Source organism: Pinus tabuliformis, chromosome 3_2, assembly GCF_031772625.1.
Source record: "Pinus tabuliformis cultivar Carrire ecotype Pingquan chromosome 3_2, CPIR1, whole genome shotgun sequence".
NCBI classification, from domain to species: domain Eukaryota; kingdom Viridiplantae; phylum Streptophyta; class Pinopsida; order Pinales; family Pinaceae; genus Pinus; species Pinus tabuliformis.
Window position 1 is genome coordinate 1,255,685,352 of NC_142302.1, and position 288,358 is coordinate 1,255,973,709.

The 288,358-nt window shown below is 39.3% G+C and overlaps 1 protein-coding gene and 2 pseudogenes across 1 annotated transcript; 1 reads left to right on the forward strand and 2 right to left on the reverse strand.

Moving 5' to 3' along the window:
- Positions 1-5,462: 5,462 nt before the first annotated feature.
- Positions 5,463-234,925, forward strand: EMB2754 (Vacuolar sorting protein 39). Its single transcript, XM_089417889.1, has 12 exons — positions 5,463-6,273; positions 6,358-6,569; positions 69,383-69,514; positions 69,655-69,798; positions 70,460-70,572; positions 160,926-161,382; positions 232,365-232,688; positions 232,869-233,096; positions 233,270-233,512; positions 233,670-234,167; positions 234,250-234,348; positions 234,435-234,925. The coding sequence occupies exons 1-12, from the start codon at positions 5,838-5,840 to the stop codon at positions 234,633-234,635; spliced, it is 3,087 nt and encodes a 1,028-aa protein (XP_089274015.1). The 5' UTR covers positions 5,463-5,837; the 3' UTR covers positions 234,636-234,925.
- On the reverse strand, positions 48,670-50,048 carry LOC149185294 (MLO-like protein 1 pseudogene; annotated as a pseudogene).
- Positions 203,584-205,199, reverse strand: LOC149185295 (ubiquitin-activating enzyme E1 2 pseudogene; annotated as a pseudogene).
- Positions 234,926-288,358: the final 53,433 nt, after the last annotated feature.

Sequence of the window (288,358 nt, forward strand, 5' to 3'; positions counted from 1 at the left end):
CCGTAAGGGGCCAAACTTTCACCCTAGCAAAACGCTTAGGGTGTTAACCTGTTTCTTTACGTTCAAGGAAGACAAACTCTTAACCAAGCATAAACAATTTTAAGACATTCTTTGAATCCTAATTTTTTTAATTACTTCTTATTATTATAAATGATAATAACTTAATATTTAAAAATAGAAAAAGAAAAAGAAAAACTTATTTTATTTTTAATTAGAATTTAAAAAACTACACCCTTTATGAAATGAAATGATATTTTAAGGTCCACGAGACTAAAAATAGTCTATGAGACCATTAGTTCCTTGTTTTTCGCTCTTTGCAATTAAGTCCTTTTCCGATTCAAATTGATGATGAGCTGACCCAACCTTCTAACAATCTCCTCGCTAAAAAGACAATGCCAAGAAACTGATGCTAACATGTTGTCATAACTTTCTCTGATGTCTTTGAATGCATCACATTCCAAAATGTAATGTTTTTCCGATTCCATGACCCCAGACGTGCAAAATGTACACACCCTTTTTTCCCAAGCTTCTTTAGGCCTTTTCCAATTTATGGTAATGTGGAGGAAGTTTTGATTGGAGATCAGCTTTGGGACTAAAAATCAAATCACAAGTCAATTTATTTAAGTTTCTCTTAGACTCGAAAGAAACAATTAGAGTCGAAAAATCAGTGTGTTCAACAAAATCCCTCAAAGGGTAGAATTCTTTTGACTCCAGAAAATTATAATACCTTCAAAATGACGCTAGAGATGCTCTTCGAGAAGGGGAAAATCCCAATTCATGACCTTCATAGTCATGAATTAACACATTTAATTCAATGCGCACTTGCAAAGTGAAAAAGAGCAAAAATTAAGAAGTTTGAAACTAATTGCTTTCCGGTTAATGCTTGGTTTGACAAGGAATGAAAAAAGGCAAGGAGAACATGGAAATAGTCAAACAAGGATAACATAAAGTTCAAAACTTACAAGCAAATATTAAGAAAGAAAAAGGAAGAGTTCATGGCTTCAAGGAGGGAAGAACTAATCTTCCTTGGGAAAAATAAACCGAAATTATTTTGGAAGGAGATCCAACTGAGAAAAATGCAAAATGAAAATAGTATTACAACTTCTAAATGGTTTGACTATGCAAGACAACTCTATGAGTAGGATCCCAAGGTTGACCCTCCCCCCTGGGTCAACATTGATACTGAACTCTTCACGGTGCAAGAGGTAGAGATGGGGATTAAGAAGTTGGGTGCTGGAAAAGAAAAAGACTTAGCTAAACTCCAACCAGAGTATCTAAACCGAGGCTTAAAGATTTTTGCACCTCATATTACAAAAAAATTCAACAACATCATACAACAGGGGTTCCCCAGATATTGAACAACTAATATGGCGATACCTCTTTTCAAGAGTGGAGACATCAATAATCCCTCCAATTATAGGTCCATAATGATAAACCCCTTGTTTGCAAAGTTATTTGGAAGCATGCTAGAAAATAAAATTAGCAAGTGGGTAGAATAAAGAGATAAGTGTGCTAAAGGGCAAGCATGTTTTAGACCTAAACGTTCCATAGTTGATCATTGCATAACTTTAAGGCACATCATTGAACAAGTTTGGGAGAAAAAGGAAGAAGCCTTTTGTTGCTTTGTTGATTTGAAAAACGCTTGACACGGTTCCTAGGGATAAGCTGTGGCATAGAATGGAGGAACTTGGGCTTCCTAAACATTTGAGAGCAACTGTGCATAGGTTGTATGAAGAGGTGAAAGTGAAAATTAGAACTCCAGTAGACATTTTTGAAAGTTTAAGAAGCAGTATCGTGGTCAAGCAGGGTTGCCCATTGTCTCCTACCTTTTTTGGTTTATATATCGACAAGCTTGAGGAGTGGTTAAATTTGCAAGGGGGTGATGGTATCCATTTGGGCAAGTTTGTTATAAGGCTTCTTTTGTATGCATATGACCATATTCTGATTGCTAAATTTGCTTTTGGTTTGCAAGAGCACTTACTATCCCTTGAGCATTTTTGTAGAAGGGTGGGTATGCAAGTCAATATTAGCAAAACAAAAGTAGTGGTTTTCTTTAGAAAAAGAAAACATAACCAGCATAAGTTCTAGTTTGAAGGTAACATTCTGGAAGAAGTTGCAGATTACAAATGCCTCGGAATGGACTTTAACAAAAATCTAAGTTGGGATGGCTGTAGAAAGAAAAGAACTTTGGGGGGTTGGAAAGCATTTTATGCTCTTCAAAATAGGTGTAGAGAGGCAGAGTTTTGGGACTGGAAAACCACTCAAACTCTTTTTGGGCTTCTAGTGATTCTGAAGATTCTCTATGGTTGGTGAATTGTGGGCCAACGATACTTATGACATGCAGTGGAAACAAATTGAGAAAATTCAGAAGCGTTTGATTACAAAAAATTCAAAATTAAAATTGTAGCTCCTTATGCTATCTTGTTAAGTGAGCTGGGAGCTGCTCCTATTGAAGCAATTGCTATGATGCGAGTCATAAGGTATTTTAAAAAATTGAGCAAATGGAAGATGACAAATGACCTAAGGTTGTCTTTAATGACATATTGTGCAAAAGAAAGAGGACTTGGATGCAACAAAATAAGAAATGGTTTAGTAAATGGGTAGTTGCTTGAACACATGTCCCATAAACATAGATAATTTTTTTTGTTATGGATATGTTCCACAAGCATATTTGGGATAAGAAGCTAGGGAGAAAGGAAAAATACTATATTGAAGTGTTTAATCCCACTCATAATCATCAACAAAAATCTACGCTGGGATGACTGTAGAAAGAAAAGAACTTTGGGGGCTTGGAAAGCATTTTATGCTTTTCAAAATAGGTGTAGAGAGGCAAAGTTATGGGACTGGAAAACCACTCAAACTCTTTTCGGGTTTCTAGTGATTCCAATGATTATCTATGGTTGTGAACTGTGGACCAATAGTACATCTGACAAGCAATGGAAACAAATTGAGAAAATTCAGAAGCGTTTGATTACAAACAAATTCAAAATTAAAAGTGCAGTTCCTTATGCTATCTTGTTAAGTGAAACGGGGGCTGCTCCTATTGAAGCAATTGCTATGGTGTGAGTCATAAGGTATTTAAAAAAAATTGAGCAAATGTAAGAGGGCAAATGGCTTAAGGTTGTCTTTAATGACGTATTGTGCAAAAGAAAGAAGACTTGGATGCAACAAAATAACAAATGGTTTAGTAAATGGGGTATTTGCTTGAACATGTGTCCCATAAACAGTAAAGAGATAAAAGCTTTTGTTATGGATAAGTTCCACAAGCGTATTTGGGATAAGGAGTTAGGGAGAAAGAAAAAATACTATATCAATGTTACTTGGGAGCGGGAGCGGAAGCGGGGAGCGGGAGCGGAAGCGGGAGCGGGAGCGACCATTTTCAGAAGCTCCCGGTTTGGGAGCGAATCCCGGAGCGATTTTTTAAAAATATATATATATTTTATATTTTTTAATTTTTTATACATATATGTCAACAAAAACATGTAGAATGATGAATTAGATATAAAAAACATAAAAAAGCATAGATTGAACCATATAACAACAATCATCTAGAAGTTATAATCTTCATCAACCACGTCCGCAAGTTAGTAACATAGTAACATACAACATATTGAGTCTCATGATTCATCAATCTTAAAGTTTCAAGCTTTCAAAATTCAATATATAACATTTATCATCATTGATCACCAAAGTTGTACTTGTAAGCTAAGTGTAACCATTACAACAAATAATATCTAACATGAAATGAAATGTTATAAAATGAAATGAAATGAAACAACTTTCAACTTTCATGAAGCATCATATTCATAATTCATTACTAATGAGTTATAATTGCCAACTTCAAACTTAAATTGTCATATATTGTTTAAAAAAATATCATAATAAATATGAAAGAGTCAATAGTTATAAAAGCTACTAGAAACTAGAGAAGAGAAGTAAATCTATTATCTATTTCTTATGCTTGGGCCTCTTGCCACCACGAGAAATGTCTAATTTTTTAGTCTTGTTGCAAAATCAGGATCTTTGTCATTAATATCACCCTCCAAGCATTAATATCCAGAGGTATCTTTGTCATTACCTTTGTATCTGTATAGGGATCTTTGTCATTAATATCACCCTCTAAGCATTAACATAAGATAGAAAAAGCATAGCATGTCAAGTCAAGATTTTGTTTGAGTGATGCGTACATTTTTAGAAGGGTCATGATAGAGGAGTTCGACAACCAATGTCACTAACATCAAGGTACATAGAGGGATTGGTACTCTTGATTAAATATGAGTTCCATACCCTAATACATGACAAAATTCAATGGAAACATTGCAATCCCCCAATCCTGAAATCCTGAAAAACTGATAAGTCTGCTGGATTTTGAATGAAATCTAAAATTCTACTTTCTCCATATGAAATCCAATGAGGACGAAACCACTCTCAAACATCCTGAGTCATTTCATGGTAATGTTAAAAATTTAAGTAAAAGGATGAAAATGAAAATTAAAGAAAATGTCACTTTTACTTTAAGAATTTAACATTACCATGAATAGCATATCAATACTAGGGCCTAGACTTGATCATTAAGTTGCCCCATTCAAAAACTATTTGTTTCTTTAAAAAAAAATTGCATTTCGAACATTACTACAAAAAAAAAATGCAAAAAAGGCAAAACGCTCCCGAAAACGCTCCCGAAAAGGCAGGGAGCGAAATTTTTTTTAGGGAGCGCGCTCCCGAAATCGGGAGCGATTTCGGGAGCGCGCTCCCGACCCGCTCCCGCCCGGAGCGCGGATCGGGAGCGGGAGCGAGGGGGGGGGGGCGCTCCCCCGCAACACTGTACTATATTGAAGTGTTTAATCCCACTCATAATCATCAACAAGAAGCATACATAGAGACCAATATTTCTTGGAGAGCCAAAATTCTTATTGCTTAGTTAAGGACTAATCTCATTAACTCTGTTGTGGAATAAGGTGTTGAAAAAGGCCAAAAGAAGTGTGGGAGGAAAGAGTATGTATTTTTTGTTTTTTCGGAAAAGTGGAAATTGAAATGCATTTCATTTTAGAATGTGAGGCTTTCAAAGACAACAGGGAAAGTTATGCAGATATTCTAACAACTAGCTTTTGGGATAATCTATTTAGCGAGGGGTTTGTCGAGAAACTGAGAGCGTTTATTGTGAAGCTTCACAAAAAAAGACTAAATACATCAACTAAATGTAGAAGCAATGTCTCCCATAAACTATCTTTAACCCAATAAAAATTAAAATATTTTTTTTTCCCTTCTTATCCATATATTATACCAAACTAATCGTATCATATATCGAACCAAACCAATGTCATTGATGACATTGATTCAAATATATATCAATGGTAGATTTTGTGGTAAACAATCCAACTAATTTAATTTAATTGTATCATGTATCTAACCAATGTCCTTGATTCACATATATATCAATGGTAGATTTTGTGGTAAACAAGCCAAAGAGAAACAAACCTCGAAGTCACAACAAAGATTGCAAAGGTGAGCCTCGAGCCTCGAGCCTCTAACCCAAAAGTAGCGTTCCCTCTGTGCTCAATAACAAAAGCAAAGCTCTCCCAGCTTTAACATATGAAGGGGTTGCTCTGGCAGTAATGAAGGGGTTGCTCTGGCAGTAAGAACGATGCCGTGAATATTTGTCACAAGCTATTTTCCGCATTTCTATTATCGATGCTCCTGTACTCTTCAATCCCTTGCCGCAGATGTATCTTTGTTCGTCACAATTCGCCTGATTTCGTGAGTCGAGGAAGGGATCAGCAGATCGAAGACTGTTCAAAGAAATTTAAGAACGGAAAAGTACTTAGAATTCAACGAAAATGGTGCACAATGCTTACGATTTAAATCAACTAGTGAAGGTTTGCCCTGCCAAGATTGAAAGCGTGGGTTCATGGGGATGCCGACTCCTGTTTGGATGCATCGACGGTTCTCTCAGAATCTACGTGCCAGAATCCATGTCCAGACAGAACATACCATCGGATGACAGCGATGGAAGTGGCATTATAACTGAGGCACACGTCTTGGAGAGAACCGTGGTTGGATTTGCGAAGAAGGCGGTGATGAGCATGGATGTGCTACATTCGCGAAGACTGCTACTTTCGCTGTCGGATGCGATAACTCTTCACAGGCTGCCGGAGTTTGAGGTAGTTGCCTACATCGGAAAGACCAAGGGCGCCTCCCTTTATGCTTGGGATGACAAACGCGGTTTTCTGTGTGTAAACAAGCAAAAAAAGTTATTCATCTATCGGTATGATGGTATGTATGTATTAGTTTCCTCTCTCAGCATTCCTAGGCATCTGGGTGATGGATGATCCATGGAAATTTGAATTGATTGATCAGGAAGCCGGGAGTTTGTGGAAGTGAAGGAATTCTCTGTACCCGACGTGGTCAAGTCAATGGCATGGTGCGGGGACAACCTTTGCCTGGGAATTAGGCGCGAATACGTTATTATGAATACTTTAACTGGAGCCTTCTTCGAGGTCTTCCCTTGCGGCAGAAGTGCCCCTCCTCTTGTTGTGTCTCTTCCCTCCGGAGAGCTTCTCCTGGGCAAGGTACTCCCCTTTCAAATTCACTTTTCTTCTGCTCTCTAAAAGTTTTTCCATTTTATAATATCAACATGGATTCTCAACCTGATTGGATGTAGATTATTGCCTAATAAATGAGGCCTACATATTCATCATAACTGCAAATTCCATAGCCACTGCCATGGCCCTGTACCCACACCGCAAATTCATTGCCTCATGCATGTAGGCGTTTAGTATGAAAAGGAACTTCTCTACTCATGTCCAGAGCTCCCACCACTACCTTACACACTAGGACTTTTACTACTGTAGCTTCTTCGATAGAGGAAAACAATGGCTTTAGACAACTTATTTGCAGAGTTGTACATAATGATTTCCTTCCATAATCAGGGTTAATGGCTCTATCTACTAACCTAATACCAGTTACGACTTTTAAGTTTTGAGCCTTGGAACACCACTGTATACTAGTGCTTGTATTTAGTTGAATATAGAATGGGAGAACATATAAGGCGCCCTGGCATGTACACTGCAGAAAATCAAGCCATCTTATATCGTACATTTGCCAAAAGATCCTTTTTATTCACACTATGTTCCTAAGATGGTGTTGCAATGATCATTGGCCTATTAAATTCATTCAATGTTAGTCTGTTGTTGTTATGACCAAAGGGTGGAAGGAGACTATCCCGTAAACAACATGGCTCAACATTATAGACAAGTCTTTGTTGGCAAGTACTGTCACAAAAAAGAAACACAAAAACACATTGTACTCCCTTTTTTTCTCTCAGGAAATGGCCTTTGGTTCTATGCAGCATTTGGCACAAGAATTTTCAATTTTTTGTTTTGATTCATCCTAAAACTGTGAATGGACTGGGAACAAGTACCGAGTGGTCATTTCCAATCTAGAACACATGTTTTCAAGGCTTTATATATATTGTTAATTCAATATTGAGCAAGTGGTTCTATGATTCTGGCTTGAAGGACTGTTTTTATGTTAATCCTCTATATTTATGCTTGGTATTTGGCAGAGACATCAAGATTTCTGATGTCCCTTTTACTATGAGGTTAGAGGTAGGTTCGTCTGCCTTTATTGGGAATTGAGGGGTTCCCTAACCTCTTAATTCATCCATCTAGACTAAAGATGCCTAGCTCTTGGAGGTGTTAGGGCATGGACTTAAGATCTTATGAGGACTTCCTCTAACAAATTCCATAATATACTTCCTTATTTCCTTCTGTCCCTTCCGCTGGTGGCGGCAGGTGACAGGCAGAGACCTGGAATACTTCTGGCATTAGATCTGTGAAACCATGGACCTCCTCTCCCTCTTCAGCTAGCAGACCGACCCCCTTGACTCTTGAGGAATTTGAGTTCTTGATCTCAATAGTGAGCACAGGATAGTTGCTCTTGCCCCCCACCCCCTAGGGCATCGGTCTGTCGTCACTAGGTTCTATTTGGTGGCCTAGATTGTTAGGAGATTATCGATAGATCATTCTAGATTTCCTTGCAGGGTTTTATTGTTTGACCCTCTCAGACCTCGACTCCTTCTTGGGGGCATTCTCAGATAGTGTATTGGCTCATTTTCGACTATCAGTGATCCTACAGGGACATTTCCATTCTCTTCCTCCTTGATGTCCGCCTCTATCTCTGTTATGGGTGGAGGGTTTCCCCCTCTCATTCTTCTCCTGCTTTTGGTGATGTGTAGCATTTTATCTTGTTATTTTTAGGGCCATGTGCAGTAGTTTAGTTTATGTTATTTTTGTTGAAAAGTGTAACTAGGTTCGGTTTTCATAATGACATGTGTAATTGTGATTGTATGTAATTGATGTAAAGAAGAAAATAAAATTGTTTTTGAAATGCTTGAATCATGGGTTTCATGATCAAGGAATTTTATTTTTAGTTAAGGTTCCCATTGTGAGCTCTTAGGATTGGTCATAAGTCATGTATGAAGGACTCTTCTTGGGCATGTTACATATGTATGTGAGTCATTGAAAAGAGTAAAAAAATCCTCCAAGAGCAAGCTCAAGATCCTCCAGCAAGTCGGCCTCAAGATGAAGTGATGAACCTACACCAAAGGACATGTTGGCCTAGATCTCAGTTAAGTCAGCTTATGTACCTGGGCAAACCACTATAAATAGGCAGCTTGGCCTTCATTTGAGAACAAGAAATTTGGTCAAGGTCTGAAGCAAGAAGAAGTGCGAAAAACACACAAGAAGAGCCTCCATCCAAGCGAAGAAGAAGAGACTAAAAGTTGGGCTATTTTGGATTTGTTTTAGGGCTATTTTTTGTCACACGTGCAAAGGGATCTAGGGTTTCGATCTACTGCAGATAGGACGAATTGCAGTGACACCAAAGTATTTAAGATTGGTATCAACAAGGTCTACTTGGAGGGCTGAGTTCACTAAGAAGGCAAGGAGGGCCGAGTTCACAAATCTCTCCATGATCTCCTCCCTCATGTAACCTAGGGTTTTTGAAGGGAAGGCCAAAAAGTTGTAGAAAGTGCAGGTGAGCCAAATTGCAGTAAAGAAGGATGAGGTTGCAGTAAGAGTGTTGCTAGGATCGAGGTTGAAGTCTAGAAACAAGCTCAAGTATAAAGGTGACTTGGTCTTGGAGGAATTTTGGTTAAGGGTCTAGGTCACGGTCTGTTGAATTTTGTAGCTTGGGAGGTACTCCAAGCCCCAGGGTCTCAGGGGTTGGAGGACAGAGCGCCACAAGGGCAGCTTGTGGGTTTGGAACCCAAGAAAGGGGTTTTGGCACCAATCGTGTTTTTGGGGCAGAACCATGATGGATTCACGGCATGTGATGGATGAGGATGATAATGCTCGGAAAGACGATTCCAACACATTGAAAATCTTCCGAATCCGAGTTGTCGTTAGAGAGATATGAATTTTTGAAGTTGACATAATTAATTAATTGTCAAGTAGGCCGACTTGATAAGTGTCACTTCAAATGTGATGTTGAGCCTTCTTACGTGTATAAATATGAAGCGTATTGAAGTCGTTTAGGCATCCATTTGTGAGCAATACATCTCCATGTGAGTTCTGAAATTTCGATGGAGAAAAGAAGCCTAAAGAATAGCGTGGAGAAGCCCTAGGAAAAACGTGAGGATCTTAGGATCGCTGTAGGTGACAATGTGTGAATCTAGGGTTACTTGGGTTGCTGTTTGGGTGTTGTTCTTGGGCTAGGTTTATAGGACAAAAGTGGAGCTAAACCGCAGTGAGGAGACCTAAAGACAGCATGAAAGAGGCTTGAAAGAGCAACATGGATTCTCTGTTTGTTGCAGGTGACATCATGGAGGAGAAGGGATGTTTTAAAGTGTGAATAGGGTTGTCTTAAGTCAGGATTAGGGCCAGCGTGAAGGGTTGTCTAGGCCGAGCAGAATAGAAGGATAACGTTGCTATTTGAGGGCGCTGTTTGGGCCTGTTGAGAAGATCGAAGTTACACCAAGTTGTTGAGCTAGGTCGAAGACCATAGCCAAGAACTTGAAGCTATTCCAAGGCAACCTTGACGTGGACAAGGCAGAGAAGTGACAACGTGGTAGAGTCTTTTCTAGGTGGACCGATGTCCTAGAAGGGTGTAGGTTGCTGATAGCGTGGAGGTTGAGGGCTGCATATTGTGCCCTAACCAGTATTGCAGGAGCAACAACTAACAAGTCAAGGACAACGGTGTTTTGGAGGGTTGTATTGGGTCAAGGCTTGACCGTGTTTGGATCAGATTGCCTTGCAGCCTGTTGGAGCCAATTGGAAGACATTCCGGGGAGGGAAGGTGTCCGCCTAGGAGAAAATTCAGCAGTGAAATCTTGGGTGTCATAGAGTTGGTTGGAGGGCAGCGAGTTGACCACCCAAAGTAGCCCTTGACAAGCTATCTTGAAGGACAAAGAGCAGCTGAAGGTTGGGTGAAGGATGGTGCCAAAGTGCAACACTTTGATGGACGAAAGTTGCTGCTAGCCTGGCAGATTGGAGCTCGGGTATTGGCTAGCCCAGAGGAGCAGATTGGATCAGCCCAAGTACACCGTGCAGAAGGATGTGCAACAGTGTTAGAGGGCAGCCCTCCTGAAGTCTCGATGTGTAGTGGCCTTGATGGACTAAGGCACTACTAGTGAGCAGAATGGGTGCGACGGACCGACAAGACAAGATACGACAAGAAGTGCTGCAGCCAAGTTTTTCATTGTATCTTGTAACCATAGACTGTTGTATTTATCAGTTTGGATTAATATAACGAAGATTGGTGATTGTACATCATTGTACAATTTTGTTTAAAACTGTGTTCATTGTGCATTGTATGATTTACTGCTTTAGATTTTTCGCTGTGCAAAGTAGTTTATGGTTGAGACTCTTGGTTTGGTAGCGTCAGTGATTTAAGACTCTAACCTAGATCCAAGGTCACAGAATTTCAACATGGTCTTGGTATTCGTCAATTGAAGTCTCTATAAGAAGAAGAATTTGTTTGGGTTTTTGTCTCAACTGGGAGAGGTTTTGGCCTTGGCTGATCGCCTACATACTATGTCTCTTGTCTCTTTATTGTTTATGCTTTGGTAGCTGTTTCATGAAGAAGAACACTATAATAATCTAACTAAAGAGAAGATTCTAATATAGGAAGTAAAAAGCATTCATAAGCAGTTATCATTAATAGAGAAATCATCTAATCTCGATGCCCTAGATTTCTCAACATGGTATTAGAGCTAAGGTGACAAAGTCAAGGAAGGGCATCTTATCAAGGGACCCTCAAGGATCAAATCTCGAAGGATATCAAAACAAAAGTCAAGATCTACAAAGAAGTGTCAGAACCCTAGATCGAAGAAGAAGTCTACACTAGAAGAAGTCTTGGGATCCTCAAAAGGCCACAAAGACCCTACTCAAGTTGAAGGAACTTACAAATCAAAGTTTCTTGAAGACTATTCATCCTAGAGAAGCAAGATTGAGGACATTGTCATCATCTTCAAAAGTTTTAAGGCAACCTCCCTTTCGAAGCAACCTCCTTACCATTGAAGAAAATCATCCAAGAAGCATGAAGACATCATCAAGAACTCATCATTGATCATCATCATCAAAGGATCTAAAGTGACCTCCTTCTTTTTGGAGTCAAGGATCACTCTTTAAGAGATCTATCTTCATCAAGGAGAAGTTCTCTATCATCTTTATTATCATCAAATTCAAGGAGGTAGCGAGTGGAAGAAGCATCTTCACAAGTAAGCATACTTATGTCTAAATCTGTCAAAATGTCCTTTTGCAAGGAAAGCAACAAATTGGTTGGGGCTTCAAACTATCTTGCATGGAAGAAGAGGACAAACCTGAATCTCATTGAAAATGAGGTTATGGATCATGTCAAAGGATCTATCACCAAACCAACGAAAGAAGATGCTCAAGCAATTGCAAAGTTTATGAAAGGGGAAGTGAGGGCTCAAAGGATTCTCATAGAATCCATCAAGGATCCCCTCATTCCATATGTATCTAAACTCGACACAAAATAAATATATGACAAATTGGTAGAGTTGTTTTTTGTAAGCACTGTAGGAGAAGTTATCTGAGATCTCTCCAAGGCAAGAACTCTACAAGCTAAGGATATCAAAAGAAGAAGGGATAGCCTCATACTTTATGAGGATATCTGAAATAAGGGATCAACTTCAAGATTTGGGAGAAATAATGCCTAACAAGGAGATGACCACTGCAGTACTAAATGCATTGCTAGAGGAATGGGGTAACTTTACTTCAAGCATTTATGGGAAGAAAGAAGCTACTCCATTCCAGGATCTATGGTCTCTATGCAAAATCGAAGAAACCAGGTTGAAGGCTAAAACATATGTGGGATCAAGTGAGCAAAACAAGCATATGCCACTATGACAAAGAGAAGAGGAAATACTAGAAAATTTTGGTCCTCAGAAAAAGAAGAACCTGGCTCTAAGGTTCAGTGCTATGGATGTCAAGAATATGGGCATTACAAAATAGATTGTCCTAAGCTAAAGAAGAATAATAACAAAAGAGGTAGAGAAGATGCCCATATCACCGAAGAAGTGGAGGTAACTGAAAAAAAGAAGTCCAAGAAAGAGGAAGTAAGAAATCTCTACTATGATTGAGATAGTCTTCCTCACCTGGTTCATTTCAAGTTCCTGTTTTCAATTTTTTTGTTTTTTTGTTTTTGGTTTTGTTGTCGTTGTTGTTCTTTAGATATGACTATGACGATTCACTAAGGAAAATGATAGAATGGATCATGGCATCATAGAATCATTACAAGCAAGAGCTTGTAGCATCATCATAGAGAAGCATGAAAGATGGTTGAAATAGAAGTCTATGGAAAGATATAGCTCTCGGTAACCTCATTAGAAGCATAAGTGGCATTTATGGGAAAAGGAAGAAAAAGTCATCTAGCACAAAACTCATCATACATCAGTCAAAAGGAAACATCTGTTGGATGAGGATACTCAAGATCCTCTATTGGAATCTTCATCGGAAGGTTCACCAATCAAAAGGAAGCAAGTGTTTCATCAAGAATTTCAACTTGTGGGAATTCATGGGATGATGGTATGATGACAAAATAGGTAAAGCAGATCAAGGAATTGAAGTTCTTTCAATCAAGGAAGCTGTTGAAGGAAGTCTAGATGACCTGAAGGAAAATGAGGCATGTATGCTTGTGTTCGATATTGTAGAGTCATGTCATATGGTTGCAGGTAACATGGATAAATGCTCTATCTCAAGAGCATGATCAAAAGAAAGGATCTCCTCCTTTGAAAGATGTAGGAAGGCATAGGTCACACATTGTCTAGATGAAATCAACATAATATGTCCTCATATGAAATATGAGGTGGTTGACAAAATTGGAGGAACTATGACTAGAAGTTCCTGGAAGGAAATGTGTGAAGAAAGAAAGGAAGAGATCATGAAATATGCAACTATGGAAAAAGGCAATCAACATCTGAGGACTGAGAGATTTGACTAGGATATCTCCATGAAAGATATGAAGACTTTGATGAAGTCTAAAAAAGAAAGAGACCCTTGACAATATATATCTTTTGGAGATGTGTCAATGTGTATGCAGGATGCTGATGCGAACTAGAAGATGTCATGATAAAAGACCATACAAAGGTAATTTTATGTTCTTTTCTTATTTTTGAATGATATCTGGATAGGCTTATGCAAGACTGCCAAGGGAAGAGCTATGGATATCTTCCACCACTGATGTCCATGTAGTAGGATGAAAGATCCTTAAGGAAACATGGCATGAAGAAGGCAGCATGGCATGAAGGAAGGCCAGATAGGAACTGATGGATCACTTTCCAATGAAAGGAATAATGACATGACTGACTCATGGATGAAAGTGATGGATGGTTTGTGCCCTACGAAGAAGTCCCAAAACATGAAGACTCCTGAATAAAGAAAATAAGTTCATGAAATCATGAGGAGGAGTTCTTCAAGCAGCTGGTTGTCCCATCATCTCCACCTAAAGAGCTGCTGTAGGTCCCTAATTAAGAGGGAGCCTGGAAATAAGTTTCTAACTTGGTAGAAACTTGGAAGCAAATTCCTAAGCCAAGAGGGAGCTTTGGTACATTCCTTTTGTAGGAATGAGTCCATTCCTTCATTGGACTAGGTATGTCCTCCCTAAGTTGAGAAGGGAGAGATAGACACATCATTCTTGTCTTCACTTGGGAAGATACAATGGAGGATTGGGTAAGCATATGACATCCGATACTCTTTGAGAATGAGTTAGGACATCCAAGATAAGACTCTAAGGGTAGTCGTAGAGGACCGATATTCTTTAAGGACTAGAAATCCAAGATAAGAATAGTCTTGGTGGAACACACTCTGAGAAACCGGGTAGGGTATGTTCCGAGAGAGACAATGATGGGGTTGTCTTTACATCATTTGTCTCGCCATCATTGTGCTCTGATCTTGTGGAGAGATAGAGCTTTTAGTCAAGGCCTTGCTATATGACAATGCTGGTTGATATGATGCTATACAGTTGGGTTACCAATCCGACTTTTCTTATGAGAATTCCTCAGATTGAGAATGACCAAGTACCATTATGGATACCTCCCTGGTTAAGAGGGAGTGTTGAAAAGTGTAACTAGGTTCGGTCTTCATAATGACATGTGTAATTGTGATTTTATGTAATTGATGTAAAGAAGAAAATAAAATTATTTTTGTAATGCTTGAATCATGGGTTTCATGATCAAGGAATTTTACTTTTAGTTAAGTCCCCCATTGTGAGCACTTAGGATTGGCCATAAGTCAAATTGAGTCAATGTCATGTATGAAGGACCCTTCTTGGGCATGTGAGTCATTGAAAAGAGTAAAAAGATGCTCCAGGACCAAGCTCAAGAACCTCCAGCAAGTCAGCCTCAAGATGAAGTGATGAACCTACACCAAATGACATGTTGGCCTATATCTCAGTCAAGTCGTCTTATGTACACGGGCAAACCACTATAAATAGGCAGCTCAACCTTCATTTGAGAACAAGAAATTCGGTCAAGGTTTGAAGTAAGAAGTGCGAAAAGCACACAAGAAGAGCCTCCATCCAAGTGAAGAAGAAGAGAGTAAAAGTCGAGCTATTTTGGATTTGTTTTAGGGCTATTTTCTGTCACACGTGTGAAGGGATCTAGGGTTTCAATTTGCTGTAGATAGGATGAATTGCAGTCACATCAAAGTATTTAAGATTGGTATCAACAAGGTCTACTTGGAGGGTCGAGTTCACTAAGAAGGCAAGGAAGGCATAACGAAGGCATAGAAGGGCAACTCTCTACATGATCTCCTCCCTCATGTAACCTAGGGTTTCTGAAGGGAAGGCCAAAAGTTGCAGAAAGTGCAGGTGAGCTGAATTATAGTAAAGAAGGACGAGGTTGCAGTAAGAACAACATTGCAGGAAGCCCCCCCCGGATCCTAGGCCGTAATCGCGCTCCGTACGGAAGCGTTCCGGAAGCGCACCAGGAAGCGCGATTCCAAAAATTCCGAAGCGCGGATCCGTTTTTTTAAAACGCTTCCTGGTTTTTAAGAAGCGTGGGCCCCGAAGCGCGCTTCGGAAGGCGCTTCGGGCCTCCGAAGCGCCACGCTTCGGGCCCGGAAGCGTGCGCTTCACGCAGCGCTTCGGGCCTCCGAAGCGCCACGCTTCGGGCCCGGAAGCGTGCGCTTCACGCAGCGCTTCGGGCGCTTTCGAAAAAACCGCGCGGGCAAGGGAAAATACCTCAATTTTTTTTTAAAGTTAACTTAACTTAGCAATGAGGGGGTGGGTGAGTTTAGGGTGAGGAATGAATAGAATAAAGCCCCCATTCATTCCTCATTTTCTCACTTTGAGTTTATGAGAGTTGGAGAAGAGAAGAGAGAGAGGAGAAGAGAAGAGAGGAAAGGAGAGGAGAAGAGAGGAGAGCTTGGAGGAGTGAAGAAGGAGGAGCTAGGAGAAGGAGGAGGAGCTTGGAGCAAGAGCTTGGAGGACTTCATCTACAAGAGCTAAAGAGGTAAGTTCAAACCCCAAACTCCCTTGTTTTTTTGAAAAAAAATTTGTATTTTTCTCCTCCCTCTCCTACTCTTTCCCATTGTTTCTACTTGCTCCTTTATTTACAGGTTGTCCACCACCTATATCCATATTCCAAGATGGTGTTCTTTTGGCTTCTATGTATCATTCCACTCTTGGTTTTAATGATGGCAAGGGTGAAGAATAGAAGGGAAGAAACAGAAGAGGACATTGGTGATGGTCCTAATAGTAGTGACCCAATGTATGATGAGGAGGAAGGGTTTGAAGAGGAAGGGGATGAACTTGAAGGGGACACTGAAGCACAAGATGGGAAAGGTACATCAACACCCTTGTGGAACTATGTGACCAAACTTGATGGGGGAAAGGGTGGTGGATCTTACAAATTTGTGTGCCCTCATGGTTGTCATGGAGGAAAACCATATTGTGGTTCATATACCCGTCTGAGGAGGCATCTTTGTGGGGTGCTGGACAGTGATGAAAAAAAGGGTTCTGTGGGGGTACAAATTTGCCCAAACATTTCAACTGAAGAAAGAAGAAAATACATCCAAATAGAGATGGCTGCACAACAAAAAAACAAGAAACCAAAAGCTCATTCTGAATCAAGTGCAACCTCTAAATTTGGTAGTTGCTCATCTCCTCATGGTACTTCTGCAACCTCTGTAGGTAGAAGAACAATAGGGGATTTCCTTAATGTTGCTGGGAGGGATGATGTGGATGGAAAGATAGTCCGTTTTCTTTGTGCTTGCGGTGTACCATTCAATGTGCTTCGCTCTCCCTATTGGCATGACATGGTAAAGGGCATCAATGAAGCCCCAAAAGGATACAAGGCCCCCAACTATGAGAAAGCTAGAACAGTGTTATTAGAAAGAGAAAAAGCTAAGGTTCAAAGAGCTTTGACACGTTTTACAAATGAGTGGGTGGATTCTGGGGTATCCATTGTATCAGATGGGTGGACAAATATTAGAAACCAACATTTGATAAATGTTCTTGGTGTTTCTTCTAGTGGTGCAGTATTTATTGCATGTCATGACTCCTCCTCCATCAGTGCAACTGCACAAAACATTGCAGATCTCCTATTGAAATCAATCAAAGATGTTGGTCCGAATAATGTGGTTCAAGTGATCACAGATAATGCAGCAAATTGTAAGGCAGCAGGAAAAATTATTGAGCGTACTCATCCAAACATCTTTTGGTCTGGGTGCCTGGTTCACACATTGAACCTTTTGATGCATGATATTGTGAAACACAAAGATTGTGGGTGGATTGCTGAGGTTTACAGGAAAGTGAAGCAGCTCATTAAATTCATCACAGGGCATACAAGGGTAAACTACTTCTATGGCACTTACTCCAAGTTGCAATTGCTTAAAATTGCAAAGACAAGATTTGCTAGTTATTACCTCACCTTTAGGCGGCTAGTGAAGGTGAGACAAGCTTTAACTAATCTGGTGTGTGCTGAAACATGGGATGAAATTAACACTGACACAGATGGTGCTAATGCAGTCAAGGACACTGTTCTTGACAGTTACTTTTGGTCACAGGTTAAATATATTTTGCAATTCACCAAACCAATTTATTACATGATCAAGTTTGCAGATTCAGATCGACCAATAATTGGGGAGGTGTATGAGCAAATGGATAGCATGTTGGGGCAGATTAAAGACATTGTTGAGCCTAGAGATACCACCTTGTACAATTATATTCGTGTAGAGGTGCAAACCGATGGGAAATGCTAAATATTCCATTGCATGCATTAGCATATGTTTTGACACCTAAATACTATCATCCATCATGGCTTTCCACACCAGCACCTGGGGGGGGAAGCAGGAGAAAACCACACCAAGATCAAGAGGTTCACCAAAAATATATGGCTGCATTGAGTAAATTAATCCCTGATGAGGAGGAGGCTGCATTGGTACGGAGACAGGTGAGCAACTATACGCTCAACACTGGTCCATTTGGGAGCATGCATGCAATTAGAGATCGAGAGACTTTTTCTGCTCTTGAGTGGTGGAACATGCATGGGGGGGGTACTCCACTTCTACAGAGTTTGGCATTGCGGGTGCTATCATAGGTGGTAAACACTTCTTCTGCAGAGAGGTGTTGGAGCTCTTATTCTTTCATCCACAGTGTTAAAAGGAACAGGTTGAGTTTAGACCGGGTAGAGAGCTTGGTTTATGTTCATTACAACTTGCGATTGTTGTCCCATTACTGTGAAGATGCAAAGTCTAATAAAGACTTGTTGATTTGGGACAAGAATCCAGAGGAGCCCAATTTGGAGGATGGAGTGTTGCGACTAGAGCAATTAGAGGATTCTCTTTTCCAGGTATGTCCATTGTGGTATGAATTTTCCAATTTTCCCTTATAAAGCATTTCTCTAATTCATGTTTTTAATTTTTTTGTTAACTAGTGCTTTTTTTTTGCATGAATTTTTTGAGCGATTCTAGGATGATGATGACCGTGTTGATATGCCACCACCCCCACCCCCATCTGGTCCCTTGGTTCCTAGGTTCCATGGTTCAACACCAACAGCAGGGGGTTCTTCTTCATCAGTTTCAGTGCCACGACTTCCACAGGCACCATCTTCTTCATTGCCACCACGTGGAGGCCCGCCACCACGTTCTATTCGTGGTGGAAGGAGGAGAGATTAGTAGATATATTCACAATCTACTACTTTTTGTCATAGATTACTCATTAGACTTGTAGACTTGTGAATTTGAATTTTGAACCTTTTTGGCTTGGCGGTGACCAAGTGACATATTTTGTAAACATTATTATTTGAATTTTGGACATGACAAATGTTGACAGTTGCTCACTTGCTAGATAAATCATAATATGCTCTATGTTTTATGTTTTATAATATGCTTAAATGTTTTATGTTTTATAATATGCTTAAAAATTTGATGTATGTTTGTAATAGCTAGAATATAGATGATTGTTGTACATACTAGTAACTACAATAGAATCATGGATGCCATATCTATCTTGATTTATGCAAAAATATGCATGTTTTCATGTCTTCTACAATTAATTTGGTATTTGGGATGTTTGTTTTGAGTATAAATGCAAAAAAAAAATATAAAAAAAATATATATATATAGCAGACGCTTCCGCGGACGCTTCGCTTCCTAGATTTTTGGAAAATGACGCTTCCGCGCTCCCGCTTCCGCTTCCGCGCTTCCGCTTCGCTTCGCAACATTGAGTAAGAATGTTGCTAAGATCAAAGTTGAAGTCTAGAAACAAGCTCAAGTATAAAGGTGACTTGGTCTTGAAGGAATCTTGGTTAAGGGTCTAGGTCATGGTCTTGGTATTCATCATATGAAGTCTCTATAAGAAGAAAAATTCGTTTGGGTTTTCCTCTCAACTGGGAGAGGTTTTGGCCCTGGCTGATCGCCTACATACTGTGTCTCTTGTCTCTTTATTGTTTATGCTTTGGTAGTTGTTTGATGAAGAAGACACTATAATAATCTAACTAAAGAGAAGATCCTAATTTAATGAAGTAAAAAGCATTCACAAGTAGTTATCATTAATAGAGAAATCATCTAATCTCGATGCCCTAGATCTCTCAACAATTTTATGTTTGACCTCTTATAGATTAGCTTATAGGAGTTGCTCTGGCACTCCTATAGTCTGTCACCACTGATTGTACCTTTGCATCCCATTGACCTACCCTTTTGGTCATTCATGGACATTAATAAAATTATGATATTACCTTATATCATCTTTAATGCCAGTAAATGATTTTTTGTGTCTATATTCCAATATTCATACGATTCAAAATTCCAAAAGGAGAGCCACCTCTTACAAATGGCATAAAGAGTGCATGTAGAGCAATAATCTCTGCCATATCCATGAAATAGTAATGAGTGTTGATTTTTGTGTAGCATAGGGAGGTATTCTTGCATGCCAAAATGCCTCCCAACTTCCAAGTTGGCCAAGGAAAATTATGAAAATGAAAATGAAAATGATTATTTTTGGGCTTCATGTAGGCCCCAAGTGTCAAGTCGGCCCCACAAATGAATGGGTGTGACCCTTGGTCAAAGTCCACCCCATTTGATTAATATAAATACACGAGACTCCTCCACTTTGACCAATTCAGACATCACATTCTCTCTTCTGATCTGATCCACATGTGTGAGAAAAAGACAAGGAAATCTGAAGTTTGACCAAGTATAGAACCTGCCATTTGACCAAGGTTGACCTTCTTCATTTGACCAAGTCTGATCTGCTTCGTTTGACCGAGAATCTTGCTGTGTTTGACCAATAATCTGACCAAGTTTGGCCAAAGAGAAGAGGCTGTTTGACCACATAATTGACTGCAGGAAGTCAACCACAGGTCCGAGTTGGCTGCAGGGGTCAACCACAGGACTGAATTTAACCGCAGGGGACAGGTTGACCAGGATGAAGAGTTGACCATAATTGACTATTTTGAAGACTTGACCAGCATTGACTAAGCTGGAATTTGACCAGGTTTGACTGGTGATTGACCTGGATTTTGGTTCAAATTTCTTGACAATTTTGAATTGTAAATGTTGCTGATGAACAATTTCTCCTTAGAAGAAAAGTTGCTGGGTTTTTCCCAAGGTTGGGTTTTCCCAAAGGTAAATTTTCTGTCTCTATTGTGCTTGGCTGTCTGTTTTCACTGCATTACTGTTGAGATTTTATGCGTGTATTTGCTTAATGATATATGTGACATAAGATAACTTGATTGGAAATCATCGGAAAGTAATTATAAGATCAAAAGATCAATTTCTACTGTGCATTATTGTAGAAAAATCAATGATATATTCTCTAAATGTATTCCTTCACTGGGAAATGAAAAGAAAATGGCAAACGATCTTAATGCTATGCATGTTGATAAAGAACATTTGTCTATCTTCATTATGACCATGGCTAGGACTACCTGACTGGTTTGGCATGTGAAAACCCATCTTCAGAAGAATCGTATCATACTTTGTGAGCAGAGAAATAATCTTCATTATTTCCTGGATAGGAAGATATACATATCTTTGTTATCCTTAAAATGTTTGCAGGTAGTCACTGTTTTGCATATTTTACGAGGTTTTAAAATTGTTCTGAGCATCATTTTATTGTCTAATCTGTATTTGTATGCTTTGGAATGGATGGTATTGTTATTTATCCCCATGCAGAAAGTTGGAAATAGTATCTAAGAGTGTAGGTTTTCACAGTTAGTCATGATTACGCTTGAATTTTCTGGAGACAAACTCTGTGCAAGATTTTGAAACGTCCAACGTTTCAAGTGGACCCTCTACCCATCATCAGGGACAAATAAGGCTGAAAAATATGTTAAAGACAAAAAATTATGGTCCTTGTGGCTTTGACCATTGAGTCTACACGGAACCTCTCCTCACTGGAATGACCCTTTTTCTTCTTTTGCTTGGAACCGAGAGATTTTTTTATATTACTACAACCCTTTATGGGGTTTTGAAAATGCATAAAATACAAACTGGGCGAGTCTGGTCTGAGAAACCAGCTCAATCCATTGTCTAGATTGTTTACAAAGAGTCCTGTACCCTAAGCAATAACATATTTTTCTCATTTCCTGTTGATTTTAACAGTCGATTAAACAAAACAGAAGGGGACTAAACAGATATGGATCTCAATGTTGATTTGGGGTAGCATCAGATGTTGTGCTCTAGCCTCAAAAATTGGTGGAGAGGCTAAGGCACATGGGATCTCCAATACCCAGAAATGGTTTGGACAGATTCTAAATAGTTTGAGAGATATTAAAATAATTAATATTTTTAATGGAGAATAAAATATTAATGTAAATTAATATAAAACTGTGTTAGAAGGGTCCAAAAGTCATGGATCAAGCCAGATCTAATCTTAGCCATTGATTAGGGACTTAATCTCGACCGTTGAATTGTCAACGAGAAAAGTATAAGAGGAGGCTTGAGGGTCACTTGGAGAACACACCGAGTTGATCAAGATTTCGATTTTCTGGGGCAGGGTTTGCTGAGGAAGTCGAAAGAGTGATCAGAGATTGCAGCTGAGGGGTAGTGAATACAAAAGTACAGGTAGAGATAGTACTAGGAGGATCAGCGCAGAATTCGGGAGAGAGGGATGCAAAGTCAGCGAAAGGTTCATGCAGAGGCAGCCAGGAGCTGCGCAGTGCCTCAGAGAGCCAACGTGGGTGACGCAGAGGCTTTAAGGGCTGACGCAGGGCAAGCCAGGGTGACACTGGGCAGACGCTGGGCTAGAAAGCGTTGATGCAGTCCCTAGCGGTTGACGTTGGGGTTTTCGTGGGGCAGATTGGAGCTGGGAGTTGTTGGAGTGTTTATCCGGGGTTTCAGCTGGAATATTTGCTTCCAAGTAGAGAGGTACTATTACCGAGATTATTCTCTGTTGGGTGAGCCAATTTTGGCACCCAAATTGTATTCAGAAACTGCATAATAATAAAACCCTCAGATAGTTGCACCTTTTTTTCCCGCATTGGGTTTTTCCGGGGACATTGGTCCAAAAACAATGGTGGCACTTGTGTGCTTGTTTTTGTTTCCTTCAGTTGATGATCTGTAATGTGTTGAGCATGTACTTATATTTATTTTCAGTATTTACATGGTAAATAACTTGTTAATTAATCAAAACACGTAGTCAGAAATAAATCAGAAAAGTACATGAAGGGTTTCTAACAGTTAGACTTAGAAATTCCTAACACTCAACTTTTCTTTCCATTTTGGTCAACTTCATTTGGCTGTATGGGCTCCTTCTCAATCAGCGATCTTGTCTTCTAACAGGTTTTCATATCTCTTCTACTTTTGATCCAGGAGAGAGATGGTTACTTGTTTGCTGACCACTGCTTCTCTCATGTAGAAGAGATTGGTCTCCATTCTGATTGGCTTTGTATTCAACACCTTATTCTGATTCAAGACATTCTCCATATTCAGTTCAGTTTGAGGCAGACATTCCCTTAAATGTTTGAGGGCCTGACAAATTTCTTGCATGCAACTAAAACAAAAATATTTATTCTTGTCCTTGAATAATTGAGTTGTTGAGACCTGAACCAATTGCCTTCCCTGTGCCCATCCTTCTAATAGCCTATGATAACAGGTTTCTCCATGGGTTGGAGCTGTATCATGGCCTTAGAGATTCCTTGCTCTGAATTTCCTCTAATGTGGTTGGTCTGGTGGCTCTTTGTGTTGACACTGCTCTCCTAGGCTCCTACACCTTTGTGGCCTTAGCTCGCTTCTTGCTGGAGTACTTCCTTGGCCTCCTTTTTCTGGTAGTCTTTGTTTGGGCCTCTTTTGTTGCTTTCTCACGTTTGGTTTTGTGGCTTCAATCCTTTTCAGACTGCTTGAGAGCGCTGCAACTCTGCTTGTAGACTTAATTTGAACTCTAAGTCTGCTTCTAGATTATTTGGAACTGAAGCAAACTTGATTTTGATTTCCATGTCCATCTGTTTTCAGAGGAAATGTTGCCATAAATGCTGATGGTATATTTGTCACTCTTGAGAAGTAAACGAGCCATTATTTGGAGAGGGGTGGTGGCATCAATTTTGCCCCTAACAAATATTCTTTTAATTTCTAATGTTCCAATGGAAGCCATAATCAAATTTGAAAGAAAAATGTATTTAAACAAAATGAGAAAACTATACAATGGACAGAGATCTCTTGATTTATCTTGCCAGTTTTCTTTCTCTTTAATGTCAGTTGGAAACCGTGTCTTTTGCAGATTTAAGTCACACTGCATGGACAAGTTTACAAGGTAGTCAGTTATCTTGTTAGTTGTTTGCATTACATGTTCACAGGCTACCTAAAAAAGTGTACTGCCTCTCTTATCTAATTCAGTTGACTGATGAGTTCCCATGAGGGATTGCCTTTGTCGTTTCTTAAGAGGTCAATGTTTTTGAGTCCCCTACAAAGATGTCTTTACTGTAACCCCTTATTAAGTTATTAGACATTCCTTTATCCCTCTTATTAACACTTTTAGCTCTGCCTGGTTACTTATTCATGTTCCTATACTCTGCACACAGTTCTAAAATATTTCCCTGGCTATCTTTAGCCACTCCTTTTCTCCTACCTTCCTCAGATTGCCTTTGGATGCCCCAGCAAAGTTTATTTTTACCTGTGGAAAGGAGATTAAAAAGGAATATGAGAAAATGAGAAGAAAGTTTATTATATTGCCTAATAACTTAGTTGAACCTGTGTATTATAGAAGTCAAAGGTAATGATGCTATCTACATGAATTGAAGTTGACACAGATGTGATTATATATGGGGTTGGGATCAAAGCTACTGTATGGGACTTAGAATAATTAGTTCACTTGTTGTGAGGCATGAAGTATAGAACCATACATGATAAGATGTAGAATAGTTCATAGAACGCAAATGTTCTGTAGAGTTAAGTTGGAAAAAACAACTAAGCGTTAGGTTATTTTTTACATACATTTTCCTTTATGAGCTATACCAATAGATTAGACTTTGACATCATGGGGATCTTGATTTATGGTGTTTGGGATAAAAAAGCAACGAAGGTCCATTTTATACTTGGATCTATCAAGCATTGAGAGGGGTCAAATTTCTTAAGGTGTAATCTTTTTTATCATTTAATTCCATGTCATGCATTAATTCCTTCATATTAAATGATAAAAAAGTTACACCTTAAAACATTTTATCCCTCTTGGTGCTTGATAGATCTGCATTTGAGATGGATCTATGCCGGTCTATTTTTTTTATATGTTGTCATGTACATATGTAGTTATTTATTTTTTCCTGTCATGTACATATGTACGTATGTAGTTATTTATTTTTTCCTGTCATGTACATTTGTACATACATAGTTTTTTTTGTCATGCATGCATTTACATACGTAGTTATTTATTTTTTGTTTATTTAATATTTTGTTGTCATGTAATGTTATCTGACAACATCTTCCCCATATTGAGCTAATATGTAATGCCCTTTTTCGAGTAATGACTACAAGGGTTGACTTAGTAGCTTATTTGATTCCCATAGGCTATAGTTTTTTTTGTAAGTAAAAGAGCTTTGTATTATAGATGAGTTACAAAAATTATGAACTTCTGAGCTTTAGAGCTCAGTAAAAACTAGCCATAGGCATGGGCTTGAAACTGAGAGAGAAGATGGTGTAGACAAGCATGAGGAGGCTTCTACTTATAGAGGAGAAACCAGAGAGCCTCCTGACAGTTACGTAGCAACAAAATAAGCATAATCATAATGAGAGACGAGAACATAGAAACATTAAATCCGCAGATAAGGCTACCTTGATGAATGCGTAATGCCCAAATAGCACCTTGGAGGGTCCTCCTAGACCATGGGGCATGGCTTGTAATACTCTGGGTCATTTGGCAGAGGGAGACCTGTGGACGCTGGATGGCTAGAAACACAAGTTGCCTCTAGAGAGGAGTGCCACCTTGACCATTGACTTTGCCACCTTTGCTGTTGGAGGGGTTCGAGCTGGTTGAGGCAGGTTTTGACTTGCTGCGAGACTGATGTCACCTAGGAAAAGGGTTGCGAGGTCTGTCATGGTGAGTTTCAGTGTGCAGTGGGAGAGCGAGGGGGAGTCATCCACGTTTCAGTAGAGGGAGACATAGAGCCCTGGAGTTGCATGCCCAGGAGGTTGGTAATGCAATGATAGGCTAAATTTGCATGATGTAGGTAAAATTCCATATCGAGAACATTGCCTTCTAGCAGAACATTGATATCTTCCTGATCCTTGTAATGGCAGCCAAGGAGGTTACGTAGAGCCCAAAGGTGGTCGCCCGTGACCTTGAGCTCCTTAGCTTCTGCGTTGGCCACCGTGTGGCAATAGTGATGTGGGATGCTGCAATCAAAGTGCTTGTCCCCTTGCCCATGACAGGGAGGGGAGGTCCGCCTCTTCCTCGACCACCTCTGCTAGATTGCTCATGTTCCCACACCATGATTGTTGTGAAATCAAATGCAGTTACTTGGATATGAACACAGTCTCCACCTTTGAGCAACTGACGAAAATGGTGGTCATTGCCGTGAACTCCAAGCCTTTTAACAAAGTTATCATCTCGCCAGATGGCAGAGTGATTGAACCTACGTTTAATGTGCTTTAAATGTAGGAGGAGGGTAGACTTGACACCATCTCCTTGCTCCAGACCCATGACACAGTGGAAGGTGTGCCAGTGGCGCCGCCGAAATTCCACTCTAGTTGTTCTATGCATTGGCTCCATGGAGGTAGTTAATGCCTTAAGCTTGCTATCTGACACCCAGATTTGAGGGGATTCCCATAGGCTATAGTTGAAAGAAGGGGATCAATTAATTTATAAATTTAGTGCCATTTCTAAGGTGATGTTGAGTAATTAAATTAAAAGGGATGTTATTTTATGACCCTTGGTATTCTAATGGGTGAAAAGTTATAAAAAGAAAATTGGAGTTCACTCAAGGTATGATTTCATTATTTGTGAATTTGATTTGGAGAGCTCTTGAGGTTTGATGTGCAGGGGTGAAACCCATCATGAGAATAAGTTTCAATGGTGAGACTAATCCACCCTAGTTGGTTAAGATTGGTTTCGGTGGTGAGACATATCCACCCTAGCCGATCTAAAGGAACAATTACTCAGATTCTTCATAGGGATTTAACGAGAAGAAGAAGATTGATTTTGCCAGAGATCGTGGAGCTTGGAGATAGAGGCAATTTATCCATTGCAGTGGTTTTGAGGTATTTTTTGGGAAGGTCTAATTCATCTTGAGGCCGAATTAATTGTGCAACTGAATATTTTGTGAGCCCAAAAATTATATTGAGAAGCCGAGTTCATCTTGGACGTTGAGTTTCATTGTGGAGGCCGAGATAAATAAGGAGGCTAAGATCTTCATTGTGGAAGGCTGTGGGGGTCAAATTAAATTGTTGGAGGGCTGAATTAATTCTGGGGTGGCCGAGTTACTTTTTGGGTTGGATTCTAGAGGCAATTGAGTTGATCATTACGACGACTGAATTGAACTAGAGGAAGCCAAATTCCCTTATGGGGTCGAATTCCCAGAGGAAGCTGAATTAGTCTCCTAGGGTCAAATTCTCTCTTGGAGGATCAAATTGATTGAGGAGATCACAACTATATTTTTCGGAGGCCATACTTTTCATCTCAGCCAAATCGTGCCAGTTGCTGAAGTAGATTCTAGGTTCCAAAAATTAATAATTTTGCATGTAAACTCTTGATTTGGTTTAATAAAAATTGGCTGAAGCATTTGGTGTCTATTTGGTGGATTTACTGCATAAAATTGATTAGCAATGGTTTCTTAATTTTATTGTGTAATGCCTCTCATTATTCGCATGCAATTTTTTTGAATAAATAACTCCCTGCAAAGTGTTTGTTTGAACAACTGAAAGAAAATTTGAAATTCGTGCAAGTTAAACCAATATTTTTAGTAGGGGATGTTAAAGTGGTATCAATGTTGGTTTTCTTGCTAGCTTGTGAGTATATGCTACTTTGATGATCATGAAACCAAAAGTTAGGTCATACGTCACCTATAGGAGATAGAAGAAAGGAAGGGACGTCCCTCATTCAAACTTGGAGGGAGAAGAAGAAATGGGTATTCTCCTAGCTTGTGCATATCTCTTTGACTATTAGTGGGTGTGAGAGTTGCCTGCCATGTGTAGTTTAAGTGGAGTGGTAGGGGAGCGAACTCCCTTGAAATCTTGAACGACCAATAAGTGGGAAAGCACCTTGACAAACCAGCTCAAGGAAAAGGAAAAGTCAAATAAGTGGAATAAGCAGGATAAAGAACTTGGCAAGCAAATCACCACCTTGAAGAGGGAACTTGAAGAATCCATAAGGACTGAGGAAGTCTTAAGAAGTCAAATGAAGCAGAAGGAAGATGATTGCGTAAAGCATGAACAGGAAATTGTCACCTTGAAAGCAAAAGTGGACAAGGTGAATAAAAAACTGGGAGTTCATAGGTCTTGGATGACATTATCAATTTCCAAAGATCACCACTTATCAAGACAAGTCTTGGATATGCTAGTGATTCCTCATGTTACAAGGGTGAAGATGTCAAAGAGGAAGAAATGTCACATGACAAAAACGATAAGAAGCCTCATGAAGAGAAGACTCACTCCCAAGATGAAGAGAACCACATATTGAAGAAGAAAAGAAGCCTCATGAAAGGAAGTCTCATGCCAATGATGAAGAGAAGCCCAAAGTCAAGGTCTTGCACAAGTCAACCAACGACGGAAGCTGGAAGGCCAATGCCTCAAGAAGACAAGATGATGCATTCAAGATGCCAAATCATAGAAGAGCATTTAGAAGTGGAGAACATCAAAGCCTTGGATATTCTCAAGGGCGAGACACCTTTAGGAGATCATCACCCTGTACATCAAGGTATGCAAGCACATTTTATGGTTATTGCTATGCATGTTCTAACTTTGGACATAAAGTTGGAGATTGCAGAGAATATAGCAGGAGTATTGACAAAGGGTTTTATCAAAGCCCTAGAAGTAGAATTTCTAAAAGACAAGACATAATCCCATATTCTTATGACAATAGAAGTTACAACACCTTTGCTCCATTATTCAGACTAGATGTAGAGTGCTACCTATATCATAACTTTTGCCATTTTGCACGACATTGACGTGGACCTCGCAGAACTAGGAAGGAAAACCATTCACCAGGCAAGAAGACAAGACCACCAGGGTCTGGCAAAGAAAACATATTTCACAATGAATTCTCACACACATTTGGAAGACATGATGCAACAGGAGAGCGTAGTGTCGGGGAGATTATGTAATGGAAGAGATGATGCAGCAGGAAAGCACATTGTCAAGCATGTAGAGATATGGGCTATTGTACTTTTATGTAGATGATGCAACAGAGAAATGGGCTATTGTACTTTTATGTAATGTAGAGATGATGCAACAGGTAAAGCATATTGTCAGGGGGAGCATGTAGAGATGATGCAACATGTAAAGCATATTGTTAGGGGGAGCCACATCAACTAAAGCTATTGTCATTGAAAAGGATGCATCAGTCACCCTTTACCATTGATGTCAAAGGGGGAGAGAATCTTGGAAAGAAGCAAAAAAAAGAAGCATGAAGTCAATGGGAGCTTATGCAGCACGCCAGGAAATGATTGGTGTGTTGACATCAATGACAAAGGGGGAGATTGTTGAGTATGTTGTCATTGATGTCAAAGCAAGTGCAGGCCGTCAAAGTGGGTGCAGGTTATCAAAGCAGATGCAGGATATCATCATTGATGTCCTTGGTATGAAGGTATGCACAAATGAGATGACGCGTTGATAAAACCCTAGCTCTAGGGTTTGGTTTCCTTGGATGATGATCATACCCCGCACTTGTTGGAGATTTTGATAATGTAGATCATTGAATTTGATTTGGAGATGATCATCATTGAATTCTATTTGTCATGTCGATTCCAATGGTATGTGGATTGTCATGAGAGGCCTCACAGTTTGAGAGATATGCTTAGTTAAAGATGATGCACCCTCAGTATGGCCAAAGAGCCCAAAGGGTTGCTGATGTGGCAACGTTCAATTGACTTAGGAAAATGAAGCAAAATGACGTGGCAACCATTAAGGAAGATTAAAAATTATGGAAACCCTAATTCAACTAGCATTTTGGGCTAAAGGGATCAATATTTATTAAAGGAATTTTATTTCAAATTACGTCAAAGGTGTAAGTTGAAGGAGGGATTATTTTGGCTCTAAAAATATTTGAAATTTAAATTCCCTCCAAATTCATACATGTTGTTCCTTTCATTTGGCATCCTCATAAACTATTTAAACACACTCGTTTTTCTCTCTAAGGTGCATCAAAGGAATTCACTCACTCTTGCTTGTGGCCTTGAGGAGTTGACGAGGAGACTTTTTGCATAGGTTGTGGTTGTGACTTATGTGGTATGGTTGAGATTCACTAGGTTACCTTGCTACATTTCGCTGGTGAATGAACACATCCCTGAAGCATCGCTTTCATTGAACCTTGATTCCATGAATGCAATTTCTGAAGCGGTTTATCCCTGTGGTCATCTTCAACAAATTCGAAGTTTCTGAGGACATTTTTGAGAATAATATTATTGTGACTATTAACCTTGATCTGTAGCAATTCATAATCCTTCATGATATCTTGTAGGAGGTTGAAGGAATGTAGAAAGTTTTGTTTGTTTGAACAAGGGTTTTGTTTTGTCTTCATTTTATTTTTGCAGGTGCATTCTCATCCTTGTGGCCTTGTCCTCTGAGCATCTATCTCGAAGGACTTGTTGTCTGGGCAATAAACTAATCAACCGAACCATAACTATTTCACATCTAGGTAGTGTGGATTTTGAAGCAGACTTTCCTTGCAAGCGAACTGTAGTTTACTGCCTTTGCTACTTATCTAACACAACTTCTGTGTTGATTTGAAAACAATCACTGTTTTGAAAAGAACATACAATAGCCCATTTCTCTGTTGTAACACCTTAGAAATTTGAATCTGAAGTAGTAAGCTTTATACTTTGCAATCTTACAAAGCAGCGAAGGAATCTGTGAAGCCTTGGAAATGATTTGTCAAACAAACTCTATGCATATATGTGCAGCCTCCTTTCTGACGCGCATCTCTGAATCTTAATTGGGTCTGCAGATCGAAGGGAAAGTTATGGTCTATTGGGATGTCATGGTTCTTGATGGATGACAATATTTGTTTTATGAAAAATCTGGCAATTGAAAAGTCTGTCACTACAGGAAGGATTTCACATTTTTTTAACGAGGGGACTCATCATCTCATATCATTTTTGCAGCAGTTTTCATCATTGTAGAAAGTCTAGTTGTAAAGGTTATTGTAAACAGTTGGAGGACGAGTTTCATGATTGTAATACAATAAGGTTTTCTCAGTGTATCCTTGTTGTAGTGCGGTTGTATTGGCAAATTCTTTTCTATGGAGATTTGTATTTGCTTGGCAGTCACATCATTGTCTTTCGTAGAGTTTTATCATGACATATGCTGTTGTAGTTGATGTGTGTGTGTCTTGTCATTCATACCTGAGAGAGCAGAACTGTACCATTGTTTTATTGAATGTGGTCACTGACTATTGTTGTTGCAGAAGTGTTGAGCAAAAGCTAGGGCTTGCTAGGGTTTGTATTCTAGTCATTCATAATTGACAAGTGTTTACTTGCCGCTTGTCACACACACCTAACAATTAGTGAGAAAAGGATTTAACCCCACAAGATGTGGTTGGTTGCAAAACTAAGAGATGGCACTGTCACCTATTCCCAATTCTCTCCATTTAAGCTCTCTCTTAGGTCAGCTAAGGGGGGTGGTCCCTAAATGGAAAACTAAGTTAGAAGGTTTCTAGGAGATGTTAAATTATGATTATTTTTAAGACTATGATCAAATATAATGTGAGCAATATGAAATAAAATGAACTTCAATAACCATCAACACATGAGATAATGATAAGCATATGTAAAATCAATGCCTTCAAATATTACTTTAAGAATAACTAATACTTGCTCAAAATAAAATGAAGTGTTTCAAATTTGAAACACAAGCAATCCTGCTAATCAAGCAAAAGATGTTAGCAAGATATGATATCAACGCAAGATATAAATATGCTTTCAAGAAATGATTTTAAAATATATGATCATTTAGAAATTCAAAGCATGCAAGGAAGCAAATATGGAAATGTCTTGCAAAAGGAAACAAGTTAGAACTTTACTTGCAAAAATAAATGAGATGATATTTGCCCAAATAAAGTATTTAATTCAAAACATATTCATCAATAAAAAGTACATGTATAATTTGCAAGTAAAATGTGTTGGTATGAAATGCACCTAAACTAAAGTTTGATGCAATTATCTTGGTTTATTTTAATCTAAATGCCTAGTCTAGGTGTGACTTTTCTTTCAACCATTTTGAAACAAGTCTCTTATGTAAGTTGTGGAAGGAGATCCAAGGAAAGACAACCAAGGCTATATTAATGATACCTCCCTTGGAATATCCAACACACTCGATGCCTCCGGCGCTGCAAAGACTATGGCTTTGACGACTGCAAGGTCACTGTGTTAACCACAGAAGATGGTCTGTCCCTCAAGTTGATAAAAGAAAGGGGTCCCTAAGAGATGTCTTTCAACCAAGCTTATGCTTGGAGGTAAATTTTTATTAGAGATGCAAGCTATGCTAATATGCCTAAATGAAATGCAAGTAAGTTTATTAGTGTTTGTAAAAGGAAATGCCTCAAGTAAATAGAAATATGCTCAATGAGATAACTTAGATAATTGCTCAAAATTGTACAAGATACAAGAACATAAGTTTCATAAGCACATAAGATTGTAAGTTGCTCAAAGTAAGTGCTTTAACAAATGATATATCAATGATCAACCAACTAAAACAATGAAATGAGATGAAGCTTCAAAGTATGATATGCTTGCAAAGTGAGCAAATAACTTTAAAATAAATGAGCAAGTAACCAATGAGCCTATAGTGAAGCAAGCATAAAACAAATTGTTAAATTAACTAAATCAAACTTTGTCACATGAATTGAGATGCTTGCATATAATCAAATAAGTTGTTCCAAAGTGAATTCCCAAATTGTACTTAAAAGCAAAACTTCAAATGCAAGACATAAAATGGAAATTAGTAGCAAAATCTAAAATGGAAACTAGTAGCAAAATCAAATTTAGAAAGTTAGATTGTAATGGTGAGATTGTGTTAATTCTTAAGACATGCAAAATGAAAACTAAGAAAACAATGCAAGATCAATCCACCCACATGTTTCTCCTTCTAAATAAGGAGAAAATGATGCCTTGGGTGAAACACAAGCTCCCACAAGAAAAACTAAGCCTTTTTATTAGATTGTTACAAAGATGAGAAACCTTCCAAAGGATCTCAACTAAAACTTCAAGAGGAATCTTTTACAACATATGAGGCTTTTCAAGCACTAGATTTCTTTCTTGAAAGTCAAAATTAGAAACTAAGGTAAGTACAATAAAAAAATGGTCTTGAATTTGAAAATGTTAAGTGTCTCTTGGTATCCCAAATATTAGCTTCCAATGGCAGATGAAATCTTGCACAAGAAAAGGAGCTAGTCCTCAAATGCCCATGGACTCCTAGAAAGTGAACTTTAAAGGCTTGAGAGGTCCTACAAGAAAATAGTTAGTGTTTTCCTGAAGTCTCTTGTTATCAATACTCCAACTATGGGCTGCAAGACAAAGACACAATTAGTGTAGAGAGCACATGTCAAACAAATAAATATCATACAAATAATGTACAAGAAACCAAATCAAGTGATGAGAGTGAACTTCATCATTTGCTTTAGTTTAGAAAAGCTCTCAAATAACCAATATGAATCAATGAAACATTATTTTAAAGATTTAAAATTTTAAAATAATAGCTTGTACCCAAACGAATCCCTACAAGACACTTTTCGTAAGATAAACTAAATGAATCCAAATAACTAATGAGAGTTCCTTTGAAAGTGCTCCAAGAGTGGGTTGGTCTCCCACAAACTTCCCCTGACGTTTGATCCAACAAAAATTCTTCTACAACATTCAAATCAAACATTAGTCCATACAAATTTAGATAAACAAACAATGAATTGAACTTCTACTAGAACTTTCAAACTCTAGAGCCCACCTTCAAATCAAATGCTAATACAAGATAACTTTGCACTAGCAAGTTTACAAGAATATATGGAGAACGAAATAATTCAAATCATGGAAAGATTATACCAATAGCTCACAATGCACCGAGCTCCAAAGAAAGAACACCCATGAATGGACCCCCAAAGTCTTTTTATTAAAACTCTTGAAAAATATACAAAGTAGCATCGCTTCCGCAAGCAAAATAGCTGTAAACAATAGAGACAAAGTGAGAGCACAAAGATCTATTATATAGAGAAGCTTGAGAGCCAATCCCAAGGCAAATGGTGACAATCCCAAGACAAATAGGTGACAATCCCAAAGCACCTTCATGCAAATTCGAATTTTCCAAGTGGCATCAAGAATCCCTTAAGCAAAATCAAATTCTGTGATCAAATGACAAGTGTATAAAAATCTCTTCCAAATATTCTCTCAAATCCTCCCAAATGTGCATTAAGCCCACAAATTCGAATTTCCTTGTCAAAAACCACCGCATTTATGTCAATCAATTCGATTTCCTTAAGTGGGCCATCTATTTATGATGCAAGGTGCCAAATCATCCTCCAACTTGTCTTTTGACTTGATATAATTTCCAAGTCATTTCCACGTCATTTTGTGACATGGAGCAATTTATTTCTCTCCATTTAATTTATTTCTGGTTTAATTTATTGCTAGATTTCCCACTAAACTTGGGAAAAATGGGTTTTGAGGGTCTAGAACACATTTTAACCTCTCAAAGTGTGTCATAGTAGAAAGTTGAGGGCGAGAGGTGTAATTTTTATTACTCATACCCCAGACAACTTTTTTAGACATCACTTATTACATTTCATATGCAAATTTTATTCCAATTTCTACTTTGCGGGAAATTTTAAAAATTAAAAAATGATTCCTTAGACCTAATCAAATTCCACGATTTTTTTTTTGTGGTCTAATATGGTAATATACAATGACTGTAGACACTAGGACTCACCCAAGGCCTCACCATCAAGCCGTACTTCGACTTTGAGTTTATGCTTGGAGAAAAAAACTCAAGTAATTATTAAGTCCCTATAAGGGTAAAATAATTAACCAAGTGAAAAAACCTCCCAAAGTGAACTCACTTGATGACAAGGTCCCAAGTTACCCATGATTGTTACATGACTCAAACTCATCATACTAACATCACTTTACATCATCCTCTCAGGGCTTGTGAAATTTGAGTACAATAGAAGAAGATGAGAAGAAGAAGTAGAGTTAAAAATGTTAAAATTTGGGTATCAGAGGACAAGTGGTTCCCTAAGGCTTTGATCTTTGGCGTAGGTAAAAATGTCCAAATTTATTTGTACTTTTCTCCTAAAGTAACTTTATAAGTGGTATAGTCAATTTAATTTAAAAGCGACTTTATAAGTGATAAAGTTACATTCTAATTTAAAAGTGATTTTATAAGTGGTAAAGTTACATTCTAATATAAAGGTGACTTTATTAAAGTCAATGAAGAATTAGAAAGTGAAAAAGTGACTATGGAAATAAAAGGCTAAGTGAATCTTTATTTAAGTGGTTGAGTTAAAAAATAGAAAGTGAGAATTAAATGCACATTTATTCTCATCTCTAGATCTAAATGAATCTCAACCATTATATCTTAGGGTAACCCAAAATGTCATTTAGAAAGTAAAAGGAGAAGAGAATAGAGAAAGATCAATTCATTCTTTCATGAGCATTTGAGAGAAAGAGAAGAGAGAACAAGGAGAAAATTTCTGAGTAGTGAGGAAGTGAAGGAGAGCAGCAAGAAGACATTTCAACAAATTTGGGCAACAACATTTATTGGCACGCATCCGAAGGCAAAACCGTACAACATGAGAAAGACACAAAAATCGAGGAAGAGGGACAACAGCAAGGGCATTTCAAGGCAAATTTGGGCATGTTTTTAGAGGTAGACATACCACTGAAATCCATACGGTCCATATAGTCCATACAACAAGTTATGGGTACGTTTTTCGAGACAGGCCGTACAACATTTAATATTGTTTTATTGCTGGAAAAATTTCTGTTTTGGTTGTTTGTTGATTGGCACGATTTTCGAGGTAGAGTTCAAGCACGAAAATCGAGATAAGTTGTAATTTGTGGTTGTTGGAATATTTAGTGTATTTCAGTTTTTCTATAAAAACATTTTTAGAAATAAAGAAGAGCTCTCAAACTAGTTTTCCCCAAGAGTTGTAGGGGGTTTTTCCAGGGTCACATTGACAAAAAATCACTGTGTTATTTTCTTTGTGTGGCTGTCATAATTTTGCTGTGTTTTATTTCTGCAATTTCAGCAGTTGTGAAATCTCTAAATTTTTGTTTTCAGAAAAATAGTGTCATTTTCACATTTTAGAATTTTTATTATGCTTGGACTTAAAACTAAATGCATGGAGTGATAAGGAAAATTGATAACCGGAGTGGGGGTTGAAATTTCTTCACGGTATTGGAGCTTGGTTGGCTAAAAAGTGCAGTTTGGGACAACAAAGTGAAAATTACAGTAAACTGATTTTTACACAGAACACATAAATTTTTACCACATATTTGAGAATTTCAGTTTGGTAGGACAGTGAAACATGTCTTTGGGTTTGAGAGTTGAACGCAGGTTGGATGGGTAGAACAACTACAGTGCATGGAAGGAGAGAATCCAGAGCATCTTTGGGGAAGCAGAAATCTGGGGCATTATGGATAAATACCACACTGAACCCAGTATGCAATGCTCTGGGGCATTATGGTAAATACCACACTGAACCCAGTAGCAATGCTTGATCCTGTACAGTTGACAGAGTTTAACAAAAAGAATGCTAAGGCAAAAAGATTGATTTTGGAAGGAATCAAAGATCATGTCATTCCTCATGTGAGAGGAAAGACTTACGCACATGAGATGTGGTCAACCTTGACCAGTCTTTACCAGAGCTCAAATGAAAAATGGTCCTAAAGGAGAAACTGAAGGCCATTAAAATAGCTAAGATTGACAATGCTACATCATACCTCACAAAGATCAGTTCAGTGAGAGATGAGTTGACAACCGTAGGTGAGATCATTGCACCCACTGAGTTGGTGAGGATTGCTTTGAGTGGTCTTCCCAAGACTTGGGAGAATTTTGTGGATGGCATTGTTGCACGGGAAAACCTTCCCGATTGGGAGAGGTTGTTGGATGATTGCATTCAGAATGAGATCAGAAAGAACCATCTTGGGGCAACCAAACAGGTGGAGGAGGATGACATTGTGGCATTGTTAGCAAGAGACAAGAAGGGCAGAGTGTTAAGTTATGGTATGTTCTATGCTTATAACAGTTTACTTCTTTTTCTTATTATATTCCACCGATTAGCAATCACATGTACATAAAGTAAAGTGCAGATAGAACATTAAACGATCGACAAAAAACAAGCCAAGACAAGAGACACAAGATGTGGCGGCTAGCCAGGGACAAACCCCACAATGTGTGGGGAAACCCTTTGATCAAATCTTGTTTTATCTTCAATAATTCAGTAGAGAGAAATAGTAAAATAAATCTGATTCATATCAGTAGTAGCAAACCCTAGATCAGTAGCATCAGCATTAGCGGCTTCATTATCAAACTAGGGCAGACCATATCTCACAAACCGACAGTCGGATTGACTTCATTCCACCACCAAAAGTTTCGGCTTCCAAAGGAGGTTCAGATGAACCTACAACGCAGTTCAGATGAGGAGATCTTCTAGGCCACGCAAGTCAATCTTTACTTCTGCAGTTGCAGCTTCAGTTTCAGCAGTTTCCGGCTTCAAACTAGGGCAGTCGATATCTTGCAAACCGTTTGTCGGATTGACTTCATTCCACCACCAAAAGTTGCGGCTTTCAAAGGAGGTTCAGATGAACCTACAACGCAGTTCCAAAGAGGAGATCTTCTAGGCCACGCAAGTCAATCTTTACTTCTGCAGTTGCAGCTTCAGTTTCAGCAGTTTCTGGCTTCACATGTGTGAGAGAGAGAGACCCATTTCAGCGCAGTAGAGAAGAGACTCATATCTGCGCAGTAGAGAGAGAGAGATGTGATGAGATGAGTGAGTCCAAATGAGGAAAAGTCCTCTTATATTTATACACAACGTTGGTGGGTGAATAGATGCGACTGTTGGGCTTCTGAGCCTACATGAGTTGTAGGTCGGCTTGATAATAATTCCATAATCAAAATAAATTCATATCTCCATGAATACTTATCGGAATTGGATGATCTTTATATCAATCTTACACCTCTCGACGAGAGGAATATAATAAAAATATTATTAGCCATGAATAAGATGACCCACATGAAGTTTTGCCCTGGTTGCCAATTTTAACACTCCCTCTCAACCATGGAGAACTTCATCTGCAATCTGTCTATCGGTCGTTACTATTCATCCATCAAATGCACTGCCTTGTACAACCTGACCCTTGCCCTGCTCTGCTCTATTTTGCCTGTTCTGCTTTGTCTTGTTCTGCCCTGCACTGATCTGTACTGTTTTGTTTGTTCTGCTCTGCTCTTGCATTGTTCTGTTCTACTCTACTTTTGTCCGAATTCTGAAGAAGAAGAAATGATCGAGGAGGTATCATACTGACTCAAAGTCAGTCTTAGAGTATGTACCACTGGTCCCAGACCAGTCTCAACCAACCCAAAGTCAGCGTCATAGTGAGTACAACTCCAATGGTCCCAGACCAATATCATCCTCCACTGACTCAAAGTCAGTCTCAGAGCATGTACCACTGATCCCAGACCAGTCTCAACCGACTCGAAGTCAGCGTCATAGTATGGTACAACTCCTACCACTGGTCCCAGACCAGTATCATTGATCCCAGATCAATGGAGGTCATCCTAGCTTAGGGAGTACGGTAGTTACAATGATGCGTCCATCGGTACTACTATGGTCCCTAACTTCATTTCCCTGCTCATTGATCAGATGAGAGGTACTTCCCATGAGTCCCAGACTGCATGGGTAGGATGCCTCGACAGGAGAACTAATCAATCCTGTCCTCACAGGAGAACACATCAATCCTGCTACAATTGCCATGGAGAACACATCAATCCAGGCCTCACAGGAGAACACATCAATCCTGCTACAATTGTCGTGGAGAACACATCAATCCAGGCCTCACAGGAGAACACATCAATCCTGCTACAATTGCCATGGAGAACACATCAATCCAGGCTGCCATGGAGAACACATCAATCCAGGCCTCACAGGAGAACTAATCATCCTGCTACACAGGAGAGCGAATCATCCTGTTCCACAAGAGAGCGAATCATCTTGTCCCACAAGAGAGCGAATCATCTCGTTCCAGTGTGCACCACCAGGGGAGGGTGAGTCACCCTGTGGTCATATGTTGCTCCAGTAGGAACCGCAAGCCCTCAGAGCTCCCAGAGCTCAATGTATGCAACATGCAGGGCCCTTGTACAAGGGTTTCTTGCCGACTCCATGTCGTTTGGGAAAATCACAGATTAGATCTTTCCTCGGGGCTTTGACAAGGTGTATCAACCTGTACATCATCTTAATGTGATGGAGCTTCCTTGCTCATCGACTTACCATATCCCAGATGATGTCTATCTACTGGAGCAATTGACGAATACGGGATTCCTCAATAATCGAATCCCACCTCTGGTTGTTACAGAGAATCACAGTGGTATCCAATGTAAATCCAAACAGCTCATTGAAGAGCTTTCGCAACTAGACTGCCTCACATGAGGTTATGCTAGCAACAATATATCCTGCTTCGGCGGTGCTCAAAGCCACCGACTTCTGCTTCCTGTTCATCCAGGATATCGAAGCAAATCCCAAGGAGAAACAACACCTGGAAGTGCTCTTACGGTCCTCCACATTGCCTGCCCAATCAGCATCTGTGTATCCAAATAGTCTCACATCTCTGGCAATGTATCTTAACCCATAAGTGATAGTGCCACGAAGATATCTCAGCAGATTCTTGGCACCAATCCAGTGTATGTGGTGGGGTTCAACCATATGCTGGCTCAACGTGTTGACTGCAAAGCATATATCTGGACGGGAGTTCACTAAGAACATTAATGCTCCGACGAGTTGCCGATACTCAGTAGCATTTCGTAAAACAGGTCCAGCAGCACTACCGCTTAACTTCTTGAAGTCAAGCTCCATCGGAGTAGTTACAGGCTTGCAGTCCACCATTCCGAATCTTTCCAATATCTTCACCACATATTTTCCTTGAGATAGGAAAATTTCTCTTGGCTTTTGCCACACTTCAAGTCCTAGGAAGTAGTGCATCAGTCCTAGGTCTTTCATTTCAAATTCAGAGGCCAGCTCCCTCTTACATTTGTGAATGAGAGGGTTTGCACCTGTTAGAAAGAGGTCATCCACATACAACACCAATATGAGAGGCTTGTCATCTTCAACCTTAAAGTAAAGGTCAGGATCGGCTTCACTCCTAGTGAATCCCAGCTTCATCAAGTAGCTATCGATCCTCTCATACCATGCTCGGGGTGCTTGCTTTAGCCCATAGAGAGCTTTCTTCAACCTGCATACATGAGATTTTCGATCATGGATCTCAAATCCTTCGGGTTGTTCCACGTAGACCTCTTCTTTGATCGAGCCATGCAAGAACGCAGTCTTGACATCTATCTGATGTAGGTTCCATCCTCGTGAAGCGGCAAGGGCTATGATCGAGCGGATGATCGTATATCTGGCAACAGATGCAAATATCTCATCATAGTCTATACCTTCCTTTTGGGAGAAACCTCGAGCAACAAAACGAGCCTTATACTTTTCTGTGCTTCCATCTGCTGCATGCTTTATCTTGTAAAGCCATTTGGAAGTAACAACAATCTTGTCCTGGGGTCTAGGAACTACTTCCCAAACATCATTCTTTATGATAGACTCATATTCTTCGGTCATAGCATCCTTCCATACTTGATGCTTGACGGCATCTGAGAATGACAAAGGTTCATTTTGTATGATCGTGCTCATGATGGTCAGGTATCCTTGATACCTATTAAGTTTCTTACTTTGATGGAAGGTTCCTCATGGTGCAGCATGTCCTTCAGCATCATCAAGTATCCCCTAAGCCATGAAGGCCTCTTCCTAGAAGAGGAAGGCTCATGTGGATGAGGATCAATCGGATCCATGGGTTCTTCTACATCAGGCATTGATTCATCAGCCTTTTCTTTCGGTTCCCTACTGTCGGCTTCTTGAGAGCTCCTCAAAGTCAGAAGATTGTTCACCTTGCTGAGAGCCATATCTTCATCAAAGGTGACATCATGAGTAATTACGACTTCCCTTTGACCGACTACATAGATTCTATAGCCTTTAGTGTTTTCACCATAGCCCACGAAAATTCCCTTCTTTCCAGATGCACCCAATTTATTTCTTTTCTCTTTCGGCACATGAAAATATACAGGGCTTAAAAAAATTCTGAAATGAGAAACATCAGGTTTCTTACCAGTGAACTTTTCTTCAGGAGTCTTGGAACCCAATGCTTGATGAGGGTATCGAATTTTGTACATATACGGCAGCGTTTGTAGTTTTAGCCCATAGAAACTTTGGAAGTCTTTAATCATGTAGCATGGCCCGGACAGCTGCCACAATTGTGCGGTTCTTCCTTCCCACCACACCATTCTGCTCAGGAGTATGTGGTGTAGTAGTCTCCCTCTTAATGCCAACCTCAGGTATGCCTAAGTGAACCAACTGTAATATATCGGAGGTCTTGCTTTGGCTTGAGGGGAATGGTCCCCTTTTGAGCTTTCCTTTGGCACATCCCGGAGATACACCTTCTTTCTCTACTTGGAATTCGAGCATCCCTGTTACCATCTGTCTTACATTGGGTAGAGCTTTGTAATGAAGGTGGCAAAACCTCCGATGCCAAAGTTCGGACTAAAGAGTTGTGTCACAAGACATGACACCTAGCGGACTTCCATCGACCTGATATAATGAATCAACACTAAACCCAAGAGTAAAGGCATCTTTAACATTATTTTTCCACATACGTACCTTGCCATTGCTGAAGGTTACCTTGTAGCCTTTGTCTTCCATTGCCGAGATGGACACTAGGTTCTTTTTGGGGTCAAGTGCATTTAATACATCCTGGACGTTCTAGCCTTCTTGAATGGTTGTCCTCTTCCTCGATTCCTAGCTCTCCTCTTACCTTTGCTGTTGAATTTGTCATTCCTTTGATTTTCCATAAGAGGGATTTTGATTATCGTCCCGGTGTGAGTCCTTTCTATCAGGGCACTTCCTTGCATAGTGACCTGCTTCATCGCAGATGAAACATCGTCCTTTTCTTCCACCCTTAGATCCATCATTTCCTTTTGATTAGACCCAAAATTATTTCTTCTCTTAGCATGAGAAGAAAAAGCAGCAGGAGGACCTTTAGGCATGGGCATTTCTTGCTCTTCTTCCCTTGTTTCTTCTTGAATGCATCTAGCCATTAATTCCTCGAAACTAGGAATTACATTATAGTTCAGAAGAGTAGTCTTGAACATGTACCATTCAGATGGTAATCCTCCAAGAGTTGTGAGTGCCATTTCTCAATCTATTGTAGATTTCCTTGGAGGTGTCCAGTTCAGAGATTTAGGCCACCAAGCGCTTGTCGATAGAGTCCCGGATGAACTTCTTTGTTTTGACTTCTCCATTTTTCCATTTGTTCCAGGCAGCAGCAGATGCATTTGATGAAGGCTCAACAATATTGCCTCTTACATGGTCCAACACTCCTTGATCTTCAAGGGTTAGATCGATAGACATCTTCCATCCGTGATAGTCAGCTTTCTCACGGAGCTTGTCTTCGGCAGGAAAGAGTGTTGAGGACCCCATAGTTCTTTTAGGATAGCCTTGCCAATCTTCTCTTCAATGATTGCTCTTGCTCTTGCTCGGGGTTTGTCTTCACCTCAGCTTCGATACCATGTTAAGTTATGGTATGTTCTATGCTTATAACAGTTTGCTTCTTTTTCTTATTATATTCCACCGATTAGCAATCACATGTACATAAAGTAAAGTGCAGATAGAACATTAAACGATCGACAGAAAACAAGCCAAGACAAGAGACACAAGATGTGGCGGCTAGCCAGGGACAAACCCCACAATTGGTGGGGAAACCCTTTGATCAAATCTTCTTTTATCTTCAATAATTCAGCAGAGAGAAATAGTACAATAAATCTGATTCATATCAGCAGTAGCAAACCCTAGATCAGAAGCATCAGCATTAGCAGCTTCATTATCAAACTAGGGCAGACCATATCTCACAAACCGACAGTCGGATTGACTTCATTCCACCACCAAAAGTTTCGGCTTCCAAAGGAGGTTCAGATGAACCTACAACGCAATTCAGATGAGGAGATCTTCTAGGCCACGCAAGTCAATCTTTACTTCTGCAGTTGCAGCTTCAGTTTCAACAGTTTCCGGCTTCAAACTAGGGCAGTCGATATCTTGCAAACCGTTCGTGGATTGACTTCATTCCACCACCAAAAGTTGCGGCTTTCAAAGGAGGTTCAGATGAACCTACAGCGCAGTTCCAAAGAGGAGATCTTCTAGGCCATGCAAGTCAATCTTTACTTCTGCAGTTGCAGCTTCAGTTTCAGCAGTTTCTGGCTTCACATGTGTGAGAGAGAGAGACCCATTTCAGCGCAGTAGAGAAGAGACTCATATCTGCGCAGTAGAGAGAGAGAGATGTGATGAGATGAGTGAGTCCAAATGAGGAAAAGTCCTCTTATATTTATACACAACGTTGGTGGGTGAATAGATGCGACTGTTGGGCTTCTGAGCCTACATGAGTTGTAGGTCGGCTTGATAATAATTCCATAATCAAAATAAATTCATATCTCCATGAATACTTATCGGAATTGGATGATCTTTATATCAATCCTACACCTCTCGACGAGAGGAATCTAATAAAAATATTATTAGCCATGAATAAGATGACCCACATGAAGTTTTGCCCTGGTTGCCAATTTTAACACAGAGCAAAGAAGCAAGCTTCCAACAGTGGAGGCAAAGACAAAGGTAAAGGCAAGAAACAAAACAAGGAGAAGGACTATTCCAAAGTCAAATGTTGGAATCGTCAAAAGTTGGGACACTACGCTGTTGTGTGTCCGGAGAAGAAGAACAAGAAAGGGAAAGACAAACCCATGGCAGCTTCTGTAGAGATAGAGATCTTCTCAGAGAACTTTGATCGAGAGTTTGGGTTCATAGCTTGTGAGGGCACTAGTGTAGGATCACTTGCCATACAGGTTCAGAGGGAATGTGCACTCCCCGCTACTAGCAGAGCATCTTCTAGCATTTGGTATGTTGACAGTGGCACTTCCCGCCACATGATAGGAGTCAGAGAGTACTTCTCAGAGCTTTCAGAGGATGATACTGAAATGAAGGTAGTACATGGTGATGAGAACATTGTTAGAACAGTCAGTGTGGGGACATTGACATTTGATAGGGGACCCAAACCTCCCTTGAAAGTGTCGGATGTTCTATATGTGCCTGGAATGAAGGAGAACCTGATATCCATCTCAACACTTGAGGACAGAGGGTACGATGTGTTGTTCAGGAGAGGGCAGGTGCTTATATATCCTAGGGGAACTCCAGCTTCTTCAGCTAGAGTGATTGGTGTGTGCCATGCCAAGGTGTACAAGTTCTCATTCCAGCCCCTGATGGCATTGAGTAGCAACACCCGAGACAAGACCGACATTAGATCTAGCAGTTTAGAGTTGTGTGAGATTTGGCACCGCAGGATGAGGCACATGTATCATAGGGCCTTGAGTACATTGCGGGAGATCACCACTGGTGTGCCAGATTTCAGTTCTGATCACCTTGATGTATGTAGAGGATGTGCTATGGGGAAGTTTGCTAGATTCCCTTTTCCCAACAGCGACAACAGAACGACCGAAATCCTTGATTTGATTCACATCGATGTGAGTGGTCTGATGTCTCATGTATCCTTGGGTGGCTATGAGTACTATGTTTTATTCATTGATGACCACTCTAGGAAGACTTGGATTTATTTCTTGAAGACCAAGAGCTGGTCTTCAAGTGGTTTCAAGAGTTCAAAGCTCTTGTGGAGACCCAGATAGGTAGGAAGATCAAGGTCCTCAGGTCAAAAAATGGAGGGGAGTATAGCCTTGGTGAGTTTGTTGATTTTTGTGCTGAGGCAGGCATTAGGAGGGAGTTCACAGTTCCTTATAACCCCCAGCAGGATGGAGTTGTGGAGAGAAAGAACATATCCATTGTAGGGGCTACCAAAGCTATGCTTCATGATTAGGGGTCACCTTTATTTTTGTGGGCAGAGGCCTGCAACACTGCTATGTACTTGCAGAACATGAGTCCACATCGTGCCTTGGGGAATGTGACTCCGGAGGAGGCTTTTTCTGGGAAGAAGCTTGATGTTGGGCACTTTCGTATCTTTGGGTGCCTTACATATTCCTATGTCCCTAAGGAGAACAGGACCAAGCTAGAGCCCATTGCAGACAAGGGCATCTTTGTGAGTTATAGCGAGACCTCGAAAGCTTATCGGATTTGTATTCCTGCGCAGAGGAAAGTGGTTGTCAGGCGGGATGTGAAGTTCGAGGAGGAGAGAGCTTTCAGGAGGTTATGAGAGTTAGAGTATCCAGAGTCACCAGACCCTCAGGAGCAACTGAGTCAGTCATAGGGATCTAGTGGTCAGGGATCAGGAGGTACATCGATTACAGTGTTAGGTCCATCAGTGAGTAGTGGCTCTCAGAGTCAGGTGGGTGGTTCTTCGGGCAACATGCAGGGCAGTCCGCAGAGCAGTTCACAGGGTAGTCCACTAATGGACAGTTCGCACGATACTTCAACATCTACAGGCACAGATTTAGGAATGAGATAAGTTGGCAGGTCTTCAGGAGTTCAGGCTTCTTATGATGATGAGGATTCTTTCACTTGGTTGGATAAGTATGCTCAGGGAAGAGGAAGCCCAAGTGGCTTCAAGATACCTTGCGCGAGGCCACATTAGTTGCTGGGCCAAAGAGACAGGTTAGAGAGAGTAAACCACCAGAGTGGTTCTGTAGTTACATGGCATTGGTAACAAGCATTGTTGACTCCGAGCCTTCTAGTTATGAGGAGGCAGTCAACCAACAGGTCTGGAGAGAGGCCATGATGGAGGAGTATTCTTCTATTATGAAGAGCAATGTTTGGGAGGTAGTGCTAAGGGCTGAAGGTAAATCAATTGTTACTTCCAGATGACTCTACAAGATAAAGCATGCTGCAGATGGCAGCATCGATAAGTTCAAGGCTCGATTTGTGGTGAGAGTGTTCTCACAGGTTAGGGGAGTTGACTATGAGGAGACCTTCGCTCCCGTAGCTCGGTATACATCTATTCACTCCATTATATTGATTGCAATAGAGATGGGTTGGAAGATCCACGAGATGGATGTGAAGACCGCATTTCTCAATGGCTTCATTCAGGAGGAGGTTTATATTGAGTAGCCGCAAGGCTTTGAGGTGCATGGGAATGAGACCCATGTATGCAGATTGAGAAAGGCACTCTATGGCTTGAAGCAAGCTCCTAGAGCTTGGTACTCAAGGATTGATACATACTTGCAACAGTTGGGTTTCACAAAGAGTGAGGCTGATCCGAACCTATACTTCATTGTGGTGGGTGAGGAGCCTCTCATTCTGGTGTTGTATGTTGATGACTTGATCATCACTGGTGCAGAGAGACTCATTGAGGGTTGCAAGAGAGATCTTGCTTCAGAGTTTGAGATGAAGGATATCGGCTTGATGCATTATTTTATGGGATTGGAGGTGTGGTAGGAGGAGGGGCATTTCTTCCTAGGACAAGGGAAGTACATTGTGGATATTCTTAGCAAATTTCACATGGAGGACTGCAAACCCATGTCTACACCTATGATCACTAACTGGAAGAAGCTTCACGCTTCTGATTCTGAGTTGGTGGATCCTACTCTATACAGACAACTGATTGGTAAATTGATGTATTTGGTCAACACTCGACCAGATATATGTTTTCCAATTAACACTATGAGTCAGTTCATGTGTGAGCCCAGGAGAGTGCACTGGGGGGCAACAAAACACATTCTTCGTTACCTGCAGGGGATTGTGGATTTTGGTCTGGATTATAGACAAGGTGATGGAGTGAGACTAGCAGGGTACATGGATTCAGATTGGGCAGGTTGTGCTTCAGATAGGAAGAGTACTTCGGGTGCTGTTTTGGGTTGGGTTCGGCAGTTGTGTCATGGATCAGCCGGAAACAACAGTCAATTGCATTGAGCTCAACTAAGGCAGAGTATATGGTTGCTAGTTTGGCTAGTTGTGAGGCCATATGGCTTCGCAAGATGTTCTTTGGTCTATTTGGTCAGGCATTGAGACCTTTAGTAATTTACTGTGATAATCAAAGTTGCATAAAACTCATGGAGAATCCAGTTTTTCATGACAAGTCAAAGCATATTGAGATCAAATATCACTTCATTAGAGACTATGTCCAAAAAGGCATTGACAAGCTTGAGTACATTTCCACAAATGAGCAGGTAGCAGACATTCTCACCAAAGCCTTACCATGGGGCAAGCATGTCTACTTCAGAGACAAGATGGGAGTGGTGAGGAACACTTTCCTCAGTAAGAGGGAGTGTTAAAATTTGGGTACTGTTAGCGCTCGAATTTGCCTCAGGCTGAAGAAGGCAAAACTCAAGGCAACATCAAACCAAGCTCAGCCTCGTAGCTAGCCCTACGAGGACAGGAGAGGGCTCTCTCCGGGTCAATCTCGGCAGACAAGTTTTCAAAGGGGCTGAGATGACCGATAAAGAATGCTGATTTTAGGCTAGTAAATTGATAGAAAGGGATTTTTTTTTGATAAATGATTGGTTTTCTGGGCTGCATGGGCAAAAAACAGCTTGAAACAGAGAAATATAATCAAAAACACAGATTATCTCCTGAGGCAAGGTAGGCAAGAAATTTTAACATCAAATTGAGATTAAATGGAACGGCAAGACTGCTGAGGAGTTGACAAGGGCATAGAAGATGAATCCTTGTCAAACAGAAGAAAACATTAAATATGAACAAACTTAAAGGCAGAGCATACAAATTATGAATTCTACCTTAACACTTCATTTGTTCAATTGGAAACGATCATGAAATGAAATGAACACATAACAGGCTACATATGAAACAAAGGATGACACAAATGTTAAATTTCATACCACAGGAATCTCAGGGGTCAGAGCTGCATTTTTATTAAAATCTCTGTCAAAACTGTACAATAGAAGCTCTGTTTTTCTCCACCAACGCTCAGAATTCTTCTAACTCTCCTCCCCTTACAAAATGATTTTCAATACATTAAATAAACTCTGCTAGGGTAAAACAAATCGACCCCAAAACAGGGGCGCTGTTTCACCTGAAGCTACAAAAATAGAATAGAATCTCTAAAGATAGAAAAGCCTTCCATTATTCCAGCTTCAATGACCCATGAAAACTAATCCTGGAGCGTAGACTAACTAAAGACAGAAATAGGCAATCGAACCTTTGAATGCCACTTTGCAACTGCAGTCAAAAAATATATCATCGGTTTGTGTTTCTTTGCTATGACAGGTGTCTTTGTTTAAATATAAAACTGATCCTTTAAATAAGTTTCCACCTGAACAATCGCAGCTGCAGTTTACCAACCTCACCACGTGTTTTCAGTTTGAAGACATTTACCTGTGTCACCACCGTTTGATTACCAGCTTGACATGTGCAACACCATTAGCGATAACATTGCTGAGGTGGAACGTTATGAAACGTTGTTTCAAACCGCCATTCACTCTCTGAATTACATGAACATATAATTGATAATCAATGCAGAAGAGCCTGTCCTAATATCCTAATAAAAATGTACGCTGTTACCAATAAAATTACAGGTTACTCCACAAGTATAGCCAAGCTTATATCCTGAAAGTACTAGATTAACTATGTATCTGTTCATGTCAATGATTTGTTCAATTCGAGACCTCCACACTACAAACTGGGCATATCTTATTTATTTGAAGCCAAATTTTGATGCAATCTGAATGGTATTGATGCTTGCATGGAAGGGTATGTATTATATCCCTCCTTCGTGATTGAAGTCTCCAAGACCTGTAGATAAATTTGTAATTGGTTGACAATCGATAAATTAATTGTCATTTTACAGCTGATTCAATTACAAGATTACTGCTTCTAGCCTTTTCATGATTTTGGCATATCTATCTTGGACTCTGAACATTCTGTTATTTCGTAATCGTGGATTGATTCTGATTGAATTTGCGATGTGTCATTGATCTTCAATAGCTGTAGATTCCCTCTATCATTGTCATCATCAAGTCTGGTACTTACTCTTCTCTTGGCCCTCTGCTGCCATTCTAACAGTCCCTGACGGACTCTCTCTCCAAATAATGTCATTTTATATGAGGTACCCATCTGAGTAACAAGGGCATAGAGTGAAAAGGTACTATAGCTGCAAAGAACTTGAATAATTATCCCAATTACAAGCCTTGGAATTATATAGCCAACTTTTCCCATAATGCATGAGTGGAAACCGTAAGTTGTCAGTATCCAAAAGAAAAATGCGATTTCAAAAGCGTTCTTCTACAAAAGTGTGCTTCTCTGCAACTTCTTGGGATAATGATATGCTCCAGTTTTGTACCCACAACTAGTAAAAGAATCAAAGGGATGAAAGCAATCCAAAAAATGGCATGCCAACCATGAATATTGGGGAGCAAGTAAATCACCACCAAAGACCAAAGGTATCCACTTAGATTAACAACCTTCTTGAAGTCAGCTTCAAGTGTTCTACTTCTCATCATGTACTTGTGAAAATCAAAATTTGGGTTTGAGCTGCAATGTTTTGAATGAAGCCCAATCGTAGAGTATTGTAATCTGTCTTTGTTACTGAGCCATAAAATTGCTTAAAAAAATGAAACCATCCAACTTAGTAAAGCTGACTTTCCCCATATCCCCATAACATGGTTCTTGACAAAATCATGATGTGGGTTCTTGACAAAATCATGATGTGCAATACTGATGAAATGTTTCTTCATAGCTTTTTTTTTTTTGGATTGAATCTATTTGGTCGAATGCCTCTCCCAGGACCTCCATGTGCGGATCTTTGCAATTCCCAGAAGTGTGGTCATAACAGAAAATAGCACATAGACGACAGCCAGAACAAATATGAAGATATGCAACTCATGCATTGCTTCTATGGACAAGAAAGGTTTCTTTCCCTCCTTACAGTGGCTTGCTTCGGAACCCCCCGATGACAGTAGATGTCTATTATTGGATCCAACAAAAGATGTTAACACCCTAGAATGGATCGCAGCCTCTGAAGCAGGGCCTTCAGCGAGTTCATGCCTTCTGCACGGTAACATGCGATGTGCAATGCTTTCTGGTATGTAAAGGCGATTGATTGCCCCTTGAAAAACAGTAAGCAATATGGAGATAAATCCCAGAGGCATCAACTCTTCTTGCATCTTCACTAGGGCATCATACAATGGTTTTTGGCTCCTCCTCAACAAGTTCTGCCCGTTTAAAATCAAGTGCCTTCAACTTCTCTGTTCTTTTCCCTTCTAACTTGAAGTGCAGTATAGAAAACACCAAAATCATATGGAAAACCTATTGAAGTAATAGTAGCAGCTGTGCCTGCAGCAATTCCCACTGCAAGAGCAAGTAGTAGACCTCTATCAAGTCTCCCATCCATCAGATTCTCAGCCATGTGACCCCATTTTACTTTGGCTTCTTTGATATTTTCTGATTTAAATGATGGCTCCTTTGTCTATTTGCAGGGATAATTAGCATCGAACTTTGGTGAGGAGAACCAGCATCTGCAACTGAGGAACTACATGATGAAAAGATACATTTGATGATTTCTTCTTCAAAACCCTGTTTTGAAGAAGAATCAATTTCTCATTATTGACAATGACATCCCGGAAAAACTTACTGAACCTTCCGCTGGCCTGCACAAGACCAAATCCTGGACTCAAGAATTAAAATGACTGCCAGTGACGGGAAATGAACCTTAGTGAATTTGATTGCATCAGGCTGACAAGACGGAGTCTAACAGGTACCAGAGGACAAGTGGTTCCCTAAGGCTTTGATCTTTGGCCTTGGGAAAAGTGTCCAAATTTATTTGTACTTTTCTCTTAAAGTGACTTTATAAGTGGTAAAGTCAATTTAATTTAAAAGTGACTTTATAAGTGGTAAAGTTAGATTCTAATTTAAAAGTGACTTTATAAGTGGTAAAGTTACATTCTAATTTAAAGGCGACTTTATTAAAGTCAATGAAGAATTAGAAAGTGAAAAAGTGACTATGGAATTAAAATGCTAAGTGGGTCTTTATTTAAGTGGGTGAGTTAAAAAATAGAAAGTGAGAATTAAATGCACATTTATTCTCATCCCTAGATCTAAATGAATCCCAGCGATTAGGTCTTAGGGTAACCCAAAAGGTCATTTAGAGACTAAAAAGAGGAAAGAAGAGAGAAAGATCAATTCATTATTTCATGAGCATTTGAGAGAAAGAGAAGATGGAGCAAAGAGAAAATTTCTGAGCAGTGAGGAAGTGAAGGAGAGCAGCAAGAAGACATTTCAACAAATTTGGGCAGCAACATTTATTGGCACACATCCCAAGGAAAAACCATACAACATGAGAGGCACAAAAATCGAGGAAGAGGGACAGCATCAAGGGCACACATTTTGATGTAGATTTGGGCACAATTTTCGAGGCAGTCATACAAATGAAATATGTATGGTTCATATAGTCCGTACAAGTTATGGGCACATTTTTCGAGGCAGTTTGTACAACATTTAACGCTGTTTTATTGTTGGAATTTTTTTTGTTTTGGTTATTTGCTGATTGGCACAACTTTCGTGGCAGAGTTCAAGCACGAAAATCGAGATAAGTTGTAATTTGTGGTTGTTGGAATTTTTACTGTGTATTTCAGTTTATTTGTAAAAACCTAAGACACCTGACACGGGGATTCGGGATTCGTAGGATTTGAGATTCGTAGTGTCGGATTCGGACACGTTGACCCCCTGGAACAGGACACGTAGGATTTGTTATATATTATTTTATTAAAAATACACACACACACACACACACACATATATATATTAAAAATTAGATATTTCTTACACAAATTTTAATTCATGATACAAATTTATTGATTTCAAACATAGATCTTCATCTATAGCATGCATAGTACATACAAAATTCAAATACATGTCAGTGGTCACATAAATCATGATTCATAATTCATTAAACAGACATAGATTGCATCAAATCTGGGAATTTAAATATCCCAACTTCTGAATGATAATATCAAAATTTCAAATTCTATACCAACTCTCTCTTGGCAAAAAATACCCCAGTAAAAAATATGGGTCTTTCGCATTCACTGCATCACAAGACTGCATTTTGCTCTTGTGTGCCACAGTTTAGCCCAAAACAGGGGCCATATATTTATACACGATTAAAAGCTGCCAGAGAAAATCAATTTTCTATGGTATGCTCCTTTCTCGTATTAAGAATAATAGAATACAGAGATGATGTGGAACTTCCTCCTTGATCCAAATCTTGCATATTCAAACATTCTCAGGCAGCAGCTTCTAAAAGACTAAAGCATTTTCTTTGGCTGCCCTGGTCAGTCCCTCACTTTCAAGACATTTTTATGAAAACAAACCCTTCTCCACTTGCAAACAGCTCAAACAATGCTTGCCAAATGATAAACAACGTGACTGTAATGAGGAAATGCGGCGTTTTCTAACCCGCGGGAGTCCCTTTTCCGCTAAACGAATCGTGGAAAACAGGGCACACAGTCAAAAATCGGGACACGTTGGAGAATTTCGGGACACATTTGGGATTCGAAGAATCCTAATAGGATTCGACAAATCCTGTTTTTGGGACACTTTTTTTGGATGAATTGTGTCTGACACGTCGGATTCGGACACGTGGCCCCTATATAACGAATTCGGTTACTTAGGTAAAAACATTTTCAGAAATAAAGAAGAGCTTTCAAACTGGTTTTCCCCAAGAGTTGTAGGGGGGTTTCCAGGGTCACATTGACCAAAAATCACTGTGTTATTTTCTGTGTATCGCTGTCATAATTTTACTGTGTTTTATTTCTGCAATTTCAGTAGTTGTGAAATCTCTAAATTTGTGTTTTAAAAAAAAGAATTTTTATCATGCTTAGATTTAAAACTAAATGCATGGAGTGATAATGAAAACTGATAACCGGAGTGGGGGTTGAAATTTCTTCAAAAACATTCTGATGATATGATGATCTTTGATGGTACATGAAGCCTCTGATACATCCTTGGGCATGGAGTCTTCAAAAAAATCTTCAGGTGCCACTCCAGTGGTTAACATTTGGCTCCACATGGGGATGCATGCTAGATAGTAAGTGATAGTATGCAAGAACTTGGAATTTGCATCCACCAATAAAAGACATATCGGTAGCGTCTGTCCAAAATATCATCATATAAAACCAAATACAGAAATGAAGAAATACTTGAATGGAAATTTATTCTAAGAGCATGAATGACAATTTATTCAAGAATGAAACGACTTAACAAAAATGACAAAACATAAAGTTAGAAATAAAATACAGAGGTGCCCCATGGCGTCAGATGTCCTCAATGAAGTTCATGCTGAGAACCTGCTTACTTTCAGGCAGATCCATGGGCTGCTTTTCTAATGTGCCCTGTCCAATTCTAAATATCTTAGGACTTTGATCCATCCCAACACTGTGTTGTACATGGTCATCAGATTTACCAAATCCTTTCCACTTTTTTCTTTTCTTCTTAATAGACCGTGATGTTGATGTTGATGCGATCAAAGTAGACCTTTCTGCCCGATCTTGAAGATGCTCAGATGGAAAATTTGAAGTATCCAAGACTTCTGTGACCTGCCTTTCTCCATTCTGCATCTGCTCTGACATGGGTGATGGATCAATCTCATAAGTATAAACCTGATTCCCCTCAGTTTCCTTGCTATCCAGGTCGCCTTCAATTAGCCATTTTTCAATGGAATAAATGACCTCCTCATAATAAGATGAAGCTTGCTTTAGTGGATTAGGAGGCTTATGATTTGTTTCTTTGTTCTTTCCCCATTCGCGATCTGACCTATGCTGAAATTTCTTTACTTGTAATCTTTCCATTTCCTCCAACCTATTATGAAAAATGATTTGATTAGCCTTCATAACACTTATTTCCTTGGCATGCTTTGTTTCCATGGTGTTGACTAATTGTCCTTGTTTTTCTTCCATGGAAAACAATATGTTTTGAAGAGTGACCATTTGACTAGAATGATTAACCTCCATGGTACTCATTTCCTTTGCATGATTTGCTATAAATCTTGGTTTGATTGAGTTCCATATTCTTAACTAATTGAGTGTGGTTTGCTTCTATTGTAATCAAATGATTTTGAATAGAGGTCATCTGATTAAAATGATTGACTTCCATGGCCTTTATTGCTTGTGCATGATTTACCTCCATGGTCTTAATGAGTTGAGCTTGGTTGAGTTGCATATCCTCAATCATTTGAGTCAACTTCTTGATGAGATCCTTATCATTTTCATTTGCTTTAGATTTCGCTTTGATCTTTCTTTTATCTCCATATTTTACTTCAAAAGCATGAATGATTGATTCTATAGAATCGAATCTGTTAGCAGGTAAGTCTATGAACTAACCCAAAGCATCACCATGCAATGAAATGATGAAAAGTTTCATTTTAACGTCGTCATGGTTAATATCATGGCACCATTTTCTCACACAGGTGGAAATTCCTAAGGTGAGTTTCAGTACTAAGGTGAGTTTTAGTACTAATGGCATTGTTACCTAGAAAACTAGCCAACTCTTCAATAGCCTCAATGGCTTCATTCATGATAAAATACAGATAGTCTGGAATGTTAGTAAAATCACAAGGGGCAAACAATTCATTCATGATGTCATGCTCACTTGACCCTGAAAGAGCAAATGGATACCAAAGAGAGGCTCCTGTCCAAGATTAGCAAGAAGTCTACGAGAAGAAGGCTTCAAGCAAAAATCCTTGCAGAAAATGAAATAAGTGGAGTCGCCGCTTGAACATGAATCTATCTCTAAAATCTAACATGCAAGAAACCAAAAGTTAGTTGTATTCCAGGTACAAGAGGACTTGTTCCCAACAATGACACCAAAAATGTTTACTTGCCACCTGTTACACACCTAACAGTTAGTGAGAAAAGGCCTTAACCCCACAAGGTTGGTCGCAAATCTAAGAGATGGGGCTGTCACCTATTCCCAACTCTCTCCGTTTATGCTCTCTCCTAGGTCAGCTAAGGGGGGGTGGTCCCTAAATGGAAAACTAAGTTAGAAGGTTTCTAGGAGATGTTACATTAGGGTTACTTTTAAGACAATGAACAAATATAATGTGAGCAATATGAAATAAAATGACCTTCAATAACCATCGACACATGAGATAATGATAAGCATATATAGAACCAGTGCCTTCAAATATTACTTTAAGAATAACTAATACTTGTTCAAAATAAAATGAAGTGTTTCAAATTTGAAACACAAGCAATCCTGTAAATCAAGTAAAAGATGTTAGCAAGATATGATATCAATGTAAGATATAAAATATGTTTTCAAGAAATGTTTTAAAATATATGATCATTTAGAAAATCAAAGCATGCAAGGAAACAAATATGGAAATGTCTTGCAAAAGGACAAGTTAGAACTTTACTTGCAAAAATAAATGAGACAATACATGCCCAAATAAAGTATTCAATTCAAAACATATTTCTCAATAACAAGTACATGGATAATTTGCAAGTAAAATGTATTGGCATGAAATGCACCTAAACTAAAGTTTGATGCAATTATCTTGGTTAATTTTAATCTAAATGTCTAGTCTAGGTGTGACCCTTCTTTCAACAGTTTTGAAACAAGTCTCTTATGTAAGTTGTGGAAGGAGATCCAAGGAAAGACAACCAATGTTATATTAACGATATCTCCTTTGGAATATCCAACACTCCGGATGCCTCTGGCGCTGTGGAGATTGTGGCTCTGACGATTGCAAGGTCACCGTGTTAACTACATAAAAGGGTCTATGTCCCTCAAGTTGATGAAATAAAAAGGTACCTAAGAGATGTCTTTCAACCAAGCTTGTGTTTGGAGATAATTTTTTAGTAGAGATGCAAGCTACACTAATATGATTAAATGAAATGCAAGTAGGTTTATTGGTGTTTGTAAAAGGAAATGCCTCAAGTAAATGGAAATATGCTCAATGAGATAACTTAGATAACTGGTCAAAATTGTACAAGATATTAGAACATAAGCTTCATAAGCACATAAGGTTGTAAGTTGCTCAAAGTAAGTGCTTTAACAAATGATATATCAATGATAATGGTTTGTAGATTTTTGTGGTGTGGTTTTTGAGAAATTGAATTCGGATATTCCATAGTGTTCATCTTTAATTTGTCGACGTTTCGAGTCTAGACCAAGACTCATCATCAGGACTCAACCAATTAAAGCAATGAAATGAGATGAAGCTTCAAAGTATGATATGCTTGCAAAGTGAGCAAATAACTTTAAAATAAATGAGCAAGTAACCAATGAGCCTATAGTGAGGCAAACATGAAGCAAATTGTTAAATTAACTAAATCAAACTTTGCCACATGAATTGAGATGCTTGCATATAATGAAATAAGTTGCTCCAAAGTAAAATCCCAAGTTGTACTTAAAAGCAAAACTTCAAATGCAAGACATAAAATGGAAACTAGTAGCAAAATCAAATTTAGAAAGTTAGATTGTGATGGTGAGATTGTGTTAATTCTTAAGGCATGCAAAATGAAAACTAAGAAAACAATGCAAGATCAATCCACCCACATGTTTCTCCTTCTAAATAAGGAGAAAATGATGCCTTGGGTGAAACCCAAGCTCCCACAAGAAAAACTATGCCTTTTTATTAGATTGTTACAAAGATGAGAAAGCTTTCAAAGGATCTCAACTAAAACTTCAAGAGGAATCTTTTAGAACATGTGAGGCTTTTCAAGCACTAGTTTTCCTTCTTGAAAGTCAAAACTAGAAATTAAGGTAAGTGTGAAAATTCCACAAACCGGAATCGCTACTACAACGACTGATTAAACTTTTCCTATTTGTCCATTACTGAAACAAATTATTTACTGCTTCCTAAAACAAATATCGAAGCTAATACACTGCAGCCTAACTGCTGGGAATAGCCGGAATAGCTGGAATTGTCGGGACTGTAGGGAATAGCCGGAATTGCCGGAACTGCTGGGAATAGTCGGAACTGCCGGAACAGCCAGGAAAGCTAACGTAGAGGGCAAAAGCCGGAACTGCCGGGAAAAGCCGGAACTAGCCGGAATTGTCGGAACTACTGGAATTGCCGGGAACAATCGGAATTGCCGAAACTGCCGGAACTTCCAGGAACTATCGGAACAGGGGAGAAAGTTGATGCACAGGGCAGAAGCTGGAACTGCTGGGAACAACGGGAATTACCGGAATTGTTGGAATTGCCGGAACAGCCAGGAACTGCCGGAACAACCAGAGCATCTGTCTCCGAAGGAGAGCAGCATGCAAGGGACAACTAACTAACATTGGGACAGTTGTATGGTACTCAACAACAAATACACCAAGCATGCAATGTTACAACTAGCATGCAAGGGACAACTAGCATGCAACAGCAAGCATGCTAAGGACAACAAGCATACTTGGGACACCAAGCAAGCTAGGGACAACAAGCAAGCAAATGCAACCAACACATAGGTTAGTATGGCAACATGGTGCAACAATGGCACATAATGCAGTATAGTGATGGGTACAATCATGATTAATGAAGCATGATGAGATGCAGCATAGTGATGATGGGTGCAACATGGTGAGGTGCAGCATGATGAAGAAATGCAACACAACGATAGGTGAAGGAGTCACCTTGGAGAATCAGTTGAAGCAACATGTCTTCAACTGATCTCATGTATCATCTTCTTGGAGATGATCTATGCTCTTATCTAGATAAGTCAAAGTGTTGACTTCTATTGTACATGTACTATCTCTCTCTCTACTGAACTATTGAAGAACATATAAGAAGAATTGATCAAAGGTTTCCCCACATTGGGGTTTGTCCCTGGCTAGCACCACATCTTGTGTCCTCTTGTCTTGGCTTGTCTTCTGCGATTTATATTTATGTTCTATCTGCAGTTTACTTTAATGCTGATGTGATTGCTAATCTGGAAAAGATATTGAGCTAACTATGAAAATTGAAATAAATTGCTCTAAGCATAGAACATACCTAAAATTAACATGGTATCAGCGCTGAGGTGAAGACAATGCCCAAGCAAGAGTGAAAGAATAATCACTGAAGACAGTTGGGAAAGGACAAAAGGATCAGTGGATTCCTCATCCCTCTTCAAATTCACCAAGGGTGAAGTCGAAGCAGAGAATATTATCAGAATGGCGCAACGAAAGTTTTTGATGGCCTACATAAAGATCACTTCATTGGGAGGTCCAGATCTAAGGGTGGAAGGAAAGGCAGATGCCTTGGTTGCAATAAGTTCGACCATTATGCGAAAGAGTGTTCAAATGGCAGAGACACATCTCTTGATGAAGATAACAATCATTCCAGGGACATCTTCAATGATCAAAGGAATGACAGGTAATGCAAGTCATCAAGGAAATGGCCGATTCTTCAAAGAAAGCAAGGAACCCCAAGTATGAAGAATCAAATGTTGTTTTTGATAAGATAAAGAAGCATTATCTTGTATTGGCCCTCTCCTTCAGTTTCTTTGGGAATCTGGCTTATTGATTGTAGTGCTTCAAGGCACTTCATCGGATAGTAGGGTGCACTCTCTAATTTGGTAGAGATGGAAACAATCGTGGGATTATACTTGGAGCCGATGCCACCTATCCCAGAAAGGGTGTAGGGAATGTTACCCCTCAATTGAATGAGGGTAACTCGATTCATTTACAAAATCTCTTTGATGTACTTGATCGCAAGAAGAACCTGGTGTCCATTTCGGCAATGGAAGTCAAAGGTTACAGGGTGGCACTCATCGTTGGAAAGGTACGTGTTTGAAAATAGAATTTTCAAAGATGTTTTTGAGTTTAGGGTTGTATCAAATCGCAGGAAGTCCACTAGGGACCATGTCCATTGACACATAGCACCGGAGGTCTGTGAGTCAGATGGTGACAAGGATGCCTGAATTCAAAAAGAGCATGAAAGTACATGTTTGAGATGTACCGAAGGAAAATCTTACAAGGGGACCATTCCCCTCATGTGGCAGGTCCATAGGTTTGGAACAACCGGAGGGGTTTAAGATTCATGATCAGGAATCTCACGTATGCAGGTGGAAGAAAGCCCTCTATGGCTTGAAGCAAAATTCCCCGAGCGTAGTGTGAGAGGATTGATAGCTGTCAGATGACACTGAGATTCACTAAGAGTGAAGCCGATCTAAACCATTGTTTGAAGGTTGTGGATGATAGACCTCTCATACCAGCACCTTCTGAGGACGACCTATTTCAAACAGGTGTAGACCCTCGTAGACCCTCTCACTTGCAAAAGTAAGAGGGAGTTGGATTGCGGATGTGGAATGGTAAACTGCAAGCCCGTGACTACCTCGAGGATCTTAACTTTCAGAAGTTATATGGTGATGATGCCGGACCAGATTTGGGAAATGCCTTTGAGTTCCATAAACTCATTTGCATTGATGTTCTTGGTGAACTTCCGTCTAGACATATGTTTTGCAGTTAGCATGGTGAGCTCATATTTGGTTGAGCCTCACTAGATTGGTGCCAACAATCTTTTGAGATATCATTGGGGCACAATCTTTCATGGATTGAGATACACTGTCAGAAATATGAAGCTGCATGATTATTCGAATGCTGACTGGGCAAGCAGTGTGGAGGATCACTAGAGCACTTCTCAACGCTGGTTCTCTTTGGGTTCTGCTTCAATATCATGGATGAGCAGGAAGCAGAAGTCGGTTGCTATAAGCATCGCCGAGACCGAATACATAGCTACGAGTATGATCTCGTATGAAGCTGCCTAGTTGTGGAAGCTCTTTAGTGAGCTGTTTGTACACATGATGAATACCACTGTGATTCTCTGTGACAACCAGAGGGGGGATTCGATTATTGAGGAATCCCGTATTTGATGATTGCTCCAGCTGATAGACATCAAATACTGCCTTATCTAGGATATGGTAAGTTGATGAGCGAGGAGGTTCCATCGCATTGAGATTGATGTATAGGTCATAGACATTTTGTCAAAGCCTCGTGAAAGGTCAAATCTGTGACTTTCTTGAACGACTTGGAGTTGTTGAGAGACCTTCTTATAAGGGTCCTGCATGTTGCATGCATTGAGCTCTGGGGGGCTTGGGGTACTTACTGGAGCAACATGCGACCACAGGGCGACTCACGGATCCAGGTGGCTCCAGAGAGACACATAGGACAAAGAAGGTTTATGAACACTCGGAAATCAAAGTGTTCAGAATGATGTCAACCCAGGACCAGAGCGTAGATCTCGTCGTCCTCATTCCAACGGTGCGAACGACACTCCAATCTGAGTCCGGATGATGAAGTTATCGCGAAAAGAGTTTGCCTTGATTCCTTTGAAAAAGGAGGCATTTCCTCTAAAAATGGGTTTTTAGCTTTTAAAAGGCAAATCGCATCGGAAGGAGTCCAAAGGGCAGACTTAAGGCCGGGCTTTTAGAGCCCCGATCAGCGATCTCCGATTAATCGGAGTTGGGGGTAGGCAATCAGCGATATCGGTACTTTAGAACCAACGACATGCGATTTGCAGATATCGGCGTCAGCGGATGCCAAAGGTAGAACCCCGGGCCGTAGCAATAGCGATATGCGATGCGATTTCAGCCGTCGGATCCGAAGTCAGATCAACGGTCCAGATTTAATCAGCTTATCGGCAATTGGCAGATCGGCAATCGCCATATCGGAGATTGGCAGATCGACGATCGACATATCAGAGATCGGCGATTCCAGATACCAAGGGGCGATGCGATGCAATACGGACCGTTCGATCAAGGAACAGATCAACGGTCCAGATCTAATCGGCATATCGGCGATCCCCTGATATACAGGGCCATTGACATCAGCGATATGCGATTGCGATATAGCGCGGACCCGATAGATTTATAGACCCGATTTCATGAAATTTGAAGTCCGAGGTTTTTAGTTTTTTTGTGTTTCCGCGTGTATTTGTGTGTAAACAAAAAAAAGGCCATTTTTGTGGTTTTGTTGCGCCGCCGATCCTTCTATGCAAACAACTTCTATTATAAACAAAACAAACCCCGATTTTTAAGCGGCCTTGTCCCAAAACGTGTTATAAAACATGATGGATGCAGAGAGCCGAGGCTAGAGAGAGGGCTAGAGAGCCTGTGCTAGAGTGCCCGAGAGCCTTAGTGCCAGAGAGCCAAGGAGGAGGCTGCACCCGACGGAGAGCCACAGCACGAGAGGGCCAGATAGCCAGAGATAGCTAGATAGTGCCGCGTTTACTCAGAGAAGCTTGAAAGTAGAGCGCTTGAAAGCCAGAGCGCCGCAGAGCCGCAGAGTCACAGAGCGTGATTGAGGCAGCGCGAGAAGGTGAGCCAAAGAACCAAAGGGTCAGGTAGAGTCGCAGAGCTGCAGCGACATAACCAGAGCGCTACACAGCCAGATAGCTAGAGAGCTACATTGCAGGGAATCCAGAGCAGTCTTATTCTTACGAGCGTTGCTGTGAGATTGATGGTTCAGCAAGCTTCAGTACTTTGACAGCTGCTGTTTCAGATGCCCATGATTGTGAAAGCTAGAAAACTATCGATGCAAGGGGAGCCAAAGTCCAGATTGGTAATAGGCCCTGCCTGTGCATCGACAATGTGAACAACGTTGTTCACGTGGATTGTTTTGCTAAAGATATGAACATCCACTTCTTCAGATGGCCCGTGGTGTGAGGTATATGATTATTGTTGATGTATTTCTTCTTTATGTATTATGCTGCATGGATCCTTGATTGACGTTGATGCAGGATCTTCTTTATTACATGTTGTCATGATTCCTTGCTTGATTTGATGGGGAATCTTCTATGTGATGTATTTGCTATCATAACTCTTCAGGTTATGTTTTGAGATCCCTTGTTGTATGTTGTTTAGATACTCTTGTTGTCGTCATGCATGATTTTGTTATTGAGATCCCTTTTGTGCCATGTTGGCGGGATGCTCATCATGCATGTTTTTGTGTCATACTGATAGGAGTTTTTGATTGAGAGTTCTAGTTGTGGAACATCTCTTAGAGCCACTCTTGCATGAGGGCATTTTTCCTTGCATGATCGCGACATCATCTCTTGTGTACATTATCTTTATTGACATCACTTAATGCAGCGGCCTACACCATCTTGACACCGGGGCCCAGAGACGTAGTTCCTCCTGGACGAACTCCGTTATCAACGTCTTGTTATTTCATGCGCTGATGATTGTTATGTTCCTCTTCTTTTCTGCATGTAGATGTATTCATTATTGTTCTTTTAAAATGAAATTTAACACATCATGAAAGTAAAAGGTCTTGGAAGGGTCCTTCGTCACACCTGGACTTGGATCACTCACCCTCCCCTCGTGGTGCGCTATGTACAGGATGATAGGTTCAACCTTCCCCTGTGATACCCCGTGGCGACTGTGGAACAGGATGATTAGTTCTCTTGTGGGCCGGGATGATTAGTTCTCCTGTGGGCCAAAATGATTAGTTCTCCCGTGGCAATTGTGAAATAGGACGATTAGTTCTCCTGTGGGCCGGGATGATTAGTTCTCCAGTGGCAACAGTGGAACAAGATGATTAGTTCTCCTGTGGGCCGGGATGATTAGTTCTCCCGTGGCAACTGTGAAATAGGATGATTAGTTCTCCTGTGGGTTGGGATGATTAGTTCTCCCGTGCAGTGTTGCAGGAACCCCCCCGGATCAAAACCCCGATCTGTGATCCGTACGGATGCGTGGGGGAAACGCCGTCCGAAACGTGTTTCAGGCTGATAAACACGCTTCTTGGAAATTTTAGGAAGCGTGTGCCCGAAACGCGTTTCGGACGACGTTTCGGCCGTACGAAGCGTACGGATCACGAGCTTCCTCCATGTTTTTTTTGTATGAATTTTTTGAGTGATTCCAAGATGATGATGATTGTGTTGAGATGTCACCCCCATTTGGTCCCTTGGTTCCTAAGTTCCATGGTTCAACATCAACAACAACGGGTTCGTCTTCATCACTTTCAGTGCCACAACTTCCACAAGCACCATCTTTTTCATTGCCACCACGTGGTGGCCCGCCGCCACGTTCTCTTCGTGGTGGAAGGAGGAGAGATTAGTAGATATATTCACAATTTACTACTTTTGTCATAGATTAATCATTAGACTTCTAGGCTTGTGACTTTGAACCTTTTTGGCTTGGCGGTGACCAAGTGACCTATTTTGTAAACATTATTATTTTTATTTTGGACATGACAAATGTTGACAGTTACTCACTTGCTAGATAAATCATAATATGCTCTATGTTTTATGTTTTATAATATGCTTAAAAATTTGATGTATGTTTGTAATTGCTAGAATATAGATGGTTGATGCTCAAATAATTAATCATTGATGTACAAACAACATACTAGTAACTACAATGGAATCATGGATGCCATATCTATCTTGTTTTATGCAAAAATATGCATGTTTTCATGTCTTCTACAACTAATTTGGTATTTGGGATGTTTGTTTTGAATATAAATGCAAAAAGATATAAGAAATATATATATATATATATATATATATATATATATATATATATATAGACGCTTCCGCAAATGCTTCGCTTCCTAGATTTTTGGAAAATGACGCTTCCACGTCCTCGCTTCTAAAAAAATGTCCCCGCTTCGTGCAACATTGCTCCCGTGGCCACTGTGGAACAGGATGATTAGTTCTCCTGTGGGCCGTGGATGATGATTAGTTCTCCTGTGATGATTAGTTCTCCTGTGGCGACTGTGGGGCAGGATGATTCGTTCTCCTATGGACAGGATGATTAGTTCTCCTGTCGAGGCATCCTACCCATGTAGTCTGGGACTCATGGGAAGTACCTCTCATTTGATCAATGAGCAGGGAAATGGGGTTAGCGACCATAGTAGTACTATCGATGGACGCATCGTTGTATCTATCGTACTCCCTATGCTAGGATGACCTCCATTGATCTGGGATCAGTATGAGTGGTTTGAGACACTCTCTTGTGATATTGATCTGGGATCAATAAAACTGACTTCGGGCCAATAAGAGTGATGTGACACAGAGCAGAGCAGAGCTCAGCAGAGCAAAGCAGAGCTCAGCAGAGCAGAGCAGTGCAGGGCACTGATGGCAGAGATAGTACGGTCAGACATATGGATCAGCGGATGTAGTTCTCCCTAGTTGAGAGGGAGTGTTAAAATTGGCAACTAGGGCCAAACTCCATGTGGGTCATCTTTTTAATGGAAGCTGATATTTTTTCTTGGATCCCACGTGTAGGATTGATCTAAAGATCATCTGGTTCTGATAAGTATTCATGGAGATATGAATTTATTTGTGTTATGGGACAATTCGTCAAGGTCGGCCAACAACCAAATAAACCCCACTTGTGCTCAATGTTTTAGTATAAATAAAGGTGGCCTTCAAGTCATTTCAACACACTTGGGATCTCTTCCTCTCTACTAGTCTTTGGGTTTTAGTAGGAGGAGAGATCCTAAGGGATAACACTGCCTTAATCCAGAGGGCAGAAGCCGGAATTGCCGGGAATAACCGGAATAGCCGAAATTGCTGGAATTGTCGGGAACAATCGGAATTGCTGGAAACTGCCGGGAAAGCCGACGCAGAGGGCAGAAGCCGGAACTGCCGGAAAAGCCGACACAGAGGGCAGAAGCCAGAACTGCTGGGAAAAGCCGGAATTGTCGGAACTGTCGGGAATAACTGGAATTGTCGGAACTGCCGGGAACAGCTGAAACTATCGGGAACTACCAGAATAGGCGGGAAAGCTGGCACAGAGGGTAGAAGCCGGAATAGGCGGAATTACCGGAATTGCCGAAATTGCCGGAACTGCCGGGAACTACTGGAACTGCCGGGAACAGCTGGAACTGTCGGAACTGTAGGAAATCTAGAGCATCTGTTTCCGAAGGAGAGCAACATGCAAAGGACAACTAACTAACATTGGGACAATTGTATGGTACTTCGCAGCAAATACACCAAGCATGCAATGTTACAACTAGCATGCAATGTTATAGCTAGCATGCAAGGGACAAGTAGCATGCAACAACAAGCATGCTTGGGACAACAAGCAAGCTAGGGACAACAAGCAAGTAGATGCAACCAACACATAGGTCAGTATGGAAACATGGTGCAACAATGGCACATAATGCAGTACAGTGATGGGTACAGTCATGATTAATGAAACATGATGAGATGCAACATAGTGATGATGGGTGCAGCATGCTGAGGTGTAGCATGATGAAGAAATGTAGCGCAACGATAGGTGAAGGAGTCACCTTGGGGAATCAGTTGAAGCATCATGTTTCAACTGATCTCATGTATCATCTTCTTAGAGATGATCTATGCTCTTATCTAGATAAGTCAAAGTGTCGACTTCTGTTGTAAATGTACTATCTCTCTCTCTCTCTGTTGAACTATTGAAGAACATGTAAGAAGAATTGATCAAGGGTTTCCCCACATTGGGGTTTGTCCCTGGCTAGCGCCACATCTTGTGTCCTTTTGTCTTGGCTTATCTTCTGCAATTTATGTTTATGTTCTATCTACAGTTTACTTTAATGCTGATGTGATTGCTAATCTGGAAAAGATATTGAGCTAACTGTGAAAATTGAAATAAATTGCTCTAAGCATAGAACATACCTAAAAGTAACATGTCCTTTGATCTTTTTCTTCCTATGTCAGAGTTGTCATGCCTTCTTTCGAAAGATGTCTTTAATGGATTTTGTCAGATAGTGATTCTTTTTGACCATGGTGTTCTTCACATGCTTGATCTTTTTCTTCATTTGCTTCTTCTTGAATTGTTTAGATAACAACCTTATACTTCCTCATGAGAGCACTTTCTTCATTACCTGCTTCTTGGACTAGTCAACATTTCTTCTTCACTTGCTTCTTAGTCAGCAATCTTATACTCCTTAAGAGAGTATTTCTTCTTCACTTGCTTCTTGGACTAGTCAACAACATTATACTCCTTATGTGAGCATTTCTTTTTGTTGACCTTTATTAGATGTAGTACATGCTCTTGACTATGTCTTCGGTGAAAGAGATCCTTTTGTACTTGATCATGTTTTAGAACTATACCCATGACTCAATAACATATATGATGACATGACTTAAACTTTGATGCATACATACCTCATCTTGATTTTTCCTTGATCATCTTGGCTTCATTTGATGGTCCTTTTTGATTGGTGTAGCCTTTCTTGCTTCATCTTTTCTTGCCTGCATATCATCCTTCCTTGTATTCCATGAATGGAATTCCCATTGATACATTTGCTCTTATTTATGAACCTTCTTTTGAAGATTCTTGTCATAGGATCTTGAAGACCCTCATCCTGCAAATGTTTCTTCCTTTTGATGATGGAGGCCTTCCATGATTTTTTAATCATGATCAATTATTCTTTTATCATGGATGATGTCCTATAATAGGTATGCTCCTTCTACATGAATATTTTGAGCTATATGTACACCATGCTCCTACATTCTAGAAGATATTTCTAACCATGCATTTTGTTCTATTTCTACATGCTCCTATACTACTCAAAACTTTGAAAGAAGATTTTAAGTAAAGAAGTAGACTTAGTCATAGTAGAGATTTGGAGGATCTTCCTTTTTCTACTTCTTGTCTTCTTTCACCTCTTGAGTTATATGAGCTTCTTCCCTTTTTCTTTTGTTGTTGTTGTCCCTCTTAAGTTTAGGACAATTCCTTTTGTAGTGTCCATATTCTTGGCATCCAAAGCATTGGACTTTGGACATATCTCTATTGTTTGTTCTTTGTGGACCAAATTTGCCAAATTTTCCCTTTCTCTTGGCCATGGTTCCAAATGCTTGCTCCTTTGATCCCACATCATCTTTTGCTTTGAGTCTAGTTTCCTCTATCTTGCATAGAGACCATACTTCACTTAGTGGGGTAGCTTCCTTCTTGGCATATATGCTTGATGTGAAATTGCCCCAATCCTCAGGTAGAGCATTGAGTACTACTGTTGTTATTTCTTTATCAAACATGACTTCTCCCAACTCTTGAAGTTGATCCCTCATCTTAGAGATCTTCATGAAGTATGGAGCTATTCATTCCTTTGATATCTTCATTTTGTACAAATCATTTCGTAGAGATATCACTTCTCCAAATGTGCTTATCGATAATAGCTCTATTAGCTTGTCATAGATTTCTTTTGAGGTTTCAAATTCGGAGACATAAGGAATTAGAGTCTTTGATGGATTCTATTAGAATCCTTTGAGCTCTTGTCTCATCCTTATTGTACTTGGCTAAGACTTGAGTTTGTTCCTTAGAAGGGATAGTGATATTCCCTTTGATGTGATCTAGAAGTTCATTCTCTTTGAGAAGTAAATTAGTCCTCTTCTTCCATGCAAGGAAGTTAGTGGTCCCAACCGATTTGTTGCTTTCTTTGCAAAAAGACATTGAGGTATATTCAGAAGGGGACATATACTTACTTGATAGAGTTTGAGATGTAGTGGACTTGCTTTCTTCTTGAAGACTTGATGGCTTGCCTTCCTTAGATCTTGATGTTCTTCAAGTTGCTTTCTTCAAATGGACTTGTTTGATGATGAGATTTGCTTGATGACTTGGCTTGTAGTGCTTTTCCTTTTTGAAGATGGTGTAGCTTGATGTAGGTCCCTCTTTGATTTGCTCTTCTTGTAGGTGCCTTTATACAAAAGGCTTCTCCTCTTGCTTTGTAGTCTTCTTGTAGTCCTTTCTTGTTCTTGATGTGATTGAGACTTCTTGACTTGATGCTTCAACCTTGTAGTTGTCCTTGAGATGTTCTTCCTTGATGAGTCACCTTATGAGTGTTCTTGAGATGCCCTTTCCTTGATGTGTCACCTTAGCTCTGATACCATGTTGAAGAATCAAGGGCAATTATGTATAGTAGGATTCTTCTAGACTTGATAACAATTTGTGAAGCACTTTTCCAATTTATCTTTGTTAGCTTGATCTTCTTCTTCTTATTATTAGTGTGTGTGTTTACTTCATCAAATTGCTACCAAAACACAAGAAACAAGAACACAAGATGTTGGCTCTCTGCCAGGGCAAAACCTCTCTCTCTTAGAGAGGAAAACCCTTTCGTAAATTTCTCTTATTGAAGCTTCTATTGATCAATGCCAAACCCTAGACCCTTGACAAGAAGATCCTCCAAGCACAAGTCAAGCCCTTTCAAGATCACTTCCTCTTGCAACACTTCGTCCTCCCTCTTCCGACACTTCGTCTTCCTCCTTCCAACACTTTGTTCTTCTTCTTCCGGCAACTGTAGAAACCCTAGATGGTATGCCCTAGAGTGATCCTTGTCCTTTTTCTTCCTTCGCTTGAGATGGAGCCTTTCTAACTTAAGAAGATGAACTTGTCACCTCCCAACCGGGCCTTCTTTTCTTCACAAAGATTGCAGACTTAGAGCAGCAGTAATACAACCCTAATTCTTCGCACGTGTGAGGGGATACCTTCACAAAAACTATGTTAGATTCCTTCTTCTTCCTTCGCTTGTGTAGCCTTCTTTCTCACTTGAATGAGAGGCCTTATAGGCACTCTTTTCTAGCCCAAACACTTCTCCTTTATGATTGCAATAGGAGAGCTTGATATGACAGCAGAATAGCCTTCTTGCCTTTGCACGTGTGACTGCAATTAGCCCTAGAACAGTTCCCAAAAACTCGCTTTACTTCCTTCTTCGCTGCACTTGGAGACCTCTTTCCTTGACTTCTTCGTACCCTTTACTTGTCCTCTTTCTTGCTGATTTCAGAGATGATATGATAATACTTTGAGGAGGTCGAATGGCTCCTTATATAGGAGTCTGTCTCCTTCTTTTAGGCCGACTTGAGGCCGACATGAAGACTTGAAGCCGACTTGCTCTATATAATTCGGATTGCTTCTTTTGATGGTGCCAATGCTTGGAGGAGGCTTATGACTTTGCTTGGAGGTCTTCTTATGACTCTAATACATATTATTACATAGTGTAACAAGCCCATAAGGGTCTTTAATAAATACATTGACTCTTTGACTTCCTAGAAGCACTTAAATATGTGCTTGACCTAATCAATGAGCAAGAAACTCATTGTTATAAATAACAAAAATAATATTTCTTTTTCTTTACAAGTACAAAGATCAAAATTACATTTATGAAGACCGAACCTAGTTACACTTTCTTCAACAAGATAAACTAATCAATTGGAAATACTGATTCACCTCCTTCTCAATGTTTCCAACAAGTGGTATCAGAGCCAAAGGTCTCGAGTTTGAAACACCCTCGTCTCATGCTGGGGGGATATGGTTGGATAATCCAACGCTCCTCGTGTGTTTCGTGACATGTGCTTAACCGCCTCTCGAGGATCCGTTAACTATGGCTATGTGTCCGTTTACTAACACCTACAGGTTTTGGTGTATCGACAATCATGATTCCAACATGTTTCCCCTAATGTTTCAATTTTAAAGAATTTTGGGGATCGTGTTTCTAGACGTTCCCATTTTGTAAACTTTCCAAACGTTTCCACGTTTCGTGAAAGTTAGCCTAAAACAAAAAGCTTAGCTCCTGTGGTAGCCCTAACTTAGCCATCCTCCATTTTCCTGCAATGCAATTGTACTTGAAAACATAAATAAATTAAGAAGTTTGAAGTCCTGAAAATATAACACATGCTTTTAGGTATTGCATAATTTGTGTTTAATATGTGCAGGATAATATTGGGGTATTTGTAGACCATAATGGTAAACTCCTACAAGAAGGAAGGATATGTTGGTCTGAGGCACCTGCCTCTGTTGCTATCCATTCACCATATGCTATTGCTCGACTACCGCGGCATATTGAGGTTAGCTTGCTTTACTTGAAGCCTTAAAATTATAAATACATTGAAATCATTAAAATTATTTCTTTGCTGAAAATTTGACTAGCTTTATTACTGTGATCATTTGTCTGATCAAAAAGGAATTTTACCTGAAAATTTTGCAGATTAGATCGCTGAGGGCTCCTTATCAGTTGGTGCAGACTTTTTCTCTGCGTGATGTGCATCTTCTTCTGTCAAGCAGCAACTGTGTTGTTGCTGCATTTGAAAATTCTGCTTCTGGCCTTTTTCCTGTTCCAATTGGTGCACAGGTGTGTTTTAATTTAACTTGTCCAGCTTTCTAGCTGAAACTCATGCTGATCAGATCTTGTTATTTGGAGAAATATTAATTAAATAGTGGTTTTTTAAATACAGAAGTGATGAAGATTTACTATATGCATACCTCTGATGTTTTTATCTACCTTTCAAAATGTAACAATGAGAAGTTGGATGGTTTCAATCCTATATAAGTAACCATGGGGAAAATTCAGCCCTAATTGACATTTCCTACTGTCAATGGTGACAGAAAGAAGACATTGTGCTGGAAATTTAGAAAAATACTTCAATTAGTGTAAAACCAGGCTGAAAAAGGTTACATAATTCAATGAGAACACAAACAAAACCTGAAGTTGCATTGACATTGACAGCTGTTTCAGTTATGGGAAGTTATCACTGAGGGCATTTGACCTGTAAACAGGTCGTTGCTCTGCCTTTTTAGCCTATTTTGGTTGCTTGGCAGTGCAGAATCTACTGTTCGTCTAGTCTAGGAGTAGGGGTTGTGTACTTGAGTTTTAATCTGGTTTCTTAATCTACTTCTTGATAGTTTTAATGTGTTTGCATCCTGCCTTGATTGGAAGACCCTTTGTATTGTTCTTTGAAGTAGACAAAATCTCTGTTTGCTTACATATCTGTGAAATTACTGCTGTTTCACAGGTGGTACAACTAGCGGCATCTGGTAACTTTGAGGAGGCATTGGCATTATGTAAGTTGCTCCCACAGGAGGATTTAACACTTCGAGCATCTAAAGAAGACTCCATACGTATCAGGTATTGCTCGACTTTTAGGCATTTATGCTTTCAATTTTCCAAGGTTTTCATTCTGCTTGTACTGGTTTTATTTGAAGAATGTCTTAGATGTGGCTTAGTATTTGACTCTTCAAAGAACATTGGTTAGAGGTCCAGACACTTTTTGTTCCTTGCTACATGTTGAGAATGTCTACGCCTGTCCCAGATTGTATCTTCTACAAAATTTCTTGACATCTTTTCTCTTTCCTTCAAACGTTGTTTGCTTCTTCAGACACTAAATTTCTGGCTTAGGCAAAGTCAATGATCTTAGTATTTTTGCATCTCTTGGATAGAGGCATATTGGGCCTCTGATATGTTAGTATTCTTCCAGTTTTGGAGTAAACAGGGATACATAAATTTTTTATGTTCTCTAATTTTGAAACAAAGCATACCTATTAATCGGACAGGCTGCAGTTATACAGACTGTGCTGCCTTACAAAAGCAATGAGTGCTAGCATATCTGCCTTAGCCCTGATCTCAAGAGACTCTACATTCTTTTGAAAATTCAATTTCTGTCTGAAACTTGACTTGCCAATTCTTCTCCATTGACCACCTCCCCTTTTAGGTACTCCTTGGATGCTCCAGATCAGCTTTTGTGTACAAAGCAGGAGTTGAATAGGGCAATCAGAGAGGCTAATTACTGGCAGTACTTCTGGGTCACTTGGATCACCCACCTTGATGGTCTCAACCATAAGATGGCCTTCTACTTCAAGTGCTTATTGCAACTAAGTGGTGGTCTTATTGTTAGAGCTGTGTATACACAAAGACATTGGATGCATGCCTTAGGATTTCTTTTGGCCAGTTCAGAGTGTGCTGTCACCATCTTTGAATTGGGATACATCAACATATCATGTGGTTAGAGAGGATTTGCTAGTTATGCCACATGTAGGAGATTGGGTCAAAGGAGCATCTCATTTTCAAATGTCCCATTCCATTAAAGGTCATGAACCATTTAAAATTAGACATCACTAGGCCTTGCAACAATGTTTGTGGTTTTGACTCTAGGTCCATCCCTGTGTATGGACTCATAAAGATCACAAGGTTACCTTAGCTTGTAATAGGTCCATCCCTGTGTATGGACTCATAAAGATCACAAGGTTACCTTAGCTTGTAATAAAGACATCTCTGTGTTAATGGATGTAGTGGTGATTGATATTCCTGATGTCTGGGGCATGTTACTATCTAGAAAGTGGGGTGCATCTATAGGTGGCCAATTACAAATGGACTTATCATATGCTACTATTCCCCAACTTGACGAGACCCCATTCATCCAATATGGGGAATCCCAACTCCCTCTACATGTTGAGGACTTGGATCCTTTTCCATATCCCAATCAGCAGCCTAAGACAAGACACCTAGGTAACCCATCTAAGCCAATTGATCTTCCTCCTCCCCAAGAAATATGTCTTTTAAAAAGGCCATCCTCAAAGCAAACCAAACCTAAAAAACAATGGGTGCCCAAACCTAAGAAGGAACTCCAAGTTGGAGAGATGGTTTTGGTTGGTGATCATCCTCTTCCCATCAAAATCCATGGGAAGGTTAGTGTTGGATACTACCATATTGCTAATCTTGATGGTGAACTTTGGCCCTCATTGGTCAAAGCCAACCTCATTACCCCTTTCCTAGATACATGACATTACATGTTATGCATGGTAGTGTAGGATGCATTGCATGTTTCTTTTTGCATAGCTACTATCATCATATTATGTTCTCATGCTAGAATATATTGCATGTTGATTTTAGGTAGCATCGGATGCGATCTAGCTCCGAAATTTTGTGGAGGGCTAAAATTCATGCGATCTCCAAGACCCAGAAATCGTTTGAAGAAATTCCACCCGGATGATGAGTTATTAAAATAATTAATATTTTTAATGTTGTTCCTAAGTCTAAATTTAGGAAATAAAAATATTAATGGGTATTAATAAAGATATGGGCGAGAAACTTCTAAGAGACGAGGATCAAGTCTGTTTTAATCTTAGCAGTTGACTACGGACTTAATCTCGGCCGTTGATTCATTAATAGGAAAAGTATAATAGCAGACTTGAGAGTCATTTGGAGACACACCGGGCAAATACTTAGTAACCCGAGGGAAATCGATTCTTAAGGAGAAGAAGTTCGATTTCAGAGGGAGAGTAGCAGGGTGAAGGAAGAGGGTATCAGCATCAGTCAAAGACTGAGGAAGAGGTGACATAGAGCATTTGAGAGACAACACAGAGGGGAGATCAGAGACAGTGCAACTGCAGATGCAGTCCTCACGCAGGCTGATGCAGAAGTGACGCAGAGGAGGGTAGAGGGTCTCCAGGGTGTCAGAACTTCTCCAGGAGGAGGAGAAAAATTGTCTCAGGTGTTTCTCTCAGAAGTGTCTCAGTATTTTATAGAATCTTTCTTTGTAAAGAGATTGTTGCTGAAGATTAATAAATAAAGCCTCATCCGTTGCACCGGTTTTCCCGCATTGGGTATTTCCAGGGACAGTTGTCCAAAAATAACTGTGTTGATGTGATTCATTCTTGTGCTTGTATATCACTATTATTTTTCTTTATGCTATTATGTGATAACTGCAATAGAATTTATGTTAATGTTTATAGAAAGGTTTTGTTAAATAACTTATTGTGGAAAATAAGTAGGAGAAATAAATCAGTTAATGGAGCTTCCTGGCACATGACAGGAATACGAGAATGTTTTTTGAATTACCAGGAAGAAAGGATGAACTTCCAGATCACCGTGGGAAATAAGTGAAAATGTACCCCCATAGGAAGAGGTACTGTAGTCTTTCAAACAGAAGCAGGAGATCGACTTCGAGCAACCAATGTGCTGCATGTGCCTGGATTGGGGATTAACTTACTCTCTGCATTTCAGCTTCAAAACAAGGGCTATGATGTTTTCTTCATTAAGGAGAAAGTATATGTCAAACACCCGAGTTAGAAAAAGAAGGCCAAGATTGGAGTCAGAAGTAACAGACTGTATAAATTATAGCTAGAGTCTCTAATGGCACTGATAGGCAACAATGGGGGAAAAGATTTGAATGAACTATGACACAGGAGGATGGGACACTTACACCATGGGGCTATAAGAATTCTCAGAAGAACAGTAACAGGAGTTTCAGAGTTGAGTACCAAACGAGACGAGGTATGCAAAGGGTGCGCACTAGGCAAGTACGCCAAAGTGACATTTTCCAAAAGTAACAATAAGGCTAAGAGTGTTCTAGGATTGATACACTCAGATATCTGTGGATCCATGTCCACAAAAGCTCTTTGTGGTGCTGAATACTTCTTCACCTTCGTTGATGACCATTCTAGAAAGACTTGGATCTACTTTCTAAAAACAAAGGATGAGGTTTTTGGTTGATTCAAAGAGTTCAAGGCTCTAGTTGAGAATTTGACAGGAAAGAGGATAAAGATATCATGCTCAGACAATGGTGGAGAATACATCGACAAGGAATTCACTGATTTTTGCGCAAGGGAAGGCATCAGAAGGGAGTGGACAACTCCCTATAATCCGTAGTAGAATGGAGTAGCAGAAAAGAAGAACATGACTATTGTTGAAGCAGCTAGGGCGATGTTGTATGATCAGGATAGGTCCAAGTTTCTATGGGCAGAAGCATGCAACACGACTATTTATGTCCAAAACAATACTCCTCACAGGGCATTAGGTAAGATTACTCCGGAGAGTTTCTTCACTAGTAAGAAGCCTGAGGTGAGTCATTTCAGGATATTTGGGAGTTTGGCATACTGCCATATATCGGAAGAAAAGAGGAAGAGATTGGATCAGATTGCAGAGAAAAGATATCTTGTGGGATATAGTGAGAATGCTAAGACATATGGAGTCTATCTTCTAGGGAATAGGAAGATCGTAATTCTACAGGATGTAAAGTTCATGGAGGATAGAGCTTTCAAGAAATCCCGAGAAATGCCTGATCCGGATTTAAACAAGAACACAACAAATTATAGAGCTAACCATAAACACAGAGATGCAGCGGAAATAATACTTCATTTCATTAATGTAAAATACTGAAATATGCTTACAAATAGAAATGGAAACAAATCAGCTAGGGCGATGGTAGCTTATCTTTGAGAAGAGATGTGGCGGCTACATGCCTTTGAACTGTGTTACAATGAGGCTGGAAGGCCTATTTATTGTTGAGAAACAATGGAAAACCCTTAACATCCCAAAACCTAACCCTAGAAGATGAAACACCAAATTGTGGGCCCCGTTTGGGTAAATTGGTACATCAATTTCCCAGAGTCGTAACTTTGGCATACGATCTCCGTTTGATGCGTACAATAGCTCATTAGAAAGATCTATCTGAGCACTACAACTTTGGGAAGAGCAACATCGATCCATGGACCCATGTTGCTCCCAGATTTCCCAAAAAACGTCGTTTAGGGCCTCAAAACGGCTGCAGAAGTTCAGGTCCTAAAAAACTGCTAAAAATAGTAAATTATGCTACAATTACGGAAACTGAAAAATTGAAAGAGACAATTGTGGGGGTCCAAGTGGGATAGGTGGGTGGCCACCAACATCCACTTGGATCATCCTGCCCCCTTAGGAAGCAACGATCCCCATTGCGTGGAGTTCCTCCCTGAGATGAGGAAGCTTCTGCTGAGCTGGGTCTCTGGTGAGCTATTTTGCAATCTCAGATGTGTCCAGTAATGGTGGGAAGCATGGTTGACGACGGTCCACATTGAACACTCGGTGCAAGCGAAGCAATGGAGGAATGCTGTACTCCAAAACATTGTTTCCCACAACCTTGGTAATGGTGTAAGGACCATGTCGGCGTGGTCAGAGCTTCTGATGGGCTTTTGTAAGGCATTCTTTTTGCAGATGTAACTAGACTTTGTTGCCCACCTGAAGCTTGTGTGGTACCCCTGTGGGTGAGGAGAAGTTGTTCCTGTGTTCTGTCATGACCGTATCCCTTTGCTGTTGTTGCTGCTGCTGCGTGGAGGAACCCTTCGCGAGGGTCATGGATGTGGTGACGATCTTCCCCTTTCTTTGGGAGCGAACCAGATAGATGAATTTCCTAGTCTGGGAGATGAGCTTGTTGCCTTTCTTAGCAGTGATCAAAGAGGTGGTGGTAGGTGGGGCTACCTCCGGTATCCTGTATAATGAATTACACAAAGAAATAATGACAACACGAGGCCTTGACTCATACACAACATGTCGCCTCCACAAGTATGGCTGGCCTAATAATACATCACAAACATCCAGAGGTGTAACATCACACAATACCTCATTTGTGAAAGACTTGATGCTATAGGGAAGGTGGCACTGCTGGCGAACTTTGAGATTTCGTCCTTCGTGAAGCCACCCGATACTGTACGGCTGCGGGTGTGGTGTAGACGTTAGGCCCAACCACTTCACGACCTCTGCTGAAATGAGGTTCTTTTGGCTCCCACTGTCAACAATGAATTGCAGCGGCGAACCCTTCACCCACATTTGTGAGTGGAAAAGTCGCTCCACCTCCTTTGGATCTTGGCGGTGGTGGCAATGATCTGCTTCCCTTTGCCATTCCCCTTGTTGGGTTCTGACTCAGGGTCGAAACATGCATCTGATTCTGAAGCCTTCAACTCGGCCATCAACGGCTGCTTGGTCCGACACTCACTTGTGTCGTGGTGCTCTTATAGAACTCACACGACTTTCCGGTGTCCTTCTTTGACTTCGTGGTGTTGTTCTTTTCTTGCGGCTTTGACGGGTTGTCTTGGGTCACCCCGCCTTGGCTTTGTCCTTTGGTCTTCGGATTTGCAGATCCAAAGTCTCGCTTCTTTTGTTTCAACTTCTGCTCGATTTTGACAGCGTATCGGTACGCCATGCCGAGCGAGGAGATGTTTAGGAACTCCATCTCTTCCTGGATGTATCTGTGTAGGCAGCCGCGGTATTTGAGTACCAAATGTAGCTCAGAGTCCTTGATACCCAACTGTGTGCGAAGGGTATGAAAAATGTTTGTGAACTCCGGCACATCTTGGTCCCTTCCCTACTGCAGTGTGGTCCATTTGATGTATTTGTCCTCATAGCTTTTGACAGGGTAGTATTGCTCCTTGACGGCATCCTGGAATGAATCCTAAGTGGGTGCGGCTGAAAATAGTGAGCCTGTACTTTCATTCTTTTGCTCGTAGTAGGTTTCCCACCAGTGCTTGACATGGGGGGCTGCTTTGAGAAGAGCGAAAACAATCTTTTCCCGACTCGAAAATTCATGAATAGAAAAATAACCCTCTAGCAGATTTAACCATTTATCTACGACATCTGCGTCTATTTAACCCTCGAAGATGGGGATTTCAAAATTGACTTGTACCTCAAAGGGTGTGGCGTTTCCAGAGTAGCTGTTGGAAGCCGATGTGTCGCCTCTGGGTAGCCCCTAAAGGATCTGCGCAAAGCTGTCCATCATCGCGTTCCTTTGTCGCTTGAGGGCTTCTTCGAGCAAGATTTTGATAAGATCTCCTTCCCCCTCGTCTTTCTTCTCATTTGCCATGGGAGGCCGTCGGGATTTGTGAGGTTGGTCTTACAAAGGTTCGACCAGTTCAAGCCCTAACTCCTTATATCCCGACCTCGTTGGGGACATGCAAAGAAAAATAGAGAAAAAGCAGACCGCTTTGATACCACTGATCCGGATTTAAACAAAAACGCAACAAATTATAGAGATAACCATAAACACAGAGATGTAGCAGAAATAATACTTCATTTCATTATGTAAAATATTGAAATATGCTTACAAACAGAAATGGAAACAAATTAGCTAGGGCGATGGTAGCTTATCTCTAAGAAGAGATGTGGCGGCTACATGCCTCTGAATTGTGTTACAATGAGGCTCGAAGGCCGATTAATTGTTGAGAAACAATGGAAAACCCTTAACATCCCAAAACCTAACCCTAGAAGATGAAACGCCAAATTGTGTGCCCCGTTTGGGTAAATTGGCACATCAATTTCCTAGGGTTGTAACTTTGGCATACGATCTTCGTTTGATGCGTACAATAGCTCGTTAGAAAGATCTATCCGAGCACTACAACTTTGGGAAGAGCAACATCGGTACATGGACCCATGTTGCTCCTAGATTTCCCAAAAAACGTCGTTTAGGGCCTCAAAACGGCTCTGGAAGTTTAGGACCCGAAAAACTGCTAAAAATAGTAAATTATGCTACAATTACAAAAACTGAAAAACTGAAAGAGACAGTTGTGGGGGTCCAAGTGGGATAGGTGGGTGGCCACCAACATCCACCTAGATTAATGCCTTCCGAAGAGAAGTCAAAGGATGATCGATTGGTCCAGCCACTTCGACCAATAGAAACTAGCACCAACATTTCTCCTAAAGGCAAAACTCTAGAGGTATCACAACAGGTGGAGTCTCAGGAAGAGGAGGAGCAGATAGATATATCCACTACTAGTGGAAGAACGAGCCGGGAACTTCGACAGGTACTACGAGATGTAGAGGATTTCATAGATGCACCCAGGAACGAGAAAATGGAGCGTAGAAAACCAGACAGATACCAAGCCTTGGTGGCTCAGGTTGGAGAACCCTCTAGTTTTCAAGAGGTCGTTCAACATCAAGTATGGGTAGATGCTATGGTGGAGGAATACAATTCCATAATGGTCAATGATGTCTGGGAAGTGGTACCTAGGCCTCAGGACAAGTCAGTTGTAGGTTCGAGATGGATCTACAAAGTCAAATACACTGCAGATGGCAGTGTGGAAAAATACAAAGCCAGGTTTGTGGCTAAGGGGTATGCTCAGAAGGAAGGGATAGACTACGAAGAAACCTTCACCCCAGTAGCCAGGTATACTTCTATTAGATCTGTGATATCCCTTGCAGCACAGATGGGGTGGGAGATTCACCAGATGGATGTCAAGACGACGTTCTTGAACGGGGTGATAGAAGAAGAAGTATACATTGAACAACCAGAGGGTTTTGAGACACATGAGAAGAAATCTCATGTATGCAAGTTGAAGAAAGCCTTGTATGGGCTTAAACAAGCACCTAGAGCATGGTACGATCGAATTGATGGTTACTTGCAGAAGATGGGATTCGTCAAGAGTGACGCAGATCCTAACCTCTACTATCTGGTTGTAGAGAATGAGCCTCTAATCCTGGTGTTATATGTGGATGATCTTTTTCTGACAGGCTCATCCAAGCTCATCAAAGATTACAAGGAAAACCTAGCTACAGAATTCAACATGAAGGATTTGGGATGAATGCATTATTTCTTGGGGTTGGAAGTTTGGCAGCAGAAGGGTGGGATTTTCCTTGGACAAGGGAGATACGCTACAAGATTTTGAAAAAGTTAAGAATGCAGGACTGTAGGCCTATGGCTACTCCAATGATTACCAACTAGAAGAAGATTGATGCATTTGAAGATAAAGAAGTCGATCCCACCTTGTACAGGTAGCTCATAGGGTCCCTGATGTATCTGGTCAATACCAGGCCAAAGATTTGTTACGCTGTCAACACCCTCAGTCAGCTCATGGTGGAGCCAAAGAGGGCACACTAGGCAACAACCAAGCATGTTCTCAGATATATACGAGGAACAGTGGAGCATGGACTAATGTACACCCAAGGCAATGACATCAGGCTGAGTGGGTTCACTAACGTAGATTGGGCTGGAAGTTTAGTAGATCGGAAAAGTACCACTGGGTACATAGGGACCTAACATTCAACATTGGATCGAGAATGACCTCCTAATGTAGTAGGAAACAAAAATCCGTAGCTTTGAGCTCCGTTCAGCTGAAGCTGAATATATGGCAGCTAGCACAGCTTCGTGTGAAGCCATATGGCTTAGGAAATTGATTGTGAATCTATTCAAGAGAAGGATGGAAGTGACCAATATTTTGTGTGATAATCAGATTGCATCAAGCTCTCTGAGAATCTAGTTTTCCATGATCAGTCGAAGCACATTGACATTAGGTGTCACTTTATCAGAGACTGTGTCCAACGAGGGGCTGTACAGTTGAGGTACACACTGACAGGAGAATAGGTGGCAGGCATTCCCACCAAGGCTCTAGGAAGAACAAACTTTGTTTAGTTGAGGGAGAAGATGGGGTTGGTTAAGAATCCGTTTCAGTAGCAGAAGCGGATAGTATAGGGAGTTGCAGTGCAGCAATTAGTAGTGGTAGTGCTATGGGTAGCATGATGCATCATATTCAGAGGGAACTGCAGTATAAATGTAGTAGTGACAGTTGCAGGGTCATGGGCAGCAGTACAGGGTGCAACAATGCAGTAGATGAGGGGTAGCAAGCTGAGCATCAACAACGCAGAGGACTGATGGCGTGGATCAATGTGATGCTTCTATTGGGAGGCATTGCTAGAACACATTCCTCCCTAAGAGGGAGTGTTGATTTTAGGTAGCATCGGATGTGATCTAGCTCCAAAATTTTGTGGAGGGGCTAAAATTCATGAGATCTCCAAGACCCAAAAATCATTTGGAGAAATTCCACCCGGATGATGAGTTATTAAAATAATTAATATTTTTAATGTTGTTCCTTATTCTAAACTTAGGAAAATAAAAGTATTAATGGGTATTAATAAAGATATGGGTGAGAAGCTTCTAAGAGACGAGGATCAAGTTTGTTTTAATCTTAGCCATTGACTAGGGACTTAATCTCGGCCGTTGATTCATCAACTGGAAAAGTATAAGAGAAGACTTGACAGTCATTTGGAGACACACCCGACAAATACTCAGTAACCCAAGGGAAATCGATTCTCAAGGAGAAGAAGTTCGATTTCAGAGGGAGAGTAGCAGGGTGAAGGAAGAGGAGGGTATCAACATCAGTCAGAGATTGAGGAAGAGGTGACGCAGAGCATCTGAGAGATATCGCAGAGGGAAGATCAGAGACAGCGCAGTTGCAGACTCAGTCCTCACGCAGGTTGACGCGAAAGTGACGCAGAGGAGGGTAGAGGGTCTCCAGGGTGTCAGAACGTCTCCACGAGGAGGAGAAAAGTTGTCTCAGGTGTTTCTCTCAGAAGTGTCTCAGTATTCTGTAGAATCTTTCTTTGTAAAGATATTGTTGTTGAAGATTAATAGATAAACCCTCATCTGCTGCATCGGTGTTCCCGCATTGGGTTTCTCCGGGGACAATTGTCTAAAAATAACTATGTTGATGTGATTGATTCTTGTGCTTGTATATCACTGTTATTTTGAGTAGCCACCCTGTAGCCACCTCGCAGCCCTATCCTGCAGCCATCCCGCAGCCACCTTGCAACCCTATCCCGCAGCCACCTTGCAGCCTATCCCGCAGCCATTCCGCAGCCACCCGCAGCGATCCCTGGCTCCCCGCAGCCACCCACAGCCACACGCAGTCATCCACAGCCATCTGCGACCCCCATTCGTGGCTACCATAACCTGTTGCCTCCTTTCTCATCTACGCAGCTGCCATCCCACCACGACTGCCATAACCTGCTGCGGCTCCATTCTAGCTCCACGCTGCCCACACGCTATCTCACGCAAACCCTTCCGCACCTCTAACCCATGACATATTTCCTAATCCGCTCGTCAAACGCTGCCATCCCCATTTACTTGTGTCTTCCCTCCTGCGTTCATCTCTTCCTTTCCTGCATCTTCACCTTGTTTCCGCCGTCAAATTTCTCTCACATTTCTCTGCCTATACCGAGACCGAGTTTCGCACCCATGGAAGTGGATTCAGGCATCGGTAGTGAGTCCGATCATGAACATACGCTGCAAAACCAGTCTGTAATAGCAGAGCAGCAACACAACAAGGACCCTGGGGAAGTCGAAACACCACTGTCCAAAGATTTCAACAACAAAGGTCCGTTGAAGTACTTACAGTAGTGCCACAATATAGGCGAGAATGTATACAGCCTCACCGATATTGCATTAGAAACAGATTTTGCTTTCTGGACATCCCAAATTAGACAAATTATGAGGAAAATGGAACACCTAGAGGTGGAAAATCGCAGGCTGTGAGCCAACATCGACACTCTGTCAAATAGAGTTCTATCGGTAGAGGGAGACAACGCATCTATCAGAAAAACACTGCAGGAATACCGGGAACAAAGTGCGGGGCAGAATTTCGATGAGATTTTACAGGCAGAGATCAGAGATCTTAAAAGCAAATAGGAGGAAATTATATCCCAACAAATGTCCTTGAAATAGGAAACGGAGTTGCATATCAACACATGGGCACAGGTGGTCAAAAGAAAGGACAAGGCCCCTCTGCTCATAGCGGTGGAGGAAGTAGTGCAGGCAAAGCTCGTGGAGGAAAGAACCCGATGAGTAAGAGAACTAAATCTTAAGGTAAGAGGATTCCTTACACCTCCCCCCTCAGTGGACCCAATGGAATTGGGGAACAAGTTTCTATGCGACACTCTCGACATACTAGACATAACCTTGGACAAAGCCTGGATGGGGCATGACTCTACCCTCTTCCTCAGGGTCCGTGACTCCTCGGATAGACTTTGGGTACTCCGAGCCAAGCGGAAGCTATTCTCTCTTCCGAATAAAGTGTTTTTGGATGAAGACCTCACAAGAGCTCAAGTAGCTCAATTAAAACAGGCCAGGGAACAGGTTGCAGTAGCAAGACAGGCAGGGAAATGGGCAGTGATCAGAAACCTTCGGGCAGTTATTTGTGACACCTCCCCCCCAGGATGGGCATCCTGTTCAGGTAGCTCCAAATGACGGGCCCGAGCGGAGAGGAGGCGGGGCACAGATCTCTCGATTCACTGTTGGAATGGCAAGGTCTCCTTCTGGTCTTCACCAGGCCTACTTTATGAAGCCCTTAGCTCAGCAGACATCCTCCTGGTTATCTAGACTCATGCGAGCCCATTCCGACCTCTCCCCGACATTATAGGATGCCAGTGGACCGCAGTTTGCAGATAGGAGACATGGAGTTCAAGAGGTGTCAGGGGATCAGGGGGTGTTGCTTGCCTCGTCCATGATAGCCTCAGGAGTAGAATATCAGTGGTCGCGACCGATGAGTATGCCAGATTCATGTGGATTTAGATTAGAGCTAGAACATCACCTCCGAGAGACATTTATGTCGCAGTCTGTTACTTCCCACCTATCTTGTCTTCCTATGCTATTCACAATAGCTCAGCGGAGACCCTTTTCCAACCTGTACTCTGACATCACCAGGTTTTCGGCAGTAGGGGACGTCATTCTCACGGGGGACTTCAATGTCCAGACCAAAGACCTCCAGACTCCTATGCACGACCGGACAGAGGATATATTTTGCACTCGGGGGATTGACCTGACCACAATTGGCATGCACTGGACCTCCGAGGACCACTTGGGACCCACCACAGCCTATGGGAGATATCTGCTACAGTTGGGAGAATCTCATGAGCTGGTAATTCTGAATGGCCTACCATTTTTCCCATCCTCGCACTTCTTTACCTGCAGACCATTTGGAGGCGGTATAAGTGTGGTTGACTACGCTATTGCAAACCCAGATCTCCTCCCTTACATCAAAAAATTCTCGATCACCCCCATCCCTCATCATGCACTTCTCTCACTATCTTTGCAGTTTGACCTCCCGAATCCATCTCCTACTCTTCCCTGCAGCCCTCCCAGGACCACCTTCCGATTTGAGGAGGTTGACCCTGATCTCTTCTCCTCTATCCTCAGACGGACACTCCCATCGGAGTCCCAATTTGCCTCTCTCAGCTCCGCCAAGGACAAATACTAGTGCCTCTCATATGCAATCTGGGAAGCTACGCTCCAATCCTTCCCCCATTCTACCCGTACCGCCACCACCTCCCGCAAACCGGGAAATTGCCCTATGAATAAATGGTATGACCAGGAATGCAAGTCTATGCATCAGGACCTCCGACACGCATTCCGGAACTCCTTACCAACATACCCAGACCTCTGTTCAGCCTACCGTCGCCTCCTTCGCCGCAAGAAGCGCCTTTTCATTGCCCATAGGAGACAGGTTCTTTCTACTCTCCTCCTTCGCTCCCCAAAAGATTTCTGGGGGACCATCCTTTCTCGTCGCTCTCCTACCCTAGTCAACCTTGATCCTGCCTCAATGTTCTCTCACACCTCCCAACTGTATGACATTCCTGGGCAGCCTCTAATTCAGGTTACTTCCGCCCCCACCTCCTGCCACCTTCTCTCCGACAAAGATATTAGAGAGGCAATATGGACAATGAATAGCAGCAAGGCAGCAGACGAAGAAGGCTTCCAGGCAGAATTCTTCAAGCATGGACTTCGCCCCCTAGTAGGATATCTGGTGGACCTTTTCAACCAGGTGGTTTGGGATGGATTTCCGGACGGTTGGTCACACCACATTATCTACCTGATCCACAAGTCAGGGCCTACTTCTGGCCCCAACAACTACAGGACAATCATGGTTGGGCACACATTCTCCATGCTATATGCTACAACACTCCACAGGACACTCTCACATTTCCTTGAGCAGAGACAACTCAGGGCCAAGGGCCAAGCAGGATTCTGCCCAGACCACCAAATGATCAACCACATCCTTACTCTTCGTGCGGTGATCGAGGAGGCTAGGCATCAATCCTCTAAAGTGTACTGTTGCTTTGTAGACTTCCGGAAGGCCTTTGACTCTGTCCCTAGGGAAGATCTTTTCTAGAGGCTAAGAGAGATTGGCATTTCCTCGACTCTCCTCACAGCTATCATGCGCCTCTATGAGGCCGTCCTTGGCCGTCTCTGCATAGTTGGAGGAATGTCGGATTTCATTCGAAGCACCATTAGAGTCAAGCAAGGATGCCCCCTTTCTCCTACTTTATTCGGGATCTATATCGATGAGCTTGAGTCCTTCCTCCGGGAGCATATCCAGGATACAGATGGGTGTTTTCTTCACTAGGTCCTGATCTCCATCCTCCTCTTTGCAGACGATATTGCCCTTATTGCCTCCTCCCAAGAAGGCCTTCAGAGATAGCTGGATGTTCTCGCAGCTTTTTGTGACTGGAGGCATCTAACTGTGAACTTGGGTAAAACCAAAGTGATTAATTTCAATGGAGTCAAGAAAACCTCGAACTTCCACTTCCTATTTAAAGGTGAAGAGATCGAGATTGTTAGCACCTATACATATTTGGGAGTTCAGTTTTCAGGGCCTCGCTTCAGCCTGCGGCCAGCCCTTTAGCCTCGTATCAACAAAGGGTATGGCTCCCTAGCCCTGCTGGAGAGGTAGTGTTTCCGGCACCATTTCCAGGACATCTCATCCAAAATGAGCATCATGGACACTTTGATTCGCCCCACAGTGCTTTACGGCTCAGAGATTTGGGGTCCCTCTCTCCTAGAGTCAGATTGGGCTTCAGCGGAGCGGGTCCAGACCCTCCTCTGGCGCCGTTTCATTAGGTGCAAGCGGACAGTTCCTCAGCACATCATTCTAGCAAAGTTCGGGGCTCAACCTTTCTGCCTAGAGGTGATATTCAGGTTAGTGTCGCTCCTGCACAGGCTTCGAGGCCTGGCAGACACGAGGAAGGGTCGTGACAGATACCCATATTTAGCATATTGCTCCTTGGAGAACATCGCCCATATGCAGACAGGCCGATCCAAATGTTGGTACACCAGTGTGACAGAGCTTTTGGAGGCTTCAAGAATCCAGATTGACCATCTCCCTCCTTTTCAGTACTCTCTGAATGCTCCAGGCCACCTCCTTCCCAATCAGCAAGAGCTAAACAAAATCATTAAGGAGGATATTTACTGATGTTACATTCAAACTACATGGACCAATCCTCCCAATGGGTTGCATCCATAAATGGCCTTCTACGCGGAGCATTGCCTAGAGATCAGGGATGGGCTCATCATCAGACCCCAGTACACATTCCAGCATTGGATGCATGCCCTTAGAATCCCCCTCGGGCAGCTCAGAGTTGGGTCTCACAGACTCCGGGTGGAGATAGATCACCACATCGATAGGGCAGATAGGATTTGCCAGCTCTGTCACTTACAGGAGATAGAGATAGAGACACACTTCATCTTCGGATGCCCTGCTTACTACGAGATTCGAGGTCGTTTCCATTGTCTCTTTAGGTCTTCTCAGACTTTGACCAGCTTCCTTAGATATGTTGATCAGAGATGCCTTGCACTTTATCTCCAGGAGGCCTTTAGATTTTGGTCTCGTTTTCTTCAGCCCCCACCAGATCGGACACCACGCAGAAGATCACAGACTTCTTTAGGGCGCTACCATCAGCGCGGGGCACCAAAAGAACCATTGACCGACCCATAGACATTGAGACCATATCAGTGCGGTCTCGGGGAGGCCGACCCACCAGACTGCACCAGCGATCCAAGATTGGATCCACCCCTGGGAGGCGCCCTAGAACCTCCAGGCGATAGCAGCGACAACCCAGTATGCCCACAGGACAACAGACTTCGACAAGCTTCTCTTAGTTTTCTTCTCTTGTCCTCGGACCTGGGCAGGAGACTCCTTCCCCTCCTTTTTCTTCTTCTTCTGCTTCTCTGCTTCATTGCAGTGCTTTGTTTCGAAGCCGAGAGCTTCTAGCTTCTACATTTACATTTACTTAGATTATAGATGTATTTTCTGCCTTTTAAAAGAAATGTTAAAGGGGATCGTTTGGTCCACCGGCTTGGCATGATGTAATCATTGTAACCGACAGTCCCGTTGATCATTTGTTGGACATTAATAAAATTATCTTATCTTATCTTATCTATGCTATTATGTGATAACTGTAGTGGAATTTATTTTAATGTTTACAGAAGGGTTTTGTAAATAAATTATTGTGGAAAATAAGTAGGAGAAATAAATCAATTACTGCAGTAGAATTTCGTGTTAGAAATTTTCACATTGCATTGTATATTAGCATTGTACTTAGAATATATTTATTTTTCTGTATGGATTTATTATTTGATGAAAAACATGGGTGATAAAAGTATGTCCAATACACATGCTCGCAATGTTTATTTTCTAAGTGCATTATAGACTTGCACAATATTTTTGAAATACTGATAATGAATTTTGATGTAGATCTTCTTTTAAATTATTCCAATATATCATTCAACAATTATACCTCAGAAATTCAACCATACAAGAACAATAGAATAGTAGAGATCACACCGCACAAGAAGAAGACAAGATTTACCTTATGAAAATCCACCAAAGGGAAATACCCAACGACCTTTTCAATAGAGAAATTTTTTCTTTTCAACAAGACACACACCTAGACCTATGGTTAAACATGGTCAACCCTTCCAAGTCAAGCCTCCCAATTTGTGTTGATTTGGGGTAGCATCGGATGTGCTCTAGCCACGAAATTTGGTGGAGAGGTTGGGGCACATGAGGTCTCCAATATCCAGAAGGGTTTGGGCAGATTCTAAACAGTTTGAGAAATATTAAAATAATTAATATTTTTAATGGAGTCCTTAAGTCTAAACTTAGGGAAATTAAAATATTAATGTGGATTAATATAAAACTATGTTAGAATGGTCCAAAAGACATGGATCAAGCCAGATCTAATCTTAGCCGTTGATTAGGGACTTAATCTCGGCCGTTGCTATGTCAACAAGAAAAGTATAAGAGGAGGCTTGAGGATCACTTGGAGAGCACATCAGATGATCAATCATTCTATTATCTAGAGTGGGGTTTGCTAAGAGAGATAGAATCAGTGATCGAAGTTGCAGCTGAGGGGAAGTGAGTATAGGGAGACAGAGAGGCCGAGATAGTGCCGGGAGATTAGCACAGGAGCCAGAGAGAGTGACGTAGTACCAGCTAGGGCTCACACAGGGCCACGCAGAGGCAGCCAGGAGTTGCGTAGTGCTTGAGAGAGGCTAGTGTTGCTGGCGCAGAGGGCCAGAATGCTAACACAGGGCCTCCTGAGGTTGACGCAGGCCCATTCGGGGTGATGCAGGGCTAGCGCTGGGCAAAGAAAGGCTGACGCAGTCCAGAAAGGCAAGTTGGGGTTTCTGGGGCAGATTGGAGCTGAGGAGCTGCTGGAGGGTTTATCCGGTGTTTCAGCTGGGACATTTGTCTCAGACTGATAGGTACTACTGCCAAGGGCATTCTCTGTTGGATAAGCCGGATTTGGCACCTAGATTGTACTCTGAAATTGCTTAATAAGAAAACTCTCAAATAGCTACATTGGTTTTCCCGCATTGGGTTTTTCCAGGGATATTGGTCCAAAAATAACAGTGTCATTTTGTGTGCTTGTTTCTGTTTCCTTCAGTTGAGTCATTTTGTGTGCTTGTTTCTGTTTCCTTCAGTTGATGATCTGTAATATGTTGAGCATGCATTAGTGTTTATTTTCAATATTTACATTGTAAATACCTTGTTAAGTAATGGAACAAGTAGGTAGGAATAAATCAGTGAAAGTGCATGGAGGGTTTCTAACTGGTAGACTTAGAAACTTCAACATGGTATCAGAGCATGGTTGCAGATCACAGGAGAGCTGAGGACATCAGCCGAGTGGAGTAATAACAGCAGAAAACAATTGTCCCAAGTGACAGACACTGTTCCTAGCAGAGTAGCAACAAGGGAAGGGTGACGCAGTGCCTGCATCATCAAGGGTGAGCCAGGAAGAAGCAACACAGAGGCTAAGGGAGGCAAAGGGAGGCTCACGCAGAGCCACACAGAAGCTAGGAGGGTTGTCGCACTTGGCTGAGGAGGCTGAGTTGCTGGTGCCGGGATTGCGCAGAGCCTAGGATCTCTCACCTTCAGGTTGCTGGGGTTTAGGAGGCTGTGGGAAAGTTGTAGAGTGGATCTGGTGGGGTACTGTAGTCAGAACAATACCTAACAGGGCAAGGCCTCAGAACAATACCTAACAGGGCAAGGCCAAGGAGGAGGGAATTGTTACCGAGGTTTCTAGCCGAGAAATCTCGATCAGTGGTGCAGTTGCACAGACGATCAGAGTAGGGGGCATCTCGACATTGGCAGAGGGATTTCCAAGAGGGAAGTCGAGACTCAGAGGGAGTCACATCGAGAACTTCTAGGAGGGAAGTAGAAGCGCAGCATGGCACTAACGGAGTAAGAGACCAGGACAGATTGGACGAAGCCTCAACTTCGCAATCTGGAAGGCCAAAATCTTATCTGTACTTGACAGAAATCGTGTCAAGCACTTCGCCTCGAGGACGATAGCGATCCCAGTTGACCCAGCTGATAACAACAAGTACAAGGAGGCAATGGCGAGGGCCAAGAGCATCATCCTTGATGGGGTCAAGGACCATGTAGTACCACACATTGTCGAGAAAGAAACGACAAATGAGATGTGGGAGGCCCTAAAGAAATTGTACTAGCATACTTCTGTGCAGAGAAGGATATTACTAGAAAATCAGATGAGGTCATATCAGATGAAGAAGGGAGAACTGATTGACACCTTCCTCGGAGGACTGAATGAGATCCGAGATCAGTTGACTTCCATAGGAGCCACGCCAGATCAGGAATTGATGGTGAGGACAACCCTGAATGCAGTCTCAGAAGACTGGGAGGTATTTGTCCAGAGTATGCTGGGTAGAGGGACCCTTCCACCTTGGGAGGAGATGTGGGCGGCTCTTCGCCAAGAAGAGATCAGACGACAGACCAAGGCGGGAAGCAGCAGTAAGGGGATCAGAGTCAAAAAGGAGGAGGAGGAAGATGTTGCCCTAGCATCTGAGGGAAAGCAAGAAAAACAGAAGAAGAAGGATCTCTCTAGGTCATTATGTGACCTAGTGTCCAAGGAAGAAGAGTAAGGGAGAGTCTTCCGAGACTAAGGCAATGTTAGTAAGGGCAGAGAAGGAAGTGGAGGCAAATGATGAATGTGCCATGAGTGCACACGCACCACTTGAGCGGAAATGGGGAGACATCGAGCTGTATTTAGATGGACTATAGGCGATGAGGGGCAGGATCCTCGAGGTACCCAGCCTCTTGGATTAGACTTTGCTACGGGAGCCCTGATGAGGAGTAACAGGATTGGCGGATGTGGGTAAAGACGGATGCAGATGGAGTAGTAGAGAGAGCTACAGTGCAGGATTACCAGGATAGCGCGAGTCTAGCAAGCTGCAGTAGTGTGAGAGGCACGGGAGTGTTGCACTTGTGTAGGATGGCACAAAGAGGTGTGCAACGGTGCGAGATGCAGGGAGTTGTTGCAGCAGCACAGAGGTCAGAGAGGGAGCACTTGTCAGCGGCAGAGGAAGCTTCAGCATCAGTAGTTGTCTCTAGCCCAACAGAGAGGTCAGAGTTGGGAGATCAGTTACTTACTTCTGAGTTGCAGTGCAGCAGTGGGCAACACGATGCAACATGATGAGAGGAGTTGCAGTGCGAATGTAGTGTTGGGAGAAAGGACCAACAACAACACAGATGCAGAGGGAGTTGCAGTACGGATGCAACAGTGGCAGTGGCAGGGCCATGGGTAGCAGTACAGTGCAGAGGATGTTGGGCAGCAGGCGTAGCATCAGCACAGGGACCGATGCTGGATGATCAGGTTGATACTCAGTGAGGAGTATTGCTAGAGCACAGTCCTCGCTAAGAGGGAGTGTTGATTTGGGGTAGCATCAGATGCAGTGTTGTTAAAATCGCGATAATATCGCGATTTTATCGGATACTTGCGATTATTTGATTAAAACGATAATATCGCGAGTAGTAGTCGTAAATTTTTTTTTATACGCGATTTTTTCCCAAATTATCGCAGGAGGTCGGGGCAGTGCGTTTTTATAAGCCAAAAAACGTTTTTTTTCATTTCATTTGCACAGCTGAGCGCGCGGAGGGCAGTGGAGTGTTGGAGAGGGCTTGGAGATTTTTCTTGGAGAGGCTTGGAGCTAAATCAACTGTGTGGAGGAGAAAATCAAAGAGTGTGCTGAGGAGGAGACCGATTATCTCCATAAAAACGGTATGGGCATCCATTTTTTTTTGCTTGCATTGTTTTGAAACTTTGTTTTTGTTTTTTTTTTCATTGTTTTTGGTTGGGTTTGGAATGAGGTTTTTAACATTTGTCCAATGTAATTTTTTTTAGTTTTTTTGGTTGGGTTTGGAATGGGGTTTCTTAAAATCATAAATGTATGTAATTTTTTTTTAGTTTTTGTACAATGTAAAAATTAAAATACTAAATTGTAAGTTTGTAACTTGTAAATACTAAATTGTAATCCTTATTTTCCCATAGGTTCACAACTTCACCGAAACACCATTCAAGTTTTCAACTTTAAAGTTCAAAAACAAACATGCCAATGAAATTGGACCCTTTCTGGGAATTTGGTGAACCTGATGCTCCGAATGATAGACTAAACTTGACTTGCAAGTTGTGTGGGTTCCATATGTCCGGGGGGTGTACAGATTGAAGTATCACCTTGCAAAAATACCTGGATTTGATGTAGGGCCTTGCACAAAAACAAATCTTGAACTCATCCGAAGATCCATGAAAGCATTGGAAGTTTTAGACCAGAATAGAGAGGCCAAAGAAGAAGTGAAGAGGCAACTAAAAAAGTCAGTTGAAGCAAGTGGCACTGGTTCTACTGCAGCATCAACCAATTCGGTAGCTGCCACATCATTTTTTGTTCCTCGAACCACACCTAGTTCACAACTATCTATCAATTCAATGCTAAAAAGAACTGAGAAAGAACAAGCTGACAAATTGTTGGCAAAATTTCTCCTTTGGAGTGATATTCCTTTCAGAATTGTAAGGAATAATCCATTTTTCCAACCTGCTATTAATGCAATTGCAACTGTTGGCCGAGGGTACAAAATCCCTTCTGATCATGATTTCAAAGGCCGGATTCTTCAAAATGAAAAGCTTGACTGCACCCAAAGATCGGAGGATTTTAGGGCATCATGGGCACAAACAGGATGCACTGTTATGTTAGCTGGTTGGATTGACCAAAAGGGGAGAACCTTATAAATTTCTTGGTTAGTTGTCCCAAGGGGACTATGTTTATCAAATCTGCTGATGCATCTGCACAAATCAAAGATGCAAGAATTTTAAGTGATTTGCTAGATGTGTTTATTTTGGAGGTGGGTGTAGAAAATGTTGTCCAAGTCATAACGGACAATGCTGCAAATTATGTTGCTGTTGGCAAGATGCTTATGGACAAGCATCCTACTTTATTTTGGACACCTTGTGCTGCCCACTGTATTGATTTGATGTTGGAGGACATAGGGAAAATTCCCTTTGTCAAAGATTTGTTGAGTCATCCAAAAGCATTACAAAATTTATATATAACCATACATCTGTGCTTAGCTTGATGAGAAGATTCACCAACAACAAAGATTTAGTGCGCCTCGCCATTACACGGTTTGCAACCAGTTTCATATCTCTTCAATCTCTCTTGAAGTCTATGTGGGATGTGAAGAGAATGTTTCTTTCAGAGGAGTGGCGTGCTTTGCCAATGAGCCGCAAACTAGAGGGAGAGGCCGTATTCACACTAGTTTCATACCAGGAAGACTTCTGGGTGGGAGTGTAGGAGGTGTGCGCTGTTACTGAACCTTTGGTAAAGGTTCTTCGGTTAGTTGATGGTGAGAAGCCCACAATGGGCTATTTGTATGAGGCCATGGACAAGACTAAAGAAGCCATTCGGGCCTACTATGATGATAAGGGAGATGATGGGTTTCAGAGACAACTCCTCCTATGGGAAGTGATTGATGAGCGATGGAACAACACATTCCATCGTCCCATTCATGCTGCTGAGCTTTTCCTGAACCCCGCATTTTCTTACGCATGTGGGTTTGTATTTGATTTTGAGATCATGGATGGATTTTTATCGTGTGTCCAGAAGATGGTGCGATCTCTAGCAGAACGTATAGAGATCTTTAAAGAAATTGAGACATATATGATGGCAGGTGGCACATTTGGCTTTGACATGGCTGTCATTGATAGGACGATTAAAATGCCAGGTATTTTTTAGTTTGCAACTTTGTTTCAACTTTCAAATTTCATTGTCTCTTCAAATTCCATTTTTTTCTTCTGTTTATTTAAAATTTTATTTGTAATTTTGTTGTAGATGCATGGTGGAGAATGTATGGTGGCAGGGTACCCCTTCTGCAAAAGCTTGCCATTCGCATCCTCAGCCAAACATGTAGCTCCTCAGGATGTGAGTGCAACTGGAGTGTATTTGAAAAAATACACAACAAGAAGTGCAACAAGTTAACACTTAAACATTTAAAATATTGCAAATTTCCAAATAAATTTTTGAATTCATTAAACAATATTTTTTTATAATTATTAATTATTATTTCATGATCTTTGTACAGGTTGGAGTTGTAGCGACTTAATGACATGGTCTACGTCTACTATAATCTTCGATTGTGGGTGAGGCAACTTGAGAGGACACATGACGTGGAGGCCATCTCATTGGATGGGATTGACACCACTGCTGCATGTAGGGTTTAGGCCGAGAGGCCTCTCATGGAGTCTGCTAATGATTGGTTAGTGCAGGATGTAGTGGAGGGGGAGGAGGAGGAGGAGCAGGAGGAGGAACAGGAGGAGGAGGTGACATCACCTACCCGGGCTACCCCTACCACCAGTAGAGGACGTGGTCTACCTCCTATAGCTCCTACTTCTAGTTCTTTAGCTTCTAGAGCACAACAGACTCCACTGCCAACTCCACCAGCACTAGCATCTACATCTAGAGGGAAAGGGAAAGCTGTGGCATTTTCTCGCGATAGGGGCAGAGGAAATCAATAGTATTAGACTTTAGTTATTTTGTTCATTTTATTGTATATGACATTATGACTCATGAGATACATTATTATATTTTTTGTTAATATTTTGAGGTTGAGTTGGGACTTAGAAGTCAGTGCTTACTATTCAGGACACGATTCACTGTTATGTGTGATTTTAGCACTAGAAATGATATTAAACATCTTATATATTAGTTCTTTTATCATATTTATGTGTCAATGTATTTGTTTTATGTTGTAGATGGTTTAGATATTAAAAAAATTGAAAAAAAATGAATATTTTTGTACCAAATGATTTTTTCCTGATTATTTCCGATTTTTTCCCGATAATTACGATTTTTTTTTTTTTTGATTTTTTCCTCGCGCCAATATTATCCCGATAACGATTAATGCAACATTGATCAAATGTGCTCTAGCCAGGAAATTTGGTGGAGAGGTTGGGGCACATGAGATCTCCAATACCCAGAAAAGGTTTGGGCAAATTCTAAATAGTTTGAGAAATATTAAAATAATTAATATTTTTAATGGAGTCCCTAAGTCTAAACTTAGGGAAATTAAAATATTAATGTGGATTAATATAAAACTGTGTTAGAATGGTCCAAAAGACATGGATCAAGCCATATCTAATCTTAGCCGTTGATTAGGGACTTAATCTCGGTCATTGATATGTCAACGAGAAAAGTATAAGAGAAGGCTTGAGGGTCACTTGGAGAGCACACCAGATGATCAATCATTCTATTCTCTAGAGTGGGGTTTGCTAAGAGAGAGAATCAGTGATCGAAGTTGCAGCTGAGGGGAAGTGAGTACAGAGAGATAGAGAGGCAGAGATAGTGCCGAGAGATCAACGCATGAGCCAGAGAGAGTGACGTAGAACTAGTCAGGGCTCATGCAGGGCCACGCAAAGGCAGCCAGGAGCTGCGCAGTGCTTCAGAGAGGCCAGCGTTGCTGACGCAGAGGGCCAGAAGGCTAACGCAAGGCCTCTTGAGACTGATGCAGGCCCATTCGGGGTGACACAGGGCCAACGCTGGGCAGAGAGAGGCTGACGCAGTCCAGAAAGGCAAATGCTGGGGCTTCTGGGGCAGAATGGAGCTGAGGAGTTGCCGGAGGGTTTATTTGGGGTTTAAGCCGGGACATTTGTCTCAGACTAAGAGGTACTACTGCCAAGGGCATTTTCTGTTGGGTAAGCCGAATTTGGCACTCAGATTGTATTCTGAAATTGCTTAATAAGAAAACCTTTAGATAGCTGCACCGGTTTTCTCGCATTGGGTTTTTCTGGGGACATTGGTCCAAAAATAATGGTGTCATTTTGTGTGCTTGTTTCTATTTCCTTCAGTTGATGATCTGTAATATGTTGAGCATGCACTAGTGTTTATTTTCAATATTTACATTGTAGATAACTTGTTAAGTAATGGAACAAATAGGTAGGAATAAATTAGTAAAAGTGCATGGAGGGTTTTTAACTGGTAGACTTAGAAACAATTTGATCTAGAAATTTTCTTTGCCTGATCTAACCCAGAAATTTCGGCTTTCCTACAGCTACCAGTTACCCTAGAATTTCGGCCGTTGCAACTCTCCAGAATTTTGGTCCCCTGCAATAGAACTGCCTAGAAAAACTATGAGCCAAAAGAAAGACAGAGTAAGAAAGAGAGAGTATCCACACGTGCGAGCTTGAGAGAGAGATAAAGAGATGCAATTCGTCTTCTTCTTCGTCCTCCTTGTCATTCTTGATCTTCACTAGGATTCCCAAACACTGTTCTTCACGAGAGAGTGCGAATTGGTGTCTTGAGGAGGAGGTCGAGTTGCCAATATATTGTGTTCTGCCTAGGTCAAATGGATGTGACTCTACCTGGGCTGACTTGACTTGGAGGGAGACCAACTTGATAAATTTGGAGCCAAATATTTCAAATTCAAAAATTCAATTTTTCTTCTTTTAAAAGTCGCAATGGGACTTTGACTCCAAAAATATTTTTCTTTTGACTCTAGCATTGAAATATATTCTTTACAATAATCAATGCATGTGCATTAAGTGGCCAAATATACGTTATGAAGACTGACCATAGTTACAAATTCAACACCCAATAGTTGTATTATGATGTGCAGGATACAGGTCTACGTCCTAGGAGATTGTTGGAGTTCTCATGAACTCCCTCATTCGAGTACATCGATCATGCGCTCTACGACGATCTCATGTCTTAGTAGGAGCTAGATGTAACCCACCAAAAGTGGGTACCCCTAGGATACCTTTTCTCCTATTAATCTTCTTCCAACGGATAGCTAATAGCCCCCGATTTCCATTTTGTAGCTGATGTGATGTGCCACTTTATCTCCGCCACCTGCATTAACGATGTGTTTCCTCACCCATTTGTCAAGAGCACATGCTAGAAAGTGGGAAATCAGATCCAAAAGGTATGTTATTCATTATTCAATTAGGTGCTTATGCTTGTTTTTCATTTGGGCGTTTGGCATGGATTATTGAGTGACTTGGAAAAAGGATGGGCATTGACCTTGGTTTTGTTCCCCCACCTTAAATGGGGGGTTAATCTTCAATCCTAGTCCAATGGGACCTCCCCTAATGACCCATTGAGTTAGAAAGCACACTACTTGCGAAACCCCGATTAAGATAGTGTGGTTCTGTTTTTGCATTCCACACTTATCGCTTCCCTCCGTACATTACGAGCCCTATACTTCACCTCCCTTCTCTGGGTCCACTGGGTTCTAGCACACCCCCTCCCCTTGTCCACATATTTGGGTCGAGCTTGAAAACTTTGCCCTCAGAGGTTGATGTAGCTAAAAGAAAAGTAAAAACCATATCATGGCCACAAGTAAGAAACAAAAGAAATAAAATTTTAAAATGCAAAAGAAGGTTGTGACATTAAAATTAGCACGTGGACAAAAGCCAAGCATGAGCTCTACTCCTTATCATTATGGCCATCACCCGATTCCTAGGGCCAATGTTGCCCCATCACATCATGAAATGAACCCTCTCATGTCCCAACCCCTGGTGGACGATGAATTGCCCCACCACTAAGGGGTTAATCACTACTACACTTCATTCACAACATGCTCTTATTTCCTAGAGCTTCGAGCAGTAATACACAGAAAAATCAAGAAAAGGAAAAAGACAATAAGTGGGGTGGAAAAACAAAGGCTGGGTTAACTCATGGATCCACGATTGCTCCCTCCTCACATCTGTATGCCTAGAATGTGGATCTCCCCATTATTGCTACCCCTTTGACCATGGCATTTGGCTCATAGAACCCTTTTCCCCCTCTGTTCCATCATTATTCACATAACACTTATTGATTGAGGGATGTACCAGGGACCTATCTTTCCCCTTAAGGGTTGGGAACACCTAATAGGATCGTTTATTAGCAATTTAGCCACTCCTACATAGGGAAGTAACACTATTACATGATCAAAGCCCCAAATTTGGAAGGGAAGCCCCGTATGAAGTGTCAATTTGCCCTTGATTAACAAGCTTGATCCACTTAGATGCATTAATGACAATTGTACCTGTTGACCACTCCATGTCAACTACTCCATAGTTGTACATTTTTTTACGCATGGATTTCCATCATGTCAAGTGCTAAGATGATCCACAGATTCATCATTATCAATGATATGTGCACTGGAGTTTTGTAAACCCATTTTGCATTTTGTAATGTAAATGATCCTAGTAAGACAAATGTATGTAACAACCTAGGTAAATTTATTTTTTTAACGATGATCTCTGTCCTAGGAGGTTTTTTGTCTCACCGATTCACGTGTGTTTCTAGACACGGATGATCGACAAAGTTTTTCCCTCCAGCCTCACCCTAAAGCTAGGGTGGATTTTGTCGTCAGGATTTTAAATGAGTCCTAGTGTTATTTATATAGTCTATGTAAAAGTGATTTGGGAATAACTCTAACTGTTTGGTTAAACTATTTTATTACAAGTCGCTTAGTCTACTAGATCATAGTTTGAGTCCCAAAAATGGGTAACTTATAGAGGGTCTATAACGAACGGGTGTCCCTCCTTCATGGGTTAGAAATTTAATATTTCATGTAAATAGTATTTTAGCTATAATGCTAAAGTATTAGAGGGTTGGAAAAATTAATAATCCCCTCATGAGTCAATTAATTAAATTTTCTGGCTAAAATAAATTAAAATGCTAAAGTTTAGAAATTTAATTAATTTAGGTCCTAGGAAAAATTAAATCCTTCAACATTTAAAATTCGTAGGTTTTAAAGTTTTTAATTTTTGGAAGTCCTTGACCAAGGGAATATTGAAAATTTCAAGATACTTTGGACCATTGGGCCTTAGTAGTTAAGTCAAAGTCAATTTTTTGAGGCAATTAACTCAAAATAATCAATTTTGAGTTAATTAAAAGTGAAATTCGAATTTCCTTAAAAAGTAACTTAATTTCAACGGTGATGATTAAAGATCATCAATGGTTGAGATTACTTTGAAGGGGATCAAATCATCTAGCTGTTGCAGAATTTATCTATAAATTGGAGGTCTCTCTCCATAATTTGGATCCAATCATTGAATTGTGTACTTTCTCTGAGAAAGTTCTTGTAACTTTTTCTTGTTAATAAAACACAAAGACTTTGGGATTTCAGACCGTGGTGTTCCTCTTTCAAATTTATGTGGTAATATTGCTCTTAATACTCTGCTGCTTTATTTGTATTTGCTAGATAATAGCCTTTGAGGATTGATTTGTGCACATGTATTTTGCATAGATTTCTGGGTTTTAAAAATATCATTTTGATTTGATAGAACTAGCACGTATCTCTATTTCTTGATGATTTTATGATTATTTTGAATCTCTATTATTCTAACAATCAGATTTAATTATTTTTCAGGATTTGGGCATTTGGGGAAGCCCTCAGTTGGACCAACTGACTCTCAGATTACAAAATCTAAAGAGCCTACTGTTTTTTAATTTTTGAAGTCATCTTACAAAATATTTTATTTGCAGGGTTTTTCTTGGGCTTGTGCCTCTTTAAAATTTCTAGTTTATTTATAAATTTGTGCAAAATCATTTAAATCTAGCTAATAGAGGGCTTTGATTTGCAAATTTGCTAGATTTGTAAAAAATTATTATAGATTTGTAAATTCCAAATTTTTTAATTCATTGGGGTTTTGGGTATTTCATAGTTTTGTATATACAACTTTTGGGGTTTTCTAGCTTTTGTTTGTGCATGAATAGATCTGAAGATTGCAGTCGATTTTTGTGGATTTTGAAGACAAGATCTGATCTCCAGTTTATTTGTAGGTTGAAGAAAATTCTCAGAAAGATCGTGGTCAAATTTTTTAGGGCCTTCATGCTTTGTGTTGGCCATCTCCAGCCCCCTTCTTTCTCAACCTCCCTTGCTCCTTAGCCTTACACCCTCCTCCTCTCCCTCGCGACATCCTCACCTCCAGCCTTACGGCCTCCCCTCTCGAACTCTCTTTTCTCCCTCTCGGCCTTCTCGTTTTCATTGTCCATTCCTGCTCTCATCTCTCACCCTCAAGCCTCTCATCCTTGCAGACTCTTTCACCAAAATTTTCACTAATTTTTCCCATAAAATTCCCAAAAAAATTTAACAAATTTCTAACAAAAATTTTCTCAATTTTTTTTTGAGTTTGGCATTTGGATTTGAAGATTTTTCAGTGACTTGGGCAGCTTGTCTCCAAGTATCTTCAAGCCCCTAAGGGTTGACTGGTGCACATCCTCCAAACCCTTACTCCATTTCATTTATCTAATTGAAATCAAGACTAATACTAGCATAGAGTTCCAATTAGCTGAAGTTTAGTAGCAAGTTTAGTTTGCAATCTTTTACTGCAGTACATTTCAGAGATAGAAGTTATATTCAGTAACCTTTTGCATGCTAATTGACAAATTTCTAAATATTATTTATCTACTTTTCAGTAATTTACTTCTGAGTTTTAAGATCAAATGTATCACTAGGTTGGAAATAGTTAAAACTCATTTTTTTTTCTTCCGAATTTTTAGTTATCAGTTTGTTATTTGAAGTTTCTGTTGTTACACAGGAAAAATCTGAATCTTGCATGGTAATAGAATCCCTGGTTTAAAATAAATTGCTATCATTGTCATTTGTTTTAAGAGAAGATTACTATAACTGATATTTCAGACTTTGCATTGTTGTGAGCTGAGTTTAAACACTTAATTTAATTTCTGAAGTACATTTGTTTTTACATGCTCATTCAGGATGGATTAATCTAGTTTTACTTATGCATCTAATGATCTCTGATTGAGTACTTCATACAAATGGATTTCTGAATATAAAGTGTTTTATGTTCAACTTTTTACATTGGTTTACTATTGTGTTTTCAGTAGTTACTTGTGCAAACTTCATATTTTACATTGTTGGTATAAGTATTTGTTTTCACATGAAGATCATTTTTCCGAGCCTTGAGTTAAAAAACACTCATGGCATATTTCAAAATAAATCATATTTTAGGCCCTTTCGCCATCACATCATTTCACTTTGCATTTGCATACTAAGCTAGTTATTGCACATTAAAATTTTACTTCCAAGCATAAGCTTGGTCGATAGAAACATTAAGGGATCAAACTTAGAACAAACATTTAACTAAAATTAACCAAGTCCCTGCATTTCACATAGTTTTAAGTTTTTCATTTGCATATAAGATAGTCAAATCATTTAACAGTAGTTTCCCATCCATTACTTGGACTTTATTTCCTTCGCAAGATAGTTGACTCCACAAGGCACTGGTATCATTTTCCTCAAATCAAATTGAATCCTTCAAAATCTTGCACAATCTAAACAAGTATTGGTTGCTTAACTGTGTCTCCCAGATTGGTTGGTTCCCAACTAATCTTCCCTCATTCCATTTCCATAGGGTCTACCCCCCTTAGTCTGCTATTGGGAGACAACTCAAACAGAGAGATTGGGGATCAGTGTGACAACCCCCGATCTGAGCTGTTGTCGTGATGCCTAGACATTCTATGCGACAACAATACCTAATAGTGAAGATGCAACACTGAACATTGTGTGTGATTGGCAGGTGGTTTTCATCATGGGCTAAGCAACTTAACTGGGGCCCAAGTCCATTAGAGGAGCATTATGACACCCCACAGGTGAAGCACTGAGAGCCATGGGACTCCTACCACTTCCAAAGCATCATTCCATTCAATGGGCACCTTGAGCACCCCCAACAGTTTGCACTTTGCCCCCCATTATTCATGAGATGATGTAGTTGGACCAACATGCCCCATTCGACGTAGCGTTCATTGTACACATGATTTGGTAGCTGATTTGTGGCCCAGATGAGGTTTGTCTCGCCCCTTGAGACATGGGAGGGCTAACACCATCCTCAAAGCCCTCAACGTTGAAGAAGAAACAAACTATTCTATCACCAGGAGACCCATGAGACCTATATTGTGACCCAAACACAAAATTGGAGTCCACACGATGATTTGCATGGAGATTTAGGGGCCAACCCCTAGAACATGATTTTTGGAGCCCCCTACACTCAGTTTGGCTCTAGAGGGGCCCAACGCATGTCCTCAAGAGGCCTACACATGCATGACGTCGACATTTTGACCCTTTTACATTGGCTACTAGGTCGACACATGACCTAGAGTGATTTTTCACATTACTTTATGACTTAGGAGTTTAGTAGGACTCACATATATTTGAGATCACTTCATTGTTATCAATCATCATCACACTTGGATAATTCAGACCTCTTAAAAGAATTTGCATTTGCTGCTTCTTTGGCTATTGGATTATCTTGGATGCATTTTGATGTTTGGAAGCTATTTTGGTTTGTTTTTGGAGCTATTCCTTTGGTGAATGGATGGATATACTACATGTTATCTTGTAAGTGCCTATTGTTGGCGATTTTTATTTTGAATTGTCTAATGTATGGAATTGCTACTTCTACGTTGTGCTTGATTATGCCCTAATTTGTTGAAGATAAATTGTAAAGGCTATCTAGTTGAAAATTGCATTTGTTACTCATTTTATATTATGTAATGGATGTTCTTAGTGGAGGAATCCTTATAACTCTCCATCAAATTCCATTTTCCTTAGAAATGGGTAATTGCTTAAAATTGCTACCTAGGGCATCAATTTTGGGCCCTCCTCAGAAGCAAATTTAGCTTATCTTGAGCATCCTTGACTCCATATGCCCAAAGGACAAGGCACTTGTCCAAGTCCTTGGTGATCATTCTCACATCTCATCCATAATTCTTCTCTTGAAATTTTGGCCCTTTTAAGGCTAGGATGACAAACTAGGGCTTAGAGCGAAATTTTAGGGGAGAGGTTTTGTGGAGGCTTGAGAGCCTAAACATCAAGTGGAGGGTCTTGGCTACTTGACCTATAAATTTGGTGGGCATCCACTTAAGTTTCCTCCATAAAATCTCTTGCCCTAGGTGTTGCCCTAAGAGGGAAACCAACTTTATCTTCCTCAACTTGAGGGCTTCCTTGAAGGTTGTATGAACTTTGTACTTGTTGAAGTATATCTTAAGAAGCCTTTTCTCTCCATTTCCTTGACCTTGGGAACTCCAATACTCAAGCAAAATCAACAAACCCTAGGTTTTGTGCATTTTCTTCCTAGGTCTCTTATAGAAAGCATATTGCTTCTTAGTGAAGCCTTATACCTGAAATTTGAGTCTTTCTTGAGAGATTCTAGCCTATCACCTTATACCTTAACCTTAGAATACCTTTCATAGGTGATCCTATCCTACTGAGACTCCTTTCATTGGTGAAAATTCGTAAAATGTAGGGGGGCCTTGGCTGTGGTGACATTGGGCCATAACCCCTTTGTTAGCACTTAGTCTAGCTTTTTCTCTTGTAGGGTTTCCCTCTGCAAGGTCTGCTATATTTTGTGGTAACAATTCTCACGAGCTCTTCATCTTCCACTTTTTCTCCAACAACCTTTAACTCATCTATGACTTGTTTGACCCTGGTAAGGTAACTGACGACGCTTTCTCCCTTGTTTTGTGTGGTGTTTCACAACTTCTCTCCGAGGATCAACTTTATGTTAATAGTTGCACTCTGGAACATAATTAAGATGGCATCCCAAATCTTCTTACATGTATCCAACTCTGTAATGTGGGGTTTGATATGATCTTTGACCCCAACTTGGATAAGACGTCTAGCTTTGCATCCTCCTTGCCGTAGGTCGCTAACTGCATTGGATCTATCAGTATGACAACAACACATGTTGCATATTCCTTCAGTCCGTTCTCCTCCAGCAACCAAAGTATCTTGGATTTCCATATCAAAGTTTGATTTACCATCAAGTCTATCTTGATCCCTCAAACTACTTGAAACTATTTATGAAACCTTTGAACAATAAACCCCAATAAATATGAAGAGATCTGAAAAGAATCAACCTATGCGATGAAACCCTTGGTTTCTCCTTCAAAACCCTTGCACTCAAATAAAGAAACACCCCACTGTTGTAGATAACTCGTATACCATCTGAAATTTCTGCTACCCAGAAGATGCTATTAACCCAGTTAGTTATTTTGATTACTTATACACAACTAAATTAACTTATTGGCTGAAAGTAATGAATAAAAACATGAACAACACCAATCACCGAATAATATTTGCAGCAAAATACACGAGAAACCAATCATACAATTAACACAAATATTTTTGGACAAATGTACCTAGAAAATCCCAGTGTGGGGAAAACCAGTTTTCAGATCGAGGGTTTTATTATTAATCTTCAACAAATATGCTATTGAGAAATTTCCCTCACTTTTCTCCTATGGGGTTACCCATTTTGGTGGGTAACATCTAACTCCATCTCGGGGACATGATCTCACTATAGAGCGCATGATCCACATGCTTGAACGGGGATTTCATGAGAACTCCATCAATCCATGGGCTCGTAGCCCTGTTACTTGCACACTCAAGTCAAGTTGTTTGGAAGCATGTGCACTGGGTGTTGGTTATCACCCTGGTTTTATACTATGAACAATCTATAACGAAAATAAAATCTATCTAGAAGCAATCTAGTCTATAATGAAAAATAATAATATAACAATGCGAGAGTTAGAATGCTCACACAAGATGCAATGCAACTATGTATTCTATGCTAGCACATTTAAGTATAATCATATAACCAATGTAGCGAGCATATCATTAGATCTATATCATACCTCTTACCCCTATGATTAATGATGAGATAGAACATTTAAACATTACAATACTCAAATGCTACATTTATAAGTCATAAGGGTGGGAGGTGGGAAAATAAAAATGACCATGGATCAACCTTGTTATAGTGTGAATTCTTTCATTCAACCTAAATGTGGAGGAATCAATGATCAATTTCAAGAATTCTCACCTAATATCTACCTCAGGCATGCAACTCTCATTGATGTCCCTAGGGATCTGCTGCGAGTGGTACAAGGAAGATGGCTAAAGGACAAGATTTTGACAACTAGGCTACTTGTTGCAACAATCAATTTGAAAAGTGTCAACCAACATCAGCTCATCGTGTAAAAACTTATGTGACCTGAATCTGGCCGAGGGATGATAACATAAGGATCTATGGATGGCTCGAATACATCAACAATCATATCTTCCTGATCATTATAGAAGGTGCAAGGCAGTGTAGAATCTTCGTATTTTCTTAGGAACCATAGTCCCTTGTTTTCAAGTGGGGAGATCAGTTTTTTTTTTCTCAAATCAGGCTGATAGTTATCTTTTCATCATAAGCAACAAAAGCACATGCTTCTTTTTCTCTTTCTCTGTCCTCAATGCTACATTCAGGGCTGCCTTGGCCAAACATGAAGAAAAGCCCCCTTTCAAAAGAATCAAATGGTTGAGGATACTCTCAAATTTTTATTGTATCATGGTTGCCAATAGAATTTTCTAGATGGGCATCAAACTCCTCTTGGGCATCAGTGACACGTTCTTTGATAGGCTGAAAATTATCATTATGAATTATGTAGAAGAAGCCCTTCCATTCATTAGGATAACATTTATGATTGGATACACATAGGAATGCCTCACGTTGATCTTCAACATGCTCATAATCCGGGATTCTCTGGTACTTTCTTCTTCTTGACTATCACAGGGGATTTAAGATTCGTAGTCAATGCCCCAATCTGCATCCCAAAACTCCCTCATAAATTCATCATTTGCTTGGTTATATGAAGGACAATGGTCTTCCTAGTCATTTGTGGCTTCTTCAGGATCACCCCAATCCTCTTATGGTATATCAAGATCTAGAATTTCTTTGGGAATGGAGTAAAACTGCTGGATGCCCTGCTGAGGATACTAAAGTTTTTCCCTAACAGAATCACATAAAATGTTCATTTCTTAGTACTTGTAAATGAGTTCTAAAAGAAGTATATCTATAAGATTTAAGTCATACTCATGCAACACCTCATCAAATTCCCTCCTTCGCTCACTACACAAGTTTAATAAGAAATTCACGTCAAAGCAATCCTCCTTCAGCTGTTTACAAAACTTCTTGTATTTAGTCATATTTTCTTGATTCAAGACCTCATTATTTTCTTGTTCATTATGAGGAAGATCAACTGTGACTTCCTCTTGCTACGATGCATCCTCACACTTAATGGCTGCTTCATCTAGGCTTATTAATGGAGAGCATAATCCATAAGCCTGATTTAGGGCATCCGTATACTCGTGGAATCCTATACCTTCCTCCTACCAATTTAGTGGGTATAGGTCGGTATATTTAGGGATATACTCATTAGAGCAAGCCTCATACATTTCTTGTATAATAGCTAGAACCATCTTAGCAATAATGCTTCATTATTGAAAATAAGTGTGATGTTGAATTTTTTGCCACAAAATCTAGTAGGCTTTGGAGAGGGAAACCCCATAAGGCATAAACTAGACCAAGGGACAACAATGGGGTAATGGGTCACTGTCACCACATTGAAAATCCCTTGCTCTTTACAGATTTTCATCGATGGGAGGAGTCCTAGTATGCAAGAAGGTCACCTAATGGATATTCTAAGGTTAGGATATAAGGTGACACAATAAGGCTTTCTACAAGAAAGGCACAATTTAGGTTCAAGGCTCCAATGGGAGGCAATTTGCTTTCTTGGTAGAGGCCTATTTAATGAGGCACAAGACCTAGGGTTTGATTGATGGGTAAGTGTTGGAATAACCAAAGGTCAAGGCTAGGAAAAAAGGTTTCCAACAATGTATATTAGCAAGGTCAAGGCTCATGAAACCTTCAAGAAGCCCCCAAGTTGAAGGAAGACAAAACTAGGGTTTCCCTCTTAGGGAAAACAACTAGGGCAAGAGAATTTATGGATGAAATTGAAGTGGATGCCCACCAAAAGGATAGATTTTGTGGCAAATATTATCCTCTTGATGTTTAGGCTCTCCAATCCTTGAAACTCACCTTGCCTAGGGATTCACACTAAGCCCTAGTTTACCACCTTAGCCTTAAAGGGGCTGAAATTCAAAGGAGAGAGAAAATGGATAAGAAAGGTAAATGATCACCAACCAATTGGACCAGTCCCTTGTCCCTTGGGAGAATGGAGTCTAAGATGAAATAGATTAGCCAATAAGTTTCCAAGGAGGCCGAAATTTGATGCCCTAGCAACAAGATTTCAAGCATTTACCTATGCAATGGAGAAATGGATTTTCATGGAAGCTCTCCTAGGAGTTCACCACTAGGACAATTCATTACATGTTATGTATGAGCAATGCATGCAATAGATCATCTAGATAGTATTAAATATGTCTTCAACAAATTAGGGCACAATTATCATGACTTGGAATCAACATTATTCCATATATTAGACATGAAGAAAATAGATTTCCAACAATCAAGTTGTTGGAAAAACTGAGGGGGGTGAATCAATATTTCTTTTCAATTGTTATTTTCACCGGTTAGATCACTTATAATTAGAACACAAAATGAACAATAAGAATAAATACTTCTATTAACTTCTTCTTTACAATAAATTGAATACAATATAGTGTAGGGCTCCAACCCTAGATGAAGACACCAATCTTCAATCTCCTAGGCTCCAACCTATATTTTGCCAAGCACCGACTTGAACTTCCCAAGGCTCCAACCTTATCACTTTGAGGCACCAACCTCTAGGGCCCCAACCCTATCTCTGGTACAGGCTCCAGCCTGGTCTTCTTGAGGACTCTTATCCTCTAGGGCTCCAATCCAATTTTCCAAGGCACCAACCTTGTCTTTATGAGGCTGCAACCTACAGCTTCAATTCGTCAAGATATGTATGATGATTGTTCACGACTCCCAATATCTTCTTCAACGGGCCCTATCTATCTTCATCAATGCCTCCTTCAAATCACTTCATCAATGACAACCTTGTCTTCTTAGAAGGTGTCACCACTGCTCTTAATATTACCCAAACTAGATCTCCAAGGTCACCTCATGATGACTTTCAATAATGCATCATGGTCTTCAAGATTAACTCCAAGATCAGTCAAGGCTTCTCAACAAGGTGTCTACAATAGCCTGCTCAAATGAAGGTCAAATTAATACTCTTCAAAGATGTGCTCCAAAGAAACCTTCAAGGTTAGCTCCAACAAGATTTCAACTCTACAATAGTTGCTGCAAAGTATATTCTCCAAATATGTTCAAGGATGAAAGGTATCAAAGAATATCTCCAAGGCTGGCTTACAAGATGTTCTTCAACAAATACTTATAGACTTCTCACAAGATGTTTTTGACCTGTTCCAAAAAAGGTTCCCAAAGATTGCTTCAATCAGTTAACAAGAGGTCCTTATACTGTCACAAGTGGCTTCCAAGATCTTCACTGTCCAAGGAATGTTAAAGAACTGCTTCAGAGAATGTCATATAGCTGCTTCAAAGACCTTAAGACTGAGGTTTCAACATTTCGTTGTCTAGATCTCCACAATAGTCTGAGCTCACACACAGGTAGCTTGGTCAACCCTTCCACAAGTCAATAAAACAGGTTGTCACAGATCTGGGCGCTTGTCTGAGTTTCCAAATGCCGAGTCTCAAATACTAAGTCTGCAAGAGGTCTGAGCTTCAGTGTCACTGTGGAGGAGTCTGACCTCTTGTATCTTACCCAAGTTAATCAAGTACTGTTCACAGTCTTAACTTCAACAAATACTGTGACCCTAATCTGAGGGTTAGTCACCTGTCTGAGTCAATAGGCACTGCTGCAAAGGTTCGGTGCTGTCCAAGCTTTAGGATTCAGTCTTTAACACAGGTCCGAAGTCCACCTTTATCACAGGTCGAGGTTCAGTTTTAACACAACTCCGAAATCTAGTGTTTATTTGAGGGTTGACTTATCACAGGTCCGAGCAGCTTTCAACAGGTCTTCACTTCAACAAATGGTGTGCTTCAATGAACAGGATACAGGTCTTCACTTCAAAAAGTCGCAGTCACCACAGGTATCTATTCCAACAAATCGCATTATCCAGTTGGTGTATTATTCTAGATATGTGCCTAGATTGCTTGTTACATTCTTCAAATATTTGTTTTCCCCTTCCACCGAAAAATGGTCACAGAAACAAATCCATAAATGTCACAAAAGGTGTATTAATTATTTTTTATTCGGTCCTTTTGAAGTTCACGAGTTGTGAACTCTATTTTTCTCAGATCTTCTCCAATGCGTTGATTAATGTGTCCTCCCAAAAACAGATCATGTATATATACAATAGAAGTCGTCATTCTTTTTATGAAGCTGACCAGTTGTTGGAATGGGAGCTGACATATATTTTGGTGAAGTCGATATATAATCCATTCAACGTAATGTAACGGTGGATGAGTGCTGATGTGTGTTATGTGGGGACCACAACAAATGTCATAGTGTTGGATGTGTGGGCAATGCCAATGTGATTTAAACCCAAGATATGGTTGACAGTGACCGCTAAGATGAGGGGACCATTAAGGTGGTATAACCGCTGATAAGTTGGATGCCGTAAGGAGTGAGGACCATATGTAGTTATGTTTGATTAAGTCTAATATAAAGTTTTATTATATATGTTATATCATATAAATATAATTTATATTTATTTTTGACAAACATATATATATATATATATATATATATATATATGCCAAAATATTATTATATTATATATATGATATAATTTTTGGTCCTTTTATCCATGTGCTACTTCAGCCTTTCAAATCCTTGGCATATACACATTTGACATATACCTATGATATGACTAGGAATTATCATTATCTTCAATCATGCTTGGTCACCTTTCATAAACCTGGGGCTGCTTCCATGTAAATGTTAAGATCTGCTCTTTATTAATCTTAGGACTTGCCAACAAATCTTCTAAGGTTTACTTCATTAATGACATCCTTAGCACCTAGGGTTTGCATGAGGTTCATGTATCACAAGAATATTTTCCAATCTCCAATAATGCCATATTGACATCAATGACAACCTTGAGCAACACAAGTACACTTATAAGATAACATGCAAAGACTCCATCCATTTGACCAAAGAATAACTCCAAAGATAAGCAAAATCATCTCCAAATATCAAAATGCATGTTGGGTAATTTAATTGTGCTTTAAATTACTTTACATTAAATTGTCAATCCAGGTACGTAGACTTGTGAAGTATACGACACAATATATGCTAGGAGTTTAGCTTTCAATTCTAATAGAAATAAATTGCAATGAAAGAAAGTTCTACTCTATGAAAGTGAATAAAATGATATGAAATGAAAAAATTTATGAAAGCATGGAATCTTAATCTATGAAAACATGTAAACTTAATCTATTAAAGCATGGAATCTCTAATCTATAAAAGCAAGTAAATTTAATTTATGAAAGCTTGTAAATTTAATCTAGAAAGCATTTGAAATCTATTTCTATGAAAACAAACATTCTTAGTCTATGAAAGCAAACAACTCTAATCACAAATGACAATGCTTTAGAATTTAAATCTTTTTGTGTTTTTCTATTTTTCAAGCGTTTGATTGCAATGTGGAAAAGAAAACAACTCTAATCACAAATGACAATGCTTTAGAATTTAAATCTTTTTGTATTTTTCTATTTCTCAAGCGTTTAATTGCAATGTGGAAAAGAATGAAGTGACAATTAGAAACTTGAAAATAAAGTATCTATAACAAGTAAATAAATCAAATCCTAAACTAAGTGATCATTGTAATGTAATTTATTTCTTAATTAAAAAGATTAGAATTGTTAGAGAATTGTGATGACTTCATAAACTAGATTGATTTAGGTTTAGAATGAGTGATCTCTTTCTTAATTTGATGGAAAATTCAAATTCTTTCTTCTATTGTTACATTTGATGGTCGCAACATGAAATCTGAAAAATTCCATTTGAAAGATCCACGAATATCTCCAAAACTGTGCATTGTTTTGAAGAAATTCCCGCACATCAACTAAATTGGCCCATTCTACACAAAACCCATGTTTTAGTTTTTTGAGATCTATCTTAGTTTTGACTGGTTGAAAATTGCTACTAATCTATATCACCATCTTCAATCAAGTGCTAAAGGCTCACACTTGCAACAATAAGCAAAGTGCTACTACTGATCTGCAAAAGAAACTAATTTAAAACATAAGAAAACTAATTTAGGATGCACATATTATAAAACTACATGAATTATAAAGCAACATCTCACAACAAAACAATAATATAAAACTAGAAACTAAATAACACGAGAACTTATGAAATGTGTTTGATTACATCATAGTTTGGAATTGTACTCCAAGAGTTCCTCTCTTTGAATGGAGAAGGCACTCCTATTTATACAAAAACTAAGATAACAACTAATAAATTTAGATCCACAAATATCTCATGTGGTTACAACCATGTGTTAACATCTAGCAAGTAACATCTCTAAATATCCTCTCACAAATCTCTAAAATATTTGATAAGAAATCTTATCAAAACTTCCATGATTCTTCCCCTTCAAATGTGCTTGAATGATTATCTCAAGTCTTCCTCAAATCTTCAAGGGTTGAAGATGAAATTAGAATTTGAGACTTAGAGGTCAGAGATGACTTTGCTAGAATCTTCAAATATACCTACAAACATAACAAAACTCATCCAACTTTTAGATATAATTGAATACATGTTTTTTTTCTAATATTTAACCATAAATTCACCCAAAATACTAAAATAAATGCTTTGGAAAATAGTAAGTCTAAAACCATATATAATCATAAAGATGGTCTTCATGTAAGGTTATAAGGTTGTGGAATATCGTTAGAAGCAAAGAAAATGACATTTTGGAGACTCAACAATGCATCCACAACTTCCAAATTCTCCATAAGAGTAAAAGTCCAAATTTAGCTAACTAGGCTGAAAATTGTTAATTTTAGGCAACAATGGTATGTTCTATGCTTTAGAGCAATTTTACTTCAATTTATTTATTAACACATTATCAATATCCAAATTAGCAATCACATCAGCATGATAGTAAAATGCAGATAGAACATAAACATAAACAGTAGAAGACAAGCCAAGACAAGAGGACGCAAGATGTGGCACCAGCCAGGGACAAACCCAATGTGGGGATACCCTTGATCAATTCTTCTTTTAGTCTTCAATAGTTCAGCAGAGAGATAGTACAATTTACAAATCTGATATTTTGTAAGAGCAGTAAAAGAGCCCTAACCAGAAAAGTCAATGCTAGGCAATAGGGCAGATTTGATCCTCAACAAAATGGTCAACTTTAGTCAACTTCGGCTTACAAATAGCAAGATGAATCAACCCTCAAAACAACCCAAAACAGTCCAGTGAAACCTGGTCAAACAACTAACCGTGCGGTCAGCCCTAGCTACAGTCAACACTGGTCAAAGTCAACATTTGACCTCAATTTTTGTGCCAAAAAATGCGGCCTACCCAAACAGAAGTATCTCACCCAAAAACGCAGTCAAACAGGTCAACGCTACTTGTCAACGCTGGTCAAAACACTTCCTGAAATTTGATCAACGCCCAAAACAAAATTTTGCCCTCCTTCGCATGTGTGAGAGAGAAAGCTGCCTAGAAAATGCGTACCCAATTAGATGAGGAGAGAGAGATGTGTGAGGATGAGTGTGTCCAAATGAGGCTAAGGCATCATGTATTTATAGCAAATGTTGAGGATGAATAGACGTGACTGTTGGGCTTCTGAGCCTACATAAGTTTGCTAGCCGACCTTGACAATTTGTCCATAATCAAAATACATGTCGGAATTGGATAATCTTTAGATCAATCCTACACCTCTCAGAGAGAGGAATCCAAGAAAAATATCAGCTGTCATAAATAAGATGACCCATGTGGAGTTTGGCCCTAGTTGCCAATTTTAACAAAAATACAAAGAGTTGTGATGATGAGAGATCACAATGAAATGTTTCTAAATTTATATGAGGCATACAAATGCCTATTTAGCCACCCCTCTAAACATAAAAACAATGTGCTAGGTCACAAGTCAACCTAGTAGCCTTTGACAAATTAATAAAACTCCACATGTGCAAGTTGAAATGCTGACGTCATGCTAGCGTAGGCTTGCTTAGGGAAAGCATTGAGGGCAATAGGTGCCTTAGCAAGTGTAGAGGCCCTCTAAAATCATGGTCTAGGGGTTGGCCCCTAGATCTCTGTCATAAACATCTTGTGGACCCCAGTTTTGGGTTTGGGGCACAAAATGGGTCTCATGGGTCTCCCTTTGGTCAATATGCTTGACTTTGCTCCAATGTTGGGGGCTCTCAAGATGGTGCCAATCCTACCTGTCTCACGGTATGAGACCATCCTCATCTGGGCCTTGGATCAACTACCTACCTCTCTGATCATTGCTAAGTTGAAAGGGGGCATGTTGGTCTAGGTGCATCATCCCTTAAAAGTAATTGATGTAGGGTGAGGTGCAGGGACGCTGTTGGTGCTGAAGGTGGCCATGGATACAAGTGATGCTCTACAATTGTCTGGAGGCCAATGGCTCTCAACGACTCACCTATGGGTGTCAATATGACCCTTTGGAGGACCTGGGACCCAGTTAGGTTGCCCAAAACTATAGAGGGAACTACTTGTCAATTACACACAATATCCAGTGCTGCAACTTTCACCATTAGGTACATTTAATCATTATTGCATCTAAGTGAACCAAGCTTGAAAGAAATGGGCAAATTAACACTTCATACAAGGCTTCTCTTCCAAAATTGTGGCCTTAGTCACATAATGGTGTTACCTCCCTAGGTAGGAGTGGTTAATAGATGACCCTATTAGGTGTTCTCAACCCCCAAGGGGAAGTGACATGTCCTTGGTCCACCCTTCAATCGATAGGTGCCATGTGAATAATGATGGAACAAAGGGGGAAAAGACTTCATGGCCAAGTGCCATGGTCAAAGGGACCAACTTGATGGAGTACCTCATCCTGGGTGTACAAATGTGAGGAGTGATCAATTGTGGATGCATGCATTACTAACACGACCTTTGTTTTCCACCTCTCTTAAGCTTTCTTCTATTTCTTGATTCTTCCTAATATTACTGCTCGTAGCTCAAGGAATGAGAGTTTGCTTTGTATGATGTATAGTAGTTATTTACCCCCTTTAGGGTGTGGCAGCTCATTGCCCACTAGGGGTTGGGATGTGTAATGGTTCCTTGTCATTAATATGATAGGGCAACATTGGCCCAAGAACTAGGTGATGGACATAACGAGTGAGGTAGAGTTCATGCTTGGCTTTTGCCCACATGCTAATTTGAATGGTCCTAGCCATCTTTTGCATTTTGATTTTTCTTTTGTTTTTCTCGTGGTCTTCATATGCTCTTTTTGTTTCTTTTAGCTGCATCAACCTCCCAAGGTACATTTCTAGGCCCTACCTAGGTATGAGGATATGTGGGTGCCAAGTCCCAATGAACTAGTGGTCAGTTGAACCCGAAGAATGGAGGTGGAAAAGGGGCTTGTAAGGTAACATGGAAGGTTGTAAGTATGGAATAGGGAGAGATGAGGCTACGCTATCTCAATCACGTCTTTCCAAGTAGTGTCCCTCTTATACCTGTTGGGCCATTAGGGGGGTCCACTGGACTAGGATTGAAAATTAACACCCCCTTTTAAGGTGAAGGATCAAGATCTCGACCAAGACCCTTCTTTCTTCGAAGTTGCCCCATAGTCCATGTCAAAATGCCCAAATACAAACAAGCATAAGCACCTGATTGCAAAATGAATAAAGTACCTTTTGATGAGAAGCCCACTTTCCAACATGTGCTCTTGGAAAATGGGCGAGGAAACATGATTGATGCAGGTGGTGGAGATATGAATGGCACGTTGTCATTGACTACTAGTGGCTCTCAGGGGCTGCTGGCTGGAAGAGTTGAATAGGACAAACGTTTCTCCTAGGGGTCATCGACTTTAGGTAACAAAATCCTTTAATGATGAAGTTGCCAAGGTGAGTTTTAAATGCCTTTGCAATGGTGCTTGCCTCACCTAGCAAGCATCAAGTCTTCGAAGTATTTAAAAGAAACAAGGACTTCATTCCTTCAATGGCGTTGTTATGAATAATTATACAGGAAATAATGTACAATAATGTAAATGATAATAATCATAAATAATGGTTAGTTAATTAGTAATTAGGTTGAAGAGTCATGTCTAAATGAGACACGACTCTCCATGAACAGACACCTGCTTGGTATATAAGCAAGCCTCACTCTATTTGTATTATCGTTTATTCATACATTTAATATATAATATTTGTATCCTCATGGATATTCTTATATTCCAAGTCTTATGGAATAATTAATCTAAAGAAGGAACTTTGTTCGCTTCATTTGGTATCAAAGTAGTTCGATTCTTTGGCTGCTTCATTGTTGCACAGAGCTCGTTCTTCGATTCAGGTCTTTGGCCATCGAAATTCGATAACGTCGTTGCCATTAGAAGCGTTTCGATATAAGCTTTTGGAGGGTCTCCAATTCGCCAATTGGCCTTTGGCCATTAAAAAAGAAATTATTTAAAAAATCATAATTTTTTTTTAAACAATAAAAAAAATAAAAAAATAGAATTAAAAAAAAGAGTATATAAAAAAGAAGAAAGAAAAAAATTTATAGAAAAGGGAGTCAAAGATTTAAAAAATATATATGAAGAAGTAAAAACAAAAAAGATATAAAGAAGTAACAACAAAAAAGATATAAAGAAGTAACAAAAAAAATAATAAATAAATATTGTCCACCGGCTAAAAACAACCAGCTGCATAATGACCATCTAGCCGCCATCTCTACAGGGAACCTGCTCCAAAAACAATCATATATAATAAAAAAAATTCATATTAAAGAAATTTACAAATTTTAAAAAGCAAACAAAAGAAAAAAGAAAAAGAGTAGGCGACGACCGCCACAACTGTCGTCCTGAGCACTGATGTGAAATGAACGACATTTGTTCGACCGCTGTAACAACCACCACAACTGACCTGCAAAAAAATGCCGACGAGAGAGACAACCCAGCTTCGACCGCCATAACGGCCACCACAACCCAGCCTTACCACTGTCTGTGTAAGCCTCAGATTCGATCCATCCCTGTTCCAAGCTATAACCTAACTACCAACAACCAACCAGTCTGCTGTCACTCCAAACAACAATAATTGCTAAATGTCGTTCCGTGTGACACAACTTGAACTGTAGCAAGCCACAACCGTCACCATACTCTAACATAGCGCACTGCCACCCCATCCTTGTGCCTTTGACTGCAAATTCAGTTTTTTTCCTGTACAAATAAACTAAACCAGTTCATGTCACTACTTTTATTATACTCTTGAATTCACTGTAATTCTCTCATTTGTACGGATTGGTGAAATTAATTGACTGCTTGTACAGAAGTTTGATGCCCTTGCAGCAAAATTAACAAACAAAAATATCTTGACCCTCGCTGCTAATTGCCACATTTAACCACTGTCTGCGTAAGCCTCAGCTTTGATCCATGCGTGTTCCAAGCTATAACCTAACTACCAACAACCAACCGGTCTTCTGTCACTCTAAAGTCTAAACACCAATAACTGCTAATTGTTGTTATGTGTGACACTGCTTGAACTGTAGCAAGTAACAACCGTCACCATACTCTAACATAGCGCACTGCCACCCCATCCTTGTGCCTTCGACTGCAAATTCTGTTTTTTTTCCTGTACAAATAAACTAAACCAGTTCATATCACTGCTTTTATTGTACTCTTGAATTCACTGTAATTCTCTCATTTGTACAGATTGGTGAAATTAATTGACTGCTTGTACAAAAGTTTGATGCCCTTGCAGCAAAATTAACAAACAAAAATATCTTGACCCTTGTTGCTAATTGTCACATTCAACCATTGCATATCAACAATTTGTTACGACGGTGGCATCCATAATACTATGAAATCATTACATTCACAACTATTAAAAAAAAAGGTCGAAATACTAATCTCTACCGTCACGTCCGTATAGCTAATTGAATTCATACAAACCTTTTGACAAAAAAAAAGCCGGTTCAATTCCGCTTCCATACACCTTCAATATTAATTTCCTAGGTTTAATTAGTGATCAATATAATCATGTAGTATAAGGAAGGGAAGGATTTGAGTAAAGAACTAATTTAAATAAATTTAAAATCAAAAGATATACAAGGTTATTTAAAGGGGAGAATATCATATTAAAAAATATATATATAAAAAACAAAAAAATATGGAGTTATAGTATAAAAGTACATAAATGGGTATATTTTGTGAAATAAAGAGAAGATTCAAAAAACAAAAATTGTTTAATTTAATTGATTAATATTATTTAATTAATTAAATTAAAAAAAGGAATATTAAGAGAGGTAAGCAAAGAAAAAAAGAGGGGTTACCATAAAAACCCTAAATCTCGTTCCAAGACCAAAATGGAAACCAATAAGGAAAGATTTCCTAAAACTTTTATTAAATGTGTTAGTACACTATTTAAAATCAAAGGATCACTGACATGGAGAGATATTATAATCTCTATCAGTCCTATTGAAGATAATAATTAGTAATTACGTTAGTACTAAATGTGCTAACCAACTAGTAATTCCATAATCGACTATAATCGATTTTTTTTTTTTGTTGGCACAAGCAACAAACAATACGACACAAACAATCTACAATTAAGTATTGGGGATTATACTTTTACCTCGCAATTCACCGTGAAAACCATATTTTTTGACGATAGTGACATTGTTTTGGGCTCACCCTGGATGGAAACTCTAGGGTTCTTTATTCTAAATACGAAAAATAAGTTTTTACCTTTTCCCACAGAAAGAAAAAAATAACGCTACAAGATGTTACCTTGAAGCCAGATTCAGTGATGCCAGAGGACACACAAGAAATCTCAAAAGCAATTCTTCAAGAAAGTAAAAAAACGATACAAAAAATGCAAAAGGAAGTTGACAAAATCACTGCTGACAAAAGTGAAGAAGTCTCTCGGCTGAAAAACCATAGTGAAAAAGTATTAACACAAATCAAGAAGCTTAAAAAGGATAAAAAGTCATTAATAGACAAGTTAGAACTACTTGCTCAAGAAGTATCAAAGTCTCCAGCTGTAGCAGTCCAAGTTGAAGATAAGGGAGCAGATACCAATCTAGTGAATGTCACAACTCAAGAAGAAGACAAGCAAGTTGAAGAAAATACACACTTAGATATTGTAGTTCAGACGATGTACATCCCAAGTGAAGGTTTGGTAACGAACTCAACAACATCCTCACAAGAAGAAAATAAAAAAATTTCCTCACACCTAATAAGGGAAAGTCAAACCAGAAAAGTTCCCTATCAACATTCGAATCATGAGAGTAGACAACTCAACCAAGCTACATATCGGGACCATTTAGAACAAAAACAACAAACTGATGTTCCAGAGAATAGTGATGTAACCTCAATCCAGTCCTATGATGACAAGTCGTTACAAAATTCCAGTGATCAGAATATTCTACAGAAAATTAGTCTAGGATGGTCTGATCCCTTCTCAGTGTGACAATTTTGTTTGTCACTTAGAAGATCATATCAATTTGTATCGACGAAGATGACTGTTCTTAGATGAAAATATATTCAAAATCGAAAAAGAGATCAAGCCTTTTTCATCGACAAGCTTTGAGGACAAAGCTTTTTGAGGAGGAAGGCAATGTTATGAATAAATATATAGGAAATAATGTAAAATAATGTAAATGATAATAATCATAAATAATGATTAGTTAATTAGTAATTAGGTTGAAGAGTCATGTCTAAATGAGACACGACTCTCCATGAAGAGACACCTGCTTGGTATATAAGCAAGTCTCTCACCCTCATTGTATTATCATTTATTCATACATTTAATATATAATATTTGTATCCTCATGGATATTCTTATATTCCAAGTCTTCTGGAATAATTAATCTGAAGAAGGAACTTTGTTCGCTTCAGGAGTCGACAGATGAACAAATTTATCCTTGCCTAAGGGATAATCCCAATCAAGAAAGTGAAGCTTAGACTTCAGATTAGGAGGAGGTGGACTCAATTCCTCCCTAACGACACCAGAAGATGTTACCTCAAAATCTAGCTGGCCATGTGAGAGACCAAGGGACAACACTGAGGTGGAGGTCCACTATCACCATAACGCACCACCTCTTGCTATTTAGTGGATTTTCACCACAAGGGAGGCTTATCAGTATTAGTTATCGAATAGGTATCCTAAGACAATGGTTCAAATGTGACGAATGGGATAAGCTCAAGAAGGGCACTCAGGCACAATCTAATGAGACAAGGAATAACTTGCTCTTCAAGAGACCTATCAAGGGTACTTATATCCTCGAGTTTAAGGAATAGGCAGTAAGATAGGCTGACATTGGCATATAAGACCAAGAAAAGGCTTATGAAAAATAGATATGATCAATAAACAAAAACCACAAGCCTTCAATAGGGCCTAAGTTGAAGCCTTAATGTTGAATTAGGGTTTTTCTGTCCCAAGAATTACTTAGGGTTGATGATGCCAAGCCTAAGGAAAGACTTCCAACCATGCAAATTGCTAGATTTTGATGTTTTAAGGCTCAACAAGGTAGAATGATCTCCAACCAATGCAACTCTCATGCCTGATTGAATTCAGTTTCAAACCCTAACCAAAGTAGCTTGACTTGAAGGGATGAAATTTTTAGGGCTCGCAAATTTAGGGGCCAAAATTTTAGGGCCAAAAATTAACTGCCTAAAACTTTAGGGCCAAAATATATTTCAGGCTAGATATTTTAGGGCGAAAAATTTCAGTGTCGAAATTTAGGAAGAGAATAAAAAGAAGAGATTTTTGCAATGTTGCATTAATCGTTATTGGGATAATATCGGCTCGAGGAAAAAATCGGAAAAAATCGTAATTATCGGGAAATAATCGGGAAAAGATCGTTTGGTACAAAAATATTCAATTTTTTTTCAATTTTTTTAATATCTCAACCATCTACAACATAAAATAAATACATTGACACATAAATATGATAAAAAAACTAATATATAAGATGTTTAATATCATTTCTAGTGCTAAAATCACACATAACATTGAATCATGTTCTGAATAGTAAGTCCTGACTCCCGAGTCCCAACTTAGTCTCAAAATATCAACAAAAAATATAATAATGTATCTCATCATGTCATATACAATAAAATGAAGAAAATAACTAAAGTCTAATCCTATTGATTTTCTCTGCCCCTCTTGCGAGAAAATGCCACAGCTTTCCGTTTCCCTCTAGATGTAGATGCTGGTGCTGGTGGAGTTGGCAGTGGAGTCTGCTGTGCTCTAGAAGCTGAAGAACTAGAAGTAGGAGCTATAGAAGGTAGACCACGTCCTCTACTGGTGGTAGGGGTAGCCCAGGCAGGTGGTGTCACCTGGAAACATTACAATCTCCCAATCTTGAAATCTTGAAAAATTGATAACTCTGCTGGATTTTGAATGAAATCTGAAATTCTACTTTTTCCATATGAAATCCAATGAGGCCGGAACCACTCAAACATCCTGAGTCATTTCATGGAAATGTTAAAAATTTAAGTAAAAGGATGAAAATGAAGATTAAGGAGAATGTCACTTTTACTTTAAGAATTTAACATTACCATGAATAGCATACCAATACTAGGGCCTAGACTTAATCATTAAGCTGCCCCACTCAAAAATTATTTGTTTCTTTCAAACAAATTGCATTTCGAACATTTAGCATCCCTTATAAAACCGCGCTGCCCCGATCCTTGGCGATAAATTGAGAAAAAATCGCGATTTTTTTGAAAAAATCACGATCTTTTCAAATTATCACGATTTTTTTCGAAATTATTGGGTATAAAAATAATCCGCGATTATTACCGCGATAATATCGACTTCGGGAAAAAATCGTGATAAAACGATAATATTGCAATATTATCGCGATTTTCACAACACTGGATTTTTGAAGTCTTTGATTTTGGTTTGATCATCTATGTGGAAGCTAGTGCCTATTTCTTGGGTGATGGAGTCTAAGGGACAACTACTATGGAGATATCAAACCCTAAAAGGGAGTGAGGGGGGGGGAACCCTAGTTTTCCCATTTTGAAAACCTGTGCTATCACTTTATGAGGGGTTAAAATCAAGAGGAAAGCTCTCTAGGAGGTCCTGAAGGGATGTCAAGGATTCTTTAATTAAAGCATACAATATTTCACCAAAAATTCATATAAAGATAATGCTATTAAATAGAAACCCTAGCAAAAATATATTGCATACAATAACCATTAAACGATATTCAATAATAAAGGTACTCACAAGATATGGATGAAAAAATCCTTCATTATCCCAAAGTGACATCTTCACAACAAGGACTAGTCTCAAATAGTAAACTTATCCACAAAGATCACATCTCCACAAGAGTATAAGGTTGCAACAAGTAGGTTGATATCTCTAAGGAGGCTGAAATAGTCCACAAGTGATGATGAAATGAGAAGTGAGGTGAGCTTTATTTATATGAGGTCTACCTCACCTAAGTTTAGCTTAAGAAGCCCATAAACACGTTTGTGATGAGTAAACATAAAATAATCCTTGGGTTACAAGCCAATTCACTAGGCCAATGCAAAATTATGCCACAAAAGACCCACATGTGTGAGCCATTAGTCTCCAGATGATGACTTCATTCCCTTTTTTGGGCTCTAGATGGCATGTGATGGTCTGTGTAAGGCAAAAAATGTGTCCATGTGCCATGATCAACAAGATCAACTAATGGGGAGTCTACATCCTGAGTGTATAGATGCAATGGAGGGAGGAATCGTGGAGGCATGAGTAACCCTGATAGACCTACATTTTCTACCCCTCTAGTGTGCCTTTAATTCTTTTTGATAATGTTTTTTATTTTGGGTGCATAGCTCAAGGCTTAGAGCTTTCTCTTTTATGATATAACATTTAATTTTATCCCTTAAGATGAGACATTTCATCGCTCATCAGGGTTGGGACATGCAAGGGTTCCTTTTGATGAAATGTGTAGGAATTTACAGGGTAAGTTCCTCAGACAGAACACCAAAGGACACCGCTCACAAACAGATCACAGATCAATACACCAGTATTGTTGACGTGGTTAAACCCTCAAAGAGGGAAACAGTCCACGGTCTGAGCCAATGCGACCACTTCAGGCAATTTATTAATAAAAGAATGAAAATCTACACAAGCTTCTCTCATGAACGGTTACCCTACAAATGACCTTCCATGCTCTTTAAATAGAGATCATGGACCAATCAGGTGGTAAGCCATGGATCAAGTGTTGGTAATACTGAGGAGAGAATGAACCGTCGGATCACTACATATCGTGACCGTAAGATTGTAAGTTACAAAAGTACATTGTAAAGAAACGCACTTTACCTAACTTTACACTAGACCAAGTTATACTTGACTATTTCCTATGTGTCGGAATATCCTAACATCCGCCCTTAAGAACAACTTGGGATAGGATTGAGGGATGTACAAATATGACACAATAAGAGAAGGAAGGAGGCATTAGGGCCTATTCCCCTTTAGTGACAACTTCCTGAACTCCAACCATAAATCGAAGTTTAGTAAACTTCGCCTCTGTGAGAGCCTTTGTAAAGATGTTTGCAACTTGATCATCTGTTGAACAATATTGCACTTCAAGAACATGGTCATGAATGATCTTTCTGATGAAGTGCATGTGCAGTTCAATGTGTTTGCTGCGCTGATGTTGCACTGGATCTTTGCATAGTTGAATGGCACTTTGATTATCACACCAAAGTGTAGTCGGATGATGCTACTGAAAGCCAAACTCTGATAGGATCTGACGAAGCTACATGGCTTCTTTACTAGCTTCTACGGCACCATGATACTCTGCTTCTGCTGAAGAAAGAGAAATGATACTTTGTTTCTTGCAAGCCCATGTAATAGGTCCTGAACCAAGAGTGAACACATAACCTGCAGTGGACTTCTAATCATCAGGGTCACCAGCCCAATCGGAATCAGTGAAACCAATCAATAGAGGAGATGCTTCGGCACTGTAATGAATCCCAAACTGAACTGTACCTCGAACATAAAGAAGTATTCTTTTAGCTGCTTTCCATTGACTTTCATGTGGGTTTTGCATAAGCCGAGCAATAAGGCCAACAACAAAGGAAAGGTCAGGACGAGTATGGGTCAGATACAAAAGTTTTCCTACAAGTTGACGGTATAAGGTAGCATCACTTCAGGTGAAGTACAAGTGGCTAAAAGTTTGGCTCCAGACTGAAAGGAGAAGCGGTTGGCTTACAGTCTTCCATGTGAAAATGGTGTAGAAGATCACAGGCATACTTGGACTGGGAAAGGGAAATACCTTCCTTGGATTACAAGACTTGAAGACCAAGAAAATAATTCAAGTGTCCAAAGTCTGTCATTTCAAACTTCTTTTTAAGGCTGGACTTCACATGGTTTATAAGGTTGGGATCACTACCAGTAAGGATAAGATCATCAACATAAAGAACAAGAATGATAAGGGACTTGCCCACTTTCTTGGTGTAGACAGTATTGTCAGAATGACACTTAGAAAAGGCAGTTTCTAAAAGAAAGCTATCCATTTTGGCATACCAAGCTCGAGGGGCTTGTTTGAGACCATAAAGGGATTTCTTGAGCCGACATACAAGGCTGGAGTCTGTTTGTATAAAGCTAGTAGGTTGTTCCATATAGATTTCTTCATGCAAGTCCCCATGCAAGAAGGTAGATTTAACATCCATCTGATGGACTTCCCATTTGAAAGAGGCAACAAAGGAAAGAACAAGGCGGATAGAGTTCATTTTGGCAACAGGGGAGAAGGTTTTAGTATTGTCAATGCCTTCTACTTGTGAAAAACCCTTAGGAACAAGACGAGATTTATGTTTATCAACTTTTCCATTTGGTCCATACTTGGTTCTGTAAACCCATTTGCATCTAACAAGTTTTCGTCCCTTTGGTAGAGGAACAAGATCCCATGTATCATTTGCCAATAATGAACGATATTCTTCATTCATAGCTGCGTCCCAATCTGGATGGCCTGAAGCTTTTGCAAAGGTGTCAGGATCATAATTAGTCGAAGCTTGAGCCAGTAAAGAAGAGGCTCTATCGAACTGAGAGCGTGTACATCGCTGATTTGTAGGACCACCGATAAGAGAACCTGCTGCATCCCGAGTAGCACAGACCCATTTTGGAAGCTGAAGAGTTGAAGTAGGATCTTGAGAAGGTGGGGGAGGATTGTCATCCTCGCTGAGATCATTTGAAGAAGAAATATTTTCAGAAGTAGAAGGGATAGAGAGAGGTGGCACATTTGCCGAACTAGGCTCATAGGCCGATATATTTTTAGAAAACTTTACATCTCTTCTAATGATAACATTTTTGGACTTAAGTGGAATAAGTCTGTATCCTTTGACATCTTCAGAATATCCAACAAAAATACATTGTTCACTCTTAGGTTCTAAAGCTTTATGTGTAGAAATTTCTCATTTCCCACCCCGGTTTTTAGTTTCTCCTTATTTCTCCCATATAGTTAAACGCCCTTTTCCATAACCATACATTTAACAAGCTGGAAAAAATAAATTTGCTGAAAACACATTTTGGAAATTTTACAGAATGCTGGAAATTGCAGAAATAAAAATCAGCAGTAATAAACAGCTATTAAAACACGTTTAAACACTGAGATTTTTGGTCAATGTGACCCTGGAGAAACTCCCTACAACTCTTGGGGAAAAGCAGTTTGAGAGCTCTTTTTTATTTCTGGAAAATGCCTTTTTACAGTGAGAAAAATATTCAACAAAAATCAGCAAGCAAACTTTTACAACTTATCTCAGCCTTGCTGAAACTCAGCCTTGCGGAAACTCCACTCTGCTGAAACTCCACTGTACAGACTTGCTGAAACTCCGCCCTGCTGAAACTCCGCTCTGCTGAAACTCCGCAGCTCACTGTCCAGAAATCTCCCTTGCTCTCTTGCTCTCCTCTCAATCTGCTCATGAAAGAATGAATGACCTTTTCCTCCTTTAATCTAACCCCAAGTGACTTTTGGGTGATCCCTAAATCCAATGGCTGAAATAGATTGAGATCTAAGACTGAGATTAAATGCTCATTTAAATCTCACTTTTTATTTTTTTAATTCACCGCACTTTAATAAAGACCCACTTAGTCATTTATTTTCAAAGTCACTTTTCCTTTCTAATTTTTCATTGACTTTATAAAAGTCACTTTAAAATTAGACTTAGTAACTTTATCACTTAAAGTCACTTTTAAATTAGATTTAACTTTATAAAATTATAAAGTCACTTTAGGAGAAAAATTAAATTCTTTTGGACACTTTTCCCTAGGCCAAAGATCAAAGCCTAAGGGAACCACCTGTCTTCTGGTACCAAATTTCAACACTCCCTCTTACCGAGGAAGGTGTTCCTCACCACACCCATCTTGTCTCTGAAGTAGACATGCTTGCCCCGTGGTAAGGCTTTGGTAAGAATATCTGCAACCTGCTCATCAGTGGAGAGATACTCAAGCTTCACAGCTCCCTTTTGGACATAGTTTTTGATGAAATGATATCTGATCCCGATATGCTTTGACCTGTCATGAAATACTAGATTCTTCGTGAGTTTAATGCAACTCTGATTATCACAGTAAATCACTGAAGGTCTCAACGGCTGACCAAATAAGCCAAACAACATCTTGCGAAGCCAGATAGCCTCACAACTAGCTAGACTGGCTGCCATATACTCTGCTTCCGCTGAACTCAGTGCTACTGACTGCTGCTTCCGGCTGAACCATGACACTACTGATGAACCCAACCCAAAGCAACACCTTGAAGTGCTCTTCCTATCAGAAGCACAACCTGCCCAATCAGAATCAGTGTATCCTGCCAATCTCACTCCATCTCCCTGCCTGTAGTCCAAACCATAATCCACTGCCCCCTGCAAGTACCGCAAAATGTGTTTTGCAACCACCCAGTGAACCTTCTTAGCCTCACACATAAACTGACTCATCGTGTTGACTGCAAAACAGATATCTGGTCTAGTGTTGACCAAATACATCAAGGAACCAATCATCTGCCTGTACAATGTGGGATCCACCAACTCGGAATCCGAAGCATGAAGCTTCTTCCAGTTGGTGATCATCGATGTCGACATGTGTCTACAATCCTCCATGTGGAATCTGCTAAGGATGTCCACAATATACTTCCCCTGCCCCAGGAAGAAATGCCCCTCCTCCTGCCACACCTCCAAGCCCAAAAAGTAATGCGTCAAGCCGATGTCCTTCATCTCAAACTCCGTCGCAAGATCTCTTTTACAGTGCTCTATGAGTCTCTCTGCATCTGTAATGACCAAGTCATCCACATACAACACCAGAATGAGAGGCTCCTCACCAATCACAATAAAGTAAAGGTTCGGATCTGCCTCACTCTTTGTGAAACCCATATTTTGAAAATATGTATCTATCCCGGAGTACCAAGCTCTGGGAGCTTGCTTCAGGCCATAAAGGGCCTTCTTCAGTCTGCACACATGGGACTCCTTCCCATGCACCTCAAAGCCCTATGGCTGCTCAATGTACACCTCCTCCTATATGAAGCCATTGAGAAATGCAGTCTTCACATCCATCTGGTGGATCTTCCAATCCATCTCTGCTGCTATCGATATAATGGAGCGGATCGAAGTATATCGAGCCACGGGAGCGAAGGTCTCCTCATAATCAACTCCCTCTACCTGGGAGAACCCTCTAGCCACAAACCTTGCTTTGAATTTCTCAATGCTGCCATCTGCAGCATGCTTTACCTTGTAAAGCCATCTGGAAGTAACCACGGATTTGTCCTCAGGCCTCGACACCACCTCCCAAACATCATTCTTCATGATAGAAGAATACTCCTCCTGCATGGCCTCTCTCCAGACCTGCTGGCTAGCTGCCTCCTCATAGCTAGAAGGCTCAGAGTCAAGGATGCTGGTAACCATCGCCAAATAGCTACAAAATCTCTCAGGTGGTCTACTCTCTCTGACCGGCCTCTTCGGCTCAGCAACCACCTGGGCTTCCTCTTCCCTGAGCGCACTTCTCCCACCAGAGAATGAAACTTCTCCTCCTCATCATCATCAGGAGCCTGAACTCCTGACTGTCTGTCTGCTGTCCTCCTGCCTGCATCTGAACCTGTAGAAGTTGAGGTACCATGTGAACTGTCCATCAGTGGACTCCCTAGTGAACTGCTCTGTGAACTGCTCTGCATGCTGCCCGGAGCACCACCCCTCTGGCTCGACGAGCCACTGCTCACTGATGGACCTGACATCCTCATAGATGTACCCCTGATCCTCCTGATCCTCCTGATCCCTGCCCACTGGATCCCTGCGACTGACTCAACTGCTGCTGAGGGTCTGGCTGATCCAGATACTCTAACTCCCGTGACCTCCTAAAGGCCCTGTCCTCCTCGAACTTCACATCCCGTCTGACAACAACTCTCTTCTGTGCAGGAATGTAAATCCGAAAGGCCTTTGAGGTCTCACTGTAGCCCACAAAGATACCCTTCTCTGTGGTGGGCTCTAGTTTGGTCCTCTTCTCCTTGGGTATATAGGAGTATGTAATGCATCCAAAGATATGAAGATGACCAATATCAGGCTTCTTCCTAGAGAAAGCCTCCTCCGGAGTCATGTGCCCCAAGGCACGATGCGGACTCCTGTTCTGCAAGTAAACAGCTGTGTTGCAGGCCTCTGCCCACAAGAACAATGGCAACCCTTGATCATGTAACATGGCTTTGGCAGCCCCTATGATGGATCTGTTCTTCCTCTTTGCAACCCCGTTCTGTTGGGGGTTGTAAGGAACAATGAACTCCCTCCTAATGCCTGCCTCTGCACAATAGTCAACAAACTCTCCAAGGGTGTACTCTCCTCCATTGCCCGACCTCAGGGACTTGATCTTTCGACCTGTCTGTGTCTCCACAAGAGCTCTGAACCCCTGAAACCGCTTGAAGACCTCACTCTTGGTCTTCAAAAAATAAATCCAGGTCCTCCTGGAGTGATCATCAATGAATAAAACATAGTACTCATATCCACTGAAGGAAACATGAGACATCCGACCGCTCACATCGGAATGAATCAAATCAAGTATCCCAGTCGCTCTGCTGTCACTGCTGGGAAAAGGGGATTTGGCAAACTTTCCCATCGCACAACCTCTGCAAGTATCAAAGTGATCAGTACTGAAATTTGGCACACCTGTAGTGATCTCCCGCAATGTCCTCAAGGCTCCATGATACATATGTCCCATCTTGCAGTGCCAAATCTCACACAGCTCAAAACTGCTAGCTCTGCTGTCGGTACTACTGCTCAATGCCAAAAGGGGCTGGAATGCAAACTTGTACACCTTTGCATGGCGTACACCTATCACTCTAGCTGAATCAGCTGGAGTGGCCCTGGGATACATCAACACTTGTCCTCCTCTGAACAGTACCTCATATCCTCTGTCCTCCAAAGCTGAGACGGATATGAGGTTATTCCTCATCCCTGGCACATAAAGAACATCTGACACTTTCAAGGGAGGTTTGGACTCCCTCTGAAATGTCAGTGTCCCCACCCCGACTGCTCTAACAACTCTGTGATCACCGAGTACTACCTCTATATCAATGCCACTCTCTGAAAGCTCTGAGAAGTATTCATGGACTCCTGTCATCTGACGTGAATCCCCACTGTCCACATACCAAATATCTGAAGATGCGCCGCTAATCGAGGGAAAAGCATGCTCCCTCTGAACTTGTGTGGCAGGTGATCCTCCACTAGAGGACTCACACGTAGTGAACGCAAACTCCCGGTCAAAACGACCTGCAAAGTCCTCAATTTCTGCTGAAGCTGCCACGTCCTGGGTCTTCCCCTTCTTCTTCTTCTTCTCCGGACACACAACTGCATAGTGTCCCATCTTTTGACAATTCCAACACTTCACCTTGGAATAGTCTTTCTGTGTGTTCCCCTGTTTACCTTTACCTTTGCCTTTTCCCCCACCACTGCTTGTGGAAGCCTGCTTCTTCCCTTTGCCTTTCTTGCCTCTTGCCACCAGTGTTACATCCTCATCCTGCTCAATTGGCTTGGCTGCCCCAAGCTGACCTTTCCTGATCTCTGTCTGAATGTAATCATCCCAAAACCTCTCCCATGTGGGAAGGGTCTCACGTGCACAAACTCCATCAACAAAGTTCAACCATGAACGGGGGAGGCCATTCACTGCAATCCGCACCAACTCAGTGGGTGGAATGACCTCTCCAATCGCTGCTAACACATCTCTCACATTAGTAATCTTTGTGAGATTTCCAGCTGCACTATCATTACCCATCTTAATGTTCTTCAAGTTCTCCTTCAGGACCATCTTCCGGTTCTCACTGGTACTCTGGTAGAGATTGGACAATGCTGTCCACATCTCATGGGCATTGCTCTTTCCTCTCACATGAGGAATGCAATGGTCTTTGATTCCGTCTAGAATTAGCCTCTTACCCTTGTTGTTCTTTTTATTATAAGCTGTCAACTAAGTAGCATCAGTAGGCACAACAACAGGGTTCCGTGTGGTATGCACCATGATATCCCAGACTTGTGCCTCCTCAAAGATACTCTGCATTCTCTCCTTCCAAACGCTGTAATTTGTATGCCCATCTAGCCTATCCTCCACCCTCAATCCCAATGACATCCTGCTGTTCTAAAACTGAAAAATAGCACTGCTGTTTATGAAAAAAATCAGCTTGCTGGAATTTTCTGAGTGAAAAATCAGCAGCTGTAATTTTTCCTTTTGCTGTCCCAAACTGTCCTTCAGTACTCGAGCTCCAATACCATGTAGAAATTTCTCATTTCCCACCCCCGTTTTCAGTTTTTCCTTATTTCTCCCATATAGTTAAATGCCCTTTCCCATAACCATACATTTAACAAGCTGGAAAAAATAAATTTGCTGAAAACACAAATTCTGGAAATTTTACAGAATGCTGGAAATTGCAGAAATAAAAATCAGCAGTAATAAATATGTTGGGTCCCTATAATACTAGTGATTACCCCATTACTATTGTAGTTATACCCCTTATTTATATTGTTGTGCCCCTATTACCCCCATATTGTTATTTCTGTGCCCCATAGATTCCCTATATTGTTATTTTTGTGGCTTTATATTATCATTGTTAGGTCGGCTGGATTATATTGTGACTCCTTAGACTCCTATATATAGAAAGGAGGTTTTTTCATTTGTATCATCCAAGAATTGCTCATTTATGTAATGTAAAGGAGGTTGCCCCCTCGAAGAGGCTGAATTCTAAGGCGTTGATCTATCTTTTCTTGAGCTGGTTTCATAACATTTGGTATCAGAGCTTTGGATTCTAGGGTTTCGCTGCTCCAAACAGGTCATCGTGGCATTTTCGCTATAACTTTTTTTCTGTGACGTTTCAGAAGTCGCAAAAAAAACCCATTTGAGAAGAAATCTAGCTGAACCTTGGGTCCGAATTTCAGAGCTTTTCGCGCGATATTTGCAGAGATATGATCTGAGGAAGTTGGTCTTTTTGTAGACTCCTGAATTACATTCAAAACAGGTGACCTGGGGAAAATCGTCATAACTTTCTCTCTGGGGATCGGATTGAAATTTCGTAAGAAGGTACAGAAAGAGGACGGACTGTAGTTTCTTGTGTGTGTGTTTCAGATTGAAAGGTTGAAACAGTGACTCGTGGCACGTCGTACAAGTTCGCTCTGCTTAACCAGTCTAAAAGCAAGTCACTGTGGGAGATTTCACATAACTCTTCCTTGGAGAATCCAATTTGGCTCAGACTTGTGGCATTGGAAAGATGACGCAGAAGGCTACTACAGGTAGCAATTTCAGAACTGGATGATCCAAAATTACAGAGATACGTCAGATTCAATATCAGGCTTCTATAAAGTGAAAAGAGGTGTAGTTTTTTTTAAATTTTTGTGTAAGCTTGGTTTAACAGAATTCAAAGAGCATAGTAAAGCATTATTATCGGTAATTGATGCCCCGAGGAAAGAAAATGCAAACACCTAGTAAGGAACCTGAAAGCTCTAGCATGACTCATGAAGAAGAGGAAGAAATGCTACATGATATATCAAAATTACAAGAACAAGTGCAACAAATGTCACGCTCACAAAAGCTAACAGAAGCTAAGATAAGTGGCGTGGAATCTAAGGTAAATGGCATGGAATCTAAGATAAAGGGCATGGAAGCTAAGATGGATGATTTGAAGATAGATTTGAAGACAGACATGGAAGAATTGAAGAAGTTGCTACAAGAAAGGGTCACTAATGGTGAAAAGGTAGTAAAGGAAACTCATGATGAGAACAAAAGAAATGTTAATCATGATTCCATAGACGCTAATGTTGGATCGAAGAATCACCATATTCCAAAAATCGATATGAGGAAGTTTGATGGCAAGGATCCCGCCACATGGATATTACAGATGGAGCAATTCTTCGATCTCAATAATGTGCAAAACGCACAAAAGGTACGTATGGCAACTGTATATTTGGAACCAAATCAGTTTGTATGGTATCAATGGCTTTGCTCTCGTAAACAATTTATCACTTGGGCAATTTTTACGGAAGAATTGATAGCACATTATGAAGATACAAAAAGCAACACTTTTTTTAGCCAATTGATAAGTCTCAAACAAAAGGGTTCAGTAATGGAGCACATTGAGGAGTTCCAAAAATTGAACATAAGGGTAAAAGATATTCCAGAGGAGCATAGGATTGATGTGTTCATAGGGTCTTTAAAGGATAATATCCAACATGATGTTCGCCTTTGGGAACCTGATTCATTAGAGAAGGCATTCAGGTTAGCAAGAAAAATGGAAAGCAAAATTATGGCAACCAGGAAGCATACCACTCACAACTATAAAGACGAAAGTGTTGTTGCCCCTAGTCTTCCACAACCTATAAGGTTGACACCACAACAATTGGAAGAAAAAAGAGCAAAAGGGCTTTGTTACAATTGTGATAGCAAATACACTAAAGGTCATAAGTGTGCTGAGAAGAAATTATTCTACATAGATTGTGAAGAGGAAGAAGAAAAGGAGCAAGAAAGGTCAAAAGAAGAAGATATACTCCAGGAACAAAGCCTAGATGAAGAACAAATAAATCCAACCATATCTTGTAATGCATTGGCGGGAATTACCACTCCTCAAACCATCAAGATAGAAGGACAAATCAAGAAGAAAAAGGTAATAGTGTTGATTGATTCAGGAAGCACCCACAATTTTATTCATTGTAAGGTAGCAAAAGAATTGAATTGCTTCCTATATCCAGCACCAGAGTGTCAAGTGATGATTGCAAATGGAGGAACAATAAATTGCTCTGGAAAGTGCCATAATATCAAGCTATCCATGGGAGAATATGTATTGACTAGCCCAATGCTTTCCATTCCAATGGGAGGTGCTGATGTTGTACTAGGAGTCCAATGGCTACAATCCTTGGGTACAATAGCTTTTAATTTTCAAGAAATTTTCATCAAATTTTCTACGGAAGGAAAGGAAGTTGAATTAAGGGGTATTGCAGGGAAACCAGGAAAGATAATCAGCTCTAATGGCATGACAAAGCTTCTAAAAAAGGAGCAAAGAGGTGTAATTGCACAATTATGTTCGCTAGATGTTTCCACATTGGAATCATCTATTTCTCCAGATCTCCAAAAAGTCCTGGACAATCATTCCAAGGTATTTGAGACTCCAAAAGGTCTCCCACCTATGCGTAGTCATGATCATGCTATTCATCTGATTCCAGGAAGTGTTCCTCCAAACATCAGGCCGTACAGATATCCCTATGTCCAAAAAAGTGAAATTGAACGTATGGTTGCAGAAATGCTAGAGGCTGGTATAATTCAACCGAGTCAAAGTTCTTTCTCAGCTCCAGTAGTATTGGTGCACAAGAAGGATGGATCATGGCGCATGTGTCCGGATTATAGGGAGCTCAACAAGCTCACTATTAAAGATAAGTTCCCCATTCCTGTTATTGATGAATTACTGGATGAATTGCATGGATCAATTTACTTCACCAAGTTGGATCTTCGTTCGGGATATCATCAAATCAGAATGAAGATTGAAGACATTCCGAAAACGGCATTTAGAACTCATGAGGGTCATTATGAATTTTTGGTCATGCCTTTTGGCCTTACCAATGCACCTTCAACATTTCAAGGTTTGATGAATTCAATTTTCAAACCATTCCTTAGAAAATTTGTGTTAGTATTTTTTGATGATATACTAATCTACAGCAAGTCTTGGAAGGATCATGTTGAACATGTTGACAGGGTGCTACAACTATTGGAGGAGAAACAATTATATGCAAAAAGATCCAAATGTTTCTTTGGAGTCCAGGAGGTGGAATATTTGGGTCATATTGTATCTCATGAAGGAGTTAAGGTAGACCCTAGCAAAATTAAAGCCATTAAGGAATGGAAAATCCCCACATCCATAAAGCATCTGCGAGGATTTCTTGGGTTGACAGGGTATTATCGCAAGTTTGTTAAGAATTATGGGAGAATAGCAGCACCTCTAACAACATTATTGAAGAAAGATTCATTTTCATGGACTCCGGAAGCAACAAAGGCCTTTGAACATCTTAAAGAGGCAATGTGCCAAGCACCAGTCTTAGCTACACCGGACTTCACAAAAACCTTTATTGTGGAATGTGATGCTTCAGGAAATGGAATTGGTGCTGTTCTAATGCAAGATGAAAGACCCATTGCTTTTGAAAGTCGTCCAATCAAGGGAAAGTTTTTAAGCAAAGCTATTTATGAGAAGGAAATGTTGGCAATACTCCATGCACTTAAGAAATGGCGACCCTACCTAATGGGAAGACACTTCAAGGTAAAAACGGATCATGATAGCCTTAAATACTTTTTAGAACAAAGATTATCCTCTGAAGAGCAACAAAAGTGGGTCACAAAGATGTTGGGTTATGACTTTGAAATCATCTACAAAAAAGGGAAGCAAAATGTGGTGGCAGATGCACTCTCAAGAAAGGATGAGGATGTGGAAGCATTGTTGTGTGCCATTTCTATTATCCAACCAGATTGGATAAACGAAGCAAGGGAGGAATGGAAGAATGACGAAGAAGTGTGGGCACTTATTCGAAAGCTACAACAAGATTCCAGTACTTCTGATACATTTAGCTGGCAAAATGATTCGTTATGGTACAAAGATCGCTTATACCTCTGTAAGAATTCCCAGCTAAAACAAAAGATTCTTATGGAATTGCACACTTCTCCCTTAGGAGGGCACTCAGGATTTTTAAAAACTTACCACAGGGTTAAGAAGGAATTTTTTTGGGATGGCCTTAAATCAGATATTCAAAAGTTTGTGGCGGAATGTTTGGTTTGCCAGCAAAATAAAGTTGAAACAATTAAGACACCAGGTCTATTACAACCTTTATCCATTCCAAGCCAACGTTGGGAGGAGGTTTCAATGGATTTTATCACAGGTTTACCCAAGTCTGAGGGAAAGAGTGTCATCATGGTGGTAGTTGACAGACTTACCAAGTATGCACACTTTTGTGCATTATCACATCCATTTAAAGCCAGTACAGTTTCTACTGCATTTATGGAAACAGTTCAAAAGCTACATGGAAACCCAAAGATTATTGTAAGTGACAGAGATCCCATTTTCACTGGAAATTTTTGGACATAATTATTTTCTTGTCTTGGTACTCAGTTAGCTCATAGCTCATCTTATCATCCTCAATCTGATGGGCAAAATGAGATAGTAAACAAATGTTTGGAAGGATATCTTCGTTGCTTTGTATCTGATAAACAGACACAATGGGTCAAATGGTTGCCTCTGGCTGAATGGTGGTATAACACTTCCTTCCATACAGCAACAAAAATGACCCCATTTATGGCACTTTATGGGTATCAACCACCATCCATCACATCATATTTAAGAGAAAATTCTAAGGTTCAGGCAGTGGAACATCACATTGAACATCAACAACAAGTCCTCCAACTCTTAAAGGATAACCTCGTGTTGGCACAAAATAGAATGAAACAACAGGCAGATCAACATCGCAGTGAAAGAAGTTTTGATGTAGGTGATTGGGTATTCCTACGGCTACAACCATATAAGCAAATGTCCCTAAAGCAAGCTAAGAAGGATAATAAATTATCACCAAAGTATTATGGTCCGTACAAGGTGTTGCAAAAGATTGGTACTATGGCATACAAATTGGAGTTTCCTGCAGCTTCTCGATTGCACCCAGTTTTCCATGTTTCATGTTTAAAGAAGGTTATAGGTGACAAGCTCCCAATTCAAACAATATTGCCAGAACTTGACGAGGAAGGAAAAATTATATTGGAACCGGAAGCAGTCACAGAAACAAGAACTCGACAGCTACGAAATCGATCAATTTCAGTGTATCTTATCAAGTGGAAGAACTTATCCGCTGAAGATTCCACATGGGAGGATGAAAATTTTATGCAGAAGTATCCAGAACTACTCAAGCGTTGAGGACAACACTTTTTTGAAGGAGAGGGGCATGTTGGGTCCCTATAATATTAGTGATTACCCCATTACTATTGTAGTTATACCCCTTATTTATATTGTTGTGCCCCTATTACCCCCATATTGTTATTTCTGTGCCCCATAGAATCCCTCTATTGTTATTTTTGTGGCTTTATATTATTATTGTTAGGTCGGCTGGATTATATTGTGACTCCTTAGACTCCTATATATAGAAAGGAGGTTTTGTCATTTGTATCATCCAAGAATTGTTCATTTATGTAATGTAAAGGAGGTTGCCCCTTCGAAGAGGCTGAATTCTAAGGCGTTGATCTATCTTTTCTATCTTTTCTTGAGCTGGTTTCATAACAAAATAGCCATTAAAACACATTTAAACACTGAGATTTTGGTCAATGTGACCCTGGAAAAACCCGCTACAACTTTTGGGGAAAACCAATTCGAGAGCTCTTCTTTATTTCTGGAAAATGCCTTTTTACAGTAAGAGAAATATTAAGCAAAAATCAGCAAGCAAACTTTTACAACTTATCTCAGCCTTGCTGAAACTCCGCCCTGGTGAAACTCCGCTGTACAGACTTGCTGAAACTCCACCCTGCTGAAATTCCGCTGCTGAAACTCCGCTCTGCTGAAACTCTGCTCTGCTGAAACTCCGCTGCTGAAACTCCGCAGCTCACTGTCTAGAAATCTCCCTTGTTCTCTTGCTCTCCTTCTCTCAATCTGCTCATGAAAGAATGAATGACCTTTTCCTCCTTTAATCTAACCCTAAGTGACTTTTGGGTGATCCCTAAATCCAATGGCTGAAATAGATTGAGATCTAAGGCTGAGATTAAATGCTCATTTAAATCTCATTTTTTTTTTTAATTCACCCCACTTTAATAAAGACCCACTTAGTCATTTATTTCCAAAGTCACTTTTCCTTTCTAATTTTTCATTGACTTTATAAAAGTCACTTTAAAATTAGACTTAGTAACTTTATCACTTAAAGTCACTTTTAAATTAGATTTAACTTTATAAAATTATAAAGTCACTTTAGGAGAAAAATTAAATTCTTTTAGACACTTTTCCCTAGGCCAAAGATCAAAACCTAAGGGAATCACTTGTCCTCTGCTACCAAATTTCAACATTATGTTTCTCATTTGGAATATGGGCCCATGCTTCACTTCCAAAAACTCGAAAGTGATTTACATCTGGTTTAATTGAGCTCCATGCTTCTTTTGGAGTGATATTTTTTAAAACCTTGGTAGGAGTGCGATTTATTATGTAATTTGCATAGTTAATTGCTTCTGCCCAAAAATTAAGACTAAGTCCTTTAGATTGAAGCATACAATTAGCCATATTTTTTAAGGTGCGATTCTTCCTTTCAACTACACCATTTTGTTGTGGACTATATGGAATGGTATGTTGCATTTGAATTCCATTCTCAGTGCAAAAGTTGATGAATTTGTTGTTAACATATTCTCCGCCATTATCAGATCTTAGCTTAAGAATTTGATGTCTAGATTGTTTTTCAACAAAGGCCTTAAAAGCCAAGAACATGTTAAATACTTCACTCTTGAGTTTTAAGAAATATACCCAAGTGCGTTTGGAGAAATCATCAATGAAAGTTAAGAAATACTTGTAGCCAAAGAATGAAACAACTGGAAGTGGACCACATAAATCACTATGCACAACCTGCAAAGGGGCTAAGGTGTGACAAGAGGCATGTTTTCAAAACTATCCTGATGATGTTTTCCGAGTACACATCCGGAACAAACACCATCTCTGCAAGATACCATTGGAAGACCTGTCACCATATTTTCTTTACATAGATTCCGAAGGGAGCGATAGTTTAAGTGACCAAATCGCTCATGCCAAAGTTTGCTCACTTCATCATTATGAGCAACATATACCGAGGGAAGATTTGATGACCCAAAGTTGTTAAAATTATACAACCTTGTAGAATCATTAGCAATGCCAGTAGCTAAAATCTGTCTAGGATCTCTTAGGTCCTTAATTACAACACCGTGAGGTGAAAATTCAACGATTTTACCTTCACCTGAATGAATTATCTGATATACGGATAGAAGGTTGCAGGATAAGATTGGAACACATAATACATCATTAAATTGGCCATTGTCTATATGAACAGTTCCAGTCCCTATAACACTAAGAGATCTATCATCACCAACATATATATTTTTGGTGTTACAATCATTTAAAGAAGAAAACATGGTTTTGTTTTTGGCCCCAGAATCAATGAGCCACTCATGAGAATTAAAAGAAGAAGATACATTTAGTGCATATGCAGACCGAGATGTTTGACAACCACATGCAAAAAGTGCTATTCCTGAAGATGAAGTTGAAGTTAAAGAGTGCTCCAAATGGATGTTATGCTTCTTCATTGTTGCTTCCAAGGCTTCCATCTTTTTAAAGCATTTGGATTCTAAGTAGCCATCTCGATTACAAAAGTGGCAATGTCAATCAGTTTTCTTCCCTTTGTTTTTATTTGCCTTATCATTTTGTTGAAATGATTTTTCATTTTGAGGCTGAAATTGCTTAGGAGCCTTGTTTGGTTTACCACCATTCTTTTTAGGATACAAATTCTTAGGATTCTTTGAATTTTGTTGTTGCTGGGTGGCTAAGGCTTTCTTAGAAGAATTTCCAAGACTAAGAAGACCAAGGTGTAAGAGTTATTCTTGTTCTCTTATTAAAGAATCACAAAAGGAATCAAAGGAAGGGGATTTGTAGTCTTGTCCTTGACAAATGAAGGCTTCTCTTGTACAATGGAAGGTGGAAACAAACACAGAGTAGGCTGGTACCAACTTAGTAAGAATGGAATAGATAAGGTTACCATCTTCTTTCTTAACCTTAACACCTTCCAAGAGAAGTCTAAGGGTCTTGAACTTGGACAAAAAATCTTCAATGGAAGAAAATTATTGGGGTCTAATGTAAGCAACTCATTTTCGAGTTGATGGGCTTTAAGCTCATTTTTAATTCCAAAAACTTTAGTGATCTATTTCATTGCTTCATTAGGAGTATCAAGTTCTGCGATATGAAATCTAAGGTTTGGAGAAATAGACATCCCTATCAACCCACGTGCTTGATCTTGCCTATTTTCCCATTTTGCTGCCTTATCTTCATCTTTCGGTTTGGTTTCTTGGCTTGAGTGTAAAGACTGTTATTAAAATTCAACAAGATGAACAGATTTCTTGTAAAATTCTATCAGATTAATTCTATCAAATTAAATGCAATTGCGTACTTGATTCTCCCATTTGATGTCGGTCCACGTTGCTCCGAGTTTTCTGGTTCCATTACCAAATCAACCGATTCCTCCCTGCCTATCTGGGATCAACCTTTGCGGTTCCGAGATCCAGAGGACTTCGAAATGGAAGTCCTCTGGCCCCCATGCAAAAAACTCCAAGAACAACTGAAGGTTTTCCAATTTTCAGTTCCAAAATCGAGCCCCTGGCTCATCCCTCAAACAGATTTATTTTTCCCCATTCTCTGTATATTTTCCCCCTCCCTTTTTCATGCTCCTCTTCCGTCTATGTATAACATTTCTTGGCGGTCACCGCTTCCTACATGGTGACACCTTCCCCCTTTTGTAACGTGTAACTCCATTTGTCCAAAGCTACAGGGATATTGACGTGTATTAGTTTACCTTTAGGATTTTTTTTTAGTTTTCTTTAAATGCCCTTAGTTTATAATATTTATTTTATTTTGATTTAAATTTCATATTTTAATAATTATTTAATATAATTTATTAATATTATGGGATATATAAATATATAACCATATTTATAATTAACTTAAATTTTACATTTATTTCTTTATAACCAAATTTACTTTATACTTTTAAATTTATATTATTGAAATTATTTAGGGTATTTTCTCCTTAATTATGACGCATTTAAGCAATATGCTTGGTGATGGGTGAGGGTGTAACTTCTATCTGAAGCAGTGTCGTGATTTTCAACATTTATAGTTAATTTAATATATATATATATATATATATATATATATATATAGTGCAATACATGCAATACATGCATATGTAGCTATCATATGCATGCATTGTATGCATGCTAATATTCTTGTGCTCACTATACTAAAGATGGGTCATTACACTGAAGCTATTCTGTAAAGACCGTTACTTCTAAGTAAATTCAGAATGTAGGACCACCATTGGAAGTAGTTGGTGCTATAAAAAATAACTTGGCATGGACTTTCCATTTTAACAAAAACTGAAGCTATAGTTGTTGAACCTAAGTGTTCCAATGGAAAGATCTCGAAAAATTAGGTTGATTAAAAAAAAACAGCTTGGAAAACGACTTTCGGATGAAGAAGTTATGGCTTTTTGAAGAAAAGTTGTTGAAGATGTCGACGAAGTGCGGGAATGTGTGGAAATGAATGATAATGTTATATTTTAAAAAAAAGTCCGCCCCCTTTCCAAACTTAATCTAATTAGCTCAACAAAGAGAAAGACTTGAACTCAAGACCTCTATTCTCATAAAGTAACTTTGGACCAAGTGAGCTAGTTTAAAAGGTTAGTAATTTTTGGAAAAGAGGAAGGGGTTTTTTTTTTTAGTCACCAAAGCTTTGGGGTGCATGCTTACTTGAGAAATCTCTTTTTTGCCTGCAAAACAAAAACCACAAAACCCAAAACGGACATACAAAAAAATCAAACCTTATGGTTTGAAGTTAGCTTTATTCGGAAACTAACAATTTTCTTCAATGTTTCTGATTTTCTGAGATCACACTAAGGTGCGACGGAAAAGAGCATACGCATGAGAAAAAAACTTCCTTTCTGTTTCTGATTTGCCCAGATCGCACAGAGTCGCGGGGCAAAGAGCATACGCAGAAATGAAAGGTGTAGATCCGGTAATAAAAAACAAAGAGATAAATAAACTAAAATAAATAGAGAGAAAATAACTAGAAACTGCAAATAAACACTGTATACCTCTAGATCTTAAAAATGACGTAGCTAGGGCTACCGGAAACCTTTTCATTTGAAACGAAAGGGGTTCTTCACTAGAACAGATGCTCCTAACACAATAGAGCAGTCCTCTCGGCCCGAAAGAAGTCAGAAATAGTAGATCTAGGAAACGACAGTCAGATGCAGTTCTATCGGCTTCAGATTTGGATCACCAACGGATGCCGCCCTCAAATAGCTCTGATACCATGTAGGAATTTACAGGGCAAGTTCCTCAGACAGAACACCAAAGGACACCGCTCACAAACAACTCACAGAACAATACACCAGTATTATTGACGTGGTCAAAACCCTCAAGGAGGGAAACAATCCATCGCCTGAGCCAACGCGGCCACTTCAGGCAATTGATTAATAAAAGAATGAAATGCATAAGCTTCTCTCATGAACGGTTACCCTACAAATGACCCTCCATGCTCTTTAAATAGAGATCATGGACCAATCGGGTGTTAAGCCACGGATCAAGTGTCGGCAATACCGAGGAGAGAATGAATTGTCGGATCACTACATATCGTGACCGTTGGATTGTACGTTACAAAAGTACATAGTAAAGAAACGCACTTTACCTAACTCTACACTAGAATTTTCCCCACGTGCTATTTTATGTCCCCACCATCTTTTGCATTCTGATTTTCTTCTGTTAATTTGATTGTGGCCATAATATGTTTTTCCATTCTTTTAGCTACATCAACCTCTAGGACAATGTTTCTCGACCCTACTCAATGATGTGGATATAAAGGGTACCAAATCCCAATGAAGCAATGATAAGTTAGACCCAAAGAATCGAGGTGGTATAAAGGGGGTTTGTAATGTGAGATGGAAAGTGTCATGTATGGTTTAGGTGAAATTGAATAGGCTATCTCAATCCGGGTTTCCAAGTAGCTCCCCTCCTATAACCCTAAGGCCTCAAGGGAGGTCCCACTAGACTAGGGCTAAAGATTAACCCCCCTGGTAAGGTGAGAGAACAAATTTACAATCAAGATCGGTCAATCTTCCAGATCACCCCTTTATCCATACTAAATGCCCAAAACAAACAAGTATAAGCACTCGATTGCAAAATGATCAAAGTACCTTTTGAATAGCAACCCACCTTCATCCAAGACGAAGTGCCGAATGGCGAGAGGTATGTGGTTGATGCAAATGGCAGAGGCAAATGGCATATCACCATCAAGAAGTGAATATTATAGGTTGTTGGTTGGTTGGTTGATGTATGAGAAATTTTTTCTCCTATGGGGTTACCCATTTTTGGTGGGTAACAAACACCTTCATTAAGAAGATGAAGATTAGAAATTGTCAATTTAGAGAAAAGGATGTTCTTCCTTTTGATAATATAGTTGCAAAAATATATAGAGGATGGGATAGCAAAATTGAGACCCTGTAGCAATTGGTTGTGGCTTGTAATAAGATTGAATATATGATATCTTAGGTATCGTTAAAGATTTGAAGGCCTTAAAAAGGAAGGCCCATCCGTTATTTAAAAAGATAATTGCTAAGGAAGAGTTCAAAGCTAAGTTGGTCGATATCAAAATGTTCTTGGGGTAGAGTTTGATAGCCTTACTTATTTTTGATTTTGAACTTAAGGAATGGTTGACATACTTTGTTGTTAATGATGTAGAAGCAACTTGTTACACCTCCTATTATATGAGGTTTTGCATTGTGATTTTCATCACATTGATGGAATTTTGTTGGTGGTACACTTGGAGCATTGGATTGACTTGGGGCGAATACATTTTCATGGAGCCCCTTCTCTCCATGGCATTGGATCATTTGGTGGAGGTCTTTGGTTGTGCGAGTCTCACTTCTCCTTGGTTGGATGATTATGCTCGCTGCTTGGTGGTCTTCTTAAATGTGTTTGCCTTGTTGATCACCCCTTGCTTGCATATTTGATGGTTGTGGAGTATGCGCTCTCATTATGGTATCTTTGATATTCATATCTTGGATGGGTGATGGTTCTATCTCCCTAAGGGGTTAGATGATGATGGTGGTAGGAGATAGATGTTTCATGACATTATTGTTGATGTTTCCCAGTGGCTTGGTGGGTTGATGTATAATGTTGGTATTAGTAGGAGGTGGTCTTCTATATGGTCCTCATTTGTTAGATGTGTGATGGAGAACATACTTGATGATTGGATAGGTTAACACATATTTATGTCCCTTTCACTTATGATCTTGCTATGATTGGATGATTCATGTTTCCTTTGTGGGATTTTTGTAGGTGGTTTAACTTTATGATGTAACATTTGCTAGACATCACCTACGGGGAATGTGTTTCATGATGTTATTACTCTTATTGATATGTTATTTTTAAATTTGAGTTAGAAAAGTGGGGTATTGCATATGATTCGATGGCGATCTAGCCTTTTCCTAAGATTGGATGATGATTTGATAATAATCCCTTGATGGTGGTGCACATTAGGTTGGACTTTGTTTTGTTCTTATCATGGGGGGGTTTTGCCAGGGAGAGCTTCTTTTATTTACATGGTACAACATTTTTTGCACCCTTCACTGGCACACATGTTCATGGTGATTTAATTAGTTGGTGACTATTTGGAGGGGGAGTATGGTTTTATTTTAGTGTTAACCTTGTGCACACATGTTGAGGCTGATTTAATTGTTCAATGGTTAAATTAATTTAATTTATCCATATTAAGATTAATAGCTTCATCAACTTCCTTTTCACACTTGAAGGGGTTAGCTAGAGTTGGTTGAGGTTTTCTAGTGGTGTGCCACCCTTCTTGACATGGTTTCCAAGGCATGTAATATTTTATTTGTTTCTTGGAGAGGTTGTTACACTTATCTAGGGTGTACTCTCTTGGGTTGGTTGGACATCTTTATGACATGGCATATGGAAGAGTATTTCATTGTTGAGTTCTAACCACTTTGGCACATTCTCCTAGGGCACACTTCATTGGAGAGTATTCTATTATTTTTGGGTGGTTGAGGTATTTACATGGCACATTCTTCTAGGGCGCACCTCACCTAGGTGCTCTCTCATCTTTATTACATGGACATTTCTGCTACACTTGTCATATTTATTGGATAGTGCCCTCCCCTCTTTGACTTGACACATACTTTTCTATTTGAGACGGTTATGGAGAGGCATGTGGCATACTTGGAGGGCCACACCTGTGGTTTTTGCATGCATACTACTTGGTCTTGTTTTTTTTAATCTTGGAGATTCTTCTTAAAGACGCACATGTTGAAGGTTTCTTCCTTTCTATTTTTGGAGTTTGGCTTGGAGAGTGCATGTGAAATTTCACTTGAAATGCAGCAACTGGAATTAATTCTTCTAACTGGATTAATTATGTAGCTTATTTTGTTTACGACAAAATAACGAATTAATCACACTGCAATTTCTTCACAATAAAAAACGTTGCGGAAATAAACTGGAAACTGAGAAAATACAGAGCACACACACAATAATTTTAACATAGTTATTCATAGACAAATGTCCCTAGAAAAACCCAATGTGGAAAAACCGGTGCAGTAGATGAGGTTTTTATTATTAATTCTTTAGCAGCAAATATTCTGATTACAAATCTAGATGCCAAACTAGCTATCCTCCAGCAAAATATACTACTAAAATTATTTGGAGGAAATTCCTCCTTTCTGCAGCCAAACTCGGCCCCTCTGGCCTTGCTCACACTTCCTCCCAGCGACTCGCACTGGCCAAAAATGCACTACTTGGTCCAGATAATTTGCATTGCCTGCTAGATGGCTCTGGATGAGCCATCCTACCTCCCTTTGGCCCCTGAAGTGATTCACTTTGCCTTTAGGGTGATCTCCCGACCTCAACAACTGAACCGATCATTTTCCGGCACTTCAAACTAGGTTTCTGGCTACTCGCATTGATTGCTCGACCTCTTTGCATAAATAATTCGGCCTCCCAGCTGCTGCTGCTCTGCTTGCTGAGAAAATCTGTTGCTCCCTCAGTCACTGCCACTCGATCACTAGCTAGAATTCTTCTCTAGTTGGACTCTGCTCTCTGAGAAATTCGTCTGCCTTGATCACTGAGTGTGTCTTCTCCATCCCCATCAAATTGCTCTTATAATCTCTCGTTGGCGAATCAACGAGCATGATTAGATCCCCATCAATGGTTAAGATCATCTCTAACTCGATCCATGTGAGTTTCTAGAGAATTCTCACCTTTCTTAATTAATTCCCATTAATTAATCGATTTTCCTAAGTTAGACTTAGGAATTTTTAATTATCGATCAATTAATTTAGGTGAGTTGTTTCTAGGTGGAATTTCAAGAAACAATTTTTGAGTTATGAAGCTTTCATGTGTTTTAGCGTCTCCTCAAAGTTTGAGACTAGAACCCCTGTCCGATGCTACAAAAATTAACACTCCCTCTTAACAAGGAAGGTGTTCTCTCTATTTTGTAACACCGTCTCCCATACACGTCGCTGATGTATGACAACCGTGACAATCTACCACTGCCCACCAACCTCTGCACAACTCTTATTCATTTGCCACATTGTAGCTGAACCAATGTTGCATCTGTGTTGCTGCTAACAGTGCACTGTACACCCTGTACTGCTGCCAACTTTGCATTGTGCTGCAATTGATTTCATGCTGTTGCTGCTGTAATTGAAATCCAAAATACTAAATCTCCAGTATCTATGGACTGCAACTATCTCCTGAGTCATTGATTGCTTCCAGTGTCTGCACTGTCTATTGAGTCTATCTGCACTGCAACTGCACTGTGCTCCTCAACATCTGACGACAACTAGTACTGCAACTACCCCTCCAGAACATCTGACATTGATCCATCTACTACTGATTACTGTGGGCCCCTGTGGCAAGGGTATTGATCCAAGAGGAAACACTTGCCCGATTCTAAACATCTGTCTAATGATCAACACCTGTCCGATGCTACCCTTAAGAGATCCTGCCCAGCTCTGCGCAACTCTAGAGTCTAGAGCTTAATGTCTCCCCACCTCTCTCCTGGAGGTATAGCTACATACAGAGCGAAATCTTCCTCCAACCTGCAGGACAACTAGTCAATCTCCGTTGAAGCTGCTGCTTGTTGCCTGCTTCTCCTTCTTGTCCTTCTTCCTCTGAGGACACTGGGTACTGTAGTGACCAAACTCACCACACCTGAAGCATTTGATCTTCAACAAATCCTTCTTCTTCTTCTCTCCTCCTTGTGAGCCTTTTCCCTGACTGAGACCTTTCTTTGCATTTCCCTTCAATGCAAGGGCTACATTCTCCTCCTCCTTCACACTCTTCAATTCTCTACTGTTGCCACCGAGACTACTCTTGACTAGAGCAAGTCACATCTCCTCCTGCGTGAGATCTGCTCGCAGTCAATCCCAACCAGGTAGTTGATCCAGTGATGCCTTGGACAAAATATTTCCACTCCTTGATGAAACCATTGATGGCTACACACACTAGTTCAACTTCTTATGGCATCTCTCTTATGACATAAAGCTCATTCTAGATATCCTAAATCCTAGTAAGGGATGGAGTAAGTCCTCCTTTCTGCATATTGGTGGTTCTCAACTTCTCCTTCAGAAGCATCTTCCGATTCTCGGAAGGATTTTGGTATAGCGTTGCGAGAATATCCCACATTTCCTTGGCCGTATTCTTGGCCGCTAAGTGTGATACTATATGATGTTGAACTGTATCAGGGATCAACCACTAAGCCTTGGCCATCTCCTTATTATAGTTCTTTAGCTACTGCGGATTTGTAGGTACGACTATAGCTCGTTTTGTGTACGTCTTCAAACCAAACTCATCCAGCAGAAAAAGACATCTTGGCCTTCCAAAAAATGTAGTTGTATGCACCATCTAACCTATCCTGATTGTGAAGTCTTGCTGAGACCATCTCTACAAAAATCACAACTGGGAAAATAAAAATGAATCTCTTCCTTTCTTGCTTGGCTACCTGCTCTGCAAGTCACACTCCTTTCTGGAATGCGTAGCCCTGCCTGCTGGTTCTGCCTCTGCAACTTGAAATTTCGGATTCCCTTCAAGATTGAAATGAATGTGAAAAATCGGTTACCCGATTCCTACTACAGCAGACTGATAATATTTCACCTACTTGTTAAATTACTTGAACAAGTTACTTGCAGTTTTCTACGACAAACACTGAAATACATACACTGCAGCGTACACAAAATAAAATATTGCGGAAACTAAATACTGCACTGGATAGAAATAAACACACACACAACATAGTTGTTTTTGGACAATGTCCCTGGAAAAACCCAATGTGGGAAAATCGGTGCAACAATTGAGGGTTTTAATTATTATGTAGTAGTAAATCTGAGTACAAATTGTTGGATGCCCAAATTGGCTATCCAATACAGAGAAATACTGGCAAAAAGTTAGTGAGAAGAATCTCACACTAATTCGGGAGATTCGACTTTGATCAGGGGCTTGTTGACTGGCCCCACGCTGCCTTTGTGCAGCTTCTGTGTCAACCCTACGTAGATCTGCGCCACACTGGCTGGGCTCTGCATCAATCCCTCAACTGATCTCTTGGTGTTTGGAAATTTGACCTCTTGGCCCTCTGGTCTCACACCTCGACTTCTGGCCCTGAATCACGTCCCTCCCAACTGGAATTCGAACTCCCTCTGAAGCTCTGCACTGCCTCTGCGTGGCACTGCGTTACCTCATTGAACTGCTCTCTACCTTATTTGCCTTGCACTCCCTAGATTTGGAAAACTTCCTCTGGTCTACTGTCCCTGCCCCTCTCTTATTGCTTCGACTTTCCTGAATCACTTCCTGCAACTCACAACTGCTACTCAAGAAAACGATTCTCTAGCAAAATCAAATTGCTCAACTATTTTTCTCCAACCACATTGAACTCCTTATAATCTCTCGTTGGAGCTCCAACGACCAGGATTAAAACATAATCGATGGCTAATATTAACTTGGAGTTCCTCCTTGTCTTCTTCTAAAAGATTCACAACTGATTTAATTAATACCCTTTAATTAACCAGATTTCCTAAGTCTAGACTTAGGGAACCATTTAAAAAAGTTAATTATTTTAATTAAATCATCTCTAAGTGGAATTTCTAGAAACGATTTGTGGGTTTTGGAGAATGCATGTGTCTTAGCCTTTCTGCAAAATTTCAAGGCTAGAGCACATCTGATGCTACAAAAGCCAACACTCCCTCTTAGTGAGGAATGTGCTCTAGCGTTGCAACCTACTAGAGCATCACTCTGACTCTGCAACACCTCTAGCTGTGCTGCTGATGTCTGGCTCTACTACCCACCAACTACTGTGCAAGTTTGATATGAGCTGCATCTGTGTTGTTGCTGACCCTGCTGAACTGTTGTCAACTACTACATTTGCACTGCAACCCTCTCTCCATCTGCTGCTGCTGCAACTGCAACATATGCAATGGAAAAACATCTAAAACACTGAACTAACTGTGTTCAGTATGATGCATCTGTTGTCCGAGTTCTGATTGGTACTAGACTTTGCACTGTCACTAAAGCCTCTGCGCTGCTGCTGACTTTGCTCTGTGCCAACTGCACTGCTGCCAACTCTGCTTTGCGCTGCTCAGTATTTGACCACTACTAGCCACTACATCTGTCACTTTGGCACCTCACTGCATCACCTGACTTTGGTCCAACCTGCTACTGCTAATTATGGGCTCCCGTAGCAAGGTCTTGATCCAAGAGGTAGACTCCTCAAGGATCTCACCCATCCTGTAGCTCTCTGAGGCTACAACTCTAGATCACCCCACCTCAACCCTAGAGGCATCTCGAAAATCATGGCAAACTTTTCCTCCAGCCTAGAGGAAAGTTTGTCAATATTAGCGGATGCAACTTGCTGATCCTGCTTCTCCTCCTTGTCCCTCTTTCTGAGAGGACACTGAGTGTTGTAGTGGCCCATCTCACCACACCTGAAGCACTTGATCTTTGAAACGTCCTTTTTCCTCCTGCGCTGCTCCTACTGCCCCTTTGATGCAAGGGCCACGTCCTCCTCTTCCTTCACGACCTTTGTCCACTGCTACCACTGCCTCTTATTGTGGCCTTCACCAGATCACGCCTCATCTCCTCTTGCTGCAGATCAGCCCATACACGTTCCCAATCTGGCAGGTGTTCTCTGCCCAGGATGCTCTGGACAAACACTTGCCAATCTTCAGAAACACTATTCAACGCTAATCGAACAAACTCTGTAGGTTGGGGCCCTGACCCTACTGAAGCTAGTTGATCCTGGACTTCCTGAAGCCTCTTAAGGAAGGGGTCTATTCATTCCCCTTTCTGCATCCTCGTGCATCTCAACTTCTCTTCTAAGTACATCTTCTGCTGCTCGGAAGATCCTTCGTATAGCGTAGCTAAGGCTTCCCACATCTGCCGGGTAATATCATAGCCAGCTATATGGGATACTACATGATCTCGAACCCCATCGAGAATGATCCTCTTAGTCTTCGCCATCTCAGCCTTGTATTTTTTGAGCGGATCTACATTGGCGGGCACAACTACCACACTATTGACATAAGCTTTGATGCTCCGTCCAACCAATCTTGATCTCTCAACCCAACTGATGCCATCTCTCCAGAAAAAGTTGAACAGCTCCCTCTTCTTCTCTGCGAAGCTACTGCCTAGCTATTCGCACTCCCTTTTGGAGTGAGAAATCTCGTACACAACTACTGCTGCTCTGATAGAAAAATTCGGACTTCTTGGCTGGAAGTCCTCTGAGGAAGAAATTCCCTTAGTATGTGCTATTCTCTCCCTCTAACGCTATTCTGCTAATACTATTGCAAAATATCTGCGTCCTAGCTGAAGATCTGCTCTGCAAGGAAACAACGCTGCTCCCTTCTGCCTCTGGAAAGCTTCAATCTGGAGAATCGAATTTCTCTGTCAACTCACTCAAAACTTTGACCTCTTTGACCCAAGCACTACATTGCCTTATGGGGTTTCGAATTGCTGCCTCTACAGTAAATTCGAACTCCCTCTTCCTTTTTGCTATGAGCTATCCTGCTCATGATTTGTGCTCCAATACCATGTGAAAAATCGGTTACTCGATTCCTACTGTAGTAGACTAATAATATTTCACCTACTTGTTAAATTACTTGAACAAGTTACTTGCAGTTTTCTACGGCAAATACTGAATACATACACTACAGCCTACACAAAATAAAATACTGCAGAAACTAAACACTGCACAGGCACTGGAGAGAAATACACACACACAACATAGTTGTTTTTGGACAATGTCCTTGGAAAAACCCAATGTGGGAAAACTAGTGCAACAGTTGAGGGTTTTAATTATTTTGCAGTAGTAAACCTGAGTACAAATCATTGGATGCCCAAACTGGCTATCTGATACAGAGAAACACTGGCAAAAAGTTAGTGATAAGAATCTCACACTGATTCGGGAGATTCGACTCTGATCAAGGGCTTGCTAATTTGCCCCATGTTGCCTCTGTGTCAACCCTACGCAGATTTGTGTCATGCTGGTTGGGCTTTGTGTCAATCCTTCAATTGACCTCCTGCTGTTTGGAAATTCGACCTCTTGGCCCTCCGGTCTCATTAGTGTTGCAGGAAACATCCCCCCTCGGATCAAAAGCCTGAAACGCGATATGTACGGATCCGTGGGTGATCGGCCCTCCAAAACTTGTTTCGAAAAAACCGAAACATGGATCGGGCTGAAAAATACGGTTCCTGCCATTTCGAAACCGGACGGCCCGATCCGCATTTTAGTTTTTCCGAAATGCATTTCGTACGGTGGATCGGCCGTATAATCTGCGACGTTTCCGAGTCGGATCCGTACGAATTGTGACTGCTTTGCCGGGAAGCGGCTGTTTCCACTGCACGGGCCACAAAGTGGCGCATTTTTTACTTTTATTTTTATTTTTTTTTTGTTTTTCTTTGTTGGGGGTGGGTCCACCTTGGGTTAGGGTGAGGAGTGAAGGGATTAAAGACCCTTTCATCCCTCATTTGCTCGCTTTTATCTTATGAGAGCTTGGAGAAGAGAGGAGAAGGGAGGAGAAAGAGAGGAGAGCTTGGAGGAGTGAAGGAGGAGGAGCTAGGAGAAGGAGGAGGAGTGAAGGAGGACGAGCTAGGAGAAAAAGGAGGAGCTAGGAGGAGGAGGAGGAGCTTGGAGGACTTCCATCTACAAGAGCTAAAGTGGTAAGTGCAAACCCCAAACTCCCTCATTTTTTGACATTGTTTTTTGTATTTTTCTCATCCCTCTCCTACTCTTTCCCATTCTTTCTACTTTGCTCATTTAATTGCAGGTTGTCCACCACCTATATCTATATTCCAAGATGGTGTTCTTTTGGCTTCTATGTATCATTCCACTTTTGGTTTTAATGATGGCAGGGGGGGTAGGAATAGAAGGGAAGAAGAACAAGAGGATAGTGGTCCTCATATGAGTGACCCAATGTATGATGAGGAGGAAGGGTTTGAAGAGGAAGGGGTGAAACTAAAGGGAACACTGAAACACTAGAGGGGAAAGCTGCATTAACACCCTTGTCGAACCATGTGACCAAACGTGAAGGGGGAAAGGGTGGTGGAAGCTACAAATTTTTGTGCCGTCACGGTTGTCATGGAGGAAAACCATTTAGTGGTTCATATCCCAGTGTGAGGAGGCATCTTTGCGGGGTGATGGACAGTGATGATAAAAAGGGTGCTGTGGGGATACAAATTTGCCCAAACATTTCAGCTGGACAAAGAAGAAAAGACATCTAAATAGAGGAGGTTGCAAAACAAAAAAGCAAGAAACAAAAACTCATTCTGAATCAAGTGCAACCTCTAGATTTGGTAGCTCATCTCCTCATGGTACTTTTGCAAGCTTTGGAGGTAAAAGAACAATAGGGGATTTCCTGAATGTTGCTAGGAGGGATGATGTGGATGGAAAGATAGTTTGATTTCTTTGTGCTTGCGATGTACCATTCAATGTGCTTCGCTCTCCCTATTGGCATGAAATGGTAAAGGCCATCAATGAAGCCCCAAAAGGATACAAGTCCTTCAACTATGAGAAAGCTAGAACAATGTTATTAGAAAGAGAAAAAGAAATGGTTCAAAGAGCTTTGACACGCTTTACAAATGAGTGGGTAGATTGTGGGGTATCCATTGTATCAGATGGGTGGACAAATATTAGAAACCAACATTTGATAAATGTTCTTGGTGTTTCTGCTAGTGGTGCAGTATTTATTACATTTCATGATTCCTCCTCCATCAATGCATCTTCCCAAAACATTGCAGATCTCCTATTGCAATCAATCAGAGATGTTGGTCGGAATAATGTGGTTAATGTGTTACAGATAATGAAAAAAATTATAAGGCAGCAGGAAAAGTTATTGAGCATACTCATCCACTCATCTTTTGGTCTGGGTGCGTGGGTCACACATTGAACCTTTTGATGCGTGATATTGTGAAGCATAAAGAATGTGGGTGGATTGATGAGCTTTACAGGAGAGGGAAGCAACTCATTAAATTCATCACAGGGCATACAAGGTTAAACTACTTCTATGGCACTTACTCCAAGTTGCAGTTGCTTAAACTTGCAAAAACAAGATTTGCCAGTTATTACCTCACCTTTAGGCAGCTAGTGAAGGTGAGACAAGTTTTAACTAATATGGTGTGCACTGAATCATGGGAGGAAATTAACACTGATAGAGATGGTGCTAATGTAGCCAAGGACACTATTCTTGACATGTACTTTTGGTCACAGGTTAAATATGTTTTGCAATCACTAAACCAATTTATTACATGATCAAGTTTGGAGATTCAGATCGACCAATAATTGGAGAGGTGTATGAGCAAATGGATATCATGTTGGGGCAAGTTAAAGACACTGTTGAGAGTAGAGATATCACCTTGTACAATTATATTCGTGTAGAGGTGGAAAACAAATGGAAAATGCTAAATGTTCCATTGCATGCATTAGCATATGTTTTGACACCTAAATACTATCATCCATCATGGCTTTCAACACTAGCACCTAGGGGGGGGGGGAGCAGGAGAAAAACACACCAAGATCAAGAGGTTCACAAAAAATATATGATTGCATTGAGTAAATTAGTCCCTGATGAGGAGGAGGCTGCCATGGTACAGAGACAGCTGAGCAACTATACGCTTAACACTGGTCCATTTGGGAGCATGCATGCAATTAGAGATCGAGAGACTTTTTCTTCTCTTGAGTGGTGGAACATGCATGGAGGTGCTACTCCACTTCTGCAAACTTTGGCATTGGGAGTGCTATCACAGGTGGTAAACACTTCTTCTGCAGAGAGGTGTTGGCGCTCTTATTCTTTCATCCATAGTGTTAAAAGGAGCAAGTTGAGTTTAGATTGCGCAGAGAGCTTGGTTTATGTTCATTACAACTTGCGATTGTTGTCCCATTACTGTGATGATCCAAAGGCTAATAAAGACCTTAAGGTTTGGGACAGGAATCCAGAGGAGCCCAATTGGAGGATGGAGTGTTGCAATTAGAGCAATGAGGATGCTCTTATCCAGGTGTGTTCATTGTGGTATGAATTTTGCTTATAAAGCATTTCTCTAATCCCTGTTTTTAATTTTTTTTGTTAACTAGTTTTTTTTTGTATGAATTTTTTGAGCGATTCCAGGATCATGATGATCGAGTTGAGATGCCACCCCCATCTGGTCCCTTGGTTCCCAGGTTCCATGGTTCAACACCAACAACAGGGGGTTCGTTTTCATCAGTTTCAGTGCCACAACTTCCACAAGCACCATCTTCTTCATTGCCATCATGTGGAGGCCCACCGCTACATTCTCTTTGTGGTGGAAGGAGGAGAGATTAGTAGATATATTCACAATTTACTACTTTTGTCATAGATTAATCATTAGACTTGTAGGCTTGTTGTGAATTTGAACCTTTTTGTCTTGGTGGTGACCAAGTGACATATTTTGTAAACATTATTATTTGAATTTTGGACATGACAAATGTTGACAGTTGCTTGCTTACTAGATAAATCATAATATGCTCTATGTTTTATGTTTTATAATATGCTTAAAAATTTGATGTATGTTTGTAATTGCTAGAATATATACAGTTGATGCTCGAATAATTAATCATTGATGTACAATGGAATCATGGATGCCATATCTATCTTGATTTATGTAAAAATATGCATGTTTTCATGTTTCTACAACTAATTTGGTATTTGGCATGTTTGTTTTGAATATAAATGCAATATATATATATATATATATATATATATATATATATATATATATATATATATATATATATATATATAGATATAGTAGATGCTTCCGAGACGCTTCGCTTCCTAGATTTTGGAAAACGACGCTTCTGCGTCCCCTCTTCCACAAAACGTCCCCGTTTTTTCCTTGCTTTGTGCAACATTGGGTCTCACACCTTGACTTCTGGCACTGAATCTCGTCTCTCCCTGCTAGAATTGGAACTCCCTCTGAAGCGCCGCGCTGCCTCTGCGTGGCATTGCGCTTCCTCACTGAACTGCTCTCCCCCTTCCTTGCCTTGCACTCCTCGGATCGGGAAAAATTCCTCCGGTCTACTATCCCTGCCCCTCTCTCACTACTTCGACTTTATTGAATCACTTCCGGCAACTCACAACTGCTACTCAGGAAATCAATTCTCTAGCAAAATTCAACTGCTCAACTATTTTTCTCCAACCACATCGAACTCTTTTCGATGGCTAAGATTAACTTAGAGTTGATTCTTGTCTTCTTCTAGAAGATTCACATCTGATTTAATTAATACCCTTTAATTAACCAGATTTCCTAAGTTTAGACTTAGGGAACCATTTAAAAAAGTTAATTATTTTAATTAAATCATCTGTAGGTGGAATTTCTAGAAACTATTTTTGGGTTTTGGAGAATGCATCTGCCTTAGCCTCTCTACAAAGTTTCAAGGCTAGAGCACATTCGATGATACAAAAATCAACACTGAAAACCCTCTGAGAAAAATCCCTCAGTGTGTGCAATTTCTCTTCCACCCTATGCTGAATTTGCTACTGCAAAATTGCTGCAAAAACAACTGTGCCCAGATAAAAAATATGCTCTGCGAGAAGACTGATCTGCTTCACTGGAATTGCTTCTTGGCTTTACCACTGCCTGCTGGAACCATTGTTGATAATATCGTTGAAATATCACGATATATCATAAATATTGTGATATTTTCGGCAAACGATATATCGTTGATTAAATATTGCGATATTCTCCATTTTGAAAATATCGCGATATTTACAATATAACAACGATATTTTGCCAAAATATCGTGCGATGACCTTATTTCTTGTCAGGCAAGCTAAGTCGCGACTACAAAACGACTTTTTGGCCTGTTAATTGCTTATTTTTGGTTTGTTGGTCTTGGAGAAGGAAGGGGAAGAACTTTGTGGTGGTTTTCAAGGAGGGATTAAGGATCAAACAACTATTATCATCACCAACCAAATTTTTTTTGTGGATCAAAGATTCAGGAAGAATGAGACAAACTTCATTTCTTCCATTAACAGATATGTTCTTAAAAACCACTATGTTAATGATTTTTTTCATAGATTTAGGGTTATGCTTGCTTGCCTCTTTGCCTACCAACATTTGCTTCTTTGTTTTTTTTTTGCGTTTGCTATGATTTTCATGCCCATGAGCCAATGCAAGGGTTTTCTCCATATTTGAAGAAGAAGCTTCATTTTTTTTTCTTTCTTATGCACCCCTCTTATTTCCATTTTTCATTGCAAATAATGTAGTAAAAAAATTAATTTTAAAAATGAGGTGGCTTTTATTTTTTGTGTATGGGGTTTAATGCCAATTTTTTGTTTTTTTGGTGCCCTAGGTTTGAATTAATCTACTACAAATATGTCAAAGCCCTTGGACCCATTTTGGGAGTATGGGGAACTTGATGGTGGGACAAATCGGGCATATCTAACATGCAAATTGTGTGGGGAAAAAATGATAGGAGAGATTACACGATTGAAGTACCATCTAGCTAGACTCCCTGGACATGATGTTGAGATTTGTACGGAATCTAGTGCGGAGCTTATAGAAAAAGCGTTTGAAGCAATTGATGAAAAATACAAAAAGAAAGAAGATACAAAACGAAACAAGGCTGAACGTGCAAGTAGATCTTTCAGGATATCTTCTTCCAAGTTTGAGGCTAAGGGTAATGAGAGGGGCTCCACAACGTCACCTTCTGATGTTACTAGGAGTGGGAGGTCATCATTTTTTGTTTCACGAACTGGACATGGAGCACAACCTTCCATAAAACTAGTTGTTAAAAAAAAGGAGAAGTAAGAAGCAGATAGAGTAATGGGGAGGTTTCTTTTCTGGAGTGACTTACCTCTCAACATCACCAAGAACAATCCATTTTGGCAGCCAATGTGTGATGCTATTGCTATTGTGGGCCAAGGGTACAAAAGTGCTACATATGAGGAGTTGTGGAGGCAAATCCTTCAAGCAAAAAAACAGGATGTCAACTCTAGATTGGCGGAGTTGAAACAAACATGGGAGGTGTCTAGATGCACAATGACATTTGATGGTTGGATAGATAGGAAGGGTAGAACCCTTCTAAATTTTTTGGTACATTATCTTAAAGGTACCATGTTTATTAAATTAGTGGAAGCATCAACACATATAAAAGATGTAGCATTGATATGTGGGTTGTTAGATCGGTTCGCCCGGGAGATTGGTGTGCAAAATGTGGTGCAAGTCATAACAGATAATGTAACTAATTATGTGTTTGCCGTTAGGATGCTTATGGAGAGGCACCACACATTGTTCTAGACAACATTGTATCGATTTGCTGCTTGAGGATATGGGGAAACTCTCATTCGCGAAGGAGGTGATTGATTTTGCTAGGAGCATCCCCAAGTTTATATATAACCATGCTTTTGTTCTTATCCTCATGAGGAGATACATCAAAGACATGGAGTTGCACCATCCAGCAATCACACGTTTTGCCAGCTTTATTACTTTTCAGTCTTTGCTTCGATGCCAATTTGAGTTGAAGCAAATGTTTGTTTCTGATGAGTGGCGTGATTGTAGATACAATAGGAGACAAGATGGGAGAGCCATTGCAAAAATGGTGTACATTGACACATTTTGGCAAGGAGTAGAAGAAGTGTGCTCAGTTAGTGAACCTATAGTAAAGGTTCTGAGATTGGTAGATGGGGAGAAGCCTGCAATGGCTTATTTGTATGAGGCCATGGATAGGGCCAAGGAGGCCATTCGTGCTTATTATGCAAACAAGGGTTCTACTGGGCTTAATAGACAGATGATGTTATGGGATGCGATTGATAGTTGGTGGATAGTGATGCTTCATTGACCCATTCATGTAGCAACACTCTTCCTCAACCCCACATTTTCATACAAATGCAGGTTTGATTGATGGCGAGGTGATGGAAGGGCTCCGTTCCTGTATTCATAGGATGGTACCTAATCCTGAGCTTCATAGCAAAATCAATCGCGAGTTATAGTTTTATCGGGATTGTGTTGGTGTATCTAGATTGGATGATGCTATTCAGGAAAGGACCCTCTTCATGCCACATAAGTGACAAGTCATGACTCATTAGAATTTTCAATTTAGAATTTACTGATTTATAATTCTAGATTTTTTAAATTCAATTATGTTTTATTTGAAAGTTTAATTATGTTTTAAGTTTTTAAGTTTTTTCTTTCTTTATTTTGTTGTAGATATTTGGTGGTGAAACTTTGGTGCAAGGGCACCAAATTTGCAGAAATTGGCCATAAGAATCCCGAGTCAAACCTGTAGCTCTTCGGGGTGTGAGTGCAATTGGAGTGTTTTTGAGAAAATACACTCAAAAAAGCGCAACATGTATAACTTTGAGCTTCACCCTTCGTTTGAGCAATTACATTTTTTGTAATTTTAATTTATGACCCTCAATTGTCAAGAGTCAACACTCGTTAGTTTTTTTGAGACTCTTACAGGTTGGAGTTCTCATGCATCATTGATTTCGTGTATGTGCATTACAATCTCCGACTTCGAGTGAAGCAAATAGAGAAACCAATGGATCCATATGCCATTTCCTTAGACAATATTGATGTATTGTCTCAATGGAGGGTGGAGACTGAGGTGCCCATCTTGGAGGAGTCACCCACATGGTTAGAGGAGGAACCATTAGTAAAAGGGCAACAAGAGGATGAGGACTTGGGGGAGGAGAGCACGAGGAGGAGGAGGAGCAGGAGGAGGAGGAGGAGGAGATCGTGGGAGCGTCAACGTCAACACCATTTGCTACAAATATAGGAGAGCACAAATCCATACCCAACATCTATGTCACAAGTTTCATTGAACTTTAACCTTGAGGTTCAAATTTTGGCAAACCTTAAAATTTTTTTGACGTTCGACGAACCTCATAGCCATTGACCAAGTCCATAGATCAAAACTCATAAATTCATGTTACAACTCAAGCTTGTAATTTATCCTTGCAGTTTTCATGTCCATGATAGCATTTTTGATGTTTACTGATGTTGATTTCTTACTATTTTATTGCCTTTGATGTATCATTTTTATTTTACATCCAATACATCATATATATTAGTGCTTTCTTCATATTTATGTGCCAATGTGTTTATTTCATGTTGTTATTGCTTTATATATTTAAAAATCTGAAAAAAATGAATATATTATACATTTTTTATGTTTGTCGATATTTTCTGATATTTTGCCAATATTTTCGCCGATATTGCCGAAAGGATGTTTTCATGACCCTCGTTGATATTTTGTCGATACCGATATTATCAACATTGGCTTGAACTGCTTCTGGACAAATTGAACATTCTTGTACTCTGTAACTGGAAAATCGGACCCTTGTCCAACAGTTTGACTTGCTTGGTCAGCGTCTGCGCAAACCCTGGAACAAATGTGCTACTGCTCCCTCTGAGTTGTGAATTTCTCCCTTTTTGTCTTTGAGCCTCTGATTTGTCAAACTTGCTTTGATACCATGTGAAGTTTCGCTTGAAATGCAACAACTGGAATTAATTCTTCTAATTGGATGAATTATGCAGTTCATTTTGTTTACAATAAAAAAAACAAATATATCACACTGCAATTTCTTCACAATAAAAAAATTAAGGAAATAAATTGGAAATTGAGAAAATATAGAGCACGCACAATAATTTTGACACATTTATTTTTGGACAAATGTCCCCGGAAAAACCCAATGCGAGAAAACCGATGTAGCATATGAGGGTTTTATTATTAATTCTTTAGCAACAAAAATTATGAGTACAAATTTGGATGCTAAACTAGCTATCCTCCAGCAAAATATATTGCCAAAATTATTTGGAGGAAATTCCTCCCTTCTACAACCGTACTCAGTCGCTGTGGCCCTGCTCGCACTTCCTCCCGACAACTCGCACTGGCCAGAAACGCGGACTGCTTGGCCCAGATAATTTGCACTGTCTGCTGACTCACTTTGGATGAGTCGTCTTGCCCATGGTTGAAGGGGAGCTGTCTCGCCTGTCGAATCTGCTCCCGGAGCGTGTTCCGGGTATTGGGAGTGACCACGAGAGCGTGCTCTCGAATTCGCTCCCTGCCTTTTAAGGAGTGATAGAGGGAGCTATTACAATTGTTTTTGAGTGTGGCAGCATAATGTTCAATCCTATGGCCCTAGTGTTGATATGCAGTTCATGGTAATGTTAAATTCTTAAAGTAAAAGGATGAAAATGAAAGATTGTTTGAGAGTGGTTTCGACCTCAGACTAGTCATTTTTTCAGGATTTCAGGATTGTGGGGGATTGCAATGTTTCCATTGGATTTTGTCATGTACTAGGGTATGGAACTTGTATTTAATCAAGAGCACCAAGCCCTCTTTGCGGGGGAGACTCCCAATGATCAAGAGCACCAAGGCTGTTTGACTATGCAGGAGGAGACTCCCAATAAAGCACAAGACAAGAAATTAGAAATTTCTCATGGCAAGAGGGTCAAGCAGTAGATAATAGATTTACTTGTCTTTTCTAGTTTCTAGTACTTTTTATAACTATTGACTCTTTCGTATTTATTATGGTATTTTTTGTAAGCAATATATGACAATTTAAGTTTGAAGTTTGAAGTTGGCATTTATAACTCATTGGTAATGAATTATGAATATGATGCATTGTGAAAGTTGAAACATTTCATTTCATGTTAGATATTCTTTGTTATAGTTTGTTTACTTCATAATGGTAATGGTTATAGGTACAACTTTAGTGATAAATGATGACAAATGTTATATATTGAATTTTGAAAGCTTGAAACTTTAAGATTGATGAATCACGAGACTCGATATGTTGTATGTTACTAAATTGTGGACGTGGTTGATGAAGATTATAACTTCTAGATGATTGATATTATATGGTTCAATCCATGTTTTTATGTTTTTTTTTTATTATCTAATTCATCATTCTACATGCTTTTGTTGACATATGCATCAAAATATATATTATATAAAAATTTGCTCCTGATTCGTTCCCGAACTGGGAGATTTTGAAAATGTTGCTCCTCGCTCCTGCTTTCGCTCCCGCACCTTGCTTCTACTCCCTCTCCCAAGTAACCTTGGTCTTGCCTCCCTCTGGCCCTGTAAGTGACTCGCTCTGCCTTCCGGGCGATTTCCCGGCCTCCAACAACTGAAACGATCACTTTTCGACACTTCGAAGTAGGGTTTTTGGCTGCTCGCACTAGCTGCTCAGCCTCTCTGCGGAAAGAATTCAGCCTCCCAGCTACTGCTGCTCTGCTTGCTGAGAAACTCTGTTGGAAATAACTCTGTTGCTCCATCATTCACTGCCACTCGATCACTGGCTCGAATTCTTCTCTAGCTGGACTTTGCTGTCTGAGAAATTCGATCTGCCTTGATCACTGAGTGTGTCTTCTCCATCCCCATAGAGTTGCTCTTATAATCTCATGTTGGCGAACCAACGACCATGATTAGATCCCCATTAATGGCTAAGATCATCTCTAACTCGATCCATGTGAGTTTCTAGAGAATTTTCACATTTCTCAATTAATTTCCTTTAATTAATCAGTTTCCCTAAGCTAGGCTTAGGCATTTTTAATTATCGATCAATTAATTGAATTGAACTATCTCTAGGTGGAATTTCCAGAAACGATTTCTGGGTTATGGAGCTCTTATGTGTTTTAGCCTCTCCACAAAGTTTGAGACTAGAACACCTTCTTGATGCTTCAAAAATCAATAGTGCACTTGTGGGACTTTCCCTTTTTAGTTTGGGGTTTGACCACATCCTTTCTTGCGAGGCATTGCATCTAGTTTGCACCTTGCACATACATCCATGGAATTGTTGCACAAGTGGATTGTGGACCACTTGCTATTCTTGGAGGAGGTGGTTATGGAGCATTCTCCTAGGAGGATTACATATTATTTTATCACTCATGCATCTTGGACGGTGCACCTAGTGAGCTCTTTTAGGTGGGCTCTGAAGCACTTTCTCCTATATTGAGGTTGTTTTTTATATTTTGCATGCATGCATTCTTGTAGGGTGCATCTCATGTGGACACCTAGCATATTGACTTGGTATTGTGCCGTATTTTTAGTGGTGCAGTTCCCTTTATGAGTATTACTTAGTGCATGCTACTTATTACTTATAGATGGGGCAAGCTCTCTTGGAGAAGATAGTGTCCACATACCTTGATATTGTCAACCATGGATCTAACTACTCCATTATTCACAATTTGTTGACTTGTGATGGAGTTTCTCACTCTATATAAGGAGGATTTTCTCTCCATTTTAGAGGATTTTGGCAATTGGAGATTGAGAAGTTAGAGAAGTGATGAAGTATTGAAGCTTGATGTAGCTCCCTTCTACTCGCATTCTTGAATATTAATGAAAGATTGAGGTATTGATCCACTTTGTTGGATGGTTTATTTATGCTCTTCAATTTGCTGTACATGTTGTGGTGGATACTTCTTGTCATTTTTTTTATAAAGGCTTAGTAATTAATTGATTCATCTAGGAGAAAAGCAATTTGAGGAAGCTCTCTTTTCTGCTTTATTTGCTTTTTTATTTCTACACTTGTTCTTCTTTCTTCTATCAACTAAGTTGTAGATTTGGATGCACATTTGACCATAAAAAACACCTTTACAATCTTAGCCTTCTAAGCTTAGTTTTCTACTACACATTTCCAACAATTACTTAAGGTTCAAATGTATCAAATTAGGTCCTTTTTACCTAAGTACACCCCTTAAAGATGAATGTATCAAATAGTTTTGTCTACTAGTTGGTGGAAGATGGTAAACAAGCATTTTCTACCATATAACCTCTGTGACACACTAGTTCTCTCATTTATCCAATACATTATAGCTCCATTAGCCTAGGACTGATGGGCCTTGGTTTTCTTCCATTTCTTTTCATTCCTTCGTTTTTGTCCTTCATTTTCCTATCTTGTTCTTATCCCATTTCATATACTGCCACAACCATGCAGTTTGTTAAGGCTCAATGCTGTATGATTCTTGAGATATTCTTTATTATTCAGAAATGAGATATAAGATGCATTTTCCTACTAAAACTTTTTTGAGATTTGATTTGTTTCTTTCAATGTATTCCCCATATTTGCCACTATTCTGGGCTGAAATTTTTAGCCAAAAACAATAGTTGTGTCAATATTGGCAAAGCACAACTTAATTCTAAACGTTACCTGGATGGCTTTAGAGATCACGTTGACAGTCAAAGTTCTTTCTTCCTGTCTTTCTCATCACTTGAAAGTTCAAGCTAAAGAAGTAACGAAAATAATGTCAAAATAGTTTTCCTGTTGAATTTTTTAATTTATGCTTCTGAATTCTTTTGGAATTGATTATGGCGAAATGGAAAGATTTTAACTTTTACAAAGTCTTTATTTTGCTTCCATGCCTTGGGCATCTTTATTGGATATCAGATTACTATAAAGGTGTTTATAAGAAATTCAACAAGAAAATTATTTTGACATTAATTTCGTTACTTCTTTAGCTTGAGGTGTCAAATGATGAGACAGGCAGAAAAATAAATTCTTTTGAAATTTATTACGGAAAAAATGAAAGCTTTTAATGTTATAATGCCTTTTTTTTGCTTGCATATCTCAGGCTTCTTTATTGGATATCAGGATACTAGAAAATTTTAATACTTTGCTATATAAAAATTGTGCCTGATAAGAAATATGAAACAGATATGGTCAATATCTCTTTGATAATGGGAGCTATGAGGAGGCCATGCAACAATTTTCAGCATCTTCATTGGACATTGCCATGATCTTGTCCTTATATCCTTCAATAAAGCTTCCAAAGACATCCAGTGTTTCTTCATCAGAAAATATTTTTGAATCTTCTTCTGATACATTGTCTGAACAACATATTGTTAAGATTTCATCTGATCCACTGGATGAGGTGGAAGGTGGTTCTTTATCTGCTTCCCAGGCCCTCTCATCACAAAATGAAGAAAACAGGAAAACACACAGTCAAAAGCCAGACCATAATTCTCTAACAGCACTTATCAAGTTTCTATTAAAGAAAAGAAAAAATATTATTGGAAAAGCTGCAGCAGAAGACACAGATGAAGTTGTTGCAGCAGTAGTGGAAGATGCAAGTGCATCTGTTGATACCTGGCGATCAAGGAGTTCAATGAAGGTGTGTTCTTAGCCAAAATGATTGCTGACTTCTTTTCATGCTCAAATCTGTGCATACGTTTCCTGAAAATAACCTATAGTTATCTGTTGAGTAACTAGACATGTTCTAATTCGATTAAAAACATTTTTTGTTGGATGGACAATTTGGATTTGGATTAGTGGTATCTGGTGGAATTAGCCAGCTGGGATCATATGTTTTGTCCAAAGATGTAATACCATTTCCATATGTGCAACTTCATAGATTTCAGCTCCTTGGACATATTACCTGGTCTGGGAAGATAGAGTTTCTGTCATCTAGAGAAGTTTTAATGCAAAAGTCAACCTTCCATGAGTGCCAGTAAATGACAATATCAGGCATTGATGTTGTGTTGTCTGTACAGTGGCTGTTTTTGCATTGCATACTTTATGCCTGTTGCTGCATGCTTCATGTTATCCCTGTGCTGCTCGTGCCCAAAAACAATGCAAGTTAATAGAGTCATTTTTCAACATCTGGACCAATTCCTCTTTTCATTGTCAGCAATTTAAAATCCATGTATTTGTTATTATACACATTTGAAATTCTACAAAGTTTCATTCTTCAATGCCAGCATACCGTTCTCTGTTTCTATGCATGTTTATTATTTTGGTATTCATATTCCAAGTTGCACGTGTTAAGAAGTTTATTATGTTTTTAGGATTTCTGTACTTGAGCACCAACCCTCTAGAGAAACTCTTTTCAACTCTATTGATTGGTTCTCTGATAAGAACTAAAGTAGGACTCTGCAATATGAAGTTGTAATATGTACTATCGGTTGAACAAGTATACAGCTAGTCACAATACTAAAGCTTGTTCAGTCCATTGAGTATTTCTGAGCCAAACTCGGCTTGGCATAGAAATGGAGCCCAACTTGTTGGTGAGTCCCACTCTAACCGACAAGTACTTGCCAAGTTTTTCACAGGTTGGTCAGTTTGACTCACTAGCCCGATGAAAAACTCATTATAAGTTTATTTGTTTATTTTTGAAAAATACATCTTATATTATATAGAAATATTTTCATAATAGAAATTAAAGGGGGGAAGGATATATACGAAGATAAAGCTACAGCAGAGATAAAGCTGAGTAAACTGAAGCATTTAATTCTTTGACCTCTTTGATTGTAAGATATCTTTTAGCTAACAACAACATACATGCCTCTTTCTGCCAAACATGACAAAAGGATTGAAATGAATTGACCTCACCACCAAAAACATGCAAAAGTAGATATAATGATACAAAGCTAGTCACCCAACAATGCTTCTTGCCAATGGAGTTACCCCTAAAACAAGACTCTGTGCTGATCCTGAACATATTCCAACAACTCTTGGCAAACCTGCAGTCCCAAAGAACGTGTTTCACCATCTCTGGACAACTACATGCTAAACAAAGACCATAAGTGATTCCATTCTTAGCTAAATGAGCTTTAGATGACAGCCTCTATTAGATAACGAGTCATGCAAAGACTGAAATTTGTAAGTTAGATGAAGAGACGAAAAACTGTGCAACCTATGAATCCATCTATTTTTGGTATCATAAGAGGTCCATCTTACATTCAATGCAAGGGAGGATATGCTTCTGGTGGAGAAGGGAATACATCTTTTTGGGGTTGTAATCTTGGATCTGCTTTTTGAAGATTCACCCCCAGCCCACCCTACCTAGTGCCCTTTTGCCGCAAAATCGAGCAGGCCAAGTGCAATGCCCCACTAGGCAGAACCAGACCCTAGAAAAACAATGAGATTGGCTGCCACTGTCAACTCAACAACTTTTTTCCTGCTATTTAGTGGTATTTAACCACAAGGGACGCTTCCCTAAGAGGTCACCTAAAGGATATTCAATGACAGTGGCTCAAGGTGATCAAGTGAGGTCTAAAAATTGGGATATAGTGTTGGTGGAGCTTAGAAGGCGTAAGTAATCTTTGCCAAAGTTCAGGTACTCTATTACTAGACCAATTATATGCCTGCTATAGGTTAAGGTTTTGCAGATTTTCAATAATAAAACAACTGATGTCATATAACAGCCAAAAAGAAAAGGTCTTTTAATGATTAATAAAAAAAGAGGCTGTTATGAACAAAGTTTATAAACGTGGCAGAATACTCAGAAGATCTGAAATATATAAATATCCATGCTAGGAAAAATATGTTTATATAAGAATGTATAGAAGATATGAGATGTGAATGTTACAAATGAGGGCCCGCTTATATACCTAGGCAGATGTCCTTTCATGAATGGTCATGTCCTTAGAGACATGCTTCATCTATACTAATCACTAACTAATATATATATATATATATATATATATATATATATATATTGCCTTTCTCTTCAAAAAACTTTGCCCTCAAAGCTTATTGCTTGTTGATTTTGTAGCATCGGACAAGTGTTCTAGTCTCAAACTCTGTGGAGAGGCTAAAACACATGAGAGCTCGAGAACCCATAAATAATTTCTGGATATTCCATCCAGAGACAACTCAATTAAATTAATTGATCGATAATTAAAATGCCTAAGTCTAACTTAGGGAAATCGATTAATTAATAAGAATTAATTGAGAAAGGTGAGAATTCTCTAGAAACTCACATGGATCAACCTGGAGATAATCTTAGCTGCCAACGAGGAATTAATCATGGTCGTTGGTTAGCCAACGAGAGATTATAAGAGGTCGATGGGGTTGGAGAAAGACACACAAGACAAAAGCTCGTAGTGCGAGTTCCTTGGCAGATTGAGCTATCCATCTTAAAAGGTTGAGTAGAGGAAAAGTGTTCGAGCTAAAAGGGACGTAGAGTGGCAAAGACAATGATTCCGGAGGAAGTTTCCAGTTCTGGAGAGTCAGGAGAGAAGGCCGAGTTATTTCTCCAAGACGCTGCACTGGGACTGCGCAGTAGCCTCAATAAGGAAGTTCAATTTGCCTAAGTTGGAGAAAGATTCAGTTGCCGAAGGTCGGAATAATTTTCCAGAGGGCCAGAGAATTCATCCCAGAGCAGCAACAATTAGTTAGAAGCTGATTCAAGGCAATATCCGGGCAAAGCGTGTGAGTGACTATGCAGAGGTTGCGCAGAGGGGTTCGAGTTAGTGTTAATTTTTTATAGCAATGGTATGTTCTATGCTTAAGCACAATTTACTTCAATGTTCTTTTAGCATCCCAATTTCCAATTTCCAATTATATCCAGTAGCAATCACATTAACTTATAAACATTGACAGTAAATGCAGATAGAACATAAAGTCATATGCAGAAAACGAGCCAAGACAAGAGGACACAAGATGTGGCAGATGCTAAAGACAAACCCCAATGTGGGGAACCCTTTGATCAAATCTTCTTATTATTCTTCAATAGTTGCCACAAAATCTCTCCTTTTGGTGGGCATTCACTTCAATGTCATCTAGAAGTTTCTTTGCCCTAAGGTAAAACCCTAGTTTAGTGTTAGCTTCAACTTGGGGGATTTTTTAGGGTTTCATGTGCCTTGAACCTGTTAAAATATATCGTGGAAATCCCTTTCTCTTCACCTTGACCTTTGGCCACTCCAACTCTCAACCTACTTGTTGAACACCTAATCTTTGGGGTTAGGAATCCTATGTAAATATTGCAAATAGCTAAATAAACAGAATTGGAAGACGAAGAGACATTAGGAGATGAAACCTAATAGTCTCCCTCTCCATGTATATATCTGTGTTCTTTCTTAATGTAATGGCAACAAATTCATTCAGAGTTACTCCTGGTCCGACATGGTATCAGAGCCAACTCCCAAAATTAGCTTTTGTGCTGTAACTCCTGTTAGTTTTCTGCCATACTTTGTTCCTCTGTCCTCTGTCTGCTTAAAGTTAGTTTCAGATTCTAAATCCCAAATCTATGTGTGCATTGTCTCCTTGTACGTTGGTTATGTTGTTATCTCTAGGTGCGTTTAGTCCTAATTGTGTATACTTCCCAGAGAGGCTTTGAGCACTTGTGAGCGTGGTTCAGTTTAGGGGCGATAGGGGTCACCGGTCCATAACCTCGAGGTTTCGGCTTGTTTGTGATGTTGGACGGAGTGATTCGATCAGATAAATCTGGTTGCTGCGCCTTGAGGCCAACAAATTTGGTAATAGTGCTTTTGCCTCAGTGGATCTCGACGTTTTTGTCCTGGAGGATGGCAAGCAGTTGCCTTCTGACCGCTGTGAATGATAATTAGTAAGTGCGAGCGCTGAAGACTGTTGTAGTAAGAATTGAAAGATTTTGCTGTAAAAAAATGATATTAAGCTATCGATGGGTGAGTTATGTTTCAGCACAGATTGTTTGGTTGCAGTTCATATGAGAGTGAGAAACAAAACCTGTTACGCCTTTTTCCAGATGCTGCTACTGTAAGTCCAAGTCAGTGGAAGAATGTGAGCATCTGCTGCGTGTGGACAAAATCTTGGTAGAGGATATCATCTATGTGTCACTGCATCTGTGTGGGCCTATATGTTCATGTAAATCGACTTGTTAGTTTCTTTTTGTGGACCTGTTAGTGCAGCATGACGTGTAGCATGCTGTGTTTGCTGGATCAAGCCCAATGCAATCTACAAAACCCGCCCTCTGTGGAGACTTGGTCATGCTCTGAAGGATGTGTAAACATTTTTTTTTAAGACTGTGTGGTATGTTGACTGGTGCATTAAAGTTTTTTTTGGAGGTCGATGGTATCTTTTTTTGAAGACATTCATTATGAGATGAATTTTTAATGGGGCTGATATATGTTACATGGTATATTAAATGTCTTATGGTGAATGGTGAATGCCTTATGGTGAATGATTGTAGGTAAATTATAATATTGTGTTGAACCTTATTTTTATTCATATATATTATATTGAGAGGTTGGTTAATATATATATATATATATATATATTGCTTCATATATTATATTGGGGCATTGGTTTATATACACATATTTGAAAAGTCAAAGATTATTTGAAGCATGGTGTATGAAGGTATATTGATGATTTTTTGAAGATAGGCAATCATGTTTTATTACAAAGACATCAATAATTTGTTGCAGGTATTATAATTATTTTGAGGCCAGATCAAATCATATGATGCATTAAATTATTTCTATAGTTGGAGTGGTTCTCTCTGGCAAAGAGAACTACCATGAGTGGTCCAGAAAGATAAAGCACACCTTGATTTTTAATGAGTTGTGGAAAGGGGTTTGTGAAGGAGAAGGAGACAGTGCACTTGAGAAGCCCACTTCTGACAAGGACCTTGCCATTTGGGAAAATAAAAACAGCAAGGCCTATGCCTTGATTGCAACGTCAATAAATGAAGAGGTGAGTCGTCATATTTTGCCATTTTGAAATGCCTTTGAAGCCTTAAAGAAGTTGAAGGAATTATATGACTTACACTCTGAGCTTGAAGTTGTTTGATTGATGATTAAGTTGTTCAATCTTGAATTGAAAAATGATGACTCTCTTGCCTTAACATCAAAAGTAAGATTGATTATACATGACATAAAAGCCACTGGTTTTGAAATAGATATTCCTGTCATAGCTTATGTCAAGGCACTATATCCCACCTATTCACATTATCTTGAGTCATTGCAAGCAAGTGGCAACCTTAAGGAGATTATTTTTGACTCCCTTGAAAAGAAGTTTGCTAAAAGAGAGAACGCTTTTGGGAAGAAGACAACTCCTCAGTCTTTTGATGAAGCTGTGTGCCTTGCACAGAAAGAGAAGAATCATGCACAAAATTCTTCTAGAGGAAGAGGTGGCCGAAGAGGAAGAGGAAGGAAGAATTTTAGAGGCAGGGGGGCAAACATTTCCAAGGAGAAAGGTCTGATCTTCATTGCATATGATGCAATAGAGATGGACATGATGCTTCCACATGTAAGCTGCCTTGGGACAGAATTGAGCAGGAAAGAAATGAAGGAAAAGGTAAAACAACTGACAAAGGGAAGGTAAAGCACCCGAGTCTGCTCATCATGTTGTGGCACATTGCAACGTTAGAGTAATTGAAGACTTATTCAATGTTTCACTTGCTTCATGGAAAGATGCTTGGTTGCTTGATTCATGAGCAACTTGCCACATGACTTTCAGAAGAGATTTCTTTGAAGAATTCACTGATAATGTTGATGGAGCAGTATACTTTGTAGATAAGATAAAGCTCAAGCCATCAGGGCTTGGCACCACCAGGCTCAAACTGCTTGATCTTCCATACTTTCTTCTACATGATGTTCTATACCTCCCGGAGTTGAGGAGAAATTTGTTGTCTTTGGTCCACATCCACCAGCAAGGACACTCCATTCACATATTTGATGGCAAGGTTGAGGTTAGAAAAGCATCAAATCACTCACTTGTCATGACTGGGATAGAAGAAGAAAGACTTCTGAAGTTGCAAGGAACCTTTGCTCGTGCACAAAACTTTTCATACAATTGTCACTATGATGAGGGTACATTTCGATCAAGTCTTCTATGGCATGCTCGATTTGGACACTTGAACTATGATAGCCTCCGTTTGTTGAATAAAAATGGTGTTACTAGTTTGCCTACTATTCCTAGGAAACTTAAGCAATGTGATGCTTGTATCTTAGGAAAGCACAACAAACAATCTTTTCATGATTCTCATTCCAGAGCACATAGAAAACTTGAACTCATTCATTCTGATTTGTGTGGCCCAATGCTTGTTCCTTCTACAAATGGTAATAAATATATGATGACATTTATTGATGACTACACCAGAATGTGTTGGGTTTATTTATTGAAGAACAAATCTGAAGCTTTTGAAACATTCAAGAACTTTCATGCATGGATTGAAAATGATGCACAATCTCATATTGGATCTATTCATACTGATAATGGAAAAGAATATACATCAAATGAATTTGAAAACTATCTTCGCCAACATGGGATCAAACATCAAACAACCGTGCCTTATAATCCCCAACAGAACGAAGTAGTTGAAAGAATGAACAAGACAATCTTAAATATGGTACATTCCATGATGTTTTTCAAAAATGTTAAGTTGATGTTTTGGGCTGATGTGGTTCTATGTGTTGTGTATATAAAGAATAGGTGTCCATCTAATGCTATAAAAAACCTGACTCCCGATGAAATGTGGTATGTCCACATTCCTTTGGTTAGGCATCTCAGGGTTTTTGGTTCCACCTGTTATGCCTTGATACCCAAGGAACAAAGAAACAAACTCGGTGCAAGGAGTTGCAAATGTATCTTCTTGGGGTACTCAAATACCTCTAAAGCATACTGTCTCTATGATGAAGTGAATAAGAAGTTTATAATATCTAGAGATGTGATCTTTCTTGAATCTTCCAAGACTAACAATGTTGTTGAGCGACAACTTGATTGCTTGGATAGATTCGGACATGCAAAATCTTTTCAAGAGTTTGATAATGAGATTCCACATCTTGAAGGGGGGATTCCTATATTGGATCAATCCGTGGAATCTTCTTCTGAATCACTCTCTCCCTGGCATGAAGCTCCGATCACTGGTGACACTTTGAGTGATGTGATTGACAGAATTGGGAGACTAAATCTTGATTCAGCCCCATCTTAGTCAACTGAGCAGCCTGGGCCATCTCAGAAAGGTCCTCCAAAATGGCTGACAAAGACACTTGAAAGTGTTCGTCCTGATGAGGTTGGAAAGACAGGAACAAGAAGCTCAACTAGACAAAATGGAGGTGATGTAGACGATTCTGATTCACTTGTTGATATGGATGTTTCTTATGATTGTGAATTGAATTTGTCTACAAATTTCGAACCAACTTCCTTCAAAGAAGTCGCTTCTCATGATGAATGGAAAGAAGCGATGCAGAAAGAATATGATGCTTTGATAAAGAATGGCACCTGGAAGCTGGTTGATCCTCCATTGGGAACCAAACCAATAGGCTGCAAGTGGGTCTTCAAAAACAAGTATAAAGCAGATGGCTCACTTGACAAGCACAAAGCTAGGCTTGTGGAAAAAGGCTTTGCATAGAAGGAAGGGGTCGATTATGGGGATACTTTTGCCCCCACAACAAAATGGGCTACCATCTGGACACTCTTTTCTTTGGCAGCTCAGAACGGTTGGAAAGTCCATCAAATGGATGTAAAACATGTTTTCTTGAACGAAGATTTGAAAGAGAATGTTTTTATGCCCCAATTAGAAGGATTTGTTGTGAAGGGTCAGGAACATATAGTATGCAAGCTTGTAAAATCCTTGTATGGCCTCAAGCAAGCACCGCGAGCCTGGCATGAGAAGTTAACTGAGCATCTTCTGAAAATCAATTTCAAACATTATGATCTTGATGATGCAACTTTGCTTGTCAAGAAAGTTGGAAAAACAATTGTTTATCTTGTGGTGTATGTAAATGATCTTCTAATGACAGGGATTAATGAGAGCTACGTTGCATCCATAAAGAAAGCACTAAGGAAAGGTTTTGAAATGACAGATTTGGGCTATGTTCACTATTATCTTGGTATTGAAGCAGTGTTGCGAGGGAGCCCCCCCCTCCGCTCCCGCTCCCAATCCTCGCTCTGGGCGGGAGTGACTCGGGAGCGGGTTGGGAGCGCGCTCCCTAAAAAAAATTTGTGCTCCGATTTGACTTAGCGAGCATCGCTCTCGTCGCTCCAAGAGTAATTTTTACAACTCGAAAGCGGTTGGGGAGTGATCGCTCCCCAACCGCTTCCGGCGGCGGTGAGCAATGGTCGAAAAAAAATTCACGCGGGAAAAAAATACGCTGGGAAAAAAGTGACGGGTAGGAAAATAAAGGGAGGGAAGGGAGTGAATATAAATAAACCCTACCTCATATTCATTTCATTATTTGAGAGAGTGAGAGTGAGAGTGAGAGCAAGAGAGAGCAAGAGAGAGTGAGGAGCAAGAGAGAGTGAGGGTCAAGAGAGCAAGTGAGAGTGAGAGCAAGAGAGAGTAAGGAGCAAGGAGCAAGGAGAGAGCAAGAGAGAGCAAGGAGCAAGAGAGCAAGAGAAAGGCAGGAGCAAGGGGAGATTGAAGAGCTTGCAAGAGCTTGCAAGGGGAGATTGGAGGCCAAAGAGGTAGGCTCTACACTCTATTCTAGCAATTTTTTTTTAATGTTCATTCCTAAATAAATAAATAATTTTTTTCTCTATTTCCCATTCCCATTCCCATTCCATTTTTTTGCAGATTCAAAACTTCAAATTTCAAACATCATGGTTATATTTCTTGGCATTTTCTTCTTCTTGGTTCCTTTTTTGGTTATTATGGTGTTGGAGAGTAGAAAAAGGAGGGTTGAAAATGAAGAAGGGGATGAAGAAGTGGGTCATAGTGGATTTGATGAAAACCCCGGAGAGGAGTACCTTGGTGAGGAGGAGCTGGAGGAGAGTGAACATGAGTCAGCTCAAAAAACTAAACAAGACCAAACCCCATTGTGGAAATATGTTAATAGGCCTGAAGCAGGGAAAGGGGGTGGAACCACTAAATTTCATTGCCCCCATTGCAACAATAATTACACAGGTTCATACACCCGTGCCAGAAAGCACCTCTGCGGGAAAAGGCCATGGGATGGAGATAAACAAATAGGAATCAAAACTTGTACAGGTGTGTTAGCAGCAGATAGAGCCAAATACATAAGGGAAGAGGAGGAAGCCCAATACAAATCTAAAAAATCAAAGGGTTTCTTTGAACCAAGCTCACAATCACATGCACAAAGAACTCCTTTAGCATCCTCCCATGGCAGTGGATATGGAGGCACAGGGTCACCAAGTTTAAGGCGTAGAAGCATATCAGATTTCCTTGATGAAGGGTGTAAGAATGATGTGGATTCAAAAGTTTACAGGTTTCTCTATGCATGTGGGATACCATTCAATGTTCTTCGCTCACCTTATTGGCATGAAATGATTTCTGCCATAAATGATGCCCCTAAAAGATACAAGAGCCCTGGGTATGACAAGGCTAGAATTGTTGGACTTGATTATGAAAAAGCAAAAATATCACATTCTCTGAGTAGAATGACAAGTTCTTGGACTGACCATGGGGTGTCCATTGTATCTGATGGATGGGCAAATGTAAAAGGCAAGCCATTGATTAGTGTTCTTGCTGTGTTTGTTAGTTGTGCCATCTTTCTTTCAGCATATGATTACTCAGACAAGTTCAAGACATGCATCAACATTGCAGAACAATTACTTGAAACAATTGACTGTATTGGGCCATACAATGTCATCCAAGTCATCACTGATAATGCTCCTAATTGTAAGGTAGCGGGAGCAATTATTGAGGATAAATACCCCAACATATTTTGGTCTGGGTGTTTGGTTCACACAATGAACCTTTTGATGCATGATATTGTTAAGAACAAAAACCAACAATACAAATGGATTGGTGATTTGTACAAGAGAGGCAAAGAAGTGATAAAATTTATTACAAATCATTGCAATACCCATGGCCTTTTCCACAGTCACTTGAGATTGGAGTTGTTGAAGATTGCGAGGACTAGATTTGGTAGCTATTACCTCATCTTCAGGCACCTTTTGAAGGTAAGAGAGTCATTGGCTAGCATGGTATCAAGTCCACACTAGCAGGTATTAAAGGAAAGGGCTACAAATGTAGCTGACATGCAAGGTTTTGAACAGGTGGAGGAGACCGCTCTTGATGGTATGTTTTAGGCACATGTGAGGCAAGTATTGGATTTCATCAAGCCCGTTTATCACATGATTCGGTTTGCAGATATAGATAAAGCAATGATTGGGGAGGTGTATGAGCAGATGGATACCATGTTGGGGCAAATAAAATATATTGTTCATAAAAATGATCCCAACTTGTATACACTGATTCACAATTGTGTGTGTACACGATGGGATAAACTTAATGTTCCACTACATGCCTTGGCGTATATCCTTATGCCAAAATACTACTCTGCATCTTGGTTGGGCCAACCTGCACCAGGGGGTGGGGTTAGGGTCAAACCCCATATAGATGAAGAGGTATCTATAGGATATTTGCAAGCATTAGACAAGTTGATACCTGACAGGGAGGAATGTGCTAGTCTGCGTCTTGAATTAGGTAGATACTTCAGTTGCACTGGTTTGTTTGGTACCTTCCATGCAATGGAAGATAGAGACAGATTTGATGCTCTCACATGGTGGGAGGCCTCTGGCGGCTAGGGACTTTTGCCAAAATTGGCAAAAAAATTTCTCTCACAGGTTGTAAATACTTCTTCTGCAGAGAGGTGTTGGAGCACCTACAGCTTCATACAGAATGTGAAAAGAAACAGACTCAATGAAAACCGGGCAAAAAGCTTGGTTTATGTGAACTACAACTTGAGGTTGTTGAGTCATTACTGTGATCAGGCTTATAAGGATCCAACATATAAAATTTGGGACAACCACCCAGAGGATGATAATTTGGAGGATGGCACTATACATCTTGAAGAACTGGAAGCGGAACTTATGAGAGAGGAAGATGAAGCAACAACCATGCCACCTCCACCATCTAGTAGCAGTGCTCGAGTTCCGAGTCTTGTTCCTTTGCTGTCGCTGCCTCCATCTACACCCTCACGTGGAGGGCATGTGCCTTTTGGTTCTGGTCGTCGGTCTGTGTGGGAGGAAACTCTTAGAAGACCACCACGGCTTGCTCATACATTAAACATTTCTCATGGCAAGGGCCACATGAAGTAGTAGATAATAGATTTACTTGTCTTTTCTAGTTTCTAGTAGTTTTCATAACTGTTGACAGTTGACTCTTTCATATTTATTATGATATTTTTTGTAAACAATATATGACAATTTAAGTTTGAAGTTTGAAGTTGGCAATTATAACTCATTGGTAATGAATTATGAATATGATGCTTCATGAAAGTTGTTTCATTTCATTTCATTTTATAACATTTCATTTCATGTTAGATATTATTTGTTGTAATGGTTAAACTTAGCTTACAAGTACAACTTTGGTGATCAATGATGATAAATGTTATATATTGAAATTTTGAATTTTCAATTTTGAAAGCTTGAAGTTGAAACTTTAAGATTGATGAATCATGATTCATGAGACTCAATATGTTGTATGTTACTAACTTGTGGACGTGGTTGATGAAGATTATAACTTCTAGATGATTGTTGTTATATGGTTCAATGATCAATCTATGTTTTTTTATGTTTTTTATATCTAATTCATCATTCTACATGTTTTTGTTGACATATATGTATCAAAATATAAAAAATAATTAATATATATATATATATATATATATATATAAAAAAAACGCTCCGGGATTCGCTCTCAAACCAGGAGCTTTTGAAAATGTCTCTCCCGCTTCCTGCTTTCACTCCCTCTCCCAAGTAACACTATATTGAAGTAACTCAACATCCGAAGTTTATATACCCCTCTCAGAAGAAGTACATTGGAGATCTGTTGAACGTGTTTGGCATGGTTGAGTGCAATCCTTTGAGCACTCCAATGCAACAAAAGTTAAAGCTCACATCCACTGAAAGAAAGGAATTTGAGGATGCAACGAAGTATATACAACTCGTAGGAAGTCTCAACTACCTGACCACTACCAGACCAAACATTTTGTTTGCTGTTGGAATCCTCTCCAGGTTTATGCAAAAGCCTTGTGAGGGACATTGGTCTACTACAAAAAAGAGTTCTAAAGTACTTGAAGGGAACTCAAAACTTTGGACCTAAGTTGCATGAAACGGGGAAACGAAAACGAGTTTCCGAAACGGGAAGCGATACGAAACGCGACCTCCCCAAATTTTGGAAACGGGGAAACGCGAATATATATATATATATATATATATATATATATGTGCAATCATAAAGCATTAATGATACATTATAATTTATTACATTTAAACATTAATATTAAATTGACATCACATTTACTCATGAGTCATGAATGATCACATAATGAAAATAAAAATATAGGAAAATCCAAAAGCAACCTTTATTATATATCCAAGGGCAAAATCTCAAAATCAACCTTTATTTATATTAGTATATGAGGCTGCAAGTACAATAAAGACTATAAGGCTGCAAGAACTATAGAGACAAGTCACAAATGACTAATCCTCATCAAAAATAGAAGCAGCACAATGCTCAACAGTGGATGGTAGTGCTGAAGAAGATGATGCACCAATTCCACTTCCAGATTCGGCTTCAATATTCAGGGCAGCAAGAGAGAGATCCAAATCAGGATTTTCTGCATCCACATCCCGTTCTTTAGAAGGAACACTGTTGTATTCTGGACCCCTACGAGATGCAAGGCGAAGGTTGGAGTGCACATAAACAAGATCCTCTGCTTTCTGTGAGCCCAACCTATTGCGCTTCACAGAATGAATAAAACCATAAGTGCTCCAATTCCTTTCTGCTGATGAAGAGCTTGCCACTTGTGAAACTTGCACCACCTTGATAACTTGCACCCTAGCTGAAACAACTGCCAGTCTCCAAGAGAAACGACTTGCTGAATAGTGTGATGAGAGAATGAGACAAACTTCTCTTTTATAAGTTTAGAATAAGCTTCTAGAATTTACTGGAAACCTAAAAAAAATTTAAAAACAAATTAAAAAAAAAAAAAAAACACATTACAACTGGGAAACGTGGCTTGTACGGCCATAAATGCGTTTCCTGGTCGTACCAAACGCGTTTCCGCGTTTCGTACCGGTTTCCAGCCAGAAACGCCCCCCCCCCCCCCCCCCCCCACGTTTCCTGCAACATAGCTTTGGACTCAAGTATACACAGGTCGGTGGCTTCAGCTTGATTGGATACTCTGATTTAGATTTCGATCGAGATAAAGAAACTGGAGTATCTACTTCAGGTTATGTTATAAGTCTTGGATCAGGAGCTGTCTCCTGGAGGTCACACAAACAATCAGTTACAATAGATTCCACAACTGAAGTAGAATATGTGGCAACAGCTGAAGCAACAAAGGAAATTGTGTGGCTCAGGAAAATTCTGGAAGATTTGCAAGAGAAACAAGTACATTCAACTCCTCTTTTGATTGACAACACTTCTACAATAAAGTTGGCCAAGAACCCAAAGTTCCATGATCGAACGAAGCATATCAATACAAAATACCATCTGATTCGACATCATGTTGAGGCCAAAACAATTCACCTATGACATTGTTCCACAAATGAGTAGATTGCAGACATCTTCACCAAAGCGCTTGGAAGGGAAAAGTTTGAAAGATTCAGAATGATGCTTGGACTCACCAACATCCCTTCAGATTAAGGGGGGGAATGTTGAACACCTAATCTTTGGGATTAGGAATCCTATGTAAATATTGTAAATAGCTAAATAAACGAAATTGGAAGACGAAGAGACATTGGGAGATGAAACTCAATCGTCTCCCTTTCCATGTATATAGCTATGTTCTATCTTAATGCAATGGCAACAAATTCATTCATAGTTACTCCTGGCCTGACACTACTAATCAAGGCCTAGGTCTTGTGTGCATAAATTTGGCCTCTCTAAGAAAAGTGAATTGCCCTTATTCTTTGATTGGAGCCTTGTACTTAAGTTGTGTCTTTTCCTTAGAAGACCTTAGGTTACATCATACCTCAACTATAGAATGCCTATTAGGTGACGCATACACATACTAAGACTCCTCTCATTGGTGAAATTCCATAAAGAGTAGTGGGTTTTCGCTGTGGTGACAGAGGGCCACTACCCCATTGTTGTCACTTGGTCTAGTAATAGCCTTGTAAGGTACCCCTCTCGAATGCCTACTAGATTTTGTGGCAACAGGACCCTTGTTGATTTATACCCAAGTCTGACTTTTGCAACATTGGTTTCGATAGCTCTTGTAGCTTGAGAGTATTGGTGAGAAACCATGCGAGGAGGGTTAGTTTCATTGGTGAGAGATCCACCCTAGTTGATCCAACCAGATTGGTTTTGGTTTATTTACCAGAGCCAATCCAAACGAAAAACCACATAGGTCCTTCATAAGGATTCACGTGAAGAAGTCAACTAATTTGCTGGAGGTCATGGAGCTTGGAGATAGAGATAATTTATCTAGTGTAGCAATTCTGAGATTTTTTTGAGCATATCGTATTCATCTAGGGAGGCCAAATCAATTGTGTACATTTGAATATTTTGTGGAGGCCAAAATCATTTGAAGGGGCCAAGATAATCTTGCTATATCTTGGAGGCCAATTTCTTCATTCTAGAAGCCAAATTGCATTGGTGCCGAAGTAATTTCCAGGCTCCCCAAAATAATAATTATGTATGTAAAACTCTTAGTTTTGGTTAATCAAATTTGGTTGGAATGTTTGATGTTTATTTTGTTGAATTTATTGAGCAAATTTAATTAGTAGTAGTTTCTTCCTTTTATTGAGGGGTGTCTCCCATTTCCAGCATATAGAGCATTTCGTTAAATATTTGCTGGCAAAATGTTGTTATTATTATTATTAATCCAATTTTAAGGTCACGGCCAAGCCAAACACCAAATTGGTGTATGAGACCCCCTTGTTTGTGGGACAAGGGACCCACCTCTGCGCAACGATTTGACTACTAAGTCTACGAAGGCATATATACTCTACCCCCCTTTGGTTTTGAACCTGTGACCTCTTAGGAGGAATCACATGCTCTTAACCATTAGGCCCACTTGAAAGAAGATTTAAAAAAAGAATTGCAAGTTAAACCAGTGATATTAGTAAGGCGATATTACAGAAAGTTATGGAGGTTATGGTGTTCCCACTTTAGGATTATGTTAAAACTTGTGTGGATCAAGCAGTCGGTGTTTCATTTGAGTCATCGTAAAATAGAAAACAACTGGGGTAGTTAAGTCGGTTGATTCATATGTGGTTCAATTGAGGCATCATAAAAAGGTTCTTTTTGGGGCAAGAGACTGTTATGAATAAAATATATATAAAATGATACAAATAATGTAAACATTAATAATAATAAATAATGATTAATTAACTAGTAATTAATTGATGAAGAGGTATGCCCCTAAGGACATGATCGTTGGTGAAGAGGTTTTTGCCTAGGTATATAAGTAGCCCTCGCCTTCATTGTAATCATCTCATCAATTCTTTTATACAACATTGAATATACAATTACTTGTCCTACAATGGATGCTTTTGTCTTCAAAGTATTCTAAAGATTATTGCTACGTATACGAACTTTATTCGTTACATTGGTATCAGAGCATTCCTTTGAGTATATGAACTTTGTTTGTAACATTGGTATCAAAGTTGTTTGATCTTCTGGAGCTAGTCTGATCCAGCCTTTGGCCATCAACCTGTTGTCAACTTTGTTGCCTTCGTGATTCAAGCATTTCGCTACCAGTTTTGGAGTTTCTCTAGCTTGCTGTTAGGTATTTGGCCATTAAAAAAATAAAAAAAGGAAAAGAGAATATAGTAAGGAAAAAAAACACAGGCAATATATATAAAAAAAGTCAATGAAAAGAAATATATATATATATATATATATATATATATATATATATATATAAAGCAAAGAGAAATAAAATCATTAGGAAAATAAATAAATAAATAAAGGGGAAAAACATTGACCAGCGGCCCCTGCGCCGCTGACCAACATTATGCCCATCGTCGAACGAACCCACTGCAGTAAGCATTGTCACCGACCCATGAACACAATAGCCACCACCACCGGCGACACCTCGACAAGTCATTCGCTGCCTGCATAGACCCGTTCACTATTTTCGTTCGCGCTAATCTGTTGCTAGAAACCCCAGCACACTGCAACCGACTGTTTGTCTCTTACCTCTCACGCTACTAGCCCTGTTCTTTGCCATCGTGTTCGTACAACGAAGTGTACCATTGTTTCACCAACAACGAAAGTGGGGTATGTTAATAAAAATGACAGGTTTATTGTCTATACCATACTGTTGAAGTATCAGAAAGCAACGCAAAAAGAGAGTTGTTGAAGTACTGCCCTACTCACAGGCATAAACTCCGTCATTCTGTAAGTCTTACGCATTTCTTAGCTCACCTATGAAGAGAGAGTAAACGCAACCACACCTTGCCCCGGATCTTCCAAAAACTACTAACGACATGAAAAACATGGAGTTCGTCTACGAGGAAATCCATCCATTGTTGTGATCCTGTCGATTAGGGCTATTTTGTTAAGTTGCAGTTGATTAAAAGGGTGCATAATTATTTAGTGAAGCAATTGAAATAGCAAGCCAGTGAATCAAATAAACCACCACACTCGCCAATGCGACTCTTCATAAGGACTACTAGTGAAAAGATAATCATAAAATACTAGATCATTAAAGAATAATAAAGGTGATTAAAAAATATTAAAAAGGAGAAGTTGTTGGTAACATTATTATATATATATAACTTGTTATTAATTAAATAAAAAAAAAGGTTGGATAAGATATAAAAAATGAGTTATTAGAAGGGAATTTAGTTTGGCACTTAATAATATTGAGTGAAGGGTATTCAATGATTTTATTTAAAAAAAGACCAATTCAACAAAAAAAGGTGAAGGATTTTCAGAAAATATTATTGATAAGATTAAGGTTCATAAAGAATATAAAAGAGCCAAGAGATAAAAAAAATACAAAAGGAACAAATAGAAAGAAAAAAAGGATTTTATACGAAGATATTAAAAGAGGATTAAAAGGGTATAATTTTTTTTATTATTAAAAAGAGAAGTATAAAAGTAATTTATTGCCACATATATATAATATAGTTTAAATAAAAGAGAAAGAGATAGAAGGGTCATAAATTATTTAGTCACCATATTTATAAAGGTTATAAAAGAGAGTTATTTAATTCCAAAGTTTTTTAGCAAACGTTAAGTTAATTAAACAAAATTAAATCACAAGGGTACTTCAATAAAAAGTCCCAATCAAAGTTATAAAGGAATTAATGAAAAATGATTTCCACACAACAACCATTATTTTGGACTACATGCCCGTTTTGTATAACATACATTGAATATCCATGGATTGATAAAAATTGCGAATTATGTTGACCAAAATGTGGAAAATTATTTAATGCGGAAGAATTCCAAGATGATATACTGATGCAAATGAAAGAAAGGGGGGGAAAACTTGCAAAACTGGAACAAAAATTAACAGAAAAGGACGAGGAAATTTTGCGTCCAAGGGACCATAGCCAAAAATTACTGGCGAAGGTCAAGAAGTCTAAGGAAAGAAAGAAAAAATTAGAAGAAGAAAAGGAATGTGTCGAGAAGAAATTCAACGAGATTTTATCAGAGAAGGAAGAAGAAAATTTGCGCTTAAAAGACCTGAATCAAAGGTTATTAGAACAAATCAGAGATCTAAAAGATGAAAAGCTTAAAAGTCAAAACATTGAAAATAAGGTTGATGAATCAGAAACCAAAGAACTCTTATGTTTGAGAAACCATAATCAAAGTCTACTCACTCAAATTAAGAAACTTAAGGATGATAAGAAATCATTAAAAAACAACTTAAAATAACTACTCACAAAAGAAGTATCAAAGTATTTAGATGTAACAATCCAAGTCGAAGAAAAGGGAACAAACACAGATCCCATTAATCTCACAGTTCAGACAAATCCAAATCCAATTGAAGTGAGGACGTACTCAGAGGTTGCAGTTCAAATGATGGAAATTCCAAGTGATGATTCAGTAGCCAACTCAACAACATCAGTACCTGAAGAAAATCAGGAAATTGCCACACTCATGATAAGGGAAAGTCAAACCAGAAGAACTCCTTATCGACATCCAAATCACAAGAACAAACATCACAATCAGTTTGTGTATTTGTATCATTCAGAACGTAAACAACATAGTTATGTTCCGAAGAATACTTGAAGTGTGCACAATTCAGTGCAATGATAACAATTCACAAGTATCAAGCAATTGCAAAGTTCCACAGAGGATTAATTTAGGGTGGTTAGATGCTTTCTCAGTTCGACAATTTTATTTATCGCTCCAAGGATCTTATCATCTTGTGTCAAAGAAGATGACAACTTGAAGAATACCGAAAAATGCGAATAGTTACAAGACAAAGAAACAAATGTGTTAAATTGGCAACTAGGGCCAAATTCCACATTGGGACGACTCATATGATGGAGATGATTATTGCATTGGATTCCTCTTTTCGAGCGGTCCAAGTTTGATATAAAGATCATCTCATTCAGACAAGCAAAAGTGGAATTTTGAATTTATTCTCTCATGCACAAATTGTTAAGGTTGGCCTCAGCGTAATGTAGGCTCAAGAAGCCCAATAGATGTGTCCTTTCACCCTCATCGAATTGTATAAATAGGAGTGACTTCTCACCTCATTTGGACATCATTTACTCACACATTCTTCTCTCTTCTTCTAATTGGGTTGTACAACTATTGGGCAGCGTCTCTCTCTCTCTCACGTGGCTAGAGGACAAGTTTTCTGGGACAGTTTGTAGGACAAAAATTTTAGAGTTTAGGGACAGTTTGACCAATGTTGACCAAGGTGTTCTTGACCAAGTTTGACTTCGATTTCTGGTGGAATAGTTCGATTTTTGCAGGCCGTACAATTGGGCACAAAAACTGAGAATTTCTAGGATAAATCACTGAACCAAAGTTGCAGAAATTTCAGACTATTGACTAGTGTTGACTGAGACCTTCCAGGCATCATTTGACTTCGATCTTTTGGGATAATTTCTGTCTCAGCAGGCCACAACTTTTGGCATAGAAACCGAGGTTTTTTGAGCACTTTGACCGTAGACTAAATTTCTAGGTTGACCACAAAAAGTTACAACAATTTTCTCTCAACTTTCACTGAGTTTGACTGGACTGTTTTGGGCTGATTTTGACCTTATGATTAGGCCGAGTTTGACTGGAAAGACTGAGTTGTTTTGAGGACATTTTATTGTTTCTTTAAACAACGTTGAATTTCTGGTTAGGGCTGATTTGACTATAGAATTTGACAGGGCTGATTTGACTGTGTATTGAGCAAGTGAATTTTATTTTTCTACTCTCTCTGTGTTGAACCATTGAATAATAATACAAAGATTTGATCAAAGGGTTTTCCCCACATTAGGGTTTTTCCCTGGCATCCACCAAATCTAGTGTCCTCTTGTCTTGGCTTGTCTTCTGCATTTGTTTTTATGTTCCATCTGCATTTATTGTCAATGTGATTAAGTTAATGTGATTGCTACATATTAGAATATATCTCTATATCTCTATTTAGTAATGCTCAGTCTTTTAGATGTTTCTATTCTTATTCTTTTAGCAGTTTCTTAGATGAAACTGTTTTGTTCGATATTCTACATAGAAACCTGATGTTTCTATTCTTGTAAATATCTTTGTATTATCATTGAGCTGTTTGCTCCATGTGAATTAATTCATTGAACATTCTTTTATGGTATCAGAGCAAGGTTAAGAGATTCTTCTTGAACAGTAATTCTCTTTCCATCGTAATCTCTTGAGTCCTTTCTAAGGTCGAGCCCTCTGTAAGCCAGGCAGCCTTCACTGAGTCTTAGCCTCGGCTTTGCTCGCTGTGATAAAAGCTTACAGTCGTCCATCTCGATACAGAAATGGATTCTTCTCTTGAATGATCATTTTATTAAAGAAATAACTTTGTGGCGGTGACTGTTTTCGTGGAAGCGGGATTTTTTTTTGGCTGGTCAGTTCTGCTTGGAATCACGGATCCGGCTATCTTCTTCTTCACCTGGCGGCTACTCGACCACACCGTGGAATTTCTCAGCATTCGTGATCCAGGTGTTCTACTTTCAAAACTCATTTGTTTGTTTGAAAATCGGAGTTGTGTTTTGAAAATCGATCTGCGAGCATCGGTCAATTTTTTTTTGCTGATTAAACGCTGTCAAACTTGTGGCTTATATATCCGTGGCAATACATTTTGCATCCCGTGACATTCATTTAAAACCCGTGGCTCTATTCATTATATATCACGCATCCTGTGTATTTTGCAAGCGTCCGTGGATTTATAAGTCAAAACACGTGGATCTGAAGCCCGTGGATTTATAAAGTCAAAACCCGTGGTTCATTAACCTGTTTTTTTTTGCAATCGCTGTATCTTGCAAACTCTGTTACGTAACCCGTGGTTCTCTGTCATACGCCTGTGGTTCATTATAGCTCTGTCATACGCCCGTGGTTCATTGTATTTCGCTTGGTATTTCACGTAACCTGTGTATTGCACGTAACCGTGGTGATTATATAGCTTTGAAACCCGTGATTATTTTTCCGGCCCGTATTTGATAACCCGTGGCAGTTTGAAGTTTGAAAATCCGTGGTCCAGCCCGTATGTGATAACCCGTGGCAGTTGATTTTTGAAATCCCGTGGTTCATATATATATTTTGATAACCCGTGGCAGTTGAAACACGCTGAGTCGTTTCCAGTTGAGACGTGAAGGCTTGATAGCTCACGTGGGCCATCGTGGTTAGATCGTGGTTCATATATATATTTTGATAACCTGTGGCAGTTGAAACACGCTGAGTCGTTTCCAGTTGAGACGTGAAGGCTTGATAGCTCACGTGGGCCGGCATTTTTATCAGCAGTTCTGGTTGTCAGAATTTTTTATCAGCGGATTTTTTTTGGTATCCTGTCAGCCTTCTTTACACAGCTATACACCTGTGGGTTTTGGTGCATGCTCCTGTGGGAAACTAAACTCTCAGAAATTTATATTTTGTGCTAGCAGGATTATCATTGATTTAGACTGGAGAGATACCTTTGCTGAGTAAATTTTTTTTAGCAGGACAAAGTTGGTCTTTGCTGGGTAACATTGTTTTTAGCAGGACAAAGTCTGTTCTCTAATTAACATCAGGATAAACAGTCAGCTACATTGTTCTTGTGTGTCATACTTTTGTATTCTCTTTGTGAAAATGGCCACACTTACCAATCTGATGTTAGAAGGAAATCAACGGTTTAATGGCAGCAACTATAACATTTGGAAACAAAGACTGCTGACCATTTTTGAGTACAGGCGTCTTGATCAACTCATTTTGGGCAAAGAGCTTCGTCCAGGTACAGCCGGGACCGATCAAGATAAATTTGATGATCGAAATCGAGAGGCTGTTATGCTTCTCAAGCTCTCTGTCGCTGATGATCAGTTACCACAGATCCCTTCTGGCAAGACAGCTGCTGAAATCTGGCAACAGTTGAAAGAATTGCATGAGACATCTGATAAAAGCAGAGCTTTTTTTCTCAAAAATCAGTTGTTCTCCATCATGATGGATGAACATATGTCTTTACAGGAACATCTCAACAAAATTAAAGACATTCGAGATCAGCTCGACGCCATTGGTCGGACCATGGAGGAAGAAGATATGGTAGTCATTACCCTGAAGAGTCTACCAAAATCTTATGAACACTTCATTGAAACACTCAACATTACAACCACAAATGTTGATCTGAAGTTTTCAGATTTATGTACCAAACTTCTGCAGCAAGATAGGTGGAAACAGCAGTTTGGTAGTGGTACTTCATCAGTGCCCTTGGAAAATGCATTTGCTGCAAAATATCAGTCCTCTCAGTCTTTTCAGCAGAGAGGATCATCTCAGTCTGTTGATCCTAACAGGAAGAAAAGTGTACAGTGTAATTACTGTCACAAGTTCGGTCACATGAAGAAAGACTGCAGGCAGAGGATTGCTGCTGAACAAAAGAAACAGGGAGGGTCACATCAGACAGCGAATGTTGCAGAACATTCCGAGCAGACAGATTCTGCCTTTTACGCCTTTATGGCTAAAAGGTCTTCAGAACATGTTCCTTCCTCTGCATGGTACATTGATTCTGGTGCATCACGCCACTTCTCTCACAGGCGTGACTGGTTTATTGACTTTTCACCTTTCAGTGATTCAGTTGTATTTGGTGGAGGTGAAAAGTACACTGTTGCTGGCAGGGGTACAGTTCAAATTCAGTCTGGTGGACGCACGCTCATATTTCTAAATGTATACTATGTTCCTGGTATGGAGATTAATCTCCTCTCTGTCAGTCAGATTATGAGGAATTCTCCTCAGCTTGATGTTGTGTTCAGTGCACACAAGTGTTCCATCATTGACAGGGAAACCAGTCTGACAGTTGCTACTGGCCTCGAGGACCATGGTCTATACAGGCTACTTGACACCGGTGACTTTCCAGAAGTGGCACTAGCAGCTCGTGTCTCTCCCATCAGTACTCTATGGCATCAGCGATATGGGCATCTCAATATGCAGTATCTCTCTCAGCTCTCTCGGGAGGGACTTGTGTCAGGATTACCTGATATTCAGACTCAGCAGTTGGGGGTATGCAGCGCCTGTCAAGCGGGAAAGCAACATCGGTCGTCATTCAAAACTGGAGAATCTTGGCGCGCATCCCAGGTACTTCAGTTACTTCATGCTGATATTTGTGGTCCTATGAATACAGCTTCTATAACTGCTTGCAAATACTTTTTACTTATTGTAGATGACTTCAGTCGAAAGATGTGGGTGTATTTTTTAAAAAATAAATCTGATGCTCCTAGTACCTTTCAGAAGTTTAAAACTTTAGTTGAAAACGAATCTGGTTGTCATATCATGACCCTTAGGACCGACAATGGGGGGGAATTTTGTTCCTCAGCTTTTGCCAACTTCTGTGATATTCATGGCATCAAACGTCAATTCACCACACCTTACACTCCCCAGCAGAACAGTGTTGTCGAGCGTCGCAATCACACGGTTGTTGAAATGGCTCGTTCCATGTTACAACACCGGAGTGTTCCAAACAAATTCTGGGCTGAAGCAGTATTTACTGCTGTTTACCTTCTTAACCGATCCCCTACTCAGGCTGTTAAAGGGAAGACTCCTGAAGAAGTGTGGTCTGGTCGTAAGCCCAAGATCAGTCATCTCAAAGTTTTTGGCTCAGTTGCATATGTTTGGATTCCATCTGCTAAGCGATCTAAGTTGGATTCCAAAAGTCAGAAACTCATGATGACAGGTTACAGTGATCATCACAAGGCTTATAGGCTGATAGATATAGCCACTGGTCGACTTAGCTTCAGTCGAGATGTAGTATTTGATGAAGACAGAGGATTCTTTCAGTCTTCTTCTTCTGAGCAGCGTTCTGAGGATCCGCCTCACAGTGTTCTTCTTCCAGTCAGTCCATCTGATGGGAGGGATGATGTAGCATCAAGATTTGATACTACTCTATCTGAGCTTCCTCCAGAAGCTAATCCCCCTCTTGCTGTCCCTATTGCTCTTGAGCCTGCTTCTCTTCCTCCTGATATTGGTCCCTCTAATCCTGATATTGGTTCTTCTTCTCTTCGGCCAAAATGGTGGGCTAAAACCATAGGTGATCTCCGGGATGATGAGCTCCTTGAAGGTAGAACTTCTAGGCATAAGAACAGACAACAGTCTACAGTCAATTTTGCTCTTATGGCTAACCTTCACAGTACTTTTGAGCCTCAAACATATTCAGAAGCTAAGGGTATATCTGAGTGGGAACAGGCTATGGAAGCAGAATTTCAGAGTCTTCAGAAGAATCACACATGGACTCAGTCTTTTAGATGTTTCTATTCTTATTCTTTTAGCAGTTTCTTAGATGAAACTGTTTTGTTCGATATTCTACATAGAAACCTGATGTTTCTATTCTTGTAAATATCTTTGTATTATCATTGAGCTGTTTGCTCCATGTGAATTAATTCATTGAACATTCTTTTACTACATGGTATCAGAGCTCAAGTGAAGACAAAACCCAAGCAAGCGTGAGAGCAAAGCAATCACTAAGATTTGTTGGACAAGGACCAAGCCTCAATGGCTTCTACATCTTACTTCAAATATGAGGATAAGTTCAATGATAACTCTGATTATCATGCATGGAAGATATCTTTGGACTTGACTTTGGAAGAAAATGATGTCATGGATTATATGCAGGGAATTGTGGTGGTGCCTCCAAATGCACCAGCTGCTACTAAGACAAAGTATAAGAAAGGTGAAGTCAAAGCTAGGAAGATCATCAAAGACTCCATTCAAAAATATTTGGTTGCTTACATTTCTAATTTGGGCACATCTAAGGAGATGTATGACAAGTTGGTTGGGATGTTCAAAGCCAACAATGCAAACCAAATCCTCTTTCTCAAGAACAAGTTGAAGGACATCAAGATGGATAGAGGGGAGTCTATTCAATCCTACTTCATGAGAATTACTGAAATCAAGAATGATATTCTATCCATTGGAGAAGTTATTTTTGACAAGGGGCTCACTCTTATTGCCCTTGGAGGTCTCCCCTGAGCTTGGGATGTGTTTAACACCATTATCCTTAATAATGGCGGGATTCCGAGATTTGATGAATTATTAGCTAGATGCACTCAAGAAGAAATAAGGATGATGGAAAGACACAAGCTCTCAAATGGAAATAATCCTACCACCTTCTTCGCTCATGCTAAAATAAAAAACAATGCTGGTCCAAGAAGACAAGGTCAAGGATTCAAGCAGGGGTTCAAAGAAGGAATAAAAGGAAGATGTTTCAATTGCAACAAGTTTGGCCACTTTGCTAGAGAGTGTCTTCACAAGAAGGATACTCCAAGTGATGATGACAACAATAACAACAACTTCAAAGTCATGGCAATCAAAGGAACAACATGTTCAATGAAGCAACAAAACTTATAGCTTGTTGACTTTAAAATTTAAAATACATAATAGGTATTTGTAATAATAATTTATTGATATATATAAAATGTACAAGATGTTTGAATGTTACAATGAGGGCCTGCATATATACCTAGGCAGGTGCCCCTTGATAACTGACCATGTCTTTTTAGACATGCCTTTTCATTAAACTAATGACTATTAAAATAATCACTACTTTGATTATTTATTATTTACATTTACTTTTATTTATTTTATTCGTTATGAATTATATTCATAACATTGCCCTTTCCTTCAAAAAGATTTGTCCTCGAAGCTTTAATGTTAACAATTTTCATAACTGTGTTTGTCATCTCGATTCGTCAATCATTCAATCGTCCCAACATGTATAGCCTGTGAGTAATATTCCCTTGGAATTGTTTATATATATATATTTAAATAATATATATATATATATATATATATATATATATTTGAATTAAATAATAAGTATAATAAATTATGTGTAATGACCTATTGACCAGCGCAACTGATCACAAATTCATTGACTGATGATGTGAACGCTAGCCTGTATCGAACCAATGCACTGTTTGGACACGCTCGTATGACCATGAGCCAATCGAGTGACAGACGGTGGTGTCAGACCAGTCGGAGGGTTTGTGTTAGGGTAGTGACACAGTACAACGTGGAGTAAGTAGCGTAGGGGATAGAGGGGCACGATTGACCATGGATGTCTGCCGTGGTCACGACAGTGGTGCCCGTGGCTTGATCACTACGAAAGTATGGATAGAGCAGTGCGAAGCAAGGGTGATTTACTTGGACGTTTAATGTGGAACATGGTTCAAGCACCGGATAGGGTAGTTATCGAGGGGAATGGTAGTAGGATGGTCAGTGCAGAGGGTACACTGCGACAGAGGCACGATATCTAACAAATCAACGCAATAACCTTAGCTATAGTGCCATCTACTGGAACACCCATTGCGATTGCAATTTCCTCTATCCGGTTTCTGTTAAGTTTAAAAAATGACTCTATCAAATCTCCATCAATGAACTGTGAAAATTCCTAAACCAGAATCCCTACTCCAACAAACTGATGTTACTTCTCCTACTTGTTAATCCATACAAGTTATTTACTGTGTTATACGGTAAATATCGAAGTAAATACTACTGCAACCTTCACTTAATTAAAAATAATATACCGAAACAAGAAACTGAACAAGAAAATATACAAAACAAGAGACAGTTATTTTTGGACAAATGTCCCCAGAAAAACCCAATGCGAGAAAACCGATGTGACAAATCTGAGGGTTTTATTATTATGCAGTAGTAATTTCTGAATGCAACTTTTGGATGCCTTCCCGACAATCCAGTTACAGAGAATATCACTGACAGAGATATCTGTGAGATTACCTCACACTATCACTGGAAATCCTGGCTGATCCAACCCCTGAATGACTGCCCCTGGTTGCCTTTAGCTGCCACTACGTTGCCTCTGTGCAGTGTCTGCGTCAGCCCAACGTCAAACCCTCTGGGGACAACGTCACTCCTCTAGCTGATCGATTCGCTGCGCAGGAACTTTGATTTTTACCTCCCGGTCTCACACCTCGGCTCCTAGCTTCTGAAATCGATTCCTTCAACAAATTTTCGGACTTCCTTTCGGATTCCGCGTTGCCTCTGTGTCAGCCTACGCTGCCTTTGCGTGGGCCTGCGTAGCTCTGCATTAGCCCCTCTGGCTTTGCTACCACTGCTGGATCTCCCTCTGCCTTCTCTGTTGAGTATTCTCCGATAGGAAAAGATTTTCCTTCGGATATTATCCCTGCCCCTCACTGCAAAAGCTCACTTCGAATTTCTCACCGGCCGCTGCTTTGCTTCATAAATTCGATTTTCTGAACTTTGTGTGTGTGTGTCCTCCAAGTGCCGTCAAGTCTTTTCTTATAATCCTCTCGCTGATCAATCAACGACCGAGATTAGATTCTAATCAATGACTAGGACCATATTGACTTGATCTCTGCCTTCTTCTAGAAGTTATATCCATAGTTTAGATTAATACCCATTAATTATTTTAATTTCCTAAGTTTAGACTTAGGGTCCCATTAAAAATAATTAATTATTTTAATAAAACTATCTCCGGGTGGAATTTCCCAAAACAATTTCTGGGTATTGGAGAATGCATGTGTCTAAGCCTCCCTGCAAATTTTGAGACTTAGAGCACATCCGATGTTACCAGAAATCAACATGCCCTCTTAGTGAGGAATATGCTCTAGCAATGCAACCTGCTGAAGCATTACTTTGTTCTGTAACATCTCCTTCTGCGCTGCTGATGTCTGACATCCTGTCCACCAACTACTGCGCAAATGATTCATCTGTACTGCTGTTGACCCTGCCACTGTGGACACTGCATCGTACTGCAACTCCCTCTTAATTCTACATCTGTGCTGCTGTTGGCACTGCCATTGTGAACTGCATTTGTACTGCATCCTTCTCCAACTGCTACTACTACTGCATCATCAATGGAAAAGCATCCCAAACTACTGAACTGGTGTTTAGTATGATGCATCTCGTTGCTGGTGTCTAACTGTTGCTAGTCTCTGCGCTGACCCTCTAAAGCCTTTGCGTTGCTGAAGCCTCTACACTGTTGCTAGTCTCTGCGCTAACCCTCTGAAGCCTCTGCGCTGACCCTCTGAAGCCTCTGCGCTGCTGCTAACCTCTGCTCTGTGCTATCTTCACTATTGCGAACTCTGTTTTGCACTGCTCAGTGTCTGGCGCTCTGAAGCATCAAAACTGATAGCTTGTTGACTTTAATATAAAAATACACAAGAGGTATTTTGTAATAATAATTTAATATATATAAAAATGTACAAGTGATGTTGAATGCTACGATGAGGCCTTGCTTATATACCTAGGCAGGTGTCCTTTCATGATTGGGCATGTCTTTTAGACATGCCTTTTCACTTAAATAATGACTATTTAACATAATCATTACTTGATTATTTATTATTTGCATTTATTTATATTTATTTTATTTTAGATAATTTATATTTGTAACATTGCCCCTTCCTTCAGAAGTTTTGTACTCAAAGCTTATTGCTGATAGTTTCCTTCACCTTAATCTCGAACAATTGTCTTCAGTTTGCTCATGTCATTTTTGATAAATGTGATTGGACACTGGTACCTCAACATGTATAATTCTCTGGTGATATTATTTTGGAACTAGGTTTTTTTTTTTTTTTTACTGTTTTTTTATTATTTTTATTTAATTTTATTTATAATACTATTGTTATTATTGTGTTTTTAGTAACTCTAATTTTTTTAATAAATAATTAAATAATTTTAATTAATTAAATTTAGTTGTAATATAACTATAATGTGAAAAGCTCGATTGTATACTGTTCACGGTGTATACAACCGATGTATTTCATTCACAATGTAATATGGTTTACAGTGTATTAATGTAATATATATCGACCACACTGTATGTATTATATAACGACCAACGATATCGACCAATGTTTTGACCGGACTATTATTATTCCACATGATGTCTTGACTACCAATTATACACACCACGTATGAATCGATGCCAACGTTTTGACCGGGACACACCATTTGACGGTGGGCGAAAACCTTGTTTTTTTAACGGCGTATGCGTGTGGGAGGTTGTCGGAACAGGAATACGACAACGAAGTTTGACTGTGTCGAGAAAGACTTGCGCCCATGGAGATAGGAAACAAGGGATTGTTTACGGAAAGCTGAACGCAGGGAAGTACACAGCAGGGGAGAGACAGGACAACAGTCGAGACAGGGATCTGGTTGGGAGTTGCTGAACCAAAACTGTAAGTTGGAGTAGGTTGAGTGTTACCTTTATTTGAAGGAGATGGAATGACCGTGGGAGTGGGTGGTGGTTCTGCAAAATTACTATTAGATGGAGTAATAAGAAAAGTAAACCCTAAACTGTTATTTGTAGATGAATCAAGGGAAACGAAAGTTGTGGATTTAACTAAATTTTCTTTAGATCTTTTTTGCAATATAGTGGTAGATGTGATTCATTTATCTCCATCCAATATTATACTATTAGCACCATTGCCATTAGATGTAAAAGATGAGACCTTTCTAGTCTGGGCATGAAATGACATGGCAACGTTCCTACTTGCATGCCCCTCATCATTTGACTCCTCAAGAACACTCATTCGGAAGCATTTACTCTTTTCTGGAAGATTATAAGGACCATCTAAAATCAATAATTTTGCATCAATTCTTGCAGGACTTGCATAAGGAATTAGGGAATATACATCTCCAATGCCAAAAGATGTAGTTGCCTCCATAGACGTTGCCACTTGATCGAATAGAGGAGCTTTACCTTTTCCCCCATATTTCTGTTTAGTACTAGAGACACCTTGACCAGAGAACTGGTTATGTTTCTGAACAGAACTTGGACTGTACTTATCAAAAAGGGGAGTTCCATCTATGGACTCTGTACTTCTACGTGTTGGTCCATTCAACATGCTGACAGTCAATTGACTAGGGGATTTATCCCTTGCAATGGCCAATTGCGCTTCTGCCGATATTTCTTTAGGAGAAGGCATGGACTAGTATATAATTCTAGGAATGCATGGACCAATATATAATTCCTTTGTGGTGGCTTCTCAAAAAGGAAACGCATTTCTCAAATTCCGTAGACTTCTTGACGGATTCCAAAACAGTTTGTTGTCCATCATCAATGTCAATTAAAACTGGTGTGCTTGTTGGAAGCCATATGATTATATCATATTCCGCATAAGCAACTGTCAAAAATTCATGGAGATATGGACGTGTAAGCTCCACAGGATGTTCAACTGTAGGTCTATGGTCAAATAATGTGTAGTCGTTGTCCAACACAAGTAATTTCTTGCCTTCATGACATGGATTGAGTTGTTTGATCTGCCCAAGGATTTCTGCTTGGTATGCAGCAAATGATAACATGACATTTGTTTGAGATGATGAAACTGGAGCTGCTGCTGTAAATGACGTCCGAGGGTTGAAATCTGAAAATTCATCACTACCCTTGTTTGCAAAATTAGTAACATTCTCCACAAAGGCCAAAACATCTTGACCTTGAGTTTTATTAGCTAGTCGCGTAGTAGCAATGGCTGCCAGACTCCCTCCATACCTTTCATCACTGTCCCGACGAACAGGATCATTAACATATTCTTTATAGCTTGGAGACTGGGGAGAATACGAGGACCGCAGGCTACAAATTTTTGGAGGCAATTGATTTGATGGGGGTATTTGGTGTTGATAAGGTACAGACACTCCATAATCAAATTTCGGAAGATCGTCATCATCCAAATTTTTAGTATAGCCACCATTTATACTAATTGTTGTTGTGGGCCCAAATCATGGGGGCACATCATCAATCAAATCATCATCATTAAAATCAGACGATTCAATAATCTTGGGTACATTTATTTGTTGATCACAAGGTGGCCAGGAACCAAATCTAGGTGGAATATCAGTTTCTGAAGCATCTTTATCTTCAGATGTAATATTTTCAAGTAATGTAGTAGTTAGTGTAGATTTCATAATCAATGATCTACTTTGAACATAATGGTTTTCAAGGCTAGAATTAATCACATAATTTGGGTTGTCAGTTCCATATGGAACTGAATCTAAGACACCAGGGCGCGTTGGAGAATCTAGCGAATGACTAGATAGTGCAAGTTTTTTCCCATTTATATATTGTTGTTCTGACATCTTATGCATAATATTAGAGGTTACATTATTTCTTTGCCACACAACACATCCAATCAAACCATTATGCTCATTTATATTCTCAAAATATTCGTGTGTAACATATTTATTGAGAACTTTCATTGTAATAACATCAGTGGGGCATAGATACAACTCAACTCCCAGAGTAGGTTCTGTATATCCTACCCTCTCCCCTTGCTTATAAAAATCAGCAACCCCTGAATGCTTGTCAAACTGTTCTCTGAGGAACTGTAAGGTCCCACCTTACCAACCATCAGTATTATACTAAGGCAGACTCAAATGCGATTTAAGTTTAAGTTTTTAAGACGTAAAAGTTAAGGCAAGGTCATATATCTATATTTTTATTGGTATTCTTTACACTACACACTAATTTCTACTAACTAACTAATCCATGGTAATATTAAACTTCTCTTTAAAGCTACGGGGTCATGGTTAATAATATCAATCTTTACAAACCACAATTTCCAATAAGCTAATTGTTCATTCTATTGCAATTAAAAGTGTTTAAGAGTGACTAATTTGATTTTGTTTTAGATAATATACCAATGAATTCTTTGGTAAAACAAAGGGAAGAAAAACAAGATAATTCAACTTCTAAAGTAGTGGTTTCCATTTATTATGAATTCATTTGTGAACTAACAATTACAACAATTCACCTACCAATTTGCCTTCCATGGATTTTTAATTCAATGGAATCATCATGCTTATTCTTTGAGATATTTCTAGAAACACCTTGGTTGCAAATCCTAAATTCACTTAGTCATATTTATAGACAATTCATAGATGTAATTAGCTACAACCATTGAAGTATTATGTCAAATAGTTTGCAAACATGAAATGTATAGCCATTGAGGCATTTTGTCAAACACTTACAACCATAACCCTTAAGGCGATTTCACCAAAATTAACTAACATGAATCTAAGATTACATAATTTATTTTTCTTTGTCAGTAATGCCAATAAGTGAACCTAATACATAAGTAGAACTGTCATCCATCTTGATTGCTGCATATACAAAAATTTAGGCACATAATGACCATAAATATTTAAGAATTTTTACAAATAGCTCACAGTGATCTCGCTACAACTGTTGGAGAATTTTGAACAACGGTTAGCAGTCACAAAACAAGATGCTAGCTATTAAACTATCAAACAAGCAGTCACAAGTTATTTAAACTATCAATGTATTAACCATTGAGACTTTAAAATAATAATTCCAAGTTTATATAACATATTGGTTTCATAAAAAGAGATTACCAGGTAAATCACAGCGAAAAAAAAAAGCAGCAAGAGAAACCACCAGGCAGCAACAACAAATTTGTAAAATATAGCACATTACAGAACCAAAATTTGAAACTTTGTTTTTTGAAATCAAAGTTGGGGCAACATGGCCATAAGGTACAGATACCCCCTGAAGTTAAAATGAATCGAAACAAAGTCACGGGGCAACATGGCCGTAAGGTACAAGTACCCCCTGAAGTTTAAATGAATCGAAACAGAATCGCCCAAAAACACGATTATTTAAAACCAGAACAAAAAAAACAAATTCTTATTATCTCTTTTATCACTTTTGTCAAACATATAATGTGCAAACTTATCTACCACTGTAATAAGAGAAGGAAAACCAAATTTATGTTATTAACATGTTTTCATAAAACTCATGGTAGCCTAAATGCTTCAGCCATTAAGACATGATGTAAATCAACTTGCAATGCAACTGTACAAAAAAAAACTTACATAAAATAAACTACAGTTATTTCAGAATTCCTTCAACATTTAGTGTGCAGCATTTGATATACATCTAAGATTCAATGAATAACCAAATAAGCAAAAACCATGTAATGAACTACAAAAAAACACAATATAATGCTGTCAACATTCTTGGCAGTGAATTTATACAACTCAAAAAATGGGAGTATGCTCTAGCTCCAATGAGAGTATGCTCCAGCTCCAATATCCTTACCAATTCATTGTGAACCACTCAATTTTCCTCCCAACCATATCTAGGAAGAACTTCTCCCCCTGGAACCCCTGAGTTGCAAAAGCTCACAAGCAGTACCAAAAGACAACAGTAGAGAGATTTGCAAGGCAAATTAAGGAAGAAATTTTTTACTTCCTCTTAATACCACTCATGGCCAACCTCAATAGCTAGAGATCTTAGGATTTTAATAAGAATTTCAGATTTATTATGGAGGCAATTGGCTACTCTCCATATCTCTCCCTCTCACTATTTTCCTCAAGTCTCTTCCACTCTTGGCATCCTAATCCCCCAAGTGAGAATACGTGAAACTCATATATAGGAGGAGCAACCAATTATTGTCATAAAGGAGTAATGTGCATGCTTGGATTCCATTTAGAGGAGTGTAACGTATGCCATTAAGGAGAGGTATGCATGCTTTAGTTAAGAAGAGTGTAACATATGCATTAAAGAGAGTGTAAGAGGAATATTTTATGAGATATTTTTAATGAGTGAAAAGGAAAATGCCATTCTTTGATGAGTGCATAAAATAGAGTGTAATGAATTATTTAAAAGAGAGAGAGAGAGAGAGTTACATAGAGCCATGAGAGTCATGAAGGAGATGTGTGAATTGATTGAGGAGATAAAATTGACTTGTAATTCATTTTTAATAATAATATCATAGTCTCATAAAAGATAATAATAATATTAATAATATTGAGGATTCAATCAAGATTGAACTATTAGGATTGATTAATGATAAGTTAAGTCATTTTTCTTCAACTTTGCTTGATTACTAATTTATGCAAGGTGATTTACTATTTTTGGAAAGTCGTGCTTGAGACGTTGGACATGGCTTTCTTTTTAGAGAGTCATTCCAGAATTGTGAGAATGAAATTTTATTTAAGGAAATTCATCCATGAGTGGTATTTTTCTTCTGGAGAATAGGGATTTTGCACCCCTTTTTCATGCATCTCTATGCTTTAGTAGATTGAGGACTCCGCGCCTTGATCTACTCCAAAGATCCAAGATTCCACAACTTGATCTTTTTTAAATATTCAGGACTCCACGCCCTAATTATACAAGACTCCACGCCTTTATCTTTCTTGGATTTAGGACTCCACGACTTAATTTCTATGCCCTCTCATCTATTGTGCTTTGAAACTTTGCATTTCTCCTTATGGTACTGATTGTGAGCTTTTACCCATTTGATGGTTCGCTGGTAAGGCCTTGTTTAAAGACCTGCACACATTACAATCTCATAGATCAAAGGAATCAAATAAATTTCATAATGAAATTAACTTAATCACATTTTACTCAGAATGGTGCACGACTTCCATAGTCATTTTTGTTTTGAAGAAATGACTTCCAGAGTCATTCATAATTGAACATCCTTGTTGGAAAATGACCAGGTACCTTACCACATCCTGCTTAGTGCAATATTAGACATATATAATCACACAAATCATGTATCATCCATAAACATAATTAACCATCTATTCCGCATAACCATGAGTATCCATGGGTCTATGCGTCTCAATCTTGGATCACCATCCATGTCATAGACCTACTTCATAAATCAGATACAAAAAGAAAAACATATGTATAACATTTACTTAACCAAAACCATCTAATACAGATAATCAATGATGCCACATATAAGAGGAAATATAACTATATGAAACATTGTTCCCCAATCCAGTGATCAATATGTCATACATAAACATAAAAGGAAATATAACTATGTATATAAAACGTTATTCCTCAATCAAGTGATCAACCTGTCATCTAAGTCACCTGACACGGGGATTCGGGATTCGTAGGATATGGGGATTCGAGAGTCGGATTCGGACACGTTGACCCCCCGGAATAGGATACGTAGGATTCATTATTTATTATTTTATTATATATATATATTAAAAATTAAATATTTCTTACACAAATTCTCATTAATGATACAAATTCATTGATTTCAAACATAGATCTTCATCTAGATGTTAGTTTTACTGTTTACAAAGTAAGTTAGTAACATTATAGCATGCATAGTACATACAAAATTCAAATACATGTCAGTTGTCACATAAATCATGATTCATAAATGAAAGAAAACTTACAAGATAGTAAGATAAAGACAATGACAACTGTAGTTTTCTCATCAAGTCATCAAATCAAAATGTGTTACATAGGTAGTGCAATGCCAATGGCAAATAGAAATAGAAAATATAAAACAACTACAGGTATACAAGCCTCAAGGAAATAGGTAGCCCATGACTCATGAGTCAATAATCCTCATAGTCATCATCAGAATCAGTGTCAATGTCCTCATCTTCATGGTCACCAGACTCACCATTGCTCTCCTTTGCATCCTCCTCCTCCCCTGTATCCATAGTTGCCTCTGCATCTGCTGGTGTGGAGGATGACCCCTCTAAAATATCACCGTCATCAAATCTAACAGGCTCTAGCACTAGATCATTGAGATCCATGTTGGCGAATGCCAACTCAATACTGCTGTCTAGACATATATTATCAGGAAAGACATCCCACATCTTTGTCTTTCCCCTCAACCACTCTTCCCTCTGCCTATAAATAAGACAAAGGTTGGTGTGCACATACACCATTTTCTCTGCCTTGGACTGCTTAAGCCTGCTCTTTTTCACACTATACAAATTCCCATATGTGCTCCAATTCCTCTCGCGACAAGAGGATGAAGTCAATTGAGAGAGGAGCCTCATGGCTAACTGTTGAAGAGGAGGGCTTGTTACCCCATGATTTGCCCACCAAGAATAGGGCTTCTTAGCCCCCCTGTCTCTAATCACATCATATCCTTCAAATCGACTACTGCCAACGAAAAACCCTGCAAAGGCATCCTCCACCTCATCAAGCAATGCTCTATCTTGAAAAACCCACCTGAATGAATCTTTCCTCCCTTGTGAGATTTCACCATCCATGTGAGGAGGGAATGTGCAGGAAGGTCCACCATTCAGCCACTCATGGCTATAGTATTTTGGGTTCAATGAGTGTGCCAAACAATGTAAAGGTGTGCAATTCTTGTCCCATCCGCTGACAAGAATATCCTGTATAGTACCACAGAAGGCCTCTGGTGATGTCTCATACTCGCGGCACTCACTCTGTAGAATACTGCTCCTCACAGACTCAATCATGGAATCCCATCCCTCATAAATCTCTCCTAGGATGGGTTTGTCTGTATCTGCAAATCGAAACAAAGAAATGATAGGGTCCATGATCTAAATAATTAGAGCTACCCTCTCCCACCAAGCATCATCTAGCACTGTGTCCTTCACTCTTTTAGAGGCTACTTGATCTGTCTTTCTCCAAAAAGACCAAAACTCAGAGTGGTCTTGACCTCCCTCAACCTCTTCAACATCATGAATGAAGAGGCAAACTATGTATCAACAATCTTCAACAATGATAGATTGTTGTACTCCTTGTAGATAGTGAGGGCATTTGTATGATTTTGCACAAAGTTACGGATATGTCGTGCATCCTCAATAATGTTACCAATCCAAAGCACATTAGAAGCAATGGATTTCAGTGCTAAGTTCAATGAATGGACAATGCAAGGTGTCCAAAACACTTGTGGATATTTAGCTTACAAAATCATGCCAATAGCCTTGAAAACAGGTGCATTATCTGTAATGATTTGCACACAAGAATCAACACCTACATCTTCAATAACTTTACTAAATAACTCACCCATAAATTGTGCATCCTTGTATTCTCCAAGTGTATCCACTACTTTCAAGAAAACTGGACCATTCAAGGAAGACACCATGAATTTGATGATTGGGTGTTGCGCTGGATCTGTCCATCCATCAGAAACAATGCTAACCCCAGATGTTGGCCATGGTGCTTTAATAGGCTCAAACCTTTTTTGCACCTCTTTTTTTGCCTTCGTCAACAATGTGGTTCTAAGCTTCTCTGAACCATGAGGCACATACCATGATGGAGACCCATGAGTTAGAGCTCGACACATCTCAAAAAATAGAGGTGAGAGTGCAACATTAAATGACATGAAGTTTTGATAGAAAAAGAAGGCAATGGTGAGATCAAGCTCTTCTCGTTTCTCTTTCTGAAAAATCTTGTCCATTGGACAAAGTGAAAAATTGCTCTTCTTTTTGCTGCTTGTCCCCCAACAGAACTCTTAAATGGAAATTTGGTGGTGCCTTTCCTCAAAAATGGAAGGGGGTTTTCATTCTTGGTTTTTCTTGATTTTGCAGCCATATTTGCCATACCAACAGTGAACTCTTTTTCAATTTCTTTCCTCTTTTGTAAAGGAACAATTTTACAAGCTCCAATTCCACAACCTGGTAAAGCCAACAAATGGCCTTTCGCATGGTAATATGTGCTTTTGAAAGAAATGTGGCAAAAGTTGCATCTCCATTGTACATTGCCTTCTCCCTTCCCCTTGGTGCTTGTCCCATCCTCTCTTGTGACATATTTCCACAAGGGATATTTCTCAATGCTGTCTTTAGGTCCTCCTCTTCCCTCAACATTACTTGCAACAGATCTCCAATGGAGATATTCTTCCTCTTCCTTTGCCCCCTAACTGCTGCTCTTGATTGAGCCATGAAAACTGTTAAAAAAAAAAAAACATGCACAAATTTGTAAAAAAAATTCATATACAAACTGCTGTAATAGAAATGCAAAAAAATAGAGATGAAATGCACTTACCTGGTGCTTGAATCTCCTTGCCGAACACTCCACACCCTTAGCTCCTTGCCCACAACTCAATGTATGCAAAGCTGAAAGAGAGAAATGGTAAATGACTGATAGAACAGTGCGTTTTTATGCCCGCGGGTTTCCCTTTTTTGGGATTCGAATCCCAAAATCGTGACACGTTGTGTCCTAACGTGACACATGCGAGATTCGATCGTGTCACGTTCTGGGATTTGAATCTCCACTGAATTGTGTCCGATTCGTGGGATTCAGACATGTAGCCCATTTCTAGCAAATCCGGTTTCATAGCCTGTCATATATATAACTCGTCAAAAATCACCCTTGTAGGAGTGACAAAACTATACTAGGAAAATAAATAGGACACTACAGGGACCATCCTTGCAACAAATTGAAACCACCATGACTGTACGACTTCGAGAAAGAGGTAACTCCTGAAGAAACTTTTCAAATGCATCTAGTTGTACTCTTCCCTTAACTTCGACATACTTCGACCAGTCTTTCGCTGAGGTTTCCTCACCACTTTTGAAAACAGCCACGATTGTTTCAACAACAAACGGATTTAATTGCACAGTTCCTTCCCAAGGTATTTCATAAGATGACGATTGAGTTGCATTTCCTTCTTGTCGCTCATTCAGACCATCAAAATATTTAATTTTCCTGCTCCGGCTTTCACTTTGCCATTCTCCAATAAGATCATCTAATAAACTAGCTTTTCCTTCTTCCAAGTTACCTTGAAGGGTGTTTGCCCATTCTGTAGATTCTTCATTCTGAATTGTGTTAATAACTTCTGCATCTTCATTAGATTGATCTTCCCTTGAACCTATATATTCATCAAGAGACATTATTTCAGGAAGTTCCTTATGTTCCCTCATTACCTCTTTAGTAACAATTTCAGCTGGACTCATGTTTGATGCATCTACTCCAACTACTTGACTAGATAATGTACACGATGGGAAAGAACTAGGGGAATCTGAACCACTGCCAATTTTATTATGGTTAAGATTGTCCGCTACAATCCACATTAAGATCAGCTTCATTTGAATCCTAATCTTGATCGATATCATTTTCATATTCATCATTATCTATCACATCTTCATGTTCATTATCATCATTCTGAACAAAATCTTCTTCTCCTACTTCACTTTGTTTCGTTTTTTTCACTGTCGCTATCATCTTCCTTATTATCAATTTCCTTTAGACGTGTTGTAACTTCTGCACATGATTTTTCTAGACACTGAAATGCTTCTTGAATTTTACTAAACTGCTCCATGAATTCAGGACGTGAACGTAATGGCATATTGTGTGGCAAACAACGTTCAAAGACTTGCATGATTATATTGTGCGCCATGGCTCTGATACCACTGAAGCATCAAAACTGATAGCTTGTTGACTTTAATGTAAAAATACACGAGAGGTATTTTGTAATAATAATTTAATATATATATAAAAATGTACAAGTGATGTTGAATGTTACTGTGAGGCCCTGCTTATATATTTAGGCAGGTGTCCTTTCATGATTGGGCATGTCTTTTTAGACATGCCTTTTCATTTAACTAATGACTATTTAACATAATCATTACTTGATTATTTATTATTTGCATTTATTTATATTTATTTTATTTTATATAATTTATATTCTGTAACACACTCGTAGCCACTGCAACTATCACTCTCGCAGTCCTCTGCACCAACTGACACTGGTCCATCCTGCTACTTTTGATTTGGGTTCCCGTAGCAAGGAATTGATCCGAGAGGTGGGCTCCTCAAGGATCCTGCCCATCTGTAGCTCTTTCGAACTACAACTCTAAATCAACCCACCTCCCTCCTGGAGTTATATTGACTGCCATGGAAAACTCATCCTCCTCGATGTTCACGGTTGCAACCTTCGGATCATGCTTCTCATCTTTGTCCTTCTTCTTGAGAGGACACTGTGTTGCGTAGTGACCGAGTTCACCACACCTGAAGCATTTGATCTTCGAGATGTCCTTCTCCGCTTGCGCTGCCCCTGCTGTCCCTTAGGTGCAAGGGGTACATTCTCTTCCTCCTTATTGGGCTTCGACCCACTATTGCTGCTTCCGTCAAGTTTACACTTGACCAAGTCCCTTCTCGGCTCCTCTTTCTTAAGAGCTGCCCACATTTCATCCCAGTTTGGAAAAATTGCCCTGCCCAGGATGCTCTGGACAAAGACCTGCCACTTCTCTGAGACTGGGTTGAGGGCCAGTCTAACCATCTCGGAACCTTGAGGTGTTGATCCCGCAACTGCTAACTCATCTCGGGTCTCCTGAAGCTTTGTGAGGAACCAATCAATGCATTCCCCCTTCTGCATCTATGTAGATCTCATCTTCTACTCAAGGTACATCTTTTGCTGCTCGGGAGATCCCTGATACAATGTAGACAATGCATCCCACATCTCCTTAGCAGTCCCTTTGCTAGCGATGTGATAGACTACATGATCCTTCACCGTGTCTAGGATCATCCTCTTCATCTCTGCCATATCTCCCTTGTACTTCTTTAGCGAATCTAGATCTGCGGGCTCAACCACCACGCTGTCGACATAGACTTTGAGAAAATGCTCATCCAGAAGGCGTGACATCCTTACCTTCCAAATCACATAGTTGGATGCCCCATCCAACTTGTCTTGATCTCTTAGTCCACTGGCTGCCATCTCTGCCAAATAGAAATGTCTAAAAGCCTCCTCTCTACTTTGCGCAACACTGGATTGGCCTACGCACTCCCTTTTGGAACTTGTAGATTTGCCTCTCTCCATTGCTGCTTAGTTAGTAAGAATTCAGACTCCTTGGTTGGAAGTCCTCTGAGGAAGAATTCCCTCAACTGTGTCTCTCTCTTCCCTTTGACGTCTTTCTGGCCAACAACTGCTTGTAGAAAACTGCGTCCCACAAAAAAACCCCTCTTAGCTGAAGCTTCTGCTGCGCTGCTTCCTCTGCGGCTAACAAATTTCGATTTGGAAATCTTATCTCTCCATTGACTCACTCAGAGAGAGATTTACCATGAAAATCTAGCCCTCCTGGTCAGAACTGCGTAAACCCTCAGGGGATTCAAATTTTTGCCTTTGCAAGAATTTCGAACTTCCTCCTTCCTTCAACGTTGGCTCTTCCGGCTCTGTTCTTCTTGCTTCACCTGCAACTCCGATACCATGTGTAAATTCCTAAACCGGAATCCCTACTGCAGCAAACTGATGTTACTTCTCCTACTTGTTAATCCAGACAAGTTATTTACTCTGTTCTACGGTAAATATCGAAGTAAATACTACTGCAGCATTCACTTAATTAAAAATAATATGCCGAAACAAGAAACTGAACAGGAAAAGATACAACACAAGTGACACAGTTATTTTTGGACAAATGTCCCCGGGAAAATCCAATGCGGGTAAATCAGTGCAAGAAATCTGAGGGTTTTATTATTATGCAGTAGTAATTCCTGAATACAACTTATGGATGCCTTCTCGGTAATCTAGTTACAGAGAATATCATTGACATAGAGATCTGTGAGATTACCTCACACTATCACTAGAAATCCCGGCAGATCTAGTGCCAAAATCATTGCCCCTGGCTACCTATGGCTGCCTCTACGCTGCCTATGCGCAGTGTCTGCATCAAGCCAACGTCAAACCCTTCGGTGATAACATCAGTCCTCCAACTGATCGATTCGCTACGTAGGAACTTTGATTTCTACCTCCCGGTCTCTCACCTCGGCTCCCAGCTTCTGAAATTGATTCCTTCAGCAAATTTTCAAACTTCCTCATGGCTTTTGCGCTGCCTTTGCGTGGGCCTGCGTAGCTCTGCATTAACCACTCTAGCTCTGTGTTGCCATTGCTGGATCTCCCTCTGCATTCTCTGCTGAGTATTCTTCGACTGGGAAATATTTCCCTTCGGATACTATCCCTGCCCCTCACTACAAAAGCTCACTTTGAATTTCTCACTGGTAGCTGCTCTGCTTTAGAAATTCAATATTCTGAACTCTCTCTGTGTGTCCTCCAAGTGCCCATCAAGCCTTCTCTTATAATCCTTTCGCTGATCAATCAACAACCTATATTAGATTCTAATCAATGGCTAGGATCATATTGACTTGATCTCTGCCTTCTTCTAGAAGTTACACCCACAGTTTAGATTAATACCCATTAATTATTTTAATTTCCTAAGTTTAGACCTAGGGTCCCATTAAAAATAATTAATTATTTTAATAAAACTGTCTCCAGGTGGAATTTCCCAAAACGATTTCTAGGTATTGGAGAATGCATGTGTCTAGGCCTCCCAACAAAATTCGAGACTTAGAGCACATCCGATGCTACCGGAAATCAACATGAACTTCTTGGCATCTCTGGTGTACTTTTCAATACTAAATGTCTGCCATTACTCATGGTCCAAGCCCCCTATTCCTTTGATTACTTTGACAAGATTCAGTTGCAAGTTTTCGAGAATTTGATATTGCTCTTGTGAAAGGGGTGCGATAACACCAATCATACCATTTATTGTCACAAATATAACTGTAGGTATTTTTAGCTTTGCTATGTCTGTTACAAAGTCTACCAATTTTTGGCCCAATCTTTCCTTATGTTTGGGAAATATGTTGCTATAAATCAATGATTTCCCACATGATGCAAAGCAGATATCCAAGCCTTCAGCTTGCAACCATTCTAATAGGTCTTGAACAATAGGATTCCCATAAAAATTCCCATCTATCCCATATAGACTAGTTTAGGTTCAGGTGCTTTGTTATCTTTGGGGGAACAGGTTCGACCATAGAGAATAGAGGGAGTACCAAATTTGCAAAAGTGTTGCGATACTTTTCAACCCTGTGGCCTAATATAACCTTGTAAAGTTCCAGACACACTAGACCAGTGGCCATCACAGTGGTAGTTGCTATTGCAGGAATTATTCTGCCAGCTATGAACTTGGCCCGGAGCTTATCCATCTCAGGTATGCTATAGTTCCTTGCTCTCATATTAGCAAGTCCAGCTGTAAGCTCCATGTGATAATTGGTATCATCATCCTTTTCAAAGTGAATAGGATTCATGCGAAAACCTGAAGGCAGATTTTTAATACCACTTTCTAATATGATGATCAGTTTATCAATGAGTGTAATATCATCATCAATAGATGTAGAAGGGTTCACACTGTAGCTTTCTCATCTGTCACAATTTTTACCCCTTCTTTTAGCTTGAAAATTGGAGTATACACTCTCTCTACCACCTTTGCTAATCTCCTTGCATTTGAAGCCCAGTCAAGAAATGGGAATGCCATATGTATTAGCTCTTAAGATTGAGGCTGCAAGAATTAGGGACATGTAACTGGGATAATGGGGTAACGTTTAGGGCTTTTGGGGAATGCTTGGGAGCAGACCAGAATGGTGCACCTGTGCTCGTGGTTGCATTCTCAGGGAAGTTGAAAATAAGTTGCTTTACACGATTTGAAAAGCAATCCTCAAACTTTGCTCTAGCCCAATAGATACAATCTTCAAACGTTAGGAATCTCTATGAAACCAAACAATCGACAATAGACTCCCGAAGTTGCCTGGCCTGAGCATCCCCTGCAGACTTGATTGCTGCTATGTATTCTCCTGGTTTGGAAAGAAAAAAATTTACTTCCGCTGGAGTTGTGTCTAAAAGTCCCTCAAATTCAGACCTTGCCCATGTGAGATAGTGGTGGATATTATGTGAATATGAATGAAGCGTGCACATGGGTGCCTGCTTTTTAGGGGGATCTTGTGATGCTCTATAGTTCTTAGTCAAATGAGGAATGACCATTTGGGTGTTGCACTTGATTTCCAGAGTTCCAAACTCTAGCAATGGCTTCTGGAAGTAGACACACCTTGAATCAACATACAACCTGGCATTGACATTGTCTAGAGCATTTAATACAACATCAACCTCACTGTTCCAAAAGGAGTTGTCAAAGACATGTTCGGTATCTGGGCTCACACAATCATGCAAAGCTTTAATCTGCAACTTCACAACGTCTGCTTGCATAGATTCTTTAGGCTGAATAAATTTGCTAGTAGGCAACAAATTGCAACTTATTTTTGAATCTCTGGCCAATGTGTTTTCTGTAGCTCCTTTTGGCAATATAGACACCTCATGACTTAAAGGCTTTCCATCTTTAGAATCATCAATGTCTTCTTCAACATTTTCCTCATTGTTATGATATTGTTCATCTTCTTGTTTTTCAAGGTAGTCCTCATCCACATCATCTTCATTTGGATCATCATCTTGATCATTTTCTGCAACATCTTCATCTTCAACATTATAAACACCTACTGCTTCATCTTGTTTCGTTTCACCATCGCTATCATTTTCCTTATTATCGATTTACTTTGGACGTGTTGTAACTTTTGCATATGATTTTTCCCATTGCTGAAGCTTTTCTTGAATTTTACTTAACTGCTCAATAAATTCAGGACGTAAACGTAATGGCATATTGTGCAGCAGATAACGTCCAAAGGCTTGCATGTCTCTGATGCCACTGAAGCAACAAAACTTATAGCTTGTTGACTTTAAAATGTACAATACACGAGGTATTTGTACTAATAATTTATTGATATATATAAAATGTACAAGATGTTTGAATGTTACAATGAGGGCCCGCATATATACCTAGGCAGGGGCCCCTTAATGACTGGCCATGTCTTTTTAGACATGCCTTTTCATTAAACTAATGACTATTAAGATAGTCATTACTTTGATTATTTATTCGTTACATTTATTTTTATTTATTTTATTTGTTATGAATTATATTCATAACATTCAACAACAAAGGAAAGAGAAATGCTCCCGCTGCTCGATATGGAAATGGTCATCCTCCCAAGAAGTCGAGAAACTCCAGGTATGAAGAAGTTAATGTTATAGTAAAACAAAAATAATTTTATCTTATTTTCGCCCTCACCACCGCCTCTCCTCCGGATACATTGGATCATTGGTTGATTGATAGTGGTGCCTCAAGGCACTTCACTGGGTACAAGGAGGCCCTCTCAAACTTGATTGAAAAGAAGACTAATATGGAGATTATACTTGGGGATAATGCCACTTATCCCGTGAAAGGAATTGGGACTTTTACTCTTCACTTAAATCAAGGTCAAACCCTTCATCTACAAGAAGTGTTGTATGTACCTGATCTAAAAAAGAACCTGGTCTCTATTTCAACGATGGAGGATAAAGGTTTCAAGGTGACATTTGTTGATGGGAAGGTTAAGATGCATTTACACTTGGATTTAGGGTTAAAGGTCTCTATCAGGTTGGAGGAAGTCCTTTGGGAGCTATAAATTGTGACACTTTTCTTCAATCCAAATTATGGCACTGAAGGTTTGCTCACATTCATTACAAAGCCTTACCTGATGCCAAGGAAGATAGTCACAGGTATGCCCGAAGTCATCATAGATCATGAAGGTGTTTGTCAGGGTTGTTGTTAAGTTATGGTATGTTTTATGCTTAGTGCAAATTACTTCAATTTCTTCTTATTAGCCCAATGCCAATTTCATTGTTTAGCAATCACATTAACATAAAGTAAAATGTTGATAGAACATAAATAAATCGACAAAAGACAAGCCAAGACAAGAAACACCAGATGTGGCAGCTAGCCAGGGACAAATCCCAATGTGGGGAATCCCTTTGATTAATTCTTCTATAATCTTCAATAATTCAACAGAGGGAGAAATAGTACAAATATACAATTCTGTAATTTTATGACAGCAGTAGCAAAACCCTAACCAACAAAGTCAAAGCTGGTCAAACAAGTCAGAATTGACGTCCAATCAGCTTGGTCAATATCCTAGTCAACTTGGCCTCCAACAGCAAGAAGAGGCAGCCCAAAAGAGTCCGAAAAACTCAGTCAAACGAAGGTCAACAAAAGTCAACCTACTGCCAGCAATTAGGGAAGTCAACGCTGGTCAAACTTGAGGTCAGATCACCTCGGTTTGTGTGCCAAAATCTGCGGCCTACCAAGGAGAAGCAACCACACCAAATACGCAGTCCAAGAAGAGTCCACGCTGGTCAAAGTGTCTTTCTGTAGCCTTGGTCAAACTCGGTCAATGCAGCCCTAGCCAAAAATCACTTCGTCCTTCCACACGTGTGAGGGAGATGCTACTCCTAGACGTGTACCCAATCAAATAAGGAGAGAGAAGAATGTGTAATGAGTTGAGTGAATAATGCCACAAGGTGTCTTCTATTTATATGAATTGTTGAGGATGTGTGCCACACATTTGATTGTTGGCCAGCCTTGACAAATTGTCAAGTATATATAAATAAATTCATATCTCCATAAATACATGTCGGAATCGGATGATCATTAGATCAATCCTACACCTCTCGATGAGAGGAAACCAAGAGAAATATTAGCTGCCATAAATAAGATGACCCACATGAAGTTTGTGTTGATTTGAGGTAGCATTGGATGTGCTCTAGCTATGAAAATTGGTGGAGAGGCTAAAGCACATGATATCTTCAAGACCTAGAAATGGTTTGGACAGATTGTACCCGATTTGGGAGATATTAAAATAATTAATATTTCTAATGGAGTTCCTAAGTCTAAACTTAGGAAAAATAAAATATTAATGGGTATTAATATAAAATTGGGTTAGAATGGTCCAAAAGTCATGGATCAAGCCAAATCTAATCTTAGCCATTGATTAGAGATTTAATCTCGGCTGTTGATGGACCAACAAGAAAAGTATAAGAGGCGGCTTGAGGGTTAGTTGGAGAACACACTAAGAGAGATCAAGAACTCGATTTTCTGGGGCAGGGTTTGCTGAGGAAATTGAGTGAGTGATCTATGTTGCAGCTAAGGGGTAGTGAATACATAGCAGAGAGGCAGAGTTAGTACCAGGAGGATCAACGCAGAGGCGGGAGAGAGAAGTAGAGGTAGCTAGAGGCCACGTAGAGGTAGCCAGGAGCTGCAGAGCCAGAGAGGGCCAACGTGTAAGACGCAGAGGGTCTAGGGGCTGACACAACGGCTCCAAAAGCTGACGCAGAGCCTAGAGAGGTTGATGTTGGGCCAGAGAGTCTGATGCAGGGCCTAGAGGTAGCGCTAGGAGCATTTCATAGAGGTAGGCATGAGCTGCAGAGCCAAAGAGGGCCAGCGTGTAAGACGCACAGGGTCTAGGGGCTGACGCAGAGGCTTCAGAAGCTGATGCAGAGCCTAGAGAGGCTGACATTGGGCCAGAGAGGCCGACACATGGCCTAGAGGTAGTGTTGGGAGCATTTCGTGGGACAGATTGAGAGTTGGAGAGCTGGATAGGGTGACGTAGTCCCTATCAGAGTGACATAGAGCAGCAAAAGGTGCATTGTTGCTGTGGGATCGTTCATCCGGTGTTTTAGCCGGCATATCTGTCTTCGACTGAGAGGAACTACTCCCGAGGGCATTCTCTGTTGGGTGAGCCATTTTTGGCACCTAGGTTGTATTCTGAAATTGCATAATAATAAAACCCTCTGAATAGCTGCACCGATATTCCCGCATTGGGTTTTTTCGGGGACATTAGTCCAAAAACAACGTGTCACTTTTGTGCTTGTTTACTTTTAGTTGATGATCTGTATGTGTTGATACTGTACTTGTATTTATTTTCAGTATCTACATGGTAAATAACTTGTTAAGTAATTGAACAAGTAGGAAGAAATAAATCCGATAGTACAGGAAGAATTTCTAACGGGTTAAACTTAGAAATTCCAACAATTTGGCCCTAGTTGCCAATATTAACACTCCCTCTCAACTAGGGAGAACTCCATCTGCTAATCCATCTGACCATCGGTGCTATCTCTGCCATCAAATGCACTGCCCTGCACTCCTAGGCTCTGCTCTGCTGAACTATGAAGAAGAAGAAATGATCGAGGATGTATCAGACCATCCTCTATTGACTCGAAGTCAGTCCCAAATAAAAGAGGGTGCTCAATAGCGCTCTTATTGACCCGAAGTTAGTTCCAGAGAGTGTGTCATACCACTCTTACTGATCCCATATCAATGCCAAAAGAGAGTGAGCTATGTCGCTCTTACTGACTTGAAGTCAGTTCCAATTGATCCCAGATCAATGTCAGTCATCCTAGCATAGGGAGTATGGTAGATACACGATGCGTCCATCGGTACTCCTATGGTCCCTAACCCCATTGCCCTACTCATTGGCCAAATGAGAGGTACTTCCCATGAGTCCCAGATGGCATGGGTAGGATGCCTCGACAAAAGAACCACTCATCCTATCCATAAGTCGCCACGGGTATCACAGGGGAAGGCTGAACCATTCACCCTATACACAGCGCACCACTAAGGGAGGGTGAGTCGCCCTATGGTCTCTTGTCGCTCCAAGAAGTACCCCAAGCCCGTCGGAGCTCCCAGAGCTCAATGCATGCATCATACAGGACCCTCATAAGAGGGTCTCTCAACGACTCCAATTCATTCTCGGAAAGTCAAGAATTTGACCTTTCCCAGGGGCTTTGTTAGAATGTCGGCGACCTGCTCATCTGTACCAATATGATGGAGCCTTATTGCTCCTCGCTGTACCATATCCCGGATAAAGTGGTACATGATATTGATATGTTTGGAGCGATCATGAAATACAGGATTCTCTGATAAACAAATCCCACTCTGGTTGTCACAAAGGATCACAGTAGTATCCAATGTATACCCAAACAACTCACTGAAGAGCTTCTGCGACCAGACAACCTCACAAGAGGCCATACTCGCAGCAATGTACTCTGCCTCAACGGTGCTCAAAGCCACCAACTTCTGCTTCCCGCTCATCCAGGATATCGAGGCAGATCCCAATGAGAAACAACACCCGGAAGTACTCTTTCGGTCCACCACACTGCTTGCCCAATCAGCATCGGTATATCCATGTAGCCTCACATCTCCGGCAGTGTATCTCAACCCATGAGTGATTGTGCCCCGAAGATATATCAGAAGGTTCTTGGCACCAGTCCAATGTGAGGGGTGAGGCTCAACCATATGTTGGCTCAACATGTTGACTACAAAACATATATCTGGACGGGAGTTCACCAAGAACATCAACGCTCCTATGGGTTGACGATACTCGGTAGCATTTCCCAAAGCAGGTCCGACAGCACTACTGCTCAACTTCTTGAAGTCAAGCTCCATCGGGGTAGTCACGGGTTTGCATTCCACCATACCGAATCTCTCCAATATCTTCACCACATATTTTCCTTGAGATAGGAAAATCTCCCCTGGCTTCTACCAGACTTCCAGCCCTAGGAAATAATGCATCAGTCCTAGGTCCTTCATCTCATACTCGGAAGCCAACTCCCTCTTACATTTGTGAATGAGAGGGTTTGCATCTGTCAGAAAGAGGGCGTCAACATACAACACCAATATGAGAGGCTTATCATCTTCAACCTTAAAGTAAAGCTTCAGATCGGCTTCACTCCTAGTGAATCCCAACTTCATCAAGTAGCTATCGATTCTCTCATACCAAACTCGGGGTGCTTGCTTCAGCCCATAGAGGGGTTTCTTCAACCTGCACACGTGAGATTTCCGATCATGAATCTCAAATCCCTCGGGTTGTTCCACATAGACTTCCTCTTTGATCGAACCGTGCAAGAACACGGTCTTGACATCCATCTGATGTAGGTTCCATCCTTGCGAAGAAGCAAGGGCTATGATCGAGCGAATGTTGGTGTATCGGGAAACATGTGCAAATATCTCGTCATAATCTATACCTTCCTTTTGAGAGAAGCCACGAGTGACAAAATGAGCCTTATACTTTTCAGCACTTCCATCAACTCCATGCTTTATTTTGTAAAGCCCACTTTGAGGTGACAACTATTTTGTCTCGGGGTCTGGGGACCACATCCCAGACATCGTTCTTCATGATGGACTTGTATTCCTCAGTCATAGCATCCTTCCATACTTGATGCTTCACGGCTTCTGCAAACGATGAAGGCTCATTTTGAATGATCGTGCTCATAATGGTCAAGTATCCCTGATACTTGGTTGGCTTCTTACTTTCACGGAATGTCCCTTTCGGTGCAATGTGTCCTTTGGCATCATCAAGTGTTCCCCTAAGCCATGAGGGCCTCTTCTTAGAAGGCTCTTGCGGAGGAGGATCAATAGGATCCATAGGTTCTTCCACTTCGGGCATCGTCTCATCTTCCTTCTCATCTGGCTTCTTGGTGTCAGCTTCTTTAGTTTTCCTTAGAATAGGAAGATTGTCAACCTTGCTAAGAGCCATGTCTTCGTCAAAGGTGACATCATGACTAATCTTGACTTCCCTTTGACAAACCACATAGATTCTATAGCCCTTAGAATTTTTGCTATAGCCAATGAAGATGCCCTTCTTTCCAGATGCACCCAATTTATTCCTTTTCTCTTCCGGCACATGAAAATATATGAGACTTCCAAAAATTCTAAAATGAGAGACATCAGGTTTCTTACCAGTGAACATCTCTTCGGGAGTCTTGGAATCCAATGCTTGTTGAGGGCATCAGTTTTGAACATATACAGCGGTATTTGCAGCTTCGACCCATAGAAACTTCTGAAGTCTTTGATCATGGTGCATGTAACGAACAACTTCCAAAATACGGTTCTTCCTTTCCGCCACACCATTCTGCTAAGGAGTGTATGGTATAATGGTCTCCCTCTTAATGCCAGGCTCTTTTCAAAAGTCTTGGAACTCATGGGATTCATACTCAGTCCCATTATCAGTCCTTAAGATCTTGATCTTTTTCTCAGTTTGATTCTCGATCAAGGCTTTGAAGTGACAGAACTAGGAGAACACTTCATCCTTCTTTTTCAAGAAGTATATCCACGTCTTGCGAGAATAGTCATCTGTAAAAGTGAGATAATATAAATATCCTCCTAAAGAGTTCACAGGCATCATACCAGATATGTCGGAGTGAACCAACTGCAAAATGTTGGAGGTCTTGCTATGGCTTGAGGGGAATGGTCCCCTTTTGAGCTTTCCTTTGGCACACCCCAGACATACACCTTCTTGCTCCACTTTAAATTCGGGCATCCCGGTCACCATTTGTCTCACATCGGGTAGAGCCTTATAGTGAAGGTGGGCAAACCTCCGGTGCCATAGTTTAGACTGAAGAGTTGTGTTGCAAGACATGACTCCCAACGGACTTCCTCCGACTTGATATAGAGAGTCAACTCGAAACCCAAGAGTGAAAGCATCTTTAAAATTCTTTTTCCATACATGTACCTTGCCATCGATGAAGGCCACCTTGTAGCCTTTGTCTTCCATCGCCGAAATGGACACGAGGTTCTTCTTGAGATTAGGTACATATAAGACTTCTTGCAAATGAATTGTGTTACCCTGATTTAATTGAAGAGTAACATTTCCTACACCCTTCACGAGATAGGTGGAGTTTTCTCCAAGAATAATCTCCAGGTTGGTCTCCTTCTCTATCAGATTAGAGAGAACTTCCTTGTAACCAGTGAAGTGCCTTGAGGCACCACTATCAATAAGCCAATTTCCCAATGAGTCCGGAGGAGTAGTAGATAGGGCCGATATCAGATAATATTCATCTTGCTTATTGTTAACAACATTAGATTCATACCTGGAGTTTCTTGCCTTCTTGGAGGGTTGACCACTTCCTTGATTTTCGACATTCCTCTTTCCTCTGCCATTGAACTTGTTGTTCCTTTGATTGTGGTTGGAATTGCCTTGGGAGTGATTTTGATCATCGTCATGTGATGTGTCCTTTCTATTCGGACACTCCCTCGCATAGTGGCCGAATTTGTTGCAAACAAAACATCTTCCCTTCCTTCCACCTTTCGATCTGGCCTTTCCTTTGGATTTAGACCCAGAATTATTTCTCCTTTTAGCATGAGAGGAGAAAGCAGTGGGGTTGCCTTTAAATGCAGGCATTTCCTGCTCTTCCATCCTAGTCTCTTCTTGAATGCATCTCGCCATCAATTCCTCAAATCCCGGAATTACATTATTGTTCAGAAGAGTGGTTCTAAGTACATACCATTTGGACGGGAGCCCACCAAGAGTTGTGATACTCAGTTCCCTGTCAGGAATGACTTCCCCAATTGATAGGAGATCATTCTTGATCTCAGTGATCCTTAAGAAGTAGGATTGCATATTCTCATCTTTGCCCTTCTTGATTTCCTTCAGCTTATTTTTGAGGAACAAAACTTGATTTGCATCACTAACTTTAAACAAGCTTACCAGTCTATCGTAGATTTCCTTGGAGGTGTTTAGCTCGGAAACATAGGCCACCAGGCGCTTATCAATAGAGTCTTGAATGATCTTCTTTGCTTTGACTTCACCCTTTGTCCACTTGTTCCTTGCAGCAACCGGTGCATTTGATGGAGGCTCAGTAATTCTGCCTCTCACATAGTCCAACACTTCCTGCTCTTCCAATGTCAGATCAAGAGACATCTTCCATCCGTGATAGTCAGACTTCTCACGGAGCTTGTCTTTGGCGGGGAAGTGTGATGAGGAACCCATGAAGTCTTAAGATTTTTTCCAACAGTCTTCGGTGATTGCTCTTGCTCTTGCTTGGGCTTTGTCTTCACCTCAGCTCTGATACCATGTTAAGTTATGGTATGTTCTATGCTTAGTGCAATTTACTTCAATTTCTTCTTATTAGCCCAATGTCAATTTCACTGTTTAGCAATCACATTAACATAAAGTAAAATGCTGATAGAACATAAATAAATTGACAGAAGACAAGCCAAGACAAGAGACACCAGATGTGGCGGCTAGCCAGGGACAAACCCCAATGTGGGGAAACCCTTTGATCAATTCTTCTATAATCTTCAATAATTTAGCAGAGAGAGAAATAGTACAAATATACAATTCTGTAATTTTATGACAACAGCAGCAAAACCCTAACCAGCAAAGTCAAAGCTGGTCAAATAAGTCAGAATTGACCTCCAATCAGCTTGGTCAATATCCCAATCAACTTGGCCTCCAACAGCAAGAAGAGGTAGCCCAAAACAATCCGAAAAACTCAGTCAAACGAAGATCAACAGAAGTCAACCTGCAGCCAACGATTAAGGTAGTCAACATTGGTCAAACCTGAGGTCACATCACCTTGGTTTGTGTGCCAAAATCTGTGGCCTGCCAAGGAGAAGCAGCCACACCAAACCCACAGTCCAAGAAGAGTCCACGCTGGTCAACGTTGGTCAAAGTGTCTTTCTGAAGCCCTAGTCAAACTTGGTCAACGCATCGCTAGCCAGAAAGAACTTTGTCCTTCCACACGTGTGAGAGAGATGTTGCTCCTAGATGTGTACCCAATCAAATAAGGAGAGAGAAGAATGTGTGATGAGATGAGATGAGTGAATAATGCCACAAGGTGTCTTCTATTTATATGAATTGTTGAGGATGTGTGCCACACATTTGATTGCTGCTCGACCTTGACAAATTGTCAAGTATATATAAATAAATTCATATCTCCATGAATACATGTCGGAATCAGATGATCGTTAGATGAATCCTACACCTCTCGACGAGAGGAATCCAAGAAAAATATCAGCTGCCATAAATAAGATGACCCACATGGAGTTTGGCCCTAGTTGCGAATTTTGACAGTTGTGCAACTGGAAACATACAAGGGGACATTCTCCTCAAGTGAGAGTCAAACTTCCGATATTCTTCAATTGATCCATTCCAATCTATCAAGTATGTTGCCCGTAACATATTTGGGAGGATATTTGTACTATGCAATTTTTGTGGATGATTTCTTTCGCAAAATATGGATCTATTTCTTAAAGAAGGATGAAGTGTTCCGCTCTTTCAAAGCCTTGGTCGAGAATCAAATAGGGAAGAAGATCAAAATATTAAGGATCAATAATGGAGCCGAATATAATTCAAATGAATTCAATGACTATTGTAAAGACGTTGACATTAAGAGGGAGACCTCTACTGCATATACTCTTGAGCAAAATGGTGTCGCTGAAAGGAAGAATCGAACTATCATAGAAGCCACCCGTGCCATGCTTCATGACTGAGGCTACCGAAGTTCTTATGGGGAGAAGCTGCCAACACCGTTGTGTATGTTCAAAATAGATGCCCGCATCAAGCATTGGACTTCAAGACACTCGAAGAAGTTTTCAACAGTAAGAAACCTGATGTTTCTCATTTTATAATTTTTGGTTGTCTCGTATATTTTCATGTGCCGAAAGAGAAAATAATCAAGCTAGATGCATTTGGGAAGAAAGGAATGTTTGTGGGCTACAGTGAAACTTCCAAGGCATATAGAATCTATGTGCCTGGTCAAAGAGAAGTGGAAATAAGTCATGATGTCACTTTTGATGAAGATTTTGCCCTTGGGAAACTTTGAGATCTTCCTATCTCTAGGAAGGACAATGATGATGATGCCGGAAAGTTCAATGAATCTCCATCAGATGAACCGAAAGCCCTTTATGGGTTGAAGCAAGTCCCTAGGGCTTGGTATGAAAGGATTGATAGCTATCTTATGAAGCTGGGATTTACAAGGAGCGAAGCTGACCTGAACCTATACTTTAAGATTGAAAAGGATAGGCCTCTCATTCTAGTACTTTATGTGAATGATCTCTTTCTGACAGGTGCAGACCTTCTCATTTATCAATGCAAAGGGAGTTGGCTTCCAAATTCAAGATGAAGGACCTAGTACTGATGCACTACTTCCTAGGGCTGAAGGTCTGGCAGAAGGAGATTTTCCTTTCTCAAGGAAAATACATTATGAAGCTACTTGAGAGATGTGGGATGGTGGATTGCAAGTCTGTGTCTACTCCGATGTAACTCAACTTCAAGAAGCTATGTGGAAGTACTGCTGGGCCCGAATTAGTGAATCCTTCTGAGTATCGACAACTTGTGGGGGCCCTAATGGTCTTGGTAAACTCCCGTCCTGACATATGCTTCGCTATGAACGTGTTGAGTCAATTTATGGTCGAGCCTCATCACATTCATTGGATTGCTGCTAAGAATCTATTGAGATATCTTCGGGGCACAATCCGCTGTGGACTGAGATACACTGCCGGGAATTTGAGGCTACATGGATATACAGATGCTGAATGGGATGGTAGTGTGGTGGATCGTACAAGCACGTCCGGGTGTTGCTTCTCTTTGGGGTCTGCTTCAATATCTTGGATGAGAAGGAAGCATAAATCAGTTGCTTTAAGCATCGCTGAGGCCGAATACATTGTTGCGAGTATGGCCTGTTGTGAAGTTTTTGGTTGAGAAAGCTCTTCAGTGAGCTATTTGAACACATGTTGGATACCACCATAATCTTTTGCGACAGCTAGAGGGGGGTTTACCTTTCAAATAATCTCGTGTTCCATTATCGCTCCAAGCCACTTTATCCGGGATATGGTACAACGGGGAGCAATAAGGCTCCAACAGATCAGGACAGATGAGCAGGTCGCAAACATTCTCACGAATTCTTTGGGGAAGGTCAAATTATTGACCTTCCGAGAGATACTTGGAGTCGTGGAAAGACCCTCCTATGAGGGTCCCGCATGAGTTGGACATTGAGCTCTAGGAGCTTCTGGAGTAATTCTTGGAGCTATGAGCGACAAGAGGGTGAGTGGTTCACCTTCCCCTGTGATACCGCATGATGGTTGACATATGTGTAGGGTGAGTGGTTCACCTTCTCCTACGACATATGCATAGGATGAATGGTTCACCTTCTCCTATGGCATATGAGCAGGATGAGTGGTTCACCTTCTCCTGCCGATGCCCCAACATACATCCTACCCATGGAGTCCGAGACTCATGGGAAGTACCTCTCATCTGGCCAATGAGTTGGGAAAAGTGATTAGGGACCATAGCACTACTGATGGACGCATCGTGTATTGCCGTACTCCTTATGCTTAGGATGCATGGTGTTCAACAACTTGATCTGGGATCATTTGAGGTTTTACCTTTGGACTGACTTTTGTCAGTGGAGATTGGTAAGGTCTTTTGACTCATTTTCGATCACTTCTTCATTATTACTTCATGGTTCAGCAGAGCAGAGCAAAGATGACAGAGATGGTACATGACGATAGGATGGCATGATGATGACAGATGAATTGGCAGGTGGAATTCTCCCTAATTGAGAGGGAGTGTTAAAATTGGCAACTAGGGCCAAATTCCACCTTGAGACAACTCAGATGATGGAGATGATTACTGCTCTGGATTCCTCTTTTCGAGAGGTCCAAGTTTGATATAAATATCATCTCATTCGGACAAGCAGAAGTGGAATTTTGAATTTATTCTCTCTCATGCACAAATTGTTAAGGTTGGCCTGAGCATAATGTAGGCTCAAGAAGTCCAATAGATGTGTCCTTTCACCCTCATCAAATTGTATAAATAGGAGTGACCTCTCACCTCATTTCGACATCATTCACTCACACATTCTTCTCTCTCTTCTTCTGATTGGGTCATACAACTATTGGGCAGCTTCTCTCTCTCTCACACGTGTGGCTGGAGGACGAGTTTTCTGGGACAGATTGCAGGCCGAAAATTTCAGAGTTCAGGGACAGTTTGACCAGTGTTGACCAAGGTGTTCTTGACCAAGTTTGACTTTGATTTTGGGTGGAAAAGTTCGATTTTTGCAGGCCGTACAGCTGGGCACAAAAACTGAGAATTTCTGGGCTAAATCACAGAACCAAAGTTGCAGAAATTTCAGATTGTTGACCAGCGTTGACCGAGACCTTCCAGGCATCATTTGACTTCGATCTTTTGGGGAAATTTCTGTCTCAGCAGGCCGCAGCTTTTGGCACAGAAACCGAGGTTTTCTGAGCACTTTGACTGCAGACCAAATTGCAGGTTGACCACAGAAAATTACAGCAGTTTCCTCTCTCCTTTGACCGGACTGTTTTGGGCTGATTTTGACCTTCTGATCAGGCCGAGTTTGACTGGAAAAGACCGAGTTGTTTTGAGGACATTTTATTGTTGCTTTGACCATCGTTGACTTTCTGATTTGACTGCAGAATTTGACAGGGCTGATTTGATTGTGTATTGGGCAAATGAATTTGATTTTTGTATTCTCTCCTTCTGGTGAACTATTGAATAATAATAAGAAGATTTAATCAAAGGGTTTTCCCCACATTGGAGTTTTTCCCTGGCATCCGCCAATTTTGGTGTCCTCTTGTCTTGGCTTGTCTTCTGCATTCGTTTTTATGTTCTATCTACATTTGTTTTTATGTTCTATCTACATTTACTGTCAATGCGATGAAGTTAATGTGATTGCTATTGGAAATTGTCATTGGGCTGCTAAAGGAACACTGAAGTAAATTGTGCTAAGCATAGAACATATCATTGTTATCTAAAATTAACAAGATGCCATGCCTTGTCAGTAGTAAGCTTTGAGGACAAAGCTTTTTGAAGAGAAAGTCATGTTATGAATAAAATATATATAAAATAATACAAATAATGTAAACATTAATAATAATAAATAATGATTAATTAACTAGTTATTAGATAATGAAGAGGTATGTCCCTAAGGACATGACCGTTGGTGAAGAGGTATCTGCTTAGGTATATAAGCAGACCCTCACCCTCATTGTAATCATCTCATCAATTCTTTTATACAATATTCAATATACAATTACTTGTCCTACAATGGATGTTATCATCTTCAAAGTATTCTGAAGATTATTGCTGAGTATATGAACTTTGTTCGTTACATTGGTATTAGAGCATTCTTCTGAGTATACAAACTTTGTTCGTAACAGAGACAGGTTCACAATATCGAACAATTTTGCCCTCCAAAATTTTGTAGTAAGAGCCTTTCAGATTTTCCCTTTCCTCAATTTACTTTTGATTGTGTCCTTTGCCATGTGGTTTTTGTATTTATAAATGTGAAACCCTAGGCAGCATAAAAGGGTCTTTTTTCAGCGAGAGACAGGTTCACAACATAGAACAATTTTGCCTCCAAAATTTTGTAGTAAGAGGCATTCGGATTTTTTCCTTTCTCAAATTTCTTCTGCTTTTGTCCTTTGCCATGTGGTTTTTGTATGTGTTGTAAATGTGAAACCTTAAGGATTGACCAACCCTCTTCTTTTTTTGGCATATAGGATTTCCCTATTATTTCAAGTCCACAGGAGCCCCATCCCAACTCATGAGAGCAAACACATTCTATTTTCACTTAAATATTGTTGTAGAAAATTTGTAGAGGCATGCAAGGCCTATTGTTTATAACACTTTGAATGATTTATATATGGGATTTATTATTTTGAAAAAGCTCTGTTGACCACTACTGGTCAACTGCCCATGCAGTCCACCTCCTTTCTGTTGGCAGAGAGGGGTAGCTCCTGAGCGACATGTCCGTGCCAGCCTACAGTCATCGACAGCTTGATCATTTTTGTTGTAAACCCAGTCTGCATGTTTGAATTGTAAATAATCTAAGCAGATCAGAGTCATGTATGTAAAGTTGCCTAGGTGGACCTAACTTTCTAATGATGATCTGTGTCCCGGGAGGTTTTTAGTCTCACCGATCCATGGATCGGCAGAGTTTTCCTTCAAACCCGACCCCAAAGCCGGGATGCATTTTGTTATTAGGACTTTAGGAGAATCCTAGCGTGTTAATCTGCTAGATTATAGTTGTGTCGCAGAACTGGGTGGTTTATGAGGGTCTATGTTAAAGTGGGTTCGTCCCCTTGAGATGTAAATTGTAAAAGTCATGATGTAATGTGTCTTGAGGGTTGAGAAATGTTTAAATCCCCTCATGAGTCCTAGGTCCTAGGTCCTAGGGGATGTTTCCAACGGTTTGGTTCAAATGATCCATTTAGAAAATAAATAAAATATTAAAATAAAATTAAAAAAAATAAAAAATAACAAAATAAAAAATAATAAAAAATTCATAAAACAAAGCAAAAACCCTAAATAATAAAATAATAATATTTTTTGTGAACACATGCAAAATATCATTTTTAAATAAAATCGACGGATGAGATCAAGAGATGTCTTGATCCTCATCAACGGTCGGGATCATTTCCTTCTTATAGGGTCTTAGGGGGTCATTTTACAGGTTTATCTGATCTGTGAGTCTGTACTGAGAAAGCTCTCTTGTAATCTGATTTTCTGATTAATAAAAAGACTTTGGGGTTCAAACTGGCTGGTGTTACTCTCTGGAATTGCTGTGAGATGTTTACTTTTCTGCATATTTCAGTTTTCAACAGTTAAAAATAGCTGGTTTTCAGAGTATTGTGAGTACAGGTAGCTTGCTCACATGCTAGGGTTTGAGTGTTGTAGGTTTTCTGGAATAATGGCAGGTATCTCCATTATTTCTTGAAATCTAGCAGCATTTCTTGCCCTCTTTGCTGATGTTTGCTTGAGGTGTGCAGGAAACCTTTAGGTGAAGGGTACTTGTGGGCGTTTGGGGAAGTTCTGGGCTGAACCAGCCGACTCCCACAGGCTGTTCTGTGCAGAGCCCAGCTGTTTGTGCCCTGGGTTAATCTTTTAAATTTTATTTCGTGTTTTACATTGAGAGATTTTCCTTTATTTTCACAGTGAAGTTCAAATTTCTGATAAATTGAAAATGTTACTGCAATCATGGTTGAATCTGGCTGTTCTGGAGCTTTAAAATTTTGATTTTGGGTAAATTTTGAAGGGTTTACTGTAAAATTTTGTGGATATCTGCCAGAGTTCTTTTCCTGCAGGGTATCTGTCATCAGGTGATGTTGCAGTTCAATTTTAGTGACCAGGTCATGGGTTAAGCAGTATGCGTGGGTGAAGCGTGTTATTTCCACTGCATAGATTGATTTAACAAGACCAAGTGAGCAGCGTGAGTTGCTTCCGACTGCTGCTGAAAACACATTGTGCCAAAGTGAGAGTCAAGCGTGAAAAGGTGCGTTCTGCATGTTTCAAATCATCCCAGGTATTTACAAAACCCTGCTGTCCTTTTAAAACTGCAAGCACACAACCAAAAAACGATGGAGAGGTTTCTGAAACACGTAGCCTGATAGGGTTTGTTTTTCGATTTGATAAAATTGTGATTTGATTTCTGGTGTATTGTATTGGCATATTCTCTTTTGGTGAAAGACGTGAGTGTTTCCAAAGCCCTGCTGTCATTTTCCACAAATCTTTTGTTTGACATTCGCCATACCTTTTCTTGTCGTTGGCTGTGCATACGTTGACATTTTTTTTCCCTTCTGTTTGAGCCAGCTTTCATTAATCCGCGGCTCGGTCTGTCACATTAGATTACCTGGAAAACGTATTTAAGTTTCACTTTCTTTTTTCTGTCTCTCGTCCAGTTTTGCCCTGCCGTCACCACTGTATCGGTCACCAGATCTTCAACGAGTTTCAAAATCGTTTCCTTTACGATTGCTGTAGACTGTGCTTCGGATGCATTGGGTGGTTGAGCCTTGCGTTTTTGCTGTAGCCGCGTTGATTGTGGGTCAAACCCGTCCGTCGTCTCAGTCCCAGCCCCGTTCTTCTTCTATCCTGCGTTGTCTCGCCTTTGTCTGAGCTGCGTCTTGCCCTGAGCCGTTTTTCATTCCCTTTTTGTGTGCCCAGGCCTGAAATACGCCTCTTCTGGCTGCCATTCCCTGCACGTTACCCCCGCCGTCGAAGGACTGAGGATCGTATCACTGCAGCATCGTTTTGGTCATTTTCTAATTCGTTTTATCTGCTTTGGTTATGCGTAGGTGATAGCATAGTTAGGGTTAGGTCTATAGAGTTTCAAATTCATTTCATTTAGATTTTAAGATTTGTATTTTAAATAAATAAAACATAAAAAAAAAGAGTGGGTAGCATATGGTTTACGATCAAATTTTAATTGATTTCATTTGTTTTAGTTTAGCATAGGTTAGTTTAGTTATAATTTAGTTGTTTTTTATAAATTTTAAATTTTAGATTTCATTCTTAAAGTATTTCCTTTTTTTTTAGGATTTTTACAAATATATATATATATATATATATATTTATATTTATATATATATATATTTTTTTTTTTTTTTATTTTTATTTTGATTAGCTTTTAAATTTAGATTTTAAATTTTTTAGGAATTAGGTTTTAGAGATTTTAAATTTTTTTTAGATTTGATTTTTTTTTTTTTTATTTAAAAAAAAAAAAAAATAAAATAAAAAAATAAAAAATTTTGTGGAAAATTTATTTTGCCAGTTTCAGTCTTTTTATTCATGCTGTATCTTTCACGCTGAGATTTAAAGCATTGCTCTCTTTATCTGATGATTGCTGTCTGTGGTTCATGTTCTTATATCATCTAGCTAGTAATCATTTAGATCTTCTAAGGCACTGGTCTATCAAATCAATAAAACCATTTTAGTGCATCTCGTCTCCTGGCCCAACTGTTTGGCAGTTGGCCTTCATTTTTCCTCAGGGTCTACCCCCCTTAGCCGTGGGAGACAGGCTTAAACGGAGAGACCGGGGATCAGAGTGACAGCCCCCGGTCTGAGCGTTGTCGTGCCAATCCGCGCGACAACATTTTTTGGCGCCGCTGCCGGGGATAGAGTTTTTATGTCCTTGGTCCTTGTTCTTCAAGCTTTTCTGTGCTTAGCTTCTTGTTCAGGTGGCGACTCCACTTCCTATATTATCTGCAAGAGTGTACACTAGAAGACATCCAAGCGGTCTGTGCAATCCTACTCCTGACCCTGAAAAGGTTTATAGGGTGCGATCACACAAACTCGCTTCTCGTACACTTCTTGGAAATCTTGGACAAGAAGCCCTCTCCGATATTCATTTGCTCTTTGAAGGTCAAGTTAAGCGCAGCACCATGAGTCTGTTTGCCCCTTGTGATTTTTCTAACATTCCTGGAGCCCCCAATGATATTCCATCTGTTGGGATAGACAAATTGCCTAACTTTCATGGAGATAATGCCATTACTGTTAATTCCCATTTGCGAGATTTCAACATATGGATGGCTAAGTATGCTAGATCTCCTGATTTTGACCATGAAGATGTCAGGATGACCCTTTTTATCTTGACTCTAGGAGGTGATGCTCACGACTGGTTTACAGAAAAACCTCCTAATTCTTTTGACTCTTTACAATCAATCATTAATTCATTTAGAGAAAAATTTGGAGATAAGAGAGAGGGAAGACATCTTGTAAGAGCTCTTACTTTGATGAAAAAGAGAGAAGACAAAACTGTTGAAGAATTTAATAGAAGGTTTAATGGTATTATTAGAGAATTACCTCAAGACTATAAACCTTCAGATAAAACTCTCCAAGATTTTTATATCGATGCCTTTGGTCCTGAACCATCTTATGAGTTAAGGCGTGCTAAACTTACTGATTATCGAGATTGCCAAGCCTTAGCTGTAGAACTTGAAAAGGACAAGGCAGCTTCTGGGAAGTCTGAAATCCCAGGCTTTGATAGGGCTGCTACGAAACTAAAGGAACCTAAGGGAAAAGCAGCCCAGGAGCCAGAAAATGAGCTTGTTCTTAAATTGCTTCAAAAAATTGAAACTATGGAAATCAATCATAACAAGGAGATAAACACTTTGCAGAATAGGTTAATTCAAATGGAAAGAGCGCAACCGCAAAATTTTCAGCCTCGAAATAATAATAACAGAAATAGTAACTGGCAAAGAAAGGGTCAATCTAGTGAGCAGAGGCCCCCTAATCCGCTTACCAATCTGGTGGATGATGCTCCTCCTTACTGTCGTGCTTGTGCTGATTTTCACGAAGAATCCTCTTGTCTCATTATCAGAAGACTTTTCGATAATGGAATGTTTGGGACAGGTGAGCAAATAAACGTGGTAGGGAGCAAGTTTCCTTTGCCCATGAATGATTGGACAGAGATTAAGGAAAGGAGCTATGATGTTGTGAATCCTCAATCTGCTTTTAGTATAAATAACCTTGAAAACGAAGATGACATTTTGGCCAGGTTATATGGTGAGAAACCCTCTCCTGAGAAAATTCTGGAAATTGCTAGAGATAAGGGTATAACATACCAGAGAAGGGATAAAGATCAGAGCGGGAATCAAATTCCTCCTCGAACTTTAAACCCTGGTATAAACTCAGGAATAGATGTCGACTTGGGGAGTTGGTTTAATAATGCTAAAATCTGGGTTCCCGTGTCTGAGATCGCTAAGATCCCTTCCCAAAGAGACAAATTACTAAAAGCAATTCAGGGTCCTCAAGTCAACGCTTCTCAACAGAAGATTCGTGAGGTTGACTATCATGATGCTCCTATTTATCTGCAAAGCGTAGATGCTGATAACAAGGATCATCAACCCTTCTTTATCACCTTATTAATCAATGGGTATAAATTGAATAACTGCATGTTGGATTCAGGTGCATCTGCTTGTGTTATGACTAAAAGGGTTATGGAACAACTTAACTTAAGAGTTTCCAGACCCTACTATAATATATGCGCCATGGATTCTAAGAAGATCGAAGTACATGGTTTAATCAAGGATTTGCAAGTCCATCTTTCGGTCTACCCAGACATCATGGTGGTTATGGATATTGTTGTCGTTGATGTACCCGATGCTTGGGGTATGCTGTTATCTAGAAAGTGGGCCTCTGATCTAGGGGGAAGCATTCAGATGAATTGGTCATATGCTATGATTCCTTCTCCTAGCGGTGACGGTTTCGTTAGACTAAATAGAGAGCCTGAGAGGAAATTTCATGTTGAGAATCCTAAAAAGCCTCATAACGAAATAATTAGAGAGCAATCTGACATCGGGAACTATGCTATCCTGTCTAACTTCATAACTACTCCCGACGAAAGGGTCAAAAGTCTTAAAGATGAAGTCTGGTATATGTATTTCGATGGTGCTTTCTCTAGTCATGGTAAGGGTGCTGGAGTTGTGCTTAAGTCTCCCCTTGGTCACGTATTCAAGTTTGCCTATCGTCTAGAATTTGAAGCGACCAACAATGTCGCTGAGTATGAAGCCATATTGTTGGGCCTTGAATTGGCCAAAGCCTTGAAGATTAAGTTACTTAGCATAAAGGGGGATTCCGATCTGGTTATCATGCAGCTCAAGAACAAATTCACATGTAGAAATCAGAGATTAAGAAACTATCGAAATGCTGTGTGGGATACTATGGAGCACTTCGATGCCCTTAACCTTGAGGCAATTCCTAGAGAGCTGAATAGTTCGGCAGATGAACTTGCCGTAGCTGCTACCACTTTCCAGTTGTCTGATGAGTTAATTAACGATAAGATTAAAATGGAAGTAATATTCAGACCATCTGTCCCAGACAACTCAGAGCATTGGCAAGTTTTTAATGATGAAAAGCAAGTCGTTCGTTTTCTCAATAGTCTAGACGAGTTTGAGGATTTCCGGTTAGTTTCTGACGAGGAGGGGTCTTTAGATCATAGACATATCATAAATCCCACTCCCAGAAATGTGGTTGCCTTAGAGCAACATTTTGATCGGCATGATGCCACGAAGCTGAGAGAAGAAAACAAGATGGACCCAGGTGAGTACCTTGAAGTCAACATTGGCACTTCTGAAAATCCGAAAATAGTTAAAATCGGTAAAGGTACTAGTTTGGAGGAAAGGAAAAAGTTAACCGATTTACTTCGTGAATATCGAGATGTTTTAGCTTTTTCCTATGATGAATTGAAGGGCTATAGGGAGGATATTATGGAGCATACTATTCCATTGAAGGACGAAAATGCTAGACCCTTTCGGCAGAAGCTTAGGCAGATTAATCGTAAGTTAGCCCCCCTGGTCCAGAAAGAGCTTACGAAAATGCTTGCAGCAGGGATCATCGCTCAAACTAGGCATTCGACATGGTGTTCGAATTTAGTGATTGTCAGGAAAAAGAATGGTACGATAAGACTTTGTGTCGATTTTAGAAACCTTAATCTAGCGTGCAAAAAGGATAATTACCCTTTGCCAAAAATGGAAACTTTGTTGCAAAGAGTAACTGGGTCTGGGATGATGTCATTGCTAGACGGTTTTTCTGGGTATAATCAAGTTTGGGTTAAAAAGGAAGATCGACACAAGACCACATTCACAACACCATGGGGCACTTTTGAATACATCAGAATGCCATTTGGGTTAACAAATGCTGGGGCTACTTTCTAGAGGGCCATGGATTATGCCTTCAAAGGGTTAATCGGGAAAATCATCGAAATTTACCAAGACGATCTTACTGTTTTCTTTAAAGATGGTATCAGCCATATAGATCATCTTAGGAAAGTTTTCGATAGATGCAGAGAATATGGAATTTCTTTGAATCCGACTAAATCTGTCTTTGGGGTAACTGAAGGGAAACTTCTGGGTCATATCATTTCTAAGGAAGGAGTCAAGGTCGATCCTGAACGAGTTGAAGCAATTCAAAAGATTCCTCTCCCGCACAACCTCAAGTCCCTTCAGTCTTTCCTTGGAAAGATAAATTTTATTAGAAGATTCATCCCGAATTATGCGGAAATAGCTAAACCCATTCAAAGTCTTCTGAAGAAAGATGTGAAATTTGTCTGGCAGGAAGAGGGCAAAAGGGCTTTCCAAGAAATCAAGTCTGCTATCGCGAAAGCTCTTGTCCTTGTTAGTCCTGATTACTCCAAAGATTTCATGCTTTTTTCTTTCGCTTCTGAGGATACCATTGCCGGTGTCTTGCTTCAAAAGAATAAAGATGGTCATGAGCAGCCTATCGCTTTCATGAGTAGAGCACTTCAAAACTCCGAATTGAAGTACAATACCATGGAAAAGCAGGCTTACGCCCTGGTCAAGTCTCTTAAGCATTTTAAAACTTATGTGGGTTATTCTAAGATCATTGCTTTCGTCCCACATTCTGCTGTTAAGGACATATTAACTCAAACTGATTGCTTAGGGACTCGTGCTAGGTGGGTTACTAAGATACAGGAGTATGATTTAGAGATTAGACCCACTAAGCTGATCAAAGGCCAAGGTTTAGCTCAAATGTTAGCTGAAAGTAATGAAAAGACTCTTGGTTTGTTCTGCCTTGACGATCTATCTTCACCAGAATTAAGAAGGTTAGCTGAGCATGAATGGTATAAGGACATAGTTTACTACTTAACAAACCTTGCATGTCCTAACCACTTAGTCGCTCATAAGAAAAGGGCTCTTAGACTAAAAGCCACTAAGTACTGCCTTATGAAGGATGGCCTTGGATGGAGAAATCCAGAGGGCATAGTGCTTAGGTGTGTTGACGATGTTGAGTCCAAAAGATTAATCTCCGAATTTCATTCAGGATTTTGTGGTGGTCATTATGCCGCTAGAACTACTGCCCACAAAATCCTGAGAGCTGGCTATTATTGGCCTTCGATTTTTTCTGATGTGCACAAGTATGTTCAAACGTGTCAAGCCTGTCAGCTGTTCACTGGGAAACAGAAGCTTGCTGCCCTTCCTCTACAACCTGTTATTGTAGAGGCACCTTTTCAGCATTGGGGTCTGGACTTCATAGGGAAGTTCCATGAAAATTCTAGCAATGGCTACTCTTGGATTTTGACTGCTACTGATTATTTCACTAAATGGGTCGAAGCCATTCCTGCTAAGAATGCCACTGAAAAGGTGATTATGGATTTCATTGAGAATAATATCATTACTAGATTTGGTGTCCCCGCTAAGATCACTACCGACAATGCCAAGGCTTTCAGTTCTTCAGAGTTTACATCTTTTTGTTTCAAATATGGTATTGTCTTATCTCATTCGTCGAATTATTATCCTCAGGGTAATGGTTTGGCTGAATCAAGTAATAAAAATCTCATAACCATTATCAAGAAAATAGTAGGAGATAACAAGAAGTCTTGGGACAGCAAAATCAAGTATGCTTTGTGGGCAGACAGAATTACTAAGAAGAAATCTACTGGTAAATCTCCCTTTGAATTGGTTTATGGCTTGGATGTTACCTTACTTGTGCACCTAAAATTGCCAGCCTATCAACTTCTCCAAAATTTTTCCACTGATAAAGATGTTGTTCAGAATAGGATAGATCAGATTGTGGAATTAGATGAGACTCGTCGGACAGCTTTTGAAACTACATGTAAAAATCAATCTAATATTAAGAAAAGCTTTGATAAATGCTCTAGATCTAGATCTTTGCAGGTTGGAGATATGGTTTTACTTTGGGATCGCAAAAATGAAAAACCAGGAAAGCATAAAAAGTTTGACAGTTTGTGGCTGGGACCATACATCATTAGAGATATAGCTGGGCCAAACTCATTCTACTTGAGCAGATTGGATGGCGAACCACTTGATCTACCAGTGAACGGCCAAATGCTCAAGCTGTTCTTCAGAGATGATATCTGATGCCATGGGGCATCTTTTGTATTGTATTTCTATCCCTACTCCTTGTCTTTTCAGCATTTTATTTATGTTTTTAGGATTAGATTTACTTTTCATGTTATTAGTTAGTCAATAAATGAAGAGCTTTTATCTTTCTTGTGCTTAATGTATATGATGATTTTGGAATGGACGCTACTTATTTTTATTTGTTTGTTGTATGGATGCAGATTCTGGATTCTCACATTCCTACCAGTGCAGCAACGTGTCCCCAAGTAGAGCCAGATGTTGACCACTACTGGTCAACTGCCCATGCAGTCCACCTCCTTTCTGTTGGCAGAGAGGGGTAGCTCCTGAGCGACATGTCCGTGCCAGCCTACAGTCATCGACAGCTTGATCATTTTTGTTGTAAACCCAGTCTGCATGTTTGAATTGTAAATAATCTAAGCAGATCAGAGTCATGTATGTAAAGTTGCCTAGGTGGACCTAACTTTCTAATGATGATCTGTGTCCCGGGAGGTTTTTAGTCTCACCGATCCATGGATCGGCAGAGTTTTCCTTCAAACCCGACCCCAAAGCCGGGATGCATTTTGTTATTAGGACTTTAGGAGAATCCTAGCGTGTTAATCTGCTAGATTATAGTTGTGTCGCAGAACTGGGTGGTTTATGAGGGTCTATGTTAAAGTGGGTTCGTCCCCTTGAGATGTAAATTGTAAAAGTCATGATGTAATGTGTCTTGAGGGTTGAGAAATGTTTAAATCCCCTCATGAGTCCTAGGTCCTAGGTCCTAGGGGATGTTTCCAACGGTTTGGTTCAAATGATCCATTTAGAAAATAAATAAAATATTAAAATAAAATAAAAAAAAATAAAAAATAACAAAATAAAAAATAATAAAAAATTCATAAAACAAAGCAAAAACCCTAAATAATAAAATAATAATATTTTTTGTGAACACATGCAAAATATCATTTTTAAATAAAATCGACGGATGAGATCAAGAGATGTCTTGATCCTCATCAACAGTCGAGATCAGTTCTACATGGATCACCCAAAACTAGCCGTTGGGATCATTTCCTTCTTATAGGGTCTTAGGGGGTCATTTTACAGGTTTATCTGATCTGTGAGTCTGTACTGAGAAAGCTCTCTTGTAATCTGATTTTCTGATTAATAAAAAGACTTTGGGGTTCAAACTGGCTGGTGTTACTCTCTGGAATTGCTGTGAGATGTTTACTTTTCTGCATATTTCAGTTTTTAGCAGTTAAAAATAGCTGGTTTTCAGAGTATTGTGAGTACAGGTAGCTTGCTCACATGCTAGGGTTTGAGTGTTGTAGGTTTTCTGGAATAATGGCAGGTATCTCCATTATTTCTTGAAATCTAGCAGCATTTCTTGCCCTCTTTGCTGATGTTTGCTTGAGGTGTGCAGGAAACCTTTAGGTGAAGGGTACTTGTGGGCGTTTGGGGAAGTTCTGGGCTGAACCAGCCGACTCCCACAGGCTGTTCTGTGCAGAGCTCAGCTGTTTGTGCCCTGGGTTAATCTTTTAAATTTTATTTTGTGTTTTACATTGAGAGATTTTCCTTTATTTTCACAGTGAAGTTCAAATTTCTGATAAATTGAAAATGTTACTGCAATCATGGTTGAATCTGGCTGTTTTGGAGCTTTAAAATTTTGATTTCGGGTAAATTTTGAAGGGTTTACTGTAAAATTTTGTGGATATTTGCCAGAGTTTCTTTTCCTGCAGGGTATCTGTCATCAGGTGATGATTGCAGTTCAATTTTAGTGACCAGGTCAGGGGTTAAGCAATATGCGTGGGTGAAGCGTGTTATTTCCACTGCATAGATTGATTTAACAAGACCAAGTGAGCAGTGTGAGTTGCTTCCGACTGCTGCTGAAAACACATTGTGCCAAAGTGAGAGTCAAGCGTGAAAAGGTGCGTTCTGCATGTTTCAAATCATCCCAGGTATTTACAAAACCCTGCTGTCCTTTTAAAACTGCAAGCACACAACCAAAAAACGATGGAGAGGTTTCTGAAACACGTAGCCTGATAAGGTTTGTTTTCGATTTGATAAAATTGTGATTCGATTTCTGGTGTATCGTATTGGCATATTTTCTTCTGGTGAAAGACGTGAGTGTTTCCAAAGCCCTGCTGTCATTTTCCACAAATCTTTTGTTTGACATTCGCCATACCTTTTCTTGTCGTTGGCTGTGCATACGTTGACATTTTTTTTTCCCTTCTGTTTGAGCCAGCTTTCATTAATCCGCGGCTCGGTCTGTCACATTAGATTACCTGGAAAACGTATTTAAGTTTCACTTTCTTTTTTCTGTCTCTCGTCCAGTTTTGCCCTGCCGTCACCACTGTATCGGTCACCAGATCTTCAACGAGTTTCAAAATCGTTTCCTTTACGATTGCTGTAGACTGTGCTTCGGATGCATTGGGTGGTTGAGCCTTGCGTTTTTGCTGTGGCTGCGTTGATTGTGGGTCAAACCCGTCCGTCGTCTCAGTCCCAGCCCCGTTCTTCTTCTATCCTGCGTTGTCTCGCCTTTGTCTGAGCTGCGTCTTGCCCTGAGCCGTTTTTCATTCCCTTTTTGTGTGCCTAGGCCTGAAATACGCCTCTTCTGGCTGCCATTCCCTGCACGTTACCCCCGCCGTCGAAGGACTGAGGATCGTATCACTGCAGTATCGTTTTGGTCATTTTCTAATTCGTTTTATCTGCTTTGGTTATGCGTAGGTGATAGCATAGTTAGGGTTAGGTCTATAGAGTTTCAAATTCATTTCATTTAGATTTTAAGATTTGTATTTTAAATAAATAAAACATAAAAAAAAAGAGTGGGTAGCATATGGTTTACGATCAAATTTTAATTGATTTCATTTGTTTTAGTTTAGCATAGGTTAGTTTAGTTATAATTTAGTTCTTTTTTATAAATTTTAAATTTTAGATTTCATTCTTAAAGTATTTCCTTTTTTTTTAGGATTTAAAAAAAAAATAAAAAAAAAAAAAAAAAAAAAATTATTTTGATTAGCTTTTAAATTTAGATTTTAAATTTTTTAGGAATTAGGTTTTAGAGATTTTAAATTTTTTTTAGATTTGATTTTTTTTTTTTTATTTAAAAAAAAAAAAATAAAAAAATAAAAAAATAAAAAATTTTGTGGAAAATTTATTTTGCCAGTTTCAGTCTTTTTACTCATGCTGTATCTTTCACGCTGAGATTTAAAGCATTGCTCTCTTTATCTGATGATTGCTGTCTGTGGTTCATGTTCTTATATCATCTAGCTACTAATCATTTAAATTTTAGATCTTCTAAGGCACTGGTCTATCAAATCAATAAAACCATTTTAGTGCATCTCGTCTCCTGGCCCAACTGTTTGGCAGTTGGCCTTCATTTTTCCTCAGGGTCTACCCCCCTTAGCCGTGGGAGACAGGCTTAAACGGAGAGACCGGGGATCAGAGTGACAGCCCCCGGTCTGAGCGTTGTCGTGCCAATCCGCGCGACAACAAGCTCCATAGAGAACGATTCCAGATTAATATTATTTTTATGGTTCTATGCGGATCTTGTTCAAACCCCTTTTTAGTGATAATGATCTATTCCTTCAAAGTTCTCTGCAAGACTCGCTCCATTTTTCTGTTTACCTTCTATCAAAATTTTGATTGTTTTGATTTGCTTACATTATATTGAGGAGTAAAAAGTTTGTGTGTTTAAGCTGTCCAATTTTATATACAATATCTTAATTCACAATTCTGTGAGTGGTTGAAACTACCAGGTCCATTCTCAGGTAGAAATAAATGCTTCAAAGATCATATGTGATTATGAGAACATTCTCAGTCTGTTTGAGTTAGACTTTCTGTGGTAATTTGCTACTAAGTATCTTCCCACACAAGCATTAGTGAGGATTATCGTTCACACAGAGGAGTACCACCTCTATAAAAAAGGAGGGTGCTCTTCAATCCCCAAGAAGATTCCCCTCATTTTTGACTCCTTTTCCCTTGCGAGGAAAAGAGATTGACAGTGGGTTTGTTTTCCTGTGTAAATAACTTGTTTTGAATTAGCAGTGGATTGCATATCTTTATTTTGATGAGCTTGAAGAACTTCTCATGTAGATCTTTTGTTATTTTTTCAGAGTGGGAATAGCAGGGGAAGTGGGGGTGCTAGAGAGATAGCGACAATATTGGATACTGCTCTCGTTCAGGCCTTACTGCTCACAGGACAATCAGGAGTGCTGGAGCTTCTTCAAGGTCCAAATTATTGTGATGTCAAGATTTGTGGAGATTTTATGCTACAAAGAGGACACTACTCAGAATTGATAGAACTTTACAAGTATAATGAAATGCATCGGGAAGCTCTTAAGCTTCTTAATCAACTAGTTGCAGGGTTGGATTCTCTTCCTGTACCACTCACGGACAAGCAGACATTTGGACCACAGTCCATTATAGAATACTTGAAGGTACAAATGAGCCCATGAAGTATAACGAGTGCTGTTTCCTGCAAGTGGCCATGTGTTGAAACATACAATAATCTTATTTAACCTTATATTACAGTAGCTATTCTATGGTGCTTTCTTGTCCATCGAAAATGGTGCAGTGTATGCTAATTAATTAGCTGGTTGATATTATTGCTGTTGCAGCCACTTGGTGGTCTTGATCCTGCTCTTGTGTTAGACTGTTCGACTTGGATTCTTGAAGCATGTCCTGAACAAACAATTGAGTTATTCTCATCTACAGACCCACCCCTTCCCCCTAACTTAGTTAATTCATACCTCAAGCAACATTCTCCACACATGCAAGCTACATACTTGGAGCATATGCTTGCACTACATGAAAGTGCAGTTTCTTCCAGCCTTCAGAATGAACTGGTAAGGAATTTATCCTTTCTTGTTTGTATTGTTCTTTAATATCATAAACTACTTAAACCTGTTGGTAAACATTTAGCTTAGTTAGCCATAAAATGGTCTGCAGCCGAATTACTATCATGCATTAGGTTTATTTGCATTCTGAGCTCAACTGACATCCTTGATGATTCATTTAGGTGCAAATTTTTCTTGCAAAAGTTCTGGATGAGTACACAGAGCTGAGAGCTCAAGGGAAATGGGATGAAAGGCAGTATTCCACTGTTAGGCAAAAGCTTTTGTCTGCATTGGAGAATACTTCTGGTTATAACCCTGAGGTCTTGCTGAAACGCCTTCCTCCTGATGCTCTTTATGAAGAGCGTGCCTTCTTGTTAGGGAAGATGCAACAACATGAACTTGCCTTGACACTTTATGCACACAAGGTATTCTCTATTTTAGGCTGGTTTTGTTTTTTGAGCATGTGAAAAGATTCTTGGAATATAAGAAGTATTTCCTTGTTTGCTTTTATCTTGTCAAAAAACATACAATGGCTATGTTTCTGTGGATGACTATATCTGATGATTGTATCTCAATGCACAGCTTCATGAGCCTGAGCTTGCTCTTTGTTATTGTGATCGTATCTATCTTGCTGCCACCTTAGTTATAAATGGTAAGATGACAAGCAGTCCAGGGGCACTACATCAACCAGATCAGAGAGCATCTTTCAATATCTATCTCACACTCCTGCAAGTATATCTCAATCCACAGAAATCAACAAAGGAATTTGATAGAACTATTGCTACCCTTACTTCATTCAGAGGACCAGTAACACAGAAAATTGGTTTTGCACATAAAGTGAAGGGACATGTGGCAAAAAAAATTGCTGAAATTGAAGGTCCCGAAGATATTATACAAAGCCTTAGTAGTACTGACAGTGCTCCAGAAAGTGGGCGGAGTGATGGAGAAGAATCAACTGAAGGAGGAAAGAATATGGAGGGAATGATGCTTAATGAGGCACTAAATCTTCTCAGCCGAAGATGGGACCGTATCAATGGGGCTCAGGCACTCCGTTTGCTACCTTCAGACACCAAATTGCAGGTAGATACTGCAATCATTTCTCTTCTCGGATTGTTATTATACTTGCAGGATTAACCCCTTTACTACTGTTAACACTGAACAGCAATTGCTTCCATTTCTTGAACCATTGTTGAAAAAATCAAGTGAAGCCCGGCGCAATTTGTCAGTCATAAAGAGCCTTCGTCATAGTGAAAATTTGCAGGTATGACTAATATACAAAAACATGTTTTTATGGGTATCCAAGTATTTATCTAAACATGATTAACTCATTTGACTTTTCTCTGCCAGGTTAAAGATGAACTTTACAAGAGTAGAAAACGAGTAGTAAAGATCAGTAGTGAAAGCACTTGTTCTCTCTGTAACAAGCGTATTGGGAGCAGTGTATTTGCTGTGTATCCAAATGGAACTACTCTGGTGCACTTTGTCTGTTTCCGAGATTCCCAGACCATCAAAGCTGTGGCTGCTAAACCAAACTTAAGAGCATTATAATTCCTATATTTCTGTATCATCTTCTCTTATTCTTGCAATCACCACTGCAGTTCGAATTTGCAGGTTGTGTTCATTATCCTTATCTCAATATATTGTATTTAGTTTCCATGCTTTTGGTTTGGCTTCTACGAAACGGGATACTACTACTGCTTACTTGTGAAAGTACTGATTTTAAGGAGAAACAACATGTATGCTCTAAAATGTAAATTTATCAAGGTTTTGTGATCCTATTAATCACTAACCTTTTTGAGAGTTTTCTTTTATTTATTTCAAATTTCGAATTGTTTTCATATATGTATTTTGTCATATTATTTTACATATCTTCCATATTCGTGTAGGAAGCTGTAGTTAAGCTTTCCCTACATGTTGCTTTTGACATACTTGTGACCATAAATAGGCTTGGTGAAAAACTAGCAAGCTCAAAGGGTAGCAGTTTTACTCAGATTAAAATTGGAAAAAATGACTAAAGAAAACAAAAATAAAAAAGCACTATCATTTCATCACTCTTAACATATTTTTGAACGCTACTCTAGGTGATATTTACATAGTTAAAATTTCTTAAGATATTTCACAAAGAGTAAGTTAAATCAATTGAAAAGGAGAGCAATTATTCAAAAATTGGCTTTACCAATCCTTTTGTATCATGTGTATACAATTATCAAAATTTCAAAAGAGCACAGTAGAAATAGTTTAAAACATCAAATAGTTAATCTGATCACGCATTAGATCCAATTGTGGAGAATGAGGATGGATCAATAGTTGTAAGGTACGATGAGCTGATAAATAACAAGGAATTTAACAAGACACATTGATCTTGTGACCAGAAACCACCCGCCATCCATGTGTTGACTTTTGATAGGTTAAGGGACCAAATATAACCATACAAAAACTGTTGGCAATCTAATCTGTAACGGTTATGGTAATTTGTATTATTCACTTGAAGGAATATGAAATCTCAAGTGAATAGTCATTAGGAGTCCAAGAGACCTTGGAAGTTGAATGCAAAGGTAATAGAAAATGTATTTATATATGCGTCATTTGAATAAAATGCATTCATACTTATCTTACATTGGTGTGTTTAACAATGGTATTAGAGCTTTGTGTATGAGAAGATGTCCCTTTTAGTTTCAACAATGTTTCATCCTCCACTTTAGTCATGACAAGCATGTTGTCAGATGCCTTCCTTATTCCAACTTTTCCTTCAAAGATGTGGATGGAGTGGCCTTGTTGTTGAATGTGCATAAGGGACAACAAGTTCCTTTGTAGCTCTAGAAGACAAAGCACATCATGCAGAAGAAAATATGGGAATATAGATAGTTTAAACTTGATGATGCCAATTCCCAAAGGTTTGAGACTTGACTTAATTGCAAAATACACTATTCCATCCACATTATCACTGAAGTCTTCAAAGAAGTCTCTCTGAGAGTCCACAAGGCATGTTGCATCTGTATCATGTAGCTATGCATCTCTCCTAGAATCAAATGAAGTATGAAACAAATCTTCAATAACTCCAATATTACAATGGGAAACAATATAATGAGCAGATTCAAGTGCTTTACCTTTGGCTAGAGTTGGTGTTTAAACTTTGTCTCCTTTCTAATCTTGTTTGTCTTTGATATTCTTCCATGGGATTATGCATGTTGATGCATCATGTCCATTTCTATTGCAACAAATGCAATGGAGATTAGTTCTATCTCCTTGATGGTGTTGTTGTAACATTTTTATTTCCAATGGAATTTTTATTTATTTCTTCTATACTACCCTACCTAATTTAAAGAGAGGAAGACCTCCTTCAAGTGTAGGAGTACTTATAGAGTAGCCATGGGCATAAAAAAATGCTAAATATACTCAAACTCAGATTAAAAAGTAAGCTTTAATGTTCCTATGATGGTCTTTGGATTGGAACTTCTTCCTGGGGTAAATGCTCTGTGGTAATAGTGTAAGTTCTTGAATTCACTTCCCTTGTCGATCTGGAAGGTATGACATTAAATTCAATAGGGGATAAGTAGGAAGAATAGATGTTGGAAATTTTGAGAGGGGTGAATCTGTATTTATTTTCAATTGTTACTTTTACCAGTTAGATCACTTATATTTAGAACACAAAATGAACAATAAGAATGAATGCTTTTATTAATTTCTTCTTTACAATAAATCAAGTACAATATATGTAGGCCTCCAACCCTAGATGAAGACACCGACCTTCAATTCCCCACTGTCCAACCTGTAATGTGCCAAGCACCGACTTGGACTTTCCAAAGCACCAATATTGTCAATTTTGAGGCACCAACCTCAAGGGCTCCAACCTTGTCAATTTTGAGGCACCGACCTCAAGGGCTCCAACCCTATATCCGGTTCAGGCTCCAACCTGGTTTCTTGAGGATTCCGATCCTCTAGGGCTCCAACCCTATCTTCCAAGGCACCAACCTTGTCTTTTTGAGGCTCCAACCTTTACTTTACTTCGTCAAGATGTATTTGGTTATACTTCACGACTCCCATTGTCTTCTTCAAGAAGCCTTGTCAGTCTTCAACTATGCTTTCCCTTAGTCTCCACATCACGTCATTAATGAAAACCTTGTCTTCTTAGAAGGTATCACTACTGCGCTTCATTTCACCCAAACAAAATCTCCAAGTTTACCTCATTATGGCTTCAATGCATCATGGTCTTCAATGATCTCCCCAAATCTTCAATATTATGCTTCACAAAGTTCTCCAACTCTGCCCTATTCTGTTCTCAAGAGAAGATTTCAACAAGTTCTATTTGTCCAATCCCAATAAATCAACACTTCGACCATGACAACTACGACAACTTCGACCACGACAACTTCAACCACGAAAACTACACCAACTTCGACCATGATAGCTTCAACCACGACAACTACGACTTCTTCAACTATGGTAGTTGCAACAACTTCGGCTACGACAACTACAACAGCTTCAACTACAGTAGTTGCGACAAATTTGACCACGAAAACTATGGCAACTTTGACCATGGTAGCTTCAACCACAGCAACTACGACAACTGTGGCCACGACAAATACAACAACGTCGACTACGACAAATACGACAGCTTCGACCACGACAAATACGGCAACTTTGACCACGACAACTACGACAACTTCGAGGCTCCTAGCTCGAACCTGTGGGAGACTACTTTGCCCCAGAATAATTCCACAAACTTGTCTTCCTTGCTTTTCTAGGCTGTTGCTGCTTCTCTACCTCTTGTCTTGTCTCCACCGAAAAATCTGAGCTTGAATGGATGAATTTAGGTTTATATTTATAATGGTTTTTCCATATTCTGAAGGGACACGTCTCTTTGCCAAGGGTTATGAGCCTACTCAAGTCGGCTTGGACAATTTGACAATTTTTGACATATGCTAATTTCAAAAATTGATTTCTCTTCAATGGTAAGGAATTTGGGGGCGTGTAATAGCTCGTTAGAAAGAGGAAAAAATCCTTTACATTCCTATGCCAATCCCATCCTTAAATAGAGTCATTTTACCACCAATAAAATTGTTTTTGTGAGACTGTCATTGTTATTTTATTTATGGCAGCCATTAGGATTTTAGTTTTAGGCATCCAATGTTTAGGGCTCCTTCTTTATACAATTAGGTCATCACGCTGATTAGGATTAGGGCTTCTTTAAAGGTATCATGGACATCAATAAGATTAGGGTGCCTTTTCAATATTTATTCATGGGCATCTTCATTTAAGGCTTCATCATCAATGATCTAAGGCTTTTCATGGACATTAGGGCAAGGGCTTCTTCATTAGGATTAGGGCTTCATACACATAGGCTTCCATTCATGTATCTTAAGGGCATCATAAGTATTAGGACTTGCATCAATGTGTTAGGGCTAAGGCATCTAGAGTATTATGGGCATTTAGATCATGCATCACCAATCTAGGGCATACATGTACTTAGGGTTTTGTCATGTAGTTAGGGAAACATCATGAAAGGGTTTAAGGCATGTATCACAAGAATATTTGCCATCTCCAACAATGCCATATTGACATCAATGACAACCTTGACCAACAATAGGTGCTTTAAATTGTTGTGCTACCTTTTTGTTTGGATTAGGGTTAGGTTGCTGAGACTGTAGAGGAGGATGGCTTGGTAGTACATTAGACTGGAATTGCAGCTGTTGTTTCTCAGGAATTTGAGTTTGCATAGAAAACTTCCCTTGATAAGAGGCTCCAAACCATCCTTGATGACATGGGGATATCCGACTTGAGGTAGAGGACCACTATGGCCGTAAGGTAGGGTATTCAATCATAGGACTAAAAGTTTGCTATGGAACTGTAGGATTATGAATTTGTTGAGGAACCTGCTCAAGATGATAAACATTAGTCCAAGTATTAAATGATGACAGGTTTTGATTTGTCCCCCTACTTGATTCCTTGAATACTTCTAGTAATCTTGGTGGCGATGGGCAATAAATTGTTGAGTGATCCTCTTCACAAATACTACAGACTTTTAGTTTGCTAAATGGACACTCTCTGAGGGAGTGCTTCTCCCTACAGTTGGAGCAGAATATCAACAATGGTTTTAATTTTAGCCTACTTTTGTTTTACCGACAAATCACTCGATTTTGAAGTCAAAGAACTAATGACATCATTTTTAAGATTTCAAACAAAATAATTATTTATTCCTTCGTGAGTTCACCATTGCATGATTTTAGTATCTCAACGAGAACATTTGATATTAGTTTCGAGCTCCTTACTGAAAAATTCCTCGAAATACCATTTTTTCCGTTCTTAACAAGCTAGCTGGTATATTCTATTAGCACATGGATGAGTATATATGGGGGGTTCTTACAGCACCCTATAAATGAAATCCCTCCAAAAAGATGAACAAAATGGGCTGGAAGGAAACAAATTCAAGGAATATACTCAAAACAAAAACTTGCAGGAAAATAAGCAAACCAAATTAACGTAAATCACCAACGTCAATCCCTCAAGCACCTCCCCGACAATGATGCCAAAATGTTGGTTCTAATGTATGACCCACAACCTTCAATAAGAAAATGAATCCATACTCTATTCTATGCAATAGAAGGAAAATAATTCTTGAAGCTACAAGCACATCTAATACAAAGGTCTGAATAAATTACATATAAAATTCAAATGTGCACTTTAAGGATCAAACCCCTTTAAATATAAGTTGTATGATATGATACCTGAATTCGAATCCTTGTGAGACTTAGTGCGTGTTTTTGCAAAAAGGCCGAGATAATGCAATGATATAGTTAAGTGAAAGTCCCTTCATCCCACAAAATTCCAATAAGAAATAGAGGCTCACAGTGATCACATCGATTTTAACCAATTATGGATTGGACCTTCAAATGTATGATCTAGATATTAATGTCAAGAATCGTTTCCTCTTTTTATGATAAACCATACATAGTAACTTCTACAAAACATAACATCAAATGATTCATTAATAAAGGGCGTAACCATAGGTTTATATGTGGTATTCAAACAATGAGTCGTTATAGTTTTAACCTTTTCATCTTCCAGATTGACACATGCACAATTCTAATAAGAAATGAAAATAAAGTATGCAATATCGATTCACTATTGACACACAAAATGTTCCAGATCTGGAAAAAAAAGAGCACAAATTATCACATTTAATTCCAAAATATCAAATGATGGCAGTAGATCTATATCATATTCAAGCAAATGCACAAGGAAAAGGGGCAATGAGAGAGAGGACAACGAGCTAGGTTGGCGGGGTCGACCAACCAGTTCGTTGCCTCTTTGAAGAAATCAAATCACAAGGTCAACAAGCTGTGTAAAAAATGAAATGTAAAACATGGCACAACATCTCCATTAGAAAAACAATCAGTCCTCCTTTACATTGAGCTTAATCATGTTCCCAAGACCATAAGGAACGATCCAAAAGTTTGAAACAAAAGTATAATTTTACAAAAAGGACCATTGGTTGGTATTACAGGCTAGTCTTTTGTAGCACTCATAATACAATAATAGACTTCAAAACTAGTTGAAGCAATTACAATAACAATCCATGCAAAATATTAAGTATGGTTGCGTCAAGGTCTAATCCTGGAAACTTATAGATCTTATGATAAGAGGACTAGAAGCTTAGCTCCACCAATTAGCTGTGAGCTAACTAAAAATCTTGATGAGGGGCGCCTATGTTTCAATCTGGTCAATAATCCACTTGTCGAGGGTCCACATGTTATGCTTGGTGTTAAACAACCCTTACACATTCGTCCTTGGTTGCAGGATCCCTATAGGAGGTGCAGGATCCTTATAGGAGGTGCATGATCCTGTCTTGTCCACTCTCAAGCTATTGGTGTGCTAGCAACCAAACTATTGATGTTCCCCTGTCATAGGATTAACCATCATTAATAACAATCTTATATAAAAATGATTGAAAACAAAGAAAATATGTCAAATAATAAACAAATTACTTTTTCATGCTCAGAATTAAGTCAACATCCCAAAAATGTGTAAAATGACGATAATATCCATAAGAGATAGGTAAAAACATGAGTGATTATAGAGCAAAAATATGTGTAAAATTAGGCAAAACAAAGCCCAACAACTGGCTCGAAGATGACATGGAAAGGGAAGTGCATGATGGTTTAATGGGAAATGCCACGGGTTAATATGAATTCTAGGTGGAAGGATGAGTCGTCCCAAGAATGGGATACTAGAAATAATCGAAGCTAGGCACATTGAAAGTTCTGGGGATAAAAGGTTCGGTCTTACGTGGAAGGCAGGAGAATGAATGCCAAATGGGATATTGGAAACATAAGCAGGAAAGGGACTCATGCATGCATGTGTAATGGTGAGGTGTCCCGAGAGTTTGTCCTTGAAACTTTTGAATGGAACGATAAAGAAAATCTTCAAGGGAGATTGTTCCAAGCTGTTATGTTGAAATAAAGGAAAACAATAAGAATAGGAAGGGTTGAGTATGTCGTATGGAAGGGGGGGCCCACATGATAATGCTAATGGGCTTGTTTTTGTCACTCTGAAAGGTAGATCCCCAAAGTAAAGAAAGAAAGAAGAAGAAAGAAAGAGTTTTAACGTCCACGAGGCTAAAGATAGCCTATGGGATAGATTACTTCTTCATTTGCTTGATGTATTCGACCCTTTTTCTGTGAAGCTTCAAAATAAATGTTCCTAGCTTCTCGACAAACCCCTCGCTAAATAGATTATCCCAAGAGCTAGCTGCCATCATATCTGCATAACTTTCCCTGTTGTCTTTGAAAGCCTCACATTCTAAAATGAAATGTTTTTCTGTTTCCACTTTTCCGGAAGAAAAAAAATGCATATTCTTTCTTCCCACACTTCCTTTGGGCTTTTCTAGCGCCCTGTTTCACAACGGAGTTGATGAGAATTAGTCCTTAACTGAGCAATAAGAATTTTGGCTCTCCAAGAGATATTGGCCTCTATGTATGCTTTTGGTTGATGACTATGAGTGGGATTAAACACTTTAATATAGTAATTTTTCTTTCTTCCTAGCTCCTTATTCCAAGTACACTTGTGGAACTTTTCCATAACAAAAGCTTTTATCTCTTTGTTGTTTATGGGACACGCGTTCAAGCAAATACCCTATTTACTAAACCATTTGTTATTTTGTTGCATCCGAGTTTGTTTGCTCTTGCATAATCTATCGTTAAAGACAACCTTAGGCCATCTACCCTCTTCCATTTGCTCAATTTTTTTTAAATATCTTATGACTCGCACCATAGCAATTGCTTCAATAGGAGAAGTCCCTATTTCACTTAACAAGATATCATAAGGAACTGCACTTTTAATCTTAAATTTTTTTGTAATCAAATGCTTCTGAATTTTCTCAATTTGTCTCCACTACATGTCAGATGTATTGCTGGCCCATAGTTCACAACTATAGAGAATCACCAGAATCACTAGAGCCCAAAAAGAGTTTGAGTGGCTTTCCAGTCCCATAACTCTGCCTATCTACACCTATTTTGAAAAGCATAAAATGCTTTCCAAACCCCCAAAGTTCTTTTCTTGCTACAACCATTCCAGCTTAGATTTTTGTTGAAGTCAATTTTGAGGTATTTGTAATGTGCAACTTCTTCCAGAATGTTGCCTTCAAAGTAGAACTTATGCTGGTTATGCTTTCTTTTCTTAGAGAAGGCCACTACTTTTGTTTTGCTGATATTGACTTGCATCCCTACACTTCTACAAAAATGCTCAAGGGATAGTAAGTGCTCTTGCAAACCAAGAGCCGATTTAGCAATCAAAATAAGGTCACCTGCACACAAGAGAAGTCTTATAACAAACTTTCCCAAATATATACCATCACCCCCTTGCGAATTTAACCACTCCTCAAGCTTGTCGATATATAAACCAAAAAGGGTAGGAGACAGTGGGCAACCTTGCTTGACCCCGATATTGCTTCTAAAACTTTCAGAAATGCTTGCTGAAGTTCTAATTTTGACTTTCACCTCTTCATACAACCTATGCACAACGGCTCTCAAATGTTTAGGAACCCCAAGTTCCTCCATTTGTGCCAAAGCTTATCCCTAGGAACCGAGTCAAACACTTTTCTGAAATAAAAAAAGCAACAAAAGACTTCTTCCTTTTTCTCCCAAACTTTTTCAATGATGTGCCTTAAAGTTATACAATGATCAACTGTGGAATGTTTAGGTCTAAAACCTGCTTGCCCTTTAGCACACTTATCTCTTTCTTATGCCCACTTGCTAATTTTGTTTTCTAGCATGCTTCCAAATAGCTTTGCAAACATAGGGTTTATCATGATGGTCCTATAATTGGAGGGATTATTGATGTCACTGCTCTTGAAAAGAGGTATTTCCAGACTAGTTGCCCAATATGTGGGGAGCCCTTATTGTATGATGTTGTTGAATATTTTTGTAATGTGAGGTGCAAGAATCTTTGAGCCCCACTTTAGATATTTTGCTTGGAGTTCAGCTAAGTCTTTTGCTTTTCCAACACTCAAACTTCTTGATACCCATCTCTACCTCTTGTACTGTGAAGAGTTCAGTATCAGTGTTGACCAAGGGGGGAGGGTCAACCTTGGGAACCTGCTCATAGAGTTGTCTTGCATAGTCAAACCATTTAGAAGTTGTAATATTATTTCCAATTTGTATCTTTTTCGGTTGGAGCTCCTTCCAAAATAATTGGGGGTTATTTTTCCCAAGGAAGATTAGTTCTTCCCTCCTTGAAACCGTGAAATCAACCTTTTTCTTGCTTAATAACTGCTTGTAGGCTTTGAGCTTTATGTTGTCCTTGTTTGACTCTTTCCACGTTCTCCTTGCCTTTTTGCATTCCTCGTCAAACCAAGCATTAACCGAAAAGCAATCTGTTTCAGACTTCTTAATTTTTTTCTTTTTTCACTCTGCAAGTGTGCATTGAATTAAACGTGTTAATTCATGACTATGAAGGCCGTGAATTGTAATTTTCTCCTTCTTGAAGAGCCTCTCTAGCATCATTTTGAAGGTATTACAATTTTTTGGGGTCAAAAGAATTTTGCCCTATGGGAGATTTTGTTGGACATGCTGAATTTTTGACTCTAATTGTTTCTTTCCAATCCAAGAGAAACATAAATAAATTGGCTTGCGATCTGATTTCAAGTCCCACATCTGATCTCCAATCAAAACTTCCTCCATTTTCTCACACAAACCATGTGAGCAAATTACATAATCTACCACACTTGCTCCATTGTAAGTATTGCAAGTGAAATTACCGGACTTTGCCCATCTAGTCAAGCCATTACAAATGACTAAATCAAAGGCCCCACATAGAGTAAGAAATTGTTCACCAAAGATATTACAACCCTTGTCCTCAGAAATTCTGAAAAGATTTGTGAATGAAAACTCCAGGGAAATATCTTTGAGCTATGTGTCAAGCAGGAAGGTAAGCATTTGGGTGATGTAATTGAATATTCGAAGTTTTTTTAAAGCAAAGGCTTATGTGAATTTTTTTGGTCATGGTGGTTCGATCATGGTGGTTCATGACTTTAGGCCTTATATATATATATATATATATATATATATACTAAGGCTGCAATGATTAGTTAATCCTAAGGCCATATACTAATAAAAAATATAGAGTTTTAAAGTTTTTTTTGAGTTTTTAAAGGGAAATTTTTTAATGAAAGATAGAAAAATATAAGTTTAAAGTTTAAAAGGGTCCCCATTTTTTATTATGATTAAATACAAAATGGGGGGTTGTTGTTTGCTACAACAACACACAAAATATGATCATCATCTCTAACCTTCCTAAGAACTTATTAAAGTTGAGAAATATGTTATTAAGTGTAAAAGGAGAAGTTAAATATGCCTAGGAAAGGTTATATGGGCCTTAAGTTGTACCTAATTGGGAGGCCCACCAATGGTGACAACATGATTGACTTCCATCTTCAAGATGAGTTAATCTACATGATGGATAAGTTATGTGCTCCTAAAGGTGAGTGACTATAGATGATTAGAGAGGCTTACACCTCTAAGGTTGTAGGGCACTTTGGTGTAGGGAAGATAATAACCAACTTACAAAGGTTTGTGTATTGGCCCAATATGGAAGGACAAGCAGCTAGGTTCATAAGAGGATGCATGCTTTGTTGTACCAACAAGCCTAGTAATAAGAAACATGGTATGTACCATACCTTACCTGTATCCACTCATCCTTGGGAAATAATTTCTATGGAATTTGTGGGAGGTTTACCAACAACTAGGAAGGTACATGACTACATGTTCATGGTTGAGTTTAGAAAGTTGTGTGTTATGATGCCCTGTTAAAAGACCATCAGTGGCAAAGAAGTAGAAAACTTGTTCTTATATAGGTTTGGGTGCACTTTGGAATACTAAGTAGCATCATCTTGGATAGGGACATGTTGACAGTGTCGGAAATTTGTCAACTAAGGGGTCTCCCCAGTATGAAGTCCCAACTAGACCTCTCACCATTTGGAGTAGAAGCCCCAAACAAGAATAAGGTTGATTGCCATTATCCTTAGAAATTTTCCTTGGTTGCAATTATCAACAGAAGAGATTATGCAAACAATATTTGAAACAAGAAAGTTGGAAATATGCAGTATATAATTGTAATGCATATAAGTTACTTTCACGAAAGAGAAAAGAGAGAGTGAGCCTCTAGAAGAAAAGTAATAGTACTATCCTAAAAGAGACACATAAGAGCATGGACGGAATTACTAGTTTTCTTGTAAAGTAGTTCTCAAGATAACAATGACAATAAAAGCAAGTAATGATGCACATTCAACAAGATGCGTACCAAAGCCAATGAAATAGTTCATTTTCATTAATATGTGTTAACATAAACATACACCACAAACAATGAAAGAATAGTCTCATAATCATTCACGACATATGCATGAAAGTGTGTCGATTCTGAGAGCTTCATATATTAAGTGAAAGTGCCAAGATATACAAGTACAATGTTGTCACACTAGTCCCAATAGTGGAACATTAAGTCACCACTTGCTCCTCCAAAGAAAGATCTTCTCTCCTATGCCAAACTAGAGAAGCCAAGGTGAAAAGTCCAAAGTCCAAAGTCCTTTCTCTTGATCTATGAGGGTGTATTTATAACAAATGAGGTGACTCTTCACCTCCCATGTGACTCTTGACCTCCCTCATGACTCTTGAGCTTCTACTATGACTTTTCAAATTCCTATATGACCTTTGAAATTCTAATGACTCTAGGACTTCCTAGTGAATTTTCACATTGCATGTGGGACCTTTGGCCTTCCACATTTTAAATTTCCTCATTTTTGAAAATACAATAATTACATCCACAAATGATGTGGCAAGATAAATTGACACATTTGACTTTGTGATGACACTTAGACAAGCCATAACTTGGCATTGATGACATGGAAATCTATTGTGATATATGTCAATGTCATGCTATTTTCTTTGCTGCTATGACTTCTTCATGATGGATCTTTGTTTTTCTTCATCTTCACCCTCCAAAGGGTCGTAGGTGGGTGTTAAAAACTTCCAAGTTAGCATGAGTTGCCATCTCTTTGTCATGATCCATAATTCCTTCATGTCCTTCATGATTGTTCCTCTTTTGCTTCCTCTTCACAAGTGCTTTCTTACATCCTCTCCTTGGCTTCCTCCTTGAGCATCATTTTGTCATGTGAAGATAACAATACCTGCAAATGGATTTCACTCATGACAAGACGACATCGGGCCTGAAATATCCTAGTATATCTTGTTCCTTATGCAACATGCTGATCAAGCTGAGACAAAATAAAAGACTAAGAAGGAGGCTTAGGGATTGTACAATGCACAGTTCTAGGAGGTAGTGATTATGGTATAGTCATTATGACTATGCAATACGTAGTGGCTGAGATACTGGAAGGAATAACTGCCCAATTGAGGGAGTTAGTGATGCAGTGAGGCAGGATTGCTCATCGTGATTTCACAATGTGCAGTTTTGGAGGAACCGATGTAGGTGATTTCGTAATTGAGAAAGTTAAGGATTGAGATAGGCTTGATTGTTGACTAAGATTGCACAGTGGAAGCCTGACTAAGCAGTGATTGTGCAGTTTTCAGATGCAAGAGGTAGGGAATCAATACTAGAATTGCGCAATGCACATTTCTTGGAGGTAGATATTGTGCCGTGCGCAGCTACAAGAGGCAAGGATGCTTCATTGTGACTTAAGACTATGCATTGCACAGTTCCAAGAGAGAGTTAGCAAGTTGCAAAGATAATGAATGCTCCGAAAATGACTAAGTGTGGGATCAGTTAGACAAGAGAGAGCAAGGCATGCAAACAAGTCTTGAAACAATGATCTCGCACTCAAATAACATGAAAACAAGCTAATAGAATGCACAATACTCAAGATCCACATGCATACCTTGAAATGACATCAAAGCGACACTTATTTCTAAGTGTGACAATTGAAACATAGCTTTGCAACACTTAGAATACAAGTTACGACACAAGTTTCGACTACAACCAAAAAGTGCACTAAGCTATGGGAGAGTGTCTAGCGCATATTATTATGATATATATGATAAAATAATGCAGAAGAATGTGATAGAAATGCCTCTAGTGGTGAGCTAAGGTGAAACACATGTAGGAGTATAAATAGTTAAAAATGACACTTGTGACAATAAGAAAAGTGAAAACGACGCTTGCAAAAGCAAGAAAAAGTGAAAGCGACACATGCCAAAGAGAAAAGAAAGAAAAAGTGACACTTGTGAAAGAAAAGGTGCACAAAAGCGACAATTGAGAAAACTCACCAGAATGATGATACAAATGTAACTAACAATGAGGGAGATTGTCCAATGATGTTGCACACTTACCATCAATGTGGATTGTGCATTGTACTGTCCTTACGGACTGCACAGTCACTGTCAACAGTGACTGCACAAGCACTGTAACTAAACATTTCACAAGCACTATTCCTTGGGAGTGTTCAAGCCTTAATCTCAAGAACTGTGCAATGCCTATCTTCAAGGATAGTCACGAACTGCTATGCTTGCTAGAATGAGGTGTGCTTGTGAATGCATCAAAAGCTAAGCATGTGTAAGTAAGTGACTTCAACAATTAAAATGTGAGAAAAAGACTTGAACACTTGGAAAAATTCACAAGTAGGCTCCAAAATTCAATTGTAGGAAAAAGTTTGGAGAGTGTTTGTCCTAGCGAAAACAAGACAAAATATTTCTCAGTGCATTTTGGACTACACTATGGGGGAAGATGGACATGAAGTTACATAGGTCTACATCATTTTATCCACAAATAGATGGGAAAATAGTAGTCAACAAGATTTTGGTGTAACATTTGAGGGGGTACAATAAAAAGCATCCAAAGACAAGATGAAAATTTGATATATTCCACACTACTACTGTTAAGTTCCCATTTGAAGCTTTTTTTGATATTTTCCACCTTCACCATTGGATATTACATATGGACAAAAAGGAGTGAGGTAGGTTCCTATAAGGGATGCCTCAAGGGTAGATTTTTTTTTTAGAATATTAGGAATATCCATATATAGGTACATGAGACATTATAGAAGTCATAGGAAAAATATATTTCCATGCATGATTAACACAAAACATAAAATTCCTTCAAGGTAGGAGATAGAGTATGGTTACGATAGAACACGGAGAAGCTACATGGTCTTGGTAAGAAAATAAATGTTGTATGATATGGTCCCTTTGAGGTACTGGAAAAAGTGGGAGATAATGCCCATAGACTTAAACTACCCCCATACATGTGCATTTACATAGTGGTGAATGTAGAGAACCTAAAACTTTATGAGCCCTCATGCTAGGTTGGGAAGAGGAATAGGTCCTACCTTTTGTATAGGATTTGGCACCAGATGCTCAAGTAGAGTTGATATAAGATATAGTTTTGCAGAAGAGGTCCACAACAACAAGACAGGGGAAACATGACCTTTGACAGATTGGGTTGAAAGGAAAACTTCTAGGTAAAATTAAATGGTACACTAGAGAGAAGGTAAAGGACAATTTATTCACCTCATTTAGTAGAAGATTTTGGGGACCAAAACCTTTCCAAAATGGGGAGGTGTGATCCAAATTGGATGGATGATTTCATAGTGGAAAAAGTGGAGAAATAAACTCACAAGATCATTTTTACTGGTGGGACTCAGTTTAGCAAATTGGGGTCTGAAACATTCTAAGAGTAGCTTAAGACATCAAACAATGTTTTTGGTCATAAAAATTTTCCACTTAAGTAAAGAACCTTTTTTTTTCTATTCTACACACAAATTCCTTTCTAACGGTGCAAGAATCACGCCAATTGGAGTATGTATGCAAATTTATGCCATTCAGAAGTTTACCATCATATTTTTGACTACCATAATTTGAGAGGATGCCACATCAACACACATTATTCATGGAAAATGCTCTAACCACGTGATCATGATGAAGGAGACTCTAGAAGAGTCCATATTGTAACTCTAGTTAATAGTTGAAGGAGTCAAACCTAACCACTAGAAGGATATCATGTTGTGTTATAACTGGGCCGCTAGGTGGAAAAGCGGTTCCATTCTATTGGAGTGCATTTTGTTCCATAGATGAGTAGAGTAGCAAAAAGTGGATAAGGAGAGAAAAAAAAGAGGATTTGTCCATTGTAGCAACCCATGAGCCACAAGCCTCACTTCTTTGTACTCACATCCATTTCCCATTCAGAGAAAGAGAGTAACACAACCTCACCTTCCAACTGGGTTTTCTCTCGAAATGGTTTCCTAAGTTATATTTTGTGTTCATTTGTGGTTTTTGAGTTTTATTTCAAGTTTTTCTATTTTTATGCTTACTTATAATTTTCTTGAATATACAATAAACAATAATTAACATATGCATGAATCTAAGGAGAAATAAAACCTCATATTGTAGAATTCATATTTTCCAATATATTTTATTAGATAGGTTGTGATGAACTATCTAGTGGAATATCCACGACAATTTATAGATCAATGTTATTAGGAAACAATGTTATTCTATTCGTATAAATGTGCATATGAAATTAAGCATGATCTAGTCATATTTGCATTAGGTGCTTGTCATATTGCATGCATATGACATTTCATAACAAGGACATAGTGGGGTATAGGAATTAAATAAATATTTTTAGAAAATGGAAAGGAAATTTTAGGTACCTGACCATCCTAACAATGTACAACCATCCTAATAATGTACAAGGGTGGTTGAGTATATTATAATTACAAAAGGTCACAATGAAGCTACCTATAAAGCTTTTTGATATGCCTCTAGAACCTTAAGATGTTTTAATTATACCTTGGTTCAAAAACATTTAGCCCAAATCACCCATTATTTGCTATAAGGTATTCTCCTAATGTACACTAAGCTCATAATGATGAATGTGCTATTGATGACTAATGTTGATGTTTGACATACAATCCTATGACTTATGATAACTATTGTTATTGAAATGATATGTATGATGTAAATGTAAAGAATAGGTCCATCGTTATTCCTTCATTATGATGTCTAACACTATTATAGTGACCTATGTACCTATGTTTTTTGTAATAATTAATATGGTTTAATCTATTGAATTGTATCACAAATGTAATATATGCCATACAATCCAAAAATGAACACATTCTAGCCTATCCTGATGGAACTTCATGAGTCTAGAAAGCTATCTAGGAAAACGGGATAAAATAGGCCCTACTGAGGGAAACCATGCTTGAACATAACAAATAATTAACATAATTACTACATGTCTATAAAAAAAGGTTGGCTAGTCTGACCTCAAGAAAACCAACACAAGAGGATTAACTAGCAATTGTAACATAGGAAAGAAACAAGCCCCCCCCCAAAAAAAAAAACCAAAAAAAATAAAAATAAAGGCGGCAATTGGAAGGACTTGAAACCATTTCCTCAATAGTTGTATGATGCATGAGAACAATCATGGGATTGTTTGGAGAATCTCCTAATGGAATTATATACACAATTCTACCTTGCTTGTGGATAATCCAGGTACATAGGTTGATCAATAACATGTTTTGTCATTCTAGAATGTTGAGGTAGCAATGGATTTTAGAGTGGTTAATATCCTTTACAAGAAAAGAATGGGCAGCAAAACATTTGGTATGCGAATATAATTCAACAATCCTATAGAATATTATGTCTTTAGTGTGGCTAAGGCTCAAATCTAGGATGAAACCAATAGCTACTTGGTTGACCATGGAATCCTCCATATATTCTCGATGGAATTTAGCTTCTTATTCAAAATCATGGACTACATGTTGCATATGTAGAGGGGTTGAGTCACAGTAAGTGTGGGCAACAACCTCTACATATGAATGGGTCAATTCCTTCCATCAGGGTTGGCTTGTACTATTAGAAGAATTCTTGTTATTGATGTCAAAGGAGGCATTGTCTCAAGAAGAAAATCACATAGGTTTGTAGATGACTTCAAGTCCTTTCCAATGAGAATTTACTCGCCTCCTAACTCCTCGTTGAAGTTATATTGAATTTACAAGTTAAAAATAATATTTTTGAAGTCGACCTACATGAGCCTACATGAACAAAAGTCAGCCCTCACCAAAAGATGTGTTTATTCACCCATGAATGAATCAATATAAATATGGCCTCATTCAACCTCATTTGCGCATAAATCCAAGTAAGATAAGTCATATGAATCTAAGGCAAGGAGAATCTTCAGTTTCTCTTAGGAACAAGACCTTGGCTTGTTAAGAGAAACAATTCAGCCCCTTGGAACACATTTTAGCCATGGTTCAGTGTGCTAACCTTGATCTTACACAAAAGGAATCTCGAATTTGAGGGAGCCGTAGGCCTCGGCTCTTTGCGAGCTGATCTCTGACCTATGGAGCTACAAGTATCAACCCTGTAATAGTTGTAGGTCTCGATCCTATAACAACAAAGTCTTGACACTTTAGCAACCAAACTAGCCTTGTGATATTTGGTCTTGTTGGAGCTGAAATTAGTCCCCTTCTTGAGAATAGTTTGGGCTTCTTTTACAACAAACTTTTGGTCTTACCTTGGAGCAGTTTTAGCCTATCTTAAGAGTAGATCATGAAACCTATTTTGGAATATCTATGGGTTTATTGAAATAGAATTTGAATTGGGAAGGAGCAATGTTTTTGGGCTTATTAGATCACTCTTGTTGAGAAAACCTACTTGGTCTTGGAGAAGACTTATATCTCGTCTCTTGTGGAGCTGACCAGTGACATCTTTGGATCAAATTTTGAGGGTCTTTTTGAGGATTCATCGAAGTAGAGAATTTAACACCTTGAAGGAATCTTTAGAGCAACCTCATTGAAGGGTTTTTGTGTTGATTTGAAGTTTTTGTTGTAGAGATCTCTGCAACTTCATTGAAGGCTTGTTGAGATGATATAGAGTAAGTATCTTTGTATACACTTGGAGCACTATTGGAGGCAATCTTGAAAGAACTATTGAATTCAATATTTGAAGAATCATTGAAGACAACTTGGAGAACTATTGAAAGAAGCATTGAAAACATTATTAGAGTCAATGTTGGAAGCAACTTGGAGAAGTATTGAAGGCTATTTTGGAACCACCACTGAAGGTTGTTTTGGAAGTGTTGACCAGTGGTTGTCATTGATGTTAACCTAAGCAGCAGCAGGGGCTACCCAGATCTTGCATGGGCATTTTGACTTGACCATTTACTATATTATGAGTCTATGATCTTCTAGATGGATTCTACTCGACAATATTTTTCCGCTGATATATGACACGCCACATAATTCTTTCTGGTTTGAGAGATATTCATGTTTGAAGTTAGTAACCCCAGTTAGTGGGCTAAAACCCTATGGGGTTGTGGCATGGCACTCATAATTGGTTGTGGTCATTTAATATTAAATAATTAATAATGTTTTTTTTTCCTAAAATCTCTCCAACGTTCACTTGTTGAGGACCCTCTCAACAAAAGACATTCATATAAATAGTGACTCTCATATCCTCCTCAAGTAGGGATTTTGTGGCTTCAAACAGGTCATCGTGGCATTTTCACTATATATATATATATTTTTTGTGAATCTTCAGAAGCTGAAATTAAAACCCATTTGAGCTGAAATATTGATGAACCTCATGACCGAATTTTAGATCTTGGTTCGCTATATTTTCGGAGATATGATCTGAGGAAGTTAGGATTTTTGCAGGCTCTTGAATTCCATGTCAAACAGGTGACGCTGGGAAAATCGTCATAACTTTCTCTCTGAGCATTGGATTCAAATTTAATAAATAAGGATAGAAAGATGACGAACTGTAGTTTGTTGGGTATCGTTTTTAGGGCCGAAGGTCATAACAGTCACACGTGGCACTTTGTACAAGTTCGCTCTACTTCCAGGCTATAATCAAGTCATCGTGGGAGATTGGGCATAACTCTTTATTGAAGAATCCAATCTTGATCAGGCCTGTGGGGTTGGAAAGAGGACTCAAAGGGCTACCACAGGACGAAATTTCAGACCATGGAGATCCAAAATTACATAGATACAACATATTCAATTTCGAGCTCCTAGAAGGAAAGAAAAAGCATGCATTCAAGGATCATTGCAATAAGGACCACACATCAACAGTCAAGGGTAAGTCTCCTACAACAAGGTATGTATGATTAGTGTTTACGTTTGAATTTTGAGTATCATATCTGGCATATGTTTTTGCAGGACAACGTAAGTATATACTGTGTCTCAGTTATATCTCTATGTCTCTATATGTCATAATTAGTTTTTTGGATGTCCTATTCTTGATACTACACATTTTATGCTACATATTCTTGATGCTACACCAAGTTTTCTAAATCTATATAATGTTGTAAGTTCATGTTACTTGTCTTGTCATAGTTGATAGAATGGTCTTTGTTGTTGTACTTAGAACTTGTGAATCGATTTTGAAGAAATTTTTTCTCTCGTTTCCAAAATGAAAGCTATCAGGATGTTTCTCGCTTATGCTTGCTTGATAAAAATCAAGGTCTACCAAATGGATGTTAAGTCAACTTTTCTAAATGGTGAATTGGAGGAAGAAGTTTACATTGAAAAACCCGAAGGTTTTCTGCTCTCTGAAAAAGAAGACTACGTCTGGAGACTAAAGAAGGCTCTATATGGTCTCAAGCAAGCTCCTAGGGCTTGATATGCTCGTCTTGATGGATATCTACATCAACAGGGATTCAAGAAAGGAAGTGATGACAATAATATTTATGTGAAAATGGATCGAGATAACCTAACAATTATCGAAGTATATGTGGATGATATAATCTTTGGAACCAGTGATGACAGATTAAGTAAAGACTTTGCACCAAAATGCAAAGTGAGTTTGTAATGTCTATTCTTGGCGAATTGACATACTTTTTAGGGCTTCAGATTTCTCAATAGGATAAAGGAATATTCATATATCAAACCAAGTACATCAAATAAATGCTCAAGAAATTCCAGATGGAAGATTGCAAGCCAGTCCTTACCCCCATGGTAACAGGTTACAAGTTAAGCTTAGAAGACTCATCAAATGATGTGGACCAAAGGTTGTATAGATCCATGATTGGTAGTCTCCTATATGTGACAACCTCCCGAACGAATGTGATGTAGGTAGTTGGACAAGTAGCATGATTCCAAGCAGCACCAAAAGAATCTCGTATCATTTCCCTCAAATTAATTCTTCAATATCTTAAGGGCACAACAGACTATGGTCTTGGTATCCCAAAGGAAATGATCTGGTCATCCAAGCTTATACAGATGCATATTGGGCAAGAAGTGTTGATGATCATAAGAGTACTAGTGGAGCAACATTCTACCTAGGTGGTTGCATTGTCTCATGGTTAAGTTAAAATCAGTCTTCAATCTTGTTATCCACTGCGGAAGTAGAATACATTGCAGCAACAACTTTTTGTACTCAAGTTCTCTAGATGAAGCAAACCTTGCAAGATCTTCAAGTTAAGTTTGATGAGCATATTCCCATCTTCTGTGATAGCACCAATGCCATCAGTATCTCCAAAAATCCTATGATGCATTCTAAAACAAATCACATTCCGATCAAATATCATTTCGTTAGAGAGCAGGTTACCGAAAAGAATATCAAGCTTGAATGTGTTGGCACAAAGGAAAAAATTGCTGACATCTTTACCAAACCATTACCTCGTGAAGCATTTGAGTATCTTCACCAAAAGCTTGGGATTCTCCCAAGTTCTCATTAGAATCTTTCTCTTATATAACTAGGTAGAAAGGGGGAGTGGAGGTGTGTACAGGTCCGCAAGATGACAGTTTGTTAGGGGGAGTTACCCTTTGCCATTGATGATAAAGGGGGAGAGAAGGCAATAGAAAGAGGTGTCATGATCATAGGGGGAGTACTTGTGTTGCCATCAATGCCAAAGGGGGAGATTTTTGATCAGTGGTTGTCATTGATGTCAACCCAACCAGCACCAGGGGCTACCTAGATTTTGCATGAGAATTTTGACTCGAAAACTTACTCTCTTATGAGTCTAGAATCTTCTAGATGGATTCTACTCGTCGATATGTTTCCGCTGATATATGGGACGCCACGTAATTCTTTCCGATTTGAGAGATATTCGTGTTTGAAGTTAGTAACCCAGTTAGTGGGCTAAAACCCTTTGGGGTTGTGGCATGGAACTCATAATTGGTTGTCGTCATTGAATAGTATAATATATATATATATATATATATATATATATATATTTCCTAAAATCCATCCAACGTTCATTTGTTGAGGACCCTCTCAACTCAAGACATTCATATAAATAGTGACTCATTTCCTCCTCAAGTAGGGATTTTGTGGCTTAAAACATGCCATCGTGGAATTTCCGCTATAAATTTTTTTCTTTTATTTTTATTTATTTTTATTTTTATTTTTTTTCCTGTGAAGCTTTAGAAGCTTAAATTAAAACTCATTTGAGCCAAAATATTGATGAACCTCGTGACTAAATTTCAAATCTTGGTTTGCTATATTTTCGGAGATATGATCTGAGGAAGTTAGGGATTTTGCAGGCTCCCGCATTCCATGTTAAATAGGTGACGTTGGGAAAATCGTCATAACTTTCTCTCTAAGCATTGGATTCAAAATTAGTAAATAGTGACAGAAAGAGGATGGACTGTAGTTTGTTGGGTATTGTTTTCAATGCTGAAGGTCGTAACAATGACACGTGGAACTTCGTACAAGTTCGCTCTATTAAACCATACTATAATTAGGTCATCGTGGGAGATTGAGCATAACTCTTTCTTGAAGAATCCAATCTTGATCAGACCTGTGGTTTTGGAAAGAGGATGCAGAGGGCTACCATAGGATGAAATTTCAAACCCTGGAGATCCGAAATTACATAGATACAACAGATTTAATATCGAGCTCCTAGAAGGCAAGAAAAAGCATGCATTCAAGGATCACTGCTGTAAGGACCACACATCAACAGTAAAGGGTAAGTATCCTACAAAAAGGTATGTATAATTAGTGTTTACATTTGAATTTTGAGTATCATCTGTGGCATATGTTTTTGCAGGACAACGTAAGTATATACAGTGTCTCGGTTATATCTCTATGTCTCTATATGTCACAAGTAGCTTTTCGGATGTCCTATTCTTGATACTACACATTTTATTCTACATATTCTTGATTCTACACCAAGTTTGCTAAATCTATATGATGTTATAAGTTCATGTTACTTGTCTTGTCATAGTTAATAGAATGGTCTTTGTTGTTGTACTTAGTACTTGGTCCATCACAAGTCTAGGGTCTGCCATCATTTTTTATTGTATATATCTTTAGGTCAGTTTTGGATATAGTCTTGCATAGAGTCCAAGCCTATATCAAGAGTGGGAGTCTTTGTCTACTGCTGCAGCAAGTCAACAACAAAAGTGACAAGCACACTTCAAGTTCGCATTGTAATTTTTAATTTGTATTTATTCATTATTATGCACTTACATGTGTTTTGTAGGCAGAGGTAAGTTGAAGGGTATTTTGTTTTGTTTTGGGATTGGTTTCACAGGGCAAATATTGCATGCAGGTAGAAGAAGATTCAAGTATAGCATCAAGCAAGAATTCAAGAGTAGAAGTATCAAATCAAAGGAAGCATTGCAGTGGGACATCCTTGAAGACAAGACAACCATTCAGATATTGTGAAGAAGTATCAAGGCCAAGAGTTATTTGTAAGAGAGTCATCATTGTAAAGTTGTAAAAGAGTCATCATTGTAAAGATTGTAAAAAGGTCATTTTGCCTAGAGTCAAAGAGGCAATGTTGGGAGGTATAAGAGTCACTGTTGGGATGATGTCATGGTTGAGTTGCAGGTCATAAAGTGATTGGGTATTTGGTCAAGTACATGAAAATTATTGTACATCTTAAAGTATCGTGGATTATTGTCCTTGGTTTGGGAATCCACAATCTTGTCTTATTTCAGTCATTATAGGGTGGTAGGGAGGTGCTAGGTAGGTGTATGAAGTCGCCTATTGGTTGGGGCCTGTGAACGCTTTAGGGTGGTAGGGTCTTGCTAGGGTGAGTTGTGGCTCACTAGGGTGTTGGGGCATCCATTCAGTTGATTATTGAAGAAACTAGGGCGTTGTTATGAAACCAGCTCACAAAAAGATAGAAAAGGGAGATCAATGCTTGAGAATTCAACCTCTTCTAGGGGGCAACCTCCTTTACATTACACAAATGAACAATTCTTGGATGATTCAAATGACAAAACCTCCTTTATATATAGGAGTCTATGGAGTCACAATATAAACCAACTGACCTAACAATAATAATATAAAGCCACAAAAATAACAATAGAGGGATTCTATGGGGTACAGTAATAAAAAAATAGGGGCAATAGGGGCTCAACAATATTAATAAGGGATACAACTACAATAGTAATGGGGTAATCACTAGTATTATAGGTACCTAACATGCCCCTCTCCTTCAAAAAAGTGTTGTCCTCAACGCTTGAGTAGTTCTGGATGCTTCTGTATAAAATTCTCATCCTCCCATGTGGAATCTTCAGCAGATAAGTTATTCCACTTGATGAGATACTCCGAAATTGATCGATTCCGTAGCTGTCGAGTTCTTGTTTCTGTGACTGCTTCCGGTTCCAATATAATTTTTCCTTCCTCGTCAAGTTCTGGTAATATTGTTTGAACTGGGAGCTTGTCGCCTATAACCTTCTTTAAACATGAAACAGGGAAAACTGGGTGCACTCGAGACGCTGCAGGAAGCTCCAATTTGTATGCCATAGTACCAATCTTTTGCAACACCTTGTACGGACCATAATACTTTGGTGATAATTTATTATCCTTCTTAGCTTGCTTAAGGGACATTTGTTTATATGGTTGTAGCCGTAGGAATACCCAACCACCTACATCAAAACTTCTTTCGCTGCGTTGTTGATCTGCCTGTTGTTTCATTCTATTTTGTGCCAACACGAGGTTATCCTTTAAGAGTTGGAGGACTTGTTGTTGATGTTCGATTTGATGTTCCACTGCTTGAACCTTAGAATTTTCTCTTAAATATGATGTGATGGATGGTGGTTGATATCCATAAAGTGCCATAAATGGGGTCATTTTTGTTGCTATATGGAAGGAAGTGTTATACCACCATTCAGCTAGAGGCAACCATTTGACCCATTGTGTTTTTTATCAGATACAAAGCAACGAAGATATTCTTCCAAACATTTGTTTACTATCTCAGTTTTCCCATAAGATTGAGGATGATAAGATGAACTATGAGCTAACTGAGTACCAAGACAAGAAAATAATTATGTCCAAAAATTTCCAGTGAAAATGGGATCTCTGTCACTTACAATAATCTTTGGGTTTCCATGTAGCTTTTGAATTGTTTCCATAAATGCAGTAGAAACTATACTGGCTTTAAATGGATGTGATAATGCACAAAAGTGTGCATACTTGGTAAGTCTATCAACTACCACCATTATGACACTCTTTCCATCAGACTTGGGTAAACTTGTGATAAAATCCATTGAAACCTCCCCCCAATGTTGGCTTGGAATGGATAAAGGTTGTAATAGACCCGGGGTCTTAATTGTTTCAACTTTATTTTGTTGGCAAACCAAACATTCCGCCACAAACTTTTGAATATCTGACCAAAAAAATTCCTTCTTAACCCTGTGGTAAGTTTTTAAAAATCCTGAGTACCCTCCTAAGGGAGAAATGTGCAATTCCATAAGAATTTTTTGTTTGAGTTGCGAATTCTTACAGAAGTATAAGCGATCTTTGTACCATAACGAATCATTTTTCCAGCTAAATGTATCAGATGTACTGGAATCTTGTTGTAACTTTTGAATAATTGCCCATACTTCTTCATCATTCTTCCATTCCTCCCTTGCTTCGTTTATCCAATGTGGTTGGATAATAGAAATGACGCACAACAATGCTTCCACATCCTCATCCTTTCTTGAGAATGCATCTGCCACCACATTTTGCTTCCCTTTTTTGTAGATGATTTCAAAGTCATAACCCAACATCTTTGTGACCCACTTTTGTTGCTCTTCAGAGGATAATCTTTGTTCGAAAAAGTATTTAAGGCTATCATGATCCGTTTTTACCTTGAAGTGTCTTCCGATTAGGTAGGGTCGCCATTTCTTAAGTGCATGTAGTATTGCCAACATTTCCTTCTCATAAATAGCTTTGTGTAAAAACTTTCCCTTGATTGGACGACTATCAAAAGCAATGGGTCTTTCATCTTGCATTAAAACAACACCAATTCCATTTCCTGAAGCATCACATTCCACAATAAAGGTTTTGTGAAGTCCGGTGTAGCTAAGACGGTGCTTGGCACATTGCCTCTTTAAGATGTTTGAAGTCCTTTGTTGCTTCTGGATTCCATGAAAATGCATCTTTCTTCAATAATGTTGTTAGAGGTGCTGCTATTCTCCCATAATTCTTAAAAAACTTGCGATAATACCCTGTCAACCCGAGAAATCCTCACAAATGCTTTATGGATGTGGGGATTTTCTATTCCTTAATGGCTTTAATTTTGCTAGGGTCTACCTTAACTCCTTCATGAGATACAATATGACCCAGATATTCCACCTCTTGTACTCCAAAGAAACATTTGGATCTTTTTGCATATAATTGTTTCTCCTCCAATAGTTGTAGCACCTTGTCAACATGTTCAACATGATCCTTCCAAGACTTGCTGTAGATTAGTATATCATCAAAAAATACTAACACAAATTTTCTAAGGAAGGGTTTGAAAATGGAATTCATCAAACCTTGAAATGTAGAAGGTGCATTGGTAAGGCCAAAAGGCATGACCAAAAATTCATAATGAACCTCATGAGTTCTAAATGTTTTTTTCGGAATGTCTTCAGTCTTCATTCTGATTTGATGATATCCTGAACGAAGATCCAACTTGGTGAAGTAAATTGATCCATGCAATTCATCTAGTAATCCATTAATGACAGGAATGGGAAACTTATCTTTAATAGTGAGCTTGTTGAGCTCCCTATAATCTGGACACATGCACCATGATCCATCCTTCTTGTGCACCAATACTACTGGAGCAGAGAAAGAACTTTGACTAGGTTGACTTATACCAGCCTCTAGCATTTCTGCAACCATACGTTCAATTTCACTCTTTTGGGCATAGGGATATCTATATGGCCTGATGTTTGGAGGAACACTTCCTGGAATCAGATGAATAACATGATTATGATCATGAATAGGTGAGAGACCTTTGGGAGTCTCAAATACCTTGGAATGATTGTCCAAGACTTTTTGGAGATCTGGAGAAATAGATGATTCCAATGTGGAAACATCTAGCGAACATAATTGAGCAATTACACCTCTTTGTTCCTTCTTTAGAAGCTTTGTCATACCATTAGAGCTGATTATCTTTCCCAGTTTCCCTGCAATACCCCTTAATTCAACTTCCTTTCCTTTTGCACAAAATTTCATGAAAAGTTCTTGAAAATTAAAAGCTATTGTACCCAAGGATTGTAGCCATTGGACTCATAGTACAACATCAACACCTCCCATTGGAATGGAAAGCATTGGGCTAGTCAATACATATTCTCCCATGTATAGCTTGATATTATGGCACTTTCCAGAGCAATTTATCGTTCCTCCATTTGCAATCATCACTTGACACTCTGGTGCTGGATATAGGAAGCAATTCAATTCTTTTGCTACCTTACAATGAATAAAATTGTGGGTACTTCCTGAATCAATCAACACTATTAACTTTTTCTTCTTGATTTTTCCTTCTATCTTGATGGTTTGAGGAGTGGTAATTCCAGCCAATGCATTACAAGATATGGTCGGATTCATTTTTTCTTTATCTAGGCTTTGTTCCTGGAGTATATCCTCTTCCTTTGACCTTTCTTGCTCCTCTTCTTCTTCCTCTTCACAATCTATGTAGAATAATTTCTTCTCAGCACACTTATGACCTTTAGTGTATTTGCCATCACAACTGTAACAAAGCACTTTTGCTCTTTTTTCTTCCAATTGTTGTGGTGTCAACCTTATAGGTTGTGGAAGGTTAGGGGTAACAACACTTCCATCTTTATAGTTGTGACTGGTATGCTTCCTGGCTGCCATAATTTTACTTTCCATTTTTCTTGCTAACCTAAATTCCTTCTCTAATGAATCAGGGTCCCAAAGGTGAACATCATGTTGGATATTATCCTTCAAAGTCCCTATGAACATATCAATCCTATGCTCCTCTGAAATATTTTTTACCCTTATGTTCAATTTTTGGAACTCCTCAATATGTTGCATTATTGAACCCTTTTGTTTGAGACTTATCAATTGGCTAAAAAAAGTGTTGCTTTTTGTATCCTCATAATGTGCTGTCAATTCTTCCGTAAAAATTGCCCAAGTGATAATTTGTTTACGAGAGCAAAGCCATTAATACCATACAAACTTATTTGGTTCCAAATATAAAGTTTCAATACGTACCTTTTGTGTGTTTTGCACATTATTGTGATCAAAAAATTGCTCCATCTGTAATATCCATGTTGCGGGATCCTTCCCATCAAAATTCCTCATATTGATTTTTGAAATATGGTGGGTCTTCGATCCAACATTAGAGTCTATGGAATCATGATTAACATTTTTTTTGTTCTCATCATGAGTTTCCTTTACTACTCTTTCACCATTAGTGACCATTTCTTGTAGAAACTTATTCATATTTATCTTCAATTCTTCTATCTTATCATCCATGCCATCCATTTAGCGTCCATGCCATTCATCTTATCTTCCATGCCATCCATCTTAGCTTCTACACCTTTCTTTAAAAAATCCATCTTAGCTTCTACACCTTTCTTTAAACCATCCATCTTAGCTTCTACATCTTTCATCTTAGATTCTGTTACTTTTTGTGCAAGTGACACTTGTTGCACTTGGTCTCGTAATTTTGATATATCATGTTGCATTTCTTCCTCTTCTTCATGAGTCATGCTAGAGCTTTCAAGTTGCTTACTAGGTGTTTGCATTTTATTTTCCCGGGGCATCAATTACCGATAATAATGCTTTACTATGCCCTTTGAATTCCTTCAAACTAAATTTTCAAACCAAGCTTAAGCAAAAATTAAAAAAAACTACACACCTTTTTTCACTTTGTAGGAGCTTGATATTGAATTTGATGTATCTCTGTAATTTCGGATCATCCAGTTCTGAAATTGTGACCTGTAGTAGCCCTCTGCGTCCTCTTTCCAATGCCACCAGTCTGATTGAAATTGGATTCTCCAAGGAAGAGTTATGCACAATCTCCCATGATGACCTGATTATAGACCTTTCCAGAAGAGCGAACTTGTATGAAGTGCCACGTGTCACTGTTTCAACCTATGGCACTGAAAAATATATACAAGAAACTACAGTTCATCCTCTTTCTGTACCTTCTTACAAAATTTCAATCCGATGCTCAGAGAGAAAGTTATGACGATTTTCCCCAGGTCACCTATTTGGAATGTAATTCAGGAGTCTGCAAAAAGACCAACTTCCTTAGATCACGTCTCCGCAAATATAGCGCGAAAAGCTCTAAAATTCGAACCCAAGGTTTAATGCGATTTCGTCTCAAATGAGTTTTTTTTTTTTTCGCTTCTGAAACGTTGCAGAAAAAAAGTTATAGCGAAAATTCCACGATGACCTATTTGGAGCAGCAAAACCCTAGAATCCAAAGCTCTGATACCAAATGTTATGAAACTAGCTCACAAAAAGATAGAAAAGAGAGATCAACGCTTGAGAATTCGGCCTCTTCTAGGGGCAACCTCCTTTACATTACACAAATGAACAATTCTTGGATGATTCAAATGACAAAACCTCCTTTCTATAAATAGGAGTCTATGGAGTCACAATATAACCCAGCCGACCTAACAATAATAATATAAAGCCACAAAAATAACAATAGAGGGATTCTATAGGGAATAGTAATAAAAATATGGGGGCAATAGGGGCTCAAAAATATTAATAAGGGATACAACTACAATAGTAATGGGGTAATCACTAGTATTATAGGGACCTAACAGGCGTTGGGGAGTCCTTCTAGTGGGAGCTGGAGAAGAATGCTTTTCTAGAATTCTAGGAAGTTGCTGCTTTCATTTTAGTTGGTGTTGAAGATTAAAGAATTTATTAAAAAAGCTTTTGGTGGTTTTTGACTTGGAGAGGGTTTTCCACCTAAAATTATTGTGCCTACTGTATTCTTTTATTTACTGTTATTATTGCATAAACATTAATAATAATTGAAGTTTAACTAATGCTCTGAAAAGATTTAAAAGTGATAATTGCTAAGGAATACTGATTCACCCCCCCTCTTAGTATTTCCAACAAGAAGCACCATTGAAGGATTTTTGGGAGAATTAAAGATTGTTGAAGACATCCTTGGAGCATAGTTGAAGACCAAGACTTGGAGACGTGTTTTGTTGGAGAAACCATAGAAGTCCTAATGAAGCAAACCTGAAGTTTTTGTAGAGGCATATTGGAGAGGATTTTATAGACCTATCTTGGAGACATTTTTCAGAAGTATTTGAACTTATTGATGAGGTATTGAAGTTCTATTGGAGCCACCTTAAAATATTGAAGCAAGTAGAGAGGGTTGGATCCCTAGGGGACTGGAGTCCTCATACAAGGTTGGAGCCTTGTAGGAAACCAGAGTCAAGCCTAGATTTTTTTTGAGGATTGGAGTCCTCATCATTTTTATTAATAAAATTATTTTCTTGTTGTACATATTGTATTTTGGTTAAATTAATGATATTAACTAGCATAATATAACAAATTTCAATAAATATTTATTCACACCCCCCCCTTCTATATTTCTAATATGTAGATGCTCAACACTTACGTGGATCATGTGAAGCCATTTGACAAGAAATTCAAAACAGGGTAAAATAGGTCTGAAATAGGCTAAGATAATGGGCTACAAAGACCAGCAGGTAAGAAAAAATGATCTCAAATTCTTGCGACCACCAGCTTAGGGAAAATATCCTCAACATTGTATTGGCATCATGTTGGTAACCTTCCAATTCAAAATCAATTTTACGTGAGCTTGGAACTAGTAACAAAATGGGTTTGCTATTAAAACTAGAGTAGTGGTCATAAAGTGACTAGCACATGGCATCGTGCATGCCTCTTAAGCTACACCATCACGCTAGTTTCTCATCAAGCTGAGCAAGCGCCACATATGGGAAGACCTATGTTCTATTCTAGGCTCAATTGCTCATTTTAAGTTTTATGGGTTTCTTTAAAAACTGTACAGATATTCTTATGACTTTTACATTTATTTTAAACTCCTAATATGGAAATGACTCATTCTAATTTTGATGATGGTTGCGTGTGCTATGGTTTATGAATTAATAACCTAGGTCTACAGTGATAGTTTGATGACGACACTGCCCTGGCCATGCATTAACTCTAGTATGAAAGGTACCTTATTACGTTAGTTTTACAATTAGCTAGCATTGGAAAGTGGTTAGCTCAAACTTGTAGCTCATTTTTGCTTTCTTGTCTGTCATTATTCTCTACTCTAGTTGATTTTGAACTACTCTCTATATTAATTGCTCCATTGCTTGCTCAAGAAGTATAAAACTCTATCTACACAATGTTAGTTGAATATAATTGCTTATCGTATTATTAAATGTTAAAAATGGCCTTAGAAAATGTATGTTTCAAGTTCTTTCTCTTCTTCTCTTTGGTTTTTGTTTTCAAAAAAGAAAATCTGGTGAAGAATGAGTTTATGGACGCTGTTTTTGGAAAGTTTCTATTGTAAAAGCTTGCATACCATTTTTGGTTCTCATACTCACGTTTTCCATGAAAAAATCATTTCCTACATGAACACTATGTTTTTGAAATTTGACATTCGTTGCATGAAGAAAAAGATTATTATTATTTATATGTAAAGAAGGCTTGAAGTTTAAATTATTGAGGTAAATCTTAGTAAAATAGACTTAGATACCCTGGTTTTGAGTACTACATGAAGCAATTTGAGTTTTCGTTAGTCAATATTTATGGATATAATTATGAATACCAAGTTAAAAGTTTAGTTTGAAATAGCTACAATTAAAATCAAGGTAAGAATTGATTGTACTTGTATATTTTGTTAAGTATTGTAGCTGTGCTTGAGGCATTGGAATTAAATACCATGCGTTGAAGTATTTACTATTTGATGTTTTTATTGAGTGATAAAAGGAAACATTTATGAATGCTACAACATACTCCAAATTCCTAGTTGATAAGTTTATTGGTTGAATTACAAATTATGTATCGTAACTTCCATTTACCATGGTTACAATGGTTAAAGAAAAAAAAAACTAAATAAGTTTTATGATGAATGCATTAACTCTCGTTGATTAACATTATTAATGTTGGGTTATGAAAGCTTGTTAAACTTTTAATATCTTAACTAAATTAGAGGAAAATTCAACTCAAAATTAGTCAATTAATAGGTTAATAAAATAACGCCATGTAGACATTTTTTTAATATATCGTTTTTATTATTTTACTTTTATCAAATTTACCCAAATAAATGTCAATTTTATCAAAATAATCATGTATATATATGTGTGTGTTGTTTTATTTAAATTAATTTATTAACACAAGATAATAAATTTGGTAATCCAAAATTTAATGCGTATATGTGTGTGTTGTTTCAAATTTATTATTTAATGAAAAATGATTAAAATTAATAACATTTGTTTTAGCAATATTTCTTTTCTTAATATGAAAATGAATATGCACAAAAAGTAACAATGTCAAACACATTTTTCAAATATTTAAATGGACAATATTTTATTGTCGAAAATTGCCCGTTTCTCAAGTTTTTTGAACCCTCATTCTACAATTTTTTTATGGGCAATTTTCGTGGACAAATTTGGCTGTAATTTTTTTCTTCACATTTCTGAATCCCTACACTAAATTGATCACAAATAGAAAACACAATTAGTTGATATTATCTCCACTCAAAAAAATAATATAAAACATGAATTTCATATGCTAAAGTCATGTCAACTAGTAGTGTATCGTGAATTAGGAGCTTTGGAAACACTGGTCTTTAAAGGATATATGTATTTTGCATAATGTATTCAAACATCCACAATAAAACTAACACTAAGACTCAAGAATATATGAATATGCTAAAAAAGTACCGTTAACATATGCAATGAATTTCTTGTTTTGCTCTTCAATATAATTTTCCACATCATCAATTTTCCTTGCCTATATAAAATATTAAAGACAAGATTATATATACATAAATGAGTTTAGAGAGATTTACTAACATAAGTTGTTTAGGAATAACAATATGGGCAAGGCATTATACTACATAATTACATTTAGCCCTCTATATTTTCTGTGTAGTTTTGAGTACCATTTATGCACCTAGAGGACATATATCCATTTTTTAATGGGAAAAATATCATTTAGATTTAGAGATATTGTCCTTTCATAGACAAAAATTCCAATTTAAGCAATAACAAAGCATATCAATTTGATATAATTTTTTTAGTAACAATTTTTTTGCAAGGTGTTGACACCATGGCCTTGTACCTCAATGCCTTTTTTAACAAGTTTATGTTTTTCAAATTGATTATAGAAAATTTATTGAGGCTTGAAAGCATATCAAAAAAATGAAACTTCGTAGAGACTTGTTGAAAGCTCGAAATGTATGCCTCAACATTGGGGGAAAACCACCCGATCGAGACCTTAGAGAAGATCCTTTTCCATTTGGAATGGTGGCTCTGATTGACGATTATGGGACCAATTTACCTTAAAATAAATTATAAGAAATAAATGGAGTACAAGCATAATGCTCCGATATAATTAAAACTGAAAATAAAAATTACTTAAACTTAATATCTATCCTGAGAAAGCTATCTGTATATGTGATTTAAATAAGATCTCATAAGCAACATGACAATATAGATTATCTTGTGATTATGAGGTTAAAACAGAAAATTATAACTAATTTAATTAAATAGTTAATTAAATTAGTTGATAAATTCGTCACATATATGAGATTTCGTTGTTTATGCATATAATATATAATTCCAATCACACATATCAGTAGTGAAAAATGTATGATTGCTACACACATATATGATAAACATAATCAAATTACCATTCAACTCTTAAACAAAGAAATAATAAACAGATAATAGTACCCGATAAATTGTTACTATGCTCATGCGAAAAACGACAGTGGTTCAACTTTCTATTAAGAGAAACTTGAGTTACAATAGTGCAAACAAAAGTCTTCTTTCCAAAATTCAAAGCCCCTTCTCATTACAAATGGAGGGGATTTATAGTCTTAAAATAAAATACCAATATAGAAAATAGAGAAACAACTTGAAGTTGTTTTAACAAACAATGCTAAAATAAACCAAAAGAGATATATTTAGATTTTGTTATAACAAATCGTCTAGGCCTGTGAAGAGGACTGTTCTCCCATTCATTGATGTAGCTCGTAGATATTTGTGACATTATTCAATTCAGGTGGAGTCTTTGGTTGAATCCGCCTCTGGCTGATAAATATGGCATCCATTAACGCAAGAAACATGTGAGTGGTGCTATTGGATAGACACCTGAGCATCAACCACTGGCTGTGTGGTTTGACTAAAAATTGCCAATGACTTTCCAAGTCAATTTTAGATAGCTGATCAATTATTTCGGCCCACTTTTTGGATGATTCCTGCCACATTTTAGTGAGCAATTTAATATCTGGCAGTGCTCCCTCGGGGCAATTTGATATGAGATTCGCTTGGAATAAGTTATCACTAATTGTCTCAATGAGATTATTAGAGATATCTCTTGCATTGAACACTGCTGCCTCTGCATGTTTAAGACGAATCTCCCATTCTCTAAAGACTATTTCCTTGTGTGACTCTTCAATTATGGGAAGATTAGCTAATCTCCCATCAACGCTATCTTGCCACATAAGGAAACCTGCAATTTTTTCTTCAATATCATCAAAATAAGTTCTGAGGTCAGATAATTAATCAACCAAGGAATTGGTTGTATGATGAAAATCATGAATAGTGGCTAACTTTTGACAAAACACAATTTGTTGTTAAGAAAGGAGAGTATTTAACTCTCCTGTTTCCTTCTTGAATTATGTTAATTCAGGATAAACCTTTAGTTGTTCTATCATGTTCTGTAATCCATGTATCTGAGTGTCTTAGGCCTGCAAATCAGTGTCATATTGAACTTTAAGGTCATTAAAACTGTTTCAGAGTTCAATAATTTGTCCTTTCCATTGATTGACAATATTTTGTTTCTCGATCTCAAAAATCTGTTCCAACTGCACAATTCTGTCTTCCTTTTCTTTCAACAACAAATTTTCTTTAGTGGCTTTGTCCATGGTCGTGGAAGCATAGGTTCTCGTGAATTGATTGAGTCTTCCCAATTCCTCTGAAGGAGTGGACAAAGAGCCTTTCCATACTACTTCGAAAGAATCATTTCCAGGAACTAAAGCCTGCGACTGCTCGATTTTTCTTTTCTTCCTCTATCTTTTAACAACAACCTTATGCTCAGGACTGTAAAATACATCAAGTGGAAGAATTTCTTCAACCCTTAATACAACCTCGGAGGTTGGGAATGCTAGTATAACTTCAATTTCTTCAGTTTATAAAGGCTTGTCAGAGGCCTTTACTGTGATCAAAGTATGTTCCAAACTTTTAGAAGTATCTAGGACCTTCTCTTGTAAGGGAGTCTTCAAAACTTGCGGTTCCTTGTCCTTCAAAACCTGACTATACTGTTCCCATATTTTCTCAAGCTTGGAACTAGGAAAAATACCTTCAACCTGAGAAGAGGAGGAAGCACATGTTTCTTTTATTTGAGGCATATCAGTAATCTATGTGGAAACAACAACTATAACATCATCATGAACAGTGCTTTCTTAAGGAAGCTTTAATGAATTCATAAGCAAATTAGCTAGCCTTGTAGCTCTATATTGGGTGAATTGAATCATCTCCTGTGGAGTCAACTATTGTGCTTCTTGCCTCGTAACCATTGAATATGTATTAGCTTTGCCAAATAGGTCATCAAACTATCTGGTTCATGAGAAAACTGCTTGATGCTTGATTGTACGATAACCTTTTTGACAATTTGATGGGGATCATACTGTCTATTAGGAATAATGGGGAAATTGAAATCTAGGATCGCATTAATTTCAATGCTAACATGCTTGAAATTGTCCAAAGCATATATACCACACTAAAGAAGAATTACATGCCACATTTTCTTATTGGACTCCTTTAAGACTTTTGAAATACCATTCCCTACGGTTTGGTATGCTATTTCTCGGGCATGAAGTTTGTCAGGGACATATAGAGGCAAGGCATGGGGGTTAGCAAGACTACCAAAGATTCAATCATAGGTAAATAACTCCTCACCGAACCAGTTTCCAACCTAGAGCAAGTCGGTTTCGGCTTTTGGGGAAATCCTGGTAGTTCTCTTATCGAAAATGATTTGGTAAATAGGAAACATTACTCCATGGAAGATTTTATAAAAATAAGGCTGATACTTTGATTTCCAAATAATAGTGTGATATGTGTGGATAGGGGTCGTGTCTTCTAAGGTCCACTTCCACCCCATAGAGTTGAAATCCATAGTAAAACATAGGGCATCCATTACGTAGGCACTCATGTAAAAGGGAGGAATTGTATTTTTTGAAACCTTATGATTACTTCTAAAATTCAAGATATGAGTGGCTAGTTATCAGACAATATATTTCCCCAATCCAAGATATAACCTTTTGAAGCAGAATCAATCAATGGTGTCTATTGATTGAATTTTTTTTGTGTATTAGGATAAGAAAAGAGTCTACATATCATAGCAATTATATGGCAATAGGGATTGTTATGTAAAAACTTAGTTAATTTTAGGTTTAATTAGACGAAAGGGCATGATCGTAAGATCATGCCCTTTCCCAAAGGGTTCCCATGGCGGTATATAAGCCAAGAACCCTATTGTAAAGAATCATCATCTGTCAATTCATTTTTTAATAAAGTATTTATATATATATCATCTGTATATCGAGAAGTTTTTTGCTTCATTGTTATCGGAGCAGTCAAATCCTCTAGCTTGTGCTGGTTTCACGCATCCATCCATTGCTGGTTTCATGCATCTGTCCACTGCTATCATTGTACTTACCTTCCGCTGCCATACTCACTACTGACACCTTGTCTACGCACTTCCCACCTGGACTGCTCTCGCTGCGACTATCCACAACCACAAAATGCCATTCCAGTAAAGATATGGGAAGGAGAGGACTTTACGGAGACGTCAATCTTCAAAATCCTGTCCTTCTGCCTGCAAATTGCAAACTCTGCAACGGACGTGAGGGAACTCATTTTTTAACTTTCGGCATTCTGAAACTGAAGTTTGATATCGATTGTGGTGGTTTTAATCGAAATCAAGCATTTTTGTTCGATCTCATGAATTTATCGAACACTGTACCAAACTGAAGGCTGTTATTTTAAAAAAGAAATTTTTTAAACTCATTATCAGGCCACGCGCTGCAGTAGCCGCCACCGCAAGCTAGGTCTCGACCTCGGTATCGACTGCCTTCCACGCCATTGCCTCTGTCTACCCGCTGTCTATCCTTGCCTTTCACGCCATTGCCTTTGTCTACCAGCTATTTGTTCTTCCAACTCACGCACCTTCCGCCATCCGATCAGTGCTTAAAACTCTGCAACGTCCACCGTTAGTCCAATTAAATTTCTAAATTGGATATTTTCATTATATAAGTTATAATATATACAATTAAACTATATTAAATAGTATATATTATATAACATATATTACATATACGATATATCTAATTTAGTATATATAAAAATATTATATATTGTATATATATATATATATATATATATATATATATCTATATATATATATATATATATATATATATATATATATATATATATATATATATATATAAGGTTAATTTAATTAATTAATTTTTTTTTAAATTAATTAATTAAAAAAAAACTTTATCTCATATAATTAAATTAATTAATTTAAAAAAAAAATAAAAAATTTAAGCTGGCAGATAAATACACCCACCTACAAACTCGCTCAATGTCGACAATGACAATGGCGGATTTCCAAAAAAAATTGTTGGACACAGAGCATAGGATAAGTAACAACCACGATGAGGTCAGTAAAAGATTAGATGAATTCAAGATCAAGTTTGAGGGGTAGGTTGACAATATCAAAAAATAGGCTGACCAAATAAAAAATCTTCAGGATATGACAAATCGAATAGAAATAAAGATGGAAAATCAACATGTCCAAACAGAAGCAGACATCAGAGAGGTCTTAACAATGCTGAAAATTCTGTGTAAAAAGGCGAATTGTACACCCGAACAACTACTAAAAGAAAATGAAGAGAATCAAGAACACATCTCATCAGATTCAACAAAGTCAACAGACTCTCATGAAAAAGTTGAATCCCCAAAAAAATCAGCGACACCCCACCAAGAAGTGAGTAACACAACCCTTACAAACAAGCAACTCTGGGATACCTTTACCAATCAACACCCCTTTTTCGTTCAACCATTAGCAACATACCAGCGAAGGGCAAAAGTGGAGATGCCTAAATTCAATGGAAACTAAAAAAACAATGTTGCATGGATAAATAATGCAGAAGAATACTTTGAGATATATGACATCAATGGCGATGACCAAAAGCTCCGGCACACATCCATGAAAATGGATGGAGAAGCATATAATTGGTATATGTGGTGGAAAAAGACAACACACGTCATTATCTGGAGAAAATTTAAGGATGCATTCTTTAAAAGATTCCAAGGTGTAAAAGAAGAAGAGTTCTTTTCAAAACTCATCAAATTACGACAAAAAAGAAGTGTGGATGAATACACTCAAGAATGGGAGACCTTAGTAACACGAGTACCTGGGTTATCAAAATCTCGTCTAATTCAATCATACATCTCGGGACTCAAAACCAATTTACAAGCAGAACTTGAGATGCATGACATTACATCAATAGAAGTAGCAAGACGAAGAGCAAAAATAGCCAAAAAGAAATTTGAACCAATATTTTGGTCAAAAGAGGAAAAAACATATTCAAGACGAAGGATACCCCAGTATGTGGACTCAAATAATACGAGATATGTTCCACCACATCGTCATGGAGATGAAAAATCTAATGTGGAAATGCAAAGGATAAGAGAGGGTAAATGTAAATGTTGTGGTGAGAAGTGGGACCCCAAACATAGATGTACTAAAGGAAAAGAACCAAAGAACCTATATAATTGTGAAGCAACCAATGATTCAAACAGTGAAGATTCTGACATAGAAGAAACAAAAGATACCCCAGAATTCTCACCAAAATTAGATGACGGAAATATTCCGCAAGTGTCATTATCATCCGTGACAGGTATATCACAACCCCAGACCTCAAAGTTAAAAGGAAACATAAAGAAGAACAACGTAGTGGTTCTCATCGACTCTGGAAGCACACACAATTTTTTAGATGCAACCATGGCAAAGAGACTCGATATCTTTTCATTTCCCTTGCCAAACATGAAAGTGATGGTAGCTAATGGTAAGAAGATTGAAAAGGTGGGGAAACGCCATAAGGTCAATTTGCAGATTCAAGACTTTAATGTAGAGTCTCCGTTCTTCATGGTACCATTAGGAGGAGTAGATGTAGTCTTAGGTATCCAATGGCTACGAACTTTAGGTACTTATGTCTCCAACCATCAAGTACAATTTACAAAATTCAAATGGCGAGGTCAGAAGTACAAACTACACGGATTCTAAGCACCAAAAAATCAAGTTGTATCATCATCTTAGATGATGAAGCTGAGTCGAAAAGGAGCACCTGCTTATGTAGTACAATGTCACCAATTAGAAATATTATCTGAAAATATGACCAGTGAAGAGTCACCAGAGATATAAGATTTAATTCAGAAGCATGAATATGTATTTCAAGACCTACCTATGGGATGCCACCTAATAGGGAAATTAAGCATACAATAGAAGTCAAGGCAGGGTCAGACCCTGTCAACATCAAGCCATACCGATATCCACATCACCAAAAAACGGAACTTGAGAGATCAATCCAAGACCTTTTAAAGTGTGAGACCTTGATCATCTTGGAATATCTGATCAAGTGGAAGGACTTACCCAAAGAAGATGCTTTCTGGGAGAATGAATCATTCTTCAACAACATTTGTCATTACTTATGCTTTGAGGATAAAGCATTCTTTCGAGAGGAAGGCAATGTTATGTAAAAAATTAGTTAATTTTAGGTTTATTATTTAATTTTAGGTTTAATTAGATGAAAGGAACGATCATAAGATCATGTCCTTTCCCAAAGGGTGCCCATGGCGGTATATAAGCCAGGAACCCTATTGTAAACAATCATCATCTGTCAATTCATTTATTAATAAAATATATATATATATATATATATATTTATCTTCCGTATATCGAGAATTTTTTCACTTCAGGGACCAACGAGAGAGTCAACTACATACATACCCTTTTCCTCTCACTTATGCTTGTTCGAATCTCTTCTCCATACTCTAATAGGCTCCGAGGCATGATCATATTTGCTTATGAATTTATCCACAAACTGTTTGTTATATTTGCACTGAAGTTGTGGAAAGTGGTACATTGCACTCAAGTCACTACAGATGAATGATTCGATGACTGTATGCTTATGTGCCATGAACTTCCTTTCTGCAATGCTCAAGTTATCAATGGACCATCAAATCATATCTACATAAGGAAATATTTTGGGCTGGGTCGCAATCCTATGCAAGAATGAATTGGCCACATCACTGTAAGTTGTATTGGAGACTAGGGTAGAATCCTCGATTGTAATTGTTCTCTGTGTGACCCTGGGTCCTTCATCTTCAAATAGTTTATAGTTAGATTCCTAAGAGGCACTTCCAACATCTAGAGAAAACATTGTGTTGGAAAATAATCCTGGCATATCAACGTTTTTATTTGGAGGAGCATTATATTGCTATTGAGCTGCAGGTTTCTTCTTTGCTTTTGTTGCTTTAGACGTTTCTTCAGAGTTACACTTGTCGGGACTAGATTGTAATGAGAAACACACGTTTGAGCAATAAATTCTTCATCTGAAAGACTTAGCACAAATAACGAATTTTACACAACAATTTCTGCCTTTAAGGGCGAATTATGATAGAATCAAACTGCAATGAATGAGGATGATTATAATCTTAGAAACCATAAATTCACCACTTTCAAATATTAAATGCTAAAATGTGATTCATGTGGGTTTTCCCACATCAGCTTATGAGAAGAAAAATATCGGAGAAATCAAATGGATATGCATTAGAAAGTTATGATATTGATAACTTCCGATAAATCGTATTTGAAGAAGTAACGCCTATAAGCAGAGGCGGAAGTGATATTGGGATTTCAATATCGAAGGTGACATTTCAGAAGTTTAAAGTGCAAGCTTCCAATATGAAAGTCTCTATATAGATGTAGACAGGAATATAAGAGGTTTTATGGTATAAGAGGAGAGGAATATGAACGCTGGGAGATATTACAAGTGTTGAGTATTGTAAGTGGCACACTTAGAAATTTACGATATTGTGAAGGGCCGATATGCCAAGTGGCAGTTGTGGGGCTAAAAACTCCTATAATATTGATTTAAAAAGGGGCACGTGACTTGTATTAACCTTTTAGAAAAACCTTTTTAATGAATAAATTAATGGTCAAGGAAGCTTTATTGGGGAATAATTTTATCGTAACTTTCTCAAAAGGAAAGTTACGATATTATATGACTCTGATTGCATTAACTTTGTAATAAGAGGGCCTATCGGGATTTTGATTTATCATAATATTATAAGGATTGGGTCTTCGATACTTGATTTCTGACGAGGGAAAATGTCAAGCCTAAGAGATTTTATAACAAACTTAAAATTATCCAATTTTATTGAAAACTAAAGAGCTTTATAAACAAGAAAGAATGGTCCCCATTATTTATTATCTAACTAAAATAAAAATAAATGGGGGGTTGTTAAACACTACAATAAGTCCATAGAGCATATAAAATAAATTTACAATATGGTGAATCCAAAACATATTTAGTTTAAAAAGCTTAAGTAAAACTTTTCCATAGTTATTCTAGTTGAATGGTCATTATTATCATCATCCTGACATTTTTGCAAGGATTTGTATTCCATAGACTACCCATCTAGAGGTTTTTCATAATTAGAAACCACCACATGCACGGCTGCAGTCATTTCAACCGATCTATTTGGAACATGCTTACCACCCATTTCAACAACTTCAGTTCCCATTATAGGAAATGGATGCCTTTGCGGAGGATTAGTAGTGCGTGCAACCTGATATTCTTCCATAGTCCGTCTTCCCAAGATAGAATCAATCATGTTCTCTTTGTTAACAATGCTCTTTGTTGTAGGAGATCAGGAAACATTGTTGAAAATAACAACAAGAAATGCTAAAAATAGAAATGCTATAAAGAGCATTGCTATAAATAGCATTTCAGGTACCAGTATTGGAAATAACAACAAGGAATGATAAAATAGTGTTGGACACCTAATCCTAAATGGGTTAGTGTGGAAGCCGAATAGACCAAAGCAGTCCAAGAGACTTTGGGATCTGAAACATAAGAGTTACATAATGTACTATAAATGTATATCTCCTGTTAATAAAAAAATGTACTCACATGATTTATCTTTCCTATTCTATGTTTCCCATGTGTGTTTAACATGGTATCAGAGCCGCTTGTTTTTCTGTGGCCTTTTATGTGCATGTCAGTCCTGCACCTCTGCCCATAATTCTGAAATAGTAAAATTAGCGTGCTAGATCTGCAAATTCAAATGTTTTATATCAGCCTGGTCTTCATTACCTGTGTCTGAGCTGCCTTGAATAGCGCTGATGTGGTCTTCATTACCTGTGTCTGAGCTGCCTTAAATAGCGCTGATGTGGTCTTCATTATCTTTGTCACTGTGTACGTTTTTGTTGCTAACACACTACTCCTGACTGACATCTCTGTCCATTGCTCCTGTGCTGCTCACCTCTGTCATATGACTGTGTTTAATACGTTTTTTCTAAATTCCCCACAGGCCAGAGGAACAGTCTAATCAAGTTGGTTGCATGCAGCCGATTGTAACGAGCTGGTGATGGTGGTCTCCTAACATGGAGATGAGTTGCACTGTTTTATGCACAAGCACATTGTTCGAGCATGTGGTTTTTCTGAGAGCGCAAGCTTTTTACTTCTAATTCGAATGCCAGAAGTGTGAGGGAGTACTGCATGAAAGACCACTACACGCTCGGTATTGGAACGTTGTCGCTGCTCTGTTTCGAGTTTGTTCTTGGTTTCAAAGCTCGTCTCCAGCGACCTCACCTACTGGACGCTCATCATCCGAGGCCTCAAATGGTGTCGAGATGCCATTGATCAAATTCTGAGATGCATAAGACGCCTTCAGGTTGCTCTGGTGAATTTGGCAATTCAGAATGAAGGCTTGATAATTCCTGGCTACACTCATATGCAAAGAGCACAACCACTACTATTGCAACACCTCCTACTTTCATATGTTGAACAGCTTGAACGGGATAGTGGTCGGTTAGTGGATTGCAAAGCTCGCATGAACTTTTCTCCCTTGGGGGCTTGTGCCCTTGCTGGTACTGGACTTCCAATTGATAGGTTTACAACTTCTGTGGCACTGGGATTTACTGCACCCCTAAGAAATAGTGTTGATGCGGTGTCTGATCGGGACTTTCTACTGGAGTTTCTTTCAGCTAACTCCATTATTGCTATCCATCATTTCCCCTGATCAACAACAGTTGAGAGAGATCCCTCAAGCATTTCCTGATTTGTTTAAATTTAGCTTGTGAGACCAGAAAGTAATTTTCTCAGACACACAGTCAGAGCCAGTGGATCCATAGGAGCAGAACTTTTTGATTGAATTCTCTACGCCAAGAAAATCATAAACGTCATCTTCAAATATTGGATCAATATGTTGTAGTTCATGTAGAGAGAGTTTTGAAAGTTGGCATTCTAATGGAGAGCTGACAGAGAAGATGTTCACATGAATATAGAAGAAGCCCTTACAGATTCGATTGGAGAGCCAGCGAAAAAGCTTCATACTGCAAGAAGTCGAAATGATCAAGTTTGCACTGATGTGCGTTTTACTTTGCATTCTCCACGCTACTCCTTGAGAAGATCAACCAATCTCTAGGTGTAATGTCGTAGGGACAGATGCTGTAAATAGAAGCGCGGTCATCATTGAAGGTGGTAAAAGTTGCTCTTCATGTGGTATAATTGACGTGGGCTTGTGGGTTCACTATATATATCTTTTATCTTCCAAATTTTCAACATAGTCTGTTTCCTGAATTGTCTAACCCCATGGTTTCCTGAGTTCATGGGTTGAGTTTCCACAACCAAGGGACTGTACTCTCTGTGATACATTGAGATTGAAGTTCTGCCCACGAAAGGGCAAGTTTCATTCTGTTTCAAGGGACAAGTTCTTTTCCCTTCTAGTGGCCGAATTTAGTCTAAGAAATAGATTGAGTTTTCCATCACAGTGAGTTGTGCTCTTCCTGTAAGTTGCTGGTGTGAACAAAATGCAAACATAAAATCATTCTGGAAGATTGTGCGAGTTGTAGTTGGGGAGAGGGTAAGGGCATAAAGAATGATCTAGCCCCAAGGCTACAAACTTGTATTTTCTGTGGTTGTTTCAGTTGAGCAGCATATCACTATACCTGTGCTTGAAATCTTAATGAGTATAGACTATTGGAAGTGATGTTTGGTGATGTACCTCTGCTATAGAGGGTCTCAAACTTCCTCATCTCATTGGATGTGTGGCTGTGAATATATTGAAGACACTCCATATTTATTTCTCTGTCTTGGAGCTGAATACGTTGCATATATTATCACTGTGGTAATGATGGAGCTTCTTTGATGTTATAACACTTATCTACAACCACTGTTCTTCCTAACATTTGCTGGTATATTCTACTTCAGATCTCTGTTATTATTAGAGTTGATATATTAGAGGTATATGTAATCCATTCCTGTAGTTGAAGTTCGAATTTCAAAGAAGGAAGAAGTCATTTAGTTGTGCATCCATACAAAGTGTATCTTGGTAAACCTGAGCATTTTAAGGGTGAAACATATCTATTGTATCTGTGTTGGAAGGACTTTGAGCCTCTCATTCTTGCTGGACACAAATCTGTTAGTGATTGGCTCAATTCCTAGCTGGAATCTCTGTATTTTGAGGGCATAATACATAATAAAGCCTTGCTGAATTTTTTAACACATTGCATATGGTATTAGTTGGGTGCCTTTTGAATACCTTCGGTGAAGTTTTTTTACATCATTGGGGTCATCTCCAATAAAAAAAAAAAAAAGAGGTTGAGATTCTTGGGTTTATTATTGAAGGAAGAGGTCGAGCTACCCTTGTGTATATTCGTGGAGTTTGAGCCGTGTCTCCATTGCTGGTATTCGCGGATTTTTTTATTCTCTTTGCATTCCTGAGCTTCTAGAAGGGATATAGAGGCAAGTTCTATAAAGTTTGAAGGAATCAGCTACGTAACTTAAAAATTTCTACAGAATTTAAAGAACAAAATCTCTGAAAGTCTGGTATTGGACAATGTATTTTTCAAACTGATATTCTTAATTTTTGAAATCTTCAATAGCTGGGGTTTGTCTAGACTTGCTGAGTGTTCATTTCTTTGTTGAGACAATGGCTAGATTTGATGATGTATTAGAGTTATTGAATACACTAATACACTCCACTATTGGTGGGAAGGTAAATGTTAGCAAAGACACTCATTGTGACATTCAGACCTGCCTGCATGATGCATAGGAAAAGATCGTTTTTTTGCAGCTTGAATCACAGCTACAGCAAGAAGAGCTACATCAAAATAGACACCATTCTGAACCTGTTTTTGTTCAGAACATTGAGACAACCACCCATCAACAACATGTTAATAATGTTACAGTTCATTCAAATAAAGCAGCAGTTGTATATGCAGATGCAGAAACTCAGTCTGCACTTCCCAAGCCCATCATCAGACCTTGGGAACAGCTTGTCCACAACAAGCACAAAACTGGTCTTGGATATGACAAGGACTTGTCCTTTCATATTCCAGACTATGCCAAGCCCATTCAGTTTCAGAGTGCTGGATTCATTCATGACAGTTCACTTGCTCCTCATGACAGTTCACCTCCAGCTGTTTCAGATTTTGCCCCTCTTCCACAGCAACAACAACAACAAATCGTGAAATGCCAACACTGTGACCGAGTTGGCCATCTGAAAGATCACTGTTTTGATCTTCATCCATGTAAGCACTGTCATAAAACCAGCCATTCTTCACACAGATGCTTCAAAAACAAACGTCCTGCAAGAACAAAGATTCATCTTGGATGGATCGCTTCTTGGCAATGGGCATCAACAACCAAGAAGATATTCCAAACACATGTCAGAACTTGTTCCAGAATATTGAACAGTCTTGCAGTTGAGTTTTTTCCATCATCTCACCTTGTATCTGACAGGGGGGGAAATGATGGTCATCTACAAGCTTCAAAGTCACATCAAGCGAGCCTGAGCCACAACCTGCCACACCAGTTTCAGAGTTGTAGCCAGAAACAAAGATGCCCGTGAACATGCCTTCAGTTGGCGATCTGGGACACTTCCTCTAGCAGAAGACTTCAGCTTCTTGCCAGTTTTGGAAAAGTTCCAGGAACACAATTGAGAACACTTCCTCTAGCAGAAGACACCAGCTTCTTGCCAGTTTTGGAAGAGTTCCAGGAATTGCATTAAGCATTCCAGAGTTGTTGGTCATCCTTAAACCATCATAGGTTGAGACTTCCCTTTTCAGGTTGAAGTTTTACCTTTTATGCGGGGTGAGACCTCCCTTTTATGGTTGAAGGTTTCCCTCTTTAAAACAATAGGATCACTTCCTCTAGCAGAAGACACCAGCTTCTTGCCAGTTTTGGAAGAGTTCCGGGAACTGCACTAAGCGTTCCAGTGTTGGTGGTCATCCTTAAACCACCGCCCTTTATACCAAAATTTCATAGAGCACATTCAGCCTAGTGTTGCCATGCATTTTTTGCACATTTTGTATTACAGCTCTCTTCTTGGACTCATACATAACCCTTCGGATTAAGGGGGGGAATGTTGGACACCTAATATTAAATGGGTTAGTGTGGAAGCCGAATAGACCAAAGCAGTCCAAGAGACCTTGGGATCTGAAACCCAAGAGTCACATAATGTACTATAAATGTATATCTCCTGTTAATAAAAAAATGTACTCACATGATTTATCTTTCCTATTCTATGTTTCCCATGTGTGTTTAACAAATAGAAATGCTAAAAATAGCATTGCTATAAATAGAATTTCGGGATAGATTCCAATTTTAATTAGTCCCTGAATTATAATTGTGGATTTGAGCTCAGCAGCTGTTTGTAAAATAATTAATTATTTCATCTTGAGTTAATTAGTTGGAGAAAATCAAACATGAAGTCTATGTGAAGACATGCAACAGTTATCCCTTGATTAAGGAGATCAAGATGAGTTGTACTTTGAGTTTTAATTAGTTAGCTCAGTTAACTGAGTTAAGTCCAGTTAGATTAGTTCCAAAAGTTTGCGGAACTGATTGTCAGTTCAGTTAGTTAATGCATGCATGCATGTAATTACTGCACTTTAGATAACTGAATATTATCTCATAAATAACTCATGCATGTCAGTTCAGTCAGAGACCCAGTTGAGATCAGAGGAAGGGATAGTGTACTATCAATTGGAGGAATTTTCCTATAAAGGAAACTCATCCATGCAGAAGGAATTATCTCCTTCAGGATTGCATAGTTATTTCAGAGTTTAGTGAGTTGTGTGAGAGGTGAATTCACATAGGTGGCAGCATTGGACCCCAGGAGAAACTCCGCAAGGAAATAGGAGGCTTGGAGGGAAGAGGAGAAGGTTTATGAGAAGCCTTTGACTGTCTATGAGCAACGATGAGGGATTGTACTGAGAGCTGGATAGCTTGTGAGCTAAAGCTTTGTGTAATCCTAAGATATTTCCACTTGTATGATAATACAGATAGTGGGGTTTTTAGCTGAGGCTTTCCCTCGAGTATTCTTCTGTGTTCATGTGTGATTGCTTTCTCATTCTCAGTTATATGTGTTCTATTTGATCTTGCTCAAATTCGATTAAGCTTTCACAAGTTTGTTATAGAAGTAGATCTTGTATTTTGCTTTAGTATATTGCATAATCTGTTGATCTACAGTGGGAAATTTCTACTGGTATTGGAGCTAGCTTATCTATAGAGAAATTTCTACATGGTATCAGAGCAAAGGTGATCAAAGCAGAGAACAATATACAAAGAAGGGAGAAGTTTGAAGTTTGAAGTTCTTGATTATAGAATTCGAATTCTTATCACATCTCAAATTTCCCCAATGGTGCTCAATGGTTTAAGACTCGAGTATGCCCCTGATGGTAGCTCGAATTATATAGCCTGGAAGGATCGCATGGAAGCAGTATTAGAGGACAACTGTTTAAAGGACTTCATTGATCAAGAAGTCCCCAAGCCAACATCGGCTAATGCTACAGAATTGGAAGAATGGAAGAAATGTGTGGCTTTAGAAAGGAGAATCCTCCTGGAGGGAGTTTGAGACCACATTCTCTCGAGCCTCCATGGGAAGGAGACACCGTTTTCGATGTGGAAAAAATTGAAAGATCTATATCAGAACAACAACGATCAGAGGAAGATGGTGCTGAAAGACAAGCTTTAGAAAATCAAGTGTGAAAAGGGCGACACGATCTCTACATATCTGAAAAAGCTCACCACCTGCAGGGATGAGCTTGGAAGTGTAGGGATCACGACATCCGATGATGAAATGGTGAGTCTTACTCTCCTCAGTGTTCCTAAGAGCTGGCATAGCTACCAAGACTCAGTAAATGGAAGAGAGAAACTGCCATATTGGGAATGACTTTGGTCAGATCTGATGCAGGAGGAGATAAGAAGAAGCACTAGAGATGGTTCTTCATCCAAGGAGGATGAAGAAAATTTCACCTTAGCGAGTAAGGAAATAAAGGGAAGGAGAAGGATTCTCATCCCAAATCAAGTTCTTCCTATGGTGGGAAGAAGTTTGACAAATCGAAAGTGCGATGCTTTCATTGTCATGAGGTGGGCCATTTTGCTACAAATTGTCCACCGAAGAAATCCAAGAAGGGATCCAAGGAAGGATCAGAAGGTGAGGCACTAGCCTCACAGTTGGAATTGGATTTTACCCTCATCGCATGCATGGTTTCATCAATGATGGGTTGTGGTTGGTTTCTTAAGAGTGGAGCCTCATTCCACATGACCGATGATAAGATCTTGTTTAGTACCTTGGAGGAGAAAGACCTTCAGATACTCATATGGGTAATGATGAAAAGTATAGTGTTTTAGGTGTGCGCATGGTTTCTTTTCAAAGGGAGCATGGAGCTCGCATTACCTTGACAGATGTGAAGTATGTGCCAGGACTGAAGAAGAACTTGGTATCGATCACGATGCTGGAAGACAAAGGCTATGATGTAGTCTTCAGCAAGGGAAAGGTTTTCCTCAGCCACATCACCATGAGATAGGTGAAGCATATCGGTTCACGAGTCAAGAACCTGTATGCTCTTGAGGTTCAAGATGCATGGAAAGCCTTGAGGAGAAAGGCAACTGTTGGAGACTTGGTGGTTGAGAGGGAGAGTACATTAACTCTCAACATGCAGCGCCAGAAGAAGGCTCAGACAATTGTGGAGGAGCCACAATTGGTGAAGCAGCTTCAGGAGGTTGTGGAGCAGTCACAACTAGAGAAGCCGAGAGGATACCGAGTGGAGGCATCCACTCATGTAGAGACCTCCAGTAGGGAGAAATTTCGAGCCAAGTGGGTAGAGGGATCCCATGCATCCATACCTCCAGTTTGGAGGTGGGGTGATGTGGAGTGACAGTTCCAAGAAGGCTGGAATAGGGGAAGGATCATTGAGGTACCCAACCTCTTTGATTAGACCTTGCTACGGGAGCCCTGATGAGGAGTAGTAGGACTGGTTGAGTGGGTAGAGAAAGATGTGGATGGAGCGACAGAGGAAGCTTCAACATCAGAGGATGTTTCTAGACCAACAGGGAGGTCAGTTGGGAGATCAATTACTTACTTCTCAGTAATTGAGTTGCAGTGCAACAGTGGGCAGCATGATGCAACATGATGAAAGGAGGTGCAATGCAGATGCATGCTGGGAGATAGGACCAACAACAACAGGAACCAGTGTGATTGATGCAGTCAGAGATCAAAGTGACAGAGGCTGGAGTAGTCAGATATTGAAGAGAAAAAAGGTGTAGATTTTTTAGTCGACAAAGGCAATAGCAGTCAGAGACTTTAATGACAGAGGCATCATTCTGATTCAGGTTGGATATTTTTTTTGTTTCTAGAGTTGTTGGAGCAACAACACTAGGGAGAAGTGTTGCATGCAGAACATTCCAAAGGTTCAGGATCGGGTTCAAGTTGAATGCCTTTCTTGTTGAGAGGGAGTGTTGAAAATAGCGACAAGAAATGCTACAAATAGAAATTCTATAAATAGCGTTTCATGTACCAGTGTTGGAAATAGCAACAATGAATGATAAAATAGAAATGCTAAAAATAACATTGCTCTAAATAGCATTTCAGGATAGATTCCAATTTTAATTAGTCCCTGAATTAAAATTCGAATTTGAGCTCAACAACAGTTTGAAAACAATTAATTAATTCATCTTGAGTTAATTAGTTGGAGAAAATCAAACATGAAGTCTTTGTGAAGACATGCAATAGTTATCCCTTTGATTGAGGAAATTATCCCTTGATTAAGGAGATCAGTATGAGTTGTACGCTGAGTTGTAATTAGTTAGCTCAGTTAACTGAGTTAAGTCCAGTTAGATTAGTTCCAAAAGTTTGTGGAACTAATTGTGAGTTCAGTTAGTTAATGCATGCATGCATGTAACTACTGCACTTTAGATAACTGAATATTCTCTCATAAATAACTCATGCATGTCAATTCAGTTAGAGACCCAGTTGAGATCAGAGGAAGGGACAATGTACTATCAGTTGGAGGAATTTTCTTATAAAGGAAACTCAACCATGCAGAAGGAATTATCTCCTTCAGGATTGTGCAGTTATTTCAGAGTTTAGTGAGTTGTGTGAGAGGTGAATTCACACAGGTGGCAACATTGGACCCCAGGAGAAACTCTACAAGGAAATAGGAGGCTTGGAGGGCAGAGGAGAAGGTTCGTGAGAAGCCTTTGACTGTCTATGAGCAGCAGTGAGGGATTGTATTGAGAGCTGGATAGCTTGTGAGCTAAAGCTTTGTGTAATCCTGAGATATTTCCACTTGTATGATAATACAAATAGCGGGGTTTTTATCTGAGTCTTTCCCAGAGTATTCTTCTATGTTCATGTGTGATTGCTTTCTCATTCTTAGTTATATGTGTTCTATTCGATCTTGCTCAAATTCGATTAAGCTTTCACAAGTTTGTTGTAGAAGTAGATCTTGTATTTTGCTTTATTATATTGCATAATTTGTTGATCTACAATGGGAAATTTCTACAAACATTACTATTTGGGACACAATCCTGCTTAGTTATCATTTTATCCAGTTTGTTCAGAATATAATTGCTTCCCATTTTAGCAGCATCACTTCCTATTTTAGATGATGGAGGTCTTTGTGGAGGATAATTAGAGGGCATAACCTAGGATTATTCCATAGTCTATCTTCCCAAGACAACATCAGACATATCCTCTTTTTTAACGCTACTATTTTCTGTCAGAGTCCTAACAACACTATTATTTTAGACACAGATGCACTTATTTATCCTTAGTTGAGTATCACCTTTTGAAATGAATTTCCTTTTGTATGCTTGTTTTTGCTTTGGTGGCTTCGATAGGTTTAATGCACAACAATTGACATCTTTTAAAACCACCGACTCAGAGATATTAATTTTATCTTTGTTCCCTTTATCCAGATTGCATTGATGATTTTTAGCTTTAATTTTATTGCTTCTCCTTTTTGGAGGTTTCTAGGCTACCATCACGCAATCCCTTGCCCCTACATTTTTACGTTGTTAGAATACTATTGTTTTAGATATCGACCAAAAGGGTGGCATTGTGTTTTCTAGTAGTGGTTTTGCGATACTGGGAATTAAACTTGCCATCAGAGTTGTTACACTGGAACGAGTCCTCCTTAATCAAAGCACCATTGTTACTATTAGTATTGGAATTCAATGCAGATGTGAGAGTTAATCACATTGCAATGCCTTCAATTGTTTGGTTCTTTCTTCTCTGGCCCATTTATACACATTGGAAGAGAATACCGAGTTTAACAAAGCTGGTGTATGGTATCACTTGCCATATCATGGGGAAAATTTGTTCATCCAAATTGAAAATAAGCAATGCCTCCAAACCTAACATTACAACAATTATCACAAAATGTAATATGAAAAATAGGGTTTCACATAGAGTATCTAACCGTAAACTTAAATGGTATTCGAAAGGGTTTAGAGTTATAGAACAACCAGTTGAAATAATTCTTGTTATTGATGTCAAAGGGTGTCTTCATGAAGATAAAAAGAAAAACATTGGTTGAAATGGGACTCTGAGACCTTTCCAATGAGAATTTAATTTTAGTTTGGAATCTTGAATTTAGTAATTTTGTAGGAGTATTTAATTGCCCTTAATTAACTCCCCTTAATCAAAGATAAATCAAATTTTTAAGGTATAAAAATCCCTAATTTAGCCCGTGAAAGGTCAACCCAAGTCAATCCCATTCCGAAAATACATGTTGTTTCTTTTTTTTTTCCCTGGAAAAAATCGTAATTTTCATTATATTAAGGAAGATTACATGTTGTAAATGTTGTTTGCATATGCAGAAAAAAGAGGTTATGAGCCTATCAAGTAAGGAAAAAAATCATTATATATAAGTTCTCCATGCAGGGAGACATTGTCTTCAGATATGTTCTTGTATTGTTGATCCAGGTGGATATTGGTGGCCACCTGCCAAGTCCACCTGGACCCCCACCATTGTCTTTCTCAGCATTTTCAGTTTCCTTAATTGTAGCACAACTTACTATTTTTAGCAGTTTTTTGGGTCCTGAACTTCCGGAGCCGTTTTGAAGCCCTAAACGACGTTTTTTGGGGAATCCGGGGGCAACACGAGTCCATGGAATGGACTGTGTTGCCCGTTCCAACAATGATAGTGCTCGGATAGATCTTTCTAATGAGCTATTGTACGCGTCAAACGGAGATCATATGCCAAAGTTACGACCCCGGGAAGTTGATGTACCAACTTACCCCCAAACGGGGCCCACAGTTTGGCGTTTCATCTCCTAGGGTTAGGTTTTGGAATGTTAAGGGTTTTTCCATTGTTTCTCAACAATAAATAGGCCTTCGAGCCTCATTGTAACACAGTTCAGAGGCATGTAGCCATCACATCTCTTCTCAGAGATAAGCTACCATCGCCCTAGCTAGTTTATTGCCATTTCTATTTGTAAGCATATTTCAGTATTTTCCATTAATGAAATGAAGTATTATTTCTGCTGCATCTTTGTGTATATGGTTATCTCTGTAATTTGTTGCGTTCCTGTTTAAATCCGGATCAGTGGTATCAGAGCGGTCTGCTTTTTCTCTGTTTTTCTTTGCATGTCCCCAACAAGGTCGGGATATAAGGAGTTAGGGCTTGAATTGGTTGAACCTTTGCAAGACCAGCCTCGCAAATCCCGACGGCCTCCCATGGCGGACGAGAAGAAAGACGAGGGGGCAGGAGATCCCATCAAAATCTTGCTCGAAGAAGCGCTCGAGTGACAACGGAACGCGATGATGGACAGCTTTGCGCAGATCCTTCAGCGGCTACCCAGAAGCGGCGCATCGGCTTCCAGCAGCTCCTCTGGAAACGCCACACCCTTTAAGGTACAAGTTAATTTTGAAATCCCCATATTCGAGGGTCAGATAGACGCCGATGCCGTAGATAAATGGTTAAATCTGCTAGAGGGTTATTTTTCTGTTCATGAATTTTCGAGTCGGGAAAAGATTGTTTTTGCTCTTCTCAAAGCAGCCCCCCACGTCAAGGACTGGTGGGAAACCTACTGCGAGCAGAAGGATGAAAGTACTGGCTCACTATTTTTAGCCGCACCCACCTGGGATTCGTTCCGGGATGCCATCAAGGAGCAGTACTACCCTGTCGGAAGCTATGAGGATGAATACATAAAGTGGACCACGCTGCGGCAGGGAAGGGACCAAGACGTGCCGGAGTTCACCAATCTTTTCCATACCCTTCGCACAAAGTTGGGTATCAAGGATTCGGAGCAACATTTGATACTCAAATACCGTGGCTGCCTGCACAAGTACATCCAGGAAGAAATACAGTTCCTAAACATCCCCTCGCTCGGTGCAGCATACCGGTATGCCGTCAAGGTCGAGCAGAAGTTTAAACAAAAGAAGCGAGACTTTGGATCTGCGAATCCAAAGCAGGGGAAAGGTGCCCCTAAACCACAGAACAAAGGACAAAGCCAAGGCGGGACAGCCCAAGACAACCAGCCGAAGCTGCAAGCAAAGAGCAACGCCGCGAAGCCGAGAAAGGACACTGGAAAATGGTGCGAGTTCCATAAGAGCTCCACTCACAACACAAGTGAGTGTCGGGCCAAGCAGTCACTGGTGGCTGAGCTAAAGGTTTCAGAATCAGATGCATGTTCCGACTCTGAGTCAGAACCCGATAAGGGGTATGAAAAAGGGAAGCAGATCATTGATGCGGATCCCAGCGCCACTGTTGCTACCGCAAAGATCCAGAAAAATGAACCCGAAGATCCAGAGGAGG

What these genes read in the sequence shown, in the direction of transcription:
- EMB2754 (XM_089417889.1), top strand. Translation starts at nt 5,838, where the DNA reads ATGGTGCACAATGCTTACGATTTAAATCAACTAGTGAAGGTTTGCCCT. An exon ending in GAGAGCTTCTCCTGGGCAAG is followed by an intron (nt 6,570 to 69,382) that starts GTACTCCCCTTT and finishes TAATATGTGCAG; the next exon opens with GATAATATTGGGGTATTTGT. An exon ending in CTTCAGACACCAAATTGCAG is followed by an intron (nt 234,168 to 234,249) that starts GTAGATACTGCA and finishes AACACTGAACAG; the next exon opens with CAATTGCTTCCATTTCTTGA.